The sequence below is a fragment of the Grampus griseus genome (assembly GCF_964374135.1).
Source record: "Grampus griseus genome assembly, chromosome: 20".
Taxonomy (NCBI): Eukaryota; Metazoa; Chordata; class Mammalia; order Artiodactyla; family Delphinidae; genus Grampus; species Grampus griseus.
In genome coordinates this window covers 45,600,219-45,886,316 of record NC_139014.1, presented here as the reverse complement: position 1 = coordinate 45,886,316, position 286,098 = coordinate 45,600,219, and the positions used below count along the sequence as shown (strand labels likewise).

Genomic DNA, 286,098 nt, shown 5'->3' with positions numbered 1-286,098 from the left:
CCTTGGGGGTCTATAACACACCCCTCTTCTTTCTAATTGCTCATGGATCAAACTTAGTCCACTCTCTTTGCCCCGAAACAGATTCAATTCAACTACATCCGTACTTCCTTTACTCCTAACAATGTTTTAAAGTTGAGGAAATGAACCTCCGAGAGAAGTCTGATGCTGGCTGTCAGCAGTGAGGGGTCCACGCTCCTCAGCACATCCTGACCGTGGCCAACCCTCCAGCCTCACAGCTCCCTGCTATCCATTCCCCAGGGCACCCTCGCCAAACTGATATACTTACACTCCCCAAAGCAGGGCCCTCTCATTTCCCAGTCTTTGCTCCCGACGTTCCCCTTGGCTAGAATACCCCTAGGTTGCCCTGGTGAATTCTGAGTCAACCTTTAAGACTCAGAGTGTCCTCTACTGTTCTTTGTATACTCCTGGTGAGGCAGGGGCTCTGTCCTAATAGCCTTTATATCTTCAGCCTTTTGCTTAAGGCCTGGTAAGGTGAGGGACCAAAGAATATGTGCCCCTTGGCCCCAGTGTCACAAAATGATTACGGTCCAGAGGTCTGATCGGCACTTGGAACCCAATGGGCAGACAGGCTGGGACCTGGGGCCTTTTGCTGCAGTGCTGCAGTGCTTGCACCTGGGCACACCTCTCCTCCAGCAACCAAATACAAAGAAATGGTATGGGACTAAAAATAACTATGTGTGCATGCACAGTTGGGGTAAATTCTGGACTAAAGAGACCAAAAAACCCAACTGCCACTTTTGAGGAGCCTGGAGCAAAAGCAGGGGGTGGCAGGGCCCTGGCTTCTATGACTTCATCTAGACTAACTGTGGCATACCCTGCCTTTTGGCTCCCATTTCTAGAAAACTGCTCCCATCAGTAAACCATTCGACCTTAGGGCTGTCAAGAGGCTCATCTAGAAGATCAGGCCTGCTGGAGTAAGTAAGTTTGTCCTCTGATCTCTATACACTGGTGCAGTAAGTCTCCACTCTCCACTGCTGGAAGCAGAGTTGCTGGGTTCAGGGTTTGGCACCTTTAAGGTAATGTCGGGGGTGTCCATTAGGAGGGACAGATATCTTGTTAACCTTCCTCTAGTCAACCAATGATGTCCTTTGACCTCCAGCACAGACTGTACCTGATGATGGGTCAACACATCTAAGTGTTGTCCCAGGGTGAGCTTGGAAGCCTCATTAGCCAGCAGGGCTGCAGCTGCTACTGCTCGCCGGCAGCTTGGCCATCCCAGGCCCACTGAGTCCAGTTGTTATGAAAAGAAAGCCACTGGTCTCTGATCTGGTCCCAGCTTTTGGGTCAGGACTCCTGGTGCTCTCCCTGACCTCTCGTGAACGTATAGGGTGAAGGGCTTGTCCAAACGTGGAAGCCCCCGTGCTGGTACTCTGATCAACTCAGGCTTTAGAGTCTCAAAGGCCTGCTGGCGGTCCTTATTCCATTGAAGACATTCCCTTTCTCCTCCCTTTAGAGCGTCATATAGAGGTTTTGCTACAAGGCCATAATTTGGAATCCAGACACGACGGAACCCAGCCATCCGGAGAAAGCCTCGGAGTTGCCTCTTTGTGGTTGGAGACAGTAATGTACTAATTGCTATTTTTCGATCTATGGCCAGGACTCATGCCCCTGGGGTCAAAACAAATCCTAAACATTGAACCCCTTGCTATGAGATCTGAGCCTTGGTTGGAGAGACTTTATATCCCCTTTTCGCCAGAAAATTTAGGACCCTAACAGTATTTTGATCTGAATCTTGTTTGGTCTCACTACTTATCAATAACTCATCAACATATTGTAACAGAGTTCCTTTCTCAAGGCTCAGTTCCTCCAGTTCCCTTGCAACGCATTTCCAAAAAGATGGGGGCTGTCCCGAAAACCCTGCGGTATATTGGGTAACCTCCAGGGGGTCAGGGTCCCTCCATTCAAAGGCAAAAAGGTATTGAGAGTCTGGGTGTAGGGGAATACAGAAAAATGCATATTTGAGGTCCATAACAGAGAAATACTGGGCGCTCCCTGACACCTGGGTGAGGAGGGTGTATGTATGGGTTGGCACCAGAGGGTGAATAGGGATGACTCCCACATTCACGCTTCTGAACAGGGAGGATCAGGGTGGTGCAAGGTGATTGGCAGGGCCTAAAGAGTTTGTGTTTTAGGTTGGATTCCCCTCAGGGCCTCAGGCTTTAAAGGATATTATCTCTTCCAGGGGTATTTTTCCCTAGGCCTTAACCTTATTTTTACTTGGGGAACACATTTTGCCCTTCCTGGCACGGAGGTATCCCAAACTGCAGGATCTACTTGTTCTCTAATTTCTTGAGGGATGTCTTGGGGAATATTTTGATGCCCAACAGGTGGGTCATCTGGGGCTACTAATAGATGCACTCTCTGTTCGAATTCTTTACCTCCTTGGACTTCACCCTGTCCTAAGAATATACTAGCTTCTAACTTATTTAGCAAATCTCTCCTGAGGAGAGGGACAGGGCATTCTGGCATGTACAAAAATGAGTAATAATAACAGACCCGATTCCGCAGGCAACGGGAGACGTAAATCGCCTTACCTTTAGCTGTCCATCAACTTGTGTCACAGTACAGTCATGGTTGGAGAAGGGGCCGGCTGGCCAAGTCAGAACAGAGCAGGCAGCTCCAGCGTCTACAAGAAATTCAGTTCTCCTACCTGCCACAGGGAGGGTGACCCGAGGCTCCATTGGAGAAATGAGGATGGATCGAGTTGGATCTGGAGCTGGGCAGGCGATCGTTCCGGGCCGTCAGTCAGTGTGTGGGAATTTCTCATCTGAGAGATTCACAAGGAACTGGGGCCAGTCGGGTTTGCCCCTCGGGCGTCCCACAGGAGGGCGCTCAGGGCATTCCCCCTTCCAGTGCCCCTCCTTCAGACAAAAGGCACACTGGTTTGGGCCCAGGTGGTTTCTTGGTGGTCTGTCCCGCCTTCTCGGCCCTCCAGGGTCCCCTCGAGGTGGTGGGTGGATCCGAGCAGCCAAAGGCTGCCTTTTCTTTATTAGCCTCTCATCTTATTGGCCCTCCTCCGTTAAGTCTCAGTTGTTCTAGACCTTGAAGGCCTCCTCTGCCAGGGTTGACAATGGGATTTGGGGCCCAGCCTCAAGCTTTTGTAATTTTCTCCGGATATCAGGAGTAGCCTGGGTGATAAAATGCATGGCCGACAGTGTCCTCCCTTCTGCAGACTCAGGGTCTGTATTGGTGTCCTTCCTGAATGCCTCTGTCAACCGGCTCAGGAAGACTGCCAGGTTTTCATCTTTTTCCTGTGTAACCTCTCAGACCTTATCACGGCTTCACCATACACCTTTTCATTCCTTCTGATAAACGAGTAATAGAATGTCTCATCCTAGCCTGGCCTACACGGTATTCATAGTCCCAGTGTGGATCATGTTCTGGGATTGCATCCCCATCCACCTGATAAATCTGGTGGTGTGGATTGGTGGCCAGTAGGCCATCTGCGTGTTCCCCGGACTTCCTCAGTATACGCTCCTTTTCATACAACAGTGGGTCAGAATAGCCATGATGTATTTGGCAAGTCTGTCAAAATTTTTTAAAGGTTTTAAAACACCCGGTTGGATAGGATGATAGGTTGCTGTCAAACAATATTGATTCCTTGAGCCAAGGTAGGGAAAAAAAATCAAAAGTAAATATAGATCATTTAAAGGCACAGGAACTCACACGATCTGTTATCAAAAGCAGCATTCCAGGACAACTTTATTCTCTTATGAGAGACAGAAACCAAATCCAGTCTTGCATCAGCCTGATCTTCATAAAGTCTATTTCCCTAATTAAAGTTAATCCAACCTTAGAAAATCCTGATCACATACAAAATTCTTTTCTCACTGTTCCTGTTCTGCAAACCTTCTGAGCCCATGCTTTGTCCCATATTCTTTTCCCATTCAGAAATAGCCAGCTCTAGTGATACAGGCTGCAACATGGGACCTTTTGCTGCGGTGCTGCAGTGCTTGCACCTGGACACCCCTCTCCTCCAGCAACAAAATACAAAGAAATTGTATGGGACTAAAAATAACTGCACGCATGCGCAGTCGGGACAAATCCTGGATAAAAGATACAAAGAAACCAAAAAACCCAACTGCCACTCTTGAAGAGCCCGGAGCCAAAGCAGGGTACTGCGCATGCCTCCTGCACACACCACCTATGGGGTGGGAAAACCACCAAAGCCTTCCTCTGGCCTTACCCCTGGACACACCCCTACCCTCACCCACATAAAGAACACCCTCAGGGAGCCAGCAAGCAAGGGAAACTGTTGTTTGCTCTCACTTCCCCCTGCTGCAGCAGGGGCCCCAATAAAGCCTTGCCTGAATTTCTTGTCTGGCCTCTGATCAATTTCTATTAATTAAGGAGGCCAAGAACCCTGGTCAGTGACAGGATGGCCTCAGGATGAGAATCCTCTTGCTCAGTTTTTGGCTGTGAAGTAGATGACATCTAGAACCCCTGAGGGTATGGGTGGTCCCCTGGGTTCCAAAATTCACCCTGTTGGGTTTATTCAGTCACTCAACAGTACACCATGGGTCTGTTATGTTCTAAACGCTCTGCCAGGTGCTGGGGATCAAAGATGAATGGCGCAATTAGCTGGGAGGATACACTTGAGCTGAAACTTTAAGAACACTCTAAAAATCTATAAAAGAAAAAGTTTATTCTGTGCTTTCGTCCAGGCGTGTGTGTAAGGGGTGGGCAACGCCTCCCTCCCCACCCCTCCATCCCCTCGCCTCACCTCAGTTCCCAAGGTGAAGATTTGAGGGAGATTAGATGTATAATCACCGGTTTGGGTCTTGCTTTCAGGAAGGCGTGAGGCCTGAATCCTAACCCGGCCCCGCACACCTGGCCCCACTGTTCCCCTAATTCCATGCATCCGGGAATTAGCTAACTGGCTGGCAGCTCACTCCCTGTCAAGAGGCCCGGGAGAGAGTGATACGGGAGACCCTGAAACTATCCCCACCAACTCAGGAGACCCCACAAGACATCGGTCCCTTGGACGAGCAACGGCCCCTAAGGTGGGTCTCAGGCAAAACTCTTATAAAGTGCGACCCCTTTAGAAGGAGGAGACCGGCGGGCGCGGTCTAGTGACCACGAGACAGTCACAAAACCTAAACCGAAGTCTCAGCTCCTAGCGGACCCCGCAGTCCCGCCCCGCGCCCTTCTAAGAGCTTGACTTCCGGGAGGAGCTCCGCTGGGGCACCGCCCCCCCAAGGCGCGGGCGCCAATTGGCCAGCGTGATCGCGGGGCGGGGCCAAATCCTAAAGGATCAGGAGCAGAGGAAGACCTGAAGGGGGTTGGTTGCTGCGAAACGGAGGTGATGCCAAGTGGCCCCACGTGGGTTTCTTTTAAATCTTTAATGCCCATACCCTAGTCTCAGGCCCATGGAGCCCACGCGAGACTACCCACTGTTCGGGGGCGCCTTCTCCGCCACTCTCCCTCCGGGGGCCATCGACGTAAGGTAAGAAGGCCCGGGCACCAAAGGAGGCTGACCAGGTGGGTTGCGGGAAGTAGCCGGGGTCAACCAGGGCCTGCCTCGCCTCTCTTCAGCGACCTTCGACCGGTCCCGGACAATCAAGAAGTTTTCTGTCATCGCGTGACAGACCAGAGCCTGATCCTGGAACTTCTGGAGCTGCAGGCCCACGTGCAGGGCGAAGAGGCAGCGCGGTGAGGGAGGAGGGCCCGCGGCTGGCCAATGGGAGGACCAGAGCCGAAAGAGTGGGCGGGGCCTGTGGCGGGACGGTTAATCTGGGCAATGAGAACTCCAAGGGTAACACCACGTCACCAGAAATGAGCGAAGTTTAGGATGAGATGCTTGTAAGGGGCAGTGAGAAATGCCCCTCCCTGACCCTGCTCCCCCAACTCCAGGTACCATTTTGAGGACGTTGGCGGGGTGCAGGAGGCTAGGGTTGTGCAAGTGGAGGCTGTGCAGCCCCTCCTTTTGGAGAACCTGGCCCTGAGGGGCTGCTGTCAAGAAGCCTGGATCCTCTCTGGCAAGCAGCAGGTAGCTAAAGAAAACCAGCAGGTGAGGGCCAGGGGAGTGTGAGACGTCTTGGAGGGGTGAAGGGGGTGGCTCTAGGGAATCAGGTAAGCATCCTGACTCTGATCACTTTAGGTAGCAAAGTATGTGACACTGTACCAGGCCTTGCTGCGGCTGCCCCAGTACCAGACTGATTTCCTGCTCACCTTCAATCAGCCCCCGTAAGGAGAACAGAAAGGGCACCTCGCTCATGACTGGGTCCCCAGGAGAACTGGCTTGGAGGGGCAGAGTAGGGAGACTGGCTGGTGGGGTCCTCCAAGGAAGTGGGAGTGGGCCAGGGGTTTGGGGTCACAGATAACCAGGTCCTCTGGGAAACAGGAAATGGGAATTTACAAGCCCAAGGCCCAGATGATGTTCTCTCTCTATCTGTTCCTCACCCCAAGCCCTGAGAATAGGTTATCTCTTGGCCCTGAAAATCTGTCGCTTCCGCCCTGGAGCCTGGGTGACTTTGAACAGTTGGTGACCAGTCTGACCCTTCACGATCCCAACATCTTTGGTCCCCAGTAAGGACGCTGAAATGCTGCATGCTGCTTCTGAAGACTTCGGGCCTCTGTTCTGCAAGGGGATCAAAGGGTTGGATATATTCCCCTAATTCCTTCCCAGTGCATAAACATAAGACACCTCCTCTCTGCAGAAATAAACTTGCTTTATAACCAATATAATCTCTGCGCCTTTGAATCCAACAGAACACCTGGGTCTCCCCAATTCCCTTTGGTCTTGGACGGTGGAGTTTAAAATTGTGCATGGGATCAGAAGGGACCCAAGGCTGGCAGTGGAGGAAGGGAGGAAATACACTTTGCAGTGACTGGTTCAGCCCTGAGAGAGGGGTGTGAAATTCACAGGGGTACGGGTAGGGAAGGTTTAAAGCAACACCCAAGGAAGGGAGGGAAACGATCCCTTGTAGTGATTCAACCCTGAGAAAACAGATGGGGAGTGGGGTTGGTGGTCCCCCTCTGATGGATGAAAGATTATCTGGTCAGAAGTCACCAGGTCATAACAATGGAGTCAGAAGAGTCCAAGGAGTGCCGACTTGGTGGAGTGTTGGAAGAGTGGCTGTTGTTATTTGGTATACACGTAGTAGAGTGTGCGCAGCTGGTCCCAGAAGAAGAGGGAGAGGATGGTGTGGGGGCCGAGGCGGAAGTAGGAGGCACCTATACCCTTGTACATGCCCCAAATGCCCTCTATCCGAGCTGTCTGCAGCAGAGCATCCAGCAAGCCCCGGTACATGAGGCCCTGAAAGGTTGAAGAGGAAGAGCAGAGTTTGTCAGAGCCCACCAGAGGCCTCACCTCAGCAGCCTGCATTTTAGGCTTCCTACCTGCACCCACAATCTGCTTCCCTCACCCCCTGGCTTTCCCTGCTGTCCTGCACCCCAGAGCACTCCCTTACCTTGCCCTGAGCATCTGTGGGCTGGTTGTAGAGCCTTGTGCTGACCACGTCAAAGGGTGTCATGGCCAGGACCACCGCAATGCTACTCACCATGGCGGCCACCAGAGCCACCTTCCAGCTCTGGGGTGGAAATATCTAAGGGGGGGAGGGAGGAAGAGCTCTGTCAGTCAGCCAATCATTCAAGCCCTCGGAAAGCCCAGGCCCTGTGCTGCAGGTACAGTGGAGAGCTGGTAACTCAGGGAGCTTCCACCCCACCGGTGATAACACTGTGAAGGAGGAAGAGCGGAAGGCCCTGAGGACTCAGGTACACCTGGGAGGAAGTGACAAGAGAACTGTGGGAAGGTTGTAAAGAGACAGTGATCCCCCCAAGCCCTCCTGCCACTCCCTCACATTGAATGTTGGCACTGTCCCTCTTCAAGCTGAGCCCACTTCAGCTTGCCCTCCCCCTGCCCACATTCCCAGGGTGGCCCCACCCCCTTCCCAGGCAGTACCTCCCACTGGGTCACGAGGTCCTTGGTGGACGAGAAGGTGCACAGCTGGGTGGAGGAACCGACGATAACTCGGGGCAGGCCGCCCAGGGCCCCACGCCACAACCCCACCAGACCATATTTCTGGCCAATCTTGATTAGCGCCTGAAACATGCCCTGGTTGGGGGAGGGGGAGGGCAGAGAAAAAACCATGGGGGCGGGGTTCAGTCACCCAGGAATCAGGGGCTGCCACCCCCTAACAGTGCCAAGGATGGGTCCATAAAAGGCACCCGATGTCTAGACAACCAGTGCCATGTGGGCTTTGAGCATGAATGTGGCCCTCACTTGTCTGCCAACCCACCTTCCCTCCCTCGCCACCCCAGAACAGGGCCGGGTATATGCACGTGAGGACATTAGCAGGTCAGGAGAATGGGACAAGAGAAATAGGTGCAGAAGCTAGAGGAACAGGGAACATGGGGATAAGAGGGTCTGGGTGGACTCCAGGGGCAGAGTAGGGCCGAACTGATGGGCTGGGCAGAGCCGTGGCTGGGTTGCGGCTGTTGGGTGCAGGCAGAAACCTGGGGAAAATGGAAGAGAATGGGCAGGGACGCCAGCGGGTTGGAAAACCCTCACCTGGTGGTTATACTGGTGCCCCACAGCAATTTCTGTGGCTGCCTGTGCCTGTAGGTGTGTCTTCACCTGCAGACGAGAGAGTATCACAGCCTGTGGCCCAGCGGCCAGCCCCCCACCTCAGACAGCCAAATGCCTGACCCCTTCACACTTCCTCTGGGTGTTCGGTAATGAATATCCTTCTAACCTGATAATTATTGTTGTTCCCACCTAATAAATTGGTCATGAGACTGTGTCCCTTGGCTCCAGTCCCAGGGGATGGCTCTCCTAGCACTGCAAGACACCCCACCCCCTCTACATCCTTCTTCCCTTGGGGGAAGGGGCGGGGATGGAGAGGTTGGAGAATGGCAACAATTCCTAAGACTGTTCATGTTAGGCAAGACCTGGTGTCCAACCTCTCATGCCAGCTCCTACTCCCGGACCGGCAGACAGGATCTTCAGCCACCATCATGACCAGGCTCCCCATCAGGCTGTGGGGCAGGTTGTGAGGGGTCATCGGCAAAACTTGCTCTCTGGCCCCCAAGCCCTGTGGGGGGCATGTGTCCAGCTGACTTTGGAGAACTCCAGTCACTGTCCCCGAATCTCATACTCTGGGAGTGAGACCAGACTGCCTCTCCTTCTACAGAACTCATTGCCTCCCAACGTCTTTCCAGAAAGAGCGCTAAGCAGGGCCAAGTCCTAGCAACAAGCAGCTGTGGTGACCTTGAGCTAGTCGCTTCCCCTTTCTGGGCTCAGGTTCCTGACCCTTCACCGATACCAGATTAACTCAAAGGGGCAGACTGTGGGATAGTAACTCTGTAACGCCCAGGACTTCCCCTGATCCCCACACCCGTTGATGTATGTTAATCAAATTCCTCACCCTCCCCTACACAAATCCATTTCCAACCTCAGTATCAGGTTGTGAAGGCCCAGGCACCCACCCTACACCAAAGGTCTGCCCTGAAGGCCCCAAGCAAGACCCTTCTTCTCACCATGTAGATGGGGCTCCCCAAGTAGGCTCCCATGACCCCAGCCAGGGCCCCAGCTGCTGCGCTGCGGACAGGGCTCAGGGTGCCTTCAGCTGTGTGCAGGCAGCCCCCAGCTTCAGCCAGCCCGTAGGTGCCCAGCCGGATGCCGTTCATCAGGAACTGGTATAAGAGGGCAGGGGCCAGGCCCTTCTGCAGGGCTGCCAGGCCGTCCACCTTGCCGATGGTGATGAAGGCATGGAAGACGTTTCGGTAGTGTCGTCGGTAGGTCCCGGGGGCCTGAAGTTCTCCCTGCAGCTGCATTCTGGTCTTCACCACCTCCAGGGGATTGGTGAACAAACAGGCCCCACAGGCTGCCAGGCCGCTCATCAAGAAGTCCATGGTGGGACAGCAGTAGCAGGAACTGGCCCAGGGGTAAGAAAGTTAAAATGAGCTTCAGAAACGGAGTCAGAAAATCAGGGGAAAGCCTCAGTTCCAGCAGTCCAGGCTGCAGGAGGTAGAAATGCAGAAGTCTGGAGTCAAGAGTGTCAGGGTCAAATGTCAAGAGGTCAAGGGTTAGCTGGAATTTGGGAGTCAGGAGATGGCAAAGAGAGAAGAAATATGAGTTTAGGAGAGTCTGGCGAGAGGGTTATGACGGGGACTTGTTAATCAAGGGATTTGAGGTCAAGGAGGGGCAGAAGCCAGGAGGGCGTAAGGTGGGATGCTGAGGATGGCCGGCTATGGGGGCCGGGAGTAGGTGAGGGAAACGCGGAGCTGGGAAACCGGAACCAGGGAGGAAGGAAAAAGAAAATCTGCAGGTTAAGGAGGGAAAGGATCCAGGAGAAGATCCAGTGGCGTCCCCGGACAGCAACGAGGTCTGGATCGGGGAAGGAAGTCGAGGCTCCGGCCGGGTATGAGCGCCCTCAGGCAACGGCCGGAGCCCGCAGCAGCTTCACCCCAGGGAGCCTGCGGAGGCCGGGCCGCCACACTCCAATCACCGGAGAGCGACGCCCAATGGGGAGCCACAGCCGAGAGCCTCAGCCAATCAGCGCCGAGCCGGCTCTGCGACCAATGGGAGGTGCTCTCGGCGACCCGGCCTCCGGAATCCGCAGAGAGGCGATTGGAATTAACTCTCCCCACCCCGGTACCAATGCCTGGGCTGCGGACTCGGAGTGCTGGGAGGGGTCCCCGGGGAGCAGAGGTTTTATCACTGGCGGGGAGGAGAGGTTGGACCCTGGGTTACTGGATGGGCGCAGAGGCCGAGTACGGAGGCAGCAGTCCCTCACCTGCATGTTTTGGGCTGCTGCTCTTGCGGGCGGAGGGCTCCCCTCCTTCGCCTTGTATCCCGGGTCATCGCCGGATGCGGTTGCCAAACTGTAGGTCCACTCCCTCTTGGTTCAGGCGCCAGGAGAGCCCGGAAACTGCGGCTCCTCCCGCGAGGCAGGTGGGACACACCTACTGGACGGGACAGATCTCCTTAGGCTTGGTAAAATATTTGTAGGTTCCAGCGCGGGGGTGTGGTGGCTGCGGGCGCGGAGGAAGGGGTCCCGAAGGATGGCGAGGGAACATAGTCACATCCCTACGTTCTTTTGATCCTCACAGCAAACCAGGGAGAAGGCCAGACAGGCTAAGTAAGGCGGGATTTTGATCCCTGGGCTTAGGTTACACAGGGCCAGCGAGTGGTGGGAGAGGTCCTGAGACTCTGGACTCCTTCCTTTCCTAGTTCCTGAGCCTGGTAATGGTTAATTACGCAAGAACTTCTGAGAAAAGAGACTAGGGAAGCTAGCTGGGAAGGGGTTGAGGGGGGAAGGCTTGGAGAAAGGTGGCAGGAGGATAGGGGATGTCTTCTGGGGCGGGAGGAGGAGGCAAGGGGGCACAGCAGTGTGTGAGGCAGCCACCAAACTTAGACTCAGAGGCCTTTGGAGTTCCAGTTTGGGTCTTCCTGCTTACCAGCTGGGTAGCCTTGGGCAAGCTACTTAACATCTCAGAGCCTCCTTTGTAAAGTGAGAATGATAATTATTTATTGCACAAACCTGAGTGAAAGTGTTGCATTTTTCTCTAGATGCTCAATTATCAGTCACCCTGTGCCCGTGTGTATCCTGTTCCCACTGCCGGTGAAAGTCCTTGCACCCTTATTTTGGTGACCTCCAAATCACTCTTCATCTTGAACTTCATCTCCTGATCCTTGAAGCTTTTTAGCCACTTCCATCCTGCTTTGCTCCTCAGGCATTTACCCTTGTTTCTCATTTGATTAGCAGTTGTTTACTCTGAGTCCTCCAGTACTCTGGGAGTTCTTGGATGCCCCCCCCCCCGGGGCTGGGGGACTGAGTCTGGGTCTTATCTCCCCAGTGTACTGCTAAATCATTGAGCCTCTGGGCTAGGCACGAGGGGTGGAGCAGATAACGGGGCTTCTCAGGAGAGGCTCTGAAAGGGTCCCCTGAAAATTTCCAAGGGATGCTCCCCAAATGCCTCCACCTGCTGGCTGGGATTGACACTCAGAAAACTGAATTCATCTCTTGGTGAGTGTCGAGCCAAAAGACACAAGCAAGCCAAAGAGTGGGAGAAGGAAGGATTTATAAGTAAGGAGAACACAGGGGATCTTTCCCAAAGCAGTGTCTCCCGAACAGCAAAATTGGAGACATTTTAAGCTAAGGACACATGCATATTAGTGAATGGGTTTGGGCGGTGTATACTTATTCGTGAAGGGGCTTGAGCAGAAGAGGAATCAACATAGAATAGGGGCGAAGGTTGCTGGAGTCCAAGCTTTAGTTGATTGAAGTCTCAAGCATCTGAAGAAGGTTAACATCATTAGGTTCCCACCAGTCTGCGGTTTTAGCCCCTAGTTACTTACCATCCTCCACCTGCATGGGGGACCTTGGTTCCCGTAGAACAACTAAAAAGATCAGATTGTTATGCATATCCCTTGAGGAGGACCTAGGACTCTGTTTTATCGCTGAATTGTTGCCTCTTGAATGCTTTGCCTTTGTTCCTGCATTCTTTTGTTCCCCTAAGATCATTAATTACTGAGACCTGCTCTAGGGCAAACATCGTGGCCAGGCTGAGATCACAAAATGGCTTAGACCTAAAATGGCTTCTCTTATGTCAAGAAAGCCATGTGGGGTTCTCTTTCTCTGGGACCCCCTACCCTATCTGCTTATAGGATGAGAGTTCATCATTGTTTTAATCTTTGAGTTTATACCAGTGATTCTCCACGTGCAGTCCCTGGAGCAACAGCAGCAGCACCTGCGGACTTACTAGAAATAGAGATTCTCTAGGCCCATCCTAGACCTCCTGCACTGAAGGCGGGGGCCTGACAGGGGCTTAACAAACCGTCTAGGTTATTCTGATATGTGCTAAAGTTTTAGAACCACTGCTGAAGCCTTTCATTTTTAATATCCAGATGCCCTACAGATAGACAACTTTTTTTTTTTTTTTTTTTGCCGTGCGCGGGCCTCTCACCGTTGCGGCCCATCCCGTTGCGGAGCACAGGCTCCGGACGCTCAGGCTCAGCGGCCATGGCTCACGGGCCCAGCCGCTCCGCGGCATGTGGGATCCTCCCGGACCGGGGCAGGAACCCGTGTCTCCTGTATCGGCAGGCGGATTCCCAACCACTGCGCCACCAGGGAAGCCCCAGATAGACAACTTTTAAAGTGTTATTTTTTTTTTTTAAATAAGCTTAATTTTTATTTCTTAAAAATTTTATTTATTTATTTTTGGCTATGTTGGGTCTTCGTTGCTGTGTGTGGGCTTTCTCTAGTTGCGGCGAGCGGGGGCTACTCTTTGTTGTTTCGGTGGCTTCTCTTGTTGTGGAGCACGGGCACTAGGCACGCGGGATCCAGTAGCTGTGGCATGTGGACTCAGTAGTTATGGCTCTTGGTCTCTAGAGCACAGGCTCAGTAGTTGTGGCTCACGGGCCTAGTTGCTCTGTGGCATGTGGGATCTTCCCGGGCCAGGGGTTGAACCCGTGTCCCCTGCATTGGCAGGCGGATTCTTAACCACTGCGCCACCAGGGAAGTCCTTTTCCCTGTTTTTTTTTTTTTTTTTTTTTTTTAACTGGGTGGTTTGTTGTTGAGTTTGAGTTATTTGTGTATTTTGGATAAGAGTCCTTTATCAGATAAGTGTTTTGCAAATATTTACTCCCAGTCTATGACTTGTCTTTTCGTTCTCTTAATAGTGTCTTTTACAGAGCAGAAGTTTTTAATTATAATAAAGTCTAACATCAATTTTTTTTCTTTCATGGATCATGTTTTTGGTGTTGTATCTAAAAACTTATTGCCAAACCCAAGGTCACCTAGATTATCTCCTATACTTTCTTTTAGAAATTTCATAGTTTTGTATTTTACATTTAGGTCCATGATCTTTTTTGAGTGTGAATGATGTAAGGTCTGTGTCTTTTTTTTCTTTTTTTTTGCGGTACGCGGGCCTCTCAGTGTTGTGGCCTCTTGCGCTGCGGAGCACAGGGAGCCTGGATGTGCAGGCTCAGCGGCCATAGCTCACGGGCCCAGGCGCTCTGCGACATGTGGGATCTTCCCGGACCGGGGCACGAACCCGTGTCCCCTGCATCGACAGGCAGACTCTCAACCACTGTGCCACCAGGGAAGCCCGGTCTGTGTCTTTTTTACATATGGATATCAGTTGTTCCAGGAAGTTTTGTTGCAAATTCTATCCTTTCTCCATTGAATTGCTTTTGCTCCTTTGTCAAAAGTCAGTTGACTCAGGGAATAGAGCCAACATTTTATCATAACTATAAATGGAATATAATCTATAAAAATTTTGAATCACTATGTTGTACATCCCAAACTAATATAATATGGTAAATCAACTATACCTCAATTTTTAAAAAATATCAGTTGACTGTATTTGTGTTGGCCCATTTCCATTGATCTATGTGTCTGTTTTTTCACCAATACCATGCTGTGTTGATTATCATAGGCTGTTATCATTTTTGTTTCCCCCTGGGTATGAATGTCCTGAGACACGTGTGAGAGGAGTGGAGGGGAAGCACAAAGATGGCCCCAGGTCTGAGAGAAGGGGTGAAACCACGGAGAGGGGAGAGTGAACGGTGCAGAGGCCTGGAAGGCACGGAGCTGTGCCTCTTCTGCACCTCTACCTGGGGTGGCCTAGACACCCATAGCTTCATATTGGCTGCCAGGCCCCATACCTGATGTGCTCACCCTCCACCTAGTGGCAGTTGGACAGAATCCTCTATCCTCGCACAGATTAGAACCTGCATGGATTCCCAGAGCGGGCCAGCGTTTCCTCACTGCCCGCTTCCTGATTTATCCCACACCACAGGCAGGCCACCTACCCCTAATAGCTTTCTAGACAGAAAAGAGGGCCTAGGTGTTTTGTACTCCATGAAGGATTCTGTTGGAGTTCAATGTCCTGGCCCTATCAGCAGCCAGTGGGACTCAGCACTTCTTTCATCATGAGCTCCTCTCCCGTTGGAAGGGATTTTTTTTGCATGAATTAAGCTTTGTCCCTGCTTGGGTCACACGCTCACCCCTGAACCAATCTCGGTAGCTAGGGAAGAGGTAATGTGCCGACTGGCTGCTTCTGGGCCATACATTTCCCCCAGAATGGGCCATGTGGACCTAGAATGATGGAAGGGTGGGTTCCCAAAAGAAAACTGGGTGCTGGTACCAGAAGAGGGGGAATGGATGGGCAACTGGTTAAAACTCCTGCCATCCACTCCTCCGCCTGCTCAGAAACCTCAGTGCCTCTACTGCCCTGTCCGGTTGCCCGTGGGGTGGCCGCTACATGTTCCTCCAGCCTCATACCCCTCTTTTCATATCAGCTAAGCTTTCCTCTCACAGTTCTCCAGATGGGCCTACTCTCCTCTTCACTGCTTCTCCACTTCTATGGTCTCCCCAGATGGTCACCCATGCCTTGCCTCTTGGCCTGGCCAAACTTTACCTGATTTTCCTAACAACCAGGTGAGTGACGTAAGGAGGACTGAAGGAGGGTCGAAGCCACCTGATGTGGAGGTAAAGGGGTGAGATAGAAAGACCTAAGGACTCCTCCAACCTTCCAGCAAAGAATCTTTGGGCAAAATCAAGACCAACCACCTTGAAGCTTCTGGGGCTACTTTGTTAATCATTTTTATTTTTTAAAAATGTTTATTTATTTTTTGGCTGCACCTCACAGCTTGCAGGATCTCAGTTCCCCAACCAGGGATTGAACCCAGGCCACGGCAGTGCAAGCCAGGAATCCTAACCACTAGGCCACCAGGGAACGCCCATTAATCATTTTTAAATTGAAAGTATTTTGTTTTTCACAAAGATGTTTACTGCAGCATTAATTGTAATGCCAAAAACTGGAAGCTGCCCAAATGGCCTGCACTCGAGAATGAATTATAGCGTTTAAGATTCTTTCAACAGTAAGTGACAGAAACTCAGCTCAAACTAGCTTAAGCACAAAAGGGAATTCAGTGGCCCCCGAAACCGAGCAGTCCAAGGGGCTTAAATGATGTCAGGCCCCCTCCATCCCTTGGTTCTGCTTCCCTCCGGTGTGGGGCTCATTTTCTCTCACTATTGACTAGTTTCCTCCATTGTGGGGAAAGGGAGGCCAAGACGCAGATTGCTCCAGACTTATATTATTCCTGCTTTGTGACCTTGGAAGAAAGAGAAAGATGCCCTTTCCCAGAGACCCAGGGCAGGACATCCTGGCATGGGTGATTTGCTCATTCCTGGGCCAGTCTCTGTGGCCAGAGGAATGGGATCCTGTGATTGGCTGAATCTGGTTCTGGTGGGCAGGAGGAGGTTGCTGTGACTGACGGTCGCACCGGAACCGCATGGAGTGGGGTGGTGGATGAAGAGTTTCCCAGAAGACTTTTACTGCTGTTACCAGGGTGACAAAATCTAGTTGATGCAATAGTACCTTCCAGGAAAAATTATAATTATAAAGTCCATGTATGTAGTGACATGGCAAATAGTTATGAAGCAGAAAACAGAATTGAAACTATGATGGCACGTTTGGAAGGTAGAAAAAGAGAAAACTTTTGCTTTGTTGGGGTGGTGGAAGAATGTATCATATTAAAAATCTTCTGGGACTTCCCTGGTGGTGCAGTGGTTAAGAATCCACCTGCCAATGCAGGGGACACGGGTGGTTCGAGCTCTGGTCCGGGAAGATCCCACATGCCACGGAGCAACGAAGCCCGTGCACCACAACTACTGAGCCCGAGTGCCGCAACTACTGAAGCCTGCGCACCTCGAGCCCGTGCTCTGCAACAAGAGAAGCCACCACAGTGAGAAGCCCGCACACCTCAATGAAGAGTAGCGCCTGCTCACTACAACTAGAGAAAGCCTGTGCGCAGCAACGAAGACCCAACGCAGCCATAAATAAATAAATAAATTTATATAAATAAATAAATAAAATAAAAATCTTCAGTACCTTTGAAAAAATATTTGTACAATAAATAAAAGGTGTTTGTGCAAAAATAATCTGGCACATATCACACGATACGATTTTCAGAGCTAAGTTTCTTTTCGGAATGAGATGGGGCATAAATAGACGGTGATTTGTATAGATCTGAAATGTCATGCTTTTCATCTTTGTGGTTGCTTTGAGCAGGGGGCCAAATGGAACCTCTTTGTCAGGAGTGTTAGAACATTCTCAGTGTAGCTCCAGCGAACTTTAGTTCCCCAAAACATGCTACCCTGCCTTTGGGAGCAGAGGAAGTCTCTCCCCACCAGGCAGGCAGGTGAAAAGCCTTCAGGTGGGTCTCTGATAAGGACAGAGAGAGGACAAGGAAGTAAGCTCAGACGAGCCAGGAAGGACAGGTAAAGGTGCATGGGCGGCCCAGCCCACCTAATTCCCCTTTTTGTGCCCATACGCCCATGCAGAGCTGGGGTGGTTCATGTCGTACCAAGTGCCAACATGTCTGCAGCCGACAACCAGCACTTTGGGGTTAGTTATCTTTTTCTTTTTCTTTTTGGCCGTGCTGTGTAGCTTGCTGGATCTTCCTTCCCCAACCGGGGATGGAACCCGTGCCCTAGGCAGTGAAAGTGTGGAGTCCTAACCACTGAACCGCCAAGGGAAGTCCCAGTTATCTTTTTAAATGTTATTGTTGTAAGTAGTAAAACTAATAAAGACATTCCTATTTTAATAAAAACAAAAAACAGGATTTGTTTTGCTACACACATGTATCTGGCTTTCTTGATAGGGTCTCTGAGGCACACTTGTAGAGATTTTGTCTCCCTGGAATCTAGGGGAGAGAGAGAGAGGAAAGGAGAGCCAGGGGAGTAGTGCTGTGGGGAGGATTCAACTCAGTTTGTTCAATTCATCAAAATATTAAGCACCTCTTATTATGTGCCTGAATTTGTTCCAGAATTTTAGGGTATATCAGTGAACAAAAAAGATAAAGATCACGCCTCCAGGAAGCTTACTTTCTTCTTTTTAAAATGTCATCATTTATTTATTGACAGGAAGCTTACTTTCTAATGTGTATGTAGCTATAAACATACTATGTCAATTTAATAGTAATACACTATATACTATAAGGCATGATTGCTATGGGAAAAAAGGCAGGTCAGGAATTTGGTGTGACGCAATTTTAAAGAGTGGTAGGGCAGCCTCACTGAGAAGGTGATATTTGAGAAATGAGGTGAGGGAATCTTTCACGGGGATGTCTTGGGAAGGGGGTCTCCAGGCAGAAGACACAGCCAGTGCAAAGGCCCTGGGGCAGGAATGTGCCTCAGAGGAGAGGTTTAGGTTCATTGTTGGAACTTGTCTTTTACTCTGGACTTTGTCTTTTACTCTGAGGAAAAATGAGTTAAAATATATGTTCTAACCCAGTTTTCTGGCTTTTCTTCTTAGTGTCTTGTTTGGAGTTTGTGTGTGTGTGTGTGTGTGTGTGTGTGTGTGTGAGAGAGAAAGTCTGGCAAAAGCAGGCACCTGGGCGTGGGCAAAGGCCCCCTGAGCTCCTAACTGCCCTTGCATCTTCCTCTCATTACCCTACTTCCCAGGCTGGGGTGTGGCACATTCCACCCCCTCAGTTGTTTTTATGACACACTCTGAGCCCTGAGAACTCAGCTCTTCAATCACAGAGCAAATTAGAGGTGAGAGGGACCCCTGCCCACTGCCCCCGCCCCCAGGGGTACTGGCTCCCAGCCAATCAACATCAAAGCCTCCCAGGGGGACAGGGAGAGTCAGGGGCTGGGACCCTGAGAGACAGGGACTGAGAATGGGGAGCAGGCAGGGGGCTCAACAGAGGGCATATCCACCTGGGGTGCACTGAGATCTCACACCGACCCCTTGGTCCACTACACACACACACACACACACACACACACACACACACACACACACACACACACACACACACACACACACACACACACACACACACACACACACACACGCCTGACACAATGGCCGGGTGGGGCTGAGGAACTGGCTTCCTCTGCGGAGATCTCAATCTGGGCCCTCAGTTCCCGCCCCAGAAACACAGGAACAGACCATCAGAGACCCGGCCCCGCGTTCCTTGTTCCAAGGGGCAGGCAGGACGGGCTGAAAATAGAAACCGCTTCCAAAAAGATAAAGGTAAATTTAGGGAGGGGGAAACCGGGGTGGGCGGTGGGGTCCCTTGGTGTGAGATAATGGGCTGACTCACCCCCCGGGGACAGGTTGGATGCGAAAGGGACAGGCTGTCATGCGAGGTGTGGAAGAGATGGTCAGACACGCCGTCGAGGGACACACACCCCATCCCTCAGCGATCCAGAGGTGTCTGGAGCCCACGCCCTGCCGCCAGCCCAGCCAGTACCATTGCCACCCTGTCCTCACCCCCACCCCTGTCCACCCCCGGCCGCTGTCCACACAGCCATGCGGACCCAGGACAGGACGTGCACATACAACGTGCACAAACAGTCCACTCTCCACGGCTGAGTTTCATCCTTTCCCCAGACTCTGTTATCCTCTGAAACCCGGCATTCGGGGTCCCTCACATCTTCCAGAGCCCCAGTGTGCGCATGTGGAGTGTGGTGTGGTTTGGGGGGGGGTGTCCGGTTGGGAGGAGGATCCGATTCCTGTTTCCTGCCCCTACTCACTCGGCCCCGGGAGGTGACCGAGAGTGGAGAGGCCTCGAGGGTGAGTGCTTGGGCCGAGTACCTGGATCCCTGCGAGAGGCCTGAGTGGGGGGCGGGGGAAGGAAGTTAGGGCAGGTACCTGAGGGGGGCAGGGATCTCTGAGGGGGGGCTGGGGAGGAGCTGGCCAGCTGGCGAGGCTACTGCCCGGGGTCACCTAAGGAGCTTCCTGCCAGAACACAGAGGCCATTGAGCTGCAAGACTCCCAGCCTACAGCTCCCAGCCCCACCCTGCATCATTTCTCAAAAACCAATCTGGGGCCTGGAGGGATCTGACTCTCCTGCTGACTCCACAGGGGAGTTTGGGGGCACCAGGTCTCCCAGCCCGGACCTTGCTGCCGTCTCAGGATTACAGCGCCTTCCTGGCGGGAGGAAGTGAGCCCAGGCCCCAGCGTCTTGGCACCATTGGTCCTCACCTTAGTCTGGCCTCCTGACCACCCTCTAGGCATCCTGGCGGGATCCAGGCTTCCACCGGGGCATCTCTCCGGGACCAGGTGGGGGGCTGGGAGACAGGCAGGGGTGAGGATGGGGCAGGAGAGACCATGCGGGGGCCTCCTGGTCTCTTGGGGTCAGAGGCTCCAGGAACCTTCATGGCAGGAAAAGGAGACTAAAAATAATCCGGAAAGGGAGAGTCCAGAGAGAGGAACTGGGAAATGGGGGCGGAGGGCCCATTGGAGCAGGGAAATAGTGATGCATCCCTCACGGCCCAGGCACGGGCGGGCGCGCAGGCAGACGTACACCGCACATACGCCCCACACGACAGCACGGAACACACACACCCTTGCAGCCCCATCTCACACAACACGCTAGACACACTGTGTACTCCACGCTCCCACTGCATACTCGCGTGTAACAGATACACTCTGAAACACAGCATCCAACACCCCGTTCGTGTAGCACTAGAAACACACATGTCCACTCACGCTTAAACCACACACACAAACCTCCACAGCACACACTACAGACACAAAACACAATAAATGAGGTAGACACATAGCGGCTCTACCGGCACACCCCACTGCCCTTACTGATCCAGTTCTCTTGCACCCCTCCCCCAGCCTGGGTCTCTACCCAGGTGCCCCAACTCTGGCCTCACTGTCTCCTCTGGCCTGACTGGGGCAGCAGAGGCTGAAAGACAGAGCGCAATGGAGGCTGGGGGTGCCAGGGAGGGTTCAGAGTCCTCAGGGAATGGAATAAGGAGGGGTGAGAGGTAAAGGGAGCAGACAGTGGAGATGGGAAGAGAGGAAGTGTACCCGCCTTCCCTCCTGACTCTGAAATCTCGGCTCATTTACTTGCAAACATTTCTGCTCGCAGGACTCAGTCTACTCGTGGGCACTAAGGGTCTCTCTTTCTGCCCCTCTTCCTCAGGGGATGACTCCAGCAGCGTACCCCACTCCTTGGAAGAGCTCGGAGGAAGATGTCAGCTCAGCCTCTTCCTGCAGCAACACCCCCTACCCAGAAGCCCCCTCGGATCATCCGGCCCCGCCCCCCTTCTCGCCCCCGGGCTGCCCAGTCCCCGGGGGCCCACCACAACGGCTCCTCTCCACAAGAACCTCCCCTCACTGCCAACGAGGCACCAACACTGATGTGCACCCCCATCTTCTGGGAGCCCCCAGCCTCGTCCCTCAAGCCCCCAGCCCTTCTGCCCCCGTCAGCTTCTAAAGCCAGCCTCGACTCCCAGACTTCCCCAGACTCGCCTTCCGGCACCCCCAGCCCAGTGTCCCGGCGCTCCATCTCCCCAGAACCCGCTCCCCGGTCTCCAGTGCCCCCACCCAAACCCTCCGGGTCACCCCGAACGGCTCTGCCCCTGCTCCACTCGACCCGGGCCCCTGGCCAGGATGGCTCTGCCTCGGCCGCAGGCACCGTGCGGAGACTGGCTGGCAGGTTCGAATGGGGGGTTGAAGGCAAGGTCCAGGCTCCAGATGCCCTGGAGCCGGGTTCTCCCGGGGGACCGGATGTGAATGGAGAGAGAGAGACCGCGCAGGGCATCCTCGCTGGGAGTGGGTCCCAGGAGAACGGCACTCCAGGTAAGCCCGGGCTGGCTCGATCCAGCTCCTCTTCTTTGTTTTCAGGGCTTTAAGATTGGGTACTTGAAGGGGCTACTTTTTAAAAACTGGATTCCATGTTTGGAAAATCTGGTTTTCAGATCTCGGGGGGTTTGAAGAGAGTCAGGGTAGAGGGGATAGATGCCTAGGGCTGACCTCCATGTTCCTGCTGCTGGGCGGGTTAAGGGGAGGGAGGAGGCCTGGGGAGGGTGGGTGTCCTAAGGACGCCCCTGTCTCCCACAGATGCTGCGCTGGCCTGCCCTGCCTGCTGCCCTTGTGTCTGCCACGTAGCCCGGCCCGGCCTGGAGCTCCGATGGGTGCCACTAGGAGGCTATGAGGACGGCCCCAGGGTCCCCTGCCGGGCCTCCCCACTGCGGACCTCCCGCTCCCGCCCCAGCCCTCCAAGCCTCGGCCAGCCCCCAGTCGTCCTCACGTCCTACCGCTCCACTGCCGAGCGCAAACTCCTGCCACCCCTCAAGCCCCCCAAGCCAACTCGGGTCAGACAGGATGTCACCAGCTCTGGGGACGCCCCACAGCCAGATCTCGATCTGCCCTCCGAAGATGGAATCCAGACAGGTACAGGGCCCCCAGGGAGTGGACCTCTGGGCTGGGAAGGAGCCTCTGGGCTCCACCGGGTGGAGGTGGAGCATTCTGAACACAAACTCACTACAACCCCAAGCAGGCCCTGGGCTTCTTGTTCCTCCACCAGCTGCTGCTCTGGGACTGACCAGAGTTGTAGTTTTTACAGTAACAGTCTCTGCTGGGCGGGAGTCAGGAGGCCTGGGCTGGGGATCCTGGAGGCTTTCTCTCTTCTCTCTGGTTCTCTCTCTAGGGGACAGTCCCGATGGCGTCCCTCAGAACGATCCTCCAGCCACCACGGAGGGCAGGTACCAAACACTCCCACCCTTATTCCTACCTGAGAGCAGACTAACCTTCGGGTCCACCTGAATCCCACCCCCACGAGTGTGGAGTGAAGAAGGCCTAGGCCTCTAGGGACAAGCAGTGCCGGTTTCTAATCCCAGCTCTGTCCCTTATCAGCTGTGTGACCTTATACAAGTCACTTAACCTTTCTGGGTCTCAGCCTCCTCACCTGTGAAATGGGGGTAAACATACCAAATACTTCATAAAGTTGTTGGGGTCTGATATCGGTGACGAGCCAGGGCCATAATAAACCATTTTAGTTCCCCCACTTTGAGCTTCTATCGAAATTATTGCCTGTGAATCCATGTATCAACCAGGAACATCTCTCCTGTGTTAACTGGGCCTGTTAGTCATTTCACCACCATTATCAGAGTTAATCTGAGGCCATCCATGTATTCAACCAACATTTACTGGAGTTGATTCTCCCGGGCTTCTACTTTGGGTGAAAGGGTGCATGGTGGTGCTGATGACCAGAACAGAGCGGGGAGGTATAAGAGCTGGGTTTGCCCATGTTGAGTTGTACCGAGGCACCCATAGGACATGGTCATTCCATGAGAGCCCTGGAGATGGAGGCTTGGAAGTCGCCGGTGCGCAGTAGTTGAGACTGCAGGAATGGATGGGGCCCACTTAGTACTGGGCCTCACGTACAACAGGCACATAAAATGATCCGGGCTTCGGTCGCAGTCCCTGCACACAACCTACCCCCTTACACTGTCACGTGAGGAGCATTCCATCCTTTTCTCTTTCCACAGGGAGGCTGAGGAGCTGGAGGAGCTGAAGGGGCAGAACTGGGAGCTGCCCCTGCAGGACGGTGAGGGCCTCTGCACCTGGGGCGTCCCTGCTGAGACCGTCAAGAAGTGGGCAAGGGTTCCGGGGCACTGGACTTCGCTGATGTGCGACATCTGCTCTCCAGAACCCCTGTACCAGACCTATCGAGCAGCCGTGCTGTCAGAGGAGCTGTGGGGGGTCAGTGAGGATGGGGGACCCTCTTCAGCAAATCCTGGGGAAGCTCCCCCCTTCGCCCGGCCCCCCGGACCTCGCAACACGCTGTGGCAGGAGCTTCCGGCTGTGCGAGCCAGCGGCCTCCTGGACACCCTCAGCCCCCAGGAGAGGCGCATGCAGGAGGTGGATGCACCTGGGGTCGGGCGCGGCGGGGTTGGGGTGGGGTGGGGGGGAGGAGCCTGGGACCCGACGCCTGGGCTGCCTGGGCTGCCTGGGAGCTGGGCTTTCCACTAAGGCCCTGCTGTTCCTCCTCAGAGCCTGTTCGAGGTGGTGACATCCGAGGCCTCGTACCTGCGCTCCCTGCGGCTGCTGACCGACACGTTTGTGCTGAGCCAGGCGCTCCGGGACACGCTCACCCCCCGGGATCACCACACCCTGTTCTCCAACGTGCAGCGCGTCCAGGGAGTCAGTGAGCGGTCAGTGGGGCCGCCACCTCTCCGCAAGCGGGCCTCGGGAGGAAGCACTCCTCAGCGCTCTCCTGTCCCCGGGCCTCCCCTCCAGGGCCCACTTAGTGCCCAGCTCTTCCCTCGAGAAGCCGGGACACCTGGCTCTCTGCCCCCCTCCATTACTTGTCGCCCACTCCCCCAGGTTTCTAGGGAAGTTACTGTCCCGTGTGCGCTCTTCCCCCCACATCAGCGACCTGTGCGACGTGGTGCACGCCCACGCCGTGGGGCCTTTCTCCGTGTACGTGGATTACGTGCGGAACCAGCAGTATCAGGAGGAGACGTACAGCCGCCTGATGTGAGCGTCCCAGGGGCGGGGCCACGTCACCAGTGCTGGCGGGAGACGGGGAGCAGGGTCGGGGTCCAGGCCAGGGCAGGTTGCGGGGAGATCGGGGCCTCGAGGCAGATGCCAGCCTGCGCCTGCTTCTACAGGGACACGAACGTGCGCTTCTCTGCGGAGCTGCGGCGGCTGCAGAGCCTCCCCAAGTGCCAGCGGCTCCCGCTGCCGTCCTTCCTGCTGCTGCCCTTTCAGCGCATCACGCGGCTCCGCATGCTGCTGCAGGTACCCGTCCTGGCTTGGGCCCTTTTCGGCCCCACCAACCCCGTTGGAGAGCTCTCCCCAGGGGCCTCCTGCCCCACCATCGCCATTTCCCACCCCACCACAAACACAAGAATCCCCTAAGTCAGGACTCCTAATCGGGGCCTCTCCGTCCAGGACCCACCAAACCCTACCTGGAGCTACCCAAACGTTTCAAGGAGCCGTCTGCGTGCAGGAAAAGAGCCTCTGGCTAGAGACCTGAATTCTCGATTTAGCTCTGCCACTAACTGGCTGAGCGACGTTGGGCAAGTCCCTTTCTCTCTCCAGGTCTCAGGGGGAATGTGATGAGTGGTCTTTGAGGTCCTCTCAGTCCTGTCTTTGACCGTATGCCTTCCCAGTGGGGTGATATCACCCTCAAGGAGGCAAAAACTCGTTCTTCGGGGGGGCGAAAAAATCTTAAATATTCCAATGGTTTGTGGTACTCCAAAGGGCCAGGGTGTATAAATAGATATACAGTATATTTGTGGTATTAAAATTTGATGGGGGCGGGGGGAACGATTAGGGAAAAAATGTCTAAAAAGATTCCTTAGTGGGTTGATACTGAAAAAAGGGGTGAGAAACACTCTTCTGTTGCAGAGTAGAAACTTCTCCCTGAACTAGGTCTCCTGATGTGGGGATCTCAGTATGAAGAGTCCCCAACTAGATCATCAGTGCCCTTGCCTTATTCAGCTTTATATATCCCCAGTGCAGACAACAACAACATAAAAATGATGATGATATTAATCATAGTAGCTAAACAACTGTTGGGTGTCTGTTCTAGACATGGTTCTAAGTGCAATACGCTCGTTTAACCTTACCAACGACTATGTGAGGGTAGGAACTCTTATTGACCCCACTTTATAGATGAGGAAACTGAGGCTCAGAGAGGTTAAATAACTTGCCACAGGTCACACAGATAATAATTGATGGAGACAAACTTTAAATCCAGGCACTCTTAACCCCACGCTATATTGTTTGTACTAATAGCTGTGGTTAATAATTATTAAAATAATAGCAACCCTCTTTTCAGCATTTACTATGTCCCAAAGACTATGCTACGTACTTTACATATATTTGCTTGCAGAATCCTCACAACAATGCTAATGGTATGGAAGGTGGGAGTTATCCCCATTTTACAGATGGGGTAACTGAGACTCAGAGAGGTAACCTGACTTGCTCAGGGTTATGCAGACAGCGAGTGGTGAGGCTGGTCCCCCAGCCCTGTGAACCCCCAAATGCCAAGCCAGGCAGGGTCCTCTGAGCTGCAGCCCCTCTGAATCCCAGAGCCACAGAGCAGGGGCCCAATTACCCTTCTTCCTCATCCCCAGAATATCCTGCGCCAGACAGAGGAGGGGTCCAACCGCCAGGAGAATGCCCAGAAGGCTCTGGGTGCTGTCAGCAAGGTTGGAGGGGGATGCTGGGGCTGGAGGAGGTGAGGAGGCGGTAGGGAGGGATGGAAGGGGTGGAAGGGAGTGGGGGTGGGTGACTTGGCTCCCCTTACCCAGATCATTGAGCGGTGCAGCGCCGAGGTGGGGCGCATGAAGCAGACAGAGGAGCTGATCCGGCTCACGCAGAGGCTGCGCTTCCACAAAGTCAAGGTCAGATCCCGGGCTCCCTGCTTCCCTTTCCCCCCCCCGCGGTGCTCGCGCTGCAGGGAAGTCAGAACCTCCTCCCTGCTTCCTCACAGGCCCTGCCCCTGGTCTCCTGGTCCAGGCGCCTGGAGCTGCAGGGGGAGCTGACTGAGTTAGGATGCAGAAGGGGGGGCGTGCTCTTCGCCTCCCGCCCCCGCTTCACCCCCCTCTGCCTGCTGCTCTTCAGTGACTTGCTGCTCATCACTCAGCCCAAGAGGTAGGTCTCAGGGAGGGAGGCAGCCCAGGCAGGATTCCAGCTGGACCCCTGCTCTCCCTCTGAACTTCCTCTTCCCTGGGCAGTGGGCAGCGGCTACAGGTTCTGGACTATGCCCATCGCTCCCTGGTCCAGGCCCAGCAGGTCCCGGACCCATCTGGACCACCTACGTTCCGCCTCTCCCTTCTCAGCAACCACCAGGGCCGTCCCACCCACCGGCTACTCCAAGCTTCATCCCTGTGAGTTGTGTCTCTTTCAGAAAACACCCTGGGGACCCTCACTTGACCTCTCCGAGTCCACCACCCTCCTCCCTAATCTCTCTCCTCCGAAGCCCGTGCCTAACTAACCCCCAGGAGGATCTCCGGGGCCAACTGTGACCCTTCCCTATATTCCCACCAGATCAGACATGCAGCGCTGGCTGGGAGCCTTCCCTACCCCAGGCCCCCTTCCCTGCTCCCCGGGCACCATCTATGAGGACTGTGGTGAGTGTTCCCTAGAGGGGAGGAGGGAAGGAAAAGTGAGTCTTCAGGGGAAAATGGGGAGAAGCTAAAAAGAGTCTGGATCCCACTGTAATGTCACCCACCCCAACCAGACTGTTCCCAGGAACTCTGTTCAGAGACTTCCACACCTGCCAAGACTGAGGGACGGAATCTGGAGTCCAGGGCTCCCCACAAGCACCTATACAAGAGCCCCGAAGGTGAGAGATTCTTTTACTTATTCATTCAATAAATATTTATTAAGCACCTAGAGGTGCCACTCGCTGTTCTCGGCACCAGTGAACCAAACACGCAGATATTCCTGCCCTGTGGACTATACATTCTAGTGGAGGTGAAACAATAAAGAATAAACAAGATAAATAAGGAACATATATACAATGGAATATTACTCAGCCATAAAAACAAACGAAATTGAGTTATTTGTAGTGAGGTGGATGGACCTAGAGTCTGTCATACAGAGTGAAGTAAGTCAGAAAGAGAAAAACAAATACCGTATGCTAACACATATATATATGGAATCTAAAAAAAAAAAAAATGGTTCTGAGGAACCTAGGGGCAGGACAGGAATAAAGACAGAGGCATAGAGAATGGACTTGAGGACAAGGGGAGGGGGAAGGGGAAGCTGGGATGAAGTGAGAGAGTAGCATTGACATATATACACTACCAAATGTAAAATAGATAGCTAGTGGGAAGCAGTCGCATAGCACAGAGAGATCAGCTCGGTGCTTTGTGACCACCTAGAGGGGTGGGATAGGGAGGGTGGGAGACGCAAGAGGGAGGGGATATGGGGATATATGAATACATAGAGCTGATTCACTTTGTTGTACAGCAGAAACTAACACCACATGGTAAAGCAATTATACTCCAATAAAGATGTTAAAAAAAAAAGTAAGTAAATTATACTGTCTGAAGGTGGTAAGTGCTGTGGGAAAACGAAAGTGGAGCAGAGTCAAGGGGGGTCAGGAGTCCCGGGGTTGGGTAGGCTTACATGTTTAAGTAGGGAGGTCGAGGGGGACCTTGTTGAGGAGGCGCCGTGTGAGCAGTGACTTGGTGGAGGTGAGGAATTTAGGCACGTGGTGTCTGGGGGAAGAGTGTCCCAGAGGGAGGCAGGAGTCAGACTGGTGTGTTTGAGGAGCAGTAAGGAAGCCAGTGTGGCTAGAGGGAGTGAGGAAAACGGGGAGAAGCAGATGACATCATAGGGGTAACGGGGACCAGATCACGTGGGTCCTCGTAGGTTCCTGTAAGGAGTCTGGCTCTCACTCTGCGTGAGATGAGCAGTCAACGCAGGGCTTGACAGAGGAGGGAGCCCGCTCCTCTTTTCTTTTTTTTCTTTAACTTTTTATTGGAGTATAGCCTATTAACAATGTTGTGATAGTTCCAGGTGCACAGCAAAGCAACTCAGCCATGCATATACATGTATCCATTCTCCCCCAAACTCCCCTCCCATCCAGGCTGCCACATAACACTGAGCAGAAGGACCCCGACCCTCTTTGATGTTGACGTTTCCTCCACCTCTAATGGCCTTTTTACCAATTCTCCAAGGCTTCTGCACTAATCCCCGCACCCGCCATGACCTTCAGGCATTAGACCCCACTGGGCCTCCTCTCCGTCCTGACCTGCCCCCTGCCCCGGTCCCACTTAGGCCCTTGTCTCTCTTTCCCCAGGCTGGCTGAAGGGGCTTCCTGGGGCCTTCCCTGCCCAGTTGGTGTGTGAAGTCACGGGGGAACACGAAAGGAGGAAGCACCTTCGTCAGCACCAGAGGCTCCTGGAGGCTGTTGGGTCCTCTTCAGGCTCCCCCAGTGCCCCCCAGCCCTAATGCAGGCCGGGGGGACGGGGTGGCGGCACAAGTTGGGACAGCTGGCAGCCTGGCACAGAGGAGACGAAGCCCATCCATCCATTGGATTTGCTGTCAGTGGAAACGCTACCTCAGTGGCAACCAATAGGGACCGAGCTTCAGGACTGGGCAGCCAATGAAAACAGGGCCGTCTGAGCCCACGCATGAGGGAAAATGAAGATGGCTTGAGTGGATTGCCAGCGGAGACAGAGGCTCAGTGCAGAGTGGCCAGTGGGCGCTGAGCTGGCTGAGCCTCTGGCCAATGAGTATCCCTGCTATGCTCACAGCCAAGAAAGAGGAAGCTAGGTCAGTGCAGCTGAAAGAGGGCTGCACTGGAGATAAAGTCCTAGGATAAAATAGCCAACAGCAGGGACACATCCAGCCAAAGAAGATGGTGATCTGGGCCCAAGAGACCAGTAGGAACCCTGCTTGGTGCCATAGCAACGACCATCTTGCCTTTTGAGTCTGGGAAGTATTAGATGCCATTCCTGGGGTGCCTCCTGTGTCCTCTTAAGCCACTTCCTCTCTTCTAGAAGAATCCAGAGTGTGTGTCTCAGAGAATCTGTGTGTGTGTGCACGTGTCTGTATACGTATCAAGGAAGGTGATTCTGCTGAACATGATGTGTGTGTGGTCTTGCCCCCTTCCCAGATGATTGAATCCTCGATTTCTCCCCTCACTCCCCATTTTTCCTATTAGTCTCCTCAGGAATGACACTAGGTCTGAGCTCCAGAGGAGAATGTGCTGGGTGTGGCTGGCAGCCAGAGGCCAGAGCTGGGGATGAGAGGCCTGGGTTCGGCCTCCGTAAGCCCTACCTGCGGATCCTCCAACCTGAATTATACCAGCCATTCAGCCTCGGCCTCGGGCTTCAGACTGGCTCTGGGTCCCAGGGGTGAGTGAAGAAACAGGAGCCGTGGATCTCGGGCCAGCTGAGCCTCTAGGGCTTTCTTGCCCTCATCCTGGTCCTTGCACAGAAACACTGGGCCAAGCAGTGGGGAGAGAACAGAGAACCAGCATTACTGCCTAATCCCACCCAGAGCATCTGCTTCCAGATGAGAGACTGCCCCCGCACGATGCCAGAAGGAGGTGAGGAATGGAGACAGAGCGGAGCAGACAGTTGCTGGCAAGTGGGGGCCTGGGCCTGGCACAAGGTCATCCCTGAGCTAAGCCGTCACACCTTCCCTTCAGCTCATGCATGGCAACTTGCCCAGGACAGAAACTGCCACGCCGACCACTGGAGATGCAAGGACTCTGGGAGACTGAGAGGGAGAAAGGCACTGGCATTTGGCATGTCCATGACTTTGGGGATTCACCTAGCACAGTGCCTGACATATGAGAAACCCTCAATAAATGGTGGAGCTGCATTGAGGCTCTCCTGGGAGCATGCGCTTAAAGAAGCAGTGGTTTCCAAAGTGACTTTATTAGGGGGAGGGGCTGGTTGAAAAGGGATCCTTTGAGAGCAGGGGTCAGCTCTGCTGGGAACTGGGGCTTGGAGACCAGGTGCAAGGTGTGTTGGCACACTCATAGCTCCTGAGGGATCTATGGCGGTGTGATGGGGGGAGGGCTGCAGATGCTGAAGCAGAGAGCTGCTGCGGGTTGGGGAAGAGGACTGGCAGAGCCAGATATGGATGGGGCTCTGGCAGGGGATGAAGATGCAGCAAGAAGGACACAAAGCGCAATCAGTCAGCAATAAAGATCCTTTACTGACCAGCCAAGCATCTCTGTGTCTAACTTATTTCAATTCTACTTATTTATTGAGTGCCTTCTATGTGCCAGGCACTCTTCTAGGATCTGGGGACACAGAGATGAAACAGACAAAGGCCTCGACCTCAAGGAGCCTACATTCTGGGGGAGCAGGTGGGGGGAAGTTACTAAGTAAACAAGTTAGTAAGTAAGAAAAGATCAGGTAGCAGTGAATGCTATGATGAAAATATAGCGAAGGCTATGATACAGAGTGCCGTGTGTGTGTATGTGTGTGTGTGTGTGTGTGTGTGTGTGTGTGTGTGGCTTTGGGGAAGACCCTGGAGGAGGTAACATGGAGCTGAGACAAGAAGGGAGCATCTGGGACGATCTGGGCAAATGGCACTCTAGGGGTGGTCTCAAGGGGATTGAAGTCCAGGAAGAGAAGGCAGCGGGCATGGGGAGGGAGCTGGCCTACAGGCTCCTTCCTTTCCTAGTGCGGGAGTCCCTCCACACAAACTCCCCTCTTCCCCTGACATAGAGAGACAGACACACATCCAGAGGCAGACACAAAGCTGCACATGTGCCCCATATATGTTCCATCTCAACTCCTCACTCTCTCCCAGAGTCCTGCCACTTAAGGAAGCCTCCAGGCTCCAAGTCAGAGGTTCTAATATTGGGATGATGGGGAGATGGAAACCAGTTAAGAATTGTTTGGGGGAAGTAAAGACACAAAATATAACCACATGTTCCAAAGGGATGGAAAGACAGGGAGTGAAGGGGACTGTCATGTTTCTGTTATCTCAGAGGCCCCTTTCCATTTTGGGGGGACCTGAGTGTGTGTGTGTGGTCCTGGAGGGGTCTGCATTCTGCAAGCCTGTTGGAGAGGGTAGAGGGGCATGAAAGAGGCAGATGTGAGGGAGCAAGGACCGCCAGTAGCATGGAGAAAGTGGATGGGAGAAGGAACGGGGCCCTGGTAAGAAAGACAGAGAAAATGGAATAATGGATGGTGGGGGTGGGGGAAGGTATGGGACGTCCCTGGCAGTCAGAGGTTAAGAGTCCGCGCTTCCACTGCAGGGAGCGTGGGTTTGATCCCTGTTGGGGAACCAAGATCCAGCACGCCTCGCAGCGTGGCAAAAAAAAAAAAAAAAAAGGGAGGGGGTACAGGTGGCAGTAAGTAACTTAGTATTAGTTCCCCTAAGCTCTCTCGCTCCCTTTCCTGAACACCCTCTGCCAGGCATCAACTACTCTGTGTATACAGCCTCCTCCTGATGTCCATCATCCTCTCCCTCCTGTGTTGCTCCTCCCCTTTCTTGCCCCTCTGGCTGCCTTCTGCAATTTCCTTGCAGGTGTGGCATGAAGACCCATGGGAGGAGAAGTCTCTCTCAGTGCTGCCCTGTCTGGCATTCCAGGCACGGTGGTGTTACTAACATCCCAGGTGGTAGAGAGGTACACTGACTGGCTTGGGGCATCCTGGAGCTGCCATTGCCCCATTCCTTCATATTCTATCATTCTGGGGAGGTGGAAGAAACAAACATTTTCACAGGCTTAGGAAAGGCTCACGTGTGTCTCAGACCTGGCGGAGGTGACTGGGGAGACAGATTGGGGAAGCTGGGCTCTGGTTGCGAGGCTTTCTCTGAATCAGTACGTGCTCTCTGCACTCACAGCAGCCTGCTCCTCATATCTGTGGCCTCCATATTTGGGGAGTCGATGATAATGCAGATAGGATAGGGCTCTGACCTCCCTTTGCACTGGCCCTTCTATGGGCTCTGGGTCAACATCCTCGTGGCCATTGTTGCAGGTGAGGCTGGTTGCAATCATGACCTCAAGCAACAGGTGTTTGAGAGGAGCCCGCTTCTCCCCACAGCCTGCTCATTAGCGTTCTCTCCTCTCCTTTTGGCCCCACCGACCCCTCCAGCCCACTTTCTGCGATCCATGCCACAGCCCTTCAACCTGGCTCTCTGTCCATCCCTGAAAGCTTTTCTCTCTCCCTCCTTCCTCGCAGGGCTCGCATCTCGTCAGCTACAGTGGTATCTGCTGGTTCCTGTCCTCCGTGTTAGACAGTCGCCCAGGCAGGCATAGCATCCCGGTGCAGGAGTACCTCTCCTCCGACAGCGTCTCCAGAGAACTCCCGGAGGCCGCCCCGTCCTGGCTTCCCAGTACGCCCTCTCCAAACTACCCGCTCTCCACCCTCCAGCGGCCCGAGAGCGCCCCAGGCCAGAACAAGGGAAGCAGAGGGGCAGAACTCCCCGAGGATTCACTGGGACCCAACCCGTACTCCCCTCACCCCGGGGCGTGGCCAGGACCCTGCATGGACCCGCCCCCTGGATTGGCCCCGCCTCCAGGCCGAGCTCCGCCTCTCCCCGTGAGGCTGAGCTCTCACTCTCCCTGCGGTGGACCCAGACCTACTGGTCGAGGAGAGCTTCCCGCACCCGGCCTTAGCAGGACATCTGGCCAGGCTCGGTCTCCTGCTTCCGCCCCCACGGAGGAATCCTCACGAAGTTGAGGCGCAAGCTCTTCGTTTGCAGTCAACCGCACGCCGACGCCCCCTCCCCGCGCTGACCCGCCGAACTCTTGCTGTCGCCCCGCCTTCCCAGGGCAGGCGTTTAGCAGATTATCAACTTCGGACCCTATTGGTCACCTAGGCGCTCAGCTCCCAAGCATCGGAGGCCGGGTTGGCACTTTCCATCGGTCCCTGCACGCACCGCTGTCACTGGGAACCCAGCCTTGCCTTGATGCTTTTCCAGATTCACAAAGGGAGGCAACCTTGAGTTTAGCCGACTCTAGACCAAGAATGCATAGAGGCAGCCTGTCTGTGTCCTTCAGTTTATTGCCCAGGCCACAGAACTACCCTGAGCCCTGGTCCAGAGAGCTCAGAAGCATTTTCTCTTGGGGAGGAAACTGATTCATTTCTGAATACTTGTTTTCTTTTCATATTTGGGGTGAGAAGAAACAAAGTAGGCTGAGAAGAGGTAAGAATCAGAGAGAAGTGCTGACAGGTGTTGGGGAAATGTCAATTAAAACCAATAAACATTTCCTGAATCTCAGCTAAGTGCCCAAATCAAAAGGAGGATGGAAGGGAGAAAGAGGAAGACAAAGTGGGTGAGAGAGAGAGAGAGAAGAAACGTAGGAGGGAGGGCTTGTAATGCAGGGGTCAGATTCTGGCCTGCAAAGGCAAAGACGCCTTGGATTCAGGAGCAGGACCAGAGACTGATTTTCCATAATATTGCTGATTTTTTTCCAGGATGCTTTGAATATACCCAAAACTCTCGAGTGAGACTGTCCAGATTCAAATGCTGGCTCTACCACTTATTAGGTCTGTAACCTTAGCCGTGGTTCGATCCCTGGTGGGGGAAGATCCCACATGCCGTGGAGCAACTGAGCCCGTGCGCCACAACTACTGAGCCCGTGCGCCACAGCTACTGAAGCCTGCACACCTGGAGCCTGTGCTCTGCAACAAGAGAAGCCACTGCAATGAGAAGCCCGTGCACCACAACGAAGAGTAGCCCCCGCTCGCCGCAACTAGAGAAAGCCTGTGTGCAACAACAAAGACCCAATGCGGCCAAAAATAAATAAATAAATAATAAATTAATTAAAAAAAGAAAAATTAGAAACTGGCCGTTTGTTTTCCAAAGTGTCTGTACCATTTTGCATTCCCACCAGCGATGTATGAGAGTTCTGGTTGGTATCCTGCTCTGTGTCTTGGCCAGTACTTGGTGTTGTCAGTTTTGTCGTTTTTGTTTTGCGTGCCGGTCCATTAGGTGTGTGGTGCTATCTCACTGTGGTTTTAATTTGTGTTTCCCTAATGACTAATGATGCTGAGTATCTTTTCATGTGCTTCTTGGCCATTCACATATCTTCTTTGATGAAGTGTCTGTTCAAATATCTTGGCCTTTTAAAAACTGGGCGGGTTTATTTTCTTATTATTGTGTTTTAAGAGTTCTTTAAATATTCTAGATATAAGTCCTTTATCAGATATGTGATTTGAAAATATTTTCTCCCAGTCTGTGGCTTATATTTTCATTCTTCTGCCTGCATTTTTCCAAGAGCAGAAATTCTTAATTTTGCAGTCATTTAAAAAAATATATATTTATTTATTTACTTATTTGTCTGTGCTGGGTCTTAGTTGCAGCATGTGGTATCTTCATTGTGGCACATGGAATCTTTAGTTGTGGCATGCGGGATCTAGGTCCCTGACCAGGGATCAAACCCAGGCCCCCTGCATTGGGAGCATGGAGTCTTAGACACAGGACCACCAAGGAAGTCCCTGCAGTCACTTCTTGCTTTGTTTTAAGCAGCCATTTTTTTCTTCCTACTTCTGTTTAGTTGGTATATAGAAGGCAATGGAATGTCCCACAGGGGCAGAACCAAGCAATCAGGACACACACTGGCAAGTGGGTCTGCCCATCATTCTCCCATGTGCCCAAAGCCTCAAGGTCAAAGGGCATCCTGGGAGGAGAGTGGACCTAGCAACCCAGATCTCTTACAGTCTCATTCTTTACTCAGTGTGTTATCCTTGGGCTGGCAGCATGGGCACCACCTGGGAGCCTGTCCGAAGTGTGGCGTCTGCATTTTAATGAGATGCCCAGGCCAGGAGTACACACATTAGAGTTTGAGGAACACCAGCAACGACAGGCCCACATGAAGGAAGGATGCATATTTCATAGATGTGAAAGGGAGGGAACATTGCAGCCACTGAAATGAATTCTGGCCACTGAAATGTCCTAGCAATGCCATGGGTCTGGGAGCTCACCACAAAGGAGATTCATGCTGGTGTTTGTACCGGGATGAGCTGGCCTGGGGTAGGACTGTTTCTGAGTGTAATGCAGGTAGCAAAGCACGTCCACGTGGACAGTCAAGGAGTGACCAATAAGCCTGTGTTCTCGAGTCCATGTTCTAAGCCCAAGTCCATGTTCTCCAGGTCGGCTTTGCCCATGGGCACTGAGAGGCTATTGTCCCCTAAGGATGTCTAAGCACCTGCCCTTACGGATGGAACAGTGGGGCACCTTCCTTCTCAGAAAGCTCCCAGCCTTGCACTCCATTCTGGCTGCATCTCTGTACCTGTGTGAGCAAGTGATCATTATTTGCTGACTGCTCAGCTTCCTTTCTTTTGGGCAACGATCCCTCCCCAAATCCATGTGGTTCTGGTGGGCTGTCAGTCAAGGCATCCCGGCCAATCAGACTCTTGGGATTTGGAACCCTGCCCAGGAATAGACAAGGATGGAGGTTTGGGGGGAACAGGAGGGAAACAGCGGGAAGAGAGACCAGCTCATGCTAATGATACGTCCATGCTCCCCTGGTCTCTGTTTAGTTTTAGGCCTGGATGTTCTGCTTCCCCCCGAGTCTGTGTTTATTCAGTATCGTCTCAATACATTCCTTTTTTCTTAACTTCGTCTGGGTTCGCGCTTGCAACCAAAGAGCTCTCACTGATACAAAACCTTGCAAGATAATTGGCCAGGACTTCCCTGCGGTCCAGTGGTTAAGATTCTGCGCTTCCACTGCAGGGGGTACGGGTTCGATCCCTGGTAGGGAAAGATCACTCATGCTTCGCGGTGCAACCAAAAAATAATTTAATTTAATTTAAGTTAAAAAAAAAGATAACTGGCTAGCACTGCTGCTAGCCCATAAGGGGTCTTTGTGCCTTTAGCCTTGTTGTTAAAAGACAGCCCCTCTGGGCTTCCCTGGTGGCGCAGTGGTTGAGAGTCCACCTGCCGATGCAGCGGACACGGGTTCGTGCCCCGGTCCAGGAAGATCCCACATGCCGCGGAGCGGCTGGGCCCGTGAGCCATGGCCGCTGAGCCTGCGCGTCAGGAGCCTGTGCTCTGCAACGGGAGAGGCCACAACAGTGAGAGGCCCACGTATCACAAAAAAACAAAACAAAAAAAAACACTTTAATAAAAGGCAGCCTTTCTGAATAGATGGAGGGGTAGTTGACTTGGCAGAGAACTGCACTTTTATGAGATACAGAACTAGGCGCCTCTTCCTCCAGGCCCCTGGAGCCCCCTTGGCGAGGCTCGGCTTGTTGAGCAGAATGCTGGCTGGAGTTCAGTTCTCACTCACCTCCTTTGCTGCGTGCTCTTGTGCAGTGCCCATCCTGCACAACCTTACGTGGAGACTCTGTTGTCAGGTCGCCCACATTTCCCTTCGGCTCTTTCTCTTCCTTCCGCCTTCTAGTTTACCTCTTCTAGGCTTTTACTGCGGCAACATCAAGGTTGATAACAGCTATGTTTACTTTCATAGCCGTAGTTAAGTTTTCCGCGCTTTGTCCATCTGTTGATTCTAAAAACTGAAACTCGATGAAGAGTGTTTACCTTACATACTGTGACTGTATAAATATCTTTCATTGCAGAGCTAGTAATCACTAACATTATATTTCCTTTCTTGAGGAAATGCTGTTGGACTACTTTTAATTACCTTTTGAAAAACAATATTTGATACATTCACAGGGTTATATGAAATATATGTTAGTTATAAATGATTCGAATATAATGAATACCCGTGTACCTATCACCCAACTCAGGGACAAATTACTTATTGCCAATAACATGTTATGTACCAGTGTAACCCTCCCTGTCCCATTTCCCTGTAAACTGCTCCCTCAGTTTTGCATCAGAGTTATTCTAACCTGCAGCCAGGGAAGCTCGGGAATTTGCCCACCAATTCCCTATCTGTCATTAGTTCATAGGTCAGCCTCCAGACCCGGGTGACCCTGACCATGGCTCATGGGATGGCACCTGTCCCTGGCAGGGCCAGAGAATGTTTGGGCTTGGGATGGAGAGACAGCCCGCGGCTCTGGCGGCTAAGGACAGCCCACAATATAAGGGCCACATTTCTCACCACGTGGACCAGAGGAGGAGGTTGGTTTGCAGAGAAAGAGCAACATGGTCAGGGAAGGGACTTCCCTGGTGGTCCAGTGGGTAAGAATCCTCGCTCCCAATGCAGGGGGCCCGGCTTTGACCTCTGGCCGAGGAACCAGATCCCGCGTGCCATAACTAAGACCCGCGCAGCAAAAATTAATTAATTAATTAAAAAAAAGATGCTCAGGGAGGAGCAAGACGAGAGTCCAAGTGCTACGGTCTGAATATCTGTGTCCCCCAAATTCGTATGTCGGGAAAGTAACCCACAAGGTGACGGTTTTAGGAGGTGGGCCTTTAGGCGACTCCACTTTCATTAATAGGATTAGTGTCCTTATAAAAGAGACCCCATAGAGCTCCCTAGCTCCACGTGAGGACACAGCAAGAACTCAGTGACCTGGAATCGGGCTGTCACCTGACCATGCCAACTATGATGGACGGCACCATGATCTTGGACCTCCAGCCTCCAAAACTATGAGAAATAAGTTTCTGTTGTTTATAAGCTACCCAGTCTGCGGTATTTTGTTATAGCAGTCCAAACAGGTTAAGACACAGAGGAAGAGTTCTCACAGGATTTGAATTCTGTTTTTTTTTAATTTAATTTTATTTATTTTTTATACAGCAGGTTCTCATTAGTTATCTATTTTATACATATTTGTGTATGTATGTCAGTCCCAGTCTCCCAATTCGTCACACCACCATCACCAACCCCCCACCACTTTCCCGCCTTGGTGTCCATACGTTTAGGATTTGAATTCTTGATTCCAACTATTCTGAGGTCCAGCTGGACACGTGACCTCACAATCCGTAATTAACTCCCCTTTGGCTTAAACTAATTTTGGTTCCCTTCCATCATTTGCAGCCACTCATCGGCAAGGATGCCTGCCAAACACCTCTGTGTTTTTTGCTCCTTCTCTGTTTGCTAGTAAAAGAGTGCAAAACAGTTAAAACAACTTAGCAATAATAACTCCACTTTCTGGGAATTTACCAAAGTGTGCTTTTTGTTCATTATCTTATTCCATACTCAAACCAAATCTAGATGAGTATTATTGTGCTGTGTTATAGATGAGTAAACTGAGGCATAAAGAAGCTATAGGGGGGGCTTCCCTGGTGGCACAGCGGTTAAGAATCCGCCTGCCAACACAGGGAACACAGGTTCAAGCCCTGGTCCGGGAAGATCCCACATGCCGCGGAGCAACTAAGCCCGCGTGCCACAACTACTGAGCCTGCGCTCTAGAGCCCACGAGCCACGACTACTGAGCCCACGTGCTGCAACTACTGAAGCCCGTGTGCCTAGAGCCTGTGCTCCACAACAAGAGAAGTCACCGCAATGAGAAGCCTGCGCACCACAATGAAGAGTAGCCCCCACTCGCCACAACCAGAGAAAGCCCATGCGCAGCAACAAAGACCCAACGCAGCCAAAATAAATAAATTAATTAAAAAAAAAAAAAGGAAGCTCTATGAATCCTGCAGGTTCACAAGACCATTAAGAGAAAGGCCCGTTATCCATGCCTCTGCCTGCTTGACCTGAAAGCCTGTGTTCTTAACCTCATGTATCACTGTCTTTGCAAAGTGAACCACCACTGGTGGGATCCAAACTCACATCCCAGATTTGAAAGTCTCCTTCCTCACGAGAATTCCAGAGGCTGACTGAGGTCTGGAAGGCGTGGTGATCAGGCTGCTGCGAGTGACGCCGATTTATTTTCCTATAGCTTAAAAGGGAGCTTAGAAAAATCTTCTCAGACTGTGTGACACCCCCATGTCCTCTCCTCATGCCACAAGGGCCTCTTCATGGGCTGCTTCAGGGCTAGCTGCCCCCAGAGCGAGCCACCTAAGAGAGCAAGCTCCGTTGCCTTTTATGACCTAGTCTTGGAGGAAAAACACTGTCACTTTCATCATATTTCTATTTGCTGGAAGCAAGTCGCTAGGTCCACCCCACACTCAAGGGGAGGGGAATTAAGCTTCACCTATTGAGGGAAAGAGTATCAAGAATTTGTGGGGGGACTTCCCTGGCGGTCCAGTGGTTAAGACTCCGTGCTTTCACTGCAGGGGGCGCAGGTTTGATCCCTGGTCAGAGAACTAAGATTCCGCATGCAGCCCAAAAAAACAAACAAACAAACATAAAAAGGAATTTGTGGGTCTATTTTAAAACTACCAGAGTTTGCCTTCTGGTCACAAAGTACTTACATTCCTCCCTCATGACAAATATGCTCACCTAGCCCAAGGTCCCCAAGCATCTCATCCCATTCCAGCATCAACCAGCTGAAAGTCCAGACTCTTGCTGTGTTGTAAGTGGGGGAGTTAAGTCCCCTTTGTGGAGTCTTTGAGGATTATTCCAACGTGGCTGTGGCAGTGCCACCTGAGAGGCGTAAGAAATTAGAGGTCCTAGAAGAGGGGCGCGCGGCATGCCACGCAGGGGCCACATGGGAGGAGCACCCAGGGAGCGGGATCCACCAAACAGATGGAGAGCTGAGAGCGAGAGTGAGGACCCGTGGGCAAATGTCTTTACGGGGTCAGGGTGGAGTCCACAGGCAAAAGGCATGAGGGGATTTCATTGGTGCGTTTGAATGTCACTAGGTCACAGAGAGGGGAGACCAAGAAGGGGAAATTGTGCCAGGAACCAGACCAGCCTGATCACACTGGTGCACCTGGTTACCTGGTGAGGCATCAGGGAAACAGGAAGTTTCAAAGATTTACAATACATTTGCCAGTTGTTATGGGCTGCGTTGCATCCCCCCCAAATTCATATGTTAATCCCCAGTACCTCAGAATGTGACTGTACTTGGAGATAGGTCTTTAAAGAGGTGACTAAGTTAAAGTGAGGCTATAGGGTGGGCCCTTCTTGAACTGACTGGTATCCTTGTAAGACGAGGAGATTAGGAATAGAGACACCAGGGATGTGTGCTCATAGAAGAAAGACCATGTGAGGACTCAGTGAGAAGGTAACCATCTGCAAACTAAGTAGAAAGATCTCAGAAGAAACCAAACCTACGTGCACCTTGATCTTGGACTTCTAGTCTCCAGAACTGTGAGAAAATAAATTTCTGTTGCTTAAACTGCCCAGTCTGTGGTACTTTGTTACGGCAGCCCTAGCAAACCAATACACCATCTCAATCAAGTCCAGGTACAGATGAGGCTCTTTGGATGTAATTCCTTAAGTACAGCTCCTGAATACCTGTGAACTAAAGAGACAAGAGATCATCCCCTGCATACCCAAAATACAATGGTGGGACAAAGGATAACCATTGTAGACATTACTGTTGGGTTTTTTTTTGCGGTACGCGGGCCTCTCACTGTAGTGGCCCCTCCCGTTGCGGAGCACAGGCTCCGGACGCGCAGGCTCAGCAGCCATGGCTCACGGGCCCAGCTGCTCCGCGGCATGTGGGATCTTCCCGGACCGGGGCACGAACCCGTGTCCCCTGCATTGGCAGGCAGACTCTCAACCACTGTGCCACCAGGGAAGCCCTCTATCAATTTTTTAAAAAGGAGAAAACCAAGTGTGAAGAAAGAGAGAATATAGAGTTTAATTTTCTACAATGGAGAAAACTCAAGGGTTATAATTTCCTGCCTCCACAGAGCATTTGACAGAAACAGGTTGAGAACCCTTGCTGTACAGCAAGGAATGTCATTGAAGGATTCAACCACTGGGAAGGAAGAATTGTTCTCTGTGGGGGACCACTGTTTGAGGGTGAAGCTTGGTCAGTGGGATAGAAACTGTCTGTGGTATTTGTGAGAATTCTGGCTCTGTGTCTGTTTATCTGCACAGGGATTTGTCAGACACTACGTTCTACTGAATCCCTGAAATATACTTATGTACGGAGGGGAAAATGGCACAGGGGCTGGGGGCTTTCAGTCACCTTTTGGGATCTGCAACCTGGGCGATGAAGACGGATTGCATGGGAATTCCCTGGTGGTCCAGTGGTTAGGACTCTGAGCTTTCACTGCTGGGGCCCGGTTTCAATCCCTGGTCGAGGAGCTAAGATTCCCCAAGCTGCATGACGCGGCCATGCTTGCATGGAACCCTGCTTCTGCAAGCCTAAGACTTACTGCCCTGTATCCCCATGTTCACAGGTCCCCAGGCCTAAGGACTGGTCACAAGAAGGCAAAGCTGTCTGTCCTCTTGGTGGGACTCTGACAATTAAAAACATTTGTGGTGGGGTGGAGACACCATTTCAGAGTTACAGAAAAGTTGCAAGAACAGTACAAAGAATTCCTTTATATTCTTCACCCAGATTTCCCCAAATGTTAACATTACTACATTGCTTTGTATCTCTCCCTCCCTCCCTCCCTCTCTCTTTCTACACACGTGCACACACACACATACACACTTACTTTTCTTTACCATTTAAGTCGCAGACGTGATGCCCCTTTCCCTCCCAATACTTCAGTGTGTACTTCCTAAAAACAAGGACATTCTCTTCCATAACCACAGCACAAGTCTCAATATCAGGAAATTAACATTGATATAATAATATAACATCAGATTTTGCCAACTGTCCCAGTGCTGTCCACTGAAAAGAAAGTCCTGGATCATGCACTGAATTCATTCGCCATGTCTCTTTCACCTACTTTAACTGCAACAGTTTCTCAATCTTTCTTTGTGTTCCTAACATTGACCAGTTATTTCGTAAGATGCCCCTCCATCTGGATTGGTTTCACGTTTCTTCATAATTACATTCGGGTGATGCATTTTTGGTAGAAACATCAGAGAAATGTCGTTGTGTTCTTCTCAGTGCATCATATCAGGAGGCACCAGTAGCTGTGCCAACAATGATGGGATGCTCATTTGATACTGCGTTAAGGTGTTATCTGCCAGGTTTTTCTACTGAGGATCTTACCAAGTCTATTTCCCCTGTAAGGAGTCCTCTGATGCAAAGGAGGCAGAATGTAGAACGTTCACTGGTGAACTGCAAACAGTCCTTCAAAACTCAGCTTAAGTGACCTTTGTGTGGGTCCCTTGTAAATCTTTGCTTTGTGCCCTATTTCAGCATTTAGCACTCTCTATCACGACCAATGACTTGATGGTAAACCAGCATGATGTCTGGCACATGGTTGGTGTTTATAAATGTCAAATGGATGGATGAAAGAGAGGCTAGAGAAGTGGGTGGGTGAGGAGAGATGCAAGAGGGAAAGCCAAGACTGATAGATTTCAAGGATGCTCTCTCCCTGGTACAGAGAATACCTGCAACTGGAAATGCGGAAGGGTGGCAGCTGCCAGGTGTCAGGATTGGCTCCCTCCACTCCACTGAGGGCAGAGACAGTGTTTCAGGGTTATTACTGGTGATGTGGGTTAAGTGTTGAGGCAAGATCCTAGGGGTCCCTGCAATTAAGGCAGGATTCCTGTCACTGCATCAGGAGAAAGGCATAGGGAAAGGGGATATCCTCCAAAGAAGAGCAAAGAGGGGGGCAAACACCTGGTCACTGCATGGCCCACCTGTGCAAAACCCAGGGAGGAAAGGCTCATGAGACCTCATCTGCTAGTCATGTCAAGGGAAGTGTCTAAAAGTGAAAAGAAATCCTAGACCAGCAGAGAAGTTATTCTGAACAAGGAGCTGCTCAACAGAAAGGATGTACCAGTTCAAATGAAATAGAACAGGAAGATTCTACAAAGGAGACTTGGGGAAACAAAAGACAAAATGTCAGGACCAAATTTCAAATGGAAAAAGAGAAAATATAATTAGATCTAAACCAAAAAATACATATATTTAATCAATTATAAATAAGAAAAGTAGATATAGGATAAATGCGTCTGTAAAAGGCAAAGCCTCATATTAAAGCGGAAAGCCAACTGCCTCAGGAAGCTCAGATTTCCTGTCCACTTTGTTTGCTAGGAAAACACAGCAGAGCAGACCATCTGGGGTAATTAATTCTGGGGTAAAAATATCAGAGCCTGGGTAAACAAAGATTAGTGCCAAGATAACAATGATAAGGTGGAACCAGGAACCAAAAAAAGAAATGAAGTTTCAATAATTCAAAGGAATAGAATTTTGGATAAAATTCAGAAGAAGATTCCAGGGACAACCTTATTCTGCCATTGGCTAACTTGTGCACAACAGAGGGTTCTTACCCTTTTCTATTTCAAAGTATCTCAGGTTTCAAATCAATTTCTGGAAAATTTCTCCAAAACAAAAGGAAAGATGTGTAAATCACATATTTAAAAACGGCTCCCCTCCCCACCAAAATGTTTCCCCTTAAAATTCTATTGATACAACCCAACGCCACCAAATCTGAAAAGGTTAAAATAACTAGGCAGAGGTAACTGGCCCACACAGTGTTGAACCTCACCTTGGCAAACCCTGCTTTAAATGGTCTGTTGCACAAAAGTCCAGAAAGCATGCAGAATAATTTGGAAGCAAGAGTTTAAGTCTGAGCTTCTCAGACACCTCCCCCTTCCTGTCTCAGAGCTAACTAATGACATTCCAATGTGTAGGCTCAAAAAACTACCGGGAATAGAATCTCAGAAATAGCAAAAGAAAATGTTTTTTCTTCCCCTACAGCTGCAAAAAAAGCAGATTCTATTCCACAATATTAGGCTAGTTTTGATAAAGTCATAAATGGAAAATATTCACTAAAGCATCAATCTCTGAGTCTCCCATCTTCTCTCAAAATATTTGCAAACCATATATCTGATAAGGGGTTAATATTCAAAATATTTAAGGAACTCCTTCAACTCAAAAGCAAAAAAACAAATAGACCAATTAAAGAATAGGCAAAGGGGAACTTCCCTGGTGGTCCAGTGGTTAAGACTCTGCGCTCCCACTGCCGGGGGCACAGGTTTGATCCCCGGTTGGGGAACTAAGATCCCGCATGCCATACAGCAGATATCACCTCACACCTGTTCGGAATGGTATTACTAAAAACAAACAAAAGCTAAGTGAGTGTTCGCAAGGATGTGGAGAAGCTGGAACTCTGGGACAGTGTTGGTGGGAATGTAAAATGATGCAGCTGCTATTAAAACAGCACGGAGGTTCCTCAGAAAATTAAAAATAACAATTAAAAAAACATAATCCAGCAACCCCACTTCTGCATATTTATCCAAAAGAATTGAAATCAGGATCTGTATTTGCACGTTCATGTTTGCTGCAGCATTATTCACAATAGCCAAGATGTGGAAACAATCTAAATATGTACTGACAGATGAATGGATAAAGAAAATGTGGTATACATATAATGGAAGTTTATTTTATTCGGGCTTAAAAAAGAAGAAAATCCTGCTACATGTGACAACATGGATGAATCTTGAGGACACTATGCTATATCAAATAAGCCAGTCACTGTGTGATTCCACTCCCACTCACGTGAAGTATTTTTTCAAATAGTCAAAACACATAGACGCGGAGACTGAATGGTGGTCGCCAGGGGCTGGGGGGAGGGGGAAATGGGGAGTTGCTATTCAAGGGGGTATAAAGTTTCAGCTATGCAAGATGATTAAATCCTAGAGATCTGCTATACAACACTCTGCCTATAGTCAACAATACACTTCAAGTTTGTTAAGGGGGGTAGATCTCATGTGAAGTGTTCTGACCACAGCAGAAGTGTGTTTGAAAGCCAGAGTTGTTGTGTCCACTGCACTCCTGAACCACCCCGGAGGCAGATGGAGAACCGAGGTGCATTCAACCTTGAAGGGTTGAGTGTGTCCTGACCCAGGGCTCCAGGACAGGCCTGTGGCATGGAATGTGGCTGGACGTGTGAATATGCAGAGGGCGCTGAACCTTGTGCCAGTGGCAGAAGCCAGGAGGGAGGACCCAGTCCAGCACGGACTCGACTAGGACTTGCCCACGTTGGCTGCTTTCCTGCCTCCAAATCTCTTTTTTTTTTTTTTTTTTGGAGGAAAGGACTTGCCTGTTTGGCTGGTCATCCTGGGTAGAGACGGAGCTCTGTGAAAGCTCCCTAAACTGGACGGAAAACAAACCCCTTCCCCCATGCCCATCCTCTCACACACTTTATCACAATTGGGATCATTATTATCATCATCCCCATTTTACAGGCGAGCTTTGAGCTCAGGGGATTTGTTCAAGGTTACGTATCAAGTTTACAGGCTTGAGCCTGTGGGAAAAAAATGCTGCAGGATCCTCACTTCACTGTTAAGTCAAATCATCTTTAGTCCATTCTCCATTTACTTTTCCTAGTAAAACTGAGTTCCATAGGCCACAGAACAGAATCCCAGAGATTAGTCTTAAAAAATGTTAAAAAATGTAAGTCTTCATAATTAACAAAAGGAGCCTCAGAAAGATATGGCAATATTCCCTCTCTCCTGCAGACGATGTGGAGGGAGAGACACTGTTTTGCATTTTAAAATTAAGCCAAGGGGAATTCCCTGGCGGTACAGTGGTTAGGACTCCGCCAAAACAAAGCCAAATAATCTGGTTGGACAAGGTATTAAATTAAGATCTTTCTCAAGAACTGATATTGGAGATTTGTAGGAATGTTTGTAACTGGTAACTCATTTTTTCTGTCTTCTGTTAGAATAAATCTGCCCTTGTAAGTATCATTTAAACAGGAGGGTTTTGTAAGTCTTCTAAGACTTTGGAAATTGTTGCCATACCTCATAAAAACTACCTCTTAAAAAACTGTCACACTGATTGGCTCCTGCTATATGGGTTGAACTGTGTCACCCCAAAGATGCTGAAGTCCTAACCCCCATCTCCTGCCCTGTACCTGTGAATATGACCTTATTTGGAAATGGGGTCTCTGCAGATGATCAAGTTAAAGTGAGGTCATTAAGGGTGGTCCCTAACCCACTATGCTAAGGGGAAATTTGGACACAGAGACAGACACGCACAGAGGGAAGATGATGTGAAGACATAGGGAGAATGTCATCTACAAGCCAAGGAACACCTGAGGCCACCAGAAGCTAAAAGAGGGGCCTGGAACAGATTCTTCCTCACAGCAATCAGAAGGAACCAACGCTGCTGACATCTTGGTCTCACACTTATGACCTCCAGAACTGCGACACAATAAATTTTTGTGCCACTTAGTTGGTTACAGCAGCCCCAGGAAATGAAAACTGCTGTCCTGAATACAGTATAACCATTACTGTAGTTCCTTATCAGTCTATCTGTTAAAACAAGACAGTAACACTAAACATTTTTCTCCTCTCCTCCATGCATGGCAGAAAAAATAAAAACCCTCAAATAACTTGAATCTGTTTCATATAAATGGACAGCCCTGATCTGATTACAAGTCCAGTGCACTTCCATCCCACCACAGCTGCACCAGGGCACAGCTACCTGTTTGTTTTTCTTCTGCAGTTAACCTCTGCTCTTTCCTTTTGGCCACTCTTCTCATTAATTTATAAGTGCTCTTTTAAAAATTAGGTTCTGTGCACAAAGAATGTCGCCTGCAGTATCAGTAAACAAAGGATGTTGTGACCATCAAGTCATGAGTCCCTGCAGCCGCCCACGACTGTGCACGCTGAGGAGAGTCAGGATGGAGAAAAACAGGATACTGGTCCCTAGTTAAGATGCGTATCAAAGGGATAATTTCAATAAGCCCAGACTCTTGCATCTTCCCATACATAGAAAAGTGCTAAACTCATTAACTTGAGATGTCTGTTTTTTTAAAAAAAATTAGCAGTAATCTTTTGATGTTCGATTACCTGTTTTGGGTTTTTTTTGTTTTGGGGTTTTTTTTTGGTGCCAAAACTGCTATATATCCTGGCTCTTCCCTTACCTCTTTGGACCAGTCCCTCAGAGCTATCTGAGAAGCTGTATCCTGGGCTTAAGTCCTCAGTAAGTCTGCTGAATAAACCATAATTCTCAACTTTTAGGTTATGCATTTTTTTTCAGTTGACAGTCCCTTATGTCTGTTTTAGATGTTGCAAATATTTTCTTCCAGCCTGTCATTTACCTTTTTCTCACTTTTTTTAAAGGTATGATTTTTCATAGATATTTAAAATTTTTATGTAGCCAAGTATAGTAACCTTTTCTTTTATGGCTTTCTCCATTCCAAGATCCCCCAAATCTCCTTTTCCCCCAATATCTTTTAGTTTTGTTTTTTATATTTAGGGATCAGACTTCATTTTTTTCCAGTTGGATAGCTATATGATCCAGCACCGTTATTTTTTTTTTAATTGAGGTATAATTGACCAGCACCATTAACTGAATAATACAGCCCCTCCCAGTTGTGAAATGCCCCTTTTATCATAAATTCCTAGAGGCATGGGTCTGTTTCTGGCCTTTATTCACATTCTGACTTCATTTGCCTTTCTTTAGCAACAGGCCACAGAAATGCATATGCAAAAATGCTGCAATGGCCCAGATGGTGGCCAAGTGTAGAACGCAGGTTTGCTTCCTGGGGGTTACCACTTGGTCCTCTGCTGCCGTGCAGAGTTGCGGGGGTCCAGATCTTCCAAGTTTTCAAGAGGTGCTGGACATCCAGATTTTTATATGAAATCTTCTGTTTTGAAAGTGGTGGCAATTAATTTTTTACATTTAAAAAACATTAGGTGGGGCTCCCCTGCTGGCGCAGTGGTTGAGAGTCCGCCTGCCGATGCAGGGGACGCAGGCTCGTGCCCCGGTCCAGGAAGATCCCACGTGCCGCGGAGCGGCTGGGCCCGTGAGTCATGGCCGCTGAGCCTGCGCGTCCGGAGCCTGCGCTCCGCAACGGGAGAGGCCACAACAGTGAGAGGCCTGCGTACCGCAAAAAACAAAAAACAAACCAAAAAACACATTAGGTGGACGAAATATATTTGCAAATTGAAAGCAGTCAGTTCTGTTCCAGATGCTGAAATGTGTTAATGTAGAGTAAGGTTGGACCGGGTCTAGGTGTCCACTCCCGCTCTCTCCACTGCGCCCCTAAGGACCAAAGGAGGAAGACAGATGCAGCAGCTCCGGAAGCCTAGGTTATTTGTAGCCACCCCCGGGAAAGGCAGTAGTGTTGTGCCTCATTTCACCTCCCACCCACACGAGTTGATGATGTGGTTCCTGGTTTGCTCCGCAACCAGGAAGTCAGCATGTGGGGAGGGCTGACAACATCAGTCGAGTTGGGCCTCCAAGGCCCTGCTAGCCTGAGCGATACAGAAAGGATGGAACGTGAGGTGCTGGCCAAGGATAGAGCAAGATTCTGGTCCCCCCGAAACAAGTTGGAAAGTGATATCATCTCCTTTCTAATAATAATGCAGCCTTCCTGGATATCCAGCTTAACACTGTTTAATCAGCAAAGGAATGGCAACGGACAGAGATCTCCAAAGCTCACGAGGATAAGACCTGCTGATAGCAAGGACAACTCACATCTAGAACTTCACATGCCTTATCTCACCGTCTTTCACAAAGACCCCATGAGGTAGGCGGCATCAGCACTGTTCTTGCCTCTTTCAGAAGAGGAAACCAGCGCCAGGGGCAATCAGAATGGTTTTGAGATGCAGGAAGAATGAACGGGAGAATAAGGGACTGCAGCCCCCTTCTCCTTCCCAGTGTCCATCTCTGAAGAATCATTTGTTCACTCAGCAAATCCTTTCTGAACACCTCTGATGGGCTATGTACTCTTCCAGGCCTTGAGAATACAGCAGTGCACAGATCCTGGGCATTACTCTCCCCTTTACTCTGAACTATGACCCAGACTGGCTTTTGCTCTATTCTTCTCTGGTTGGAGCAGTGACCTCAGGCCAACTTTTGTATTTTGCTCCGGAGTGCTTAGTTGTTTCCCTGCTACTAGTCACTTCCTGGAATGCACTGACCCTTTCCAAGAATACATGTTGTGCCGTGCCTGAGGTATAGAAAACTGGCAGACTCAGACCCAAATCCCAGCCATGCCTTAATTTTGACCTATTTTTAAAATATGTTTCAGACACATCACACAATAATCCCTGTGGGTGCCATTCTGAGAGCGGGCATGGTACATCAGGTTTCTCTTGACGCAGGCAATCTCTGGGGCATGTTAGGTCAACCTCTTTCCTTCTCGTTATTTGTCCTTCACCTACATCTTTTTCTCTGATGCCCCCATCTTTTGGGTTATGTGTCTAGAAGCAGGAACAGGCACTAGATATATGTAAGGCAGTCCCACCAGCTCTACAGGCTTCAGACCCTATCAGTTCATGTTCTGCAGGCTAACATACTCTTCCACTGACTGTAGTTGGTAGAACTGCAGCCCCCCAAAAAGATACGTCCAAGTCCAAACCCCTGGCACCTGTGAATGTGACCTTACTTGGAAAAAGGGTCTTCACAGATGAAATTAAGGATCTTGAGGGACTTCCCTGGTGGCAGAGTGGTTAAGAATCCGCCTGCCAATGCAGGGGACACGGCTTCGAGCCCTGGTCTGGGAAGATCCCACATGCCATGGAGCAACTAAGCCTGTGCGTCACAACTACTGAGCCTGTGCTCTAGAGCCCGCGAGCCACAACTACTGAGCCCGTGTGCCACAACTACTGAAGCCCACAGACCTAGAGACCGTGCTCTGCAACAACAGAAGCCACAGCAAGGAGAAGCCTGCCCACTGCAACAAAGAGTAGACCCCGCTCGCTGCAACTAGAGAAAGCCCACTCGCAGCAACGAAGATCCAATGCAGCCAAAAGTAAATAAAAATGATCTTGAGATGAGATCATCCTCAATTAGGATGGGCCTTAAGTCCAATGACATAGATTTGGTGTCCAACAGTGTCCTTGTAAGAGACAGAAAAGGAGCACATAGACAGAGGGGAGAAGACCCACGTGCAGACGAGGCAGAGACTGGATTTGTGCTACTCTAGGCCAAGGGATGCAAGGACTGCCAGCAGCCACCAAAGGAGAAAGGCATGGGATGGATTCTCCCTCAGAGCCTCCAGAGGGACGAACCTGCCAACACCTTGATTTCAGACCTCTAGCCTCCAGAACTATGGGAGAAGAAAGTGCTGTTGTTTTATGCCTCCACGTTTGTGGTAATTTTTTATGGCAGCCCGAGATCAGAGACCCAAGTTGCTTTCCCCCTGTGAGCCAGGACTACCATGGACAGCTTTCCTGAGAGTGTGGCCTTCATTCCTTTCATCTGGGGCCTTGGCAACAGTTCTCAGGTGGCTACACGGTGCCCAGAGGCAGGTGTCTGTTCACCAGCAGAAGAGACCTGGGGCCCCTTGGGAGGTGCTGGGCTCTGCAGCTTTGGGAGGAGTGGAATTGACGTCCTCGTCCATGTCAGATCGGTCTGCTCCAACCTCAGCTCTTTCTTCCTGCCTGATCCAAAGGCTGCTTTCTAGCTGTTCTTCAGCAATTTCTAGTTCTTCTTCTGTTTGTAAAACAGACACAGTTTCCCGGGGTAAGTGTGAGGAATAGAGTCCAAATTTGGCTTTACAACCAAACATCGCCTCATATGGACTTTGCTGCAAGGAAACATCAAAGGCCTGATTCCTCACCAGCTGCATGAATCGCAGGCCTTCAGCCCAGTGATGTGAATGGTGACTCTGCATCCAGGCACTTAGCATGTTCTTGACATCACGGCTTGCTCGCTCCAGGGAGCCCTGGCCTTGGCCAGGGTGGTACCTACCAGGGACAATCTTTAGGTCTGGCCATACCTCATTGAGCTCATTGACAACCTGGTTTGTGAACTCCAAGCCACTGTCAGATTCTAACATCGTGGGTGTACCAAGAATTGTGAAAATATCCAACAGGACAGAGACCACCTCATGGGCCTCTTTGGCTTTTAATGGCCGTAAAATAATAAACTTGGTCAAGTGGTCCTGGTAATACAAAATAAACTTGAACTCACCATCAGCATTTGACTGCATGTCAAGGATTTCAACTTGGCATCTGGAGTCAATGTCCTTAAATGGCATGGGCTTGGGTGCGAGGCCTCTCTTGGATACTGGGTTCTTCTGGTGGCACTGTTTACACAGAGTCAGATATAAGACAATGACTTCTTTGGTGACGTTCCCATATTTTCCTTGAAGCTCCTTGAGCATGCGCGTCCGCCCGCCATGGCCAATACTGAGATGTGTGTCATGAAGAATGTCAAACAGCTCTTCCTTGTGTACATAATACCGTATTCGATCTCGTTCTCCATGAGTAGCCTCTATTAGTTTCTCTGTGCCTTGTACAGAGATCACGTCATATTTTGCTGCACGGCGATAATCACGTGATGACTTCCTCCCCTTCTCCTTAGCTTCTTTCACTTCCTTTATTGTTTGAAAGTACTTTTCTTTGGAAAATACCTTGCTGTTGTAACTTTTGCTTTCCACTAACTTTGTCACGCTGATGAGAAACTTTTCTCTCATGTTACTTATCTCCTTTTCCATTTCACTTGGATTTGAAACCCCAGGGGGATCATTTCCAGCTCTCTGTGGCATCATGGAGAACTAACTGGAAGAAGGATCCTAAGAAAGGTAGAAAGAAACAGAACAAGGTTAAATTTGCTGATATTCCATCTGGAAGACTTTCCCTCTAAAGTTCCTCATTAACTCTTTCATCTGATTTTTGAACATATGGAAGAAAGATTACTAAAGTAATGGTATAAAGCAATAACAGAATAAAGATAACTAGAGGGACTTCTGTGGTGGCACAGTGGTTAAGACTCCGTGCTCCCAATGCAGGGGCCCCGGGTTCAATCCCTGGTCAGGGAACTAGATCCCACATGCATGCCGCAACTAAGAGCTCGCATGCCACAACTAAGGAGCCCACCCGCCGCAACTAAGATCAGGCACAACCAAATAAATAAACAAAGAATAAAGATGACTAGAGGGCCCACTGGGCCCATTCATAACCAGAGCATGTCAACAGAATTTTAAATCAGCAAGATATATATACAGATATGTAGTAATTTTTGACTTTAGGCAAACAGAGTAACTAATAAAACTGTTAGCTCAAACAGTGAAACCTATTAATTCGTCTTTGCTAACTGAAGAGGAGAGGATAAATGGAAATGCCTAAGGCAATAATAGGCTGATATCTCGTCCTCCATTCCTTTTAAAATAATATAAATGGGAGAACGTTGCTAGAAGGAACCCACATAACAATAGTAAGTTGTGAACTTGAAGTTAGCACCAGAGACGGCTTTTCAGCTTTCCCACAATCAACTTAATTTCTTGTGGCTGAAGAGTCTGTCCTCATTTTAGGAGACTCAAGGAGAACGCGGTGGGATTTTTTGGGGATTTTTTTGGCCGCACCACGTGGCTTGCGGCGGGGTTGCAGGGGGAGGGCAGGGGGGAACCTTAGTTCCCCGACCAGGGATCGAACCCGGATCCCCTGCAGTGGAAGCGTGGAGTCCTAACTACAGGACGGCCAGGGAATTCCTGGGATATTTTTTTTTTTTTTTTTGTGCGGTACACGGGCCTCTCACCATTGTGGCCTCTCCCGTTGCGGAGCACAGGCTCCGGACGCGCAGGCTCAGCGGCCATGGCTCACAGGCCCAGTCGCTCCGCGGCATGTGGGATCTTCCCAGACCGGGGCACGAACCCGTGTCCCCTGCATCGGCAGGCGGACTCTCAACCACTGCGCCACCAGGGAAGCCCCCTGGGATATTTTTAAATGATGGTTTTCCCCATCTATTGTACACAGGATTAGTAAATGAAGACAAGTCCTTACGCTGAGGGACTGGCTTCTTGCAACTGTCCAGCATTGTGCCCCTGCTGCAATCCTTCTGAGAGGTCTCGACACTTTCAATCTCTGGTCACATCCTCAAATGTCACTGCCTCCCGAAATGACACCAGCTGCTGCCACAGGGACGGTTCTGTCTCGGGTCCTGGGCTAAGGAGTAGCTGCAGCAGGACTAGGAAAGAGACAGTAGAGGTATTGGGAACAAAGGCGTGCCCACATGCATGACTGAATGTCAGTCATGTGAGTACTACACAAAGAAAAGATAACGGAGGGAGAGGAAAGGTCCTATATACAGCAAGATGAGTCCAGCTACGTGGGTGAGGAAGAGGGGTTTTGTCCTCCTGGGAGGTCTGTAGGCCTGACCTGTTTTGACACTGCCGGAGCTGGAGCCCACATATTTCCAGAACGAAGCAGAGAGTCCAAGAGAACTTGAGCACTCCAAGGCCGGGAGACACTTTCAGGTACAGGCTTGGTGGTTCTGACGAGGCAGCAGGGCCTGTTTCAAGAAATGAAAAGATTACATCTAGGGACATAGAGATATGTCAGGAGGTTATCATGCCAAAGAGATACCCCAAATGGAGTCCACACTCCACCAAGATTGGAGAATTCCTCCGGAAGAGAACTTGATACTCAGGTGTCTAAACCGAGGTTCCTTAGTTAGAACAACTATGGAACACAGGATGGTGATGAGGCCAGGGGAAGAGTTCATGTGATGATCACAGGAATTCCAATAATCTTAGGAAAACAAGATCCCTGAGATGCCAGCCATCAGATGAAGAGCTGAGGGGTAGGGCAGAATTCTGAGAAGCAGAGAAAGATGGAAACATTTAAAAAAATATATATATATATATTTTAGTATTTATTTGTTTGGCCATGCTGGGTCTTAGTTGTGGCACACGGGATCTTGGTGTGGCATGCATATGGGATTTAGTTCCCTGACCAGGGATGGTACCCGGGCCCCCTGCACTGGGAGAGTGGAGACTTAACCACTGGACCACCAGGGAAGTCCCGATGGAAACAATTAAAAGCTCTGAGCAAGAGTCTCAGTTAAGCTGAGCCTGCTTCCAGATGCTGAATGTCCTCCACTAAAAAGGCTTCGAATTCCCTCGACTGGCATCACTGGTTAACCATGGAACATTCCTGATTCTAAGGACACTACTGACTGTAAAACCACTGACATAATGACAATTTTCTTTTGAGAGGAAAAACTGAGGCCCTATATTAAATGAACATATCCAGATGTTTTTTTTTTGCCACGCTGCACGGCATGCGGCATCTTAGTTCCCCAACCAGGGACTGAACCCGTGCCCCTTGCAGTGGAAGTACAGAGTCTTAACCACTGAGCCGCCAGGGAATTGCCCACACATCCAGATTTTTTAAAGGTGAAAAATATGCATTTCAGGATCGAAGAAACAGAATGTTTATAATATGCTCTTTAAGCCTAAGCTCAAGACCCTCAGTGCAAACTGGCATTTTTAAAGGCTCTGAGAAGTCCTGCAGTAAATAAACCAGTCTGTTTCATCCACCAGTCCCATATAATCATTGACATGGGGCTTTGTTTCCCAAATAATATGTATTACCATCCCACAGTCCTTAGAAGAGACTTGAAACCACAAGATATTCAACGGGATCCAGGAGCACCTTCCAGACTCCTCACTGAAACCAGCATCTCTCAGAAACTGGCTGCACTGGCTGCTATCTGAGGCCCTTCAAGGAACTACACGGGAAGGAAAGGCCTCATCTCCATCCAATAAAAGAATGAAGAAGACACGCTAGAAATAGTTTATAATCAAAAGATGGAAAAATCTCAGTCTTTAATATGAGAAATGGTCCTTACCCTATACCATGAAATTCTAAAGCACAGCCCTAGGGTCACATTTGGCTAATAGACATATGTTGGTTAGTCTACCCAGTTGTTTGTTTTTTAAAAATTGAATGGTTTACCTATATTTACAGACTGGGGAGTTCATATAAAAATCTAGGTTTCTGGCTTTCATGAAAAATGGGACGATCCAGTCATACTGGGAGCTTTGCTACTTGGCAACAACTGGCTGGAGTAGAGAGGCAGCCACTCCCTTTAGATAGTCTACACTCTGTTTCCCACAGTCTTTAAGCCAGCTACTAACTATTCACCTTAGCTGCCCACCCCTGTAGTTACCTGAGTTTTCAACACCTGTTCTAAAGCAAAAGGAAAGAAACGAGGCCCCAAAGAAAGATGGCCAACTTCCCGGTGCGATCTGTGTTGGTGGGCTGATAAATGAGCTTGTTTAGAGAAAACTGGAAAGATCTTCCTTCCTCACCCACCTGTGAGTCTTTGCTTTGGCTGTCCCGGACCTGGAACAGGTTCTTCCAAATCACACCCAGCTCAAATCAGCATCCTTCCTGATGCACTCCAGCTGACTGCCATCTCTCCCGCCTCTGAACAGCCTGCACCACTCACTGGAGCGCTTTGCATTTTCAGTCGACTGGTTCAGGTGTACAAACCTAGAAGGCAGAGGCTGAGGCTTCTACCTCGCTGTATCCCCTCAGAGGGCAGATGAATACGGAGCTGAGACGAAAGATGTTCAAAGGGCATTTGTCAAACACTTGGCTTACAAGTATAGAAGAGAGGCATTGCAGAGGCATTGGTAAGTCAATTTCTGACGCTATTATTTACTGTGTGAGTAGGCTGGACAAAGTTACTGAGGCTTCATTTTCCGCAACTATAAAATGGGGAGAACACCACTCTCCATCACAACGAGTTGTTGGGAAGACTCGGTGATAATGCAGATAAGGACCTGGTTCGGGCATCAAGTCCTTTGTGCCGTCCTGGGTTCCGCGGTCTCGGCACCACCGCGCCAGGCTCCACGCGGGTTCCGCCTGCTAGTCGGGCCCGCCCACTCCTCCAAGGGCGGCCAACTCCGGGGGAGGAGTGAAATGAATGAGCCAGGCCAGCCGGAAGAGAGGCCGATCCAGGTGGTTTTGCAGGAGAGGGAGGTCCGGAAGGGAAAAGGAATACTCCAGGGCCGCTGTGCCTGGAGCCCGCCCCACCCACGGCTGCGTCTGCCAGCGCCGCCCGATCCTTTCCCGCCCGCGTGGGTTCGCGGCGGCTGAGGCCGGTCGTGCCGGCCGGAAGCGGCTCCGCGCCGGCCGGAAGCCCCGCCCCCCCGAGGGCCAGTCCGCAGACGCCGCGGCGGGAAGAAACCTTACTCCGTTTCCCGGTTACGAAGGCTGTGTTCCGGAGTCCTGCCCAGCCTGCAGCGTGCTCGGCGGAAGCTGCGGTGAGTGAGATCACTGAGGTGATAGCTGGGGCCGGGCCCAGATGCGACCCTTGGCTAAGCCAGACACTAACTCAGGTCTCCGGCGGCGGCAAAATTGGTCACCTATTTCCACACGTTGTCGTAAAGGCTCCAAGATAAGTAAATGCTCGCCTCCAGCCTGGAAAGTAAACCCCATTCATCGTCCTACACGTTTAAATGCTTAAGTCTAGAGTGAGGAAGGTGTTGCCAACAATTACTCTGTGCACGGAATCGCTTAATCCTCTAGGAGAAACTGCATTTTAGGTGAGCACTTTTTGCTTCAGATTGTAAGCTAAAGATTCGTTTTGGTCTAACAGCACTCACACAACATCAGTGCAGAAAACAAGGTTGTAAAGGGGGTCCTCGGATATTCAGCTTTACCCCAAAGTGCTGCTGCCTCTGTAAAAGAAAATCACTATTTTATCAGTCCCGATCTCGGAATATTGTTAGAAAGCATTTCAATCATTAAAGAACTGATGCTTGGGACTTCCCTGGTCGCGCAGTGGTTAAGAATCCGCCTGCCAATGCAGGGGACACGGGTTCGAGCTCTGGTCCTGGCAGATCCCACATGCTGCAGAGCAGCTAAGCCCGTGCGCCACAACTACTGAGCCTGTGGTCTAGAGCCCGCGCTCCCCAGCGAGAAGCCACCGCAATGAGAAGCCCAAGCGTAGCAACGAAGACCCAACGCGGCTAAAAATAAATATTTTTTTTAAAAAAAGAACTGATGCTCAAAGTTGGTTAAAAAACCAACTCTCTCTAAACAGTACTTTTCATTACTGGAATCAAGCCACAAGATAAGGGTAGTCCGCCCCTAGATAGCTAACATCACCTGAACTTCCCTGAATACTGACCCACCGAAATCTAGTCAGCGTCTCAAAGCACCACACATAAACAAAGACTCTTCATTTTAACAGTTTTTAATGAAAGTTGTAAACAAGATCACTTCACTCCTGCATCTTCTCAATTGTTTCTTCCTTATATTTGCCCTTTTCCTTCCCTACTTGGCGAGACTTGGCTTTACGTTCGAGGATCTTTTTGCGGTCTTTGTCCAGTTTTAGTCTGGTGATAACCACCTGCAGACAAATAAGAAAAAATGCTCCTGAGCTTTAAACAATTACCAACACAGAACACATGGGAAGCCCAACATTCAGTGCCATTCCCCACACCTGTGGGAGTGGATGCCTAAACACTGAAGCGCCAGAAATGACTCTTTACCCCCAAACCTGGCTTAAATTTAAACGTTCACTAATGCTCAGCCAACAAAGGAGAAGGCAACGTGGCACTGGTGGTTCTTCTCACGTCCTCTTCTGTGCTTTATTAGAAAATCAGCTTTTTCTACTGCAAAACGTTTCGGCTATTCCACTCCTCTCAGTTTTACAAGCTAACAAAGTCATACACGTTTTTGTTTCTATAGTAACGTTAGTACCACAAGGTTGGAAATTAAATGTAGCCTTCACACATGCTTCAACCTGCAAAACCTTTAGTGAAGTCATAGAACAGACCTTATTCCAACAGACTTGTCACTAAAGACACCCAGATTATGATAAATTTTAGTCTTAGAGAGGAAGGTGAGGGAAGGCAAAGACAGCACTGAACAAGGTCTGGAAATATAGCATAGCGACCAAAAGACAATCTCCACCGCCATGGAGGTTATATCTAATATGAGATGGAATGCTGGAGGACAGGGGCTAAATCATAATCGAGATCAGGCAAAGCCTCATGGAAAGGTCTATATTTGAACAGAGACCTGATAAGAAGGGTAGAGTATTCCAAACAGAAGAGCAAGCACAGAAGTCCAGAGGCAGAAGAACTTCTAAGTTTAACAGGTGTGTTTCTCAAATTTGAGTGTGCCTGGAGGGCTTATTAAAATAGACCCCTGGGTCCCACCCCCAAATTCTGCTTCAGTAGACCTGGGAACAGAATGTACAATTCTATGAAGTTGCCAGGTGATCCTGCCAACCAGCAGACACACTGAGTAGCATGGCTGTAGGAACAGTAAAGAGGCCAGTGGACTAGAACACGGAGAGTGGAATAAGGTGACATCAAGAAGTAGCTGGTGATGGGACTTCCCTGGTGGCGCAGTGGTTAAGAATCCGTCTGCCAATGCAGGGGACACGGGTTCGAGCCCTGGTCGGGGAAGATCCCACGTGCCGCGGAGCAATTAAGCCCGTGTGCCACAACTACTGAGCCTGTACTCTAGAGCCCACGAGCCACAACTACTGAAGCCCGTGTGCCGAGAGCCCGTGCTGTGCAGCAAGAGAAGCCACCGCGATGAGAAGCCGGTGCACCACAACGAAGAGTAGCCCCCATCGCTGCAACTAGAGAAAGCCTGTGTGCGCTGCAAGGAAGACCCGATGCAGCCAAAAATAAATAAATAAAAAGAAGTAGTAGCTGGTGATCAGTCTTGTAGGCCACTCAGATGGTAACAACATTCTGGATACAATGTGACAGCAGTCAACAGGTCTTATCGACTCATGTGGGGTGTATAATAATGACATTTTGGCCTGAGCCATTAGGACAAAGCTGCCACACACAGTGACAGTAACAAACTACAAGAAGGTTCAAGGATAAAACCAGGAGTTTAAACATGTCAGGTATGAGATACTGATTGGGTATCCAAGTTGACATGCAAACTAGTCAACTGGATATTGAGGTTTGTCTGGAATAAGAGATGAAGATGAGCCACAAAGAGGGAGATCAACTGTCAAATGCTGCATTAAGTTCACAAAACACTAAGAACTGGTCACTGGATTGGTGACTTTGACAACGGCTCATCTAGTTGGGGGCAAAAATAAGACTGTAGTAAAGAATGGGAAAGTCTTCGCTCTTAAGAGATACACACTGACGTAATTAGAGGTGAAGTGCCACGATGTTTGTAATCCACTAGTGGGCAGGGCAAAGGGCAAAGAAAATGGAGGTTGTGAATTCTAGGTGAAAGATACGCAACAGCTGTACTAGTCTTGCAACTTTCCTGTAGTTTGAAGATTAGATTTGTAGTGCCAACCCAAGATCTTAAAGAAACGAACACCTCATTATCTGAATAGGCACCAAGCACATTTATTACCTTTATATTAAACATATTTTTTTAATTGAGAGAAATTAGACAGCAGTATTGGAGAATTCACATTAAAGTCCAGGACATGAGAATCAGACCATTATCTTCTATTTTGGCTTAGATACCACTATCAATGGGATCTAGACCCTGAGGTCCAGATTTTTTCCATCTGCAAATGACTTAATACCTACTTTGCAGGGCTGTAAATGTGCCTTACTGTTTACTCAATTCTGTTTAATACACAGGGTATCAGCTCCATATTATCTAAAAACTACCCAATTTCCTGTATTTTAAGATCTATTCATTTTTAGATTGATCGATCAGCTTACTAATAGCTTTTAAGGAAAAGGTACATTAAATACACATACAAAATAACTGTTAAAATTTCCTTCTCCCCTCTCAAGCATTCTTAAAAACACCCACCTTGCTGGGGTGAATGCCCACGTGGACAGTTGTGCCATTAGCCTTCTCCCGCTGCACTCGTTCAATGTAGATGACATACTTCTTCCTGTAAACCTGGACTACTTTGCCAATTTGCTGCCCTTTGTAGTGCCCTCGTACAACCTAAATGCAAATTCAAAAATAAAAGATATATGTGGTTAAAAGAATATTAAACTTGAAAATCAGGAAACCTATGAATCAGGTAAACATCATTCACGTTATCAGATATACAGGATCTTCCAATTTTGAAAGACCTAATCATTAATGGAAATGTGCCAATAATTCTATCTCTGGCTTCAATTAACCTGGAAATAAACTATGCTCCATATAAATCTACAGTGATGGACAGTGCATCCTACAACTGATGACCCACCAGCAGTGGTGGGCTTGTTAAAAGGTTAAAAACGAGGAACAAGCCCACCTTGGTTTTTTGTACCGAGTTGACAAGGAAACTGTCACTCCATCTCGAAGGGAACAACAGGCCATAAATATTAAATTCACAACCCATTAAAGGGCCCAACTAAGTGCCAAAGAGTGGGCAGCAGCTAATATTTAAGGAAACATGCCACTTCTTTCCCTGAGGTTAACTAACATCGTTCTGTACCCGCAAGTCCCAACGACCCTCAGCTTGCCAAAGTGCTTCTGAACAGATGTTTCTTCCCAGTTGGAGAAAGCAGAGACTGCCTCCAAAACCTACTGGCAATTTTAGCGCCAGCACAGGAGCGACAAATGGCTATTCATCTCATGAAATGCTGGTAACATGTCAGCTGCTCTAGAGACTGCTTGAATCTTAATCACTAGCTGCAAGTTACAGCTAAGAAACATTAATAGACATTTTCACTTAAATAGACTTGACAACTTATTTACTGGTACTCTCAAACAATCATATGAAACTACAGCTCACTTGTAACATATATGGATTTTGATTCAGGCACAGAATTGTTTACTGGTCCTCAAATGCCTCTCCAATGCCCAAACACACCCAGAAAAAGATAACTCCAAACTAAGCTTCTGGTTCCAAACCCCCTTTCTTCTGTTTAATTATGACTGCATCTGACGCCTGAGACAACTGATTTTCACCAAAGTGTAAAGGTGAAGAAAGCTACGTGCTTTTTGTTTGGTCCCCAGCGCAACTCCTTTTGCAATGCTGTTCTGGGAGCCAATGTCTCAGATGTATCGCTCTCAGAATGCAATCCATCGTCTGTGCCTAACGTGCGGGATATTCGCCAAGATGACCTGAACACGGCACATACCTGAACTTCATCATCCTTCCGGATGGGCATGGATCGGACATTGTACTTCTGTCTCAGCTCTTTAGAAAGAGGGGAAGACATAATTTTCCTGCGAATGTGGGAAGGCGCATTGAAATGCCTTTTCCGGTTCTTGCTTCGGTCAGAAGTCACAAAGGGATTGAACTTCATTTCGGCTAAATAAAAAGTTAAAAGAGGTGTAAACTCTTAAATGACCAAATCTCAGTTTACAAACAAGTAACTGCAACAATTTCATCTGGAAAGTTCAGAATGCTCACAAAAGCTGTCACATTCTTTAACTTCATCAAAAACTGCTTGTAGTGAACTGCTTTACTGGGATGTTTTCTGTATTTGCTTATGGAACAGAAGAACGTTCCATTACCAACACACCTGTTGTAATTAAACTTTTTGTTTACACTCTCAAACGGCATAACCACTGCGTAAGAAAGCTAAAACAGGCCTTATATTTCCGCTGAATTAGGGCAAAGCAGACTGACAATTCAACATCACATCACGTTTTAGAAAGACCAACCAACGTTAATCTGCGAACTTCAGCGTGAACACATTTAGCCCCATCCCAAATGAATGAAATCAGGCCCTCATCCCGAACCTGGAAAATGCACATAACTCGGGTCCAAAAAGCCTTCCAATGGGCGAGCGCCGTCTGAAAGTTCAGTAGATTTACCAAGAAGTTATCCTGAGACCATTCTTTAGGAAACTACACTGCCCAGACTAGACTCCATCACCATAGGCCTTCTCCCCTTCAGCTCCCGTTTCGAAGTCCCCAAATCCTCTTTCCTCCTCCCTTCCCCACCCCGGCGGGCCTTGAGCTAGGAGAAAGGTCGAGACCATCCTGGCCCCCCTTCCCGGCTGCTACTCGGCCACCGGAACAGTATCGGGGCCCCCGGGGTCGAGATACACCGTGCCCGTGAACGGATGGCTGCGGATTATACGCGTTGTCCCGGCAAACTCACCCGTTGGCGCTTCAGCGATGGCCACAAAAGGGAAGAAATCCACACACAGCTTCCGGTTTTGTAAGTTTCCGGAAGGTCTCGCGAGACCGATGTTTCTTGGAGCGAGAGAGGCGCAGAGTTTGAACGCGGACGGAAAACTGGGGAAGAAATTGATCACTAGCGTCATCTCGTGGCTCGGAGGGGAACTGCAGAGCCCTTCTCCAGGTCCTGGTGCCTTCCGTGGGAGCTCTGGGTTCTGCAGCTGCGTCCTCTGGGAACGGTGGTTCCCGGGCAAGTGGCGGGGGCTGCTTGGGGTCTGACTGCCCCGCCGGGTGTTGAGGGAGCTAGCGGCCCCAGGGACCCGTGTCCCTTCACTCGAACACCGGGCAGCGGGTACTCCCTTAGCCGGGAAAGGGGAGGTCCTATATTTGACCGCCAGGTGGCGCTGGGACTCCGGCCGGCCGGTCACCTCGGTTACCTGGACCCCGGGCCAAGGGCGTGGGCCTGTCGAGTGTGCCTGACAGGTAACCAGCCAGCTCCAGCCCGGCGCCCGCAGCCGCCCCAACACCAATGTGTGTGCTGACTGCTCCGCGGGGCCCGCCCGAGGTTCGGCTCCCGCCGGCGAGGGGCCTTCCGAGGACTGGGGCCGCGGGTCTGCCCCCGCCCCGCGGAAGTAGGTCTGAACCCGCGTTTCTAACGAGCTCCCAGGTGATGCCGAGGGTGCTGGTCCGAGACCACACTTTGAGGATAGCGGCGTGAGGAAGCTTTTCCACGTAGAGAACTGTGACCTTTTCTTTCTTTTTAAAAAAATAAATTTATTTTATTTATTTATTTTTGTCTGCGTTGGGTCTTCATTGCTACACGCCGGCTTTCTCTAGTGCGGTGAGCGGTCTTCTCATTGCGGTGGCTTCTCTTGTTGCGGAGCACAGGCTCTAGGCGGGCAGGATTCAGTAGTTGTAGCTCACGGCCTCTAGAGCTCAGGCTCAGTAGTTGTGGCGCACGGGCTTAGTTGCTCCATGGCATGTGGGATCTTCCCGGACCAGGGCTCGAACCCGTGTCCTCTGTACTGGCAGGCGGATTCTTAACCACTGTGCCGCCAGGGAAGCCCCACTGTGCCCTTTTCTTAATTTTACTGCCTGCTCACATTCAGTTCAGGATCTGATGGAAGCAGGGCAAGGGGGTGTGCCCTCCTGAAGGATTGCAGTGCCGGGTGAACTCCCGCCGCGTGCCTGGCCGCGCACCTAGTAAGCGATCGGTTTCTGTTGAATGAATAACGCAGGTGTCATACTAGGGGAAGACACACGTTTCATGATACTTAAGACGTAGTAAGCTTGCAGAGTCTTAGGGACACCCTTCTACTCACTGCCTTTTTAACTCCTTTAATCCACCAAATAGCCTTGCCATCCTGGTATTGTTGTCCTGTTTTACAGATGAGGACCCTGAGCCACAGAGAAGTGAGAGGAGCTCGTGCAAGGTTATACAGAACCCATAGGTTATAGATGAACCCGTGCAGGCTGGCTTCCCAGCCCCTTCTGATCATTCCCTATATGGTCCCACTTTGTAGGAACCCACTGGGCTCAAGTCAAAGAGTGAGAAACCATATCCTTGAGGGCCCAGAGTGGAGTCAGTGAAGAACATGTGTTTTCATGATTTAAAAATAGTTGTGTTCTTAAATATGCTGTGAAGATATAGCCCCGGGTTTTATTTGTTATTCAAAACTTCAGTGAGAGCAGAATTCTTCTGCTGCAATTCTTTTCAACAAATGTTTATGGAACATCTTTCATGGGCCAGCCAGGTTGCACCCTGGAGCTACAAAAGGCAATTAGTCAAAGTTTCTGCCTGCAGGAAGCTCACTGTCTAAGAGATGAGATAAACAACAAAATTAACAACAACAGGACCCCAAGAGAAGTGCTCGCTGAGCCTGGCTATCCTTGGTGCCTGGGTGCTTCGGGAAGAGAAGAGAACTCTGGGGTCCGGGAAGACCTCGGGTGAAGTCGCCCTTTAGTGACCTTTGAGGAATGTTAAAATTAGCTCCAGGAGGCAGAGGGAATAGCTTGAGGGAAGGCGTGGAGGTGTGAAGCCCATGACACACTGTCACCAGGTGCCGGGTCCCTGTGGCTGGCATGAGAGCGATTCAGAGAGGAGCCCATGGGGCTCTGGGGTTGAGCTGAGTTTGACATGGAGCTGCTGAAGCCTTCTGCCTCCCTTTCTGGTCTTCACCTTCTCTTTCCTCTTATTGTCTTTACTAGTTTCCTTCATCGCCTCTTCTTCAGGCCTCCCCATCATCTTTCTCTCTTCCCACAAAGGTCTTCTCTGTTTCTTCAGCCTCCCCATCATTCTCTGCTGCCACCCAAGCCTCTCAGGCCTCCCTCCCTCCATCCAACACAGTCATCGAAATTAAACTCGAGCCCACCCACCATGTGGAAGCATAACCACTTTATACAGTGTGAAGACTGTTGGAAGTTGTACCCACAGATGCAGATGACTGCTAGCCTAGTTATACAGTCTGTTTATCTTCACAAGTGTCTGTTGGGCGTCATGGCGCCACCCTCCATGAACCTCTGGCCACCTCACCTGGCTGTCCTCTCTCCACATTCTTCTTACGTGAGTCCTTTTTTTTTTTTTTTTTCTTTTTTGAGTCTTAACCACTGGACCTCCAAGGAAGTCCCCAAGTGAGTCCTTTTAAACTGGCTCCTTCGGGTCATTTTGAGGGTGGTCTTTGTGTAGCCCTAAGACACAGCAAGGTAGGTATTATCCAGGCTTCATGCCTACATCCCTGGACTAAACTTTTTTTTCTGGACCACAAACCGTCATGTTTACTTGTTCATTTGTTCATCCATTCATTCCTTCACTCATGCGTTCTTCAAATATTTATCCAGCTTCGACTCTTTCCTAAATTCTGTGCCAGACACTTGGTATGATCTGAGCAAGATCAGTTAAGATCTAGCCTCTTGTCAAGGAGCACATTGTCTAGAAGGAGGAGACGGACTTGTCAACAAACACGCATCATCAAGTGTCTCGGGAAGATGGTGGAATGCAGCAGGGGACACAGCACAGGTGCGGCCAATTCTAACCAAGGTAAGGGTTGGGGGAGGTTTTATAGGTAACCCATGAACTGTTTCTGGAAAGCTAGGTAGGAGTTTTCCAGGTAGACAATGGGGGAAGCGTGTTCCAGGTGGAGAGAGCTACCCAAACGAGAGCCCAGAAGCCTGCACCAGCATTGCTTGTAGGAACTGCCAGTAGTTTGTGTTGAGAATTAGTTGTGGCGCTCCTTTGTTCTGGGTTTGAGGAGGACGAAGGAAAGGGACAAGTTGTGAGGATGGGCCAAGGTTGTTTATTTTGTATCAAAAAAGGACATTTGGATTGTGAAGGTCAAAGAGAGAAGTGGTGATTGCAGAAGAGCTGCCCGCGTCCTCAGGCTTCACTGAGGGCAGAGGTCACGGGCCGAGGGGCCGAGCGGTCTCTGATGTGCCTGCCCAGACTCCTGGCAGCCCTGGCCTGGGGCCCACCAGTGCAGTATGCATCCTTCGGCTCGCTGGGTCGGCCTAGACTGTGTATGAGAGCTAAAGGTTATTGTAATGGGAGGTGGCAAAGGGAGTGAGTGTGTGTGAGTGTGAGAGTGTGTGTGTAAAGGCGGGGGTATGCCGCTGGACAAGGGGAGAAAGAGAGGAGTGACAGTTTATGTTTAACCTCGGGGCATCCGTCTGCCTGTCTACCTATGTATCTATGTTATCTTCCTGTAGTGCCCTGACCCAGGGTGGTTGCTTAAAGCGAAAGATTTTATTTGAGAAAGAAAAGGAAGGATAGAGAAGAGGGAATCAAAACAGGGAATTCCCTGGCAGTCCAGGGGTTAGGACTCCCACTCTCAATGCCAGGGGCCTGGGGAGTTGGAGAGCTAAGATCCCACAAGCCGCGCAGCACAGCCAAAAAAATCGAGAAAGAGGGAATCAAGATGAACACATTAAATGGTGGGGCCCAGAGAAATCCCTAGGAACTTAGGAACGCTGAGAATATTAAACATTTCACCTTCCTTCCTGGGTGCCTGGTGAGCCTGAGATGTCATACCTCGAACGAGACACATCAGCTGACACTCTGGAACCACAGGTCAAGCAGTCTGGCGGCTCTTGGGGCCGACTCGTCACTAGGCAACAAGTGTGTACACTGAAGATATCTTTAGCTTCTGATATAATTTTTCAATTTAATGTTCAGATAATACCTACATTTACTTGGTTCAAAAATCCCTAAATACCAAAGGTAAAGGGAGAAGTTCCCTTTCCATTCCATCATTTTCTCATCCCCATCCACAGTTCACCACTCTTACTAGTTTTTTTTTGAATATTCCCAATTGCTTTATGCGCAAATAAGCAAATCAGAAAGTAAATTCTTTTTCATTTTTTTGGGCACGCCACGCGGCATGTGGGATCTAGTTCCCTGACCAGGGATCGAACCCATGCCCCCTGTAGTGGAAGCAGTCTTTTTTTTTTTTTAACATCTTTATTGGAGTATAATTGCTTTACAATGGTGTATTAGTTTCTGCTGTATGACAAAGTGAATAAGCTATACGTATACATATATCCCCATATCTCCTCCCTCTTGCGTCTCCCTCCCACCCTCCCTATCCCACCCCTCTAGGTGGTCACAAAGCACCGAGCTGATCTCATTGTGCTATGCAGCTGCTTCCCACTAGCTATCTATTTTACATTTGGTAGTATTTATAAGTCCATGCCACTCTCTCACTCCATCCTAGCTTACCCTTCTCCCTCCCCGTGTCCTCAAGTCCATTCTCAGCGCACTCTTAACCACTGGACACCAGGGAAGTCCCGGAAAGTAAATTCTTATGCCCCCACTTTCTACACAGGTTGTAGTATCAGATACCCAGCGTTTCACACCTTGCCTCTGCCCATCGGCCATTGGATCTTGGAGACTTTCAGTCAGTTTGCAGGTCCTTCCTTGTTCTTTTTACAGCTGCATGACAGTTCCTGCATCTCAAGTTACACAACCAGCCCCTTCTGACTGGCATGCAGGGTTTCCCAATTCTTTGTTTTTAGGAACAACACTGCAGTTACATATGTCAATGCCACAATATGCAAGTGTATCTGTCACATACCTTTCTAGAACGGGAATTGCTTGGTCAAAGTGGACATTTGATAGATAATGTCAAATTTCCCCTCCTAGGGGTTTTATCAGTATCCCTTCCTACCAACCTCACGTGCTTCCCTCAGCGTTGGCAGCAGGGTGAGTTTAGACAAGCTAATAGGTGAAAAACGGGATGCCAGCAGAATTGTAATTTGCACTCCTTTCACAAGTGTGGCTGAGTAAATGTTTAAGAGCCATTTGCATTTGTGTTTTCGGATGGTCTTTTTCATTTAAAAAGAATTATCCTAAAAGGCCAGGCTCATCGCTTCCCACATGCATTTACAGTGTGTCTGGAATCTTTGAGAAAATATATAGCTTTTGACATTCTTTGAAAATAAAAGGAGTGCTATCTACAAGTCACGACTGAACAATATGGAAACACTACAGGGATTTCGAAATTAACTTTCGGCAAACACAACAGAATCTGAAGAGGCTAAAAGCAGGTCCCCAGACATTCATGACACTGTTTGAAGCAGCCTGGGTGTGGTTAAAACTGACTCAGTAGAGTCTTTGTAAATGTAACATTTTAATTCCTGTAATAAACATTTTTCCCATGAATCCACCTGTACCTCCCCCAATAGCACCTATGTTCTTCTCTAGTCTTGAAAAGAAGCCCATAAGTGCATTAAATCAACTCTTTCTGTGTCCCAATATTCCCTGCAGGTGGATCCCATCCCCGAATGGTCCCCAAATGACCACCATTACAGGCTTTTAGGAACTAGGTAAGAGGGCGCTACTTCTTTCCCCACAGACAGCGAGCTTCGCTGAGAGAGGCAGAGGCTGTGGAGAGCTTGGCTGTTGGCACACCTGGGCTCTGAACCACCCATTTCAGAAAACAGCTTGAGGTTTTTGCTGGTTTTAGTCCTAAAATTAAGATGATGGCCCACTGACTTATGGGCCTTAATAAACAGAAGATAGCTGTCCCCGAATGGCTCGCTCCCCAGACAGCTCCCCAATCTGAGCTTTTTCTAGTGTCCTCATCAAGGACCCCCAGCATAGGCGGGGTCCCCAGGTGATGTGACCTTGGCCAGCACCGACAACAGCTGGGTTCCAGCGTTCACCGAGACAGAAGCGTCTCTGCCAAGCACAGCTGTCTTCTTCCCCACCCTTCCTCACCCAGCCCAGCCTGGGAATCCACCCCGGGAACTGGCCCAGCTGGTGTGGCCTCTAATGAGTGGTTGGTCATGAGGAAGAGGAGAACCTGGGCTGGGAGGAAGCCCCCAGGGGTTCGTTTGCCCACATAGTTTTCAGCTGACTCAAGTCCCGGCCACCAGGCTTCCCCTGCACTGCCCGCTTTCCACACTATCCTTGAAAACCCCAGGACTCAAAATTTGGACCATTCTTGGGCCGGGGAGGCTTGGGGAGACCTCTGGCTCTGTGGGCCATTCTGCTGGCCTCAGCCTCTGTCAACAAACTTCCGACTCCTGATGTGGCCTCCACTCCCCTTTTCTGTTCCTTCCTCCAGGAGCTCCCTGAGATCAGCTTCTCCCTCAGGGAAGACCTTCCAGGCTGGCACCCTTGCCCAGCTGTGGGGTGTCATGGATGGGGGCTGAGATTCCAGGAAACACAAGCGCCTTTGGCCCCTGCGCCACCCCTTCTGTTTATTGCTCGGAGCGGGTTGGAGGACCCTGGCTGGGAATTCTGTCCTGGAGGAGTCCTGCCCTTGGGCCCCTCTGGGATGTACCCCACGCAAAACCCCAGCTGGGCTCAGGCAGGTCACCTGGAAGGTGAGGACTACCCCTCGGGGCTGGTGAGCCCACAGGACGGAGCAGCCGCCCATCTCCCTGCGTTGCTCGGCTCCAGCCTAGAGGAAGGGTCAGCTTCCCCGGAGGGTATGCCCCTGCTGCTGTTTCTGAGCAAGGGTGTCCATCACGCTTTCCTCCCTGGCCTGGAGCCTGGAGTTTCCATTTCATTCAGCCCAGAGCCTGGCTGCTCAGCCCAGCCCTGGCCTCCCTGTTCTCCCTGAGACGCACTGGGAGCAAGGAGCCCGGGGTGGGGAGATGCCACTGGACCTCCAGCCAGCACCGCCCTAACATCCCTTCTGCCGCTGGCCATCCCTCAGGGCTCGGCTGACACCCCCCAGGCAGCCTGGCTGTGTGAGCGGGCAGCTTCCAGAGCGGCCAGCTTCCAGAGCGGCCCTCGGGCCGGTGCCCCACTCACGCGTGCTTCCTCACCAGCAGCACCCAGGGCAGGATGGCAGCCACCACGGACACCACGGCAATGAGGACGATGAGCAGTAGGGCCTGGAAGCGGCTGCAGAACGACCGGGTGGAGCTGGGCACCGGGGAGGCCTCCAAGAGCTCGGCCAGGCTGCGCCCGGGCAGGATGCTGTCCTGCTTCCCCAGGGGTATCCCATGGCTGCTGATGAGGAAGATCTGCGGCTCCCGGAGCAGGCCGGGCGGCGGGTCCAAGGGCACGACCAGGGTCTGAGAGCTCTTGTCCAGCTTGGAGGGCCAGCAGGAGCTCTTCTTGTCGAGGAAGGTGACGTAGCGGCAGACGGGGCAGACGACGGTCCTCTGGACCTGCCCGTCCACACGCGTGGAGAGGAGGTACTTGACCAGGCAGTCATGGCAGAACATGTGGCCACAGCTCAGCGTCCGGCTGGCGCCCTCCATTTCGCGGAACTTCTCGTAGCACACGGGGCACTCGCCGCCCAAGCTTTCCGTGCTCTCCCCCTCGGACATGGCCGCACGGGAGAGCAGGGCCCTGGCTGTGGGCGGGAAGGGCCAGAGCATCAGCGCCTTTCCCTCCTTCGCTCCCCTGCCGGACCCCTCCGGGCCTCCCGGCACCCCGCTGCCTCCGCCCCCTCCTCCCCGGTCCTCTCCCGCTGCTCCTCCTCCAGGGGGTCTACCGGAAGTAACCCCGGACCCGCCGGAAGCGATGAGGGGCCGCTTCCGGAAGGGGGATTGGGAGACAAATAACGAGAGCTCCCAGCCACGCTGGGCTCTGGAAGGAGGTGGGTGGCGGGGGAAGGTGTACCCTCCCACCTCTAGCCCGACGGGCACTCGCTGTGAGGTCACCGCCTCCCGCTTCCTGGTTCCAGGCCCGAAGTGGAGGCCGGAGGACCCATTTCCCAGGGGAAGCGGGTGGCTAAGCGGTTGCACCGGCGGCCTCAGTCCAGGCCTCAGTGTGGGCGTGTGCCCAGAGTGGCCGTTTTCCAGAACAGCCTCTGCTGCTGCTGCGTTTCCCCGCTTGGGCTGGCCGACCCACTGGGTTGTGCGCAGCCCCTGCGCCGCATTCCTGTGTGCCACGTGTGGCTGTAAAGCAACGAGGGGTTTGAAAATGAAACTCCAAACTTACACATCCAAATGACGGCTGGCCGGCCGCGCGGTCACGTCAGGGAGCTGTGGGCTCCTTCCTTTGCCCGTCACAGCTCACTCATCCTTCAGACTCTTCCCGGAGGCCTTCCCGAGGCTGCGAGAGAACCTTCTGATTAACCTCTGTGAGGGCAGATTTTCATCCTTCGAGGATACGTCTGGTATTTGGAAATGGCCAAAAGTCACCGGGTGCCCATTCTGGTGAGAAAGCAAATGAGTACTCAAGTGGCATGAGATTGTTTTAAATCAAAGAAAAGGAGTCACCATGATGCAACAGGTGGGTTTCTAACATTATCTGAGAGCTAAAGAGAGGCTCCAGCGATGCTGTCAGCAACGGCAACATTGTTGGATTTAGTCCAGTTTCTCAAGGTGTGAACCTTGATGGGAAACACCTCTTTGGGTATGTGATGTGGTCCAAGTGTTCTCATTATGCAACGTGTCCCCAACGTGTCACAGCTGTGTCATCTAAACTCCTCTAGAACAGCCTCTTCCTGTTATTGATATATCAGTGATGTAGACAAAGACCCCTGGACACACTGACAACTAGAGCCGTGTGGCAGCCCCCAGATCTGAGAGATGACCTAGTGAGAACAAGGTTAGTTACTAGGAAGGACAAACTAGAGTTGGTTTAATCACAAATCTTTTGGAATCGCTCCCCGCTCCTGGCTTGGTTCCAAGTCCATTTTGCCAAGTTGAAAACTTGGTCCCATAACCAAGAAAGAGCAAAAATATGTAGAGGGAGGGGTAGGGGACTGGGGACCCTGGTGGCAACACCAAAGCCTTTGCAGGGGTTTTCAGGCTTTGGTCTCTGAAGTGGTCAGTGTGGCTTCCAGGCTGGGGTGAGGGTTCAAGTGCTCAGACTCTGAAGCTGGCTTCAAATCCTTGATATACCCAAGGATGTATCTGTATAACCTGTCTGAGCCTCGATTTCCCATCTCTAAGGTGGGGTTGATGATAATCGTACCACCTTCCTCTCAGCGTTGTCCAGAGTATTAAGTGAGGTAGCAAGAGTGAAGAGTCTGGCTCGCAGTAAGTGCTCAATAAACGGTAGGTGTCATTGTTAAGGCCGCCGAGCCCTTTCCCCTCCTGACATCTGCCTTCCGGCCTTCCCTCTCCTCCCCAGATGTTCCTTATTACATAAGTGACTAAAGACTATCACAGCCCTGACAGAGGGCAGCTCCCATCAAATTAGAATAACTGAACAGGATGACTAGATTAGGTAAGTGATGGGCAATAGATCATTAAGATGGTGATTCCAGAGTTTCTCAGACTTTTTACTTTTTTGTTTCATAACACACTTGCAAGTGTCTAAACTGGGGTTATTCTCAGGATGACCTAGATTTTCTTAAGCCGACCAACTGCTAACATGTCCCCCTGCATCTCATTATTCCCCACAGGCATATGGTGGCAATTCCATCTATCCAGTTATTCAACAAATATTTATTGACCGCTTGCTGCGGGCTAGGTACTGAGCCAGGCATTGGAGATATGCAGTGATCAGGAAAGCCCTTCATGGGGCTTCCCTGGTGGCGCAGTGGTTGAGAGTCCGCCTGCCAATGCAGGGGACACGGGTTTGTGCCCTGGTCCAGGAAGGTCCCACATGCCACGGAGCGGCTGGGTCCGTGAGCCATGGCCGCTGAGCCTGCACGTCCGGAGACTGTGCTCCGCAACGGGAGAGGCCACAGCAGTGAGAGGCCCCCGTACCGCAAAAAAAAAAAAAAAAAAAAAAGCCCTTCATGAAACTTTAGAGCCTAGGGGACATTTATAAGTTTTCTTGAAAAAAGATTTTTTTAAAAGGAGGGATGATCAATCGCTTAAGTTGTTTGGGTAACTAAGAAGTAAGTTATCAAGACAGGCAAGAGAAGTAAAGCAGGGACTTCCCTGGTGGCACAGTGGTTGAGAGTCTGCCTGCCAATACAGGGGACACGGGTTCGAGCCCTGGTCTGGGAAGATCCTACATGCCGCGGAGCAACTAAGCCTGTGCGCCAGAACTAGTGAGCCTGTGCTCTAGAGCCCGCAAGCCACAACTACTGAAGCCCGCGTGCCTAGAGCCCGTGCTCTGCAACAAGAGAAGCCGACGCTCTCTACAATGAGAGAAAGCACACGTGCAGCAATGAGGACCCAACGCAGCCAAAAATAAATAAATAAATTTTAAAAAGGAGAAGTAAAGCAGTTAGATAAGAGAATGCTGGGGGAAGAAAGGACTTCTGAGGCCATTTAGGAAAATCTAGTTTTATAGGTGAGCAGACCCGGGTCCAGAGATGGGGAAGTGCCTTGTCTGAGGTCACCTGGGAAGGAGAATGGAGAGGGAGATGGGAGAGAGAGAGAGAGATTTCATAGATAGTATAGAAAACATTAGAATCAGTTGATAGATTGGGTGGGTGAGTAGATATTAGCCAAATCAGGAAGCACTTTCCTCCTTGGGATGAGAAGGGGAGCAGGGAGGACTGAGTTTGAGGAAAAATTAAAAGGATGCAGGGGATGCAAAAGACATCCCAGGTCCCCACTGGTGGCTTCTCTGTGCAGTCCCTTCCCCATCGTGTGCTTCGGGAGAGGCATGTCACTCACGTCTGGACAATGCCACCCGCCCTCCATCCCCACCTTCTCACCTCCCTTTCTCAGTCTCCCTGATGCCTCCCTCCTTGCGTCCCTCCCTTTCTCTTAATTCCATTTCATTCTCCATCCTTGAGTTCCTCTTATGGGCCTGACTCTGTCTCGAGTGCTGGGGCAGCGGAGAGGGCAGCAGAAGAAATGCAAGGAATAATGCTCTGATTTGGGCACAAACTAGCTAAATAACAGTGCAAGACATTATCTACCAAAGGCATCCCCATTGGTGCTTCAGGAAATTTCGGGGAAGGAGGGCTGAAAAGTCTTCCTAGGTGAGATGGGACCAGTGTTGAGCTAATAAATAATTATAACAGCGACTATTTATTGAACACTAGTTATGTGCTTAGCATTTTGCATGCCTTCCTCATTTCATCATGACAGCGACTCTGGGAGGGGGATATTATTTCCATTTTACAGATGAGGAACCGCGAGGCTTAAGTAACTTGTTCAAAGTCAGGCTGCTAGTCCTGGGCAGACCCAGGGTTCGGGGCCACGTCAGTCTGGTTACGTGGCCCATGCTGCGTACCACCCTCCTGTAGTGAGGGTTCGGATGCCTCCGTGGAGGGCGTTCCAGACCTTGATCCAAGGAGTAGGTGAAGAATCGAGAGCAGGGTGGCAGAATCGGAGGTCCCAGCCCTCACAGAATGTTTCTCTACAGAAACACTGATCTAACAAGCATCCAGGGGTGAGCGTACCTCACGAGAGCTGCAGAATCCAGCTGTATATGTTAAATATGTACAGCTTGTTGTATGGCAATCATACCTCAGTAAAGCTTTTTTTTTTTTTTTTTTTTTAAGGAATAGATGAAGCCTGGATGGGAAAGTGATTCCCCAGACTTGCCTCCTCAGAGTGATTGTAAACAGGGCTGCCCCTCCAGCGCCTGGGAAGCAGGGGAGGATGAGGGCCAGCTCAGGGGGAGCCGTCCTCATGAAGCCCCAGTGCCTAGTTTCACCCACAGCAGCCCACCTCGAGGACTGGAGGGGGGTGTCACCAGCCCAGACGATCCCCGCCCCCCACCTTGGGACAGTGAGCCTGTGAGGCAGAGTGAGACTTGTGGGCACCGGGTTTCCCTCCTGGATTCCCAAGGCAAGACTTTGTTGACCACTTGCTCACCCCTAGACACCATACACACACACACACACACACACACACACTCCACACACACACTCTCTCTCTCTCTCACACACACACCCTGGCATCAGTCCAATGTCAGTGCAGAGCCCTGCCAAGCTCTGACTGGATCCCACTCCTTCCCTGCCCCCAGCCCGGACCCCAGACTCACTTTGGCTGGGACCAGGGCGAGCAGCATCTGCCTCTCCACCCGGGGCCTCCATGGAGCAGGTCTGAGCCACCCAGAGGTGCTGGGTGGGTGGCACGTCCTCCTGCCGCTGTCACTGTGACAGCCACTGCCTCCAAGGCATTTCCTAGTGACTGAGCAGGTCGGGAGGACAGCACGGGGAAGTGAATGTCGGCCAACCCGTTTGAGGCTGGGAGGCTCCTGGCGTTGCCCAGGGGTTTGGCCCCTGCTGGAGTCAGGTGATGTCGATGAGGATGCTAGGAGAGGAAGGGCCCCTGCCTAAGGAGGAGCCCAGGGATGGGTGCTGGAGACAAGCAGAGGGTCTCACGATGGAGGCGGTGATCCAGGAGCTCTTTGACTGAGGCTCCCCAGAGATAGGTCTCCGCAGCCCAACAATAAAAGTCATACAGCCCTTCAGCCTCCTGGATCCATTTCCGCGATCCTCCCCTAGCCCCCTGCTCCCCTGCCATGATAGGGTGAAGGGGTCAGTAATGCTTTGCCACCCAAAGTCATACACAAATATTTGGGTGATGTGCTTATGTACATTTGTCCTTCATCTCACACTCAAAGGGGCTCAGAGCTCCAAAGACCAAACACCATGGAGATAAAGAAGGAGGCAGAGTAAAACAAAGAAAGTAGGGCTTCCCTGGTGGTGCAGTTGTTAAGAATCTGTCTGCCAATGCAGGGGACGTGGGTTCGAGTCCTGGTCTGGGAAGATCCCACATACGGCGGAGCAACTAAGCCTGTGTGCCACAACTACTGAGCCCGAGTGCCACAACTGCTGAAGCCTGCATGCCTAGAGCCCCTGCTCTGCAATAAGAGAAGCCACCAATGAAAAGCATGGGCACTGCAGCTTGTCGCTTAGCCTGCATGCAGCAGCAAAGACCCAACACAGCCAAAAAAAAATAAAATAAATAAATTTATTTAAAAAAACCCCAATAAAGTAGAAATGCACACCTGCATGGAAGGAAGTCCCTGATATCACATGAAACAGTAAGTTTCAGGACAGTCTCTGTGATTCTGTTTATGGAAATGATGATGATATATTATCATTTTTATAGAGGAAAAATCTGGAAGATACCTCCAACTTGATAGTTTTATCTCTGGAGGAACTTTTTTTTTCTTAATTTATTTATTTTGACTGCTAGGGGTCTTAGTTGCAGCATGCAGGATCTTTAGTTTTGGCATGCAGCATCTAGTTCCCTGAACAGGGATCAAACCCGGGCCCCCTGCATTGGGAGCACAGAGTCTTAACCACTGGACCGCCAGGGAAGTCCCTGGAAGACCTTTCTGACTTATACATTCCTGTGATATTTGAATGTGTGTTTCTTTCAAGATCAGGAAAAAATAATCAAGAATAAGGCAGGGACTTCCATGGCGGTCCAGTGGTTAAGACTGTGCTTCCATTGCAGGGGCACAGGTGCGATCCCTGGTCAGGGAACTAAGGTCCCACATGCCGTGTGGCGAGGCCTAAAAAAAAAGAATAAGGCAGGAGTCCTTGAGAAATTGGTTTTCTTCTGACAAAGGAGGTTCCTGGATCCAAGGCACAGCCAAGCATGAGTGTGACCCCCCCCCAGGGCACCCCATGACGGCCCCTCCCTCACCCAACCAACCCTGGCCTGGCTCCATGGCCACCTTGAGGCTGGGGCGGGGGAGGACGGTCAGGGCGTCGCACCTGGTCACCTCGCCCACGGACGCTGTACCAGCTGTCACTACGGTCTCTCACGTTCTTTCCCCAGGAACTGGCTGTGAGGAGACCCAGGCAGGCCTAAATTTAGCAAATAGAAATGCAGACTGGGGACTTCCCTGGCGGTCCAGTAGTTAGGACTCCGTGCTTTCACTGCCGAGGGCCCAGGTTCAATCCCTGGTTGGGGAACTAAGATCCCACAAAAGCTGCGTGGCTCAGCCCCCCCCAAAAAAAGCAGACAGCCCAGATGAATTTGTATTTCAGATAAACAAACAATTTTTAGTATAAGGGTGCTCAATGCAATATTTGGGACCTACTCATGGGTAATGGGGATCGACTGTATGGTGACAGATGGAAACTAAACTTTTTTAAAAATTTATTTATTTATTTATTTATGGCTGTGCTGGGTCTTTGTTTCTGTGCGAGGGCTTTCTCTAGTTGCGGCGAGCAGGGGCCACTCTTCATCGCGGTGCGCGGGCCTCTCACTATCGCGGCCTCTCTTGTTGCGGAGCACAGGCTCCAGACGCGCAGGCTCAGTAGTTGTGGCTCATGGGCCCAGTTGCTCCGCGGCATGTGGGATCCTCCCGGCCCAGGGCTTGAACCCGTGTCCCCTGCATTGGCAGACAGATTCTCAACCACTGTGCCACCAGGGAAGCCCCAGACGGAAACTAAACTTATGGTGGTGAGCACGCTGGAGTGCATACAGAAGTAGAAATAAAATGTTGTATGCATGAAACTTACATTATAAACCAAAAAAAATTAATACTTAGGCTCTATTTATACTAATAAATTATCCATTGCTTATCTAAAACTCAAATTTCAGCAGGCATCCTATATTTCATTTTGCAACTCTAGTCCCAGAGGGCTGGCCAAATCTTTCTCCTTTTATCAGCACCTCCAGGGGCACCTTCAGCAGTGTGGCTTCTGACTCTGCCAGGGCTTTCTGGGGGTCCCTGAAAAGAAGCCCCAAATACCCAGCATCAAGGCTGTGTGTATCCCCCAGGGAGGGGACTGAGCCAGGCCAGGCTGTCCTTAGACTCAGACTAATGCAGCGGTCCCCAACCTGTTTGGCACCAGGGACCGGTTTCGTGGAAGGCAGTTTTTCCGTGGACAGGAGGGCGAGGGGGTGTTCAGGCGGTAATGCCAGCAATGGGGAGTGGCAGATGAAGCTTCGCTCGCTCACCGGCCGCTCACCTCCTGCTGTGCGGCCGGGTTCCTAACAGGCCGGTACTGGTCCGTGGCCCGGGGGTTGGGGACCCCTGGTCTAATGTGATGTGGTTATAGTGGAAAATCTTTTCCACTGGTCCTGCCCTGCCATGAAGCTTGACTTTGAGGATTACTTTGAATATATAAGTATTTATTATCATAGTCTGTCATGGTTTTGTGTTCCAAAATAAGAATTCCACTTTAAAAATCATAGCTACATATGTATGTATAGGTATGCGTACACACACACACGCACACACACACCCCTTACCTGAGAGAGTAAGTATATCAGCTGGGGAAACCTTAGCTTGAATTTATTTATCAGGTTGCCTCTAGCCATCTAGCAAGGTCCTAACAGAGTAGGACATAGGACAGTTTTTAAAAATATGTATTTATTTATTATTTATTTTGTCTGTGCCGGGTCTTAGTTGTGGCATGCAGACTTATTAGTTGTGGCATGCGGGCTTCTTAGTTGCCTATGGGATAGCCTTAGCATCACATATTATGGGGTGGTGCCCCCTCATTTTTGACCCCCAAGGAGCCCTTCTGCACATGTGCAATGTTTCCCTTGCTCCAAGGATGGGAAACGTATGACCTCTTGATCCTTTAACAGAGTTCAGTCCCACTCCGTCCCTGCCATAAAAATGTCCAATGTCTGGTTATTTACCCTATTTCTGTTGCTGGTTTTTATATTGAGGTGCAGATCTCGAAATATAGACAGGAGTCCGGTCATAAATATGTAGTCCTGGAGCTCGTTTGTCTCTTGCTTCAGGAAATGTAAACAGGGGGCTGGTAATGAATGTCCCACCTGGAGCCCATCTTCTTCTCACCCCAGGAAGTGTAAACAGGAGGCTGGTTGTAAATGTCTAACCTGGAGCCCATCTGTCTCCTGCCTCAATCAGGGAAATGCAAATCAAGTGTCAAGTGCCCACCCCTGCATCCAGTTGCAGGGGCCCTGCTTGGTTCCAGCCAGCTCAGAGGCTGTTTTGGGATTTCAGTTCATTCACACCCCTGAAAAATCTCACTCTGTCTTACCTGTTCCCTTTGTCCACTGGGCTCTCTCCCCATTATTACATAGCCTGGGGCTGCTGGTAGCACAGGGGAGACCTGGGGCCTTTGAACAGAACACAGGCCCTGCCAGGGCACCTGGCTTGGTAGGTGGACAGGGGCTGCTCTCATTCCCAACTCGCTCCCCTTGGCCCTCAGCCCCCTCAGTCCAACCTGCAGCCCAGCAGCACACAGCAGCCAAAGAGCATCTTCACAGATGTTACCCTGCATCCCTCTCCCCCCTCTGAAGACTTCCATGGCTCCCCACTGCCCTCAGTACAAAGCCCACCCTCCTCAGCCGGCACATGAGGGCCTCACTGCCTTTCCCAGACTGTCTCTGGACATCCTCTTGCCCTTGGCTGTCTCATGCCACACAGAGTGGCCAAAGTGCTGGCTTTTAGTTTAGATACCTAGAAGGCCTCAGGCATCTGGGGCTCTGTGATTTTTTTTTTTAATGCCTTTAAAAATTTTTTTTTTTTCCTGGCTGGAATGCCTTTCTACCTCATCACCTCCCCTCTGGTATCTTTAACTTTTAAGACCTTGTAGGAGGGGATCCTAACTCATCTCTGTCCATTTTTGTGGGCCTGGTGTCTATCAATAGTGCTCAATAAATCAGTGTGGTTTTTTTTGTTTGTTTGTTTTGTTTTTTTCCTTTGGGCCGCATCAGGCAGCACGCGGGATCTTAGCTCCCCGACCAGGGATTGAACCCAGGCTCTCCTCAGTGAAAGCTCGGGGTCCTAACCACTGGACCGCCAGGGAAGTCCCTATCAATGTTTGTTAAATGAATAAAGGTAACCTCTGAAGCCTAGCTCACGTGTATGGGGTGCGTGTGTGTGGAGGGGTGGCGCACAAGAGAAGTTTGGACAATGCATTCTCCCAAAGTCATTCTCCTTTCTATTCTAGACGCCTTCGGAATCCATACCAAGATTCCCCCCTCAAAGTCATAGTGGACTGAAAACCTCAGGTCTGGCTGGAGACAGGAGGATGAGCCCACCACCGGGGTAGAGCCTTACTCAGCCACTGTACACCAGTGTTGTTTTAGAAAAAGCATGATCTTGGACAGGTTCTCCAGGAGGTGAGTCTGGGGAGAGGAGGGAAGATGGGCCGGGGAAGAGGGAGGGACTTGTGACGGAATCTGGGGCTTTTAAAGGAGGAATCCCCCCGGGGAAATCTTAATTTAGTCGTTTGTCTTGGTAATTGTTGCCACATCTAAGTACGCTTGTTTACTTGATTTTTCTTTAAACAACAGCAACAAAAACCTACCCTCTCTCATTCTGAGCATCCATTCTGTGAAATCACAGGTCTGATGCTCTAATTATATCCTTAATAAACAGCAAAATGAATACATACTGTTAAGTAAAAAAAAAAGTTTCTCTTGTGTACCACCGGAAGTCTTGGCGCGCACGGGCCTTGGCACACGCTGATCTGAGACGTACGATTGGGGAATGATGACCCCCAAGGTCCGGAGCCGATCCCAGAGCGGAAAGAAGCCACTTCAGGATTTTTCAAGGCTGAGCCCGAGGCTGGCTTTCAATGCTTGAGAGCCCATTGGACGGGAATCCACAGAGTGGGGTCAACCGAAGGAATCCTGAGAAAAGGAGAAAAATAGCTTGGACTTGCGAATGAAACTGGCAAGGACGGACGGTCACCCGAGGGTGGGGGCTGCGGGAGGAGACAGAGGGCAGCAGGGGTGGGGTACTGGGAGAGCAGGAAGGCTGAGTCACGCCGCAGCCGCGCACGAGCCGCCGTGGGCTGCGTCCTGCAACTCACCTGGTCTGCGTGCGCCCCGCCCCACGCCCTCCCACCATCGTAAAACACACAGACCCCAAATCGCCAACTGCAGGGGGTCGAGATGCTCTGAGACAGGTGGGGGAAGGGAAGCTAAAGAGCGGGGAAGCCCAGAGATTTGCTCGCTGGGCGGTATGTGGAAGGGAAACCTCTCCCCACTTCCTGGGGGTGGTGGCAGCTGCAGAAGAAAGACTGCTTGAAATCAGTCTTTGTTGGAGGATTTTCTGAGTCTTCACTCTTCATCCCAGAACTGAAAGCCTCCTGACAGCTGAGAGGCCTCAATGCTTGAGACAGGTAAGACCAGGGTCAGGGACAGAGTCAGGAGTGAAAAAAATTTTTTGTATTTTTTCTGATTATAAAAATAGCATTAGTGTTGAAAAAAAGTGGAAATTTCATACAAGCACACGTGAAAAGGAAAAACATAAGCTCTATACCACCTCCACACATAACTATTATAACTATTTTGGTGTTTATTCTTCCAGCCCCTATATATATTATTATATATGTATATATATATGATTATGCTAAAGATAATTATATATTATATAATATATAATTATAATATGTGATGATTTAAAAATAAGTGGGATCACACTGAATAAATACTTTCAGGATCTGATTTTTTTCAATTGTTATCTTGTGATCCCCAATAAATTTTCTTTTACACCCTCATTTTTATTTTTATTTATTTTATTATTATTATTTTTTGGCCACACCCTGCAGCTTGCGTATCCCAGCTCCCCCACCAGGGATTGAATCTGTGCCCCCTGCAGTGGAAGGGAAGCTCAGAGTCCTAACCTTTGGACTACCAGGGTACTCCCATACACTCTCATTTTTTAAAAAAATTTATTCATTTTATTTATTTTTGGCTGTGTTGGGTCTTCGTCGCTGCGCGTGGGCTTTCTCTAGCTGCGGCGAGTGGTGGCTGCTCTCCGTTGCGTTGTGTGGGTTTCTCATTGTGGTGGCTTCTCTTGCTGCGGAGCATGGGCTCTAGGCCCGTGACTTCAGTAGTTGTGGGGCGTGGGCTCAGTAGTCGTGCCTTGTGGGTTCTAGAGCGCAAGCTCAGCAGTTGTGGCACATGGGCCTAGTTACTTCGCAGCATGTGGGATCTTCCTGGACCAGGGATCAAACCCGTGTCCCCTGCGTTAGCAGGCAGATTCTTAACCTCTGCGCCACCAGGGAAGTCCCCAGAATTATCTTTTTTAAAAATGTACATTAGTTGAGTTTTGCTTCTCGTCATGACAGAGTGGCTTGTATCAGGCTAGGATTCCTTTAGAGAACAATGTAAAAATTAGATTCCCCCCCCCACTCACAGCTGTTTTAAGGCTTTAAGAGTAGCCAAAGTGGGCAGAACTTAAGTAACCAGGATCCTGTACAGAAGGAAAACCCTTTGAAGTGAGGGGGATCATCTCCACTGCTTTCCTTAAGGAAATTCCTTACAGTAATTTGCTGATTTGCTTGGGAGGCATTGAGGCTGAGCAGAAAATGGTGGCCTAAAGTTTTGGCATTATCACAAGGCTCAGGAGTTCAGGAGCTGACAAGAAAGAGGGACCTGAGAAACACTTTAGGGTTTCAGCTGAGACCCCTGAAGGGCTATGATCTAGGAGCAAGGGCAATCCAGAAACATACCAGCCCATACAAAGCCAGGAACATCTCAGTTCCTGATTGTATTAAATGATTTAACCCTACTCTAACTGCCTGGAAACAACAAGAACAAAAAACCCCACAAACAACAACAACAAAACCACCCCCCCAAAACAAAAGAAAAGCCCCAGAAATTTCCATCTCTTCTGGAGAAATAACATAATCCAGAGCCTCTATGGTTTTTCATTCTACACAGCATCCAACATTTAACAAAAGTTAACAGATATACTAAGAGACAAGACCAAATGAACAAAAACCAAGAGAAAAAAATAAATAGTAGACCTGAAGGAGAAAAAGATATTGGTATTATTGTACATGGACTCTAATACATTCAAGAAAGTAGATGGAGAACTAGAAACAATATCTTTAAAAGAACCAAGTGGAAACTCTAGAATTGAAAAATACAATTACTTAAAAACAGAAAAAAAAAAACCCAAACCAAAACAAAAAAACTCTATAGATGGGTTTAACAGCAGTTTTTTGTTTGTTTGTTTGTTTGTTTTGGGGCCACACTGGGAGGCTTGTGGGATCTTAGTTCCCTGACCAGGGACTGAACCCAGGCCACAGCAGTGAAAGTGCTGAGTCCTAACCACTGGACCGACCGCCAGGGAATTCCCAACAGTCGGTTAGATATAACAGAAGACAGGATTAGTAAACTGAAAGACAGGTGGGTAGAAAATATTCAGTCTGAAGCATGGGAGTGGGATAAAAAAGATGGAAAATACAGAAAAGAGCATAAGAGAGTATGGAATATGATGTAAAGGTCTAAATACATTTAATTGGATTCAGGGAGAGTGAGTGAGTCGTTCTGAAGCAATAGGTGAAGAGTTACTGATTACAAATTTTACAGTATTAGTGAAAGACATTAAAACACAGATTCAAGAAACTCTACAAACCTGAAGCAAAATAAATACAAAAAATCCCTACCTGGGCAAACTAGTAAAACTTCTGAAAACCAAAGTCAAAGATTATTTTAAAAAATTGACTGAGGGCTTCCCTGCTGGCGCAGTGGTTAAGAATCCACCTGCCAATGCAGGGGACACGGGTTTGAGCCCTGGTCCGGGAAGACCCCACATGCTGCTGAGCAACTAAGCCCATGCACCACAACTACTGAGCCTGCACTCTAGAGCCCGTGAGCCACAACTACTGAAGCCCGTGTGCCTAGAGCCTGTGGTCCGCAACGAGAAGCCACGGCAATGAGAAGCCCACGAACCACATTGAAGAGTGGCTCCTGCTCACCGCAACTAGAGAAAGCCCGTGTACAGCAACGAAGACCCAAAGCAGCCAAAATAAATAAATAAATAAATAAATAAATAAATAAATAAATAAAAGACCTTAATTAATTAAAAAAAAAAGAAGTTGGAACAAAGGTTTACAAACGAAAACAGAGACTTCATTGCCAAGAGAGCTGAACTAAAAGTACTACTAAAGAACATTCTTTAGGCAGAATGAAAGTGACCCCAATGGAAGCAAAGACATGCAGGAATGAATGAATGACAAGAGGGAAATGTGTGGGGAAAATACACGAATATTGACTGTATAGAATAATAATATTGATAATATCTTAAGTTTAAAAATGCGTGAAAAATTAAAATACTTGACAATAATAGCCAAAAAGCAGGAGGAGGATATATGGAGTTAAATCAATCCTAAGATTCTTGCATTAGCTGGGTAGTGGGATTGCTTGATAACCATTAAAATAATAGTGAAAGGGCTTCCCTGGTGGCGCAGTGGTTGAGAGTCCGCCTGCCGATGCAGGGGACACGGGTTTGTTCCCCGGTCCGGGAAGATCCCACATGCCACGGAGCGGCTGGGCCCGTGAGCCATGGCCGCTGAGCCTGCGCGTCTGCAACGGGAGAGGCCACAACAGTGAGAGGCCCGCGTACTGCAAAAAAAAAAAAAAAAAAAAAAAAGAAGGTAAGGTTTAAAATAGGGACATTTCTTAAAAATGTCTTTGACTAATTATATTTCTTCTGCTATGAGCTTACCTGTATCTTTTGCCCTGTATACTATTTGGATGCTTTCCTTCTGCTATTGATTTTAGATGGATTTAAATATAGGTAAGTAGAAATATGTCCATGTGAATGTTGCAAATACTTTCTTATAGGGATCAGTTTTAAATCTTTATGCCTTGGTTGTAACACTAAGGGCGTGGTTTCACCACTTGCTTTGATGTTAGTGAAAAGAGAAATGGTCAGGTCTTAGGCTTTACACCCCTAATCAATTGAACTGAACTGAGGTCAAGGGAGCAAGCAAACCTGAGGTGCTGCATTCTTGTCATTTAGAGAGTATGGAGTTATCTGAACCAGTGATAGGAATAACGAATGGTGAATGTTGAAGTCTAAAGAAGGAAGAGAAATAAACCGGGCTGGGAAAAACTACAAAAATCCACAAGAGAAGGCTCAGCCGCCGCACACGAGTAGCTGCCGCTGTGGGAGGGGATGCCTGGAGCAGAGACGTGTGATGCATAGCTAATCACGACCAGCAGGTGGCGCTCTAAAGCCGTCCGATTGCTCTCCAGACTTCCAGAGTTGAGATTTTGCTTGAGCACCTAGAAAGAGGAAACTGAGGCCCCGGGAGCTTCGGACCCCTAATTTTTGGCTGTGTGATCTAGAGCAGCGGTCCCCAACCTTTTTGGCACCGGGGATGGGTTTCTGTGGAAGACAATTTTTCCACGGACGAGGGTGGGGGCGTGGTTCAGGCGGTAATGCGAGCCACGGGGAGCCATGAGGAGCAGCAGATGAAGCTTCGCGGGCTCGCCCGCCGCTCACTGCTCACCTCCGGCTGTGCGGCCCGGTACCGTCCACGGCCTGGGGGTTGGGGAGCCCTGCTCTAGAGGCAAAATCCCCAACATCTAGAGCCCTGTGGGGTGTTTTTTTTTTTTTTTTTTCGGTACGCGGGCCTCTCACTGTTGTGGCCTCTCCCGTTGCGGAGCACAAGCTCCGGACGCGCAAGCTCAGCGGCCATGGCTCACGGGCCCCGCCGCTCTGCGGCATGTGGAATTTTTCCGGACCAGGACACGAACCCGTGTCTCCTGCATTGTCAGGCGGACTCTCAACCACTGCGCCACCAGAGAAGCCCAACCCCCGTGGGGGTTCTTTTTCTATGCTTGCTTTGCCTGTGGGCGCCTGAATTCCATCATCTCTTCAATTCAGTGGCTCAAACCTTGATGAGCAAACCGATCACCTGGTTCTCTTGTGAAAATGCAAATTCTAATTCAATCGGACTGGGGTGGGGCCTGAGGTTCTGCGTTTCTAACTAGCTCCCTGGTGATGACTCACACTCAGTAGTTCCGAAACTTAGAACATGCTGACTCTAAGGTCCTTTCTCTGTGATGTGGGAGGTGGGAGAGCTTGCAGCTTCCTGGAGTAAAATCCCTGGAGTAAAATCTGAAATGTCTACAAGTCAAAGTTGGGCCAGCTGCGTGACCTCTTGGGGTCTCAGTTTCCTCATCTGTAAAATGGGAATGGTGACGGCCTTTACTTAGAGAGTTATTTGAAGGTTAAAGCAGGATATTGTATGTAAAACACCACAGTGCCTGGCGCCTAGTAAGCCTCAACAAGGCTTGGGGTTACACTATGAGAAGTATGGAGACGGGCAGCCCTGGTGGGGTGGTACCTTGGAGGGAGCAAGAGGTGAGGGGCAATCCTTAAGAAGGTGCCATCTTAGCTATCAAGATATCTGTCATCTGAAAGAAAGGGGACCTTTTTGTCATCTGGCTGAGGACAGAGAGCCAGGAGGAGAGCAGGTCTCCTGATCAGGTTGTAAACGTAAGGCTGCTTTTGAGGGAGATTTAAGTAGGCTGCAGGCTACGCGGGCTTCCTTCGGGAGATGGGGGCGGGATGGGAAGCAGTAGTTCCAGGCAGCTTGAGCTGCAGCTTTCATCACACTCCCCCATTTCACATCTTTAGGGGCTTTAGGGGTTGTGAGAAGAGCTAAGAGGAGCCAGGGATCGCCCTGGTCCTGCCCTCCTGCAAGGCTCTGCTACAGCCTGCAAAACCGTGGCTATGGCGACCTCAGCCCAGATGCCGGAGTTTACCAAAACGCTTTAAATAGGGCGGTGTTTCCATAGCATCTTTTTTTCTTTTTTTTTTTTTAATAAATTTATTTATTTATTTTTGGCTGCATTGGGTCTTCGTTGCTGTGCGCATCTTTATCTAGTTGCAGCGAGCGGAGGCTACTCTTCGTTGTGGTGCATGGGCTTCTCATTGCAGTGGCCTCTCTTGTTGCGGACCACAGGCTCCAGCCTCGTTAGCTTCAGTAGTCGTGGCATGTGGGCTCAGTAGTTGTGGTGCAAGGGCTTAGTTGCTACACAGCATGTGGGATCTTCCCGGACCAGGGCTTGAAGCCAGGTCACCTGCATTGGCAGGCGGATTCTTAACCACTGTGCCACCTGGGAAGCCCCATAGCATCTTTTTTTTGCCCTGAAGTTATGTATTTTAACAGCTTTACGTGTAATGTTCATATATAAAAAACTTTAAGTGCTTTCCTCCAATTAAAAATATCTAAAGAATTCAAAAATAAGGCATTCGATGTTTGAAAAAAGTACAGATTTACAAAATGTGCAGATTGTGTCATGAAAACTCCACACTAACATTATACACTTGGAGAAAATACAAGCAGGATATATTACACCTTCATGTAAGCAACAACTTAGTTCACACCATGCAATAAAAAGTACATTAATCAAGATACACTAGCTTTTGTAGATTCTAAACTGAAGGACTTTTTTTTCCTGTAGAATCCTTAAAACCTGTGGCACTTAAAATTTGTTAGCCTTTCTACTGCGAGGTAAATTACACACAACAATGATGAAAAAGATGAACAGACCAGTTGTGTATTGTGAATCATTCCAGCTTTGTTCAATAATGGCCGAAACCCTTTTCTCATCTCCTCGTTTGTTTTCCTGATAAAGCTGTGCTGCCTGCCTATTGGCTGGACTATTTGGATTCGGTTCATCCAGCAGGGACTGAATTGATGTTAAGAGAGAAGCTACTTCATATATTGGACTCCACTGATCCTGAAGGATATCTAAACATGTGCTACCATCAGCATACACATTCGGATGAAGCATTTTGGATAAAAACCTGACAGCTGGCAGTATATTTGGATACTCTTCAGAAAATTCTGTTACTGGTTTAAAAGTACCATCTTCAAAGGATGTCCCTTCTGGTCCAAATATAACTGCATTCCAGTGCATGATGTTGTTTTCAGATGGTGTGCCACTGACACCCACAGGTGGATCCTCTTGCAATCACTTGAAATCCCGCATAAGCCTCCTCCAGGGCGGGTCGGCATGCTCCCCAGCTGCCCGCAGTCAGTCTGAAAGCCCCATAGCATCTTAAAGGTCCATGAACATTTATGGACTAACTTCCAGTGCTCTGCTGGATGTTCCTGGGGATACAGAGACAAAGCCATGCAGCCCTTTCCCTCTCTGGGTGACCTTGGGGAGGTAAACATCACCGTGGGAAGGAATGATCAGTGAAGGGCCTCAGTAGCAGTTCTTAGCAATGGTGCTTGTCCTACGTGGTGGGACTTAATGACACACGGGACCTGCAGCCGCTGTGGAGGTGAGAGGTGTTTGGGGTGACTCTTCAGACCAGGATGGTCTGACCTGATAAAGACTAAAGGAGTGGGTCAGATTTGGAGAGGCAGAAAGGAGGGGGGATGCCACAACCCACTAAAGGGACTAATTGGATGTATATGAAGCCAATTACACACGTTATCTCATTTAAGCCCAAACAATAGTGTTAGGTCAGTACGGCATTTCATTTTGGGAAAATGCAGAGACGCACGGCAACCCGTTCAAGGTCTCGCCGCTAAAAGTGGTAAGTGGAGGCTATCTGACTTCAAGTTCTTTCTTTTAAGTACCACATGTGTGCTGTGCCAGGCTCTGTGCATCTCTTCTTCCCCTCGCCTTTCCCCTCAAATACAGGGCCGGAGACATACATGCATATAGTGGACATGGGGAAGCTTGAAGTTCCGGCTAAAGAGTTAGGGCTTGAATTTGTTTTTTTCCCTTCCCCAGCCCTGAAGTCTTGTTCAACAACAGCTGAGCGATGAGGCTGGCAGGGTTGCCTCACTTCTAGAAGGCCGGCCCCAGCCTTCCTGGCCTGAACCCACTTCCTGTCCTTGTGCCTCTTTTGTCAGAAGGTGATTCTCACACTTCCTGTTGATTTCTATTTTGTTTCAGCGGCTTCAGCTCCGGCTGCTTTGTGCTGCTGTTGATCTCATCAGAGAGGGCTGGGACACGGGACCAGGTACGTTGGGATGGTGGGGAGTTGGGGGGTCAGCTTGGACAAGGTCTGGGCCAGGTGAGGGCCAGCTGGCAACACGCCAGAGTTGGGGTGGGGGGCTCCTGGTGGACCCTCTCTGTCCATGTGGTCAGGGGACTGTCAGAGGCTGAGGTCAGTTTGTGAAGTTGGCTGTATCTCTGTGTTTGGGGGTGATACCAGGGGTTGGCTTTGGTGGTTTCCTGAAATCCCATCACCTTGATTTGGTTGTATATTACCTGAGCTGCCCAGGTAGCATTTTTCTGGGTTGCAGAGAGACCTCCTTGGGTTCAGACAGGTTTATCTGAGGTTGACTGAGACGCAGCCGGTGTGCTGCTTGCAATTTTGCCAGGCTGACGAAGTTGGGGCTTGTGATTAAGTCTTGGCTTCTTGCCTTATTTATGGGCAAGTCACTTTCCTGTGAACCTGTTTTCTGGTCGACACAGTTGTAAAATGTCTCTGCTTTGTGGGATGTTTGTGATGCTTGAGCAGGACAATGATTGTGAAAGTGTTTTGTAAACTATAAGACGGCATTCTCAGGGTTAGAGGTTACTTTTATTTCATTTTCTTTGTTTTTAAAAATAAATTTATTTATTTGTTTATTTTTGGCTGCGTTGGGTCTTCGTTGCTGCACGGGCTTTCTCTAGTTGCGGCGAGTGGGGGCTACTCTTCGTTGCGGTGCGCGGGCTTCTCTTTGCTGTGGCTTCTCTTGTTGCGGAGCACGGGCTCTAGGCGCGCAGGCTTCAGTAGTTGTGGCTTGCAGGCTCTAGCGCGCAGGCTCAGTAGTTGCGGAGCACGGGCTTAGTTGCTCCGTGGCATGTGGGATCTTCCCAGACCATGGCTCGAACCCGTGTCACCTGCGTTAGCAGGCAGATTCTTAACCACTGCGCCACCAGGGAAGTCCCAAGCCATCTCGTTCTGTTGAGAAAGACTCTCTGATCTCCTGCCTGGAGGGTAGAATCCAGGCTGCCAGCATTCTTGGAGGGTCAGTAGGGGAGGGAATTTGGGGGTCTCATCGTTTGATATGAAGCCTTTGAAGAATCCTCCCTCCCTTTATCCCACTTCCCTTTCTAGTGTAGTGGAGCTTCTCTGGTTTAGTTTCTCCAGAGGAGAAGCCTTCTCCTCCTGCTGGGCAGAGGGAGAGCTAAATGCCTTGGCTGGTCAGTTACCTGGGCTGTGAAGTCTGAGTGCTTTGTAAACACACTGTGCTTTCAACAGCATTCCTGTTTTTGGCTCCACCCCACCCCGTCTTCTGACATAGCTGGTACTTCCAATTCCTGGGCCTTTCTGCGGTTCAGAGGCACACCCTGCTTGCTTCTGGTTGGCATTCAGTTTCCAGCCTTCTCTGATGCAGTCCATCAGCTGCCATTCACCATTCTGCTTGCTGTCTTCCAAGTCTGTTGACGTCTGCTCTCCCGTACTCTGTCCTGATGGGTTTCTACCTTTTAAAATTTGTCCTGGGCTTCCCTGGTGGCGCAGTGGTTGAGAGTCCGCCTGCCGATGCAGGCGACACAGGTTCGTGCCCCGGTCCGGGAAGATCCCACATGCCGCGGAGCAGCTGGGCCCGCGAGCCATGGCCGCTGAGCCTGTGTGTCCGGAGCCTGTGCTCCGCAACAGGAGAGGCCCGCGTACCGCAGGAAAAAAAAAAAAAAAAAATTTGTCCTGTCTTTTTTGTGATGTTTCAGGAGGAAGTGGAGATACTTGTATTCAATCCATTGTGGTAACTGCTATAGTCGTAGCATTTTCACTTGGACCAGTGTTGTCTGAGAGTGTTGGCTTCCTCACACTATTGCCAGAACTGGGTATTATCATTTGTTTTATTTTTTTAAATTTTATTTATTTTTATTATTCGTATTTCTTCAGTGAACCACTTATTTATGTTCATTGCTCATCTTTCTACTGGAGTAGGATAATTGTTAAATTGTTAACATATGGCCAGCTCAGGAAAGAGGTTTGTGGTCGATCCCTTATTTTCTTGTATATGTGATCTCAGAGCATAGGCTTCAGAAAACAGCAGTTCTTAATGACTATGTCAAGAATTTGATGAATTTTTTTCTCCCTTGGATTATAAAAGTAATCTGTGTTCACTGTAGGAAATTTGGAAAATACAGATAAACACAAAAAAGAAAATATAAATCGCCTAGAGATAGCCACCAGTTATAAATATATCCTTCCAGTCTTTTCTTCCTGTGGGCATATACTTATAAAAGTGGAGTCATTTTATTTTGTATTCATGCTTTCGACTTACTAATCATAATTTGTTCTCATATTATTACACAGTGTTCTATTACATTATCATTCGTGGCTACCTGGTATTCCATTGTGTGGATATATGATCATTGATTCAGTCAATTCCCTTTGATGGACATTTAGGGTCTTACTGGGTTAAAATTTGCATTAACAATTTCCTCTTTTGGTCATGTCCCCATATAATCTTGTTTTCCACTGTGTATCTGCTTAGCAATTTCTTTTTTTGGGGGAAAGGATGAAGGTAAACATTAATCCTTTTCTGGTTAAATTATTACTCATTCCAAATTATACAGACTCAGGGAGATTTTTCTAGCACTTTTTTTTTCTGTGGGTCAGAGGGAGAGATGGGGAAGGGTCACTCTGGGATTCTCATTAGATTCCTCCACAGCTTTCAATTAGAGAGAAAATGATGAGGGGCAAAAGCACCAGGGAGGAGAGATGTATGCAATAATGAGAAAAAAGAAGCTGACCAGGCAGGCATCTGAAAAAAATCATCCAAGAAATAATAGCTTAAGAGAGAGAAAACCTGAAAGAACAAACTGGTCTGAGAGTTGAAGACCTGAATTTTTTCCCTGAGTCTGTCATTAAACTGTGTGTCCTTGGGCAGGTTGCTCAACCTCTCTGGTTTCCTCATTGGCATTCCTCATCTCAGGTAGCTTTCTAAGTTCTCTTTTATCTTCTGAGGTTCTATGAATATAGACTTTGTCACACTAGCTGTGTGATTCTGGACAAGTTGCTTAACTTCTCTGAGACATGGTGTTCTCAGCTGTAAAGCGGGAACACTAATAGCTACTTCATAGGGTTGTTGTAAATGGATGTGTGTAAAGCACTTATCACAGGACCTGTCCCAGGTGAAGTATCCAATAAATGAAAGCTTTTAAAAAATTTTTTAATAGATATTTATTGGAGTATAATTGCTTCACAATACTGTGTTAGTTTCTGTTGCACAACAAAGCGAATCAGCCATATGCATACACACGTCCCCATATCCCCTCCCTCTTGAGCCTCCCTCCCACCCTCCCTATCCCACCCCTCTAGGTCATCGCATATCACTGAGCCGATCTCCCTGTGCTATGCTGCTGCTTCCCACCAGCCAGCTATTTTACATTCGGTAGTGTATATACGTCGATGCTACTCTCATTTCGCCCCAGCTTCCCCCTCCTACCCCATGTCCTCAAGTCCAGTCTCTATGTCTACCTCTTTATTCCTGCCCTGCAAAAGGTACTAGGTTTATCAGTACCTTTTTTTTTTTTTTTTAGATTCCATATATATGTGTTAGCATACGGTATGTTTTCCTCATTCTGACTTACTTCACTCTGTATAACAGACTCTAGGTCCATCCACCTCATTACAAATAACTCAATTTCGTTTCTGAAAGCTATTTTTATTGCATGCCAGTTGTTATGTAAAAGGAGGGCAATTATATCATCCCACACCCTGTGTATTGGAAAGGAACTCTGTCTTCTTAAAAGCTGTTTCCAGGTTCAGTCAGCAGCTGGGACACATGCCAAGGGGCACAGTACAAAGTCACCACTGGCCTCGGATCTCCCTTTGCAGTGCATTCCTCCCTGGGACCTGGATGCTGTCCAGATGTGGGTCAAGTAAACACCCTCTGCTCAACACAGATAAATAGGATGCGTGGATGTTGGTCCATAGGGGAAGCAATAGGAAACCCCACTTTCCAAATATAAAATACCCGGAAATGTAGCCGAAGGGGAACTGAGCCCTAAATGATATGAATCACCAACGCGAGATGCTATTTAGAAAACGCTGACATCCTTTCAAGCTGTGATTAATGAGCACGGAGACAGGAGGAAGAAGTCGAGGGTGTAGCTGCAGTTTTGCTGTTCGCTGCTGTGCCTTCTTGGATAAATTACCCTATTCTGTAAAATCAGGAGGCTGGTTCTATTTTTTTTCCCCAAAGGACAGTCTGTGTACTACTGGTGGCACGCACAGTGATGCTATGTGGTGCAGAGATGAACATTTGACATTTTTTTTAAACTTTCTATTTTGTATTGGAGTATAGTTGATCAATGTTGTGATATTTTCAGGTGTACAGACATCTTTCTTAATGTGTATATATATATATATTAAAATTTTTATTGGAGTATGGTTGATTTACAATGTTGTGTTAGTTTCAGGTATACAGCAAAGTGGATCTGTCATACATATACACGTATCCACTCGTTTTTAGGTTCTTTTCCCATATAGGCCATTACAGAATATTGAGTAGCGTTCCTTGTGCTGTACATAGGTCCTTGAACATTTGACATCTTAATAGTCATGTATTTAACTTATGAAATAGTAGGGAAAATACGACTAGCAATCAATTCTATAATTTCATAGATATGATTGTTTTTTTAAAAAAAAATTTATTTGGGCTGCACCAGGTCTTAGTTCTGGCATGCGAGATAATTGTTGCGGCATATGGGATCTTTTTTTAGCTGTGGTATGTGGCATCTTTTAGTTGTAGCACATGGACTCTTAGTTCCGGCATGTGGGATCTTGTTCTCCGACGAGGGATCGAACCCGGGCCCCCTGCCTTGGGAGCTCGGAGTCTTACCCACTGGACCACCAGGGAAGTCCCCAATATGCTTATTTTTTAAGTTCATTTTCTTAGAAAGTGATCTGATTCAAAGAAAAATTCAAAGATGAAAAGCAGAAATGGCAAATATCGTGAAGGTGGTAAAATTGGAGCATCAGATGTGGTGGGCAGAATAATAGCCCCCAAAGGTGTCCAGGTCCTAATCCCCAGAACCTGTGAGTATGTTACCTTTTATGGCAAAAAGGACTTTGCGGTTGTAAGTTAAGGATTTTGCGATGGGGGGATTATCCTGTTAAGAAGAGCTCTCCGATCTCCTGCTTGGAGGGTACAGGCTGTTGGCATTCTGGGAGACCATCAGGGAAGGAAGCTGGGGTCTCATTTGATATTCAGCCTTTGAAGTATTCCCCCTTCCTCTCCGGCTTCCCCCCTCTTTTTTTCTAAACATTTATTTATTATTTATAATATTTGGCTGTGCCAGGTCTCAGTCGAGGATGGCATGCGAGATCTTCGCGTGGGATCTTCGTTGCCGTGTGCGGGATCTTTAGGTCCCTGACCAGGGATCACACCCAGGCCCCCTGCATTAGGAGCACGGAGTCTTAACCATTGGACCACCAGGGAAGTCCCCCGCTTCCCTTTATATTGTATTGATTCAGCCTTGCTCTCCCGTATGCTCAGTGTCCCAGGTCTGGAGCGTCTCTGGTTTAGTTTCCCCAGGGAATAAACTTCCTCCTCTTCCCCCTGCTGGGCTGGATTATCTGGGTGGGCCCAACGTAATCAGAAAGGTCCTTATAAGAGGGAGGCAGGAGTCAGAGAAGGCAATGTGATAACAGAAACAGCCACTGGAGTGATGCGGTCATGAGCTCAGGAACGCTGTGGCCCCTAGAAGCTGCAAGTGGCAAGGAACTGGTTCTCCCTGGAAACTCCAGAAGGAACCAGGCCTGCCAATACCTTTATTTTAGTCCCATATGTCTCATTTTGGAATCTGACCTCCAGAACCATAAGAGAATCAATTTGGGTTGTTTTTAAGCGTTAAGCTTGTGGTAATTTGTTACAGCAGCTTCAGGAAATGAAAACACCAGATGTTAGATGCACTTGAAGGCGGTTTATTCTGCAAGTTCAGCGATCCCGAGGCATAGCAAAGGAACGCTGGCAGGAATGAGACTGTTCTTGGTCACCTACCCCCACCCATCTAGGACGGGGCTGACCCTGCCATCACATTGGGCAAACTGGCCAAGGAGAGGCAGGGTCTAAGCGCCCCGGGAGGGTGCGGGAACTGTTATCATCTGGTCCAACCTGCACATTTTACAGATAAAGAAACTGAGGCTCAGAGAAGGGAAGCAAAATCACCAATGATGGAGCTGATTCTCCAGAGAGGAGCAAACACCTGAATTCCTAAGGTGGAGGTTAGGGAAGACGAGCAGGCGGGACTGGGCTCTCACACCAGGGTGGGGAGCCCTGAGAAGGGGTGGTGCCTGCACCTTTGGCTCGAGGTGGAGGGTGGATCTTGCCACCCTTTGATCACCTCCTCTGTGTGTCTGGGCCTCTTGCTTTATATCTTTTTTTTTTAAAATTTATTTTTGGCTGTGTTGAGTCTTCGTTGCTGCGCAGGGGCTTTTTGTAATTGCGGCGAGCCGGGGCTACTCTTCGTTGCCGTGCGCGGGCTTCTCATGGCTATGGCTTCTCTTGTTGTGGAGCACAGGCTCTAGGCGCGTGGGCTTCAGTAGTTGTAGCGCGCAGGCTCAGTAGTTGTGGCGCACGGGCTTAGTTGCTCCGAGGCATGTGGGATCTTTCCGGACCAGAGCTCAAACCCGTGTCCCCTGCATTGGCAGGCGGATTCTTAACCACTGCGCCACCAGGGAAGTCCTGTGCTTCCTCGAATATCTTTTTATCAGGGTTTTAACAACCATCCTGTCAACAGAAGACTTTCGAAAATGGTTGAAACAGCAACATGCTTGAAGAAAGGGCTCCTCTGCTCCCTGCTTATCCTGCCCCCAGCACTTTAATTAATGTCTTCTCTTCTGCCTGGACTGCATCCCTCCAAAGGGATGCTTCTTTTCTTTTTATAGAAGGGACATTTCTACTGTGATTAACAGCAAACCTAGGATGTTTTATTTCTGCATTTCAGCATTTATTTCTGCATTTCAGCATTTATGAATCAAAATTGGCTTCTGTGGCCAGGACTCTCCTGAGTAAAGCCCTTTCTCCTAATTTTGAGCAGAAGATATTTTCCATGTAGAGGCCCCCAAAACCCCCTTGTTGCAATTTTCAAAGTGGACATCAAGGCCTGTGTTGTTACTGTACAGGAATAGATGAAAACTAGCGTGAAATTGCCTCAGGTCCCATGGACTGTCATTTTACCATATTAGGTTATAATTATAAATGGTCAGGGTATTGATCCCCTTATTTAGACAATGGTCACCAGACAAGTGACCCCTGGAGAAGCAATCCTTACATTCCAGATTACCTATAGTTGACGTCCCAGATGGTTCTATCAAAGTCCCAAATATCATTATGTCGTCAGTTAATGGATGTGTAGAAGATATGACATTTAAAAGATTGTGGGGTGGAAACTTTACACCTGTGGAACCAGCACATATATGTTTACCGGAGAGAATAACATCAGATTGGGCTAACTAGGGAGTCATAGCAGGAGGAATTCTTTGGTTTTTTTGGCCACGGCATGTGGCTCGCGGGATCTTAGTTCCCTGACCAGGGATTGAACCTGCACCCCTGGCAGTGAAAGTGCAGAGTCCTAACCACTGGACCACCAGGGAAGGCAATGAATTCTTATGATCTGTGCTATAGAATTAGGAGCCCTCCTACTGAAGCTCACCGACACCTGAGTGCCATGTCACTCTTGTCTCTGCTAGAGTGACTTGGCTGAAAGGCTGGATTTTAAAATGGTCCTAAAGCCACAAACTTAGGAAAATCATTTGGGAAGAATTTTGAGGAAATGATCTTGCTTTGTTAAGTTTGGATGCATTCTTTTTTTTAAAAAAACTTAAAAAATTATACAGAAAAGAAACAAAAAAATATTTAATTCTGGTTAAAAATACAGAAAAGAAACAAAAAAGGAAGGACAGATGAGAGAAAATTACCTGTGATCTCACCTTCCATAGATGACCACTGTTAACATCATTTTGGTATCTATCTTTCCAGACATTTTCTAGGTAGAACATATGTATGCATTTGTTTTACAAAAGTAGGATCCTATTATACATATTGTTGAGTTAACTGCTTTATTCATCTGTTTCATTGTTAATATTCTTTCATACCATCATTGTTACCAACTATCTACTATTATATTGTGTGGCTATCACATAATTCCACTTAACGGATCTTTTCGTGTAGGTTGTTTCTAATTTTTTTGCCAAACAGTGCTTTGATGAACATCCTCATGGATAAATCTTTGCACACATCCTTGATAAATTCTCTTGAGGTAAATTCCTAGGAGAGGCTAGATCGCAAGGGCTGCATATTTGTAAGTTTCTGGCTCACGCCACTAAACTGTCTGCCAGGAAAACTCACACATGGGGCACCCACTTCGCACCGTACACGAGAGTGCTGGTTTCTCTGTGTTCTTGTCTCCACTTTGTAGTCTGATGTTTTAAAAATCTTATATGTTTGTTGGATGAAATATAGAATCCCTTCTTTGCTTTGCTACTTTGAATGGTTTTGATTTGGAGCAAGGTGGAATGTGATATGTTTGTTAGCCCCCTGTGTTTTTCAATTTTGTCAATTGCTCATTTTTTAATAGGGGAGTTTTTTAGTAGAGTTCTAAATGATAAAAGTGCTTTGATGAAAGAAAGAAAAAAGAGAAAGACGGAGCAGCAGAAGAGAGCAACGAAAATAACTCAGAACCTAACATTCTCTGCAAGTTTTTTATTCACTCAACAAATGTTAAGGGCCTACCACACGCCAGGTGCTGCCTTTAATGCCACCCTAAGTATAAAATATTGAAAAGTCCTGGCTCCTTTCCTCCTCAGTACTTATAACTGTCTGACATGCTAATGTTTCTTTATCTGTTTTCGGTTTCCATTCTTTCCCTTCTTTTCTGTAAGCTTGTTTTGTTGCCTGCCCTATCTTTGGGGCCTAGAACAGTGCCAGGCACTCAATTATATTTGTTTGATGGTTGAATTCATGATCTTTCATTCCTGGTAACTTTGACTCATTGGTTTACTGGTAATGGGAGTTTGGCTGAAATTGCCTGGTGACAGTCAGCTCAGGTTGGTAAGAAACATTCCATTTCTTCTAAGCCCTGTCATTTCATTAGGATGGTTTGGGAGTAGGCAAAACTGCTGCCACCTCGTCTGTGCAAAGGTGAATGAGCAGATGCCGCTTTTGTCTGGGGACAGTTACACTGTTTATGTAGGTGTGATGTCAGCAGCCCTTGGGGTTGCCAGGTGTTAACCAAATTAGCAGTGTTGTGCCATCCTATTCTGTGGATGTGGCTGTCACTCTGGGGTGTGGGTAGTGACCATGAAGGGGCTGGAGTGGGGGCCAGGGCTGACAGTGAAGACCGAAGCTTGGGGGAGTGGAGGCCCTGAAGCCAGGAAGCCCACGAGGCTGCAGACAGCTCCAGAACAGGAGGAAGTCCACAGTTCAGGTAGGCTTCTGGGGAAGAAATGGGGAAGCTCCAAGAGATTCCTGGGGGCACGGCAGGATATCCGGGTCCATCGATAGGGGAAAGAGACTCTGGCAACCTCAGTTTGCCCCCCAGATGAGGACGAGGGCCCTTTCTTTCCTGCTACCAGTAACCAGGGCAGGACGCTGGCGGGAAGGCCTGTTGTTGCAGGCTTTACCTAAATTGTCCTCATTTTTCTCACCTGCAAGAGCCACTTGTCAGCGAGCTACACCTGGAGGCCCTCAGAGGGCGAAGCATCCTGCCAGGGCCAGAAGCAGGCCGCATTTTCAGACACCACAGAAAGGGAAGGAAGAGCAAGGAGATTTAGAACCTAAAACCCCTCATGACAAAGTCATCATACCCACTTCCTGCCTTTCTGTTGACTTACAGCCAACTGGAGTTTGAAATTTAGGGGACAAATTCTATGGAAGAGCTGAGGTTTGGGAGCCCGAGTTGCTTTGGGTAGTTGGTGAGCACTGTTTGCTCAAGAAGCTACCGAAGATGCGATAAAGGCAACAAATGGAAGTTCCTTTTCCCTTCGGTACAGGGATGCCCTAGGCTGAGCTCTTGATGGCTGGCTGGGTCAAGGGTTAGGGACCCACCAGAAGTGGGCATTAAAAAAAAATTTATTTTATTGAAGTATAGTTGATTTACAGTGTTGTGTTAATTTCTACTGTACAGAAAAGTGATTCAGTTGTGTATATATACACACACACATTCTTTTTCATATTCTTCATGAAACCATATGGTTTATCACAGGATATTGAATACAGTTCCCTGTGCTATACAATAGAACCTTGTTGTTAATCCATTCTATGTGTAATAGTTTGCATCTGCTAATGCCAAACACGCAATCCTCCCTCCCCCACCTCCCCTCCCCCTTGGCAACCACAAGTCTCTTCTGTGTTTCTGTTTCATAGATAAGTTCATTTGTGTCATATTTTAGATTCCACATATAAGTGATATCATATGATATTTGTCTTTCTCTTTCTGACTTACTTCACTTAGTATGACAACGTCTAGGTCCATCCATGTTGCTGCAAATGGCATTATTTCCTTCTTTTTATGGCTGAGTAATATTCCATTGTATATGTATAGATATATATATACTTCATCTTCTTTATCCTTTCATCTGCTGATGGACATTTAGGTTTCCATGTCTTGGCTAGTGTGAGTAGTGCTGCTATGAACACAGGGGTGCACAGGAGTGGACATTTTTGAATCAGCCATGACCTGGTTATCATTCCTTATCTTGGAAGGGGAAATTTACCATCTGGTTGAAGGCTCTGGCATTCTGTAGACCACCTAGCAAGTCATTCATTCAACCAATACTTACTGAGTGGCCACTCTCTGCCAGGCACTATGATGGAAAGTAAGATAAACTTCTCTATTTAAGGCACCTGCACATATTTGTACGTTCTTAATTTCACATCTCTGTTGCCCTTTATTTTAAGGGCCTTGACAGTTTTACATAGAAGAATCCCCTGAGCATTAAGCCCTATTTTCCCTCAGGCAGCAGCCCCTGCCACACCTTATCCTCTTATCCTAGTGTGTTTCTTTATAGTACTTGTCATGACCTGACAGAAATAAATTTGTCTATTTGCTTACTGTCTTCTCCATTAGAATATGAGCTCCATGGGGGTGGGGTGTGCTTTTTATACTTATATGGTTGAAGCCCCAGGGCCTAGAACAGAACAAGCACTATAAACCCATAGCTGATGAGTGAAAGACTTTATCAAATCACTTCTCACCTCAAGGTCCAAGTGTATAGTTTTTTTAAATTAAAAAAAAAACCTAGTAGTTATTGTAAATTACAAAAGCAAAAGATGTTGCTTTGGAGATTGTGGATGCTATAGACTGAGTTTTTTTAGTATTTATTTATTTATTTATTTATGCCTGCATTGGGTTTTTGTTGCTGTGCACAGGCTTTCTCTAGTTGCGGCAAGAAGGGGCTACTCTTCGTTGCGGTGTGTGGGCTTCTCATTGCAGTGGCTTCTCTTGTTGCGGAGCATGGGCTCTAGGCGCGTGGGCTTCAGTAGTTGTGGCATGCGAGCTCAGTAGTTGTGGTGCACAGGCTTAGTTGCTCCGTGGCCTGTGGGATCTTCCCGGACCAGGGCTCCAACCCATGTCCCCTGCGATGGCAGGCGGATTCTTAACCACTTTGCCACCAGGGAAGTCCCTATAGACTGAGTTTTAAGTTTGGGGCTAGAGAAAAGTCATAATTGCTCATGATATAAATCCCAGTTCCTTTGTAACCTAGCATCACCTAAGTTCAGCCTTTCAGACCAGTGAAAATCTCTCTATATGGTAATTTTTCTCAGAATGTGGGGCATTTTCCAGAAAGTGCTGTCAGTCTTGCATTTGGAGTTATTGCCACCAAACCATTGATTCATTTGCTCACCTGCTGCACTGTGTGGCTTGCAGGATCTTAGTTCCCCAATCAGGGATCGAACCCAGGCTCTGGCAGTGAAAGCGCCGAGTCCTAACCATTGCACTGCCAGGGAATTCCCTCTGTGACTTTCACTGAAGTATGTTAAATGAGTGTTTGCCAAGTGCCTGTTGCTGGCAGATACTAGGACAATCAACATTATTCCTGTGCTCAGTGAGCTTTGGTTCCTTGGGGGAGGTCAGACACCTCCATGACCAAAAGGCGTGTTCAGTAAGTCTTCTGTGAACTATGCAGGGTTCTACATAGTTCCTTCCTCCTGAGAGGCTTTAGGTATCAGGGAAGGCTTCCTGGAAGAGGTAGCAATGAGTGAGACTTCAAAAGGCAGAGAAGAATGCAGGCTGGCTCTAGGGAGCAGCTGTAGCACATCGGGCAGTGGAAGTCAATAAAAGGCCCAGAGAGGAAGGGAATTGTCCATTTGGGGTACACAGTGGAGGGTCTGATTAGACCCAGCTAGGTAAACTGCAGGACGGAGACAGGAGAAGTGGGTTGGAGTTGCTTTGGGAGGCCCTTGAAGGCCAGACTTCGTAGTGTGTATTTTATCACAAAAGCAGTAGGACGCCAAAACAAGTTTTGTTGCCCTTGATGCTCTGTACACAGTGGGATTTTAGAAGGTTATTCTGATGGCGGTGTGCACTGCAGGGCTGGAACAAGAAATTTGAGGGAGAGAAGTTCAGGATGAGGGAGAGAAGATCAGGAAGGGATACTTTGGACTGGGGAGATTCAGGGGCAGAAGACTGGAAATGTATTTGAGAGTTTATGAAGGGAAAGTCTTTCAGATTACATTTCACGTGAGTGAAGTGAAAGCTGGGGAAGGGGATGATGAAGGGTGAGTTGACGAGGCTTTTGTGCCTTCCTGACTAGGGGAGTAATGACACCATTGGCAGAAACGTGAAACCCTTTCTGGAAATTTCAGCTGTGGCAAATGGAGAATCTCTTTGAGGTTTAGACACAAAGAGCTGGAGGTGGTGATGGGAATCTCGTGGATGTATCCAGCAGGCCATCAGTAACTAGCGGGCCTCTGGGAGTCCCTTGCCCAGCTTGATTGATGCCCCTATAGCTTAGCAGAAAACAGTTGGCCAAAGAGATATGGAGATCAGACTGAATCAAACCTTTGAGGTGTCTGCTCCCCTGATTCACTAGCTTCTTCACATGCCCCATCTCAGAGTTTTCACGGCAGGCCCGTGTGCACCGCATCCCCTTTTGTGAGTGTGTGAAGTGGCTGGAGTCCACATTCTCATTGGCTGGAGTCTGTGTTAGTGTCCAGACCTCTCCTAAGGCAGCTGATCAACCCCTCCTCTTCCAGCGTTGGAACCTGGCCTCTGTTTCCCGGGTCTCAGAGTTTGTGGTAGGGAAGATGGGATGCTCTCAGGGACTGTGACGTTTGACCACCTTGGCTTGATCCAAGAAACACCTTGGATTGGGACCCATGCCTCAGCAAACCCCTTCCTAATGGTTTATGAAGGCAGAGGGTGGGGTAACCTTCACTCGCCTTTCTACCTTCACAAAGCTGATTGTAACTTCTGTTCCCCTTAGAGGCTGCCTTCCATCTTTACCTCCACTTTATTTCTCTGGGATGGACAAACTGGAAGCAGGGAGTGGGAGAAACTTTGGAGAAAACTCAACCAACACAGAGGAGGGAGATCAGTACAGGGCTTTGATACCTCTGAGAGCCCTGCCAAGCAAAGGCCATTCATTAAGATGGGGCCAACACACCAGTCCTGACAAATACCAGCTCTGGTCCAGGCTGGGTGGGAGGGGTGGTGGCCTGGAAGATGATGCCCACATTTTCTGCAGGGCCTGGCCTGCCATTAGGTGACTCAGTGTGTTTCCCAGGACTTGGCAGGGACCAGAGCTGCAGCCTTTATTTGCTCTTGGGGTGGGACTGTTCCTTCTTGGCACCAGATGTACAGGAAGGCCTCCCTGCTCATCACCTCTGGGGCTCTGCTTTCCTGGCTGAAGCTGTGCCCTGATGGATGAGGTCACAGGCTTCCATGATGTCCCAGGTCACTGGGCTTGCACTAAGACCTGCTTGGGTTTAAACCTCAGCTCCCCGAGCCTCAGTTTTCCAGTATATAAAATGCATGTAATAATTTTAGCCTCCCAAGCTGCTTGTGAGGAAATGTATGTAAAGCTCTTAGCACAGGGCTCTAGCCCAATAAGTAGTCGTTATTAATAAGTGGCCTCTGACGTTGCGGAGCACAGGCTCTGGACGCGCAGGCTCAGCGGCCATGGCTCACGGGCCCAGCCGCTCCGTGGCATGTGGGATCTTCCCGGACCGGGGCCCGAACCCGTGTCCCCTGCATCGGCAGGCGGACTCTCGACCACTGCGCCACCAGGGAAGCCCATCCCCTTTTTTGAGTGGCAGTAGAGTAGTGGTTAATAGTGTGGTTTCTTGAGCTAGATAATCCAGACTAGGTGGGTTTGAACCTTGAGTCCTCTTTTTTCTAGTTAAGTGACCTTGGGCAACCTCATCTTACTGGGTCTTGGTCTCCTCTTTGGTAGACTGGGAATAATAACAGCACCTATCTCATGGGGTCATTGTGAGAATTAAATTATGCAAACCAAGCACTTAGCACAATTGCCAGTACATACAACAAAAGTGAACTACTCATTATTATTATTATCATGATCTTTTCAGAGTCTAGTTCGAGGTGCCATCCTTCCCACAATCCCATTAATTGCTTCTTAGATTTTCATTGATTTGGACACCTCTTAGAATCTATCTTGCACTGCTCCTGTTTATGTCCATGCCCTCAAAAATATAACTGGACCTCCCAGGCTCACCTTGTTCTCACCTTGAGACCTTACACATCACTGTGTCCTCACAAACCCAATCCCAAGAGCACTGACATCAGAGAGAATTATGTTATACATTACACAGCAAAAGTTCCGAAAATTGTTTTAAAAACAGCTCTATTTCTTCAAGTTTTCACTCCCTAAGCAGTTGCCCATCCTCCTCTATCTCAGCCAGTTCACCCCGCCCCCCCTTCTCCAAGTCTTCTGGAGGGGAATATGTATAAATAAAATGGATTCCATTAGTTGGGGGCCCAAGGGAATGAAAACACATACATACGCATATTTACATGAATAAATATACGCTTAGATATATAAAATATACAAGTGGAAATATTTATATTCCCTCGGTCCCCTCAACGAGTCCAATCATTCATTCAGCAAATATGTGAGTTCCCACTTTGTGCCTGGGACCAAGCTATCTGCTGGGATAAAAAAGGAATGAGGCTCCGGTTCTCATGGAACTTACATTTTTACTAGAGGAAGACAAGAAGTAGTATAAAATTTCAGCTAGTGGGAATGCCGTAGAAACAACAGAGGTGTTCGTGAGAGGGAGTGACGAGGGGGCTAGAATACGCCTGAATTGGGTGGTCGAGGTGGACTCGGAGGTGAAATCCGAGCCGAGGTTCTTCTTATAAACTGGAACACTGAAACAGACACTTGGAGGACTTGATGGCTGAAAACCGGGAGGCAGTTGTCATCCACGGTGATGCCACCTTCCCGAACGTAGAGCCTTTTTGGGGAACCACGAAGGTCGCAAACGATACGCAGTGGGGCCCAGAACACCGGCGCAGAAGGCCGCCGCCAGCTTGATGTCAGCGCGCCGGGCCCGGGGCGGCCCGGCCCCCCGTGACACCATTCTCGCCACAGCCCCGCCCAGGCCGCCCCCGCGCTCGCGCGCATGCTCAGAGCCCCGCCCCCGTGCGTCACAGAATGGCCTCGGATACCCAGGCAGCCTCTGACGTGTCGGGGAGGAGGCGGGCGCGGAGGTGCGCGGAGTGGAGCTCAAGGCTGCGGAGGGGAGAGGAGCTGAGCGGCTGGGCGGGCCTGGCCAGGCCAGCGGAGAGGAGACTGCGGTCGAGCGGTGGCGAATATGCGCTTTTGACATATTGGAGGTGAGCCTGTGGTGCGGGGCAGCTCCCGAGGGTGCCGCGCCGAGTCGGCGGTGCCGAGGCCTGTCCCCGGGGAGCCTGCCAGCCCGGGGGCTGTGTCTGAGGCCCCGCTGGGCCGGGCCCGGGTTCCGGGGCGACCAGTCCGGCGGTAACTGTTCCAACCGCTCTTAACTGCCCCCTCCCGCCCTGGTCCGAGGTGTGGCCCACCGGGGCGCCTGGAATGGAGCGAGCCAGGCGGTCTCCCTAGGCTGTGCCCGTGTCCGCGGGTGGGGTGAGGGATGGCGGGGACGAAGGCCGGGACGTGGCACCATGGGCCCGGGCGCTGGTGGCGCAAGGAGCGGCTCCGTTGGAGGTGGTGGCGGCAGCTTAGCCATCCTCCTCCACCGCCCCTCCCCCATCCCTTCAGCTGGGGGGGGGTGGTTCGGAGCCGGGTTGGATTTAGAACTCCCCGCGGGAGAGAAGCGAGGGGCCAGAGCGGAAGCAGCCCACCTTGGGCTCCGGTGGCATTCCCGTGACTGCCTGTCCCAAACTGCTCATCACCCCTCTTGGAGTTCAGAAGAGTGTCACCAAACGGGTTCGGGTTGCTTGTGCTGGCCTTTTTTTTTTGTTGGTAAGCAACGAAGTAATCCTTTACGTTTTGCCAAGGAACTGAGGGTTCTTTCACTCCTGATAATTTTGTTATATTTCTGTAGCGCCTTTACTCGTTTCAGAATACTCTCGCTATCTCCTTTGAACCTCATCACCTGGTTAGTGGCTGTGCCTGATTCTCTTCTCGCCATTTGACGGATGGGGAAATTGAGACCAGATGGGGTGGGGGCTTAAGTGATTTCTACTGTGGATTCTACCAGCCGGTGAGGGGCTTCGCTTGGTCCAGGATTTACATCTCCCGGCTTGGAGTTCTGGTTTCTTTTTGTGGGATTTTTATACCCTTCTCAGCTAGAAAGCAAAGTAGAAAGTTTGCCAAAAATATACCAGAAGCTAGTAGGAGATGTGTTCGAATGTTTTTGAGCAGACCTACCTAGGATAAGAACTGCTACTCATTTGTGAGAGAAATCCTACACTGGTACTTGGTCATGGTTGCTGGCTAATTATTTTGTCTGATAAATTGTGCTGCTTTTAATCCATTTATGAAACAGGGTAATGGCTTTGCTAAGTCATGAAGTTGGTGGGGGTAAAATGCAGCATTAAGTCATGTGTTGAAGAGAATAAAGGGGAACTAAAATACCTCCTCTGAATCTTTATTAAAGTTATTATTTAAAATCAGAGATCAGAAGGAACAACAACAACAAAAAACCTTTGGTTAGCCCTGGTTGAAGTTGACTGGGTCCAGATAGAAATCTTATGAAGTAGTTGTTTTTTGTTCTGTTTTGGCTTTTTAAATTAAGTAAATTGAAATTGGATGAGGAACACTTAAGTAGAAACCTCAGTAAAAACCTAGATTGCTTTTGTGACATCTCCAAAACTTATTTTTATTCTCATTTTAAGTCATACTGGGATAAATTTGGTTACTAAAGCTTAAAATTACTTCTGACGTAAGTTTCTGAGCACTTCATAAGGTAGAAAAAGAAGTTTGATAGGACCAAAGGGGAGACCATATTTACGACTGACTTTGAAAAGGTTAAAATTCTGTATGTGTCACCTTTGCGAGTAGAAGAGTTTTGGTGAAAAGGTATCTATTGTCTATTGTGAGTTCCAGAGGAACTCTTGCAGTCTCGCTAGTCCATTCTACAACTGTTAACAAGGAGACAATAGCATATGAAATGGATTTTCTTAGCATTGCAGAAAGAATAGTTTCTTTGCAAATATAGCATTTGGGACAGGCAGTTTTATACCCAAATGAGTTGATTTGTCAGTTGCTAGATATCTAAAGGTCACATACAGTATCATAATGCCCCATGTAGAAGTTGTCGTACTTCTGGGGTTCACACTCCATCTGTATGGGACAAGGTATTGAGGGAAGATTTGGGTAGTGCGGAAGAGTATATAATTATCTACTTTCATTTCAGCTTTAGAAGATTGTAGATGTGTCATTAAAGCTTTTTCTTTTTTTTGGTAGCAGTATAGTTTTCTGTATTGACTTTCTGTAGTCTAATATCTCCAGTTACATAGTTTCATATAACACAGTGGACACATCCTCCTGCTGTAACTTGAAGCAAAATGAACAGATTGTCTTTATAGCCCCCGAGAAGGTAGCAAATTTTTGTTATTTGTAAAAAAAAATCCAATTTCTGTAAAGGCTGAGTCTCATGAATAAAATTAGAGTGATAAAGCTGGATAATAACAATTAGGCAGTAGAAATGAGGTATGACCACAAAGAAAGAGCTTTTTGTTTATTTTTTAATCTGGTTCTTCAAGGCTATTCCAGAAGAGGTTTTTAGAAATGTTTTCAGTAATGGTGGTATCACTGAAATATGCACATAGCTTCCAGAAGTGATTAATTTTAAGGAATCATTTGTATGTTCTAAAGTCTGAAGTACATTTATTTTGTGGTTATACTTCAAAGGTCTGCAACTGAACGACCAGTTTTTAAAAATAATTTAACGACGCAACCAAGACCCGGCGCAACCAAATAAAAAAATGAAATTTATGCTGCGTTTACTGTGCCAGACTCCGTACTAAGTACTTTCAAATGTTAACACACTTAATCTTCATAACAACCCTATTTTAATTATTATCTCCATTTTACAGGTGAGGAAGTGGGTCACTGAGTGGTTAAATAACTTGCCCAAGGTCAACTAGTGAGTAGAGGACTCTGATTCCAACCTGGGCAGTTTGGCTCCAGGGTCAGGGCTCTTAACTGCTATGCTGTGCTGCTCCTACCACTTGTTACCCTCTTAAGTGTTTTTAATTGGTTCGTTTGGAAAAGCTGATGGTCATTTTAGTAAAAGGCTTCTGGCATAGATTACTGTTTGAGGGACCAATAAGTGACTTGTAAAAGTAGCCTGTTAATTAGAAAAATTGTAGTCTACGTTCAACTCACATGAGATTCAGTGAGAAAACAGAAGCGAGTGTGAAATAAAAACACATATTAAAATAATTTGGCTAGAATTATTTGATGCTGAGCTAAGTAGTTGGACAAGGAAAATACAAGAAATAGAACTAGATTCTCAAGAAGTTTCACACGAAAGGCTATTTAAAACCTGAGTCGCCAGGGGACACTGATGGAAAAATTGGTAGTTGTATTAAGAATACGGCCCTATTCAAGAACCAAAAAACAGGGACAAATGGACACTTTATAGTATACCCAGAGGTGTAAACAGTGAGATTCCTCAGGGAACACTACTTAGCTAAGCACTCTTCAAAGTAATAACAGCTGTAGGTCCTCTGATACTGTATAAATGGGTCAACAGCAACAACGAAAAACAGCCTCACACAGAAAAGTTTCAAACTGGGCATGTGAACGATAACATTTGTAGATAAAAACAACCCTAAACCTATTTGTAGAAGGGTTGGCTCCACATTCAAATACATTCAAGTAAATGTTAGATGCCAAGGGAGGCATCTAGTAGTCATTATGAACTTCTATAAGGACTTTGGCCCAGGGACCAATCGCCAGAATCATCAAATACTGCACAGTAACAGGAGTACTGGAAACTGTAAAAGTATCCTACCTGCGAATAGAATGTTGACATGCTGAAGTAGCATCAGTCACTGAACTCCAGAAAGGCATGTTTGTAATCTAGAGAAGTTCCAAAGCAAGACAACAAAAATATTTAAGGGATCCAGATGGCTGCCAAGTGAATACAAAGCTAAAAGGACAAGAAATATTCACTTTGAGGAGACCAAGGCTGAGAGGTATTATCATCAAAGTCTACAGAATTAGGGCCCAAAAAAGAATACAGACTTGTTTACCAAATCCTAGAATCTTTAAAGGGAGCAACACACTAAACGTAAATTTAAGACCAAATAGTACTGTGTTTTGATTTCTCTGGAGTTTCCAACTTGCTTTTTTTTCTTGTTGACACAAGAGTGATGTCCTTTTATCATAACCTGAGATTTATCCAGCTTCCCAGTCATGGTGTCTGTTATGGGGTTCCTCCTTTTTCCTGGAGCCATCCATCTGGACTGAGTGACTCTCGGGGCGTGATGGACTAGGCTTCATCTTGGGATGTTTCTTCTTTGCAGCTGGGTTGGAGCCACTATTTCCTATAGCCTGTGCCATCCAGGTCTTGTTCTCTCTTTTGTAGCTGTCTCAGGAGATGTGTAGGAGGTAACCCTCCTGAGTTCTTGTATGAGAAGAGTTCTCTCATTTCCTGAATTACCTGTTTTCCTCTAGGTTCAGTAGGTCCTAGGATTTTCTTACTCATGCTGCTGGCTTTTCTCATTTGTCTGGTGGTTCTTGGTTGTCCATTTATATTTAAGAATTAAGGGCTGGACAGTGATTATTTTAGGTAGCTAGTGTGCAGCGGTTATCGCCGAGGCTCGCCCCAGTAAGTCCCAGCAGCTCCCTATTCTGTGGTGTGGAGCCTATGCTGAGCTTTATAAGTGACTGTGAATGTGGCTTGGCCTGCCTCAGACTGATAATTTTGTCTAGCCGAGAATGATAGGTTTTATAATCTTGATTTAATACATGGTGGTGTGTTGTGAGGTAGAAATAAACTGCCCACACATCTTTTGACTTACACCATTTCTGAAATGGGAATTTCGATATTAATAAAGGAAAGCAGTACTTTGAAAGCAAAGAAGGAATAATAGGAAAAAAAAAGATTATAAGTCAGATTCAAATATTAGACTTCTACGGCGTTCCATGTTCCTGGTGAGGCAGAAGGGATTTATAAGACACAGGTCCTGCCCTTGGAAACTACCTGGAGAGACACAACCTTTCATCGCTCTTCAAATATTGCTTTTTTTTTTTTTTTTCCGGTATGCGAGCCTCTCACTGTTGTGGCCTCTCCTGTTGCGGAGCACAGGCTCCGGATGCGCAGGCTCAGCGGCCATGGCTCACGGGCCCAGCCGCTCCGCGGCATGTGGGGTCTTCCCGGACCAGAGCACGAACCCACGTCCCCTGCATCGGCAGGCGGACTCTCAACCACTGCGCCACCAGGGTAGCCCCAAATATTTCTTGTTTAAAATAAAGTAGCAGCAGAACTTTGCTTCTTGTGTCCCTTAGATCTTCATAACATTTTGCAATACCATAATTTATCGATTGTGTATGAGAAGCTGAATGTTTGAGCTGCACATTGATACATGGTTGCCAGTGTTCCAGTGGCGGATGTGTCTCTCCAGATTTGAGGACCAGCACCCAGGAGCTTCTTTACGGCTGGATTCATAGATTTCAAATGTAATTAACTTTTTTTTTTTTTCTTTGCATTTTGGGAAAATACCTTATGTAGAGCATTCAAGGGACACAATGATTGTTGTCTCACCCTGAGGCGCTTCTCTCATGTGTCCTGTAATTCTATCTTCAGCTGGGTTGTCAAGGAGACTTAGGCAATGAGTCGGAGGGGTTTTTGATGCATGTGGTGATGCCCTTAACTGCTCTGGATACTCTTCTGAGATACAAATAAACCTCTTGCTACTGGATTAGCCTCATCTTCATTCACACCTTACTACAAATTAAATTACAGTTACAAATAAGATTATCCCTACATCTGGGGAAATTGAATAGGAATTGGGAACTTTGATGAAGAGTTAGGATTATAGAATTAATCAGTATTATTTACTAACCAGTATACGTATTTGAAGAAACAAGTCAGCTAGTATAGTCCAAACCCTTATTAGATGAAAAAACTGAGACTTGAAGAGATTAAGCAGATTGCTTAATTGCCATTAAGGAATTTAATGACAGAGTGGAAACCCTAGAACCCAGTCTCAGCAGGACTCCTAACTGTGGGTTTTACATTTTAGTATGCTGTCATGCTATAACGGTATCTTCAAGAGTAGAAAAACGACAAAAGTGTGCCAGTGTAGGGGTAATAAGATTAGAGGAGGGTGCATTTGGTGTACTGAATGTTTATCCAGCACTTAACAATGTCTGACACATTGTAGGTGCTCAGTAAACGTCTGTAAGCACTATGTACTTTCTCTGAGCAAAGTGCTGTGCTTAGTGCCAGGAAGAGATGCCACGTATGTCAAGGACCATCTCTTTTCAGAGAACTCTTAGGCTGATTGGTAATTTAAGGTAATTAGAAGATTGACTAATATGCCAAAAGTAATAATAGACGATGTGGTCAGAAAAGACTTGACTAAAACCGTAAGAAGTCACAGTAGGCCGCAAAAGCATCACACTAAATGTATATATTGATAGTTACATTTTAATTTTATTCAACTAGAAGCCATTCTTGTGTCTCTTTGGTATACCTACCCTCAAGTTGAATTTGTACTGTATTTGTTCTTGTCCATGTCTTTTCCAAACATTCGTGAGTAGTGAGTCCTGCTGGATGAATTCCGTATTCTCTACAACTTCAAGTTTTAATTTACTTTTAAAATTTATTTTTGGCTGCTTTGGGTCTTCATTGCTGTGTGCGGGCTTTCTCTAGTTGTGGCGAAAGGGGGCTACTCCTCGACGCGGTGAGATGGCTTCTCTTGTTGCAGAGCACGGGCTCTAGGCGTGTGGGCTTCAGTAGTTGTGGCATGGGCTCAGTAGTTGTGGCGGACGGGCTCTAGAGCGCAGGCTCAGTAGTTGTGGCACATGGGATTCGTTGCTCCGCGGCATGTGGGATCGGACCAGGGCTCGAACCCGTGTCCCCTGCATTGGCAGGCGGATTCTTAACCACTGCACCACCAGAGAAGTCCCTATTAATTTACTTTTAAAGCTGGCCTTGAATTCTTGCTACCCAGTATGGATTAGGTTGAATCAATTTTGGTTTAATTTAATAAATATTATTGAATATCTGCTATTGTGCAGGCAATGTGCTGGGGTTGAAATCAGTAAGAATAATACACAGCCTAGTAGGGGGAGGTGTAAGCAAATGCATTATTATGTGGTAAATATATGCATGAAAGCATATTCATGGGGGCCAAGAGTTTGGGAGATTTTAGTGCTGTCTGGGTGAGGACAGGAAAAGGTGACAGCTAGGTTTTAAAGGATAAATAGGAGCTTTCTAAATGCACAAGGAAGGAGAGCTATTCCAGGGAGGGAAAATATCCAGACCTGAAGCAGAATGGTGCATTAGGACACTTTTGAACAGTATTGCTGGAATATAAAGTAGGATGCTTGGGGAGAGGGTTGTAGGAGGTAAGACTGAAACACTTAGGTGTGAATCTAGGACAAGCCCAACGTCTTTGGTATTCCATTGGGCCTGACAGTCAGTTGGGAATTTTAGGTAGCCAGTCTAAATGCAAGGTTAACTAAATATATATATATATATATATATATTTTTATGGTACGCGGGCCTCTCACTGTTGTGGCCTCTCCCGTTGTGGAGCACAGGCTCCGGACGCGCAGGCTCAGCGGCCATGGCTCACGGGACCAGCCGCTCTGCGGCATGTGGGATCTTCCCGGACCGGGGCACGGACCCGCGTCCCCTGCATCGGCAGGCGGACTCTCAACCACTGCGCCACCAGGGAAGCCCAAAATAGATATTTTTTAACCCACTCTGAAAGCCTTGGGAGAAGAACCAAGGTGAAAGAACATTGAAGTTGGAGAATTAGTGGACTTATGGAGGAAGCTTGGGACTTAAAGGATAATTAACAGGAAATTTTTAGAAATGTAATGATAGTAAATTATTGGGAATGTGGTCCCTGATCTCCTTGAAAGGCTACCTGGTATAAAATGTTTCAAGCAGGTGTTTTGAAGCAATTGTACAACAGAGAAGGGCATGCAGCAGTAGCAACTCTAACAGTAAGCTTGTTTTCTGTCACCTGATTCCCAGAAGATCAGTTCGCTGTGAACCAGCTGCAGGATGATTCTGTGGGGTCAACTCCCCAGAACCTAGTGCCGCCACCAGAAGCGCTTCTCGTGGCTTCCGTGACTTTGTTCATCTCCTCTCCTGACCCCGTCCACAATGCTGGTGGTCCCTGTGAGAGGGGCAGTGAAGTGATTTAGGTGCCTGGGCTTATTGTAATGAAGAGTTCACTGCTCTTAGAGTCTTTCGTGTTTGACTCCCTCCAAAATGCTGCAGATTTAGTGTTGTCCCAGACTTTATACTTTTACTAAGATTCCTATGTTCTCTATTAATTTATTTTCGTCTTTAATATTTCACAGGCTTTCTTGATCATGGATGGTGAAGATATACCAGATTTTTCAAGTTTAAAGGAGGAAACTGCTTATTGGAAGGAACTTTCCTTGAAGTATAAACAAAGGTAATGTTGAAAAGCATCCTAAAAATAGGAGAGGGCTTTGGAATACATAATCTCTAGTTTGTGCCTTTTTTTTTTTTTTTAGCAAAGCTAAATTTAGAGTTTCTGATATAGGATTGGGATTCTAGAAATAGTCATAGCATTGCTTGTTTTTAAATAATATAAAAATGACATAAATCCTTATATTACTCGAATTATTAAAATAGTAAGAAAACTGTCATTTGTGATTTCTCCTGGTAGTTTACCTCCTTTTATAAAGCTTATTACTGCTCTTGGCCATCTTTGGCCTGCTCGGTGTACAGATTCTGCCTCATCATTTTGGTCTTTTGGAGATTCTGATAAGCTCTCTAGGGCTTCATAGGGAAGACTTTCTTCAGGCAGGTGTTATCAGTGTCTGGAGCCAGCAAAGCTTTGAGGGAGGGGCAAGAGCTTCAGGGGTATATGGAGCCTTTTATAAAATCTTAATCATTTCAATTAGTTGGGAAAACTTGTAGATAACCTTTTAAGTACCAAAACTTATCTTAAATTTCTTTTTAAAATGAAATCTTTCTAAAATATATATACATCTTCCAACTTTGGTTAACAGTTCAGTAAGACTTATCAGACCTTTTGTTTTTTTGGGCTGCATTGGGTCTTCATTGCTGTGCACGGGCTTCTCATTGCGGTGGCTTGTCTTGTTGCGGAGCACAGGTTCTAGGCTCGCTGTCTTCCGTAGTTGTGGCTCGTGGGCTCTAGAGTGCAGGCTCAGTAGTTGTGGCATGTGGGCTTATTTGCTCCGTGGCATGTGGGATCTTCCCAGACCAGGGCTTGAACCCTTGTCCCCTGCATTGGCAGGCGGATTCTTAATCACTGCGCCACCAGGGAAGCCCTGTCAAACCTTTTATTGCTATTTCGCTGTTGTTGCTGAAGCCAGTTACTGTACTGTGCTAGTGGATATGGAAAGTGTGCGTCTATGGCAGGGGTTCTTAGTCTTTTTGTGCCATAGGTGCCTTCATAGGCTGGGGAAAGCCTATGGACCCCTTCTCAGAATAACATTTTTAAACGCATAAAATTGAATAATGGAATTACAGAGGAAACCAATTACATTGAAAAAACAAATCTAAATGTTAAACTAATTTGTGGATAGTAATATGTGCTTCTTTATCAATATGTTAAATAAGAAAGGGGTGAAGTGTATAAAAAATGAATCCTTTTGAGGCTTATAATTTATTTTCATTGAATCCTGAATATAGAGTAAGAGATGCAAAATAGATGGCCTTTATTGTTTAGTATATTTTATGGTAGCATAACGTTCAGGCAAAAATTATTGAATTGATATATAATCATCTTCAGGATGATCCTTATGCTTCCTACTATAACTGATCTTTCCCGCTTTGTTTCTGATTAGCTTCCAGGAAGCTCGGGATGAGCTAGTTGAATTCCAGGAAGGAAGCAGAGAATTAGAAGCAGAGTTGGAGGCACAGTTAGTACAGGCTGAACAAAGAAATAGAGACTTGCAAGCTGATAACCAAAGACTGAAGTATGAAGTGGAAGCATTAAAGGTAATTGTGGCAGTAAAAGCTGGTGCCTCATTTGCTGGGTTTTATTAAAATGAGAAATACATTCTTTTAGGTGGAGCTTCAGAGCAGCAGGCAACATAAAAATGTAAAAAGGCCTAAAGTGAATTTTTGACAAAAACTGTTTGCTTTCATGGAACCAAGGGAAAGGTGGTTTAGAGTTCAGGAGTTCACTTGGAAACTGTAGCTGTCAGTTTTTTAGCTGTAATGTTCCTAGCTATAATATTACGCTGTAGTTCCTATAATTTTCAAAAGCTGCCTGATTATTTGTTTTGACAGAGTACCTCATTGTGTGGCACTTTAAAATTATATTTGTATGAAATACACATTTATTTCATTATGGTTTGTAGTCCCTTTAGTTTTGGAGTTTAGGTTTTAAAAATTCCCTTCTAACAAGGAATTTTCAGGAGTGAAAGATTAACCCCTTTTTGCTGCTCTTCCTCACATGCCTAAGCCAGATGCTTGGGGTATTCCTGTGTCGGGGCAGTGGGGTAGGTTTGGGGAAGGTGAGGTATAGGGAATTTGAACTCTTGTCAGTCAACTTCTTTGTGCTTACCTGGGCTGCATTCAGCCTAAGAACCCGGAGGTTCCCCCACCAAGATTGAGGTTTTTAAGGCAACGGTTTCACTATTTTACCTCTTTTCAGAGAGATCATTATTAAATTTCTTTGAGAGGAGAACGATTGACTAATTTTATATGAGTTAAGGCACTTGGAATGAATGTGTCATTGATTTTAAATAGTGTAAAAAGGAGAGAGGGGTACCATCAACTCAGATTGTGGGTGAATCTCTTGGATCCCACCCACCCCTGTCCCACCCCTTACTTAAGTTACATCCTTTATTAAAGAAAACTATATGTTAATGACACATGCTTTCCTTCCTTATACCCACACCTTCAGGAGAAACTGGAGCATCAGTATGCACAGAGCTACAAGCAGGTCTCAGTATTAGAAGATGATCTAAGTCAGACCCGGGCCATTAAGGAGCAGCTACATAAGTACGTGAGGGAGCTGGAGCAGGCCAACGACGACCTGGAGCGGGCAAAGCGGTACGTGAGCGGTGTGCCTTCTGTTGCAATGACCGAAGTTGGCAGTCAGTGATTAGAATTTGGTTTTAGGCTCGACCTATCACCTAGATCCTAGTTCCAGAGCATTTCCTTTTGGTATTTCATGTCACCTGTAACTCGTCACATTGAAACTTACCAAAAATCCTGATCTCCCCAGATAATGCTCTTCCAGGCTTTTCTTTCTGGTTTTCCTTTTTCCTTCTTCTTTCAGGTACCATTGTTGATCCTGTTGGTTTTTCTTTAAAACATGACTCATTCATTCCTCCATCTTCCCTGTATGTTCTCAGTACTACCACACTTCTTGAAGGTCCTCACATCTTATACCTGAGTCCTGCAGTTAATTCCTAGCTGATCTGTCTTTAAATTTTCACTGCTTTTTATTCTCTTCTGTTTTAATACTGACCAATGAATTGTCTCAAAATAATGCTTTTATTATGATTTTGCGGAACAGCCTATAGTGGCTTGCCGTCACTTTGCCAAGATTGCATATATCTATAATTAGTTGTTTCTTAACCATTCCAAACTTAATTCCTATTACTTTACAATTATTGTCTGATATTCCTTTCCTTAGTATCTGAGTGACACTTAAATGCTTGGCATGATGCTAGAGTTGAGGATACAAAGATAAACTAGCCACTGCCCTTGGGCGTGACAGATGGGGACAATCCACGTGGTAAACACTGGTACAGAGGAATGTACAGACTGCTCCAGGGCATAGAGGAGGGCACAGCTAAAGTGCTCTGTGGTAACTGGGGAAGCTGAGTCTGCAAGGAGGAGTAGATGTTAACCGGTGAAGAGAGAGGTGTGAAGGCAGAGAGGCAGGAAAGTGCATGAGGTATTAATATTTCACTTTGACTGAAGTGTGTAGAGACAGTATGGCTGAACAAGATGAGACTAGAAGATGTTTGGGGCCAGGTTGTGGAGAACCTTGTGCTCAGCTATGTTTGAAAGTCATTCTGTAGGCAAAGAGGTGCTCCTTAAGATTTTTTAAACAAAAGAGTATTATCAGATTGTGATTTGGGAAGATAATACTGAGGAATTGAAAGTAGGGAGGAGGAGATGTGAAGACCATTGAGGAGTAATCCAGGTGATGGATGAAGAATTACGCCAAGGGCAGAAGGTTGGAGGAGAGCAAATGGAATTGAGAGGCGTTTTGACAGTTGACGTCGGGAGGTGGTAAAATTGGACGTGGCATTGAGCAGCGGTCCCCAACCTTTCTGGCACCAGGGACTGGTTTCGTGGAAGGCAGTTTTTCCACAGACAGGGACGGGGGTGGGGAGGGGGTGGGGTGGAGTGGAGGGGGTTTTCAGGCGGTAATGTGGGCGATGCGGAGCGGCAGATGGAGTTTTGCTCACTCATGTCGCTCACCTCCTGCTGGGGACCCCTGGCATTGAGAGTTCTAACTTGAGGTTAGGAAATTTTATTTCTGTAGGACATAGTGGGTAGAGGGCACATAGCAGGTATCTGTGAATGTTTGCTGAATGAATAAGATGAGAAATGCGGGAAGAAGAAAAGCTTGGTAGGAAGAAAGTAAATAGAGTGGGACCTGGGACTGTGTTTTAAACTAATTCTTAGTTAATTCTTAACATACTCTAAAACTATTGAAAAGTTTTCTTCCTGAAAATATGTAAACTTCATTGACTCATGTTTAAAGTCCAATGGGGAGATATAAATTGTATGATAAGTAGGCTTCCTTTAAGACACTTGAAGGAATTTAGATGGGAATTTAAGAGAAAAGAATACATTGAATGGCCCCAAATGGTAGTAGAGACACTAAATGCACCAGAGGTCAGAAGGGGGCGAGATCATTCTCTTTTAACTGGGCCAGGCTTTCTAGGTCAGGAAATGGCATGAGATAAACTGACAGTTTCCTTTTGTAGTAGCTATTTGCACGTTATTTATTTAATTCATGGACTCTCATTTTTTTTTTTTTTAGGGCAACAATAGTTTCGCTGGAAGACTTTGAACAAAGGCTAAATCAAGCCATTGAACGAAATGCATTTTTAGAAAGTGAACTTGATGAAAAGGAATCTTTGTTGGTCTCTGTACAGAGGTTAAAGGATGAAGCAAGAGGTAAATTATACTTAAAGAATATTTATTACCTTACTGTCCCTGAGCCAGAGTGCTAAGCTAGCTTCAGGATCAGCTTTTTAAAGCTACACGTTTATATGCTTTTGTCAAACACTATGCTAAGTACTTTGAATCTGTTTATTCAATATTTACATCCTCAACTCTAGGAGGTAGGTACTATTATCCCCATTTTATAGGTCAGAAAACTGAGGCACAGAGAGTTTGAGTTGTCAGTAGGGATTCAAACCCTGGTCTGTTTCCCAAAGCCTTAACCATTACCACTGTGCATATATACTGCTTGGTTTGTTTGGAGTTTTTCCTTTTTGCTTGTCCTAAATAATTTTGTCATGCACATATTAGCATTACATATGTGTACATATTGCTGTATATATATTATACATATAGAGAATATATACTTTCTTTTAAAATTCTCCTTCCCTCCCTCTTTTTTTCTTTCATGCATGTTAGAATGCAGAATATTGTAAAGAAGAAACTAAAAGTCTCTGTCAATCCCTTTATCTTGAGAGAACCCACTAAGAGTTTGGTGTGTTTCTTTCCACTCTTCCCTGTGACTATACATAAACATACCTGTATATTTTTTTCCTTTATATAATTGGAACCACATTATATATACATATATATCTTCTTCTATCCTCCTTTAATACAGTGAATGTAATCCATGCCATTAAAAAAAATCTTTTGAAACAGGTTTTTAAAAATGTATAATATTCTATTACATATGATTTTTTTGATGGGTCCTTTATTATTGGTGGTTAATTTTTTGCTGTAAATAGTGTCCTTGTACATAATATTGGGGAGTATCTTTGATTTTCTTAGATTCTTAGAAGTGGCAAAGGATACAAGTATCTTTAATGGTTGTAATGGATGCTGCTAAATTACTTTTTAGAAAGTTGGTAACTTTACACTCTGGCAGTGACTGAGTGTCCTTCTCACAATGTTTACTAGTATTGTGAATAATAAAAACAGATTTTCTTTCTTTCTTTTCTTTTTTTTTTTTTTTGTGGTACGGGGGTCTCTCACTGTTGTGGCCTCTTCCGTTGCGGAGCACAGGCTCCAGATGCGCAGGCTCAGCGGCCATGGCTCATGGGCCCAAGCCGCTCTGCGGCATGTGCGATCTTCCCAGACCGGGGCACGAACCCGTGTCCCCTGCATCGACAGGCGGACTCTCAACCACTGCGCCACCAGGGAAGCCCCAAAAACAGATTTTAAAATTATTTAAAAATCTATTTGAAAGTTGAAAATTGATATCACATTGTTTTTAATTTGTAGTTCTTTGGTTACTACTTGTGAGAACTTTTTGCTAATGTTCATTGGCTCTTCTAAAAATTGTTTTTTTCATGACTTTTCCTTTTTTGGGGGAGGGTTTATTCATCTGAAGAACTCATAATTTATATAATGTATAAAATATTAACTCTATCCTATTTTTAAGTTTACAATTCTGGTTAAAAAAAACCACGTAACATAAAATTTACCATCTTACCCATTTCTAAGGGTACAGTTCAGTAATGTTAAACTATGTTCACATTGTTTTGTAGATCTCTAGAACTTTTTCATGTTGCAGAATTGAAGCTCTTTGCCTATTGAACAACAAATTCCCATTTCTCCCTTCCCCAGCCCCTGGCAACTGCAGTTTTACTTTCTCTCTCTCTTTTTTTAAAAATAAATTTATGTATTTTTATTTTTGGCTGCCTTGGATCTTCGTTGCTGTGCGCGGGCTTTCTCTAGTTGCGGCGAGCAGGCGCTACTCTTCCATGTGGTGCGCGGGCTTCTCATTGCGGTGGCTTCTCGTTGTGGAGCACGGGCTCTAGGTGCGCGGGCTTCAGTAGTTGTGGCATGCAGGCTCAGTAGTTGTGGCTCACGGGCTCTAGAGCACAGGCTCAGTAGTTGTGGCACACAGGCTTAGTTGCTCCGCGGCATGTGGGATCTTCCTGGGCCAGGGCTTGAACCCGTGTCCCCTGCATTGGCAGGCAGATTCTTAACCACTGTGCCACCAGGGAAGCCTTGCAGTTCTACTTACTGTTGTTAGGTGTGACTACAGTAGTCCCTCCTTATCCGAGGTTTAGCTTTCCATGGTTTCAGTAACCCATGGTCAGCTGCAGTCTGAAAATATTAAGTGGAGAATTCCAGAACTCAACAATTCGTAAGTTTTAAATTGTGTGCTGTTCTGAGTAGCAGGATGAAATTTTGCACCATCACGCTCAGTGGACGTAAATCATCCACTGAGGGTCTTAGAACATATGTTCCTCAGATAAGGGAGGGACTACTGCACCCTAGATACCTTATATAAGTGAAATCATACAGTATTTATCTTTTTGTGACTGGCTTATTTCACTTATCATGTGTCCATAATGAACATGGATGTGCAAATATCTCGGTGTCCTACTTTGAATTCTTTTTGATACATACCCAGGAGTATGGTAACTTTGTATCTTTTTTTAATAATAAGCAAGTATTCTGTAGGTCAATTGTATAACTGGAAAAGAAAACATAAATTTTGGGTTAAAAATTCAATATTTCAAAACAAGAAAACAATTTGCAACTATTTTGACTACTTCCTTTCAAAACAAAGTATTTCATAGGATAGTTAGTAAAAAAAAAAAAAAAAAAAAAGCCAAGCCATTTAAAATGACAAAAATACACTTCATTGATTTTGTAATAATCCCCAAACTACATCATCATTTCAAAATAAATGCAAATGAGTTGGTAAAGAATATTTATTTTTGTGTCATATATGTTCACTGTGAGTTCTACTTTGGACTCTGCCCTATTTCTTTTTTCATATAGGCATAAATAATTGTTCTGTTAACTTTATATCATTTTTAAAGTCTAAATGATCATGTAGACAGTAGGGTTGTTGTCATTTTTATTCCCCTGGAAATAAAAATTGTTAAATAGGAAATTCATTTTTGAGAAGTAGTAATTTAGGAAGAGTGTCTTTATGCCATTTCAGATGTGACTTTGCTTGATGTATTTGCTTCCTCTAGTGAATATTACTACTTTTGCAACATTTTACAGATTTAAGACAAGAACTAGCTGTTCGGGAGAGACAGCAGGAAGTAACGAGAAAGTCGGCTCCCAGTTCTCCAACTCTAGACTGTGAAAAGATGGATTCTGCTGTCCAAGCATCACTTTCTTTGCCAGCTACTCCTGTTGGCAAAGGAACAGAGAACAGCTTTCCTTCACCAAAAGGTTTGTAGTGTCTTTTCTTTTTGAACCTGTGGTTGATTATCCACTTAAGAGGCTTTGCTGGTGAAGCAGGGGTTGCTAAGTTTTAAGCAATCATTTTAATTTTTTTTTTTTTTTGGCCATGCTGTGTGGCATGTGGGATCTTAGTTCCCCAGCCAGGGATCGAACCCATGCCCCCTGCATTGGAAGCACGGAGTCTTAACCACTGGACCACCAGGGAGGTCCCTAAGCAATCATTTTAGTTTAAAAGTTGGTTAAATCTAGCACTGAGTGAAGCAGAAGGCATTGTTCTCCTAGGCCAACTCATTAGTAGGAAACAGTGAGATGAGGGCTACATTTAAGACAAGAGCAGCTTAATAAATTGAAATTTTAATAAAGGTTTTTAAGGGAAGTTTATTTTTTGACTATAGCAGTAATACATGTTCATGTAGAAAAAATTAAAAACAAGAGAAAAAATAAAATCCATCTGCAATCTTAGGGCTCAAAGTCAACTCTTATTAACACTTTGAATTTTTTTCTATTGTGTGTGCTTTTTTGTGTTTGTGCCACCTTATTACACACAAGTTTTGGGATCGTATTTTTTTTTAATTAATTTTTATTTGAGTATAGTTGCTTTATGGTGTTGTGTTTGGGATTGTATTTAAATGCAGTTTTATTTCTTTTGCCACTTGACATATCATGGGAGACTAGAAGGCTTTATACACAGAAAGTACAGAGACTCACTGAGTTACCATTCAGACTTGTCTTAAGATTGGCTTGCGTGGACATGTCCATTCTATAACATGCCTCAGTAGCTGCCATTTTCATAGGTGATGTTCAGAGTAACTGATGAATAGTACAGAAAGAATATGCCTTTTGCCATCAGGGTGTTTTTTAAATCCAGGTAAGCTGAAAAACGATTTAGTAGCCACTAGATAGAACGTTAAGAACGGAACCCTGAAGCTCTCAATTGAGATTTATTTAGTTTTTGCAGCTTGGAGATCATATTTCAGCTACTTCCACACCCCACCCCCCCATACTTTCTTCTCCCCCAATGGAAGCTGTCTTTCTTCACACTTTTTTAAAAAATATAGGACTTTAACTTTCAGAGTGATACGAGAAGGTTTCTGTCTGGGTGGTTAGTGCACTCCATGTTTGTGCTGCCCAATACAGTAGCTACTCCAATGTGACTATTTAAATTTAAAATTTTTATTGATTTAAATGAATTAAAATTTAAAATTGAGTTTCTGATTGCGTTGGCCACATTTCAAGTGCTCAGTAGCCCTTCAATAGATAAGTCACCCTATTTTCGTCTTTTTATGAGCTGAGGTAAGGTATGTGAAAATTCTGTATAGTTACGTTATTGATTGTAGTGGTATGTGCTGACTCTGCTGCTGAGAATACAGAGCAGGCAGTATATAGATTACAGCAGTCATCAGAAGCTCTCGTTTTTCCGGAATGGCTGCTTGTGTATTTGAGGACCTTAGAATTACTAGCATTTGAGAATTAACAAAGCTTTGCTTTTATGTTACTAATTAGAATTATGCAGATAAATTCTGAAAGTTCTTTAGTTGAGCACTAATCAGAATAGTCTGGAACCTCAAGGGGGTGTTAGTAGGACATACAGCTTTGCTCTGGCACAGTTACAATAATGTCAGCCCTAAGGCAGTAATATTTGTCCAGTCAGACATGTTTTTCAATTGGAACTGATAGCATGAGCTTTCACTGACCTAAAAGCTGCCGTTTCATGACAAGAAAGTCTGCACAGACACAGTGAGAAGCCAGAGGTTAGAGAAATCAGTGGCAAGATTGAAGAGCTGATCTCTACGAAGTGGTCTAGCTCTAATTGTGTTTTATTGATAAAATGCCTGTTTCCAAAAAGCATTTAAGACAACTTACCATAAAAGTACAGATTTAATAATACCTAAAATATAAAATTCGAGGGGAATAGGGAAAAACAAGATCCAGAAATTGCTGCCAAGAGAAGTATAGCAGTTTATTTGTATCACACTGAGCACCTGTTATGTGTCAAGTATTACTCAGGATGTGGGGAGGATAGTAGTCTAATAAGACTAAGTTGCTACCTTCAGTGTGATTATATTCTAGAGGACAAGGGTAGCAGCAGCAGCAATAAAAGCATTTTACCTGCTGATTACAACTCTGTAGAAAGCAGATAAAAATAATAGTAACATTTATTGAGCACTTACTGTGTGGTCTGCATTTAAAAAATTTATTAATGAATTTAAACTTAACAACAACCTTATGGTTTAAGTGCTATTATTAGCCCCCTTTCACATTTGGTTACTTAAGGTCACACAGTTAATGGCAGAGATGGATGTGTTTCTAGCAGTTTAGCTCCAGAGCTCTTAACCGCCATGCTTTAATATCTCAAAAATAAATTGAAGAAATGTGCACGACTGAAAACCTTTGCTGAGGGGCATGAAAGAAGATGTGAATAATTATCATGTTAAATACCATGATTCAGAATAGGAAGACTTAATTTAGTTGCAATATCCATTTTCCCCAAATCATTCAATAGTTTAAATTTCTAATAAAAATTCGAATAGGTTTTTTAAGTTGTGAAGTTCATTTTAAAGTTACTGTGGGGCTTCCCTGGTGGTGCAGTGGTTAAGAATCCGCCTGCCAACACAGGGGACACGGGTTCGAGCCCTGGTCCGGGAAGATCCCACATGCCGCGGAGCAACTAAGCCTGTGCGCCACGACTGAGCCTGCGCTCTAGAGCCCGCGAGCCACAGCTACTGAGCCCGTGTGCCTAGAGCCCGTGCTCCACAACAAGAGAAGCCACCGCAATGAGAAGCCCGCGCACCGCAACAAAGAGTAGCCCCCACTCCCCTCAACCAGAGAAAAGCCCACGTGCAGCAACAGAGATCCAATGCAGCCAAATATAAAATAAAAATAAAACTTTATTTATTTATTTTTAATTTTTTATTTTTTTTCGGTATGCGGACCTCTCACTGTTGTGGCCTCTCCCATTGCGGAGCACAGGCTCCGGACGCGCAGGCTCAGCGGCCATGGCTCACGGGCCCAGCCGCTCTGCGGCATGTGGGATCTTCCCGGACCGGGCCACGAACCCGTGTCCCCCGCGTCGGCAGGCGGACTCTCAACCACTGTGCCACCAGGGAAGCCCCTAAAACTTTATTTTTAATAAAGTTACTCTGGAAGAGTAAATGTGCAAGAATAGTCAATAAAAGTTTGAAATAGGTTAGTAACAAGAAGAGGCCTTGCCCTTTAGGAAATATATTTTAACACTATAATAACTAAAGCAGCATATTTCTGGTAGAATAGACAAATAATTTAATGGAACTTGAAATGTATAGAGAATTCAGTGTGTGGTTTTAGTGCCATTTCAGATGAGATAAATCTTTTTCACTAAATGGTATTATGACAATTAGATATCCATTTGGAGGGGAAAAATTTAGATATTTGATGAGTTTACTAATCTAAGTGGTGAAAAGTTTTTTAGAAAAACATTAGGAGAAAATGTGGGGAACATTTTTATTATGTTGCAGTGAGGAAGCCCAAGGCTCCCCCCCAAACCACAAAGTTGAAGAGATAAATGTCACACTGGGAAGTACAACATATATAAGAGAAAAGGTGAATATCTATAGTGTATAGTGCCCTTGCAAATTGATTAAAGACAACCCAGTAGAAAAAAGTGCAGAGATTAAACAGATGACTTCCAGAAAAAAAGATTCAAATGACTCTTTGATTAGGGAAACAAAAATTAAAACAAAGTGACTATCAAATTGGCAGGAAATCCAGAAATACTTGTCTAGATGTTTTAAGGGTATATGTCCTTTTAGCATTGTTTATAATGATGAAAAATTGGATATAATCTAAACATCCAACGGAGATATTTGTGGTATCTCCACTTTATCCACAGTTTGGAATACTATACTGATTTTTCATTGAGCGTATACTGCTTTGTAATATCAAAACCCAAATGTAAAGGGAACTGCAAGAGTAATCACTCACCTTTTATTTTTCTCTAGCTATACCAAACGGCTTTGGTACCAGTCCACTGACTCCTTCAGCGAGGATATCAGCACTAAACATCGTGGGGGACCTCTTACGGAAAGTAGGGGTAAGCCTTTAATTATTTATCACTAGGTGTTTCAGCTGCCAAGGTAATGAATTATTTCTTAATTTGCAGCGAGGGAAGAAAAAAGGATACCTTCCTGTGTTAAAGTCTGTAATTAAGCTGAGAAGCAAGAGCATCCAGTGACCAGCTGAGACTGTGAACACCTCCAGGGCTCAGCCTTGCCAGTGCCTCTGCAGAGGGTCCCTGCGCTTAGCTCCCAGGTTCCCACTGGGCCTTCTTCATGTTCCCCATGGCTGTTACTAAAACATCGTGATTCCTCCTCCTTCCTCTAAGGCTGTGTGTCTTATACCGCCCTCTGATCCTTTTCTTTGCTCTGCCTGCTGTCCTCCTGGTCATCCCCGGGCTTTTTCTTCATAGGACTTCCGCATTGGCTCATGACATGAATTTCTTCTCTTAGTCATACACGTCTTACTGCTGCTTGGCCCCCTCAACTCCTGTGCTGTCTCCTTGGCTCTAACCTTGCATTCCAGAACATTTCGGCTTTTGGAATATTAAACTTGGTTTTGTGCTTATTCAATTTTTTACTCTGTGTAATACCTACTCTTTGACTTTATCGAGAGCAGTACTCTTGTTTTGATTTTTCACTTATCTCTTGCTTTCACTTTGTTCCTACTCATCTGTGATCCACGGATCGCTTACTCTGCCATTGTTGACTCATGGGCTCTTTGGCCATGGAGGAGACCTGCAGCCTGGATCAGTCAAGGAACTGGATTTCTTTCCTGCATCCAGATCACAGGAAACAGTCATATGACCTTGTGGATTTTTAAGCCACTATAAAGTTAGCATTTCTAGCATTAGTCAGTTTTCTTTCCTGTTTCCCTCAGTGACTTTTCTCTTTTCAATAATCTACCCCTGAAACTTCCCACTATCCACTGCCCATTCACTTATTTTTGTGTGCGTGTGACTCTGTAAAAAGCAGAAATTGCATTATACTTTACATAAAGAAGAAATGGGAGGCCAAGATAGAAGGTCCTATTGTTACCTTTTCTGGCTCATAAAATTATTGTCTGACTGTCAGATTAACTCTAAATCTGCATTTTAAAGTTACTGTAAAAAGTAATGTGTACAAATCATTCATACATAGAGCAATCTTCCCTTACTCCTAACATAATTTCTTTAACCTAGCTGTCGTAAGAGTTGCGTTGTAATAGTGTAACCTATTTGTTGTAACCTATAACTTGAAGGAATGTGCTTGCTTTTCAGTATTTTAACAACTTTAAGCAAAAAGATGAGGAATTTAACTTACATCCTCCTAATTTTTTTTTTGTTCTTCTGTTGGTTATTTTTATAACTTTAAATAACATGCTTAAACTATGTTTATGAATTTATTAGACTGTATCTCAGCTCCGTGTTGTGTGTGTGTGTCTCTGTCCCTTCTTGAGCTCTCCATTGGTTGGTTCTGAAAATTAGTCAACAGCACCTAAAATATTATGCCTACATGTGTATTATTTACTGAATAATCATAGAGGAGGAGCTGGGCTCTAGGGCTGTTTTACTTGTGCTGCTCAACAGGTGTTTCAAGCATTTTGTTCTTTACCTATTATTTACTCAAAACCATATTAGGTTTTTTCATATTTGTATCACAGTTGACATGTATGTCTTTTTCTTAACATTTTTTTAAATTGGCCATCTTTTTTATTATTTTCACTGCAAAACAATTTTTACAAGATCACAATAAAATAAATAAAAAGAAAAAAGCTAAAATCCTGTCATTTCAATGAATTCAACCATTTTTATTTTTTAAAATTACATTCAGCCTTTGTATGCATATATAATTTGTATATCATTGGATATTTTTGTTATCATGGGTCTTACTTAGCATTTCTGATTACCTTTGTTTTCTTGTGGAGGGAAGAAACATACACTTTCTTTGCTGTATCTTGTATCTTCCGGCTTCTTATTTACTGAGTGCTCTGATATGCTTCTAGGGCTGCTGCACTGCTGTCAGCCTTGAATTTCTCTTCATTATACTCTTGGGTTAGTTCTGCCTGTTCCTGGACCCCATGTTGTCATCTTTGTTCCCTGTTTTGCTTTAGTACCTTAAGTAGTTTATTTAGAAATGGTGCACGAAAGTTGAACTTAGAGTCCTTGCATTGTTTACACATTCAGCTGACAGTTTGTCTTCTAAGGTGTCGTTAGAATTTTTGGTCTGCTGTTATCCTCCAGCCCCTGCATACTTTTATGAATATTTCATTTTCTACTTCTTCACACTACTTTGTCCGCTGACTTCACCTGGAAGCCCCATTCCCACTCTTGCATCCTCTTCCACTGAGAAATCAAGGCCATCTATTTAAACTTTGTTTTCCTCTCTTAACCTTCTTTTAGTACTCTCCTATTATTACCTCTGTGGCTGTTCTTCCTTTTTATCTCAGTGGTAAAAGTATCACATTCCTCCCATGGCTAATTTTGTCCCTCTGTGCTTTGGATCTCATTCCTTCCAGCCTTCTCATCTTTATGTCTCCTGTATCTTCAGACTTTTACTATATGTTTTAATATTTATATGCAATATTTATATATAATGTATTACATATATATACTTTATATTTACTATTTATACTTTATATCTAATATTTATATATTACATATTATACACTTTTTAAACCTTAAGAGCAAAATAAAAGCAGCTATTCTTTCCTTTTACCCTGCGTCTCTCTTTAGCTGTCATTCTGTTTCTCTTTTCCCTTCCCAGCCAAGTTTTTGAAAGCATGTCTCCATTTATTGTTAGCATTTTTGATGGCATACACACTCCCCAGATAGCCTAGTCTGGGCTATGTTTCTTGCTCACTCCACTCAAATTGCTCACTGATGATCTCAGTGCTGTCAAATCCAAGGGATGCTGTTCTGTCCTAATTTTACTTGAAACATTCAACACTGACTTATTTTTTTGAAATGGCCTTCTTTTCTCTGCTTTTCTGATGCTGTGTCACTGTGTCACGTCTGCTTGCCTTCCTGCCTGTTCCTGTTGGTCACCTTGTTGAGTCTTCATCTGCCCACCCTTTCGGTGTTGATTTTGCTCAGAGTTCTGTCCTTACCTTTCTGATCTTCTTCACAACCACAGTTTCATCTCCTCCTTGGTGTGGATATGGTCTAAATCTTGATTGCTAGGCCACTGTTTTTGACTGCCAGACCCAGTGCTTGCATTAGGCTGTCTCACTGACACCTCAGATACAAGTTGTGCCTGTTATATGATAGATTCTCAGCAAATATCAGAACAAATAAATGAGTGTCTTGAATATAGGAAATTAATGGCTCTCAATTTTTATTGTGTATGTGTCTATTTAAGAAGATGCTGAAAAAATGCTTTTTCAGAGCTTGTCCTACAAGGTCACTACCTCTCTTCCTTCTTTCGTTGTTATTTTACTAGGTCATGGTACTTTTGTTTTAAGAAAGGAGAAGAGAAAGAAGTTTCAGTCTGTTTCTGTTGCTCTGTCTTAATAGCCGTTGTTGAAATTATGGGGGGAGGGTTCTCAGAGTGGAATATGTTATCTGTGGATTTAATTTTTTTAAATTTATTTTATGCATTTATTTTTGGCTGCGTTGGGTCTTTGTTGCTGCGTGCGGGCTTTCTCTAGTTGCGGTGACGGGGGCTACTCTTCATTGCGGTGCGTGGGGCTTCTCGTTGCGGCGTGCGGGCTTCTCGTTGCGGCGTGCAGGCTTCTCGTTGCGGCGTGCAGGCTTCTCGTTGTGGTGGCTTCTCTTTTTGTGGAGCACAGGCTCTAGGCACATGGGCTTCAGTAGTTGTGGCATGTGGGCTCAATAGTTGTGGTGCACGGGCTCAGTTGCTCCTCAGCATGTGGGATCTTCCCTGACTAGGGCTCAAACCCACGTCCCCTGCATTGGCAGGTAGATTCTTAACCACTGTGCCACCAGGGAAGTCCTGTGGGTTTAATTTATCTATGTATTCCACATTCCTTAGTGTCATGGATAATAGGATTGGACTATTTTTTGTCTTTTTTTTTTTTTTCGGGGAGAGGGGTTTGATTTGGTAAAGTGTTTGTGGGAAAGGGGGAGTTGGTGATATTTGTGAGCAATGGAAATTGTTGAGAAACTTCTGTTCTCTTCATGTCATCTGTTGGTTTGTAGAGCCTGGCACTGACCAGGTGTTGTGGTGACAGGTGCTAAGCAGGCACTCAGTTTAGAGGTAAATGCTAACGGACTGGTGTCATTTTCAGGTGAATTATTTAATTATAGACGAAGGGTATTAGACGTTTTACAATGTGCTCTCAGAAGTAGAGTAGCATTTAACTTCATGTGAGGTGTTGTAAATGAACTTATCCATTCTGATACAGTAGAAATGACTAACCTGAAGCCCTAAAGAAAGAATTGGCCGCTTTAAAAATTTTTCAAGTGATGTTTTTGCATTCTTTAAAATGCTTGCTCCCAAAACACACACACGCACACACCCAACTAGCCAACTAACAGTCCACAACTTAGAAAGAAACGGTGGATAGGGCCAAGAGACCTGGGATACATCTCTGTATACTGTGCCACATTTTTCTTAGTTGTAAGGTGAGGATTATATCTGTATCCCTCAGTAACACTGAGAGAAATGTATATTCTGAGTTCATTAGAAAGGGAGTCAGCATAAATATTCCCTCTTTCTATTAGAAAGGTGATTGATATGGCTTAAACAGCCACCATTATCAACTGAGAGAATAAGATTTGAGTCTTGAAATAGAAATGGTTTGAAATGCAAATTTTTATGTGCAGCTACTGTTTTGACAACCAAATCATTCCTTCTTCCTTTTGTAGGCTTTAGAATCCAAATTAGCAGCTTGCAGGAATTTTGCAAAGGACCAAGCATCACGAAAATCCTATATTTCAGGGAATGTTAACTGTGGGGTGATGAATAGCAACGGCACGAAGTTCTCTCGATCAGGGCACACGTCTTTCTTCGACAAAGGGTAAGTCTTGGAAATTCTAAACGTTAATTTTTTGGGTAGTGAAGTTGCCCATTATTAATTGAGCTTGTTGAACTTTGAAAAGATAAACTCAGTTTGATAAACCTACCTGAAGCGTTATCATTGAGATCTTAGGGGACATGAAGTCTGTTGTCTTCTAGTCCCCATGGAGTCTGTTGCCCTGGGAACCCTGACTCTGAAGCTTCTGTCCTGGGAAGCAGACTCTTGAAAGGCAGCTGTGTTAGGCTCTGGGGATTTAAAGATGACTATGATGCAGTCCTTGTGCTCAAGGTGTTTGCAGGCTAGTAGACTTTCTTGGCAAATATTTGTTAAGAGTAGAAGAGAACATGATGGTCATGTATGTGTGAACTCTTCAACAAACCTTCTGTCTGAAGATTTTAGAAAAATATAAAACCACTGGATCAAGTACAGTTTAGGAGATACAAGTTTTGTATAATGTGAAGATGTTTTTTGGGGAATTGAGAATTAAAAAAAATTGTTGTAAGATTAAAGCAGTGGTACATCCTTAATACAAAAAATATGTCAGTTGGTACAGAGTATATAAAGTAAAAAGTGTTTTCTGTTTTCACACTGTTTTTGCATCCTTATAGTTATTCCTAGGCATGTAAAATCATATTTTTATGCATCTGCTATACACTTTTAAAAACTTATGGGCTACTTTATTTTATTTATTTAATTAATTTATTTATTTTTGGCTGTGTTAGGTCTTCATTGCTGCGCGCGGGCTTTCTCTAGTTGCGGCGAGCGGGGGCTACTCTTTGTTGCGGTGCGCGGGCTTCTCACTGCGGTGGCTTCTCTTGTTGCGGAGCACAGGCTCTAGGCATGTGAGCTTCAGTAGTTGTGGCATGTGGGCTCAGTAGTTGTGGCTCGTGGGCTCTAGAGCGCAGGCTCAGTAGTTGTGGAGCACGGGCTTAGTTGCTCCATGGCGTGTGGGACCTTCCTGGACCAGGGATCGAACCTGTGTCCCCTGCATTGGCAGACGGATTCTTTTTTTTTTTTTGGCTGCATTGGGTCTTCGTTGCTGCACACGGGCTTTCTCTAGTTGCGGCGAGCAGGGGCTATTCATCATTGTGGTGCGCGGGCTCCTCATTGCGGTGGCTTCTCTTGTTGCGGAGCACAAGCTCTAGGCACGCGGGCTCCAGTAGTTGTGGCTTGCGGGCTCTAGAGCACAGGCTCAGAAGTTGTGGCGCATGGGCTTAGTTGCTCCACGGCACGTGGGATCTTCCCAGACCAGGTCTCGAACCCATGTCTCCTGCATTGGCAGGCGGATTCTTAACCACTGTGCCACCAGGGAAGTCCCTGGGATACTTTAAATACTGCTCTACAATATGCCTGTGGTGACTTATATTGCCAGTATCTTTCCGTGTCAGTACATATTGTTCTACTCAATTAAAAAAAAACAAACCAACAAAATGCTGCATGCATATACTCTTGTATGGGTGTGCCTTGGTCTAGGTAACTGGTTAGGACCTATGGTCTGAGATGCTGACCGTGTGACTTAAGGTAGCTGGTAGTGGAGCAGCAACTGAGGCACCAGTGGTCCCTTGCCACTGTCTCTGCTTTGAGTCATAGAGGCAGCTTGTCCTTGTTCTGTGAAAGCAGTATAGAAATTTTCACAACTTCTTAAAGGAACTTGTATTTTCTGCTTTCCTCAGTGACAGTGGCACATTTGTGGAGGCCTTGATTTGATACATAGTCCACTCTAAAAAGCTTTTTGTTGTTCATCCTTGTGGAGTGGAGTGTTCTGGTTTTTCTCTCTCCCTTAAGAGAATTCTACCTTGAAGTATATGTATTTCATTAAGGAGCACATTCTAAAATAATATATAAATCAGGGCTTTCTTTATACACTTTTCATTAAAAGCACATTCTAAAATATCAACATATAAATCAGAACTTTATTCTAACCGTTGGGGCTCCTCAGTGGTGGTAAGAATAAAATTAATATTCCACGTGTTTAGGAGTTCCAGGCAACCTTGAGGAGTGTCATTTTTTTTTTTTTTGGCGGTACGCGGGCCTCTCACTGTTGTGGCCTTTCCCGTTGTGGAGCACAGGCTCCGGACGCGCAGGATCAGTGGCCATGGCTCACGGGCCCAGCCGCTCCGCAGCATGTGGGATCTTCCCGGACCGGGGCACGAACCCGTGTCCCCTGCATCGGCAGGCGGACTCTCAACCACTGTGCCACCAGGGAAGCCCAGAACAAATTTTTAATTGTATTCTTTCTGTTAAGAATGAGATATGGTTTTGTGGGTTGGCTTTTTCTCAATTGTTTAGTTTACATGGTAAATGGATTGTATATGCACACTCAAATATTAACCTATTCTTGCTCGAGTTACGTTTGTAGTTGCCATCTTCCTGAGGATAACTCTCGTGTGGGTTTTGCTATGTTCTTACTTCCTTGCTGCTTTGCTTGATTCTGGCTTCCTTTTGGCCTGCCTGGCTTTTTACCTCTGGCCTTCCTTCCTGCTCACCTGGTGACTAGATAAAAACCATGATGGCATATACCTGCTGCAAAAGGAAGGGGTAAATATCCCCACTCCCAGCACCATTATTAGACCTGGCTGGTTAAAAGCATAAATGACAGTTCTTGTAGAAGTGTAGCTTGTAGTTTCAGCATGAGAAGAAGCTTTCCATTTAAAAAAAGCCTTTGGCTCTAGAACTTGCCTGCTGCCTCTCACTCCAAGGAGTCTGTCTGTAGCACTGTTACTGTTTGGGAGAGTTTGCCAAAGTTGGTTTGCGTGCGTGTGCACGTGTTGAATGTGTGTGTATACACTGTGCGCTCCTGCTTCCCTCAGAATCTTGAGATGAAGCAACGCCTTACCACGTAAACATAAAGCCTTATTGTTATGTATTGCTTTATGGGATTTGAAAATATTTTGTAAGTTCTGATTAGCTGAGGGCTTCTTGGAGTCAGGATTTTATCTAGTCTGATCACTTCAGTCCCTAAAATGCGGGTTGCTGGGCCTACTTCCCTTTTGTTGCTGTTTCCTCCAACTGCTACCAGCCGTTCATATCACTCATCCAAAAGGACACCAGTTCACATGCAGTGCAGTCATTTGAGTTCTCTCAAAAAATGTTCTTGTTTTCTCCATAGCTTTTGTTTAGCTTCTTACGTATCACTTGTCCTAATTTTGTAAGCCAGTCTGATTTCTTTTGGGTTGGGTGTAGGTGAACGTAAACTAATTTTAGGGCATGGTGTGAAAATAGTATTTGTATTACTGTTTAATATGTTTTCCTTTCTTTTACTAGGCAAGAAAAAGTTATATTTCCCACGTTGTTCATGGGTAACTGAACTTGTTTGCTGTGCTCTTTCATTCTTAATCATGGTGTGTGGTGGAAGACAAGTTAACATTAACAAACTGGTTTTACTAACTGCATGGGGCTGACTGCTTTAACCAACTTCCAGCCCATGAGTGAGCTTTCAAGTTCCTGTTTGATTTGACTGTGCACCATTATTATTGGTTCAGCTGTGCAAAACAAAAACAAGTTAGCTGTAGTGGTCCTGGGGCGGTTGTGAAGTGCTCTGATGGTACTCCTGTTACAGGTGGGAGTGTGGTAGAGATGACGCCAGCCGTCTTGGGGCGGGGGGTTGGGGGTCACTGCCAGGCCCTGGGACCCGCATATGACTGCCTCCACGGGCCTGGGGTGCTTCCTGTTACCCAGTGTCTTCTGTTTTCTCAAAGCAGCACTAATGATATTGGATTCTTGCTGTGTGGGGACTTTCCTCTGTGCTCACGCTTGTGTTCCCTCAGGACACTGGAATGGTAGATGGGGACGTGTATAAGGGCTGCCTTCCTTTTCAGGAATGTAAATTTCAGTTTGCAGAGCCTGGGCCGAGGACTGGCGTTGTGCTGAGCTTCCATTTATCCATATAGCTGGAAGACTGGGGTCTGGAGTGTGTCTGCCTGCTCTCCTGAATTAGCTCTAGCCCAATCTCTTCCTTTTCTTTCCTGCCCTCTCAGGTGTACCTGTTCTTGCTTTGACAGATTTAGTCCCCATGCTTTATCTATATTGTGTTAAATTTATTATCCTCCTGACCAGCTTCTAAACATGCATTGGTTCTTTTCCCTCTTTCACGTCTTCTGTTGCCATTTACAGCTGACCTTTAGTTCCTTATCTTAGCTGGATTCTCTATTTTTCAGACTCCTAAACTAGATTTTTGTGGTATGATCAGGAAATTTTATAGCTTCTGGAACCTTTTTTACTTAGATGATTCCCAGATCTGTATCTCCATCCCTGCCCATTTTTTTCTCCATTCAGTCCTGTGTTGTCCACTGGGACATTGCCCTTCGGCTCTTTTGCTGCTCTCTAAAACCAAATGTGGTGAGTATGGAGATGTTTCTTTTCTTGGAAACCTTTCCTCATTGCACAGCTTTGCGGTTCCCTCAAGGGACCTCCCCAGACTGATAATTCTGCCTCTAGGTTCAGCTTTCTCCTTCCTCCTGGTCTTTTACTTACTGATTCTTGACTCCAAGAGGGGAGCGAGGTAAGACCCTGGGGGATTGTTATTCTCTCTCTCTCTCTCCCATAGAACTTTCAGATCCAGAATTCCCATTTCTGTCCACACAGAGAAGCTACGTTATCTAGTTTCTTGTTTTCCCTTTATATTTTGGATCACACTGCTTAGTTTTCCCATTAGAGCAACCTGCAGTGGGAGCACCAACGTGCTTGTTCACTGGAGCCTGTCAGGTGTCCCTGGGCCAGGAGGAAACTGAGAAAGGATAATGGCCTGGGCATCTGGAGGCAGGTTGTGGGCCCAGCTCCCCATTGACAAGCTCACAGGGTGCACTCAGGTGAATGGCTGGACCTTCTCCTGCTTTTGTTTCCTTGGCAGTATAACAATGGGGATGAACTTAACATTCCTTAAAGGTCCATTCCTGAAGATGCAGGAATCTCAGTCCTAAGCCTGCACGTGGAGCCATCCTCACATTTGCTGCTTTTGCACGCCTGTGGGACAGGCGCCAGGTTCTTCTTGGCACCCAGCAGTGCTCCCTTTCTGCCGAGTTTTGGGGACTGTCTGTAGCCCTGCCTTCTGCCATGCTCTGTGCAGCTCGGAATCTGATGTCCACACGTGTAAAGCTGCAGCTGTTTGTGAGGCCTGCCTAGTTAGTTCTCCCTGAGGTTCTAGGAGAGGCAGGCATCAGGGCTCTGGGACCAGGCAGACAAATGACAGACAAATGGCTTATTATGTGAGGGCTACAATGGCATGTGGATGTGGGCTCTGTCCCCAGAAGAGGCAAAGGCATACAGCCTTGGAGGATGGGGAGGGATGAGTTAAAGTTTTCAGATGTGATGAAGCTCAAATATCAGACCTCCCCAGCCCAAAGAGAAAAGAGAAAATCTTGAGTGTGCATCACTGAGGTGGAAAATGGACAACAGGGAGAGATTGCACTGGTCAGAGCCCCTTCTGTTGCTCTTGGCCTGTGCGGGTAGCATGATTTCCAACTCAAAATCTATACGCAGGTTAGTTTCTTCAGATGTTAACTGTTCTTCAAAGTAGTCAAGGGTCATTAGTCAAGTCTCTTTGCATGCCTGTTTCTCCAGGAGGTTGCCCTCACCTCTTCAGTGTATGAAACTGTCATCTTGATCTTGGTGGGGAATGTGTCTGTGTTTTGCTTTTTTAAGAGAACCTCTGTCCATGAGTCTGTATTCAACTCCCTGGGCCCCTCTGATGAGTAGGCCGGTGGGGACAGTGGTGGGTACGTGTGGGGCAGTCCGGCCCCTTGCACTTGGTGGCATCTCCCAAGTTGTGAGTGGGACACATTTTCCTAGGAAGTTTGTCAGTGTGGAAGGGCTGCAGTGGTGTCCTGAGAGGGGCTGCAGGCCTTGCACTCATTCCCTCATTGCTTCCTGAGGCTGTGCTGCTGGGCGCTGGGGCTGGGGCGGGGCTGGGTCCTGGCTGCAGGTGCTTGCGCTGGGCGGGGCTGGTGTCTCACAAGGTGGCAGAGAAGCCTACCCATCTGTCTTTGCTTGCTGAACAATTTAAAAAAGTTATTTTTCTCCCCCTTATTTAAGATGTTCCTGTACATTGTAGGAGATTTGGAAAACAATAGAAAAGTATAAAGTAGTAAATAAAATTTACCCACAACTCAGAGGGAAGAAGAGTAACTATTGTTCCATTTTCCTTCTGTAGTATATGTGGGGGTGCGTGTGTGTGTCCACACGTTCTAGATTTAGCTCTGGGTGGTAATGTCTAGCTGTGTAAGGGGCTGTAGTCCAGAATATATACTACTCACTGTTTTGCCTTCATATTATGGAGCATATCCAGTTTGGTAACCTGATGCTTTTTCCACCTAGTGTTAATTACATTCGGAATATTTTCCGTGCTGTTAAGAACCCTGGAATGTGTTTTTAATGGCTGTATGATATTTCATTGTTGGTTTGTACCCTTATTTATTTAGGTAGTTCCCTACTGGTAGACGTTTAACCTGCTCTGTTGGGAAATCAATCAGGGCTGTGGCTGCCACGGCCAGTGTGATGAAGTTGCCGAGAAGGGAGCAGTAGTGTCATCACCCCCAGGACCACAGGCTTCTCAAGTCTCTCACCAGCTCATGCTCTCTAGGCAGCTCTCTCCCCTGGGCCATCAGGATTCTGCTCTAGGCCGGGAAGAGGAATAGTTGTAGAGAGCAAATGAATTTCGCTGTGTGTCGAGTGATTTTAAATGACAGTCTCTCTTTCTCTTCCCTTCCTTCTCTGCTCTGGCCACCCCCACAGGGCAGTAAACGGCTTTGACCCGGCTTCTCCTCCTCCCGGTCTGGGCTCCTCGCGCCCGTCGTCGGCACCGGGTATGCTGCCTCTCAGCGTGTGAGTGCCTGGCCTCCAGGTCGGGGCTCCCGCCCTCCTGCAACAACCCAGGACACCCACGCCTCACCCCTCGGTGCCCGGGCCCAGCTCGTGCCCCTCCGTCTGCCTCCCCACGGCTGGCAGAGGGCAGGCTGCATGCAGTGGCGGCTGCTGGGCCCTGCCCAGCCCCAGGACTCTGCGCGACATCAATACTGGCTATTTTCTCTTCTCGCCGTAGTGCCGTTGGTTTCACATGATTGCACTTTTGTGGGTCACAAGGTGATACATACACGTATTACTTGGTCACTGGATGCAGAAGTACCCATTCATCACACCTGCCTCATAGCCCCCTCCCTGCTGTACTGATAGGATTTAGTTATGTTTAGGACATTGCAGATCTTCTAGAGGTTCTCCCCCAAATCAGGTCGACGTGTGCTCTCCTCCTGAGCTCCCACCCAAGCATCTCCAGTGCTCATGGATCATGTGTCCCCCACCTCCACCCCCACGGTTTGGGCCTGTTGCTGGCAAAGAGTCAGGAAGTTCACTGAATTAGGGAACATTTTCTGCACCTTCTGGTTTTACTTTAGCAGTTATCATTCCATAGACTAGCCTCCCAGAGCAGCAAAATGCCTGTCTGAGCCCAGGTGGCAGGAGCTTCTGGGACCTGGGCACGTGCAGGGCTGTGCCCCTGCCGTCTCCTCCTCCTCCATGTGCCTGAGACTCGGGGCAGGGGGTGGTGGCAACCTCCTCGCCAGCTCTCTGGTCCTTTAGTTAAATGACACCTTCAGAGTGTTTTTGTTTTGTTTTCAGAGGGCCTGTCCGGTTGTGTTAGGAAGGGTTGAGTGGCCTGATTCCAGGGGCTGGCTGGTGCCAGCCCCTGGGGGCAGACTGACCATAAGTGGTTGTCCCTGTGCATCCTTTGATTACTCTCATGCTGCATTTACTGTTTACATTTGTTTTATTGTACATAGGTTTGTAAACATTATTGCCTAAGATATTTGTATATAACTTGGGCTTTGTAGCTTTTATTTATTCAGAACTCATATGGCATGTTAAAGACTTATGATGGTGTCCTACTCTGGGCAGCTGTGTAGGATCATCACGTGGTTAAAAAAAAATACTCCCCCTCAAAAAAATCTTTTAATGTGGAAACAATAAATTTCACAGAAAAAAAAGAAAAAGGATTGAGGTTGCTTTATTGGGTTTCTGCCATCCTGGGAGAGAAGAGCTGGAGTTGCAAAGCCAGGTTCAAATGTCACTTCTGTTGTGACATGGGACACGGGGATGTGGACAGCAGCTGTGGAATAGGGCAAAGAAAATTCAGGCGGCCTCAGGATGTGTGAACAGGCATTCTTATGCTGACTGTTTTTTATTTATTTTTTTAAAAATTGAAGTATAGTTGATGTCCAGTTTTACACAAGTTACAGGTATACAATATAGCGATTCACAATTTTTAAAGGTTATATCCCATTAATAGTTATACAGAGTACCGGCTGTGTTCCCTGTGTCGTACAGTACATCCCTGTGGCTTATGTGTTCCTCATGCTGGTTCTTGATGCTGGTTTGTGCTCCTAGCTGTGATTTCCAGGAGAGCCTGAGAATAGCCCTGGCCCGTGTGGGAATCTGGGAGGAGGGACCGGCACTTTGAGGGAGGCAGCTTGCTAAGTCTTGGAGTAACCGCGATGGATCCAGGAGCTGGTCCTCCTGCTGGGCTGCTGTTCATGACATGTGCTGGTGTTCTGGGATTAGAGGTTACTTGGATCCGGGCTTCTCTCCTCATCCCTTGAGAGAAGGTGCCAGATGTTTAGTAGCAAGAGACAGGGTGACTAGACTTGAGGAGCGAGTTAACTGGGGCATCTGTACTAATGTGTCAGATTCTGAGCACTGCTTATAACAAAGAGCATAAACGGAGTAGTTTGTAGTTTGAAGACTGTATGTAAATGAAAAGTAAGTGAATCCAGTTCCTAAGTGAATAAGAAACATTAAGGTAGGATACATTAAACATTTTTTCTTCTGTCAGTATGCAGGCAGGAATAGCTTCTATTAGTTGTTCCTGGAGATTTCATCATAAGTTGACTCACGAGAGACGCTTGTCCTGGTGTGTCTGTGCTGTGCCCAGCTCTGCTGGCCGAAGAGTTGAAAAGAAAACTCCAGGTCTCTTACTGATGGGCAGACTCCCAGCTTCTTTCCCAGCCATCATTGGAAGGGTTGGATTAGATCAGAGGTTTCAACGTTTAGCAGACCTCTTTGTTTATGCAGGAACCCCAAATCTAAAACATAACAAACAGAGCTACTCTGGTTAAAGTAAGGATGAGTTCTGGAGCTTCAATCCTTTTCCTTGGCTCCCCAGCGATTTCTCACTTCCTCTCCAGCTGCACACCCCTGGGATCATCTCACCAGTTGTTATTCAGGCAGTGGCTGGGAGTAGGGCCCTGGCTGCAGGGGCCCACGTGTTATTCACTGATGTCTCACCACTGCTTTGGGTCCAGGAGAGCACAGGCCAGGTCCGTGAAAGTACGGAGTGTGCTGCTAGGCTTATTTCTGGCCCCTTCAGGACTCCCACATAGTTTTGGTTTTTGATAGCTGCAGCAGCCCTTGGCATATGACCCCCTGAGGAAGCTGGTTGATTCCCCAAGCCTCTTTTAGCTTTCTCCATGGATTCCAGATCTTCCTCCACTTACAGTGGGATTACGTCCCAGTAAACCCACTCATTGTAAATTGAAAATGCGTTTAATACACTTAACCTACTGAACATCATAGCTTAGTCTCGCCTACCTTAAACATGCTCAGAACGCTTAGCCAACAGTTGGGCAAAATCATCTAACACAAAGCCTATTTGATAATTAAGTGTTGACTATCTCATCTAATTGATTGAATAGTGTACTGAAAGTGAAAAACCAAACGGTTGTCTGGGTGCAGAATGGTTGTAACTGTATTGGTTGTCGACTCTCGTGATTGTGTGGCTGACCGGGAACTGCCCTGTCCAGCATTGTGAGAGAGGATTGGGCTGCATATTGTTAGCCTGGGAGAAGATTAAAATCTAAAATTCAAAGCATGGTTTCTATTGAGTGTATCGCTTTTGCATCATGCTAGAATCAAAAAAAATCTTAAACCATTGTAAGTCAGTGACCCTCTGTATCTGGTTCAAGATGCTGCTTTGTACTTGCTCAAATAGAGCATTTGCTTCCTGGTATGAAGGTTCTACTAACTGCTTGCCTGTATAGCTAAAGATCCTCTGAGTGGGTTCTCCTCCTAGGGCTGCTCGATTGCCAGGTTTGCGTGGCTCACACTGAAACCTTCAGGAATGAGCTGCCCCTGGCCTGGGTCCACATGGTCTTCCCTGCGTGGAGGGGGCTGATTTTCCAGGTGGCAAAGGACAGCTTCTTGTCTCCAGATATTTTCGTCTCACCACCCATTCCCATCCCTTGCTCCTGAAACATCTTCCTGCATAAAATAGGAGCCAGCTGAGTGGCCGGAAGTGATACCCCACCAACCCAGTGAGGAGCCAGAAGCCACAGCTGGGGTGTTGAGTCACGAGTAGGCAAGTGGCAACTAGATACGGTGACCTGGGCGCAGGATGAGCTGGTTTTGCCTCGGTCTACAGATGGGAAGGCGGGCCCAGGGTTTAGGTGACTGGCCTAAGCTCACACAGCTGGTTCACGGAAGAGCCAGGTTTGGAAAGGAGCCCAGTGGTTTTCTGCTGTCTTCACCACCCTGTCAAACTCGAGGCCTCGCTGGCCTTGACTGTGTCTCATGCCTCAGGAGGTGAGCTGATTCTGAACGCTTGGAAGTGATGTGCACGAAGGCGACACAGCCTTTGCAGTGGGAGGAATGCGGCCCATCCACCCTCCTCCTCTCCCAATCTTGTCTGTCGTGTGTGGACTCTGTTTCTCTCAGAAGCTGTCTTGGAGACGCCATTAGCATCTCCTGCAAGCCAAGGTGGAAGCTGGCACCTCTGGGGAAGGGGACATGACCTGGGGTGCGGCAGTGGCTTTAGGGGGCAGCCTGTAGCCAGGTCTCTCCTGCCTGGCCGCTGGTGGGAACAGGGCCTGAGGGGGGTTGGGTCCAGGCTGTCAGTTGTCCGCACTGTTTGCCTAGAGGATGCTAAGATAAGCCTTTTCTACATTCTGACTTTTACTTCATGGGTTGTTTTTCTCTCTATATTTGCCTCAAAGTTTGAAACAAATTGAGAGCACTAGCTTGGCCTTTAAAATTTGAATGTGTTTACTGAATTCTTTTCTAAAAATGGGAGCGGGGGCAGGAGGCATCTTTGCAAATCATTTTCCTATGACTTAGAGCATCTTATCTAACAACTGGTCCCATGACTTAAAAATATGATACATAGGAATACAGTAGCCCGTTTTTAATTTTAAGGAAAAACCATCTCTAGTAAATATTAATGTAACAGACTTCTTTTATGAGATAGTGCATGTGAAGAGGCAAATTTGAAAACAGAGCGAAGCTTATGGTGCTGGTGTTTGTGCCACATGGGGTTATGATTTGGAGTCATGCTTTATCCTGCTGCCCACCTGCACCCACAGGAGTTATGTTAGTGTTTGGAAACTGAACAGATGTTTCACTTGTTTACCTGTGGGGTGTTTTCTAATCCGGTATCAAGTTTGCTGCCCCCATTGAAATATGGGCATTCTGCTTGGGTCATGATATGCAGGTGGAGGCCTGGGAATGAGGTGCTGGGCTGGCAGGACTGGGCAAGTTTTCTGTGCGTGGATCAACAGCGACGTCTGTGTGAGGCTCAGAGCCTTGTCAGTAGATGGAGCTATGAAGCAGTTTTTTGGTTCTAAAAAAAGTGAGTGCTTTAACTGCCCACCCTCCCCAGCAAATCCTGCTGTCACCTAGAATTTAGGGGACTAGGTACACTTTTACATATTGGTGTCACTAAATTAGCCTCTGTAAGTCTTGACTCAATCTAACAATGTGATAAGCTGTTAACAGCTCTTCATCTATGGTAGTAAGAACAAACAAAATCGGTCTCAACAGTACTAATATAAATGTCTGATGGCAGGGGAATGGAATGGTTGGGATGACTTATCAGCTGAACAAAAGACCACAGAGCCACTGAAATGTAAGTGTGCAGTTGTGCTAATCTGTGGGAATGGAAATGATCAATGAGGACACAAAATAGATGAACATGCAATTGCAGCTTTATAAAAAAAAATCAGAAGTGAAATGAAAAGATGAAAATAGTTTACTATTTGTCAAGGGTTCTAAATTTTCCTGTAAAGTTGCTCAAATTTTTTAAAAATTGAAGTAACGAGACTGATTTTCTTTCACTGCCCCAGTTGGTCTGAAGAATTGTGCTGAGTAGTTCTGAGACTTGACCAAGTAGCACAAAGCAGGGGGCTCCCTGACCTGCCAGATGACCGGGCTGAGTCATACTTGGGGAAATTTTAAAGTGCAGGTTCCCCCAGGTTCCACCCCAGCGCCAGCCTAGTGAGGAGAGTTCTGTATTTCATGGACTCTCAAACGTCAGCAATTATAAGACACACCTTTATTTTGTAAAACGGTAAGAAAAATGTGCCAGCTGGAACTATGAAAACGCCTATCGTTTAGACTTTGTATTTATTGAAAGTCTAACAGACTTCTTTATGCAGATTTTCATCATATCACACTTAATTCATACACAAAAAGGAAAATGTGAGAGATAGTCCTAAAACTTCATTGTGATTCCAACGTTCTGAACTACATTTTGACCCAGAGTTGTCCTTGTCCGTGTTTTCCCAAGCAGTGTCATCCTCTGCGCTGCGGTGAGCACTGGTGATGCAGTACTTCTGAAAAGCATACTCTACTGCTGGCTCCAGAATTTTACTCTAAGCTGCTGACACTCATTCTACAAGATCTGACGCTGGGCTTTATTGACCTTACCAGGAGTCAGGCAATGACAACCACATGACAACTGCCACCTCCTGAAGGCGATTATGAGATGCATGAGCTTACACGTGAGAACAGGAGCATCTTAGCTTCTGTGCAGTGTGGTCCTTTGAAGGAGCCAGCGCTCTGCTTGGATGTCTCAGTCAGACCCAGTGTTTAATAGTCTGATTATGTCACGTTACCTCTTGAATAAGGCTTCGTGACATCCAGTTAGCGGGGACGGATTCCATTATTGGGCGACTTTGAAAAAAATAAACAGACCTCACTGCTGTAGTGCATCAAACACGAATTTGTAGTCTTGGTGTTAGGGGTGAAGGGCCTGTTCATACTTCGTGCGTGTGGTACGTAGGCACTGTAATTACAGTTAACGTTGTCTTTGGAAACTGGCGTCATGTCATTATATCTTTATAGTGTTTCATATTAGATTTCTGAAAAGAACTGTATGATTTGCTAGATTTCCAAATGACAGGTGGCTACACGAGGAAGTAGACTGCCTGGTTGGTCCTGACCGTGCACAGGACATAGCATTCTTGCAAATGCTCAGCCTTTGGGAAAGCTCTTGGTGAAGATCTTTTCCCTCCCAGAGCGACTGGGAAGCTTCTGTGGATGGGGACTCGCCTCGGGTCTCAGCCACGGGCTTCACCCAGGCCTGCCTGAACTAGGGGGAGTGGAGCCATGTCTCCACTTTCTAAAGATTCCAGCCTATGGCCTGTTGTGACTTTTTTTTTTTTTTTTAGGGGCGGGGCAGGAAGTGGTGGTTCCTAGCCTCAGACAACCGTGAGCTCTTTTCTTCCGCAGTCTTGACAGACATGTCTATTGTCATAGCAACGTTGGCGTCAGGAGGAAGGGGCCATGGGTCAGTGATACCCAGAGCCATAGGGAGGGCCGGTTGTAAGATATCGGTCTTCTAGCTCATTTCATCTTCATTGAGGTTTCCAGGGATGGGGAAGATTGGTGACAGAAGTAAATGTGATAGGGCACTAGTCTTTCTGATATCAGAATGCCCAGGACAGTCAGGCTAGGCACAGATGTGTTATCCGTACCAAAGTAATTTAGAAGAATTTCCTAGAACGTCTGCATTAAAAAGAGCAGCAACTGTGGTGTGGCAAGGGCAGACAGAGCATTTAAAGTGTACGTGACAGAGTTAAAACCCCAGCAGAGCTCATCTAAACTTCATTTCCACAAAAGGCTAAGGCTTTCCCACGTCTTGCCTGAGTCCTTCCTCACGATGGACCATACACCTGTGGGGTGGGAGCTGGCCTATTGCTTTGTCTTTGACACTCAGAGCCCGGCTCCCAGGGATTGGAATCTGTTCATGTAGATTATATGTTTCTCCTGATAGGCTGAGTAGTTGGGAAACAGTGTGACATTAACACCAGTTAAACCAGCCAGCAGGGAAGGATTCTTTTTGAGAAAAACAAGCCTCTGAATTCCACAAACCCCTGGACTGAGATACTGAATGCAGGGGTGAGAACACACCTGAGAGACGGTAAGTGCAACTCACCTTTTTTTCCTATGGTAGTGACACAGGAGAAAGGGAACACTTTTGCCCATTTTTCACATCCCCACAACTGCCGAGCAGCCTAGGTATATAGTTCAGACCACCAGAACCAGCCTAAGCTGAGCATATCATGGAAAACCCCCCAGCATTCTCTACATGATTGTGTTCCCCTAGTATCTCTCTCCAGCCTGTCCTAACGGGCTCACAGCTGCCCTTGGATCTCGTCGCCGAATCCTCCCAAAAGCATTTTTAATGTGCATCCTGCCTGAAAATGTAGTCTGAAACGTCTTGGACCTCTTAATCCAGTAATGAGCTTCATTGGTTGGTGACTGGAAACCCTCCTCAAGGCTTCATCCTGCAGCCCCGGATTGCTCCCTTCTCCATTAACAGTTGGCGCTCCAGCTCCAGCAGCCCTTTCCTTCCTGATGCAGCTACACACGGAGGCCACCGGTGAGAACAGGATCTGTCACCACGACTGCCCAGACTTAGCCTGTCATCCGACAGTTTCTGCGAGTGCAGTGCCCTCAGATAAAAGCAGCCTGGCTGTCAGCATTTAAACTCTCTGTAGCTTCCAACCTCCGATCAGACCACAGGTGGGAAATCGAGAACAGAAGGTGAGAAAACAGATTTCACATTCACATGATTATTCTTGTTTATTGAGGTCTGTTTAGTCTCAACGGGTGCTTTTTCCTCCAAGTAAATATCCAAGTAAATAGAGCAGGCGTAAATATCTATAATGAATAAATTTATTGTCTTACAAAAATCATTGTCTAGAAATATGGGAATACAAGAAAAGATATTTGCAGTCAGGTGTCTGGTGGTCAACAGCCAGTACAATTCATAAAGGGGGAAAATCAAAGATTCCAAACCCACATGACAAATTCTTCCTAACAGATGTTAAAGCTTTTAACCCAAAAGGTTTGTGTTTTCAAGCATGTTGCAGAGGATCAAGGATTTATAATTAACACTGATTCATTGTCACTGAATGTTTATAATACCACTTTGACTAGAGAGGTACATGATATATGAAGCACAGTCAAAACTTAATACATTAGATTGTTACAGAGGCAAATAATATATTTAACATTGTCTTAGTACTGTAGTGTCTAAGGCACTTTCTGTAATGTCAGTTTGATTAACTAGCAACCAAAAACAGAATGCTAAATGTTCACTGTAACACTGTCCCAAGGGGGAGGGGAAAGGAGAAATCAAAAAGGAGTCACATCCACTGGCATGTCAACATTCAGGCAGGTGGCATCTGTTCTCGAGGTTCTGTCAACCTCATCAACAAACTTGGAACAAGTCTCGGACACAAAACCAATATTCCCATTTTGGGCTCAAAGCAGCGGCTGAATTTGCAAGGTCAGCATGAGAGCCTGGCTGGCGAGGGAGGGTATCGCCCGAGCTTCTGCTCCGGGGCCTGCAGCTGCTCGCTCCAGAAGCGAGGAGCACACGGGGGAAGCCGGGGCCTCCGGAGGCCCTCCTGCAGTCACTGTGATGGCTGCCCCCAGGGCCTCAGCTGGGTGGTGGCCGCTGTTCTTCCTATGCACAGACCGGGCCGAGGACAGTTCACGTGAAGAGAGGGGGCACACCACGACTCGAGGGAGGTAGGCATGGCCACCCCACACGGACGCCGCTTCCCCACATCCAACCCACCCCTCCTAATCTCTCCAAAGCCCCTTTCACAGTTTGCTCACTGAAATAGTGTTGATCATTATTTGAAGGAAATGAGAGCTACAAGTGCAGTTTAGGTTCCACAACGTTCTAAGAGACTTGACGTGGCTGAGGAGGCAGGGGCCACATGAACACAGAACTAAGGTTAAGGTAGCTGTCCGTAAGACAGAGCATGCAGAGCGACTGGGCAGCTGCCCCAGCGACCGGCAACGGGGTCTAGAGTTTGTTCGAAAAAGGGTTCTCTTCTTAACATGTATTATAAAATGGTCTCTTGATGGATATATGGAAAATAGACGCAATCATGAGACGATCTGCTTAGTATGTGTAGGTTTTGTGTATATATATATATATAAAAAGGGGAACAATTGTACCTAAATTTGAAGCAGGAGACAGTTGTGTAGGCTGCAAGTCCTTAAGACACAGTTAATCTCTCAGGAGTCGTGCGGTTCGCCAGTCCCCCAGATCTGCAGGGGGCCCCAAGGCCGGGGCGCTGGGGGGCTTCCTGCCTGTCCCTCGGTATCGCCTCCGCCGGCTTCCTCGGATCTACTCAGACTGGGGCGGCTGCGTCTCATTGACATCACTGGTCTTACTTTCTGTGTCGTCATCCGACAGCTCCAGGGAAGCGCCCTCGATGTGCAGCTGGCGCCGGCCAGATCGGCTGGCGGAGAAGCTGATCGGGCCTCCTCGCCTGGAGAGCAGAGAAAGTGTGTGGGCACGACCGCAGCAGCTCGTGGCTGGCAAGCCGTTCAACCGCCTGACGACTCAACTTCCAGCCCTTCCTCAAGACGCACCAGCTGGGGTGGTGGGCAGATCAGGAACAGCTCCGTGCTTTCCCACCTCTCCCACATCCGCCTGCGGGACGTCATCCTGGGAGGGCCCCGGAGCCCTGGGGGTGGCTGGACTCAGCCCCCTGCTCACCATGGGCCAGCCTCTCCCCAAAGGGTGGAGAGTAAATGCTCTACTTAGGCTTTGTGGGCCACCTAAGGTCGCTGTTGAACACTCTTTGTCTTTTTACAGCCTTTATAAATGTAAACACCATTCTTAGCTCCCTGGCTGTACAGGAGAGCAGGGTGCAGACAGGATCTGGCCCATAGGCCACGGTTTGCCAACACCTGTGCTAAGCTTTCCTTCTGGGGGAGAAGGTGTAGCCTTGGCTCCCCGTGTTCTGCCCTCACCCGGGACGCGGACAGACACCTGGGCTGGCTCCCAAGCCTCGAGCCATGTATTCGCACAGCCCACTAGCAAACGCGGAGCAAATGAGTGGGCCTGTTGCTCCTCCATCCTCAAGGACTACTGACGGTCAGGGATCCTGAGAAACCACTGCACCCGGAGCCCATGGACGCAGCTGTTTGCAGGCTCTGGGTGTGACCTCACGGAGGCCCGGGGCACTCACCTCAGCCGGTTCTTCAGCGTGCTGACCTCGCGGCTCAGGCCCTCGTTGGCCTCGGTGGCGTCATCCAGTTCCCGCTGGAGTTTGCGCCGAGACGCGTTGGCACGTGTGGCTTCTTCCTCTGCTTCCTCCAGCTGCCGTTTGAGCTGCTTCATCCTGGCGTTGGCCTTCTCCATCTCGGGGAAGTTACACGAACCAAGTCACACCAAACCGGTGAATCCAAATTTGGCATCGCTGCATCCTGAGAGTGTCAGCATAGGCCTCTGCCCTGCCAGCCACGCGAGTGCACACACGAGTGTACCCACACACACGGCAGGCATATACACGTGCGAGTGCACTGATACACAAGACTGGGGCCTGGCCCAAGGCCTTTTGACCAGCCTGCTATTCTCAGCAAAACCATGTCTATGCAGCAAATTATGCTAAAGGAAACTTAAAAAAAAAAAACACACCCGCTTTTCATCCCTGAGTTTTCTGCAGAAAAATGACAGTTTAGTATCTTCACACGAGTGCCCTATGGGACTGTGAAAGGGAAGGGCTAGTCCCGCAAGACGCAGAAGAGCCAACAGTGTGGACAGTCTCCAACCCCAGGAGATGCTCCATTCATTTTACACCTCTGTTCAACACAGGTGTGTTGACGTTCTGTTTGATCCAAGTACAAAGCCACTCTGGAAGACCTGACAGGAGAACTCAGCCTGCCCACTGGATCCCTCACTCCTGAACCACAGAGACTGGCCAGTGCCCTGCGGGTCCAGGTCACACCCACCCAGAACTGCCCTCGGTGTTGCTAGGCCCTGAGCGTGGGGGTGAGAAGGGAAGGCCAGGCTGGGTGCCCGACTGGAGCAGGGGAGGAGGAGAGGGGGAGAGGAGGATCTGGGCCAGAGGCAGTGGATCCTCAGCTCCAGCCACGGCGGCAGGTCTCAGAGAGGACCGAGAGCCAGAGGAGAACACAGCCCCCACCCAGGTTTTAGCCAGTGCAGACCTGACCACAGTCCAAAGCCCTATCAGCACATGCCCTTGGCACTGAGAAAACAGATGCCTGGACGCAGACAAGGAGGACCACTCGGGTTCCACATGCCGTACATTTGCTTTCTCTTCCCTTTTCATTCAACAATGTATCCACCCCTCCATCCAGCCAACATTCAGTGACTGCCAGCTGTGCCCAGAACTATTCTAGGCATTCAAGAGATGACAGTGGGTGAAACAGGCAGAAATCTCTGCACTCATGTAGCGTCCATTCTAGTGGAGGAAACATGATAACTTTAAGGTCAGTCCAGGCCTCACACTTCAAGCCTTCCTGACGTGCTCTTGCCCACTCCGGGGCACTTGGGGGGACTCACGGGGCAGGGCCAGGTCCTAATCACCTCTGTATCCCCAGCACCCGGGAGTGAGTGGCAGGAACAAGGAACAGCACATGTTTGTTGAAACGTTAGAATGAAGAGTTGCAAACAGCTCTTCCTCATTCACCTAGTCAAATGGTAACACGGCTGGTTTGCATCCGTCTCCTTGCTACAGCATTTAGAGTGGAAGACGTGTTCCTCCTACCTGCCTTCTGCCCTTACCTGTTCTTTATACTGGTCGGCGTGGCGGCGTTCATCCTCGACCTGCATGAAGATTTCCTTCAGCTTCTTCTCGGTGCGACGGACTAGTTTGTTGGCGGCTGCTCTTTCCCTGTGAAAATGATCAACACGTTAGTTTTCCCAATTCTTGAAATGAATATTTTTTTTAAGTCCTTTTCTCTGGAAGATGGCATTTGTTAGAGTGCTTTCCGGGACCTCTGTATCATCGTGATCAATATGGCCCAGAAACGTCTCCCTTCTGGTCAAACTGTGGATTGCCTTTAATGTATTCTAATGCTTGACAGGTAGAAAAACTGCATTATTCCTTCACCACGTCAATCACTTTGTTTAGTGATCTACCAAAGATCAAATGTTACATACAAGCTACCTGTCACGTATTTGAGTGTAGAGTTTTTGAAGACAAAAACCTTAGTTGGTTACTCTAATCTCCTAACTTTTCAGCCTGGAAAACAAAACAAAGACTCAATTTATTAGGCAATGGTTTCAATTTAAAATTTACTGACTACGTACGAAGATGCTAGAGCAGCTGACACTGAAACAACGCCCCCATCCCGCCACGCTTCACGTAGGAGTCAAAGCACCATGTTTCTAGACAGGCCTCCACTGTCCCACATGAAGCAGAGGTAGCTTATTTGTAGGACTCCACTGAAAACAGAAAAAGTTCTTTTGTTCCTCCACAAATGTTATGCAAAAACGATAGTGATGGAGTCAGCTGAAAGGGCGAGTCATGTTAATTACAACCAACAGCAAACAAACCCTTAACTGTTAGAGTTGAATGCAGGGGCAAGTCTGGGATGCCGGTTGCAGAGGATGTCAGGCTCTGAGCACAGACCCGCATTTCTGGGCTCCAAGCTCCCTGACAGGAGGGTGAGCTGAAGGGCTGCTCTAGCTCTGGCAGGCTGTGATTTCTATCCTCACAGATTTGTAAATGCCGGCCAAAGGCTGTGTTGTGCAACTCCTAAACTTAGAGCGGTAACGACAACGGAGACTGTCGAGCAGCCCCTTCCGCAGGGAGAGAAAAAGCTTGTATTTTTGTCATACTGCATTTCTTCTCTGCCAACAAATTGTAGCATTTCACGTGATGCCACCAACTCGGGCAATCGACTTTGGGTAGAGATGTAAACTATGGAACCAGGAAGTCACAGGGCACAGTGCGATGAGCCCTCAGCTGTCTGGGAAGAGCTGACAGGTGAGCCCAGCGTACCCTGAGGGCTCACACCACCACCTCTCTGGTTACGTGTGTTCTTGTCATTCTTCCCCTGCCAAGGGAGCCCCCATGGGACAAGGGGCATGTCTGTGTCATCTCTGACTCACAGGCTAAAACCTGGACCTGGTCTGTAGCAGAGACACTGTAAAAACCTCTTACTTGGCCTCCTGCTCAAGCTGCTCCTCCAACTGCCCAATCTTGGCTTCCAGGGCTGAGATGGTGGCCTTGAACTTGGACTTGACAGCACCCTCCAGCTCCTGCAGCTTGGCCTTCAGCTCCTTGTTCTGCCGCTCCAGCTGCTGGCGCGCATTGTCGCTCTTCTGGGCGGCGCTGCGCTCGGCCGCCAGCTCTGCGTTCAGCGTGTCCACCTGGAGAGGAGATGGGTCAGTCGTGCGGGGACGGCGCGGCCCTCCCTGGGGCGGCCGCTGCGTGCCCACCTGCAGCGTGGTCTTGCGGAAGCGGTCGTTGAGCAACTCCATGTTGCTCTGCTCCTCTTCAAGCTCCTCCTCCAGCTGTGCTATCCGTGCCTCCAGACGCCTCTTCTCATCCAGCAGCGCAGACCTGCGGGGCGAGGAGGCAACAGCTCAGAACCGGTCTCCACGGTACGGGAAACTCGAGGGCACCTCCACCCACCCTGCTGCTGGAAGCCGAGCAGCACTGTTGACTTTTCTCTTTCCTCTGTTCCCACCCCAATCCGCTATGCCTAGCTGGTTATGCTTCCAAACACACCACCCACTTCTCTCCATCCCCAGGCCTACCACCCAGGCCAGGCCCCATCATCTCTCGTCTGGACCGGTGTGCAGCCTTCCCGCTGACCGCCCTGCTGCCTTCTCCAGCTCTTCTCGGCAGCCAGTGTCAGCTTTAAAAGTGCAAAAACATCCTGGCATTCCCTAGCTTTTCTAGTGCACCGAGATCAAATGCCAGGTCCAAATGATGGTGTGCTAGAAAATGACCACGATGAATACTCAGTACAGTAATTGAATGGAGAAAGCAACCTCTTAATTGGAAAAAAAAAAAAAAAGGGCTTTTAATGAAAAATGCATCCAGGGTAAGGTAAGTCTAAGGAATGTGCTTGTCAAACCTAATGAATCTGAAAGCGAGGACTTGCATTGCAAGGCTGTGCACCCTATGGAAACCAGGCTGGTTCTGAATGTCTTTCCTGCACACCTATGTGGGCATGACTGGCACAGGGACGTGTGACCTGCCGGGGTTGTGCAGCCAGCCAGGGGCCGAGGCAGGCAGCCCGGAGGCTCAGCATCTCGTGCTCATCTTTCCAGACTTTGAACAGATGAGCAAACCAACTACTGACTCCTAGATGCCAGACGACCCCCATGGCTGTCTCAGTGCCACGGGCGTGCCCCAGGGGAATGGGCCCAGTGCCCATGAAGAATGGGGGGGGCACCACCGATTGTGGGATGCCCGTCCCTTCCCACCTGTTGCCAGGAGACTCACTTGCCAGAGGCGCTGTTGGCGATCTCATCCGCCAGCTCATCTCTCTCCTGCTCGGCGTGTCGGCGGGCTCGCTCAGATGAGGCAAGTTCCTGAATAAGTTCAGACCGTGATGGAAGCTCTGGCTGGTAACAGTTTCCTCAAGGGTGAAATCCGACAGTGCCTGTAGCTGCGGCCACCTTGCTTGAGGCACTAAGTGTGCCTCCAATTGCAGTCAGACTTGAGAAATTACCCATCAACTTCTCTGACGTTAGCCAGGTAGAACAGTGTCAAAGTATGACCACTTTGTTTGCCCAACTGAAGCAGTAAGATGGTCCAGTACCATATTAAACATGGATAGTGAAATTACACTAGGCTACAAAGATACTAAAATATAGTTATCTGGTCTTAGAGAAATTTCAAGGGCAGATATATTTTTTTAAACAAATGGATGAATAAGTAAACCAACCTCCTGCAGTTGAAGGATTTCTGCTTCCAGACTCTTCAGTTTCTTTTCACTCTCTTTGGACTGAGCAAAAATCTCATCCCGGGATGCACGAGCTTCTTCTAGTTCACGTTGGTAGTCCTTCATCTGAGCCTAAGATTAAATAGGAAGAAAGTTTTGGGGTAGTGTCCATTCTTAGTTTTTAAACATGATATTTTTCTCCAGATTATAATATGTATGCATTTATTGTAAATATAAAAGTATGTGGAAGTGACAGAAATAAGACAAGAAAACATTCAGGCCAATATCCCTTATGAATACAGATGTAAAAATCCTCAACAAAATAGTAACCAGTTGAATCCATCAGCATATTGAAAGAATTATACATTGTGTGTATTTATACACCTTTATACCCCAGCATCCAAGTGGGATTTATCTGAGGAATGCAATGGTGATTTGATATCCAAAAAATGAATTAACTATATGATCATCTCAATAAATGCAGAAGCAGCATCTGACAAAATCTAACACCTTTTCAATATAAAAACACTCAATAAACTGAAGGAAACTCTGATAAAGGGCATCAGTGAAAAACTAACAGCTAATATACTTAATGGTCAAAGATTGAATGCCTTCCTCTAAGATAAGCAATGAGACAGGGATGCCTGACCTCGCCCCTTCTGTGTAGCACTGTAATGGAGATTCTAGTCAAAGCAGTTAGGCCAAGACAAAGAAAGAAGAGACATTCAGATTGGAAAAGAAGTAAAACGAACTCAATTTGCAGATGATATAACCTTACATATTGAAAATCTTAAGGAATCCACTAAGAAACGATTAGAACTAATAAACGAGTTCAGTGAGGCTGCAGCCTCACTGATCGATATATATATAGTCAGCTCTCCATATCTGTGAGTTCCACATACATACGCGGATTCAACCAGCAGTGGATCAAAAACATTCAGGGGAAACAAATTCTCAGAAAGTTCCTAAAAGCAAAACTTGAATTTGCCACATGCGCAGCTATTTATATATCGTTCACCTTGTATTAGGTAGTGTTATAAGTAATCTAGAGACGATTTAAAGTATACGAGAGGATATGCATAGGTTATATGCAAATAATACACCATTTTAGCAGGGTACTTAGGAAGGGAAGGAGAGACCTTTTTTTTCTCCCCCCCACCCCACCTTTTTTGGTTGTGCTGCACGGCACGTGGGATCTTAGTTCTCTGACCAGGGATTGAACCTGTGCCCCCTGCAGTGGAAGCGCGGATGCCAGGAAGTCCCAATACAGCATTTTACATCAGGGACTTGAGCATCTGAGGATTTTGGTATCCATGGAGTAGGGGGGGTCCTGGAACCAACCCCCCTTGGATACCAAAGGACAACTGTACAAAAATCAATTATATTTCTATATACTAACTATAAACATTCTAAATATTAACAAAGCAATTACACTTAGCATCAAAAAGGATAAAATTTAGCTAAAGTATAAGACTTGTACATCAGAAACTATAAAATAAAGCATCGTTGAAAAAAAATTAAAGAATAGCGAAATGAGTGGCATGATAGCCATGTACTGTTAAGATGGCAATACTCTCCAAGTTGATCTTCCAAGTCAACACAATATAAGAATCCAAGTGGGGGGCTTTGGGGGTTGGTGGGGGGAGGCAGAAATTGACAAGCTGATCCTAAATGGAATTGCAAGGAACCCAGAACACAGTCATGAAAAAGAAGAACAAAGTTGGAGAAGTCACACTTTCCAACCACAAAACCTGCAGAGCTAGAGTAATCAAGACTGTGGTACTGGTGGAAGGACAGACACAGAGATCAATGGAATACGACTGAGAGTCCAGAAATAAACACAAGTCTGTGGTCAGCTGAGTTTTGACAAGAGTGCCAAGACAATTCAAGAGGGGAAAGACTAGGCTTTTTAACAAGTGGTGCTGGGACAACTGGATATCCATATCCGAAAGAATGAAACTGGGTTCCTGTATGAAACCATATAACAAAAATTAACTCAAAATGGATTTAGAAAAAGAGCTAAAAATATAAAACTCTTAGGAGAAAACACAGGACTAAATCTTCAGGACTTCGGATAAGGCAGTGGTTTCACAGACCTAACAAAAACAGAAGAAACAAAAGATAAATTGGACTCCATCAAAATTAAAAACTTTTGTGCTGTAAACAATACCATTGAGGGAGTGAATAGATAATCTAGACAATTAAAGAAAATATTTGGAAACTGTGTATCTCCTACAAAACATCCAGAATGTATACAGAAATGTTACAACTCAATTACTGAAGACAGCTCAAAAGCTTAGCAGAGGACTGAAAGACATTTTTTCCCACATATGATATTGGCCAATAAGCACATGTAAAGCTTTTCAACATCATTTGTCATTAGGGAAACGCAAATCAAAACCACAATGAGGGACTTTGCTGGTGGCGCAGTGGTTAAGCATCTGCCTACCACTGCAGGGGACATGGGTTTGAGCCCTGGTCCGGGAAGACCCCACATGCTGCGGAGCAACTAAGCCCATGTGCCCCAACTACTGAGCCTGTGTGCCACAACTACTGAAGCCCACGTGCCTAGAGCCCGTGCTCCACAACAGAGAAGGCACGCAATGAGAAGCCTGCGCACCACAACGAAGGGTAGCCCCCGCTTGCCGCAACTAGAGAAAGCCCGTGCGCAGCGACGAGAACCCAACACAGCCAAATATAAATAAATTTATATTAAAAAAAACCCACAATGAGATACCACTTCATACGCACTGGGATGGCTATAATTAAAAGATGGACAATATAGCAAGTGTTGTTGAGGATGTAGAGAAACTGGAATCCTCATACATAGCTGGTAGGAATGTAAAATGTTGCTGTGGAAAGACCGGGCAGTTCCTCAAAGTTAAACAGAATTACCGTATAACCTAGCAGTTCCATTCCTAGGTATATACCCAAGAAAATTGAAAACACACATCCGTACAAATATGTGTGAACGTTCATAGCAGCAGTATTCATAGTAGCTAAAAAGTCAAAATAACTCAAATGCCAACTAATGAATGGATTAATAAAAAAATATGGCATGTCCAAACAATGGAATATTATTTGGTAATAAAAAGGAATGAAGTACTTATTTATGCTACAACGTGGTGAACCTTGAAAACATGCTAAGTGAAAGAAGCTGGTCACAAAAAGCCACATATTGTAGGATTCCGTCTGTATGACATGTCCAGCATAGGCAAATCTAGAGACGGAAAGTAGATTAGTGGTTGGTCAGTGTTGGGTGTGGCAGATAGTGTGGAGTCACAGCTAATGGGCACAGGGTCTCTTTGAACCAAAATGTCCAAAATGCGACAGTGGGTGATGCTGGCACAGCCCCTATGAATATTCTAAAAAACAGCAAAACATGGGTAAATTGAATGTTGTGTGAATTATATCTCCATAAAGCTGTTAAAGTCATAGTAATATAATTTATATTCTTTGTATAATTAGCTGGTCAAAGTAAAAACCTTTGTATTTAGCTTTTTAAAAAAGTGTAAGGAAGCAAATAAGCTACTCATAAATCTATTATCCAGAGATGACGTTTCCTTCTAAACTTTTTTCCTAAATGTGTACATCTACCTGTCTATATATAGAAGTTTACACACATGTGTGCTGAGTTACAAACTAAACTGCCCTCCCTACACTGTGTCTTCCTGTGTCACTGCATACATATCCCCATCATTTGAATGGCTGGCAGTCCACCTACATTTAGGTTATTTCCCATCATAAATAACACTTCAGCTATGATCTTTGTATGTAAGTACTTCTCCTCATATTTACGTTTTGTTAGGATAAATTCTCAAGACGCAGAATCACCAAGGTCAAAAGGAATGGAAACTTTCTAAAGCTTCTGTCCTAACAAACCTCCCTCCAGGGAAGTTGTGCCTACTTAAATGAAAGGGCCCATCACATCCTGCCAATACTGTGAGTTACTATAGAAATCACTTTTTGTCACTGTGATAGTGAAAACCGGCACACCATCTGGGTAGCAAAAGTGACGATTCAATGAGATGGAAAGGCTCACTAAAGCTCACGGCGCTAGCGGAGGGGAGTCGACACCACTCTCCTCTTGGTGGCTCAGTGGCTGCATGTTGAGTTGAGCATCAGAGGCTGTTCAGAGCCCCAAAGCTTGTCCCTGGTGGTTGCCGCCCTGCTGGTGACTCCACCCCGATCAGTCCAAGTGGGGCAAGCACTGGCCCACTGTAGACACTGGAGCTACACACGTGCCATCTTTATGGCCCGTGGCCCCAACCCACAGCCGAGGCTGACGGCTGCACTGTGCTCTCTGCAGGGGTGACCTGGCAACCCTGAGCCTGCGGGCAAGATGGTAGGCTGGGTGCTGCCCGGAGCCCTTCTCCCCAGCTTCCCGGGCCACGTTGCGCTTGATCTCAGTAGGGCCAGATGACACCTGCCACCACCAAGGACTGACGGCTGGCGCACTTACCTGAAGTTTGCGGAGCTGCTTGATCACTTCATCCCTAGCTTTGTTTGCAGCCTCGATTTGAGCTTCCAGGTCCTTCAGGTCTATTTCCATTTTCTTCTTTGAAGCCACAGCAAGGGCCCGCTGTTTCCGCTCATCCTCCAGCTCAGCCTCCAGCTCCCGCACCTAATGGACCGCATGGGGTTACGTCTGGTCAGACCCAGGTGCCCACACAGAACCGGCACGTGAGGGCTCGGGTTACTCTGGAGAGGTGCTGCCTGCCACTGGGCAGTTATGACTGTTATTAGCAGTTAATTTGTACAGAGAGATCTTTAACCACCACCACTGGTACAAACCATTTCCACCGACCACAGCAAAGGCACGTAAGGAGGCAGAGCTCATGGTCTCGGTGATGCAACGAGACTGGCCCACGTGCCCAGAGCAGAGTTCTCGGGCCAGCACCTTGCGGGTGGGCAGCACCCCGTGGGCAAGCCAGCCAGGATGCAGACCCTCCAGCCCCCGTCGGGCCTTCAGATGACACACCCTGCTAAGTCCGTTCTGAATTCCTGACCCACAGAAACTCAGTTAATGCGTATTGTTTTAAGTCACTAAGTTTGAGGTAAGTTGTTATCTAGCAATAAATGACTAATAAAATAAGTATTAGTGGACTGCAAATAACAAAGCAAAATTAAATCCATCTCAGATCCAAGACTTGACACCATGAACTCCAAGGGACTGAGAAAATATCCACAATTAATTTTTAAAGTAAACTTTTAAATTAGAAGCTTAACATGCACTCAGGAAAGTATATAAATCATAAGTGCCCAAGCAACTTCTTAAAATTAAAAAAAATGTAAATACCTAGAGGTTTCCCTTTAAAGAGTGGCTTAATGAGGACGTGTGATCTGACCTTCGGAATACTCTGAATCACCTTGTCAGGTACATATTGATTCTTCCCTTTATCGATACTCATGAGACTCACAGAACTTGAACCTGACTACATGTCCCTGGAGATTCCACTAAGGGCTTTTCAATGGATATCCTGGCTTGTAAGTAGCAGTGATATTATCTGAGAAATAGGAAATCAAAACCAGTTGTATTACATTTTAAAGAATAAAATTATCAAAAAAAAATTATCAAATGACCAAATACATTTCCTCCAGCTAATATGTTCCAATGTGAATGAATAAGATATTGACCCAGAACTGGGCTTTGAGAACAAACCAGTTCCTGTTCCGGGGGCCACTCTTCCATGACCTACCTGTTTAATGAGTAGCCGCTTCTTTTCCTCGTTCTGCTCATCTCTGGTCTGCAAGTCCCTCTCGAACTGGGCCTTCATGGCCTGCATGTTGACCTCCAGGCGAAGCTTGGCGTCTTCTGTAGCCTGAAGCTCATCTTCCAGCTCTTCTAGCTGGGTCCTCATTTCCTCCACCTGCTGCTCTAGGGCCCGTTTGGATTTTTCAAGTTCATGAACCTGGACCACGGGAAGCACAGGGAGGGGATGACCCTTGGTGGAGGGACAAGCAAGGACAGCAGTTCCTGTTTATAGGCACCCCACCCCCCTATGCATCCTCCCCTCCCACTGCAGCTACACTAGTCCTCATTTCAGAACGCGCCATCTGAATGACAGGCCTGATTTCTTTATTCACATGTGCTCTAGAGTCGATCAGTTACTCTCCCATGACCTTGAAGCCGAGAGATCTTTAAAAGCCATGAACAATAAAAAGAGCGTGGTGTCAGGGGAGTCGCCTGTTGACTGGCCACTGTGTCTAACACAGTACCTCCCTCTTGCTGTGGAAGAGGTCATTTGTATTGAAAATGCACATGTGGAGACTTAACGTACGAGGTGTGTGAGGCCTGCCAAGCAGGGTGCAGTGAAAAAGGGGTTTGACCTTTCTCTGCGCAAAGATCCCCACCACACACGTTTCCTAAGTTCTCGGTGCCAAGCGCTGTGCTGGGTGCTCCCCCTTCACGTCCCCTCTGATCCTGGAGACGATCCTTAGGCAGGCGTGCGCAGGTGCTATTATGATGTGTCCCTTTGGGGTTCACGGCCATGTCAGTTCTCACGCGGGCAGGAGAAGCCTTACGACGTGAGGAGGGCCTGTGTCTCTTAGTGTCTGGCACTCCACAGGCACAAAGGAACGCTTGTGGAATGAACGTGGGACTGTCGATTGTTCTGAAGAAAACTAATGTGGAACAAGAAAACGGAATCAGTCGTGGAATTCTCTCTCTACATTTTACTACGTAATCCTGGCCATTTCTACTCTAGGAGGCCTCTTCTTGTCCACGGGGCCGGTCCCCAGGCTGTAGGAGACTCAGCAGGAAGGTAGGACAGTCCTTCCTCCCTTATGATGTGGCCAGAGAGTCCGTGTCCCAGGAAAATGAGCTTTTATCTTTAGAGAGGACTTTATGCCTTTCAGAGCACAGCTGCAGCAGCTTCACATGAAACAGGCAAGTATCGCGTCCATTTGACAGAAGAGGAAACGTAGGCTTAGGCAGGTTAAATGGGAGCTTGCGGGAGAGTCAAGCCCCGAACCTGTTCTGATCCCCAGGCCTGGGTCCCCATCACTATCCTCAACGCCTCTTACACTAGGGGAGGGGGGGAGGGTAAATAAAAATCCCAGCAGCTCCTGGGGGAAGCGTGTGCAGTGGGAGGACAAGAGGGTCCCCCCGGCTCCTCTCCAGCTTCTCCACTCGGTGCAGGAGACAGATCCCACTGCCCTCAATCTGAGGGGACTTCAGGTACTTGCGTGTGATACACCTGAGGCTCAGGAACAGAGAAGCCCTTCATTTAAAGGACCCCCGTCAGGATGCAGCTTAGGGCGGGGAGGGCCTGTGAAAGCGACAAGAACTCCCCGCCTGGCTTTGGCACAGGTAACCGAGAACAGACTGCAGAAAACCTGATGGCTTATCCTGGGAGTCTTTAACCCCCTAATTACATACAGGCCAAGACACTCCTGGCCCGCTTTGCTGTAGGGCTGGGCCTCCCCAGAGTCGCCTGCCTGCCCCGAAGGCACCGGTCCCCGGGACACTCACGTTCTTGCCCACGTCGTCCTTGGAGCTCATCAGGTCCTCCATGTCTGCCCGCAGCTGCTTGTTCTGCCGCTCAGACTCTTCCTTGGCCTCCAGGGCCTCCTCAAGGGCACGGGCCAGGGACAGGGCTTTGGTTTCCTTCTCTCTGGCCTCTGCTTCGGCCCGGTCTCGCTCTTCCGCGTAGCGGGCAGAGATGTTCTTCTCTTCTGCTAACAGCTACACGGGATGGCGTTGGGAGACAGTAAAAATCGATTTCAAAAGCAACAGAGACTCCTCTCATTTGCTACGTGCCTGAATTATTGCTAAGAATATCAGGCGTGTTCTCCTGTTTCCTTCTTTATGCTGGTCTGCTTTTTCCAATTTTGCTATAAATACATATTGCTCTTAAATAAGAAAGGATTATTTTAAGCCGAAATGACAAAGGCGAGGGCTTTGCCAGGAGGAAACACGTGTGGCGCTGGCCCTGGAGCCCAGGGGTGGGGAGCGCTGGGCACCCACCTGATCGAACTTCTTCTGCTTCTTCTCCAAGTTGGAGACGATCTGGCGCTGGTGGTCCAGGTCCACCAGCAGGTCATCAAGCTCCTGCTGCAGGCGGTTCTTGGTCTTCTCCAGCTTGTCGTAGGCCAGGGCCTTCTCCTCCAGGCGCTGGCTCAGTGCTTCCACGTCTTTAAGGAGCTTCTTCTTGGCTTCTTCCAAACTTTCAATTGTCCCCAGGTCATCATCTACTTTCTTCTTGGTATCTGTCAACTGAAGGAAAAAAGGTCACGATTAAAGAACTCAACTGGATTTCACACTTGAGGAATAAAGATAAAACTTGTTTTCAGTATTCTGTCTGAAGAAATAATATCAAGCAATACTATGCGTTTCTGAGCAAATGGATCTTAGACCGTAAATGTCTTCGCTAATCATCTATAAAAGGATGACTGGATTGGAATTTACACAGTTGACACAGTCCGAGGGTCTTCACCTTGCTCCCAACAAGACCCAATTAACTGTCCCAAATGGAGTTGAAACCACCCAGCAGGGCAGGGACGTCAGCTGCTAAACACACACACTGAGGCCACATGGCGTCCCGAGTGGATGCACGCACCTGGGCCTGCAGGGCCAGCACCTGCTTTTCCAGGTTCTTCCTGGCCTCTTCCTCCTCCTCCTGCTGCTCCTGGAGGCTGTTCTTTTCCTCCTCCAGCTGCCGGATCCGACTGCTCAGGTTCAGTTTTTGGCGTGTCTCTTCCTGAAGAAGCTCCTGTTTATTTTTATAAACGGTCAGTACTTAGGTTATGGTAATCACCCAAACCACAATGCCTCTGTTAAAAAAAACAGAGTCTCAGTGTGTGCGAAATACCCAGTGATATTAACAAACAAGTGATTTTAAAACACACCTGATCATTTAACAAGTGCCCTTAGTACAATATTGCTTTAAAGTTGTTCACGAGGGAATTCTCTGGCAGTCCAATGGCTAGGACTCCACGCTTTCACTGCCGAGGGCGTGGGTTCCATCCCTGGTCGGGGAACCAAGATCCCGCAAGCCGTGCAGTGTGGCCAAAAAACCCAAAACAAACTTGTTCACGAGCAATGGCAGCGTCACCCCGCCAGGGGCCCAGGCCAGGGACCTGCGAGCTTCCCTTTCCCACATCTTTTATCACTCCTGGAATCCTTTCCTGTTTCTCTCAGGTCAGCGTTAATGAACGAAAACCATGAGAAAATGTTTAAAATGGCCAGCAGTGCACGAATGTATAACAGGACCGCCGCCTGGTGAACCATACCCCGGTGAACCGCACCCCAGGCAGCGCCCGGCCAGACAGCAAGAGCCGCCTACCAGGCACCCACACATGCCTGCCAGACACAGGAACCGCAGGCTCTAGATATGAGCTCAAAGGTGAGTTCCTGAGCATCAGGGCTGGTTTTGGTGCAAGATGGTTGAAAATAAACGTAGAGCAGAATGACTTCCCTGGTGGCACAGTGGTTAAGAATCCACCTGCCCATGCAGGGGACACGGGTTTGTGCCCTGGTCCGGGAAGATCCCACATGCAGCGGAGCAACGAAGCCCATGTACCACAACTACTGAGCCTGTGCTCTAGAGCCTGCAAGCCACAACTACTGAGCCTGCACTCTAGAGCCCGGGAGACAACTACTGAAGCCCGTGCGCCTAGAGCCTGTGCTCCACCACAAGGGAAGCCACCGCAATGAGAAGCCTGTGCACCGCAACGAAGAGTAGACTCCGCTCGCCGCAACTAGAGAAAGCCCGCATGCAGCAACGAAAACCCAACTCGGCCCAAAATAAATAAATTTATATAAAGAAAAAAAAGTAGAGCAGAAAATCAGAAAGAGGTGATAAGAGGGCAGTTCTGGGAATAGCATGTTTCACCAATTTACAGATTACAGAAACAGCAGAGTTACTATTAACACTCTACCCCTGGGGGAAATACCTGTGTGTCCTGGAGTTGAGACTCAAGACCAGCTGCGTCCTTGGCAAACTTAATACCCTTTTTCTCTGCTTCTTCTAGAAGAGTTGAGACATTATCCAATTCATTCTGCGAGGAGGAGTGAAAGGTTATGACTCACTTCAGCAGCAGGCAGAGAGAAGAGTGGTGGGTTCTGGACCCTAAGTGCCCACAAAGCGAGCATATCGCGGGGAGGAGGGGTCAGCCTCAGCTGAGGAGGGCTCACCACCGAGAATCTGCCGCCCCCATGAGCAGGCCCTGAGCCAGCCACCGCAGAGAGCCTCCACCTACGGCCCGGACAGGGAGGCTTAGGACGGCAGAGCCCACATGTGGGGGGCGTTCTCCTAACTGGCTTGCTATCTTGTTTTTCAGCGTCAAGAGACAAAAATTATACCGAATCCTCTGAAAGAGTGGCTGCTGTCCTATGTGAGGAGGCTCACGATCAGCAGGTGTTTTATTTTAACCCTTTTTCACACGAAGATGCACCATCCCTATACTGGGGGGAGGTGGGTAGCGGGCGCGAGTGTAATTCATTTTCTTAGAGAACTTGAAAACTTTATCACACAGATTCAGATAAGTTTAAATTCTAAGAGTCACAGCCCACAGTTCTTTTTAAGCTGAAAGAAAATCTGGTATGATATACTTATCATGAATATGTAGCTATTTCTTATGGTCAGATTTTATGAATAATGTGGTAAAAACATTTTTTTCTTTTTCGTGTTTAATTAATGATAGCTCTAAAATACCTCCCCCCCTAGAAACCCCCATGGCGTAAGACCGTCTATGTCTTTTGTGGGGACAGTGGGTCGTAGACAAAAGGAACAGGAGCTGCCCTTCGTTCTAGTCTGTCCTCTAGTCACGTGAGCAAAGGGAAGGCACACGGAGGACGTTTCTATACTTGAAACTCAAGCTGATGGCATTTGTTTTTCCTCATTTTAGCAATGCCCTTCAGAGATTCCCCCCACTTCATCAGTCTTGGCAGCAGCGGGGCGGGGAGGGCTGTGGACTCAGCAGAGCCCAGAGGCAGGCAAGCTTCTCACGTCCTCATCCACCAGACTCACCCGGGGGGGCGCTGTGAGCTTCAAGTGGGAGAGCGACACGAGGAGCCTAACGTGGACCTGAGGCAGCCCAGGCGCCCCCAATGTCAGTCCCCTCCCCACCCCGCCAGACACTGGGGGCGACGTCCAGGAAAGGCTTTCCAGGCCTACCTGTAACTTATTCGCTTTCTCGGCCAGTTCCACCCTGAGTCTGTCTCCTTCCGAGACCTTGGCGTGGAGCTCCTGGACCTGGGCGTCCAGCTTCTTCCTCTTGTGCTCAGACTCGGCCTTGACCTGCTGCAGCACTTTCACCTCGCACGCCAGCTCCTTGTTGTCCGTCTCCAGGCCCTGCTTGTTCTTCTCCAGATTTGCCTTGAACTAGGAGAGAGAAGGGAGGAACACTTCACTCGCAGTTCTACAACAGAGGACGCAAAGGGCGTGGCTTTGGTGTCCGGAGAACCGTGCTGACACGGAGTGAGCCTGCAGTCGACATCTGTTGCATAAATGAAGGAAGACACCTGCTGTTCTCGCAGTGTGAAGACTTCTGTGGGCGGAGCACCCCTGTACACCCCGCTCAGGGCAGCAGATACAGTATGGGGGGGCGCTGGCAGCACCGCGGGGGGCCAGCATGTGAGAGGCGGAGGCGGGAACGATGAAGCAAGGGCAACGATGTGTGCGGTGCCTGAGACAGACTGGAGGGGGGAGGGGCAGGGGGCAGGGCACCAGGGACACCCAAAGGGCCTGGCGGCTTCTGGGCAGCAGGTGAGCAAGAGCAGGACGTGCAGCTGCTGAACCTTTAGAGCTCAGTCATCAGGAGGAAGAGGGCTACCAGTGAGAGGAATATGTGATTTAAAAATAAAATCAGGGGCGCCTGGCTCCCCCAGGCCAGCACTGTGCTCTCAGAGAGCGGCCGCTGCGGGAGCACCTGGACCCCCACGCTGCCCACCGACGTGTCCCTACCCTCTTCGCCTGCTCTAGCTGCTCCGACAGCTCCTCCAGGGCAGTCGCGTGTCTCTGCCTCATGTCCTGGATCTGAGCCTCGTGGTTCTTCGTTTCCTCCTCGAGAGCTTTCTTCAGCTCTGCCACTTCTTGTTCACGTTTGGTGCTAGAGAAACATAATTTTAGAGGAAGAAGCTCAGAATTAGTTGAATGACTAAATTAAATGCACATTTTTAAAGTTCTGCTTTTGTTTGAAACATGACATGGATTCCAGGAGGCTGGCGTGTCTGTTACTGGGGTAGCGGGAAACCTTCCAGAACCAGCATGACCCCCATTCCACATGCGACTTACAGTCGAGACACGGTGTAATGTCCCTAAGGGTCTTCAGACGTCCGGGGCAGCCTGGGTGCATCACAGGCCAGGCACTGCTTAACACAAGATGCCAAAATGCCTGCCACAGCGCCAGCAGGCATTTCAGTAAAACCGGAAGAGGGTAAATCCCCCAGAGGGCTGGTAAAGGCTCATCAGGTGGGACACTGCACCCCGACAAAAGTGGGGCTGAGCACCACCTTTAATTTAAGCGCACAGCTTAACACTGAAACCAGTTAAGGTAAATACCACTCCTGCCGAGAGCTGCCGTAACACCGAGAGCTTAGAGAGCAGTAACTTTCCCATCATTCTGCAGCACAACTCTGGCAAACTTGCTCTAAAACCCGTGGCCAGTCAAAGCAGTGACGTATATGCTGATTGCTGTGTGGGCGCACTTTCCTCTCTACAAGGAAGCGAAATCTAGGGGCTGCGACCAGCTGCGGCAAAGAGAAAAGGGGCCCAGGTGGCTGCTAGCTGCGTGGTGGCAGGTCACCAGACAAAGGGAGCCACCAGAGTCACGGTGGTGCAGCCTGGCTCGGCCACACGTTCACTGGAGGCGAAAGGCGTGCGGGGGTCTGGCCTTGTCCTCTGCAAGCTTCCGTGCAGAGGAAGGGATGGATGCTGGAGGTGGGGGAGGGGCACCGGCATCCAAGCATCAGCCCGACAGGACAGACTCCATCGAGGTTACTTCAGTTCACCCCCCATCTACCAGATAGCAACACCATTTCCCCTGACGCATCGGAACTGCAGGCCATCCGACCCCTTCACCAGCAGAAGCAGGGAGTGCTGTGTTGGAGCACATCCACGGTTTTAACCAATATGCACATACTGGACTTCCCTGGCGGTCCACTGGTTAAGACTCCGTGCTTCCAATGCAAGGAGGGTGGGTTTGATCCCTGGTTGGGGAACTAAGATCCTGCAAGCCGTGCAGTGTGGCCAAAAAAAAAAAAAAAAAAAAAAGCGCATATCATTGGTACTTTTTTTTTTTTTTTAAACAAGAGTTGAAGGGAAGAAGTGAGCAGAACCTTTTTTTCTACCGTGGTTGAAAGCTCAGCTGAGAAAGGCTATTTCAACCAAGTCTAATCATTAGACTGTGGGTTCCAGCCCACAGTTCAGTGGTTTCCAGATATTTAAAAAGCAGGTATTTTAAAACCAAGGCCAGGACTTAAAACTGCTAAAAGCAGAGCTGCTCTGTGGAGGCGGGTGGGAGGGCTCGGGTGGCTCTGCGGGGACACACCCTCCCGTTGCCCTGAGGCCCTGCGTGTTAGCGGGCAAAGTCCCTGGCACGTTATCAGGCTCACCTCCTCCGCTTCTTCAGCACTGAGCGCTCCGGACACCCCCGGTCTGACCTCAGCCTGACGGCTCGGCACGGCTTCTCTCCAGGCCCAGAACCTGACGGGCACACGCCCCTACCCTACCTTCCTCTGTAAATGACCCCTACTGCCCTCGCCTTGCTGCAGGCTTTCCCTTAGCCCCCTTCTTGGGGGCAGGCTCCCCTTCCCACCACGCACAGCCTGGGACAGGTGGCAGGGGTGTGGGGGTGCGTGCGTGTGCAAGCAGCCAGGTCTACCCGCCAAGGCAGCCTGGGGATTCCTGGGCTGGCCTCACGCGCCCGGCAGCTTGGGTCTTGAGGAGGGAGGAGCCGGTCGGGAGGCCAGCAGGGGCCTCGGGCAGCCCACCTGCTCACCGCTAGTTGCGCGCGCTCTCCCGGGACTTCCCGTGAGTCGTGTCTGGCTGCGCTCGTCACTTTCCTCTTGCCTACGCTCGGCGGCTGGCCCATCTGTTACGTGGGTAGCTGCACTCACCTGTCCTTTTGTCTTTGTGGACACGGGCCTCCTCCTCGTCTGTTTCCTCACCACTGTTCATCAGACCAATTGCTGCAGCCAGCAGATGCCCAAACAGCCCCACCTCCTCCTGTTTCTGTGTCTGTCCCCTCTAGCCCTCTGGTCCCTGCGCCCCCCTTACTTGGTTCAGGTGTGACTCTCCCTCCAGCCAGGTGTGCGTACCTGGGGCTTTTCTGATCACACCTCCCTCTGTGCACCTGTCTGTGGTGCAGCCACCTGCCCTGTGCTTTCTACCTACAGGCCGGTTGGTTTCTAACCACCGAGATTTTCTTACTGTTCCACGTGCCACTGTTTCCAGGAGGAAGAGAGGATGCTCGAAGTGACAGCATACAGGAAACACCCCACTCCCCGAGAACGAGCATCTCTGCCCTGCCCCCACTCACCGCAGTTCCTGCTGAGCTGCCGTGGTGTCCAGCGTGTCCTCAAGCTCTGTCTTCAGAGCTTCCAGCTCCTCACTCAAGTCCCTCTTCTGCTTTTCCGCCTTGTTCCGCGAAGCCTTCTCGGATTCAAAGTCTTCCTGCAGCTCAGCAAGCTGGGCTTGCAGCTCTCGCACGACTTTAAGCGCGTTGTTCTTGTGCAGTGTCTCGTCGTCACCCCTGCGGAGACACCCGGGCACGGGAAGCGCTCAGAGCCAGCGCCCAGGGACTCTTCCCACAAGAAGACCCTGAGACACCACCCCCAGCCCACGGCCCACGGCTTGGAGGCCCAGAGCTGGTATCAGGATGGAGTCTGGGTCCTGTCCAAAGGGCTAATAAAGTTCTCCGTGAAAAGGTAGGACCATCTCACTTTAATGATTATAATATTTAAAAATTCCCTCTCAGGCAAATGTTCTTCTAGTTAAAACACTGCTCAAGGTAGCCGTCTTGTCCGTCAGATTGGTTCCAGCCCACGGCAAATGTGCAAATTCAGAGAAGTTCTTGGAACAAAGTGGAAGCAGACCCGCCACCTTCACACCCTCCACTCTACGCCTCCTCTATCCTCTGGTGCATCTTTTTGCTCACGTGTGATTTAATGTGGGTGGATGTTCTGACCGGGGATGGGTGGGAAGTTTGAGATGAGGGAGGGGAAGCTGACACATGGGAGCAGGTGGAGAATTTTAGTTCTGGGTCTCAGCCCTCACCTCTGTAAGTGGCCGAAGAAAGACTAACGGTGACAGAGGCAGAGAAGAATTTGTTATAAGATTTTCTTGATTGTAATAAATTATAAATTAAACTGAGTCCTATGACCATGTAACCAAATAGTTATTGGTTAAAGGAATGAAATGAAATATTAGCATAAATGAATTTACTATATATGACTTACATTCTGTAACTGAATGGTTTAGGACTGAGTAGCCAATCGTGCTACAAGAGGGGGGAATACTCCTGAAAAGCGATTTCCTCTAAACTTCTAAATCATATTGAAATTAATCTGTAACGTACAGAAACCAGAGCATTTGATATGGTTAAAACTGTTGGTTCAGGTGTGAATTTTCAAGGATTTCATGATATGACTCGTGATTTTTAAGTGTGAATACCAAGAAGGATTGATGAGATTTTCTGGCTGCCCCAACAACATGCTCCCTGGTCTCCCAGGCCCGTGTCACACCCAATGACGAGGAAGCCATACGTCGGTGTCCCGGGGTCTCTCTGTCGGGACCCCCTCCAGCCACGTGCCTAGTGCAGACCTGGCCAGGGCGCCCTGCAGCTCCTCCTCCTTCTTGGCCACCTGGATCTTGAGCTCGTCAATCTGCGCCTGGAGCTCGGCGATCTGGTCCTGCAGGTCTGTGGTCTCACCGTCCAGTTTCCTTTTGGCCTTTTCCAGTTCCTGGCGGGTCTTCTCCTCCTTCTTTAAGCGCTCTTTAGGGCAAGAAACAAGAAGCCCTTCAACACACTGAATGTCACTCCATATGGACAAATTCAAAAAGTAAACTGATTAAAGTTGAAAATTAGCCGTTGCGTTCTAAAGCACGTCGCTGCCAACCGCTCCATCACCTGAAACCCATCAAGATCAAACCGAAGGCGAGATATATTAGTAGGAGGGTGGGATTTTCAGGAAGAAACTGGGAGGATTCTAAGGACATCCTTCCACAGGGAGCAGGCCCCCGCTCTCAGAGCCAAAGTGACCTGGACCCCGTGCTGTGCCCGGGATCGCAGAGGGCTGGGCAGAGGCGGGGTGGCATGTGACTCCTGTCCCCCCCGGCTCCCTTTTCACCGGGAATCCCTGGTTTGAACCCAGACTGCAGTTCCTGAGCCCTGAGGGCGAGAGGGCAGAGTGTGGGCATCTCTCCCACCCGCCCTCTGAGTCCTGCAGTGATTCCTTAATTAGGGCCGGGATGCTTCCCTTCACACGCTGTCCTCACCCGCCCAACAGTCAGGTGAGAAAAGGACAGGCCTACCTACCCTTCCCAGAAGAATCGCCTACAGGTAAGAATGGTTTATGGAGAGAATTTCAGGCTGACAACAACGAGGACAACAAAATCCTAAATATTGTTTTAGAAACCACTCATTTTCTCCCCGTTATAAACGACCACACGACAGCAGGGTGTTAAGAGCCAGGTTCTTCCTCCCCTGTCGATGCCAGTCTCCAGTTGCGGGTCAAAGGGAAGGTGTTCTGGGCTCTTTCCAACTTCCACCCTCTTTTCTTATTTCTTTTGCAGAAGGCAGTGATCCATTTTGCAAAAATCCTAGCATTTGCTGACGTGACTTGGGCCATCAGAGTGAGACACTGCTACCGTGCACAGAGTCTCCTGTCCCTGTCAGGTTTTGTGTCAGCAGCTGTCCCTTTGTGAAGGGAAACCTAGGCACCTCGACGCAGCATTTAGATTAAACACGTACAAATTTAACGGCCTGTGCAGCTCAAACTTAATTTACGTCCCAACTGTGTCCACCAAAGGGCAATGTACTTTACTACAGGACCTAACTTTAAAAGTTTAAAGATAATCTAGTGCCGTTTGGTGACACTAAATACCTGGTGACTAGGCAAATGACGACACCATATAAGAGGGCTATTTTAATAGCCGAACCCAAACTGATGAGCGGTCCCCATGTACATTTTCTATCACAGCATGTTCTGATTTAAGTAGAAGCTAAAGGCTCACACGTCCTAGCCCTCAATTTCTCTAGCCTCCAACACTCACCTTCTAAGTCTGAGATCATCACTTCTTGCTTATTCCTGATCTTGGCCAGGTTTTTTGCCTTTTCTTCCTCTTCAGCCAGCTGAGAGGAACACTCAGCAATGCGATCTTCCATGAGTTTCTTTTCCTGAATAGCAAAAACGGCTTCAGAAAAGGCATTCAAAATGACAAGTGGGTTTGGTTATTACTTAGAAAACAAGTAACGTTGGCACTGTCACCCCCAGCAGACCGTATATTCCAAAAAGGCAGGAAAAGGAGGCTCGTGACCCTCCAGAGCTTCGCCCGCCCGCCTGGCCTGCAGTCCCGCAGTCCCGCAGCCGGTGCTGAATGTATTACCGCCCAGATGGGAACAAGTCGTCGGTGAGTGTCCAAAGGGCACAAAATGTCCACGTTCAGTCATCTCAGGGATTAAAAGGATGTTTGGTGGATTAAAAAAATTAAATAGTTTCTGTCTTTAGAAATCTATACCGACTATAAATCTGTAGAGACTTAGAAAACGGAATAAATGAACTTGAAATCTTGAGAACTTCCTGTTTGAAGCCACTTTCAGTGAGAGCATTGACACAAGTATTTTCCATATTCTAAAAGCAGCTCTTGGACTCCCCTGGTGGAGCAGTGGTTAAGAATCTGCCTGCCAATGCAGGGGACACGGGTTCGAGCCCTGGTCCAGGAGGATCCCACATGCTGCGGAGCAACTAAGGCCGTGCGCCACAACTGCTGAGCCTGTGCTCTAGAGCCCGCGAGCCACAACTGCTGAGCCCACGTGCCACAACTACTGAAGCCCGCGGGCCTCGAGCCCGTGCTCCGCAACAAGGGAAGCCACTGCGGTGAGAAGCCTGTGCACCTCAACGAAGAGTAGCCCCTGCTCGCTGAAACTAGAGAAAGCCCGCGCGCAGCAACGAAGACCCAATGCAGCCGAAACTAAATAAATAAAATACATTTATTAAAAAAATAAAAATAAAATCAGCTCTTAAATGGAAATAGTCTCTTACTTTGATAAATTTGGAATTTTGGTCCTCGAGAAGCAGAATCTCCTCTTCCATCTTCTTGATCTTGGCCTCTGCCGTCACCTTCTCCAGCTGCAGTTTCTGGCGAGCCCCCTCCTCCTCGTCCAGCTGCTCCTCCAGGTCCTTGGGGAGAAGAAGTACATGTGGTCAGTCTCCACACTTTCTCTACGAAATTCTACACATGCTAACAAGCAAGGTCAAAATGAAAGGCCAGTGTTTGATTTTCAAAATGGCAGGGTTATTTTTAAACATATAGAATGTAATTATGTGAAACAGACACTTGTGTCCACTATAGGTTAAGTACAAAGTGGGTCAGTCCTTCTCGAAGCCAACATGGAAGAATGGAGCAGCTCTGAGAAAGAGCATTTCTTTTAAACCAGCGGTTTCAGGAAAAGGCACAGATGTGATTTATATTGAAAAGACCTGTAGCAAAGTGTTATTTATCGTACTGAGGAACTATGAACATACTTCAAAAAAGCCTTGGTGATTAAAAGCGGGTACATTTGTAAAATGGGATAATGTGTAGTTATTAAAATCCATACTTTAGAATAGTAGTAACACAGGGAAACTGAATAATATAGTCCAGCTACATCAAACACACAAGAGAAAGACAACTCAGAAACAACCATGGAAACAGTACAGGTTGGTGAGAATGGACCGTCTCAGGTCAGGCGTGCCGTGCCGTTCACAGCACGAGTGCATCGCCAAACTGGGTGGGATTCCAGAGTTTACACATGGTTTTCCTATAACAAGCTTCTCTTTATTTCATACCCTACATTATTGTAGCTAATAAACATATGCATTACAGAACAGAGTTGTATATACAAATCAATATATGGCCAGTTTAAGAAACTTTCAAGGGACTTCCCTCGTGGCACAGTGGTTAAGAATCCACCTGCCAATGCAGGGGACATGGGTTCAAGCCCTGGTCCAGGAAGATCCCACATGCCACGGAGCAACCAAGCCCGTGCACCGCAACTACTGAGCCTGCGAGCCTAGAGCCCGTGCTCCGCAACAAGAGAAGCCACCGCAAAGAGAAGCCCGCGCACTGCAACGAAGAGTAGCCCCCGCTCGCCATAACTAGAGAAAGTCCGTGCACAGCAACAAAGGCCCAACGTAGCCAAAAATAAATAAGTAAATTTATTTAAAAAAATTAATAATAAAAGCTCATAAACACAGAGGTTAAAAAAGAACTTTCAAGGGTAATTTTGGCTAAATAATTTATCACGGTTGATTCTGTAATGAAACCTCTGCACAAGATTAACCTTTTTTGTGAAAAACTTCAAATACACATGTAAGTACAGAGTAGCATGGTGATCCTGACACAAATGCATCAGCCCAAGCTTAACAGGCATCAGCTCATGGTCAGTGGTCACTCTAAACCCCCAGCTTCTCCCTCCTCCACTGCGTTATTTTGAAGCAAATCCCAGACATCATATTTCACCTGTAAACCTTCAGGCTCTATCTTTAAAAAATGAAGACCATTTAAAAATACACTTGTTTGAACTGGAATCCAAATAAGGTTCACACACTGTGATTGATAAGACCCTTAAGACTGCTTTAATCTCTAGGTTCTCTTAAATTTCTTTCTCCTCCCTTTTTCTCACCATTTATTTGTTAAAAAAAAAAAAACCAAAAGGGCTTCCCTGGTGGCGCAGTGGTTGAGAGTCCGCCTGCCGATGCAGGGGACGCGGGTTCGTGCCCCGGTCCGGGAAGATCCCACATGCCGCGGAGCGGCTGGGCCCGTGAGCCATGGCCGCTGAGCCTGCGCATCCAGAGCCTGTGCTCCGCAACGGGAGAGGCCACAACAGTGAGAGGCCCACGTACCGCAAAAACAAAAACAAAAACAAAAACAAAAACAAAAAGGACCCCACAGGTCATTTGTCCTACAGTTTCCCAGAGTCTGGATTTTGTCCACTGCATCCCTGCACTGTACACTCCTAAGGTGACAAAAGCAGTGAACAGAACAGTGGGTCCAGTGTAATTCAATTAATAAATGAATCCACATATATCTGTTCAGAAATATATGCAAAAAAATAATAGGGATTAATGGGATGATGGGTGGGAGGAGACTTCTAAGTGCGATTTTATATTCTCTGGGTATTCTACAATATAGTGTTATAATCAGGGAATTAATACTGAAAACAAAACAAAAACCAAAAACAGCTCTAGTCGTTTTTGGTTGAAAAGGAGACAGATCAGAAATCCCTGAAAGCCTCACTTGGGGGGGGGGGGAGCCGGAAAGGACAAGAGACCAACAAGGTTGGGTTTTCCCAAGAGCCATGCAGTTAATATAGAATCTCAGATATTCCATAAGAGGGGGAAAATATTTAATAATAACATTACCATAAATATTTTATAATGTGTTTGAATTTACAATGGAGATATTAAGATAACAGTGCAAAAACCCACTGAAAGAGTCTAGAGTAAAGGTTATGAAGATGGAAAGTATTGAAAAACAAAACAAGCAAACAACAACAAAAAACCCTGTTTTTACAAGGAAATGCTTGTTTTCTAAAGAGAGTAATGCAAGCATTTCATGTGAAGTTGTTAAAACGTGGAGCGTAAAACAGTAGGTTGGGGAGACTGGAGATGACTCTGGGTGTCCCTACCCTGTGTGAGTAAAGTATTATCACTGAAATGAGCACATGCTCTGAAACAAAGAGAAAATCAAAATGGAAAACGAATTTGAAAAAGGATACATGTATATGTATAACTGAATTACTTTGCTGTACACCTGAAACTATCACACCATTGTTAATCAACTATACTCCAGTATAAAAATAAAATGTTTAAAAAAAAAAGAGAAAATCAAAACTGTTGATAATACCACCAGAACTCACTGTTATTGGTGACTATTATTCTAGATCTTCTGTACGTCCCCTTATAAAAATCATACAGTTTGTAAGTTATATACTTTTAGTTAGACCTTACTGTGTATACTCTTTTGCAACTCCCCTTACTAATGTATTACAAATACCCATAAAAATAGACATCTTTTAAATTTATAACTGTATATTGTTACCGTAGTTTAAGAATCCCCTATTGTTAGATAATTAGTAGGCTTCCACTGATGTATGCTTTAAGTCCTAGAACTAGAATTGCTGGATTAATGTGTACTTTTTATAGCTTTCGTGATATTTTGCCAACCTATTATGGGATACTGGAAAGCTGTTTGTGTTGAAGAACGGAGAGGGCCTGGACAATTTACTGTATGGGGTATTTGCCAAGGAAATAATATGGTATCTTTTGCGGTTCTGAGAAATGTCTGTGCTTTGCAAAGATAAGCCAAGTGGTGGGGATAAAATCAAGGGAGAGATCTGGAAGAAAGAAAGTTTGGTGCTGGACCCATGAAGCAGCGGGGGCAGACACAGACACCCTGACACTCGAGGCCACACTGGATAGGCTGGGGTGGGACTCACGGAGAACGAGTCTCAGGGCACAGGCACAATCACTGTCGTCTGCATCACTCATCTGGGTGTTCAATCAGAGAGAACCGCGCTTCGTGTGAGGACAGCTGGATCTCAGTAAGAAAGTAGCTACCAGCAGGAAGGGCTAAGTGTTTTATTCCGATTCCTGGCCACCTCCTGCGCCAGCGCTGAGCATTTATTATGAACCACACCACCTCGTAGGTGTCTCTAATGGATGGAGTGAGCAGTGGAATTATTGAGAACACAACGAGCAAACTCCGTCCCCGCAGACCCTGGGACGCATCCTCTAAGATGCCACAGCAGAACATAAAAACGATTCCTGTTCAAAATAACAAATCTGCGTTTGGAGGAATCTATTATATGTGTGCTTCGAGTGATCTTTTAAAGGGGTGGGGGGGGGTGGGGAGAAACGACTTATTACTTAGGCTCCTGTTGCTCCTCAATGGACACAAGAATCCAAACCCAGAGCCTCTCTTCACTCAACAGATCCATCTGGAAAACCCCAACTATAATCCTAAATGAAGCTTATCGCAGATACCTGAATGTGTGCTTGCATTTTCTTCTTTTCATTTTGGAGGATTTGGTTTCTTTCTTCTTCTTCTTCAACCCTAGACTCCAAGTCATGGAGAATCTCTTCTAATTCCTGCTTCTTAGCGGCAAGTCTTGCCCTCATCTCTTCTGCTTCAGCAAAGAGCTCAGTCTCTGCTTGTAGTTGCTCTGCCAGGATATTCTTCTCTTCTAGCAGCTGCAATCACAGTAAAGCGTCCGGTGCTATGACTGGCCGGTTGTGCACAAGAGACAGTCACTGGGACTCCAGTGGCCAGTGCAGGTCGCCCAAGAAACCCGGAGTTAAAAATATATAACGTCACTCGCAAAACTTTCAAATACATCTTCAGCTCTAGCAAAATAAGCTGGGTGAAAACTTGAGACAACAGAAACAACGAAAAAGGTTATCCTGAATAATACATATTAAATTCATGCTATTTTAAAGAATTCCCTTTCTTACTATTAAGGTAATTCACAGAGGGACCAAAGAATAGGAGGAGAAATATTATACGAATGCTATGAAGTTCATGGTGACTGAAGCCATCTGGTATCAAATGACATTCTGGCCTCTACTGTTAAAACTTTTTGGCCCTGAACACATCAGTCCTATCGCTGTCAACTACAAACATTTCCTGAGTCTCTGCTTTGTCCGTGAAGCACGGCTCCCTGAGAACGGGATGTGGACTCAGGACCACCGTGGCTGGAGAACAGGCAGCGGGGTGCCTTGTACTGTCTCATCCTTTTACTTTTTTCTAGGTCCCTTGTGAGCAGTCACAGGAAGGTGCTAATACCAGGAGAAGTGTCACCGGTGTTAAACGCACACCTGATAGCAAACTTGATCATCTGGGTGTCCAAAGGGTGACAAAGGCAAAAATGCAAGAGCTCAGGCTGATTTCAGTTTATATATACCCCGATGCTTGGCCTAATACATCTGCTACCTCTATGCTCAAACGTCTATAAATACACACAGAGTAAGATGCTGTTTATTTGGAATTCACTGGGTGGGTCCCTATCCGCGGGATCGCGCATCTTCTTTCAGGGCTGAGCGGGAACTGGTGAGCTGTACCTGTTGGTGCTTCCTCTCCATCTCCTCCAGCTCCCCTTCCACCTTCGTCTGCTTCTCTTTCACCTTCAGCAGCTCTTCGTCTTTGGCCTGGAGTTCCTCCTCTTGGCGAGTGACTTGGAGGAGCGGCTTCACCTACGTTCACGACATTGAACACTGACCCCGCACCCTGCACCTCCCCGCCCCCGGGCTTCTCTTGGTCCCGTGCGTGCCACCCCAGGGGGAGCCGGCCGCCCACCTTGGTGAAGACGCGCCACCACTGCCAGTGCCGCAGCTTCAGGTACGCGGCGCAGTTGCGCTGCAGCACCTTCAGGGCGCTCAGCTGCTGCTGCTTCTTGGCGAAGGCCCTGAAGAAGAGGCAGGAAAACCAGTTAAGAAAACCGTGGTTTTGTTTTTGTTTTGTTTTGCTTGTAAACAACAATCATTTATTCCTCACAGTTCTGGAGGCTGGGGAGTCCAGAATCAGGGCCCCGGCAGATTCCGTGTCTGCCGAGGACCCATTTCCTCACTGACAGCTGCTTCTTGCTGTCGCCTCACGTGGGGGAAGGGCAAGGAAGCTCTGTGGGGTCTCACTCATGAGGACACTAAGCCCATTCGTGAGGGCTCCACCTTCATGCACTAATCACCCCAAAGGTCCCACCTCCAAACACCGTCCCACTGGGGATCAGATTCTGGCGCACGAATCTGGGGGACACATTCAGTCTACAGCAAATAAGAGAGAACTGGCTTTGACAGCTGCTGTCATAGGGGACTTCCTAGAGGGAATGTTCTTTGTGGGCTGGGCTGGGGATCGGGGACATAACCACGTCCCTGCTGAATGGCGGGCCTGCTCCGCCCACCTCAACTCTTGTCACGGGACCTGGCACTCTGTTCACAGACGCTGCCGGAAACGGCCCCTGCCACCTACCCCCAGACACACACGTACGTACGTGCGCGCGCGCACGCGGGGGTGAACAAGGCCCTGCTCTCCCCCTCCCTTTGCTGCGCTCCTCATCCATCCTCTATTAGATACTCCTTCCTTTTTGGATGTGTCACAGGAGAAACATCCCTCTTTCTTTCTAAGGTACCCTTTCTCCTCCTTCTCTCCTGGACTGGACCTGCAGATCCTCATGCTGACGCCTCTCATCTACAGACGGGCTCAGAGAAGCCCTCCCCGAGGACCCACGCTGAAGCAGGACCCCTTTATTGTCTGTCTTGGCCCCTTGTTTGTATCCTTGTTTAGAACGTGTATCTGCTTACCTGGCTCTCGGTCCCACAGGACAGGGACCTCAAGTCTCCCGCGCTCTCGTATTTCTAGCACAGAACACATGCTTATTAGCACAAGCACACACTCTAAGCATTTAATACATGATTTCCCACTTACTTTCTGGCTAAGTAACCTCTGCAAACAGCCTGAAAGAAGATAATGATATCGGTAATTTTTAAATCTCTTTCTTCCTCTAAGTGTGCCAGAACTCCAGCTCTGAAAAATATCTTGCTCTGTCCAATCCTGTACAAGTTTGGGTCCAATTCTAAAGCCCGGATCTGAGAGAGAGAGAGAGTCTGTTTGTTATTTTTGCTACAGGAAAGATTGTGTCAACAGCCCACGAACCAGAAAAATCCAGAAGAGCTTACCATGCGCTCACAAGCCTGTTTGCCATCCATAAAGCCCTTAGGAATAGCATTTGGAGTTAGGATCTCGTATCTGTAAGAAAAGCAGCCCAAAAGCCTTTTGTAAAAATCTGTGGAAATGTTTACCTACTAACTATGAGTTCTGCTTCCCCTAAGAGGCAAGGATATGATGGGCAATCATGTCGAATGAAGAGTAAAGAAATGACCAGCTGATAATCTGAGGTTTTCTGCAGATCTAGTTTCTATTTCTTAAAAGCAGCAGCAAAATGAAATGAAAATGCAGTCATTTCTCCCAAGTCAGAGACCATGTTTAAGAAGTTGTGGTGGAGAGGAATCAAAAGCATGGTGATTTTAGAAACTTTGTTTTTTATTTCCCACAAAATGTCCACATCCTTAAGACGCAAGCAGAATCTGGCTCTTTGCATGTCGAGTCACTGTCAACTTGTAGGCATTTATTAGATAACAGAGAAGGCTGTCAGAGCAATGCTTGGAGGGCCTCTGTTTAGAACAGGAGGAAGGAGACTTCCCTGGTGGCGCAGTGGTTGAGAATCCACCTGCCAATGCAGGGTACACGGCTTTGAGCCCTGGTCTGGGAAGATCCCACATGCCGCGGAGCAACTAAGCCTGTGAGCCACAACTACCAAGCCTGTGTGCTGCAACTACTGAAGCCTGCGCGCCTAGAGCCTGTGCTCTGCAACAAGAGAAGCCACCGGGATAAGAAGCCCACGCACTGCAACAAAGAGTAGTCCCTGCTCACTGCAACTAGAGGAAGCCTGCGCACAGCAATGAAGACCCAACACAGCCAAAAATAAATAAATTAAAATTAAAAAAAAAAAGCACAGGAGGAAGTCTCAGGGTGACTCAAAACAGCACTGGGCTGGGCGCACATATGTTCTCCGACCTGCACACTTGAGGTCTGTGCACTTACTATATGTGTGTTATACCCAAGAAAATAAATTTTAGCACAAAGACAGTGGCTGTATTAAAAGATGAATCCTGGCTACTTCAACCAACTTTGTGTTTTGGATGCTAGTTATGTTCCATTTTCTTCTATCAAATAAAAAGTGAAGGGCTTCCCTGGTGGCGCAGTGGTTGAGAGTCCGCCTGCCGATGCAGGGGACATGGATGGGTTCATGCCCCGGTCTGGGAGGATCCCACAGGCCGCGGAGCGGCTGGGCCCGTGAGCCATGGCCGCTGAGCCTGCGCGTCCGGAGCCTGTGCTCTGCAACGGGAGAGGCCACAGCAGTGAGAGGCCCGCGTACCGCAAAAAAAAAAAAGTGAAAATCTACCAGCTCGTTTAATCATATGGTGGGGCCATAATAAGGGCTTCCCTGAAAACCTGTAGGGACTGGAACAGTTTTTCAACTGGACTCCCTCTGGGGGAAAGGGCTACTCTTCGACCTGCAGCACCGTTTATTTTATGGAAAAACAAATGCTTCATATTTGGAAACTTGATTTCCAGGATCAAAGAGGAAAAAGACAAACTAGACTAACTGTTACAGAAAATTACATAATACGCTTTAAAAAACCTGTTGCCCATCATATGTTTTCATCCATTTCTACTGCACACCGATCTTCTCCCTCTTGTTTTCTTCCTAATTCTTTTCTAATCTCCACCTATTTCTGACCCTACTTTAGTAAAAGGATTGTAAGAACACACACACGGGCACACACGGTGGGAAAAATATATACATACACACGTACACAGATATATTCATTGAAAAAAGACGGAAAGAAATGTCCCAAAGTGCTTTTAGGAGTCACACCTGAATAATTTTTATTTACTTTTAACGTATTTAAAATTTTTCTTAAAAGGAACATACGTTATTCCTATATTTTATTTTTATTTTATTTTATTTCTTGCGGTACGCGGGCCTCTCACTGTTGTGACCTCTCCCGTTGCGGAGCACAGGCTCCGGACGCGCAGGCTCAGCGGCCATGGCTCACGGGCCCAGCCGCTCTGCGGCATGTGGGATCTTCCCGGACCGGGGCACGAACCCGCGTCCCCTGCATCGGCAGGCGGACTCCCAACCCCTGCGCCACCAGGGAAGCCCCCTAGATTTTAAAACATCAGTTTAAAACAAAGTTATGCTTAAATCCCAGGTAGAACTGTCTGAATGAGTGAACTGTAAGTTCTCAGCTCTGTGTTTCCTCACAGCTGCCTCAGGGCCCCAAGGTCCCCGTCTTTGCTGCGCCCAGAGAAGTTATGAGCACGCTGCCTCTTTGTAAAGTAGGCACTCAATATTCCCGACCAACGGTAAAGGGAATAATGATGACCGCCCTCCTATATGAAAAGAGAACGGAAACCCTCCAGGGAACAAGGAAGAGTCTTTTCGCATCATCTCACTGTTTGATTCACATTCAGATAAGCTTTGATGCACACAGAACCCAGGTAAAGGTGAGCAATACCTCTGTCTGAATTCCTGGAAAACAATCCGGTTGGGGAATCCCTGGCGACAGATTCGGATCCCTTCCAGGACACCGTTGCAGCGAAGCTGATCCAGCACTAGGTGCGGGTCCAGTTTCCCAGCCTAATCGAGCAGATGACAGTGTTAGAGCTTCATCTCTGGGACCGGACCTCGATCCGCCTCCGTTCTGCTAAGCACGTACCCGCTTCTCGTGATTCGGAATGATGCAGCGCACGAAGTTAGGGTTGGTGTTGCGGAGCGTCGCCATCAGCTTGGTGAGTGATTCTTTGTAGAGCTGCCCGACTGTACGGAACATGCCCTTCTTGGTTTTATAGGCAGAGCCAAAAGCTGTCTCCGTCATCCCCGTCACTTGGTCCAGACCCACGATCCGGTCCACTGGTGGAAATAAAAAAGACGAGCCAAAATAAGGCAACCCTAACTCTTGAGCAGGGAAAGAAAAGACAGTGAGAGTGCAGCAGCACAAGCTTTGTGGGACAAATGATAAGAGATGCCATAGAGGTAGGGCAGTCAGCATATTTAGACACTGCACAAGCCGTGGACCTAAAAGCCACACACTTCTAGGGCAGGACACGGTAGCGCTTTGACAACTTCGTACCGCACCCCAGCAGGTGCCTCCCGCTGCACTAGTTTCAGGAACTCACTGCCTGATACCATTGGCCTGTCACATATACAGTTATTTGGTAGATGCAAGATTACTGGCTGGCATTGATACACAAACCGACACGGTGACAAGTCTCAAAATAGGAAATGGCTTCTAAAAATGTACGTTAAGATATACGTTTATACAAAGCAAGTCCACTTAGTGAACATGCTCAGCAATTAGGGACCAGAGTCATCTCTTACGGGTCATTAGATTTCCAAAGAGAAAGGCCAGCAAATGCAGGAAGCTTGGATCACCTCAGCTCAGGTTTTTAGGAAGGAGTAAACTTCAACTCTCTCCTCAAAGCATGGATGACACTCACGAAAGGGCAAGAACGCTCCAGCGGAAGGAATCTTCTGAAAAGTAATCAGTGCCCGAGCTCAGTTCAACGATGGCTAAACCTCTCAGACGCTACGCTCTTATTAAAGCAGCGGACAGTGGCCACTGTCCACACACCTAACGCTTCCCGTGATGGGATCACACGCAGAAGCCCGGCAAGTGCACCGGCCGCCAGCCAAACATTCGGTGCCTAAAACGCTCTGGTCAAAAAAAATCTGATGAATGAACGAAACACACAACTGAAATACTTCTTTAAAAAACCAAAATATCAGTTGAACTACCCCATCCATGCTCTCTTCGACCCTAGCAGTCGCCTCCGTTTCTCCTGTCTGCGCCCAGGGCAGAAAGCACGTGGGGACCAGGCACCACGTGAAGTGCTCTCTCAGCAACACCTCAGTCTTGATTCCAATCCTTGCTTTCCAGGGAGGTTTCTATGGAAGAGGCGACCATGGCCCAGGAGGTAAGGGAACTTGTCCAAGTCACGCAGGCCTTCCGCGGAAGCTGCGAGAAGGGTGGATGACGCCTGCACGCTGCCTACACTTTCCCCTGGGTGAAGCCACCAGACTCGAGGGTTGAGGTCAAAGCTAGCCCTGCCTGTGCCCCTTGGAGACCAACACTCTCCCCTGGGCCTTCAGCCCGTCTCTCCTCACCAAGCCTGCCCCTGCACGCGCCATGACAATGAACTTCCGTGAGCCACCCGCTTCCGTCTCCTCAGAGCCGGGCCTCTTCTAGGCGGTTCCCACACTTCCCGCCAGTTCCTCACTGTGCAGCCGACTGGCTTCCAGGCCACCCTCCCCCTACACCCCATTCCACTCAGGCCATGACAGGCCCGGGCCTTATTCAACTTGACCCTGGTCCATTTACCTGTTGACCGTCACAGCAGCATTCTAGAAACTCGCCACGCCTGGCTTCTCTTGTGGACTAGGGACCCCACCTTCTCCTGGCCCGCGACCCACCTCTCTCACTACCACACTCTCCTTGATGACTTCTCTTTTGCGTTTTCTGTACATCACGACGCTCACTAAGGGCCCAGACTCAGCTCACCTAAAGTCCTTTCTAGAATAAGCCAGGACACAAGTGCGGGCAGAGAGCATTTGACCAGAATTCCTCAAGCCCCAATCTCATCCTGGGCGATCACATCATACCTGACCTCCCAGCACCAGTCACTGAACACCTATGTTCTCCTGCCCACCCGGAAGTCACACAGCTGCCTCTGCCTTCCACACAGTGCCTCTCACGTCTGCTTTTCTCAGCATCACCCCCCTCTAACCTAGTGCGACGCCTGGCATATAACATGCTTGATACATGTGTGTTAGCAAATAAATGAAGTAAACGTTAAATGCTTTCATAATTACAAACAGTGAGAAATGCACTGAAAGAAAAGAACAGGATGCTACGAGAAGGATGGGCGGTTAGAGATCTCTCTGGAGAAATTACGTTTAATGCCTTAAGGGTAAGGACGAGCCAGTGCGGAGATCACTGCAGGCAGTGGCAAGAGCAGGCGTGAAGGACCAGAGGCAGGAAGAAGTGCAAGCAGCTGGTGCTAGTGGGGCCTCAGGAGTGAGGAGGTGAGGACACGCACGCAATAGAGAATGGACCGGGGGAGGGGTCAGGGAGCAAGGCGTGGCCCATGCTGTAGTCCAGGCTCTGAGAGAGAGGATGGTAGGCTGAACTCGGAAGATCACAGAGGAGATGGTGGAGAAGGAAGATTCCAGATGTGTTTTGGTGGCAGGACCGCCTTGCTCTTAGGATGAACTTGGTATGAAGAATATGGCAGAGGGCGAGGGCAAGAACTCCTGGGATTTGGGCTTGGGCAGGCAAGTGGCTGGTGACACCACTGGGAAGATGGGGAGAGAAGGGGGTTCTGTGGGTAGAAAGATGGATCCAAACTCTATTCAAGTTTGGGGCGCCCGTGACACGCTGAGGCGGAGATGTCAAGTGGACAGCGGACAGTCTGCTGCTAAGAATAGAGGTCTGAAGGAGAAAAGGTAGATTTGGGGGTTGCTGACTTGCAGGTAGGATTTAAAGTTACGGGACTGGATGAGCCCCCTAACGGGCAAATGACCAGAGATGGGGGCGTGGGGCAAGCCCCAAGGAGCTGGGGCAGATGGAGGAGTTGGATAAGGAGGACGAGAAGGGGCTGGACGTAGGGGGACCCAAGGTCAATGTCCTAAACTGAAGCACATTCTCCCCATCCCTCCTCCTGTATATCTAGTGCAGACGTGGCCACGGGTTACTCAAGCCAGAAACCGGGAGTCGGCCTCCATGCCCCTCCCACATCCAGCTGCTGATTTACCGGAACCAGCCAGGACAAGCTTCCGGAGTCTTCAGTCCATCCCTCCTCTCCACTGCCCTGGTCTGTGCCACAACGCCCTACCGGGTTCCTTCCTCTAGCCTCACTCTCCCATTTCATCCTCCACCCCTGCAGCCACAAAGTGCTTTCCAGTTACACCTTTGTCACGATTAACAGCTGTGTCTAAAACTAAGCAAGTTCCTTGCTCCTAGACTTAAAATCCTTCCATTTCTCCTACAGCTTGTAGGAAACGGTCCAAATAACAGCCCAGCAGCAGAGCACAAGGATGAAGAACTCTACCCAGAGAGTCAGAAACACCTGCCACCTACAAGCTGCGTGAACTTGGGTCTAGTTACCCATCTTCTCCCAGCCTCAGTTTGTTCCTCTGTGAAATGGAGCCAAGGTGACCTACCTTACAGAACTGAGGTGCCTAGAAAGCACGAAGTGCTCGGTGAAGGGACCTCCTGTCACCTTCCCTAGACGCCAACTCTACAAACCAGCTGCATTTTCTCAAAGACACAAAGCTCTCACGTCTTCACCCTTTTCTGTCAGGAACCCCGCCTCCTTGCAAACTCATAATGGCTTTTAAATCTCCATCCCTTTCCCTACCACCTCTTCCCGTCCACCTGCCTCCAGGCTAAACAGGCCACTCCCTCCTCAAAGCTTCAAATCACGTACGTCAGACCCTGGGATGACACTTCCACTCTGTTCCCTGTATATTCCTGCTGGACTAAGCTTCCGGGGACGTCTCTCTCCAGCATGGAACACACACGGGGTCCTGAGAGCAGATCCCTGGTGCCCCTGGGCCCCTCAGATCACCAGCTCAAATGGCTTCTTCTGCCTTCCCCACGTCCTGACGTTGGCCTGAGCATGGTCCCTGGCACATACTAATTTTTTTTTTTTAAACAAATATCCACTGAATGAACACAAAATTACCCACAAGAACAAGTCACGCCCATAACAAAAGAGAAGGAGCCCCACGCTGACTGCGGGGGTTTAGCCGCACCGGTCTGCAGCTCTTTCCCTGAAGGGGCAGCTCCTCTTCCACAGGGCAGGGTGGCAGGGACCCGCGATGCAGCCCCGGGCAAGGACCACTTTTGTTTTGTTTTTTAAGTAATAAACAAAAAATATAATCATAATGAGCCTGATTTTCAAATTTAACTTTAATAAGGGTAATCCAAAGCTAAATATTCAGATTTTAAAAAAATTAATGCTTCAAACTTTCAGTTTTTTTTTTTTTTAAATTCAAATACTTAAACTCAGGGTTAGTTTCTACCAATGAGTAAAATTATTGGGTAAAAGAGAAACACTTTGGGAACTTCATTAAATGATTTGGGCCACACTAATCATATACGATTTCACTCAAAAATCAAGACCTAGGGCTTCCCTGGTGGCACAGTGGTTGAGAGTTCGCCTGCCGATGCAGGGGACACGGGTTCGTGCCCCGGTCCGGGAAGATCCCACATGCCGCGGAGCAGCCCTTGAGCCATGGCCGCTGGGCCTGCGCGTCCGGAGCCTGTGCTCCGCGACGGGAGAGGCCACAACAGTGAGAGGCCCGCGTACCGCAAAAAACAGTGAGAGGCCCGCGTACCAAAAAAAAGAAAAATCAAGACCTAGAAAAACCTCTGGGTTTTTGGTTTTTTTTTTTTTTTTTTTTTTTTGCAGTATGCGGGCCTCTCACTGTTGTGGCCTCTCCCATTGCGGAGCACAGGCTCCGGACGCGCAGGCTCAGCGGCCATGGCTCATGGGCCCAGCCGCTCCGCGGCATGTGGGATCTTCCCGGGCCGGGGCGCGAACCCGCGTCCCCTGCAAAGGTAGGCGGACTCCCAACCACTGCACCACCAGGGAAGCCCAAGAATGGCTTTGTTTATCCTCCTCCTCCATCCAGGAAAGGCTGGTTAGGCTGCTGGTGGGCACTGCAATTCATTACTTGGTTGCCCAGTGGCCTGAAAAAGAGTTCCAAGTATTTTATACGAACAACTTATTAATCGATAAACCCTACGCGGACAGTCAGAAATGAGATGAGCTCCACAGACCTGCGATCTCTAAGGGCATATTCATAGTTTAGTTTTACGTAAGGAATGGTGTCGTCTGCAGCCGGAATGCTTAACTGGCCCTTCTTCTAGCGGACGGTCTCAGGAGACAAGAGGAATACATGAGATTTTTGTGTTCTTTAAATCTGTCCATGGGCCAAAATACTAGTGCTATTATTTCATTCGAAGTATTTAAGCCAGTTCTTCAGAAACTCTCTCGAGATGATAGAGCTGGAGACCAAAAAGGGGGGGGAGAAAACTGTCTTGATGTTAACTTCAATACCCAGACACAATGATTAGGAAATACATCACACACTCCCATCCTAGAGAAGCCTCTAGTCCCCAGCACGGTGCCAGGCACATGGTGGATTCTCAGTGCTCATTTACATAGACTAAAAGACTGTTCTACTCTTAAGGTACACTAAAATGTTACGAACAGTTGAAAATGATTCCGAAACAAATATTTAACTTCTATGAATTCCCAGAGACAATCTTAACATTGAATAGTCTATCTCCAGGGTACGGCTATTACACAGTAATAACGAATTTACAGTGGTTACATAACTGGGTTGTAGAACCGATCTGTTAAATGTTCTAGGGTGTTTGGGAAGTTTGAGAAAACTTCCAGGAAGTTCAGCAGTTGACGGGGAGCGTGTGAGTCAGGAAGAGAGCAATCTGGCCTCCCCCAAGCGCCAGTGTTAAGGTGACCTGAAATTTGTCTCCCTTACCCACCCTCCCCATCTGTACTTTCTGCCCCTGCAGAAGCCAAAGTTGGGGCACACAGGGAGCCCCACGCTTCCCGCCAGCGCCTCCGGCACGGCTACTCCTGCTTTCTCCTGCGGGCAGGTCCCATGAATACGATTCATGCCCACCGCGGGCAGCACAGCATGACTGCCTGTCAGCGGGACCTCGGGGCACGGAAGAAAAGAGGACCTGCGTGAGACGATGGCCAAGGAAATAAGCATTTATTGATCTTCTCTGTTTTTTATAATTAGAACAGCAGCAGCAACGAGGGTGCGACAGCAATTACGGTAGCTGCAGAGGCGGCCACGGCAAGTGCAAGGCCAGGCAGGCAGCGTGTACTCAGGCACCTCCCGGGCCGGGTCAGGCTCTCGCTGCCTCGTCTGATACTCGCGGTGACCCTGAGAACTAAGTGTCACTGTCCCCACTGGACCTCGGGAACTGGAGGTGCCGTCCCCGGAAGCTGCTTCTCCTCGAGCTCCCAACTCCGGTTAGAACTCAAGATAAAGAAATAGGAAAGAGTAGAATATGCAACGATGTATAAAACCTTCATCCACTGAACACGAAGACAATGAAACTGCGTACAGAAACCGGATCAGACCTAAACCAGAGAGTCTAAAAGGCACTAACAATGGGGGTTAGGACCAGTGGATACAATCTATACGGAGATCCAATGATGACCGTTTTTATCAGTCGTGCTACTAGATACTAACGACTCACTGAAGGAAAAAAAAAGACTGGTTCAAAGTCTTCGAAGTCAGAACGTCATCATTTCTGTTATACCAAGAAGGAAGGGAAGAATTCCGGGGCCACTAGGAGATGAAGGGAGACCCCAGTGGGGCAGCCCTCCCGCAGACCGGGACCGAGATCTCCCTGCTGATTCCCAGCCCCAAGTGAATTGCTGTCACCACGTTTCAAGCGCTGCTTCTACGAGAGATTGAAAAGGGAGGCGGGAGTTCTCTATCGACAACGAAAACTTGCTTCCTGTACTTCTCACAATGTCTCTGGTGGTCACCCTTCCAGACCCATCAGCTGCCGTCCAGCGCTCGTGGGGGGTCAGAGAACCTAAGGGTACTTACTACCCTGTGAAGGACACGGCAGGTGTCCGCTAGCATCAGGGCAGATTACACACAACCGTCCCTCCGACACAGTTCGCATCAGGACCAAAGCCACAAACTACCACCCCTATCGTCACAGGCCCTTTTAGTCTAAAAACCCCGCCTACCACTTTGAGGTTAGGAACCCGCTTTGCTAATTCGTTGCATCCTCCATTACTAGTTTATCCCAGGAGTCTAGAGTTTCAACATATATTTGGAAGAAAACAGTCCTTTGGTTTACAGCAGAAACTTGTATGACCTCCTTATTCTGCCTCTAGGAATTCTGTTCCTTTCTCTCCTGCATTTGCTCTTTGATGGTTTTGGAAACCTCTCTTTACCCCCATCTCTCATCTTTCTCCTCAAAAGCCTGCACATTCTTCTAATGCTGTTTTCCTAACCTTATGGCTCTACTTAGAAGCACAGGGCCCGCGGTAGCTCTCTGTCATCTCATTGAGAGGCACCGCCCACCTCAGTGTGTCAAAGGCCATCACGATTTGATCCTGAGGAACCCCTTCATCCACCGTCTTCTGAGAAATCACTGAAAATACCAAAGCCCATGTTTTCATTTAAAACCCGTTACCCCTCCCTGGGGTTTGAATCCATGAGCACATGTCGAGGAGAACATTTCTGCTGGAGAAATATCAATACTACCTACAACTTCGAAGACCACCTGGGGCCATGGTGGATGGAAGGCCCTCCGGGGTGGGGAGAGACTGAGACCCCGACACTCGGGTCAGCCGGCTGACTCAATCAGAGGCCACCTCATGAGAGAGACGGACCAGGCACGTTTCCAGTGCCCAGGCAAGCGGACGGGAGGAGGGAGCCGGCTCCCTCAGGGAATGGCTTTGTCTAGGGTGGCCCTGTACCTGATCCTGCAGGTACAGAAAAGCACCTGGTCCACAGACCCCGAAGATCACGGCCCCACAGGAAAGAGCATCTGTGCTGCAGGAGGGGGAAGGCCATGGTGGGAGGGGCTGGGCGAGGCTGTGCCCCTAGCTGCTGGGTGTGGGACACCCACCCCCAGACTTCACGGTGCGCCGTCTGGCGCCAGGAGCGGGGGAGTGATGGGGGCCCACGGGCTGGAAGTCTCTTAAACGGTTAGAAATCCAAGAGTTGGAGGAATGAATTTAAAGAGAGAGCTCTACTTTGGGAGAAAGTCCAAAAGATCCAGCGCCGACCTTTCAACAAAGCGTAAGTCCCAGGCAGACCATAAGCTTCAAACCACCACCTAGCTCTTTCTCTCCCCACTTCCTCAACTCTCTCAGTACCCCCAAGGCCAAAGATGACTGACCTTGAAGATTTCTCCTGTGGAGTAGTCATCCCAGCTCACGGAGCAGCCTTCGGCATCGTCTCCCCCTCCCTCCGCCCCCCTGCTTGCAGCTTCTTTAACAGTACGTGAGGCCAGAACTGACCCCAGGAATCTTGGATTAAAACGGGTATGTTTCTTTAACATATTTTTAAAACACTTTTGAGATGGGTTTGGGTCTCAGCATTAGGTTCCAAAAATCATGAAGGAAATTTTATAAGATGAATTTGACTTTACCTTGGAGTTTTTACTGCTTGACAATTTCACTAAACAATTGGAAGGTCAGGTGATCTTCATTTATATTAGGCTTTTGGAGGGCCTCTTCGCCATGGCTGGGCTGTATTCTTTCCTTCCTTCCATCTGTCTATCTATCTATTTTTAAAGTACAGTCGATTTACAGGTTAGGCTGTATTTTAAACAGGGCTAAGGATTCAAACCATAAGGCCCAAATGTGTGAAAGTCAATTTCACGTTCAAGGTACAGGTTCTAACACTCCACTCTTCGTATCAACGTGCACATATCAAGCCTTGTAGATAGTTTCATGGCTTTCAGTTCAAAAGGGCAAGTAGCCAGATATGCACATAAATTCCAAATAAAAGGCATAATGATGAGACCAACATACGTGAGATAATTATGTAATTATTTGTTCACAAAATGTTAATGACTTGAAAAAAGAAAAAAAAACCCTACTCCTCCTTGGAGTTCCTTAGAGTTGAAAATTTAACGGTAACTCAAAGACAAAGGAGATATTATTACTGGGCACATCGATTCCTAACAATTCCCTTAGAGGACTGTGTATCAAACGGCACTACTGGAAAAGGTAGCGACAGACCTTTTGCTCTGCGGTGCTTACGGGCTACGCATAAAAGAAGCAATGTGTGGGCAGTAGCGACTGAATTGTTTATGCGCTCAGACAGTTGCCTTGAAGGATAAATAAAGCTGAGCATGAAATGAAGGTTCATGCAGGTCTATGAGCAAAACAAAAACAAAAACCCAGAAACCAAGCCCCCGTCCTCCCAGGCCACCCTGCCAGGCCCCCCACCCCGCAAGTTCTTCCTCTGGGCTGAAACCCCTTGTGTTTGGAAGACCTACAGGCTTTATCCATTCACCTGGTGGCTCATGAAGACCAGAAACACTGTCATAGAAAGAAGCTCTCTGAATATTCTGAATCTCTAAAGCAGAGAAACAGCAAAAACAGGAGGACAGAAGGGCAAATACACAAACACTTCAGTTAGTGTGAAAGACATTCGACATCACAAGTCAACTTTGCAATCGGGCTACAAAAGCAGCTAGTCCAGGGCAGACCCCATGCAAACATTACTGTTTAGAGAATTTGCACATCTGGACAAAGTTCTGTATAAAATAAATGTATACAGCGGAATCATTCCCAACTCCAGGTGTGAGCATTATATCATATTAATGTCAAATGGTTACCCCCATGTAAACGCAGGATGAAATTTAAGAGTAATAAGGTACTATTTGCGTTGTCTTTCATAAAATTATCCTCCAATTAGCAAATTAGGACAAGACTGCAGCAAGTTAGACTACTCTGGAAAAGGTAAATATTAGTGGCATTTACCGTCAAAAATTCACACTGCTGTGTAATTTTATTTCCCATCCAGATTTTGGAAATATAATTTACTTCAAATACAAACTACGAATAGGTAACTACCACTAAGGAAAACAAAATTCTATTGTAGCAAGTTCTATTGTACAAAATGTTAAAGCAACTTCAAACCATAACTAAGATGATACCTATTGATCATACCGTTACTCATGAAAACATCATAGGAGATACATTTACATGAAAATGTAATTTTTAGGTCTTTTCTTTCTTGTACGTTAGCCCCCAGAAGTGGCAAGAAATCCGTGTGCAGCTGGTAGAGAGATCGCAAAACATCTTTCAGCAAAAAAGTAGGGCACTATGAATCTCTAGGGCAGGGCTGCCACCAATAAATCTTATTTCTCCTGGTTTGGCCTGGAGGAAACTCTAACACAAAGTTTATTTTAACATGAAATGCTTTACACTCAAGGCACTGCACCTTCACAGGCAAACTATATCCACGCATCATATAACTCATACATTCAGTCAACCTGTCATGTTCTGCCTCTGCGCTGACGTGGCTGTAACAGGAGAAAATAATCACACGCTTTTCCAGGACTACTTTCTTTTCCTAGAGAAGAAGCTCCCCTTCTCCCAAGACATCTCTACATCCAGAGTGAGCATGGCGAGTTCTCCACCCTACGACCCTCTTCAAAGTCCTGAGCCTGCCGCTGACCTCACGCGTGCGACACGCGGTCCTCGAAATCGGAGGAGCCTGGCATTAGGCTCCGTCTGCCCCTCCCTCCGATGGTGGGCCACCTCTGAGAGCCTGTCACTCAGATTAAACTGAGTAACCGTCCACCTGAGCTGACGGATGGCAGGACTTCCCACCAAGAGAAGCGATACCAGGAGAGCAAACACACAGGATGAGACCGGAGTGGATGCCGGCACGGCCAGGTCACAATGGGGAGAGGATTTCCGCTCAGCCCATTTGGACAAAAGTGGCCACACGTGCTCCCAAGCTGGCCACGTGGAGAAAGGTGAGGGCCCCGGCAGGGCCTGAGCTGTGGGCCAAGGACAGGTGGACAGGGCTTGAGCCAGGACGGCAGGGCCCCGCAGGCCACACGCCTTTCCTCTCAGAGCTTCTGCCATCAAGTGAGTAACCTGTCTGTAGCTAGTCCATGAAAAGCACAGAAGGGCAGGTAAGGGCTCTGCAGATGGGGTCCTACCTGTGAGACACGTCACCCGCACCTGTGACACGGAACGTGCATCATATCATCGCTGCAGCTGCAGCCCCCATCTCCACCCTCACCTGCTGGATCTCACACTCCTGGCACTTCTGACCCGCTGCTGCCAGAGGCCCTGCCGTACCTGGACGGTGAGTTAAAGGAGCCTGGAAGGAGGAAGCCGAGGCGGAGGAAGCCGAGGCAGAGGCGCCTCGGTCCCGTTCCCGCCTATGTGCGTGTCCTGAGTTTCCATCTGGAAGAAGGCCCTGGGCGGCAGGGAACACGCCGGTTGTGGTTCCCGAATCCACCTCACTGCTGACAAGCGTGGGCGGTGAGCTTGTCCAGCGTGGCTGGACGTGCAGGCTCACAGGAACAGGTCAGGGGCTCCAAAGGTGTTCCCCACAATATTGTTTTTGGTTAAGAAGTGAAAAGACAAGAGTCAAAAGTGGCTCGCAATGTCAGAACCAGTGTGTAAGCCCGGGACCTGCTGTCGTGATTCCCCAAACACCTGCTTCTCTTCTCATGCAAAATGAAGAGAGAAAATCTGTTTTTGAGACTTTAGCGGTAAAATGCTAGTTTCCTCTGTTCCTCTTCTCCTTGGCTTTCCTTCCACGGTCACCTCGCGCTGAACTCCCCGCTTCCGGGGTCTTTCAACCCGATCCATCCAACAAAGCACTGCCCGCTTTGCTTCTCCAAGTTCACACTGTGCCCCTGCCCTGGCCCGTAAAACCACTGATGCCATCTAGTCAATGAAGTCAAGTTCACCTGAGACTGGCCACCGCCTTACTCCGTGCTCCGGCCTCACTTCCTGCTCACTCTGCCTCCTGGCCCCAGCCCTGCCCTAACGCCCCAACGGGACACTCACCCCGAGCTGGGATTTTCCACTTCTGCCCTGTGATCGTTCCTTCTACCGGCTTCACCCCCACTTCTTCCACACCAGCATCACTCCTAGAAATGCCATCCACCCCTAGATGAGTGGGTTCGCAGAAACCTACTCACCCTCCGTGGTTAAGGCCCCAACAGGATGTGAATGTTCGTCAGTGGGTGCTGGGAGACTGCCCGGCCCTTAGCACGTGCTCAGGAAACGCTGGCTTTCTTTGTTTCTTCAACAAAGTATTATTTTTCAAGGACAAGGAAAACTGCCTCATCCGTCATGACATCTGACCTTAGCACCCCAGGAACAAGGCAGTCCCCGCTCAGCTGTCCCCGTGGCATTCATCTCAGGGGTCTGCGACACTCAGCCATCAGATTGAACACAGCATTTCTGATGGGCAGCGTTACTCCTTCCTCCTCTTTTTGTGACGTTTCCTGTGCACCTTTCCCACTGACCTGTGCTGCTCTTCCCAGCCCTGTGGACCCGGTGGCCACCAGAGCTCAGGGTCCCTTTTTCCACGCTAGATCCATTTCTCAGACCCACTCTCACACTTCCCAGAACAGGGCCAAGAGTCCCTCAGCCGCGTGGGCACCGCAGACACCACCTTAGGGTCCTGCTCTCGCCTCAGTCCTCACGGGCCCCCCTAGGCTGACCAGGTCACCACAGGTGACAGCGAGCACGCAGCAGCCAGGTGAAGACCTCCATCCAATGGGACAGTGATTAAAAGCTTCTGTTTTACTTGCTGGAAACCTAACCCTTCCCCCAGCCCCTCCCTGTACACAGTCTCACGTACACGATCTCTCCCCAGGACACGTGCGTGTACGTGTGTGGTCTGCCCACCCCTGCAGGCTCCCTCGCACTTGTTGGAGCCGATGTACGTGACCTCGACTAGGCTGTCTTTGGTAGGGTCATCATCCCCCTGCTCACTTTCTCTGTGGTGGCTCTTCTCTTTCCGTCTCTTTCCTTTTGTCCTGATTGCCCTAAGCCCTCTGATCTGCCTTCTGGGTTTCTTTCTCTCTACCTGAGGAGACAGCTAGATGGCAAGGTCTTGAGATGCTTACAGAGAAAGAAGCCAGCCAGGTAACTGACAGGCCTGGCCTCAGGGTCAAAGCCTAGGCAGGGGCAGATCCAGAGCTAAACTAAGGTACTGCATGACCTGAGGCCAAGTGAAGCGGTGGGGACAACCAGGACGCAAGCGTAGAGAGAGCTAAATGCCAGAAGATGCTGGTCCCACTACACGTACAGACACAAGCTGCTTTGTTCTTCTCGTACCAGCAAAATCTCTAGTCTATGATAAGATCACCAAAACCTTCACCTGAGGTTCACGTAAACCGAAGAACTACGGGGACTGACGGAAATAAAAACAACTGATCTATGTGCAGATGGTCTGAGTTTAGTCACCAGCCACTTCGCGTGTGTGTGGAGGGTAGGGCACTGGGGGAGGACGCAGCTCGGCTGACCTGGACACGACACAGGGAAGATGCACAAGGCCTCTCAGGTTTTGTATCCCAACACCCTTGGATTACAACTGCACTGGGGCCAGGGTGGCTCTGCTACTAGAACGTTCCTACAGCACCTGACCAAGAAGGCAGATGTCTTATTACCCAAGTTTTCTTAAAGTGGGTAAATTCCGATACAACGGCAGCCCTGCTCTAGGGAAAATAAACAGCTTTAAAGTAAAAAAGTCTACACACGTCTATAAGTAAAAGAACCATATATAAGCCTTAACTGTAAAAGATTCGGCCAAGTTTGATTACAAACGCAAGCACATTCTCACCATCCTTCCAGAGCTCTGCCACAAATCTGTCGGAGGACTGATGCAGGAGGGTGGCCACGTTGTCATTCAGGGGGTCCATATTCTTCATCAGCCACTCGTCCGCCTTATAGTCCACCTGCCGGGCCAGAGCCGGGTGTGGCAAGAGGGAAAAGACAAAAACAAGAGACATTTCCAGCCTTCACCTAAAACGTTCACAGGACCCCCCCACCCAGGTGGAGGATGGCAACTGCAGGCTCAACCCAAAATTCCCGGAGCCCCGCCCTGTTCCCTCCCCAACAACCAATCAGAAGAAAGTCACACACCCTGCAGCCCTCAACCCAAGATTCCCAGAGCCCCGCCCTGTTCCCTCCCCAACAACCAATCAGAAGAAAGTCACACACCCTGCAGCCCTCAACCCAAGATTCCCAGAGCCCCGCCCTGTTCCCTCCCCAACAACCAATCAGAAGAAAGTCACACACGCTGCAGCCCTCACCCCAAATTTTACCTATAAAAACCTTTCCCCCAGGGGCTTCCCTGGTGGCGCAGTGGTTGGGAGTCTGCCTGCCGATGCAGGGGACACGGGTTCGTGCCCCGGCTCGGGAAGATCCCACATGCCGCGGAGCGGCTGGGCCCGTGAGCCAAGGCTTCTGAGCCTGCGCGTCCGGAGCCTGTGCTCCGCAACGGGAGAGGCCACAGCAGTGAGAGGACCGTGTACCGCAAAAAAAAAAAAACCTTTCCCCCAAACTCTCGGGGGCTCAGGGGTTTTGCGCACGAGCCACCCGTTCTCCTCGCTTGGCCCTGCAACAAAACTTTCTCTGTACTTCCCCCGTTCCACCCCCCAAATAAGTTCATAGAACAATCCCAAAAAAATGGGTTGTCTCGAAGGAAGTGCATTTGTAATATGTACTATATTCAAGGGTTTGTAAGTGTATATCAGCACGTTTGTTACAACCTTCATCAAATGCAGCAAAATCTCAAACACAGCACTTTTAATGGAGTTCTTTCACTCTTACCTTCCCTGCATAATGTATAATGCAAAAGTCAGCTTTGTCTTTCAGTTGACGAGGTTTCTGAAACTTGGAGTGGGACCCTTGCTCTTGAACTAGTTTTTCAACAAAGGTCTTATCTGTGGCTTTAGGGAACCAGCACTCTTCATCCAAAAGGGCCAGCACGCCAGGAGGGTTAGCCTGATAACAGAGGCAAGAAGAACTGACACGTTTTGCACGTCACTGTACATACAAGGATGTTTTCCACTGGGTGTGGCAGCTTAAATCCCCAAACAGTTAGAGCTTCGTGAAGATCTGTGCAAATCAAACTGCTAGGGTAGCAGGTAATGGCAAATCGTAACTATCATGCAGACACTGAGATCTCAAACTGCTCAACAGGTACTGGTAAGAAAATGGATGAGTACTGTATCTCACAAACTTATAAAGAACTAATTCCAAGTAGATAACTCCCCCAAAAGTAGCAAATAAAAGACACCAGAAAGGAACTGAAAGGTGCAGAGACAAAACGGGATCTTTATATTCAATGACTGGCTGGGTAAATTGTTATAAACCCTCAACTAGCTGGAATGCTTCAGACATTTTATACCCTAGTCAATTTAAGTTTCTATTTAAGTGATGATTAAGTAAAACGAGCACTTCACACTTGGTGAAATATTTAAAACTATTGTTAAGTAGAATATATGGAAGGTGATGAAGTAATTTATCAATTACTTCATTGGTTTGTTTTATCAACAAATAAAATAGAGCCTTCATTTCACTCAACTAGTTCACTGAAAAAAGCCTTAGAGACTTAAAGACACGGAGACATAAGATAGATTAGTGGCCCAGGGGCTGGGGGAGGGGAACAGGAGTGACTGCCAAGGGTAGGACATTTCCCTTTGGGATGATGAAAACGTGGAATTAGACAGTGGTAATGGTTGTACAACTCTGTGAATATGCTGAAATTCACTGAATTACATACTTTAAAAGGGTGAATTTTAGGATAGTGAATTATGTCTCAAATTAAAAAAAAATGCCCAGAGCTTGCCATTCTCTGGGAGCTCGGAAATCAATGGAACGACTTCTTTTTTGGAGGAAAGTGGGGTACACGTGAAAGCTAAGCGAAATATTTAATGACGGCCTATTTTATAGTGCTTCGGGGGTCATCGTTTATTGCCGTACTGCAAATACGGCAAGTTTCTGATACAAGACTGAGCGTACCAATTCTAGGGCACAAGGATGAAACCAGCTTTTGGAATAAATCTCTTCAGACCAGTTTTCCTCAACCCACAAGGCCTTTACGTTTACTGCAGAAGAGCTGGCTCTGCGCAAATATTGCTTAAAAAGTAACTGGAGGTTCTAGTTAAACATGAATGAAACAGTGTAATAATGTGGTCACAGGAAGGCAGAGGTTAACAGAACAGAGCAGGTAGAAGCAGCGGAGAGAATCCTCCCCGCTCCGGGAGCCCAGGACTGAGACCCTTACTCCCTGGCTGTTTAGTTTGTGGCCCCTCTACCTGAAAGGATTTGCAGGGTTCAGAGCTGCTGAAAGAACACTATAATCAAAGGCCACTAGGCTTAGGTGATCCCAGGGTCCAGGACGGCATTTAACCCAATTTACCCCACTCGTCTGACATCTTTGAGAAATGAAGTTCTAGATTAAGATAAGTGAAACACCCATCTTTCTGCCATAATTTTTACGCTTTTAATCTGTTTCAATGAAAATATTTCTAAATTCTGAAAAAGGAGCCAAATATAATTCAATCTTTTCTAAAGGACTAAGTGACAGCATGATTCAGAAGATCCACAATTTTGTCTCCTTTTCATTTTTCCTACTTCATCTTTCAATGTCAAGATCTCTCATCCCTTTTCCTTTTCACTGGGGATTTCTAAAGAGCTTTAAGTTTGGGAGACCATGTTTTGTCTCGTGGTCAGAGTACTGTAAGAAGCCAGGCAGAGCCCGGGTTTGTGAGAGATGAGGGCAGATGCCCAGGACAGGCAGGTGCCCCGACAGAGTCGTTTTAGGTATTTTTCTTCTGGAAAAAGTTGTCCTCACTCTCCATTTTGAAAGGACCCACAATGGAGTCATGATGCTGCATCATTCTACATGCTATAGTTAAATTCCCTATGATTATAAACTCTTACAAGGTTTTGAAAAACCTTATAAAAAAGCATCTTTGTACTTATGAGGCTAAGCTTTAGTTACCCCCCAAAATGGATGTGCAAGACCTGTCTTATTCCCAGCTAGACACGGTGCCCCTTTATCACCTCGGACGTGTGCCCAGGAGAGCCCCATGCCCTTGACACGTGCCGAGCGCTGGAGGGAAGGCAGCTGCCGCCACCACCGTGGCACCTGCGGGCAGCGAAGGCCCACGTCGGCCTGTGCACGGCCCCACGCGAGGACAGGACACGGCCGTGAGAAAGGACAGCTCAAGAAGGGTCTTACTGGCATGCTACTCACTTTTCAAATGGGCATCCCTTTCCTAGGAAATTTAGACTAGAAAATTATCTTAGCACCCGTGAGACAGGATAATTCCCGTCTCAGTTGATGGCGAGAAAAAACTCAAGGCACCGCCTGCGCAGGAGCTGAGAGCCAGAGGGCGGGGAGAGGATCTTACGGGTCTCTCGATGAGGTCGATGCACGGCTGCAGGTCCAGCCCGAAGTCGATGAAGTTCCACTCGATGCCCTCGCGCTGGTACTCCTCCTGCTCCAGGATGAACATGGTGTGGTTGAAGAGCTGCTGCAGCTTCTCGTTGGTGTAGTTGATGCACAGCTGCTCGAAGGAGTTCAGCTGCAGGTGCAGGAGAGCCATGTTCCAAACGGGGGTTGGGGGTGGGGGAGGGACAACGAGTCAGCTAGTTCTCAGAAAGTTCTCGAAGAGTTATTCATGAGGTCTTGACTACCCTACTGAGTCCATGAGATGACAGTGACTAAACCGAGGGGAGTCTCTCTTAATCTCTGTCTCTCTCTCTCTCTCACACTCTCACACACACACACACACCCCCACATATCACATTACTGTGAAGCTAAAATGAGAAAATGATACTTAGTGTGCTGAGTATCTACAAATAAAACCATTTTGATTAGCGAATGGTTAATGAAGAGAAATGAATAAATGAGAAAGAAAGTGAGAAAAAGAAGAGAAACAAAGAGACTTGGGAAGGCCAGAGGCCAAGGAGGCAAGCAGATCTCCATGAGCTTTGAGGAACCAGAGGACAGATGGGCTGCGGCCTCCTCTGCTCCTTACTTAGGCCACCGGCTCCAGAGTGAGTTAAGGAAAACAACAGTAGAAACAAATAATAACCTTTTCATCTGTTACAGACATTTCTCTTTCCCTCTCTGTGAAATCTGCCCATTTCTCTACTGTGCTGCTGATGGGATGAAACATGGATGGATGAAGTGACAGGGATGATTTTCTTAAAGCAGTCGCCTTATATGAGAAGTACTCAGCCTTTTCTTCTGCTTCCATGCTGTCCACACAAGTACCATGGGCCCATAAACAACCTCTTTCATTATAAAGTGATCTTTAATTAGGGAAGGTTTAATCAAGCCCCAAAGAATAGATTTATAGTCTGAAAAAGCCATTCCAATCTTCCCTGGGAGGTGTCACACTCAGCGTCTTAGAACAAGGTCACGCTAGGAGGGCCAGGGCAGAGTCTGCCGTGTTCAACGCCGTATTTCTAGTGACCCACATCAACACCTGCAGACCGCCCGATGGTGCTCGGTTACGCTTATGTGAATGGATTTTGCTCTGCCTTAAGATCATGAGATCTTAGTGCTCCATTTAGCCTGAGCTACTACATGTGATGGTATTTTTCTTTAATGGATTTCTACTTGTCTTCATATTTAAGCTACCAACTGTATTTTAAAATAATCGATTTTTAAATTGGTAACACATGTTATAAAATTAGAAATGTACAGAGAGTTGCACTGAGAAGTCTCACTCCAGTCACCCACTTGCTCTCCTGTAAGCAACCACTGTCACCTATTTCTTGTGATCCTTCCAGAAATAGTCTGTGCACTCATAAATGTGTGTGACCCTGATTTTTAAAAAAACTTAACGCATCTTGGAGTCTGTAATATAATGCCACCTCATTCTTTATAATGGGTGCATAGATCTCTATTGCATGAATATATATAATTAATCAACCCAATCTCCTACGGTGAGCATACATCTCCTGACAGTGGACATTTTCCATTCTTTTCCATGACAAATAACACTCACTAAACAATCCTGCATTTTTAGCGTCTAAAACGTTTTCCTTTTTTTTTTTTACTGTCTGTGTATATTCGTATGTCAAAACCATACAGCTTTATAATTTTTTATCTCTTAATATCCTCTTTTCATTTCTTTTTCAGAATTTTACTATCTATACTTTAATTAACTTATTTTTCAAATTAGTTTTAGAAGCAGGTTGCCTAGTCCTCCTCTACCCCTTGAAATAGGTTTTAAACAAGTACGTTCACTTTAAAGATAAATTTGGGGGAATTCCCTGGTGGCACAGTGGTTAAGAATCGGCCTGCCAATGCAGGGGACACGGGTTCAAGCCCTGGTCTGGGAAGATCCCACATGCCGCAGAGCAACTAAGCCCATGCGCCACAACTACTGAGCCCGCGTGCCACAACTACTGAAGCCCGTGTGCCTAGAGTCCGTGCTCCACAACAGGAGAAGCCACCGCAATGAGAAGCCTGTGCACCGCAACAAAGAGTAAGTAGCCCCTGGTCACTGCAACTAGAGAAAGCCCAAGCACAGCAACAAAGACCCAATGCAGCCAAAAATAAATAGATAAATAAATAAGATAAAATCTATGCTCTTCTTTCTTGATGTTAAAAACATATTTAAAAAAAAAGATGAATTTGGGGAAGATTTACACCTTTACAATGCTGAATTTTCTCACCCAAGAACAAGCTATATTTTTACATTTCTTTAAGTCTTTCATTTTTTCACAGTTGCACTGTAAAGTTGTCAACTAAATCTTGCCCATTTCTTCTTAGGTATTTCATCTGTTCTTGTTGGCAGCTGGAAGTGGGGGTCTTTCCTTTCACTGTATCTTCTGATTGTTTATATACAGGAAGGCAACAGACATGCAATTTGCACGCAGCCACCTTTCATGGTTTTTCAGTTATTCACAAATCAATACATATTAAAGCAATCTTGGGGCTTCCCTGGTGGTGCAGTGGTTAAGAATCTGCCTGCCAAGGCAGGGGACACGGGTTCGGGCCCTGGTCCGGGAAGATCCCACATGCCGCGGAGCAACTAAGCCCGTGTGCCACAACTACTGAGCCTGAGCTCTAGAGCCCTCGAGCCACAACTACTGAAGCCCGCTCACCTAGAGCCCGTGGCTCCACAACAAAAGAAGCCACTGTAATGGGAAGCCTGTGCACCACAACAAAGAGGGGCCCCCGCTCGCCGCAACTAAAGAAAGCCGGCGCACAGCAACGAAGAACCGACGCAGCCAAAAATAAATAAATTAAAAAACAAAAAACATATTAAAGCAATCTTTTATAGTGGCAGTGGCAGTTTGGGGGATAAAACTGCTTATACCAGTAATAGTTCAGATTTTATGAGGACAGACTTATATGGTCCAAAGGGGTTCATTTTAAAATAGGACAATTCAGTATCCAACTGGTCAAAGCAGCACACTGATCCCAAGAAGTATTTAATTCAGTATTTGTGCCTTGCTATATAGTGTCTATCAAAGGAGAGATAAAGATACACATTTTTAGGAGACCAAAATTTTATCAACGTTTAGCAAAACCACAGCAGGTATGTGAAGACACACCTTTGATGGATTGATGGTGAGTGTTTGGAGAAATCTAGTCAGATTAGTAGCGAAATACATTGAGGTGCACGACCAAATCCTGTGGGTGTATCTTCAGAACAGAGTCCACTATGTTTCCTCATCTCTTGATCTCACACAGCTGCTCCTGACTCCCGCTCAAGCCAGTGCCATCTGGCCGCCAGGCTACGGCAACGCCATCCTCCACTGGCTCCCTGCTTCTGCTTTTCTACCTCCCACTCCATGTCTCCAGCTCCTCTGCCCCTCTGGTCAGCTACATCTAGTCCCACTGGCTTTCTAGCAGTTTCTCACATCTGACAAATTCTCTCCCATACAGGACCACTGGACCTACTCTCATTATGCTGGGGCTTCTTCCTGAGGCCGGGGGCTTCTCGTGCTCCACTCTTACTGCTGCAGACACATCTTCCACAGTGGGCCCCCGCAAATTCCTTCTATCACAGCGCCCCCCCCTCACTTCATTATCCAAAATTCTGAGAATTTTGGGTTTCTGTCACTCAATGTTTGACTCTCTACTATCAATAGAATGGCAGGGACTGTACCTACTTATCTACCATCATATCCCTGGTGGCTGGCACTGCAGCTGGTACAGAGGGAGCCTTAAGTGTTATTTGTTAAAAGAGTAAACAGAAGGAAGGAAAAGCAGGAGGGAGAAAGATATACCTCAAAAATCTCAAATCCAGCGATATCCAGGATTCCAATGAAAGACGCCCCTTGCCGTTTGGTCCTATCCAGAGCTTTATTGATGCGGTGTACGAGCCAGCGGAAGAGCCGTTCATAGGTAGCTTTTGCCAAAGCTTCTACTGCAAAATCTGCCTGTAATTAGACAACATCAACCCTTTATTCCAGAAATAATCTCAACAAAACACTAACAGCTGTTTGATGGAGGGAGTTTAATGAGCTACAGCACCCCCAAAACCCTAAAAGAGCACTGACTGCTTAATCCTCTCTGAATTTTATACATCAACAGAGGGTATTAGTACAATTAAATGTACACTGGAGATAATCAATGTAGGAAATGGATGGAGATGCCCAGTAAAAATAAACTCTTCCCTCTGCCCCTGGGGTTCTAGGCAGCGCATCTGCCCAGAGTCCACCAGGAAACGGGTGAATCTGACGCCTGCATTCTTGGCGCTGTCTCCCCTCCCCCCAACAGGGACAAGGGAGCAAGCAGGGCACCCCCCCTGTTGGGCAGGACCCTGAGGTACATGCCCTGGGGAACATGTATGATCCATCTACCTGGGGAAAACTCACGGTGATATTTCAGATTTCCTTTTTTTTACAAGTCACCTCTAAAAACGTTCTGAGAGAAGGTACTCAATTAGTACCAAGAAACATCCATATAATAGAGGTTCTGCTGATTCGGTTTGTTACATGCCCATCAGAAGGTCTAATGGCCACGGTCATCATTCAAACAAACGTGTGACAGCAACTGACGTGAAACTTACTTGTTCTTTGGTCTGTGCTTTCTGCACGTAGTCTCGGCCGACCTTGATCCGGGGGGTGAGAATAGCCCGAGTGAACTCCATCACATTCATGCCCAGAAGATGGCAGAGTTTCTGGGCAACTAGAGGGTAAAAGGTCTCCTAAATACTAGGCTTCTACTTATGATTTAGTCACAATATATTCAGTCAACACTGGAAACACCTGAGTAGTTATCAAATTGTATTAAGAAATTAAATATAAGGCATAAGGTTGGGCAAGTTTTAGGTCTGATGACAACTACCGTCCTCCTTTCAAATGAATAATGCTCATCCTTAGGCTATATAAGAGAAGATGAGTCAGCAATGACTTATTCTGGGTAACTTAATGCAAGTTACTAAGTCTTAGAACCCATGGATAATGCACAGAATGAGAAAAACGGTGTTTAAAATAGTTTAAATCATGTTACCAAGACAACTAATCATGCCCATACAGTGATCCTAATAATATCCTAGTAGGCAAGAAACCTAAAGGTTATTAAAATTATTTGATTCCTCGGTTAAAAAGCTGCTAATTTTGTTACTGTTGATTCTCACCAGCATTAGGGAACCCACCTCAGCAGAAGTTCACTGTCTAATGTCACTAAGGTCCAACAAGTGTTCCAATTATTACAATAAATGTTTAAGTGTTAAAATAACAATAAAATTCTATAAGGGTAAGTACATTTTAAATCACGTTAGAAGCATAACCAAGTTCCTTCTCAAAGACGCACTGCGTCCTACCCCGCTGTGATCCAGGTGAACTGTTGGCAACCTAGCAGCTCCCTGGGTGGGCAGGGCAGGCCGTGCCTCAGCGAGCACTTCCTTTGCTTTGTGACTCTTCTCGCCAGCTTTTACCAGCTGCCCTCCTCAACCCCTACGTCCTGTCTCCTTTTAGTTAACCTACACGTGTGTGCTCGTGTGCACGTATTGAATGGGAAGTTGAAAAACACAAAGAAGCAAAAGGAAATTGCCTACACTCTCGTGCTTTATCACGATAAACATCATTTTAGCAGCGAAAAAATAGACTTTAGAGTGTGGGTATACCTTGGCTTACTTTCCTCTACCAGGAAAACAAGTTCCCTTATAATTGCATCACATTTTCTACTTCTAAGCCTTATTATCCTCTTATTTGCCATTTATGCTTTTTTAAAAAGAGTCATATTCAATCTAAAAGGTAGTAATTTGCCAATATCGCTCTGAAGGCAACTCCAGGGAGGCGCACGTAAATGTTTCAGCATCACTGGAAACGGAACCATTCACCCTGATTGCACCCCGTGGTCATTTTACATGTGCCTCCGGCCTCTGTTCTCCTGCAGAGAGGTGGTTAGATCTGGCAGTCTTTTTTTGGTTTTCGTTTTTGTTTTTGAAGCAGCAATAATGACCCTAATTTCCCAGCTCTCGCTTGGTCTGTTTGTGATTGTTTTTTCAGATTCTTCTAGTTTCAAACTGCCTTATAGCCGAAGCCCAATAATCAAAACGTGCTCTTCCTTTTGGTTCATTACTATGTTTGTGATAAATTTCTGTGATTAAATGTATTTTTTTCTTTTGAATTTGTGGTGCTCTGGTACTACTGGTTAACAGCTATTTGCTATATTTACCTTATTCATGGGCGGGGAGTGGATAAGGAGGAATGCGCTGTACAGATTCACATGTTTAATAAAGATAATTTTACTTTTAGTACTACAGACAATAGTAGAGAATAAGTCTTTTTTAAGAAATGCCACTTTGGTACCAACATGTAAAAATGCCATGGGAAATTAACGTATAACAACATATTAATAACCTGATGAAATACGCCAGTCACAAAAGACAAATACTGAATGATTCCACTTCTACGAGGTGCCTAGACTAGTCAAATTCATAGAAACAAACTAGAATGGTGGTTGCCAGGGGCTGCGGGAGGGGGAAATGGGGAGTTGTTTTAGAGTTTAAGTTTGCAAGATGAATTCTGGAGACGGATCGCATAATGATGCGAAGATACATTACTGAACTGTACGCTTTAAAAATGGTCAAAATAAATTTTGCTATGTGTAATTTTATCACAATTAAAAAAATTTTAAATATTGATAACCTGAAAAACTCTGTAAGAGAAAGAAATATCACCAATACTAAAAGAAGTCCAAGTGTGTATATGCTCACTTCAGGCCCTTATTTTTTGATCCTGAGTCAAGCATCAGACTAAAATATTTACAAATGAAATATCTGGGACTTGCTTTGAAATAATCCAGAAAAGCGGAAGTGAGAGGTGGTATGAATGAAACACAACAGGCCGTGAGCTGGTGACTGTCTACGGCAGGTGACGAGAATGCGGGGAGTTCTCTACACTCTTCTCTCTCCTATTACATGTTTAAATTTTACTGTAATTAAAAAGTACAAACTCTTAACACACTGCAACACAGCAAGTGTTAATTAACCACCACGACCTAATATAGGTAATAATTTGAGAAAAATTATTTATAGAGTTGTAATTTTTTAAAGCTTCTCATACAATTAGAAAGATTTATTTTACTTTCATTACTGGTGATGTAGTGAACAGCAATGAAGCAATGACACTGGAGACATTTTAGTTGTTTTTTTTTTTTTAAAAACAGTTGTTCTGTAAATGAAGCAGGAAAAAAGGAAAAAGGAGGGAAGGATGGAAAGAAAGAAAAATAAAGTTAGAAAGAGATAAAGGAAAGAAGAAAGAAGAAAAGAAAGAAGGAAAAGAATAGAGAAAAAACAAAAAGAGAGGGAAAGCCTTGCCATTATGAGACATTTCCAGATTTTCAGGGAAATTTTCAAATGCCATAGTCTATAAAATTGTATGAAAAAGTAACAAATCAAGGGCATTAAAAAAACAAGGAAAACAAAATCAACCATTATAAGCTAAAAGTTATCTTAAAATAACAAGTAGAGGACTTCCCTGGTGGCGCATTGGTCAAGAATCTGCCTGCCAATGCGGGGGACACGGGTTCGAGCCCTGGTCCAGAAAGATCCCACATGCTGTGAAGTAACTAAGCCTGTGTGCCACAACTACGGAGACTGCACTCTAGAGCCCGCGAGCCACAACTACTGAGCCCACGTGCCACAACTACTGAAGCCTGTGCGCCTAGAGCCCGTGCTCCACAACAAGAGAAGCCACTGCAAGGAGAAGCCCTCACACCACAATGAAGAGCAGCCCCCGCTCGCTGCAACTAGAGAAAGCCTGTGTGCAGCAACGAAGACCCAATGCAGCCAAATAAATAAATAAATATTTTTTAAAGGTTAAAAAAAATAACAAGTAGGAAACCTATCACATTATATTTTAAAAAGCAGAAACACACTTGGCTGCCTTGTCTTTCAGAAGGGTGACCTGATTCTCTTCTACCTCTAGGTCAAGATTTCCAAGCAAACTTACACTAATACATTTCTTGTTCTAAATCTTAAACTGCTCGATTTTAAGTCTTACTTAACCACGTGAAAGCTACATGGAAGAAGCTGGCCCAAATGTCAGTCAAGATACTTCGACTGAATGATCTACTTCGTGATCCTGGAAATCTAAAGATTTAGGACGAGGCGCAGAAGCTTTGTCAGGAAATGGTGGTGATGAGGCATCAGGAGACGGACAGGTCCCTTGAAAGGGTTACACAGAATTAAATTCATATTGGTTACAACGAAGAAGGCTGATTTCCAGGGCAGAGACTGTGATGCGTGTCAGCCTTCACTGGCCACAGTGGATCCTGTGAGGCAGGACCACGTCCTCGGGTGATCAAGCATTGGAGTCAATACACTGATTCCTCGGTTTTCTTTTTGTCTCCAGACCTTCAGAAGCAGACCCCACAAGGCTTGCAAACATTTTATGGTTCACAAACTTCTGTCCTTGACCAGTGTGAATTTCAATCCATTTTCGATATTTAAAAGCTTGAAGATTTCATATTAAAATCTAGGTTTCCAGCTTTCTTTGAAAAGTCAATTCTAGTTGGCAGCCCTGGGCCTATACTGCTGCCAAGGAGAAAACTGGCTATAGAACCTGGCAGCTGCAGCTCCGTTTCAGGTGAGCCCTGTGGTCTCTGCAGCCTGTGCCCCCTTCCACCCCCCGGTCCTAACGCCCCATGGCTATGGCAGAGTCTCCACTGCCGCGTCTCACCCTGCACCCCATTCTCTTCCCTCCTTTATGGAATCAGAGTGACCCTTGCTCCTAGGCACGTGGAGTCTCATAGGAAACACTTCAGGAGGACTTTTATGCTTACGTTGTAACATGTTTTTGGAGAACACAACAGACCACGGAAATAAAATCAGTATTCATCAATTACCTGTATTCTCCGGCATGGAAGCTTGATCAGTGTTTCGCTCCTTTTTGAAAGAAATATTTCCGAACTGTAGCACTGAAGATACCACCTTAAGCATTGCTTTATGTTGATATAAAAAGAAAAGAATTAATTAAGATATTGCATCAAAATGTAGCAGACATATTCTAACTTATTTTGTGCTAAAAATTAGCTATACAAAATTTTTCAGTAAGACAAATCTCAGGATTTCATAAAATTACAGGCAGTTCCCATTAGCTTCTCAATCATTTTCTAGTTCAGGTAATTTACCCCCAATTTGTAAGTCTTATGAAAATTGAGCATCAGAATCTTATGAGAGAAATCACACATACACAGAATCTCTTCGTGGGAGAAGCCCATGATATGCATTGCTTCCATCGTCTCTTGAAAGTTATCTTTGTCTTGCTGTCCCGGAATAGGAATATAGCCATTGGAGAGAAATCTGTAGTTATTAAATCCTTCAAGGAGCAAATCAGCTGAAAGAAAACGTAACAGAATACAACGTAATAAAGAGTCAGCAACAGACTCAAGCACATCCCCACCTTCCAACTGCACCCACACGGCAGAAGAACACGCAACCCATCACCACCACGTACTTCTTCTTTCTTTATATGCTCATGTTAAATACACAGACATAAGACAGTTTTCCATTATCTGTACAACGATGATGTAAACAACAAACATCTAAACAGGGGCCTTGGGGAACAGCGGTTTGTATAATATTATATTTGAAATCAGAAAGCTGGGGTATGATAATCTTCCAGATAACGCAGCTTGATTTTCAGATTTAAATATTTTAGGCATCTTTGGAGGGAAAGCTTTCAAACCCATATCCTATGTTCCTATATTAGCAAGGAGTTTATAGCAAACACTATGAGGTCAACGTGAAGACTGCACATGGGCTTAGATAAAGACTTGGGTATGGAAGGTGTAGAATATGGACCAGGCAAAACGCTGAGCCCAGACAATGCCTTGAAACTGTTTCTCCAAGTCAGTCTGTTTAGTGGTACATTGCCTCTGAGAGTGATGTCTGACACAGTAATAGTCTGACAGGGTATTATGACGGACACTCCCACTGACTCTACGCTTCAGGGTCCATGAGTTAGAGAGAACTCAACCGACTCCTTCAAGAGATGTGTTCTTAAGAGCAGAAGGACGTTCTCAGGAGCACTCAGAATAGTAAAACAGGTCGTTATCCCTTCAGTAGATGTTATCACGTGCTCCTAGCTTTCTGTGTAACTGGCTCTGCCGCAGAGGATTTCTCCCGATCGCCCCCATCCCTTAATTCTCATTTACATCACATTGAGCTTCTACTGGGTATCGCTTGCTTGCGAGAAGCAGCACGGACTTTGAAACTCAGAAGAAACTGGAAAGTTGTGTACCTTCTCCTCTCCCTCCTGACCCAGCAAAACTCTGACCCAGAACAGAATTTACTTTTTACCCTGTCCAACCCTAAACTTGTGATTCACAAAATAAATCAATAAAAATCCACACAGGTTCTTTCTAGTACTACTGGAAGCATAACACATATTCGGTTGTAAATCTAGGAATACACATGTTTATTCAAGTTAATTTTATTAAGTAAATTTATTTTCTCTTACTTTTGTATTTATAAACTTTGAAATGGAATGTGTATAAAAACACATCATTTGTCTTCTAATTTAAAATTATTTTAAAAGAAAAGAAACAAAAGTACAAAAGATAATATAACACCACCCCTATGCTTGCCACTTAAAGTACTGATCCCATGGCTTGGAAGTTCAACCTCATTTTCGTAATTTAACCAGCTAGGATTCTGGTGTATGTGTATAAATCTGTTTCCCAAAACTGTTCTTTCTCAAAAAAAATTTTTAATATTAAAAAAGATACTCAACTGAATATAAAATAGTAAAGAACTTTGTAACTTACACTTCAGATGTTCTCCTGCTCCAGATAACAATTGGTAAAAGATATGAAAAGTACGTTCATCTTTTGCTTGACGAACAGCACGAGATTTTTCCAGAAGGTCTGAGCAAAGGAGGTTAAGGGTGACACTGAAGGCAGGAAAAGCCTTTTAACATCAGAATTACTATCACAACTTCACAAATAAGGAAACCAAGGCACAAAGAAATTACTCAAAATAACACAGCTGGGACTTCCCTGGTGGAGCAGTGGTTAAGAGTCTGCCTGCCAACGCAGGGGACACAGGTTCAATCCCTGGTCCAGGAAGATCCCACGTACCGCGGAGCAACTAAGCCCATGCGCCACAACTACTAAGCCTGTGCTCTAGAGCCCATGAGCCACAACTACTGAAGCCCGTGCGCCTAGAGCCCGTGCTCTGCAGCAAGAGAAGCCACCGCAATGAGAAGCCCGCGCACCGCAACGAGGAGTTGCCCCCGCTCACCGCAACTAGAGAAAGCCCACGCGCAGCAACGAAGACCCAACGCAGCCAAAAATAAACAAATAAACAAATAAATAATAAAAATGCGAAGCATTGTATGTAGAAAAACTTAAAAAAAAAAAACACCAGCTAATAAGTGGTAGAGGTACGAATCAAAACTTTGTTGAACTCCAAAATACATGTGCGTAACTCCTGTCCTACCCCTTTGAGGCCCCCACTCAGCGCCTGCACGTCATAACACCGCGCCTCCGCCTGGGTAGCAGGACGCACATCTGGGGCCTGCTTGGGTTCTCTGTCCACGGGGCCTTGATGCTCCCAGCGTGTCTCTGGGTTGAAAGCCACACTGGACTCTCAGAGTCTCAGTTTCACGGCTTTGGGAGAGGACTGCCTCCTCGGAAGTAAACCTTCCCAGGGGCCACCAAAGTGAATTATGTGTGTACCATACAGCCTGATTTTAAATCAGACTATCCCAAACACATCCTCCACATCCGGCGACAAGTACGCTCCCATGAACGATGCTCCCCGGTATGGAGAAACGCTAGCCCCGTTCGCCTGTCATTTTCAAGTGCTGCTTGTGTTTTCTGGCTCTGAGCATACTTAGAGACACAAAACACAGTTCTGAATTAACAGGAAAAGTTTGATTCATCCCTCACCTGAGGGATAGAAGCAGTGTATTTCTATCACTAAAGAGTAGTTAACAAGTATCAGAGTATTGTCACCTGTATCTTTCCTAACTGGCACATCATCATTCAGAATCATTTCTAATTTATTATCTCTTAAATCAAATCAATTCTTTATATACTTATCATTCTTCAAGGCCATTCTATGCATGCGACATTTCTTAAGACTAGTCTGTGTATTTGACTTTTTTTGCCTCTAGTTTTAGTCTGCTTAACACTAACTGAAACTACTTCAGCTCTGTACATCAGTAAGGTTTGTTTTGATGGGACATGCTCATCCCACTAGTATCAGAAGTAGATGGTAAAAAATGGGCTAACACGGCAGTAACTGAAGATGTTTTCAACATATCGGTATTCACCTAAACGTCCTTACAGCACACAAACACTTCCTGGGTCGATGTACAGGTACCCTCACCTCAGTGGGACTCTCCACTTCCCCAGGCCTGTGACCAGATCATGACCTGGTGTTAAAAACAAACAACAACAAAATACCACTTTGGAGTTCATATTCTGAAGTTGAAGGTATTTGAACAAGTCACAATCTCTCTGGGCTAAAGTTTTATCATCTGGATAATGGGAGAGGTACCACAGAGGGTTGCCACGAGGCCATAGGAAAATTAAATCATTCTCTATTTTGAATAATGTGATTATGAAAAAGGATACATGTTTCAATGTTGGCCCCAACGATATAGCCAGTTACGTCAAAGTTGATCCGAATAAACTTGCCCTGAAAATAAATCACAAAGAGAAAACTGAAAATAAATTAAGGACACAGGAGATCTGACACTATAATAAAACAATAAGCCAAAGTACCCTGTCATGTATCCATGAATTGCTTACAAAAGCGGATCTTACATATTGCCCCAAATAAAAAGCCTCAATAAATTTTAAAATGTAGGGTTAGGATAGGTTACTCTCCTTGACATAATAAAAATGAAACCCTAACCATTTAGAACTTTTTAAAAGCTCTTCTAAATGATCTGAAAGATTTTAATAGCTTTAAAGGAACACTATGCCCAGCCCTATAATGCTAGACTTGAAAAAAGTAAATAATATAGATGACTTCCTAAGAAAACAGAAATCCATTCAGGAAAACAACAAGAGAAAACTTGAACCGACCATAATCATAGAAAATAATAAAATATAATTACTCCTTTAAAAATGATGGATTGGTCTTAAATAGTTTTGCAAATTCCTAGGGAATATTTGATTGCTTTACTACATAACTGTTTCAGGGAAACAAAAAACAGCGATTCTTTCATAATTCATTTTATAAAGTTGTCATAACACTGAATACCCAAACTGGTAAAGAGATCATAAAAAAGGGAAAGCAATATAAAAGCAAATATCTTACTTATAAATACTGATATAAAAGGCCAAATTAAATACTTTGCAAAATAAAGGAACATAATAATGATAAAAAATTCCAGGACTGCTAAGGACTGATACTGGTAAACATACTACTGTTATTCAGCAAATGAAAAGGCAAGGGATTGGAAGGCTTTCTTTATAGAAGTGGACCGGCAGATTCTAAAATTTAAGGGAAATGAAAAAGATCTAGCAAAGTCACAACAATTCTGAGAAAGAGGACCAGAGCTTGAGGACGTGCACTACTGGATTTCAAGAAGCTATAAAATTAAGACACTGTGGTATTGATTAAAGGACAGAGATACAGAACAATGGAGCAGAGTCCAGAAATAGACCACGCACATTCGGTCAGTTCATCTTTGACGAAGGTGCCGAGGTAATTTAACAGGGAAAGGACCAGTCTTTTCAACAAGTGGTGCTCGAAAAATATGCAAAATGAAACAAAAAGAACCTAGACCCTTACCCCACACCATATACAAAAATTAACTCAAAATAGATCACGGGGCTTCCCTGGTGGCACAGTGGTTGAGAATCTGCCTGCCAGTGCAGGGGACACGGGTTCGAGCCCTGGTCCGGGAAGATCCCACATGCCAGGGAGCAGCTAAGCTCTTCATTTCTACACCGTCCACTTCCTTCCAATCACTTTCATATACAATTCTGCCTTCAGCATTTGTCCCTTTACAAACCATACTGCATAAATGCTGATCCACAAACATTACACAAGATGAAAGAACACTGTCACATGGCCGTTTAGTAAAACCAGCGGTCCAGATTCTTATTACAAAATTCTGAGTTAGGAAATCCTTCCTGTTGAATGACTAACTGGATGCCAATGACACATTTCCTTTTTGTCTTTAGAAATAGATTGTTGTTCTTGAGTTTGAGAAAATTCAAGGCTATACCATTTGAAGACTCAACCTGAGACTTACAGAACCAATTTCACTGTCATCAGAGTCTACAACGCTGCCTGTCTCTTTGCATTCATCTTCGGATTCATCTAATATTTGTGAAATGTGTTCCTCTGTCACTTTACTGCTCTTTGTCATTAAGGTGAAAACTTCTGATTTTTTCAATTATGTTCACTGAAATCTAAAATCAGACTACAAAAATACTATCTGTAGCATTCTTTCATACCTTCTTGAAAGATAATGCAATTCTTTGGGCAATACAATAAGCAAACAAAAGGATGACGCAACAGTCACTGTTACAGCCTCCTTCTAGGCAATTCCATTAGTCTTATTACTTTAGTCTTTTTTTAAAATAAATAAATAAATTTATTTATTTATTGGCTGCATTGGGTCTTCATTGCTGCGCACGGGCTTTCTCTAGTCGCGGCGAGCGGGGTTTACTCTTTGTTGCGGTGCCTGGGCTTCTCATGGCGGTAGCTTCTCTTGCTGCGGAGCACGGGCTCTAGGCGCGCCCGTGGGCTCAGTAGTTGTGGCACGTGGGCTCAGTAGTTGTGGCACACAGGCTTAGCTGCTCCGCTGCATGTGGGATCTTCCTGGACCAGGGCTCGAACCCATGTCCCCTGTGTTGGCAGGTGGATTCTTAACCACTGTGCCACCAGGGAAGCCCCTATTTTTAGTCTTTTTAAACACTGTTGGGAATAACTGATGAATAATGATGAATCAATTCCAAGGATGATGAAATAGCAAAATGTTACAAAATACAGAAAAAAATAGGATCACTAAAACCCTTAATTTTTCTTAGATTTATAAAATGGCCCAAAGGACTCATATGGTAATTATGAGAGAAAATGAGTTTTATGGTATTTTTAAAATAAGTCATATTTGTTCTTGTTTTGTGGAAGACCCTTAAGAAACAATAAAGTTCAAAACTATCAGTCCTTACAAATCATTAGAACTGCTCAAAAAAAACCCTCAAAAACTAAAATCAGGTCCTGATGTTATAATGAGGATTAAAATTCTTTTACAAATTTTAAACAGCTGTATCATCTATACACTATTTCATTAATAAAAAATTACTATTTTAAGAGAGAGTAGTCAAGACAATGTTATTACTTCAAAGCTGCAAAGATTACACTGCCAACACAACTGCTCAGATACTTTTTCAAACTTCTCACTTTAACCCTGCAGAAAGGTTAATCAAAATCATATCATATCACCTAATTCTTACTGAATATTTCACTTAAAAATTCATTATATAGTAATACAAAGGTTCAGCTTTCAATAACTTGTCTAATTTATTATGTATTTATCTACATGCTGTTTAAGCTTTCAACTTCTTATACTATTTCCTATTCCCTTTTCTTTACCACTCTACATTAGAAGTTCAAAATTCATTAAACAAAAGAAATTCTTTATTTGGGCAAAAGGACAAAGTTATCACTGGTAATGTTGAACTCTAATAACTTTAAAATTTTAAATTGAACACTATCCATTTTATATTTGGTGAACTTATTTTTCCTTTACTTCATGAGAAAATATAAACTAAAAAAGGAAGTTAGATTCAAAGGAGAAAAAAAAACAAACTAAAATTTTTTAGTTCTTCTGAACTAAAAACATGGGCTTCTGAACAGGTAACCTAAAAAGAAATGTGCCCAAATAATTTAGACATGTGATCACTTACCTGGATAAACAAAGTCACCAACATACAACATCTAATTTGCTCATCCGTTCCCTAGCCAAATCGGTTCCCTTTCCTTTTTATAACTGGCATCCGCAGTTGCTCTAACCATTACAGCTAGTGCCAGAGAAATATCTTTTGGCTAAAGGAAAAGCGCCAGGCAAAAAACTAATGAAAAAAGAGGATGGAATGAGAAAGCCTACATGTGGGAGAAGGCAGAGTGGACTGGGGGTGTCCCTCTGGCCCTGTCCTGACCCCAAAAGAAACCAGTAACTCTGAAAACAACCTACTCAGTAACTAATAAATCTTGATTCTATTTTTAAAACATTTTAACAAAACAAAAAAACCTTATAAAGTTGAAAATTATCAACTCTCTATGATATGATACTCATGTTCAGCTATTTTACGAGATCTACCCAAGTATCGATACTTTGACAAGAGAAAAAAGCAAAATTTCTGAACCAAAAGGAAATACTTTACTGAATATCCCCCAAATGGTCTAGGATTTAAATATTCCCCTTAATGTTGAACATCCTGGCAAATTAGGTAAGAGGCAGGCCAGGGGATGTGAAATCACTTCAGTGTTAGTCTTGGGGTGGGGTCAGGGGAGAAAAGAAAATATATAGGTTGAAAAGCTTTTCCGTCACATACATAATAAATACTCTTTCAGAATTAACGTTTTTATTAACATACAAATCTAAAGTGGAAAAGAAGCAGAGTTGTACTTTTAAATGGGTTGGGTCCTCTCATCTTTTAGACATGATGTGAAGAAACTTGTGGTGAAGATGCCCACACTGTATTTGATTCCCACATAGGTCAGATTATGGTACTCAGAATATTCAACCAGGATTTCGCCAATAAAAACAAAAACAAAGGAAAAGCAAAAAAAAAGGACAAGTACATTATGTGTTAATGATAGAGGATGCATTTTGATGCCAGGCACATTGCTTCCCAATCCAAGGACAACTAAGACAGCAAGTTACTGCAAGAGTCTGAACAGCAAAGATGGCCAGAATCCTCTCTCTTATGTAAAACAGAAACTAAAGAATTTCACTCAAAAGATGCAATAGGACAACCTGGATATTTTGATAGTCAAGAAAATAAGAAGAAAATTATCTTACTTAAAGAATTTTATGCCTTCTGAATCGACATTGGCTTTCTGGAACTTTTTCGGTGGGTGGTTAAGACGTATCCATAGTTATTAAATCTAGAGTGTTAGCAACTTACTGCAGGGACAATGCAGGTTTGTTTCATGCTCTGAAAATACTTTCCCCCTTCCTAATTTGGTATTTAAAGTTGTCATAAGATCTGTAATTTACCTGAAAACATGTTAGTATAGATAGCGTGCTATGGATGTGTATTAGATTGCTCCAGGAAATATCTCCACTCTGGAAGCAGCTATTTGCCCTAAATGGGAAAACCCATTCGGGAAGTAATTAGTTAGGATTTAATCCCCAGGCCAGATGGCTATTGTAAATGCTTCAACTATCTTAATCTCCAGATTACACCAGAAGCTTTGTTAATTAGTAAAATGAGTTTTCTTGTGAACTAAGTGGCCCTGTTACTTAGTGTAACGGATGTTAAGAAATTCCTGGGGAAAAATGAGTGACATTAATAGCCATGGACTGATTGGAAATACACAGATGTCCGCCAGCCAGTCTGGTGTGGGCCGGGTGTCAAGGCTGCAGCGAGCCCCAGGGGCTGCGGGGTTGGGAGGGCAGCCGTGGATCTGGAGGATGGGAGTTGCGCGGTGCAGACCACGTTCTGTGTCTGATACTGTCACATTTGCCTCGGTAAATCTTTACAGAAAGGCTCAGTGAGACAACACAAGACAGAGCAGCAACTGTGTTCAATTTACCCACAAAATTGATTCTGGTGCCTGCTCGGATAATACACGTGAGGGCGCAGAATTCTGACTCACTTTCATTGTAACCTGGTAGCCAAGGGGTAAGGAGGCACCTGGAGGCTTTATCTAGCTTCAAAAATTAGAGGCTAATTAGCTACCACAAGGTACGTAAAACGGAATTGCCAAATTGGCTTAAATCTTTGCAAAGGAAAAAAAAAATAGAAGAAATAAAGGAAAAGATTTGTGCAGATATGGTAAGTGATCCCTACTAAAACCTTCTAAGATGAGATGTATCTGCTGATACGATCATTTTGAAATGGAACTCCATTTCTAAAGTTTCATTACAAGACGTTCATTTTACATAAATCTCCTCCATCTGAAACACATTTCACTTGTCCATAAACAGAGAGCTGGACTAATTGTGAACGGTTATTTTCATAAGGGCAATGCTCTCCTAAAGAATCCCCTTCAATACAAACCATGAGCTAGTCACCTTTGAAAGAAAAGATATTCTTCAGGAAAGTACTTGTCTATATCAGATCAAAGAAATGGAAACAAGTGGATTCTAAAATTTACAGAGTTTATAGTTTCTAATATTTTCACTGCAGGCATGTGTCTTGTAAATAATGACCACACGGAATTCCACTGTACACACAACTCATCTTTTAACGTCACGTCACTCTTTCGGTCTGACGTCCAACCCCAATCCCAGCCCCAACCCCAGGCTGGCCTGGCTGTGGGGCCAGCAGCTCCCAGGCACCTTCTGCCCACACTTCTAAAACTGGGGCATACGCACTATGGAAAACAGGGTGGAGGTTCCTTAAAAAGGTAAAAATAGTTACCATATGATCCAGCAATCCCACTCCTGGGTATATATACGGAAAAGACGAAAACTCTAGTTTGAAAAGATACGTGCATCTCAATGTTCACAGCAGCCCTATTTACAGTAGCTAAGACAAGGAAGCAACCTAAGTGTCCAGCAACATATGAATGAATAAAAAGATGTGGTACATATGTATACAACAGAATACTACTCATCCATAAAAAAGAATGAAACATTGCCATTTGCAGCAACATGGATGGACCCAGAGATTATCACACTGAGCGAAGTAAGTCAGAGAGAGAAAGACACATTACACGATGTTGCTTATATGTGGAACTAAAAAATAATACAAATGAATTTATTTACAAAACAGAAACAGACTCACATAGAAAACAAACTTACGGTTACCAAAAGGGAAGGGTGGGGAGGGATAAATTAGGAGTATGGGACTAACAGATACACACTACTACATATAAAACAGATAAGCAACAAGGATTTACTGTATAGCACAGGGAACGATATTCAATATCTTGTAATAACCTATAATGGAAAAGAATATGAAAAAAATGTGTAACTGAATCACTTTGCTGTACACCTGAAACTAACATGACTGTAAATCAACTATGCTTCAATTAAAAAAAAAAACCAAAAAACTGGGGCATGCATATTCTCAGAGAGCCTGGCACGTGCAACACTCCCTGAGCTCAACTGTACAGGATGGCATGTCATCAAAAACACATTAAAGGTAAAACTCAACTGAAGGTGAGCTCTGTGAGGCTGCAGACCTTTGCTTTGTGCACTGATATATTCCCAGGGCATAGAAGAGTGTCAAGTGCTTAGTAGGTAACCACACTGTAACAATGGATTCCATAAATACATATACCTACTATGTACTTACACGTGGGAGGCAGAGGCAACTAAGGATCCAGAGAGCAAGGTGGATGGGGTCCCTACCGCCAGAGATCCTACATGCTAGCAGGAGAGAGATCACAGATGAGCAGAGTGCCGACTACAGACTGTGCTACAAGGGAAATCAGCAGGACACCGGGATAGAGGATATAGAGGAAACCTCCTCAGACCAGGTTTGAGACGAACAAGGAGTTTAAGGAAGGGAGAAGGAGAAACGTGGACAGATGTGAAATACGTCCTGGAGGTGGAACCACAAAATTCACTCCTGGCTTGGACATGGGCCGTGAGAAAAAGGCTCAATCAAGGATGATTCCTAGGTATTTTGTTTTTCTAGGTTTTGTTGTTTTTAAGTTTAAGCAACTGGGTGACTTGATGGTACCATTTACTGACGTCAGACTTAAAAAAAGAAATTTTGAACGAAGAAAAAAAGTTCCATTTGTTAATTCAAGAAATCCATTAGACATCCAGTGGAGATAACAAGTAAGCAGCACAGTGCCTGGCAAAGGATAGGTGCTTAACAGTTAACTGAAATGCACAACAAAAAATCTAAATTAATAAAATTTAATTTAAAAATGAGTCTACACTGGCTACTCTCTAACCCCCTGAGAAACAGTGTTGGCAACACCCACAGGAAACTGCTAAAGGGTGTTTTAACTGAACATGAGTCAGTCAACGGAACTAATTACTTCACTATTCTTTATGGACCTGCTAAAATCAAGTTCTTGTTGTATTGTGCAGTTAATGCCTTATGATAATAGTAGCTGGCTACTAAACTCTTTAAAAAAATACTGTACGTATCAATATAAAGTTGACTTTCTAAGAATTAAAGCCCAAAGTCAATATTAAAGATATGTTTGTTTCTTGGTTGAATGAATAGCTAAGAATACTGCCTTAATCAAAAATCTTTTCTAAACAGATTAGCTTTTATACTACAAAGCTACAGTAATCAAGACAGTATGGTATTGGCATAAAAACAGAAATATAGATCAATGGTACAGGATAGAAAGCCCAGAGATAAACCCATGCACCTATGGTCACCTAATCTATGACAAAGGAGGCAAGAATATACAATGCAGAAAAGACAGTCTCTTCAATAAGCGAGGCAGTGGAAAACTGAATAGCTACATGTAAAAGAATGAAATTAGAACACTCCCTTACACCATACACAAAAATAAACTCAAAATGGATTAAAGACCTAAATGTAACACCTGATACTGTAAAACTCTTAGAGGAAAACATAGGAAAAATACTCTTTGACATAAATCACAGCAAGATCTTTTTTGACCCACCTCCTAGAGTAATGAAAATAAAAACAAAAATAAACAAGTGGGACCTAATTAAACTTAAAAGCTTTTGCACAGCAAAGGAAAACATAAACAAGACAAAAAGACAACATTCAGAATGGGAGAAAATTTCGCAAATGAAGCAACTGACAAAGGATTGATCCCCAAAATATACAAAACAGCTCATGCAGCTCAATATCAAAAAAAAAACCCAAACAACCCCATCCAAAAATGGGCAGAAGACCTAAATAGACATTTCTCCAAAGAAGACATACACATGGCCAAGAGGCACATGAAAAGATGCTCAACATCACTAATTACTAGAGAAATGCAAATCAAAACTACAATGAGGTATCACCTCACACCTGTCAAAATGGCCATCATCAAAAAATCTACAAACAATAAATGCTGGAGAGGGTGTGGAGAAAAGGGAACCCTCTTGCACTGTTGGTGGGAATGTAAATTGATACAGCCACTATGGAGAACAGTATGGAGGTTCCTCAAAAAACTAAAAATAGGGCTTCCCTGGTGGCACAGTGGTTGAGAGTCCGCTTGCCGATGCAGGGGACACAGGTTCGTGCCCCGGTCCGGGAAGATCCCACATGCCGCGGACCGGCTGGGCCCATGAGCCATGGCCGCTGAGCCTGCGCTCCGCAACGGGAGAGGCCACAACAGTGAGAGGCCTGCATATCGCAAAAACAACCAAAAAAAAACAACTAAAAATAGAACTACCATATGAATGAAATTAGAACACTCCCAAACACCATACACAAAAATAAACTCAAAATGGATTAAAGACCTAAATGTAAGGCCAGACACTATAAAACTCTTAGGGGAAAACATAGGCAGAACACTCTATGACATAAATCACAGCAAGATCCTTTTTGACCCACCTCCTCAAGAAATGGAAATAAAAACAAAAATAAACAAATGGGACCTAATGAAACTTAAAAGCTTTTGCACAGCTAAGGAAAACATAAACAAGACGAAAAAACAACCCTCAGAATGGGAGAAAATATTTGCAAATGAAGCAACTGACAAAGGATTAATCTCCAAAATTTACAAGCAGCTCATGCAGCTCAATATCAAAAAAACAAACAACCCAATCCAAAAATGGGCAGAAGACCTAAACAGACATTTCTCCAAAGAAGATATACAGATTGCCAACAAACACATGAAAGGATGCTCAACATCACTAACCATTAGAGAAATGCAAATCAAAACTACAGTGAGGTATCACCTCACACCTGTCAAAATGGCCATCATCAAAAAATCCACAAACAATAAATGCTGGAGAGGGTGTGGAGAAAAGGGAACCCTCTTGCACTGTTGGCGGGAATGTTAATTGGTACAGCCACTATGGAGAATAGTATGGAGGTTCCTTAAAAGACTAAAAATAGAACTAGTATATGACCCAGCCATCCCACTACTGGGCATATACCCTGAGAAAACCATAATTCAAAAAGACACATCCACTCCAATGATCATTGCAGCAGTATTTACAATAGCCAGGACATGGAAACAACTTAAGTGTCCATCAACAGAGGAGTGGATAAAGAAGATGTGGTACATATATACAATGGAATATTACTCAGCCATAAAAAGGAACGAAATTGGGTCATTTGTAGAGATGTGGTTGGTCCTAGAGTCTGTCACACAGCGTGACGTAAGTCAGAAAGAGAAAAACAAATATCGTATATTAACGCATATATGTGGAGTCTAGAAAAATGGTACAGATGAACCTATTTGCAGGGCAGGAATAGAGACACAGACGTAGAGAACAGACATGTGGACACAGGGGCATAAGGGGAGGGTGGGACGAATTGGGAGATTAGGATTGACATATATACACTACCATGTGTCAAATGGATAGCTAGTGGGAACCTGCTGTATAGCGCAGGGAGCTCAGCTCAGTGCTCTGTGATGGCCTAGATGGGTGGGATGGGGGTGGAGGTGGGAGGGAGGTCCAAGAGGGAGGGGATATATGTATGCCTATGGCTGATTCACTTCATCGTGCAGCAGGAACTAACACAGCGTTGTGAAGCAATTATACTCCAAAAAAAAAAAAAAGATTAGCTTTTACTATATTAGATTGAGCATACTTAATGATGATTATTCAGTAGTACAAGCACTTTGGAAGGTGGAACCTCAGCTGAATCAGGGTTTGTTGAGAATTCACACTGAATGGGTGATTCTTGCTAGAATCAATCTTGCTAGGAAACAATCTAAGAAATTCTTCCCACCAGTAGAATGTAAAAGAAGTTCCCACTAGAATTATTTTATCAGCCTTTGGAACAGGATGCGTCAATAACAAGCATTAAGGAGACTTAAGTATAGTAATTGCTCTGCAAATGAATTTCAAAAAGTGATCAGCTTAATTTAGACTACAAGTTAAAGGAACGAACTAGAGCAGAGTTTCTCAACCTCCATATAACTGACATTTGGGGATAATTCTGTTGTGGGGCCTGTCCTGTACATTGTAGGATGTTTAGCAACATCCCTGGCCTCCACCCACAAGACGTCAAATGTGGGATTCCCAGGGGACCCCAAAATGAGAACCAGCGATCTAGAGTAATGCAAATTACGGATTGTAACCTACATACGTCAATATGGAAATCTAATGATCTCTGGTAGCCAACTTCCAAGATGGCCTCAGTAACCCCTACCTTCTGGTACTCGGGTCACCTGCTCTGGGGGATGCCGGCTGCCATGTCGTGAGCAAGCGTCATGTGGCAGAGAGGCCACTGAGGTGTGGAACTGAGGCTTCTTGCCAAAAGCTACCCAAGTAAGCTGGGAAGCTCCTCCAGCCTCAGCAGGCGTTCAGATGCCTCGGCGCTAGCCAATCACACAGTAATGACGACCTCACGGGAGACCACGGGCCAGAACCAGCACTCAGAAACGCTGAGACGATAAACGTTTTACGTCACTAGGTCTTCGGGGAATTTGTTACATAGCAACACGTCTATCTGTCCCAAACACAAAAACCTCAGCAGATGAATCTTTCCCACTTAGTAACAGAATCACTACATTCTTTACCAAAGGACACACAGGACTGCTTAGTAGCAATTTATCTTTTCTAGGCAAAAATGAGACAAATGGGTACAAAAGTGTTTTTCTTGAATTTGAGTGTGGTTTGGGGGGGGTGGGCTAGAAATCAGAATAGACTGGTAACTTGATTTATGTGGTAAAAGAAAACATGTTCCACTAAGAAGTCCTTGAAAATCTTCACGGAGATTCACATACCAAAGCTGGTAGCTCACTGTGCCTCCCATCCCAGGACACAGCCACTAAACACAGGGCTTTCAGGAGGAAGAATTCCAGATCTAATTGTGGCTCCAGCTCAGTGCTGACGGTCCACAGAATGATAGAAACTCACAAAGCAGCTCCGTTTCCCCAGAGCCAAAAGTCACAGCCATGCTTCCTACTGACACGGGCACATTTGTTATCCCACTTTGTACAGAAAAAGCTAGAATAATTACTAAATGAACTTGGATTAAGCAAATCTTCAGATTTTATCTTACTGGGAATAAACAATATTCCAAGCAAACAGTCCCATACTTCTTACATAACTTGGCTAAAGTCTCTTGCACTTAAACTACCTCTGAGGGTGTTACGGGCTGAATCGTCCCCCACCCCCAAATCCATATGTTGAAGTTCTAACCTCTAGTAGCTCAGAGCATGACTGTGTTTAAAGAAAGGGTCTTCACAGATGTAATTAAGCTAAAATGAGGTCACTAGGGTGGGCCGGATCCAATATGACTGGGGTCTTATGAGAGAAGAACGGACACAGACACATGCAGAGGGAAGAGCACGTGAATTCACAGGAGACGGCCGTCCACAAGCCAAGGAGAGAGGCCTCGGAAGAAATCAACCCTGCCAACACCTTGATCCCAGACTTCCTCCAACTGTGAGAAAATACATGTCTATTGTTTAAGCCACCCAGTCTGTGGTGCTCTGTTTTGGCGGCCCGGGCAAAGGCATACAGAGGGTTATCTAGCTACCTTTGTATTTCCTGGGTCCTCTGTGATCTGGTGGCATCTCCTAATCACAGAAACCACATCGTCAGGAGATTAACGTGCGGACCCAGAGTAAAGAATGTCACAGTGAACCCGATTTCCAGAAACTGCCCATCAAGGGATTGTTAGAATTGAAGTCTCTGATTCTGGCCTTCTTAACTTTAACCAAGACGTCTAATATCAGAGGAGGGAGGAAAAACATAGAATTAACTCGAATGACTTAAGTAGAAATAACAGAAGTTGAATGATTTGCTATTAAAGTGTCGACTCTAAGCAGCTGGAAACGGGAGGGCCGTGTCCCGTAAGTCACACTGAGCCGGCTGTCACTCAGGATAACGTCCCCAGACTAGGCGTGCAAGCCGGTCGCGCTGAGGAAGAAAGTAAAGCTTTCAGCGAATTAAGGGAGTCGAAGGGCTGAGAGGAAATTTTTGAGGAGACAAAATGTGAGGGACAAATTATTCTGAGGTCCACATCCCATAGAAATGGTAATGTACGAAAAGAACAATTTACCACATCCAATTCCAACTTCGCTTGTTGCGTGTTCACTGTGCCTGGTTCTGTGTTAAGTATTCAGCACGCATCTCATTTAATCTCCACGCCAACCTCATAATTACATATCATCCCCAATCAAACACGAAGAAATAAGTTCAGAGAGGTTATATAATTATACATCCACAGAATAATACATAACTATCTATAATAAACATATGATTAAAATTACTTTCCCATTTGTTTTGCTTTTTAAAATGTGACTACTAGGAAAATGTTAATTACACGTGACTTGCATTGTATTTCTGTTGGACAGCCCTGTTCCATACTACATCTGTTAGGAAGGAAAGTACTTGATTTGCTTAATCATGGTAGACATTCAACTAGAAGTCTGAGGAATGAAAAGTTTCTGGTGCTTTTAAACTTACAAAACGAGATGAGTTATCATTTTTCACAGTCTTTGCGTTTCCAAATGATTCCAGGATTGGATTTGCTTGCAAAAGCTGCCGTTCAAGTTCCCCCTAAAAGACATTACACACACACACACACACACACACACACAAATAAAAGCAAATATATGTTAATCTAACATGTCTACTCCAGTCCTCAGGGAAAAAAAAAACAAAGCAAAACCAAACACTGCCTCTTTTGCTCAGTATTTTCATTTTATTTGCCATCCAGCAAACTTTGTTGTTGGCTTCTTACCTTGGTCTTATGGGCTCTGCTAAAGGAAAAAACTAGCATCTATCATGTGCTCACAAGAAGAAAATGTCACATTGCACAGTGATGGTAAATTTAAGGACGGGGCACATAAATTAAGTGGAGAATTTTTAAAATAAAGCAAACTGGTTTTCATGAAATGAAATTTAGCATGATACTTCCATTAAGGACATATTAATACTTATACTCCTACTTATTTCTACTTTGCCTCGTTCCAAAGATTTAAGGCAGCAAATTCTAATAATTTCCACTGTACTGGTAATAAGACTTGCCATTTTTCCAAGGGTTTCACATAACATCTTAATGATGTAGACAGGGCAATGTCCTCATCTCCGGTTTCAGAGACGACAAAGATGGCGATGCTACTGAATTCTTGCACGTATTTAAAAAGCTAAGTGTACTGTACTTGGTATAATGGTCATTACTTATATGCAAATTAAGCTATAAAACAGATTTTACAAACAAAATACGTTAAGTGTATATATGCTTTAATCATGAAACACAACAGAAGGCTGTATGGGGAAGCATGAGGCATTTCTGTATCCCTGGAATGTAATTTCAGAATTACACTGTAGGACTTAAATAAATCTGCTCTTTCCAAACACAAATCTTACCCCTGTATTTTAAAATACCCACAGTATACTAGACCTCAAGAAAGGATAAAAACTGCTAGCTACTGTGATTCTCTAAGCAAAAACAGAGTACAAGGAAGCTCACATAAGATTTTAAAATTAATGGCCACCTGCCCTGTGACGTATTACACTACCATCGACTCCAAAATCGGGAACAGACCTATGCCCCACGTGCAGTCTCGGCATCTGAGCCAGGTGTGGTTCACTCCACTGAAAGGGCAGGAAATGTTCCTGAAGCACGTGACACAGCGAGGCGCTGCAGTGTTACGCGTCTACTCTGCAGCATTTATGTGGACTGTCCCATTGTCTGCATTATTTTCCCAGGTTTTATCTATAGTCTACTATCGTGTTCAACTGAAACCAGCCAGGAACCAGTCCTGCCATGTGAATGTCACGACGTGGCATCAACTCACATTCCTGGCTTTAGATAATATGCTCCCTGTATGGGGGATCTGCCCGTTTATGGACTTCAAGACACCAGACTACTTCTGATGTAAATTTTCTAAACGCTACATGCTATCAGAGTTTCTTAAACATGGTGTCCTGAACCAACGTTAATGGCTGACAGTCATCACTACGAACAGCAGCCGTTGTGCTGTGACGCAGAAGCACAGCCTCCCCTGGAGGTTAGCGGCCACGGCCATCACTGCGCCTGTGCTAGCATCTCACAAAGCTCTCGGTGCACTGGCACCGCAGTAACGATTTGGGCTCTAGAATCCCTTAACCTCACTCAATCTGTGTGATCGGGGCGTAGAAACTGTCAGAAAAACCCGGACTTGATAAGTGGGGCACTGCCTTTACCTGACACTCCTACGGTTAGATCAAGGAGTCAGAATACAGATTCCTTAAAATTGCACACTATCCTACCAAATCGTAATAAAAATACTTTCAATAGTAATCTACCTTTAAAATATTTTCCTAACTTGGAGGTAGAACAAATATTATATACATTTTAATATTCCCTAGACATGGCTTCAAGAACCCTGGGTCAAGTTTATAGATTCTTTTCTCCTTTGCGTGTGTATGCGCGCGTGTGTGTGTACACGCACGTGTGTGCATGGGATCCACTGATCCTGGTTCCATTCTTTCTTCTCTTGGCTTAAAGGCACCGGCTCTATACCCTACACGAGGTTAGTCAGTATCACGCCAAAATGATGCTCTGTGAATGTTTGCTGAATGGATGGTAATCAGTGGTCCGAAGACATTCTAGTAGTATTTGGGGAGGGGATGGTGGTGAGCCAGAGGTGGAAGTAAGATTTGGGTTAAGGGTCCTCATAATCACTGTCATAACTACAGGCCTGGGTCCCTGCTTTGGAGGACACAACATTAACAGGAATGTGGTGGTATTTCTCTTCCAATGGATTTTTGACATCATTGAGACCAAGTAAAGATCTCAAAAACTCATAAATGAATCACAAAGAGCTTGACACAGAGCTAATATCATAAAACACACAAAAATGATCTTTAAGAAATTACCACGAAAATTTGACCATTTCTGCCTCGAATAATTTCACATTTAGATAAACAGGGCTAACAGCTCTCAACCAAATTATGAAGCCATTTACAAACCATCAGGGGACAGTGACTAAGTGCTAACCTCTCTGCTGGGACTCGGATGGGCAATGTCCCTTTTCTATTCTATACAGTAATGAGAAATGTCACTTGCAAATGTGGGGAAAAGAAATCAGCATTAGCTATTTAAATGATTTTTAAAGTTCTAAGTATTTAGAATGATACGATGCTTTAAAGGTTTACCAATCGTGATGAAAACTATACCCTTGTGTTTATTACACAGTGTATTATATACACTTGCTATATGATAGATATAGGATGAGTTTTAAATTGGTTAAAAAAAAATTATATATATACATACACCTCTTTCAAAACTCCAGTTCAGCCAGCAAGGGGACTCGGGCTGGACTCTTGCTGCACCTGTAGGCCTGATGGGCAAAGCTGCAGGTGTCCCACTGACCGCAGAGTACGGTTGGAAGCTGGCGGCAGCAGTCAATCGCCATGTTTAGAACCAGACTCTCATCTCGAGTGGCAGGCTCTAGTTTCTGTGCTTGTTACCTGCTATCTATCACCTTTTTGTCTTAGTTCAAGGCAGTTTAGACCAGTAGATAAGAGTCATCCGGAAGCTGCCATCTAGAGGTGGATGACTCAGGAGTCAGTGGGCAGGTGGGCTGGCTTGAAGGGGTCATTCCCCGGGGATGGTCCAGTCTAAGAAATTAGTCATCCTCAAACCTGCTCTGAAATCGTACCACGTCCAGGCTTTGGAGTGGCCCTGAACACTGTGCCAGACATCGAGGGTCTGTAACAGGGACCTACGATGAGGGAATATGGGCACTGGAGCTGTACTTGCTGTTGGCCGGGGCATTAAGCCAAACGAGGACTCATTTTGTTATGGTAAGTAAAAGTTGAGAGGTAAATGGTTTACTTCTTAAATACTGTGACCTTAACTTTGAAAATTTATTTCTTACATTTGTTCCTATTTCTATAATGAAGTTATAAGGTAAACATAAAAAAATCGGTCACTTCGCACTGCTAGGATGGCCTTAATAAAAAGACAATGACAAGTGTTGCCCAGGATATGGAGAAACTGGCCCCCTCAAACACTGCGGGGAATGTAAAGTGGTGCAGCCTCTATGGAAAAGTTGGGCAGCTCCTCAAAATGTTAAACAGAAAATTACCACAATCCAGCAATTCCACTCCTAGATATACACCCAAGAGAACTGAAAATGTATGGCTACGTGAAAACTTATATATTGCAGCATCATTCGTATTGGTGCCAAAGTGGAAACAATCCAAATGGCCATCAACTGGTGAAGGGATGAACAGAACGTGACAAATTTAATAGAACAGGTTATTATTTGGCCACAAAAAGGAATGCAGCACTTACACAAGCTCCAGCATGGATGAACCTTGAAAACATTATGCACAGTGAGAACCACATATTATATGATTCCGTTCATATAAAATACCCCGCATAGGCAGATTCAGAGAGACAGGAAGTAGATGAGGGATTTCCGGGGGCTGGGGGAACATGGAAGGTGATTCCTAATAGGTATACGGTTTCTTTTGGGGGTGATGAAAATGTTCTAAAATTGATTGTAGTGATAATTGCATAACTCTGGGAATACACTGAAAAAAAAAAAAAAACCACTGACCTGTACACTTTAAAGGAGTGAATTTTATGGGACATGAATTTAAATCTTAATAGAGTTATTTAAAAAAAAGAATGAGCAAAGAGACAAAGACTCACAAAATCAGAAGCCTACAAATGCCTTCCACTTTGTTTTTACAATTTATACTGCTGTTTAGTGATAAAATGCTAGCAACTGACACAAACTGTTCCTGGGAATCTGAGTTTTGCCAATAAAGTTCAACATAAATTTGGAAACCAGTGATATTAAACCAAGAGAAACACTGCCTTTGCAAAGTATAACCATTACTTTACGGTAGTCATCCTCAAAATGGGGCGAGGAAGGCATGCCTGCGGGCGCCCGGGAAGGGCAGGGGGTGTGGGGAGAGAAGTAAGTTCTCGACTCAACCCTCCCCAGGGTGTGAGCAGTCGCTATGCTCAGGAGTATCTCATATTCCTCAGGTGCGCTGGGGAAGAAAAAGTAATTGAGAACCAGCAGTCTTCTCATGTTTCTAAAAACATGGCACAGCTACTTCTTGACTAGCTTTAACATAACCTTGGGGAAAGCAGCATGGAAGGTTCTGCGCAGAGTGCGAACATGCAACAAGACATGCAAATCGGTAATGACAGTGCAGCACGGCCCACAGAAGCTGTCGCCTCGCCTTCTTGGAGGATACCTGCTTACGGGGGTTCATTTGACTCAAAGTAAAATCTAGGGGTAGGCATGCTACTCACACACCACAGGGATCCGCTCTGTAGTTTTAAGATGACATCGAAACAAAATGTTAACAATGATGATTTATGTAATCCACAGACGATTTGGAAAAACGAAATCTGTACGTTAACTATTTAACACTATTTTGCTAGTGATCTAAGTACATATTAAAGGGTCATTTAGCATGTACTCTAAAACACAAAGAAAAGCTGGTTGCTGGTCTAGAGATTCCTTCTTTAACTGGCAAAGAAGCCTTTAAATATCATATAGGATAATGATTATTTCATTCATCCTCCCAATGCATTATCACTGGTCTGGTCTACAGCTAAAAGCAAAAGGACATCCTGGGCCTTCATAGGTATAGTACAGCTTTAGTGTCTGAGAATTTCTTAAGAATTCTAAAAAAGATATCTGAACGTCTCAGTATCTGGGACTATTCCTTTAGATGTTTCTGATCGTTTATGTTAAGAGATTGTTTTCATAACACGATCATTTCTTGCTTTATGCTAGCTTTGCACCACTATGCTTGTGGAAGACACACCAGAACCGTTCCAGTGCGAGGGAATGGGCTGTCCAAGTACAGACGTCCCATTCTATCCAAGGCATCTGGCTCAGCTCCGCCCTCCCTCTCTTGCCAAGTAGCAGGAAATGCTCCGGTCCATGGTTTGTTCACTGCTATGCTCTGCGGAGCTAAAAGGCGGGCACCTGATAATTAGGGAGAATAACATTCCTCTGCTACTTGCCCTGGATAAAGAAAATCCTAAATTTATGTATTAAATACAACGAGGCTTTGGGGTTAAAACACTTACCAGGCTCTACAATGTTAACAGATCAGAAATTTTTTAAGTTGCAACTTTTCGAGCTGCAGCCCCAAATTCAAAATTTAACGTGTGGCATAAAGTTAGGTTTCCACCTGTTTAGGGAGTATTAAAGTAATTCCACCTGGTAACTGACACGTGAAACCCTAAGTTTACAGGCTTCATGAACGTATGATTCAATGTCATGATGAAAGGGTAAATAAATATTAAAATTCCTCTAGAAAACAAAGGTAAAGCAAACGGGCATGCTGCTTCTCAGGAAAGAATAAGCCTCAAAGCAACACAATTTCAAAACTCAATATTTTGTTCATAGGAGACGTTGCTCAGAACTAATGGTATTTGTTTCTAGCAGAGATTCAATCCAAAGACAGAAATTAGTGCAAACACTCATGACTTAAGAAGCATAAAGAAAAGCACTTGCCTGGTGTTTCACTGGTTTAGGTGATTCCTGCTGCTCGTTACAAACAGATAAATGCAAACGTTAGCGAGTTTGGGTCTTTTCCTAGCGGTAAAGCCACATCCAAAGCACAAAGTCAATGTGCGGTTTAGAACCGTGAAAGCTGGTACGCCTGGCATCTCTCAGGGAGTGTTAACTACTACTTCTCATACCTACAGATTAAGGATAACTGACGTTTACATTCTCACCCCTTTTCTATCATCAATTATCCCCAAATTTCTATCCTCCCCTCAGGCTGCTGTGGGTGGTAGCTCTGTAGGTTCAGGAAGAAGCGCTGAAAATATCTGAGGATCAAATCTTTTGGTGGAAACGAAGAAGCCTTCCTAAGCACTGCTCATCCATGTTTAACAATCCCCACCACAGCTTTGTAAGAAATTAGGCTTCGAGTTACAACCGTAATTCCAGTTTGCCCTGGTGGAATTGCTAGTTACTAACAATTTCCTGATGCCCTAGCTCCCTCCTTGCTGCGTGGGGAGTGGCGGAGACAAGGGACCTGTCAATTACAGCAGCACACTGAGGACGCTTGCTTCCTGATTCTTGTTTCTGAAATTACAGAAGAATAAATCTAAGGGTTTGAAAAAACAACAGCAGAACAAACACTTACAGGAATATTATGGTCCTTTCGTCCTTTGTGTGAAGAAGCGACATGAGCAAGGTACTGAATGACTTTCTTAGTATTTTCTGTCTTCCCGGCACCCGATTCACCCCTGGAAGAAATATTAACACAGGCTGCTTTACGGAAAGCACAGCACACACATTCCCAAACTATAATCGACAAAATTAAACTGAGTTGGAACAAGAATTAGTAGAAAGTAAAAAGAGAATAAGTAGGGAAGAAGAAGAAAAAAAAACTATCACCAATAGTTGGAAAATTATTATTTTTAAATGGCATAAATTAACCCAAATATTATTTTGGTAGATGCCGGTAAGGGGACAGAGGAAAGTGTTCACAACGATTTTTTTTTTTCCCTTGGAATTGGGGGCTCCTCCAGAGAAGTGAAGTTTATTAGAATGTTTGTGAAGCAATGCCTCAGCACCAGAAACACATCCAGCACTGGAAACAGAATTCCTAAAACAGTTAAGTTAAGGCAATTTAATCTGAAGGAGCTGAGTGAACTCTCGGATGTCCGCGGATTACTGACAGCATCTTCAAGGCCACTAGACGCCCTCTTGGCTCATCCCTCAGACCAGGCTGACGGGGGTTCTCTCCCCTAGACCCACACAGCACCTTGTACACACCTCATACACACATCTTCACCGTGACCACCAGCCTCACCCGAGGTAAGGACAAGGCCCCATGCGTTTGCTGATTTGTATGTTTGTGTAGTTTCTTTTTTGTTGTTTTTTTTTTTTGCGGTATGCGGGCCTCTCACTGTTGTGGCCTCTCCCGTTGCGGAGCACAGGCTCCAGACGCGCAGGCTCAGCGGCCATGGCTCACGGGCACAGCCGGAGCCGCATGTGGGATCCTCCCGGACTGGGGCACGAACCCGTGTCCCCTGCATCGGCAGGCGGACTCTCAACCACTGCGCCACCAGGGAAGCCCTGTGTAGTTTCTTTTTAATCCACGTAACCTTGTGCAGTGTTGACACACAGCCAGGACGTAATTTGTAGAGAAAATGAAGGAATACTACAAATTTTGTTATGAACTGGGACAAATGCTATCACTTCCTATGTTTTCTATTTTCAAACGAGGCTGGCACATTTCAAAGGTTGCTTTTTATTTCTACTCAGTACTAAGCTTGAAATTCAGGCAAGCTGCTAGCATACAGTGTGATCCTTGAATTATGGCCTCTCTGATCAAATACCTGAGGTTCCCCAAGGCCCTGGCAAAGCAAACCTACCTGGACAACGAATAAAATCTCAATTTGGAGTAAAATAAAAAACTGTAATATATAATTAAATTAATTTTCTAAAAATCAACAACAAAAACACCCCAGGAACTCAAAAATGTTATTATACACACGGCCAACTAGTGATCCTCTACGCCTCTTTTATTTAAGCCTTAAAAATCTATTTTTTCAAACTCTGACCCTTTCTTGAAATTGTACTTGGAATTGTACTATCTGAACCGTCCCCAATATGAGTCCTTTAGGTTTCCTGGTTGCATTACCTCCCTAACTCTCTGTACCCAAACACCACCGAGGTGTTGGGCAAAAGGGTCCTATTGATCACTTAGTTGTATGGCTTTGAGTAAGGAAATTAACTTCTCTGGAAATGGACATCATCATTGGTAAAATGTAGGAATAGGATTAGACCCTTTCCCGCTCCAAGATTTGATGATTCTAGATACAACCCACTTACTGGTGTCTAAGAGTATTTTACATATTAAGCTTATTAACCACCATCTACTGTTGTATTAACAACTGTCCCCCCTTCTTTGTTTTGCCATCTAAGTCTACTCTTAGGCACTCCAATCCACCAAACCTTCTATTAAGGTTTCTGCCTGCTATTCAGGCTTAGAAAGGCCTTTCCTGCACTAACATTATATCCATCTATATTTTCATTTCTGTATCATCTATATTCTTAAAACCATCTATATTTTCTTCCAAGACTTTGATGGTTTCACCTTTTACAACTAAGTCTTTAAGTAATTTGAAAGAAAACAATGTATGGTCTGAGGTCAAGATTGAATCTCATTTTCCCCTCAAATGATTCAGTCCACATCCCAACATCAATGGTTGACCAAGACACTGATTACCCAGCGATCTGAAATGTTATCTTTACCTTACACTTATGACTTATTCCAAAGCCAGTACCACACTGCAGTAGTTTGGAAGTATGACTAACCAGAGCACCCATCACTGTCTTTAAAAAATAAATCAAGTAGTCTCTGAGGTTAATTTTTTTCAGATAAACTTCAAATAATTTTGTTCTGCTATATCCCTCTCCCATCTCCTCCCGCCCGCCACCCCCATAAAAATAGTCAGACAAAATTTTGAGTTAAATAATACACCTGCTATTTTTAAGAGAAATGATGGCTTCATCTCTGTCTCAGTTAAATTCTGTATTTCTCTAAGTTCAAAACAGGCAAGGACCATGTTTGTCTTATTCACCTTTTAAGTCACAGTGCCTAGCATAGCAGGTACTTGCTGAAATTTGTTAAATAAATGAATATACGTCCTACACAAATTTATTTCTAAGCTCTATTTGATAATTTTTTGTTCCTGTTATTAATTTCACCACCATTACATTTTCTACCTGGCTACCGTTGGTACATAGATAATGATCTTCGTTCATTCATTTATTCAACACATATTTGCAAATCATCTTCTATGTGTCAGGCATCCTTTTAAGTGCTAGAGATAGAGCTGTGGACAGGGTCCTTGTGCAGCTCAAGATCAGCAGAGACTTAAAGTAAACAAGAAAAACAAATGGGATAATTACATGTGAGGGAGGCGACGAAGGGAACAAGGAGGCGGCTGAAAGGGAAAAGGCAGAAAAGCAAAGGACAACTCCCTGGAGATACCATGGCGGGAAGGAGCCTCCTGAAAGGTGAGCAGGACCAGGCAAGAGAGGGCCTGGGGCAGAGCATCCAGGGGGATGGGAAGACAAATGCAAAGGCCTCAAAACAGAAAAAAGCTCGGTATAGGGCTTCCCTGGTGGCGCAGTGGTTGGGAGTCCGCCTGCCGGTGCAGGGGACGCAGGTTCGTGCCCCGGTCCGGGAAGATCCCACATGCCGCGGAGCGGCTGGGCCCGTGAGCCATGGCCGCTGAGCCTGCGCGTCGGGAGCCTGTTGCTCTGCAACGGGAGGGGCCACAGCGGTGCGAGGCCCGCTAACTGGTGGCCGGAGTGCAGGATTTCGATAAATAACTAGCAAGACAGACAGTGGCAGTACCTCCTGCCGAGGTGGGAAGGGGTGGATGTGATGTACCCTGGAGCCATGGGAAAGAATCTGGATTTTATTCACGTGTAATTTGGTAAGAGCTATGATGTCGGTTTTCTTTGTTTTGTTCTTAACTTTATTCAAAATGCCTAGTGTTTCAAGCTAAGCATGATGTTGGCTGTTGGTTTCAAACATAATTTTTCATTACATCAAGAAATGAGCCTCATAGAGCCTGGGGATGACTTGTCTTGGAAACAGCTGTGATCGGTACTCGTCAGCTTGGTTCGCCTCTGAGGTTTCTCAGCTAACCCCTCTCAACTGGACATGCTTCAGCGTGTCCTGGAAGCATTTTTTGCCCCCATCTGTCACACTTACTTGGCTGTACTTGACAACCACCTATGAACTCTGCTACATTTTCCATATTTCAGGTCTAAGGTACCTCTGGCTAATAGAAAATATGGCTTCAAAGACAGATGTATTCCAATACCTTACGGCTGAGGTCCCAAGAGGCGAGACAGCTTTATACTCTCGCCTCAAAATGGGGATAATAGCTTCTGACACGTAAGGTTATTGTGAAGGAAAAAAATACAGTCCATCTAAAGCTTATAATTAGTAGTCAGTAAACATTACCCATTATTGTCCACTCAGCTGTTCACCCACCACATAGGAGGGAATCTGAATTACTAAACTCTCTATAGTGTTAGTAAAGTGGTTAAGAAGTGGGCCATGGTGTCCTGGTGACCTACTTAGATTCAAATCCCATCTACCACTTCCTAGCTTATGGGGCTTTGGGCAAGTTACTGGGCTCTCTGAGCCTCAGTTTATACTCCTTTAAAATGAGATCCGGTTACTTCAAAGGACTGAGATAATGCATGAAAACAGCACAGCATGGCACCCAGCCAGAAGTTTCTCCATAAATGTCAGTAGTGGTAACAACTATGACAATGGTCAACAGTGATGATAAAGAAATTGACAGAAGTAAAAAGGTGATAACCTCTGATTTGACTATGAAAAACGTGGCAGGATCAAAGGAATATAATTCTTAGAAAAGTTTTTTTAAAGGGGAAATGGCACATCTGTCCCAGATGGAAAAGGGGGAAATAAAGCAGCTTGAACAAAAGTAAATGGGCAGAGCTCCCCTGGGGGCGCAGTGGTTAAGAATCCGCCTGCCAATGCAGGGGACACGGGTTCGATCCCTGGTCCAGGAAGATCCCACAGGCTGCGGAGCAACTAAGCCCGTGCACCACAACGACCGAAGCCCACGCACCTAGAGCCCGTGCTCTGCAACAAGAGAAGCCACCGCAATGAGAAGCCCGCGCGCCGCAACGAAGAGTAGCGCCTGCTCACTGCAACTAGAGAAAGCCCCCGCGCAGCAACGAAGACCCAACACAGCCAAAAATAAATAAATATATATTTTTAAAAAAGTAAACGGTCAAGGGAACCACAAAGAAAGCTCAGCAGACTCCTCTTGAAGAAAATGAGGAGAATCCCCAAAGGTAACAACAGGCCAAGCCCTCAACGAGTGAAGAAGACAAAGGGAATCTGACCTCATTTCCACCAACGAGACAAGATCTACCAATGCAGTAGTTCTATACTGTAAAGGACTGCTTGTTTCATTGCTGGTCTCTGGGGCACAAGTGCAAGGTTAACGGGAGAACAGAGCAAGCAGCCTGCTGGGTGGGGTGCCCTGTTGTCTGTTGCAGCACATACAGGATGTAAAAGATCAGGAGTTTCTAACCTGAAGGGGTTTGTGTTTTCTAGAGAGATCTGTGGCTTTCACTGGCTTCTCAAAGCAATGTGCGATCCAAACAATAACATAAAAAACCACAGTGGTGAGAAGCACTGATGCAGACGGTTAACGCATGATCAGTTCCGAGATCTTTCTCCGAATCCCTTCTGGACTGTGGGTATTTCCCCAAAGAGAACCCTCCTTTCCCAGATCTTAATTGGTTTTGTTCTTATTCTCTCTGGATATTTGGAACAGCAAATTCAGTCTAGCTTCAAAAACACTCTTTGCCTGAAGTTCTTGCTTTAGATAACCTCAATTAGAAAAATACATATTTTACATAAACATATAAATATACATATATATATATAGCACTACTCAGTGACTTCCTACAGTTTCAAAACTCCGTTCTATTAGAAAGCAGCTTACTAGGAAGATCGAGACAGACTTGGGTTCAAGTCTTCTATTAAACACTAATACCAGCTAGTGTCAGCCGTGGTATGTGAATGGAGATAACAGGGGTATTGCAAAGACCCATGGAGATAACATTTGCAAAGATGTTCGTTCCTTTTTCTGCAACATTTGCCTGGAACATTTTAGACTTCTATTTACAAGTTGATTTGCCTACTCGTTCCCCATAATATAGCTATCACTGAGATGCAGCCACAATGATCTAAAACCCCCCACGTTTTAAGACTTAAGGACACATAAAGCAAAGAGTCATTAGAAAAGCAAACTGAGGTCTAGAGAAGCTCACTGTCTGACCTAGGGTCATGGTAGAGCTGGGACAAACCCCAAAACACAAAACAAAAAAACCTATCCAACAACACAATGGTTTTCTAACTACAACACACTTTTTGTTGCCTTCACTATTTTTTTTAAGACTATTTTTTTTAGAGCAATTTTAGGTTTACAGCACGATCGAGAGGAAGGTACAGAGAGTTCCCTTGTAACCCCTGCACCCCCGCACACAGCCTCCTCTGTGATCAACATCGGTCACCAGAGTGGTACATTTTTTTACGTAGGATGAGCCCTAAGTTCATAGTTTACATTAGGGTTCACCCTGGGTGTTCTGTGGGGTCTGGACAAGTGTATAATGCCTTGTATCTACTATTACAGTATCACACAGAATATTTTCACTTCCCTAAAAATCCTCTGTGCTCTGCCTATTCAACTCCCCTCCGCCCCCCACTCCCCTGGCAACCACCGATCTATTGATGCTTACTATCTTCATGGTTTTGCCTTTTCCAGAATGTCATCTAGCTGGACTCATACGGTACGTAGCCTTCTCAGATTGGCTTCTTTCACTTAGTGATGTGCACTTAGGGCTCCTCCATGTCTTTTCATAGCTTGATAGCTCATTTCTTTTTAGCACTGAATAATACTCCGTTGTCTGGATGTACCACAGTTTATTTATCCATTTACCTACTGAAGGACATCCTGGTTGCTTCCGAGTTTTGACAATTATGAACAAAGCTGCTATAAACTTTCAAGTGCAGGTTTTGGTGTAGATATAAGTTTTTAATCCTTTGGGAAAATACCAAGCTGCCTGATTGCTGGATCGTATCGTAAGAGTACGTTTAGTTTTGTAAGAAACCGCCAACCTGTCTTCAAAAGCGGCTGCGCCATTCTGCGTTCCCACCAGCAGCTAGTGAGGGTTCCTGTTGCTTCACATCTTCAGCAGCATTCGATGCTGACAGTGTTCCAGATTGTGGCCAGTCCAGCAGGTGTGTAGTGGTGACATGATGTGGAACATCTTTTCAGGTGCTCCTTTGCCATCTGTGTATCTTCTTTGGTGTCTGCTAAGGTCTTGGGACCATTCTTTAATTGGGTTGTTTTCCTACAGTTGAGTCTTTTAAGAGTTCTCTGCATATTTTGGATAACAGTCCTTTACCAGTCGTGTCTGGCGTATCTTCTTGATCTCTTGACATTGTCTTTTGCAGAGCAGAAGTTTTTAATTTTAATGAAGTCTAGCTTATCAATTATTTCTTTCATAGATGTCTTTGGTTTTGTACCACAAAAGGCATTACCACACCCAAGGTCATCTGGGTTTTCTCTTATGTTATCTTCTAGAAGTTTTATGGTTTTTCATTTTACACTTAGGTCTCTGATCCATTTTGAGTTCATTTTTGTGAAGGGTATAAGATCTGTGTCTAGATTCTTTTTTTTCTTTTTGCACGTGGATGTCCAGTTCTTCCAGCATCGTTTGTTAAAGAGACAATCTTTGCTCCATCGTATTGCCTTTGATCCTTTGTCAAGATCAGATGACTACATTTATGGGGTCTATTTCAAGGTTGCCTTAGCTATTTAATCAATTCTATCGATTTGGGCAACTTAAAACTTTTCAGGTATGTTACTTATAGCAAGAATCAACTAACTGTTTGAAATCCAGGATGGCTTATCATTACCACTTAATGTAATATTTGTATAGGACATAAAATTCCTTAACAACAACAAAAAATCTACTGTCACATCCTGATAGAAGACTGATATGAAGCAACCATTGTTTTATAATACAATTGTTACATTATATGCAAACACACTTAAAAGGAGAAAAACTAGAGTTAACCAGCAGTTAGAGTCATAAAATGTAAGCAGAGTATTCTTTAAAAGGGGGCTTAGAGAACAGAGTAACTTCTTCACCAAGGGTGACTGTGAATTTTAATTATAATGAGAAGGGAAGTCAACATAAGGATTACACTCTTAACAGGATTTCACTTCCAATTACATTGGGTGCTCTCCCATGATCAAGGAAGTCCTTGCCGGGATACTAGAATAAAGGATCCAAGCCACCTGCTTGGTCATAAGTGGGAGAGCTCACACTGCCTGGCCTGAGTCTGCAGAAGTAAAGGCTAGTTGGGGAGCTGTACGCAGATGAGGCCAGAGGGTAATTTACAAGTTCATCCTTTTGGGGGAAAAGTAAATTAGAGAGTAAATGACTAAAAAAGTAGAGCTTAAACAGGAGCTGTCAAACTACTTAAGTACTGGTTTTTTTAAAAAATGGTGCTTCCAAATGTATTTTCTCTTTGTGATACCTTTGCAAACATAGGTACTTAATATAAAATAACTACTAAATAAAACTGACTAGTTATTCTCATACAGAAATCTTAATTAGCTCAGCTGTGTACTAAACTTAAGAAGACCTGGGCTTCCCTGGTGGTGCAGTGGTTGAGAGTCCGCCTGCCGATGCAGGGGACACGGGTTCGTGCCCCGGTCCGGGAAGATCCCACATGCTGCGGAGCGGCTGGGCCCGTGAGCCATGGCCGCTGAGCCTGCGCTCCGCAACAAGAGAGGCCGCAACAGTGAGAGGCCCGTGTACCGCGGGGGGGGGGGGGGGGGGGGGGAAGAAGACCCAGGTTACATACTCCTAGAGTTCTTTATTTGGTGGATCCTCAAAGGCACCAGGGAACATATCATATTTTCTTAAGTCTGGGATACCTTGTTTAACATTTTCATATTTCTCAAGTCACAATGTAGCTTGTAATAGATATAAGCATGAAAAGCTATTTGTGATTAAATATCATAACCGGTAGATTATTATAGAATTACTAAGAATTAAAATATGGTGAGGCTAAAAGAAGTGAGGGTAGGAATTGGCTGGATACAGGAGGAAACTTTCTGGGGTGATCATAAAGGCAATGTTCTCTACCTTGATAGGGGTTTACGTTACACAAATAACTCAGCACTTATATACTTCAGATCTGTGCATTTCATTATATGTAAATTTTATCTCAAAAGATAAAGATGTAAATATTGGACTTTAGTTAACGTTATGTATGAAGTATTTAGGGGGGAGTGTGCTGATGTTTACAAATGCATCAGATGAAAGGATTAACAGCCCATCAAAGTGGTTTTCAGTTTAAACTGATAACTATCTAAACAATCAGCGGCCACAGAAAGGAATGCCATCTCACCTTAAGCAGAGCCTCCTGAAAATACAGCTGCCACGGGACCCCCATCCCAGGGAGTTTCCGGATAGGGAGAAGAAGTCTGACCCTTAGCACCAGGAAGTGCAAATTCAGCTGTCCACTGGCATCATAAAGCCTGATAGAACCCTCCAAACTTTCCCCTAGAAGGCCTAAGCCTCCTACAGCACTCCTCCTTTTATTAAATTTAGTATTTAAACCTTTTATTTCTGGTTTTCAGCAAGTTACTCATCGCTGAACACTCCCACACGCATGCGTGAATACACCCTCGTCTTTCCCCTCGTGTTTGTCTGTTGTCAATTTGCAGACACCCAACCACAGGACCCAAGCTGGAAAAGTTTTCCTCCCAACACAAACAATAAAATGGATTGATAGATGGATAGAGCAATGAACAGATCAATATATAATAAAGCGGAGGCTTCCCTGGTGGCGCAGTGGTTGAGAGTCCGCCTGCCGATGCAGGGGACACGGGTTCGTGCCCCGGTCCGGGATGATCCCACATGCCGGGGAGCAGCTGGGCCCGTGAGCCATGGCCGCTGAGCCTGCGCGTCCGGAGCCCATGCTCCGCAACGGGAGAGGCCACAACAGTGAGAGGCCCACGTACCGCAAAAAAAAAAAAATATATATATATATATATAAAAAAAAGCAAGTATAGTAAAATATTAATGGTAGAATCTAGGTGGTAGATATATGGGTCCTGACTGCAAAATTCTTTCAACTTTGCTTTACGTTTGAAAATATTTATAATAAAATGTTCAGAAAATTCAATTTTAAAAAAACGAAAGAAAAGAAAACAAACATGGTACTTGATGACTGCTACTTTGTGTCCACAAAGAGATAACCAGCTGCTAGGAGACTTACCTCATAAATCCAAGCCTGTCCATGGATGCAAATGTCAGTCTAAAATGACAGTGACCATCTAATTGCATGCCTGTAATGGGCACTTTTGGTGACATGAGTAAATCAGTGCCCACTAACCTTTGGTTCTGTCACAACAGCAGTCATCCCCTCCCCCAAGAGTTTCCTGCTTCCAGACATTCCAAACAGTCCTTAACCAAAATGGTCACCCAAGCTCCCAAACCACCCAGAGAAGAGAGGTCCATGTCCTGCACCTGGTCCCCTGCGTATTGCATGCGGGCTCACGGCTACTGTGACACTGCAGACAGGCGGCACACAAGTTCTATTCCTCTCTCGCTCCTGAGCAGAAGGTAGCTCACTTATGACGCTCATTTCACGGAGCTTCAGTGCCTAGATTCTTGTGGCGACTTTATATTAACCGGTGCTGTATAATAAAGAATTGCTGGTGCTTGTTCCTGATTCCTGGGAGGGAGCCTCTAAGTACCTGGAATGTCTTTGTTATTCATGGTGGGCAGTTCAACAGCTCCAGGATGCGGGCTGGCCAAGCTGAGATTTGGGCTTTAAAGAGGTTTGGGCTTTAAACCATGTGACATGAGCCTCACCTCTTGGGAGTGGATACTGATTCAATCAATCACGCCTACATAATGAAGCCCAACAAAAACTCTGGACTTTGAAGCTTAGATAAGCTTCTTGGTTGGTAATACACACTGATGCACTTGGAAGGGAAGTGACCAGAGTACATGGCAGCTGTGCCTTTGGGAATCCCCAGACCTCAGCCTCTGTGTCTCTTCTTTTGCCTGCCTCTGACTTGTCATTCTAGCAAAGTATCGAATCTGAGCGGGTAGTGGCAACCCCCAAACGTGTAGCTATTTATTTAGTCAGAAGTACAGGCGGCCTGGGAACCCCAGAGCTTGTGGCTGGTGTCTGCCCAGCAGGCCCACGTAGAGCAGCATGCCCAGGAAGTCAGGGTCAGAAGTGCTTTGAAACAGTTTTAAAAAGACATTTGCAGATCACGTTCTAAATAACTGACTTTTGGGAAGAATACAGTCAATGGAATTGAATATAAATAAGTAAGTAAAGCAAAAAAGTGAACAGACTATTCTAGAATATAGAATTAAAATGAAGAGATGTAAGGAATGCAAAGCTGAGAGCCTGACAGGATTTAAAAGTTATTAGAAACATGTTGAGGACTGTTATAGAAATTCGAATATGGATTGTACATGAGATGACATCACTGAATCGTCGTCAATCTTCTCCAGTGTGACAACGGTCTGTGGTTATGTGGGAATGCCTTGCTCTTAGGAAACGCCTGCTGTGTACCTAGGGGTAAAGTGTCGGAATGCCTGCCAACTTGCAAATGGTTTAAAAAAAAAAAAAAGTGCTGTGTGTGTACAAAGAGAACTGACATTTAAGATAAGGGTATACGGGCACTTAAAGTACCATTCTTTCAACTTTTCAATAAAATTCAGGTTTTAATTTTTTTAAATAAAAACTTGGGGAAATGCATAAGCAAAGGTTAAAAAAAAGGGAAAAAAATGAAGTAAAGAAAATGTAAAAATTAAAAAATCACTGAAGTAGGGAATGGGTATATGGGGGTCACCAACTGTTCTATTTTTGTATAGGTTTGAAGTTTCCAAATAAAATGCCTTTATAAAATGCTATCAGAAAGGTTTTACCCTTTGGAGACACATACAGTATTCACTAGTTTCTAAACTTCCTAATCTGTACTTAAGCCTGTTTCTTTGATTCCTACTTAATTAAGAGACTCATTCTTTTGTTTGCATTTTTATCCATTTCCTAAGTATGTTCAGTGTGCCAGGTTCTCAGGGGATAATTAAAAAGCAATGAAGGTAAGTCACAGTTTCTACCTTACTGTCTAGTTATAAAACAAGACCCACATGACCTAAATAGGTAATGAATTGCCATCTATAAAAAAAAAAAAAAAGGGTCTGATGAGGGGAAATCAGTGTGGGCTGCAACTGGCTGTATCGATGGGCATATTTCCTCCCTGGAGGGAGAAAGAGGCTAAAAGGCAAGGAAATCAGCCAGGATCCACAAGATGGGCCACATAGTAGGTGCTGGGCAGGGCTAGGACAAGACAGGAGAAATATGAAACGAGGTGACGACCAGAAATAGGGATATGAAAGAGAGCGGGGAGTCCAAACACAGGGCAAGATTTAAACCTTGAGTCTGGAAACACACAGCGTTGATGCTGGAAAGAAGGATATTGAGAGGATATTCCTACATCTTGTCTGTGTAGGAATAAAGGTTAATTTTTAGGCATGTTGAGTTTAAACTAGCATTTATTCCCTACTTAACACCCTGTGCTCCACGTAAGACCAAATTACGTGGAATTGCCTGACACCATTTCTCACCCGCTGTCCCCTATGCCTGAAGGTTCACTGATTCTTTAAGAAGTCCCGAGGGATTGTGACAAGGATGAGGGTCTAGAAACTCACCTGGCTGCATGGCTGCCCACCTGAGCTAGAAATCCCCTAGAAGCCAGTAAGGACCAGCCAAGGCTGCTGCCTCCCAAAGGCCCAGGTCCCCCCCCCCCACCCCTTCCCCAATGCACCACGGCCCAGAGATGAGCTCTGCAGGGGAGCCTTGAGACTCACACCCCTGCCAGCCTTGTTCACTGCCTCAAATGTCCTTCCTCTGCTCTCATGTTGTGTTTTCTTTCTCCTGATCCCAAACCCCATTATTTCCTACTCCCGCCCCCCTCTTTTCCTCTGTACTCTCTGGGCCCCTCATTCCACAGTGTGCAAAGTCACCCATGTTCTCAGTGTCCTCACGGAACACTCCCTCCTCCACTGGCCTTGCTCCACATCACACACCTGCACACGTACACGATCAGGAAGAAAGTCAGGGGCAACCTTCTCACTCTCCCTCATGTCGCTTCCAGACCCTCTTGTTATAAAGCCTCTACCCCTCGCCCCCACCTCTCTGAGGTCACGTACAGCCATAACGGTTGTTCTGACACTTGGATTTTTGTCTAGTAAGATCATTAAAAACAAACAAAAACCTCCATTCCCATTTCAAAAAAGAAAGCACTTTTTATTCCAAAAAAAAAAAAAAAAAGGAAAGGGTCTTATCTTAGAATAAAGGACATTCCTCTAAGTGAAATAGTTTAGCTTTTTGAAGGGTTTACTGGAGGCCACCATCCTCACACTATCACTCGTGTGTGTGTGTGTGTGTGTGTGTGTGGTGTGGTCAAGCCTCTCCTCTCCTCATGTGAGTGACACACCCCCAACTCAGGCCGCTTGGCTCCTTGATACCTTCAAACCCGATGACCTTCAACCCCGATGACCTCCCGCTCCCGCTCTGCTTCAGCTGCCCACTCCTGTGGCCACACTGAGGTGCTCCCAGCTTATCACCTGCGGCCACACCACCCACTCTCCCTGCTCCTTCTGCCCGGTGTCCCCAGGGGGACCTGTCCTCTAGTTCTCTGACCCAACTCCTTCCTCCCTATCAATCCCCCCTCGTTTGCCCATATCCCAGGCAGGGTCCATCGTGACAGTTTCTCTGGCCAATGTCCTCAGTTCTCTCACTTACAAAAACCGTCCCAGCTTTGGTTGGATTGAATCTGGTTCCATTCCAACACCCTTGTGGTGGACGGTCCACAGCAACAGCCCCAGCTGTTTCACATCCTGCTGTACCTACCCCCTTGGCTAGTGTTTCACACACTGACCTTGGCCTTGGCCACACATCTGGCTTGGGAATGGGGCGGCAGCAAGTGTGCACAGCCCTTATGCACTGGAGCTCACTCTCCTGCTGCTCTTGGCACCTGTCAACATGTTAAAACCAGGGCTGGCCTGCTGGAGAATTAAAGGACCTACAACCAAGGCACCCCAGCCAGCCAGCCAGCAACTCCCCCCTTCCCCACCCCCCGTCCCAGGTGAGACAGTTCAGCCTGGCGCCGCTCAGCACAAAGGCCCAGCTGAGCCCAACCCAACGGCTAGGAAAACTGCTTCAAGTCATTAAGTGTCGGGGTGGTTTGTGGTTTAAGAAAAGCTAATTCAGCGGCTTCCCTGGTGGCAGTGGTTAAGAATCTGCCTGCCAATGCAGGGGACACGGGTTCGTGCCCTGGTCCAGGAAGATCCTACATGTCGCGGAGCAACTAAGGTCGTGCTCCACAACTACTGAGCCTGCGCTCTAGAGCCCGTGCTCCCCAACAAGAGAAGCCACCGCAATGAGAAGCCCGCGCACCGCAACGAAGAGTAGCCCCGGCTCGCCACAGCTAGAGAAAGCCCACGCGCAGCAACGAAGACCCAACGCAGCCAAAAATAAATAAAATAATTTTAAAAATAAATAAATTTATATTGATTTGTATAACTCAGAGGCTAAACAATGCTGGAAGAAAATTTACACAACAGGGAGACTAGTGTCAGCTGTTTCTGCTTCTCCCCTCCCCCATCCTATTAACACCAAAGTTTCTCTTCATGGGAAGGAGAGAAGCCACGAGATGGGAACTTTCTCAACTCCCAGCCTCCCCGTCACTCTAGAGGCCTCGCGTGCCCCCAGGTCCCGGCCCAACACCCACCCCGTGCCCTCCGCGCCCCTCAGCTCTCTCTGCCCTGCCCCTATCTCCCTCTACAGCATTTAACCTCCCCCACATTAAACACACCATCGAAAACAACAAAAGTCGATTTCTCACCACTAATCCACTGCTGCAATTTTCACTTTCTCAAGTCCTGTGGAAGTAGCAGGCCTACACTTGGCTTTTTGATTCCTTTTTAAACTTTTTCACACACACACACACACACACACACACCCCACCCCCGTCATTCCTCAACTGCCATCTGGCTTTGACCTCCCTCCCCACCCCCAGTGCACCTCAGTCGACCACCGCCAGCCTCCTGCTCTAGCGCTAAATCCCACGCCCGTGGTTCTGTATATTTCACTCAATCTCAAGGGCGTCTAACGTGCTGACCCATCCTGTGGCCCACGGCTTGGGCGTCTCACCCCCTTCCCCCACCCTTGAAGGTCGCCCCTCCCGGGGATCCCACACTCTGAGGTGCCCTCACTCACCGCGTGGCTGCCGTCACCCAGGCCGCCGGCTCTGCATTCCGGGCACAGCTCTGACTCCACGTTCACGGGGCCAGCGGCCGAGTGACAGCTCCTCTCTGGAGAGCCACAGTCACCTCAAAGTCTGTCCTCCACCAAACTCCTTGCCTTCCACCCCGAACCTGTTCCTCCACCGAACTCCTTACATCCTGAAGCTGGCACAACGCCAGCCTCTCTGAGCTCCCCTTTCTCGGGCGTGTGAATCACCGAGTCCCGCTGCGCCTGTCTCCTAAACTAAACTCCACCCGAGATCCACCCACTTTCCTCTGGCTCCACGACCACCTCTCCACCTGAAGTCACTTCCATCCCTCGCGGAGCTAACTCAACAGCCTCCCACCTGGTCTTCGCGTGTTCACGCTTCCCCGTGCCTCGTCCCCGCCGTAGCCAGCGTGACCTTCCTAACATTTGAATCTGACCGCTTCCTGCCATGGGTTCTCTTCAATCCTGACTCTCCAGCACTTCACACACTGCACACAGGCGCATGATATTAATGCTTCCTGGGTGGTGCGGGTAAATTCCCCAAATGTCCAAGAGGTCAACACGTGGACAAACAAACTAAAGATGTAAGTTTCACAGATTAACGTTATGAAATGTGTGAAAAGCCCAGTTCGACAACCAAAGAGTAACACCAAATTTAAGCAACTTATATATTGTAGTCTTGAAACAACAACTGCAAGGTTTCCATCCAACTCTTGACGGCTCTCCCTTCCCCCTCCCCCCATACAAAAAAAGAATGGCTTTTACTTTCCAACAGAAGCGAAAAGAAGTCTGAATGTTCAACATTTACTTACGTGCAAAGAATTGACTGGTCCTCACGATCTACAAAACAAAACAAAACAAACAAAAAAAAAAAGAAAGTGACCATTTGCCTGGTTTTTAAAAAATTTGATATAATAATAAAGTTGCAGTGATAGCCTCTAAAATACTAGTAACTCTGCTGCTCTCAGGTCAAGTTAACTCTTCCCAACCCTATTATATATTATATAGTCCTAAATCCAGTCAAGTTCATCATTCTAACGCCAGATTCTCTGGGGTAGGTAACAATGCAGGCTCAGATGACCGTACACGTCTTATCAACCTGGACCCTCCAGCCTGGCTGCCCATCAGAGTCAACTGGGAAGCTGTATAAAAATGAACTCCACAGAGCTCCACCTTCAGGGGGAGGGACTGAAAACCCCTTTTTAAGTAGGTTCCCCAGGTGATTCTGATGCAGGGCCAGGTTTGGAAACCACTGCCTTTCCAGAAAACCCACCACCAGAGGGGAATCATTATTAATTTGACCTTAAAGGAGAAAAAAACCCACAAAGTATCAAACGCTGAGTGGGAAAAGAAGATTGAAGGTGGATAAACATCTATATGAGGTTTAACCACTGTCTCAAGTCAGAATGTTAGATACACCCAAAATAACAAAAGGACGTATGATGAAAAAAAATCGAACATGATTTTAAAGTGATGAATGACTTAAGTATTCATATTCAGCTCAATTTTTCAACTGAAAAGGTGAAATGCAAACCCATGTATAGTCCAAGGACAAAACCACCTGTGTAGGTTGTATGCCTTCCAATCACTTACGAGCATCATTATCTCTATTTTACAGACGAGGATGTTCTTTGAGGAAGTTAATCCTCCAGTCACATAGCTACTGGGGGACAAGGATTCAGGTGAGAACCCAGGCCTGTCTGCCTCCAGTGCCTGTGTCCTCAACACTCCTGACCAAGACTGTCACTGCCTCAAAAGGAACTGAGGTCACGAGGTCACGAGGGAGCATTTCTGTCGCTCCCTACGCTGTGCTTGCTTTTCCATCAGAAAAGCCATCACGTGCCCAATGAAGGTCTCACGGTAGTTCAGGCGTAGATAACCTCCATCAAAGAGAAATGAAGAGTTCCTTCACCACGTCATACTCTTTTCATATAATATTATTAAAAGAAACAAATCCATTCATATACTCTGTGTATAAACTGGGTTACAGCAAGAGCATATTACTGCCCGGCCCCTTGAGTCTAATTTAATTCCTAATAATAGCTCCTAACCACTGTTTTCTCCTTCTTTCTGGCTGCCATGGGCAACATAGTTGACGTCTGCCCCTTTATTGGTTCACTTTCCCAGGGACGCGCCACCTCCTTTCTTTGGCATGTCCTTCCCGGATCCATGACCACTTGGATTACCTCCACCTGCCCTTCGTGCTCAGCTCAGCTGTATCTCCTCTGAGGCGCCTCCCCAGACCCTCTTCCTCAGGCTCCTCCCTGTTTCCTTCTTTTGACCACAGTATTCTGGAGTTAACAAACGATACTGCCAACTGCCTGCCCCACCAGCATGTGCTGCCTGAGATCACAGACTGTCTTGCTTCTTTATTCCCAGAATTAACAGTCAGCCACGTGTCCACTGAGAGAACCCAGTACAAGGAGCCAGGCCGGGCACTGGCAAGACACTGGGAACTGGAATCTTCTGTCCTAGTTCCAGCCCCACCACAAACTTCCCACAGATCTATAAATGAGGCATTGATTCCTTGCTGGTCTCGGGTTCTTCACCTATAAAACTAGGATTTTACCAAGTTTTTGCATATTATTCACTCTAAACATGAACCCTCACACCCCAAATTCTCCTGGTCTGAGCAACGTCTATAGAACTCCACTTCATAGTTTACAATGAACTTTATACTCTAAAAACCTATAAATATAACCAGACACAGCTTTATAGTGACATTTAAGGGAAATAACTTCATGTTCAAAAATGCAACTAGCCTTCTAAAAAGAGTAGAGACTCATTTGATAGCTCAGTTATTTTCCAAAGCACCTTTCAAAAAACACATACGGAGGTACTCAATAAATCCATGTTGAATTAAATCATATTTTCAACAGTGAAAAAGGTTTCAAATCAGTCACCTCAGCTCCTACCTTAAAAAACTAGAAAAGCACAAATTAAACGCAAAATAAGTAGAAGAAAAAATGATAAGGAACAGAAATCAATGAAATGGGAAACAGGAAAAAAAAAAAACAAGTGACCAAATGCTGGTTCTTTGAGATCGATGAAACTGATAAACCTCTAGACAAAATGATCAGGTATAAGACACAAATTACCAATATCTGTAATAAGAAAGGGAAAACCACTATAGATCCCAGAAATACTGAAAGGATGATAAGGAAATATTAGGAACCACTTTCTGCCAAAAAATTTGACAACTAGGATGAATGGGATAATTTCTTTAAAAGACATAAACTACTAAAGTTCACTCAAGAAGAAACAATAACCTAAATAGATGTAAAAAAGATATACAATAAAACAACATCCATTCATGAGTAAAAACAAAACCAAAAAACTCAGCAAACTAGGAATACAAGGGAACTTCAACAACTTGATAAAGGGCATCTACAAAACACCTACAGACAGTTAACATCATCCTTAATGGTGAAAAACTGAATGCTGTCCCCGAGACCAGGAATAAGACAAGGATGTCTGTTCTCACACCTATTCAACATCACAAAGAAGAAAAATAATTAAAAGCAGAGACTTGAAAAGGAGGAAATAACAATGTCTCTATTTGTAGAGGACATAATCGTCTATAGAGATAATCCCAAAGAATCTACCAAAAAACCTTTCAGAATAAGTGACTTTTGCAAGGTTGCAAAATATGTCAATATATATTTTAAAAATAACATTTCTATATATTAATAGTGAACAATTGGAAATTAAAAATTTTAAAGTTCCATTTAACACTACTAAAAACAGGAAATGCTTAGTTATACTAAGGGCTACGTTATACTTAGATATAAATCTAACAAAGTATGTGCAAGATCTATATACTAAAGACTATAAAATACTGATGAAATAAATTAAAGATCTATATAACTAGAGATAAACCATGTTCATGGATTGGAAGACTCAAAACTATTGTCAATGCTGTTCTAGTTGTTCTATAGAGGCAATGCAATCCAATCAAAATGTGAAGAGTGGGACCCTTTTTAGAAAATGACAAGCGAATTTCTATAATTTATATTGAAAGACAAAGCAACTAGAATAGAGAAAATAATTTTTAAAGAATGATGGTGGAAAATACACTATTTGATTTCAAGATTTACTACATGGCTATTGTAACCAAGACAGTATGATACCTGCAAAAGGACAGACAGACAGATCAAAGGAACTGAGAATCCTGAAAAAGGCAATTCACTGGAGAAAAAAATTGTCTTCTCAACAAATGGTGCCAAGATCAACTGGATATCCACAAGCAAAACGATGACCTTCAATCCATACCTTGCACCATACATGAAAATTAACTCAAGATGGATCACAGATGGAGTGGGAGAAAATTGCAAATCACTTACCCAATAAAGGACTTGTAACTAAAAAGGACAAAGAATTCTCAAAAATGAGTAATAAGGGCTTCCCTGGTGGCGCAGTGGTTGGGAGTCCGCCTGCCGATGCGGGGGACGCGGGTTTGTGCTGTGGAGCGGCTGGGCCCGTGAGCCATGGCCACTGGGCCTGCGCGTCCGGAGCCTGTGCTCCGCAACGGGAGGGGCCGCAGCAGTGAGGGGCCCGCGTACCGCAAAAAAAAAAAAAAAAAAGAGTAATAAGAAAACAAACCATCCAATTTTTTTAAATGGTCAAAAGATTTGGACACTTCACCAAAGAAGACATACAGGTGGCATAAGCACATCAAAAGATGCTTAATATCATTAGTCACTAGGGAAATGCAATTTAAGACCACAATGAAATATCACTACACACTTATCAGAGAGACTACAGTTTAATAAAAAACTGACAATACCAAGTGCTGACAGGATGCAGAACTGGAACTCTCCATCCATTGCTAGTAAGGTTGAAAAATGGCCCAGCCATTTGGAAAAAGTTTGGTAATTTCTTATAAAGTTAAACATACACCTACCACGTGACCGAGCAATCCTACTCCTAGGTATTGAGCCAAGTGAAATGAAAACTTACACTCAAAAAACCTGTATACAAATGTTTCTAGCGTCTTTACTGCCAAGAACTGGAAACCATCTAAATGCCCTTCGAATGGTAAGCGAATAAATAAACTGTGGAACATGCATCCAATGGAATACTACTCAGAACTGAAAAGGAGTGAAGTATTGGTGGATGACGCTCAAATGTACTATGTTAGTGAAAGAAGCCACCCTCAAAAGGCTAACTTGTGTACGATTACATGATGTTCTGGAAAAGGCAAAACTATAGTGACAAAGGAAAAAAAAAATCAGTGGTTGCCATGGACTAGAGGGGAGGGAATTACCCTAAGGAGAGTGTAGAAATTTGGGGGGAAGATAGAACTGTTCTATACCTTGATTGTCGTTACACAACTATATGCATTTGTCAAAAGTCAAAAAACTATGCACTAAAAAGGCTGAATATTACTGTATGCAAATGATGCCTACTAAAATTGTATATATTAGTTTTCCCATCCAGCAACATGCTGTGCCTCCACCTTTAAGACTTTAAAAAAGTTCTGCAATTTCTTATTCAGGTTCTGCCTATTTTTGTTTACTGCTACCATATATATTTCTGGCTAAAGAATAAGTACATTTTTAAACTTATCACCCAGTGAAATCCCTGTTTCATCCCCTCACTAACCCTTCACTCTGATGCCTGTACCCTCTTAGTTTTCTTCATAGCACTTATCACTATGATATTGTCTTTATTTATTTTCCTGTATCTTCAATGAGATAACAGTTCTCTGTAACACAATCACTGGAAGGGTTTTCCTACATTTGACAGCCTCTCAGGGTAAGGAGTGTTACTGTCTCCCACTGTCTGTATTCCCACATTATAAGATTCAATACATAGATTCAAGGCAACTGTAATTCATTATAAAACATTCCTTTTCCTGGCATAAAATAATGCCCTTTGTCCCTGTTTCTGCTGTGACGTCTACTTTAGACTTGAGATGACTTTAATTGGTGCTCCCTTTTTGTACCCATTTGGCCGAGGAAATGCCCATCACCGCACTGCTATTCCTTTTCTACTTTGAGATGTCTCTCTTGTAAGGGGCATATGATTATATTAGGCTCTGTTATTTACAGGGGGTTAAAAGTATTTATATTTGCCGCTGTATTTGGTGCTAACCTGTTTTCTGACCTTTGGAAGCCTTCCTTGATGTTCCTTTTAAACGATGGTTTGTTTTCCTTGCTTTTCTTTCTCCTAATGTAAGAAACTTGTATCCAGTTTCAACATTTTTCAAAAAGAATCCTTTAACCTACATTTTAAAGGTTCACATTTTGAGGTATATCAGTCCTAGTCTCAAAAAACTTATTCTTAAAGCAAGAGAGGGGTAGTATATGTGCTTATTATACTAGGACATCCCTTGGTGTGTCAGACATCATTTCAAGACTGCTGCTCAGGATCCCACTATATAAATGAGCCATCCTTTTAAGGAATTACTTATTCGTAGAACAACTGGTTATTTCCATTGTTTCTCAGGAAGCTACTGGAGGTTATTCTCCATCCAAAACAACAGCGTATGGAATCCATAAATTAAGAAATACAACTACGGAAAGAAGCAAGGAGGACTTCCCTGGTGGTCCAGTGGTTAGGACTCCGTGCTTCCACTGCAGGGGGCACGGGTTTGATTGCTGGTCGGGGAACTAAGCTCCCGCATGCCGCAAGGCGAGGCCAAAAATAAAACACACGCACACACAAAACACACATACCCTCAAAACACACATACCCTTTGATCCAGCAGTCCACAGAAAGAAGCAAGGAATTTCCAGAGCGCAGGCAAAGGCAAGTCTGAAGACCGCTAAGTACAGACTGGAGGATAAAGGGTCCCCAGAGGTATGCCTCCAAGGGAGGAAAGACACTGATAAATTATGGGATACTTGTCTACGTATTGAAAGAAGACTTGTAGTTCTGTCAAATCAATGTAGCAACTGCAGAACTACTCTGTTCCCCCCAAATAGGAAAATTACTAACCCCAGGGAAAACAGCAAATTGTGTAAGAAAGGAAATGTGATCATAGGAGGAATAGTTTAAATGCTGAATACTAAAATGCCAAAAAATGTTGATTGGACTCCTATCAGGAAGATGGGGGCGGGCAGTTAAAAACTCTTCCATCATAATAGGAAGTCTATAGAAAACACTGGAAGTTAAAAAAGAAAGAAAGAAAGACTATCACAAGCCTGTTACTTAGAAATATATACATATACAAGAAACAGATTAAAATATGGTTTTCTCTAAAGAGGAAATCCAGAATGGGCAGGGGTAGGACAGGTATCTCTTGTTTCTTTTTCAATAACGTAAGCCTTGCTGTATACGGTGTGTTTGCTTGTTTCAACTATCTTCACGTATTACTTTTTAACAAAAAGTAAAAAGTAATTTAAGCATTCAAAGTTCTTTGACAATTTCTGATCTTGATGTCATCCAGACGCTTCTGCATTGTTTAATGGTCTAAAACCATTTAGATAACACAGGAATTAGCTAGTCCTTGAGATCTGACAGACTTCACCACTAAAATTATCTGGGCCTTGTGTCGTTGAGACATAAAGGTAAAACCTCTGACAATCTTTACCATTTCTCCCACTGGCATTGTTCTAAGTTTTCCACCTTATTTTGAGTCAATTTTGTCTCTGTTTATAGTGTTATAAAACCTTTATTCTTCCTGGTGGTTCTCTCTTAGTCACACTTGCCAAATTGTTTGTCTATTTTACGGTCTTTTTGTGGAACCAGTTCAAGTTTTACTTAACAACTTTATGTTTTTCCTCTTGTTTAGGTTCATTTCATGCTGTACTTTTTTAAAAATTGAGGTATAACTGACATGTAACGTTATATTAGTTTCAGGTGTACACCATGATTCAATATTTGTATATACTGCAAAATGATCACAAGAAGTCTTAAGTTAACATCCAGGCTGTACTTTTAAAGAACTTCTTTCGTGTGTGTGAAATGACACACAGAAAAGCTCATGAGACAATACAGCTTAATAAATTATCATAAAGTTGTCTTTTATCTATCTTGTGAGTAAAAAGGCTTGTATATAAATTTTTGTTTACTAATAAAAATATTTATAGGGGCTTCCCTGGTGGCGCAGTGGTTGAGAGTCCGCCTGGCGATGCGGGGGACGCGGGTTCGTGCCCCGGTCCGGGAGGATCCCACGTGCCGCGGAGCGGCTGGGCCCGTGAGCCACGGCCACTGAGCCTGCGCGTCCGGAGCCTGTGCTCCACAACGGGAGAGGCCACAGCAGTGAGAGGCCCGTGTACCTCAAAAAAAAAAAAAAATTATAGCTATGAATTCTTTCTTAAAGCAGTTTTTGCCTTAAGCCATCAATTTTTTACATATGATATTTTGTTGTGGTTAACTTCTAAAGAACCTGTAATAGCAGTTTTGATTTCTTCTTTTACCAAAAAGCCATATAGATGAATGGCTAACAGCAAAAACAGTAAGAAGAACTCATTAAACAAAACTCCTACAAAACAAACCCAAGTGGAAATCTGTTAATACCTTGTCTTACTGCACTGTGGTCAGAGAACGTGGCCTGATTTGAGATTTTTATTGGTGACTTAGCATCAAAATTACAAGCCAAGGTTGTAAATGTTTTCTGCTCGATGGGCAGCAGTACTGTATATACATTTTCCAATTCAAGCTTGCTAAATACTGTTGATCATGTTCTTTATACTCTTTCTTTTCCCTACTTATCTCAAATTCTGAGAGAAACACATTAAAGCTCCCTCTATAATTGTGGGTCACATTTCCCCTGTATTTCCAATAGCTGTTAAGTACGTGACACAATGTCAACGGCATAAATGGAAGTATTATCTGAGTCTTCTGGAGAACTATGTCACACTGTTCCTCTCTTAAATCTCCCATCTCTGCTCCCTCCGCCTCACTCTCAGCTGGGACCCTGCTTCACCTTTCCCTGAGAAAACAGGAGCGCTTTCGCAGGCTCCTACCACCAACCGTATCTACCCACCAACCGGCAGATGCTTTCAAGAAACATGGCTGTGAAGGGAAGGAGAGGATGGAAGAGAGAATTTTCTCTTTTAAAGTAACGGGGAAAACTTCAGCACATTTTATGCTAACGTTAGGAGCCTCTAAAAAGGGAAGCAGAAGACAGTCAACACTGTGAGCTTCCTGAGACGGATTCCTAGGAGAGGTGGGATGGGCATCAGAGGTGAAGGAGCTGGGAAGACGGCCTTCACAGGAGTGGGCGCAGGACGGGACGGTTTGTAAATCTGGCTCAGGAAGCTGCGGTAGCTCCTCTCTGGTGGCTTCTAATTTCTCCATGGATCAGGGGAAGAAGCCACCAGCTGGGGAGGAGAAGGGGACGCAGGGACCTAGGGAGCTGAAGTGGGCAGGGGCTTGAGACAATCATTAGGGAGAGTGAGGTTATAATCTTAATTGACAATCAGGGAAGCAGTGTTCTGCGTGAAGTCTGGGCTCATGATCACGAAATTAACAGGAGTATTGATCTGTTCAGCTGTATGAACAGAAGACTCCAGAGGTATCAGCAACCCAAGGAAGAGCCTTAAAAAAAGACAAATGTCTTGACTGACTTAGGGTGAGAATTTTGCCAAATAAGTGTAACGAAAGAACAAAGGGACAGGGGGCGTAGGATACTGACAGAAGACGCTGAAATGACAGACTATAAAATGTAAACTACACAAGGAAGAAAGTCAAGGCAGTTCTGAGAATCCACAGGGGAAAAGGAGAACAGCGTTTGGACCCAAGATCTAAACGGAGTCAAAGAACATGGTCAGGAGACTTGCTGACTGCACTGCCAGGACGGAAGGATTTTGCAATAGAATTTCTGAAATATTTGAAAAATAAGATCATTTCAGAAGGTGGCACAGTCTAGGGTGTCAGCAGCGTAAGTCAGAAGGGAAGAAGATTAAGAGGAGATTAAGAGACCGGGGGCTGGCTGTTCACGAAAAACTAGGAAGTAACACGGGGTTATGGCAGGGCTTGAGGCAGGGAGGAAACGACAGCCGTGTTGGGGGCCAGACAGACGCACTAGGAGGGAGGGGAGGAGGAGGGAGGGGAGGAGGAGGGAGGAGGGGGACCCAGAAGAATGCTGCTACAAGCGATGAGGGGCAGGCAGAGGAGGGGCAGTGTTTTCAAGGGGTAAAGAGTATTTGTTAATAGTCCAGCAGATGCACTGCGAGTAAGGACACTGACCCCATCTCCTAGCGCACAGGATCGGAGTGGAGGGCCCATACTCAGGGGAAAGCCAAGTTTCAGTTAAAGCCCGGAGGAAAAGAAAACACTTGACGAAGACATTGAACACATAGGGAAGTTTGCACATCACAGAGTGGGAGTTACCTGAGGCAGAAATGAAAAGAGAGCATTACGGAAAACGAAGATGTGACCGGGAAACAAAAGAACAAGGAGATGTGGATTTCATTCTAAGACTCCAGGAAGAAGGTAGAATCTCAGGTCTTAGATACGCATGGGGCCCCCCCGCCCCGCAACTACTGTTAACAGCAAAATTTGCCTTTACATCCGTCTAGGTCAACAGAAGGTGGGTGGCCGTGTTGGCTGCTACTGAGTGGAAGCTGGCTGGGGTAGACGGCCACGGGGAGGGGCAGAGGACGAGGCGCACACGGGGTGCTGGGGGAGCCTGGAATAGTAATGGCCTTAGGTCCCCTCGCGTGATTACCTACCGGGCACAGGTCTCAGTGTGCTGCGTTCAGTTTCTAACACGCAGGACTGCGAATGAGAAGTCTGAGCCCACTGACGCCCTCTCCACCGAGATCACCTGATGTCGCCCTATCCACACCACGCTGCGTTAGACCAGGCATGTGTCTCCTTTCAAGGTTCCTGCCTGGCACTAGGGGACCCTCTCAGCTTCAAGACTCAAGTCCTTCTTCAGCTCTGGTGAACTTTTTCAAAAATATCACTTCTCTCATGGCCCCTGAGAGTCTACAGATATGGAGAGTCTATACCACGTTTCCTACTCTTTCTGCCATAATTTCCATCAGTTTCTTTTTGCTGTGTATTCTGGAAGAACTCCTTGAGTCGGTCTTCCAATTCATTGCTTTAGTCCAATTATGTCAATTCTGCTATCCCATGCTTTCAGAGTTGATGACTTTTGCAAGCAAGTATATGTCCAAGAACTCTACTTTCACGCATGCAGTCAATGAATATTTCTTGAACAACTACTATGTGCCAGGCACACTCTGCATTTTTTTTTTCCAAAGTCCCACTGGTTGCTTTTGGGGGGGGGGGGCCGTGCCACGCGGCACGTTGTGATCTTCATTCCCTAACCAGGGATCGAACCCATGCCCCCTGCACTGGGAGCACGGAGTCTTAACCACTGGACCACCGGGGAAGTCCCTCTGCATTTTATTGATGCAATATCCCCTAGAATCTAAAGTTAAGGGAAAAAAGTAAGCTCTCTTCTGTTTTTTTGTGTTAAAAAACCAAACTCTGTTCAGTAGGACCATCTGCTCTGAATCCTCCACATGGTCCCGTCAAGCTACAGGTCCTCTTCGTAGGCCCACTGACGTTTAGCTATTTGCTCACGACTGTAATTGAAAACCTAGATGGATAAGCATCGGTAGCTGGTCTGAGCTTCATGAGCAGTTGCTGTTGTTGATTGTTGTCTGACTGCTCTAGCAGACGTCCCACCCGACTGTGTTGTACCCTATATCAGCAGGTAGCCCCCTACCTATAGAACAAAATACAGCAGAATTGGTTAGAGTGGGGTGTTTTTTTTGTTTTTTATTGTCTGTTTTAAATTATTACATAATCAAAACTATCAACTAATTCTTTTAACGTTCACGTGGCAGTTTGATTGTGGATAAGAATGTGTCACGTTGCCTTGGTTTTGAATCCTCGTTCATATACCTCTTACTATTTACATTTTCTTGGTCAAGTTATTTAACTTTTTGTGCCTCAGCAAAATAGGGACAGTAATTCTATTTACTTTATAGGATTGTTGTGGATTAAATAATACACATAAAGCATTTAGCCCAGTGCCTGGCACATAATAATATTCAATACAGGTTCATTCTAGCATTAGTGATGATATTAATAATACCATATACTGGTAAGCCACATCTTCCTCATTCTGTATTCATACAGTTGGTTTGGAAACCCAGTAGTGGGGCATTAACATTTATCCCTCTTAACTAGAGTCAATTCACCATTCAACCTGTCAAGAGCTTTTTAAAAACTCTGTTTCTTTTCATCAAATGTATTTCTTTTTCCTCCCAGTTTCATGTCATCTATAAATTTTACAGGCATGCATCCTATGTCTTCAAGTATGTTGATTAGAATGTTGGAAAGGGCACAAACCCCTTGGTGCACACCCTGACGCCTGGCCAACCTCTATCATTAACCAGCATGTCAGGCACAACTTTGCAGCATGCAACCACGAGGAGATCACAGGGGCCATGGAACGCCATGGAGAAGTCCTAATTCTCTGATACCACTGTCTACTATATTCCCCTTCCTACTCAGTGTAAAGTAATGTGAGGAATATGTTCATGCTGTTTCTAGACTATTAACAGTAGATTCTAGAATGTTTCTTGGCAGGTATAGATCAAGAGTGGGAGCTCTTGATCTTAACATAAAGGGGAGCCTCTTCCTCTTTTTAAAAATTAGAATTATATAATGTGAGACCATCCCCGCCTTCTGGAAACTCCTGTTCTATATAATACTTCAAAGAACAGGGGTTCGGTAGTCTCAGCTGTGAGAATGTATTTGTTTAGAAGAGACAATATGGATTCAGTCAGGGGAGGAGTGTACTTTGGCCAATTTCTTCTCCCATATAAGGCAGTTTGCTCATTCATACAAATACTTTTCTGCATGTAAAGATCATTCTTTTTAATGGAGACACAGAATGAGACACAAAACAAAAGCTGATGATTTTCCTTCTCCGTCACCTGACTGCAGTTTACCACAGTCATGGCCATTTCTTAACATTCTTGGCTCTGAACCTTAGAAAGGGTTATTAAATTGAATCTTTTTTAAGCCTAAGCTCATTTTGGACTCTGAACGTCTTCTTACCCATCGATGCCGCTATTCTAGTCCTAAAGCACCTCCTGTTTGCCTCCGAGGACCTGGTATATAAGAAGAATCCAGATGATACCTGACTAGGAAATGGGTATCAACTCCCTCACACTACCCTTTAGACCCAGCACCCAGGCAGCCTTTCCAGGACCTGAGATTTGATGACAGGTGGATGCAGCATACTCTGCTTCCTGAAGACCTCATAGATTTTATTTTACTTTACAGAATTCGTTTTTAAAAAAATAAAAGGAGAGAGAGGGAGAGTTACTATAAGATTTCACATAGTGCTAGGAAGTCCCACGTTTAAATGCAGTCTGTCTAACACAGAGAGCTATATTCAATATCCTGTGATAAACCATAATGGAAAAGAAGGAAAAAGAATATATAAGGGAGTTCCCTGGTGGTCTAGTAGTTAGGGGCCACCGGGGTCACTGCCGGGGCCCAGGTTCCATCCCTGGTCAGGGAACTGAGATTTCACAAGCCATGTGGCGTGACCAAAAGAAAAAAAAAGAAAAAAAGAAAAAGAACATGTATATGTATATAACTGAATCACTTTGTTGTACACCGGAAATTAACACAACATTGCAAATCAAACTATACTTCAAGAAAATTAAAAAAAATTTAAAAGGAAAAAAAAATAAATGCAGTCTTGTTACTCAGTAATGTTAAATGCATTCAAAACTGCTCCGTTCTAGTTTTCAAAAAAAATTCCTCCATAAATCATTGCGTCTGAAGCCATAATTCCAATTAAGGACTCTTCAAATTTACATGTCATTCAAAACCCAAAAAGGAAACAATCAAAACCCACCAACTCCACACATGCTGTTTAACTTCTGTTGGGTCCTTTTTCATGCATTTAAATAAAAAATATTTTATAATCTTTCTTTCCCCAATGATGCATCCACCTTTTCTATTATTCTTCCTGTTGGTTTTAAAAACGAATGCAGTAGAGCTTTGATTATACTGGCTTGTGGTGGAGAGATCAAATATATATAAAAACTAGATGCTTCTTAACAGAAAAATTAACATGGAGTATTTATGAAGCCCCAAGCATACTTACCGGATGCCTATAGAAGATGGTCATATTGCCTAGTCTAATCTTAAGAATTCATAATTTTTCTACAATAAACATCTATCACTTTTCTTTCTAATCTTAAAAAAAAAAAAAAGTAAAGCCCTCTGTAGAAAAGATTGAGGCATTCTAAAAAAACCCAAATTATATTTAAGAAATTCTGAGTAGCATTCTAACATTTCCAGTTACCTTGAAGCATGCATCTGTAAGCAGATTCAGATATGGCATAGATGTGTGGAGGCATCTCGTGACGTTTCTTCCCTCTGTACATTTCAATAATATTCTCAGAGTAAATGGGAAGATTCTTGTAAGGATTTATGACTACACAGAAGAGTCCAGAATATGTCTAGAATAGATAAAAATAAAATACAGTGTTAAAAAAAAAAACAACTGCATATATCCACAGGATCCAATCAGGAGACAAACCACACAGTAATTTGAACAGGGGACCTTTATCATTTGCACAATTAATCTATCCCTAAAATTAAATCTCACCCATAATGGGCAATTCCAAACCACAAGCAGTTCTCCTACAGAGAGCCTATTAAGTGGTACTTCCTAGATTCAATTCCCTCATCTGTCAAATGGAAATAATAATATATGCTTCATGGCTTCATGAAGCCACGGGTCATTATTCAAACAACATGTCATTTGCTTTTTCACACTCATTCTCTCATGAGTGTACGAGGTATGAAACGTTCATTAAGGTAGTTTCAGATTCCACATTGCAACTCATCTTTAAGGAAATACCGGTGGCCAAGTTTGGGTACAGTATCAAAGGAGAATATCCACAATTATCTGGAAAGGTTATTATTAAAGAGTTTTTTTTTTAAGTGTAAAACATTTTTACTCTTCTAATTTTTTTTGCTTTGGAAAATATAGGGGTTTTTTCATAAAAATCATTTATGTCAACTTGTTATAGGTTTAGTTTTAAATGAGTTGATAAATATTTAAAATCTATGTTTTACTTTCTAAACACAGTAAATATCATGAAATATAAACAAAAGCTCTTGGGGGGCCCTCAAAAATTTTTAAGAGCCACTAGTCTAGAAGATAAAAACCTTCCTCATCAGTAGGGTAATCATTGCTCAGAATTAATACTAGGAGCACTTTTGCCTTTGGGGTTTTTTTAATTCACATGGAATGATTTCTGAGAACTGACTCTGGGAATTATGGAAAATCAAGAGCGGTTAGGATTGCTGCTAGATGCTCCAGTCCTGGTGGGGCTGAAGGCACCTCAGCTGCACCGGGAAGCAGACCCTTTACTTCGGGTGATTCTAAATCTAAAGGCAAGAGGATCTTAGAAAAGGCCGAGGACCAGTGGTGCTCAGCTCCCCAGGCAGTACCGAGGGGCTTCTAACCAACAAGCTGTGTTCAGAAAGGCTGAAAGTCCTGGCAGTAGCCACCAGGAGGCACTGTCGAGCCCACTATATTCTGAACGTTGCAGTGAATGATGCTGAAAGGAGAAAGGCGGCCAAAAAAAAGTTTAAGTGATCAGAACCACCTCAGCAGCTGTTCTCCTTTATCTTTGCTTCCCTCCCAACGGAGGCTCGGATGTGGAATGCACTTCCTACCTAGATTAGCGCTTGGGAATAAGACAAAGGCAAGCAAGGGCCCTGCCCTGAGCTCACTGATTTGGGCTGTTTGCCTGATTGCTAAACTGATAACTGTTTGCCTGAGGCCACAGTAGTTACTTGCCCCTCCCTGGGTGACCGCTGGGCCTGAAGCCGTTGGCTTTCTCGTGTCCGGCATCAGACCTCCAAGAACCCGGGCTGGCTCTCAGGCCACCCACCCAGCAGCCTGGCACCTTCCACCTAGTCTCTAGTCTAACTAGGCCAGCCTCTCTCTGCCACCCACAGGACAAAAAGGCAACGAGAGACAATAAAAACAGATTTTATTAAGGGCGAGAAAACTAAGGAGAGGCAATCTCAACATTTTAATTTTTTATTGAGTTTAATTTATACACAGGAAATTTGACAAATCATAACTACACATCTCAATGAATTGTTATATATACAACTTCCACTTTTTCCTTCAAAAATGAGATAAGAGTCGATCGTGAAGCTACAAATTCTGCATGTCACTCTTTTGTAAGAGGAAAATAATTACAGACTGCCAAAACAAAACAAAAAACCCCAAAACCTCCAAGGAAGTCAAAATACGCCAATTCCGTTTAACATCCCGTAGCATGTACGGCATGGTAACAGATCCTAATGAGGACATTTGCAATCAGAAATCATTCCAACGTGTGTGTCTATCATGTGTTGGGGACTTTTCTGAGGACGAAGATTACAGAGATGGGTAAATCTCACCAAAAAAACAAGGTTGAATAATCATCAGTATCCTATGCTTGCCAAAGCGAAGCAGTAATAGAGGTTTAAGTGGAAACAGTAAACTGAAGTGCTTAAAAAGCTAAGCTTCTATCTTGAAAATTAGCTCAAATGTTGGGCGCCTGCGCTGAAACCAGTACTGTACCACATTTGTCCTCCCCAAGTCACACGGAAGGAGGGCGATGTGTTGCTAATTTCTCTGGAGGCCTTAAGTTCAAAGTAAACTCATTATTAAGCATTTGAGTACATGAGGAAGATACTAAGCACCTTCTTATACGCTCTAGGGGATGAGGACAATAAAGATACACTAAGCAAACAAGACATAATATAAGGCACTGAAAAGAGAGTGATACAAAAAAAGAAAGATGAACAAGCCTTTTAAACAGAGAAACTCTGGAGCGGAACACACGACAAACCCCACTGAAGGTCATGGCCATCTTGTCGGAAACCGTACAACTAGGTACTAAGTCCAGACCTAGAGGGTCTCTGATGTTCTTTTTAAAGACTAGTAGGTTAAAAGGACGGATAAAGGAATTCCTATTAAAATAGTACGAACGTGGGGCTTCCCTGATGCTCCAGTGGTTAAGTGCTCCCAATGCAGGCGGCCCAGGTTTGATCCCTGGTCAGGGAACTAGAGCCCGCGTGCCGCAACAAAGGTCCTGCGTGCCGCAACTAAGACCTGGAACAGCCAAATCAATAAATATTTAAAATTTTAAAAAAATAAAATAAAATAGTAAGAATGTAAAACTTGGTGGCCGGGTATATCCACGGCAGAGTGAAGTGCAGTCTAGCTGACAACAGTTTGTTCTGTGGAAGGTGAGGGAAAAGAGCCCAGACAGGCAGATTTTGTCCACTCTAGGGGATCAGGTATCAGAGGTCCTGGAGAGAAGAGTGATGGAAGGAAAGAGGCATTCCTGAAACCGCATAAACCTGGCAGCCATATGGAGAAGAGACTGAAGGGGCAAGAGGTGGGCAGCAGGAGGCAGAGACCTCTCCAGGCACAGTAACAGGCCTACAGGAGAGAAAAACAAGACGAAAACGGAGCTGGGATGAGTCATGAAGAAAGCGGGCTGGAGATTCAACAGCAGTCAGGACTCTGAATAGAGAAAACCATTCAAGCCTCAAGGTAAAGATGACTCCAAGGTCGTCAAGTTAAACATGACTCCAAGGTTGTCAAGCTTTAGAGATGGAAAAGTAACAAGTGGACGGGAAAAATCATTTGATTTGTGGGGAAAGATACTAAATCTCCTTTTAACATATTGAGATTGTGGCACGTTAAAAGGAGATTCATTACAATAAGGGAGCCCGGGAGAATGAGTGCCTACTGAACAGTTGGAAACACTGGAATCCTAAAGCCATGAGAACATCTTGAAGAACTGCAAAGCCTTGAAGAAGTTTGCAAAGGCTTTAAGACACCAAGTAACAGGTATTATACAAAAATACTGGCACCTTTGCGACCACCTAGAGGGCTGGGATAGGGAGGGTGGGAGGGAGGGAGATGCAAGAGGGAAGAGATACGGGAACATATGTATATGTATAACTGATTCACTTTGTTATAAAGCAGAAACTAACACACCATTGTAAAGCAATTATACTCCAATAAAGATGTAAAAACAAAAAAACAAACAAAAAAAAACTAGCACCAAAACAACCTTGAAATTTTCCCAACAGTCTGTGCTGCTTTATGCCTCCAGGCTTCTCCATATGCCGACCACTCTGCCGGGAATGCCCATCTCCTATCCAGTATTGGGAAATGTTGCTATCCTTTAGGGTCAGGCCTCAGTCTAAGAAAACAGGGATATGCATATACATTATTACTTCATAGCTTTGAAGGATTAGAGAACCAGGAAACAGAGGCAGGTATAGATATCAGTGCAATAGAGCAGATACAACAGTCTCTCATTAGGAACAGGGGATTGAACTGGGAGCATCAGGCCAACTTACACCCCGACCGCTGCTCTCAGAAGAAATCAGACCGCCGCCCAAAAAGGAAAGGAAGAGAAGAAAGAATAGGTCGCTCACACCATTTGCAAACACCACACCTAGATAAAATTCACATGTGTATTTAAAAAACAACAGGGCTTCCTTGGTGGCGCAGTGGTTGAGAGTCCGCCTGGCGATGCGGGGGACGCAGGTTCGTGCCCCGGTCCGGGAGGATCCCACGTGCCGCGGAGCGGCTGGGCCCGTGAGCCATGGCCGCTGAGCCTGCGCGTCCGGAGCCTGTGCTCCGCAGCGGGAGAGGCCATGGCGGTGAGAGGCTCGCGTACCGCAAAAACCAAACCAACCAACCAAAAAAACAACAACAACCCTATGTAATAAGGAAAAGATCATCTTCCAGAATATTCAGGGAGAGAAATGACCTCTGGAAATTCTCTACAAAATAAGCTAAAAGAAAACTTTAGGGAATAGATTTATGGCTGCAACAGAATGTAATACAACATGGACTCTTAAAGAAAGATAAAACAAAGGTAAATAATAAAAGAAAAAGAAGGCACAAAGATAAAACCAATTTAAAAAATACACAGAGGAAAGATGAACATGGAGAGCAAAGAAAAGATAATTAAAATATTAATCATTGCTCCTTAAGGAGGAAAAAAGGTCAAAATTCTGTAAAAAGAACAGTAATCAGAAATAAACTTGAAGAAAACTGTCTGTGCCTGGTTGGGGTGGGGAGGTGTTGTAATACACATTGAGTTAAAAAAAATTCATCAAGCTAATAATAACAGAAGGAATGATGACATTAGACTACCACCATTTTGCTTCCTAATGAAATGATGGACCAGGACAGTGCCCACCACCGGCTCTAAAACCCTCGGGTGAAGGTAGACACTCCTAAAGCACAAATCAACCTGACGAAGCCCAAACTGAGTCACTGATCCATCTCAACACTGTAAACTGAGAGACAGCTGGCATCCTGTGCGTCCTGAATCTGAATCAGATCGAGCCGCCGCATCCGACTACCAGCGTACAGAAGGCACCACAGGTATGCAGTCAACAAAATCCAGACTACGGGAAATTCAACAGCACGGCAGACCTTGGTTTTTTTTTTTTTTTTTTTTTTTTTAAAAATCCACTCCAGAGGAGGGTAAATACCCCAGGCGTTCAGCTAGAACCCTAACTGCTACACCCTGAGAGTTTAGAGTATGCCAGAAATAGACCAGCCCAAAGCCCAGTTGGGAAGGATGTAAATCCCTGACTGATCTACACGTGCTCGATCCCCTTCATCTAACTGCCTGCCCAGAGCAAAACTCTAGGACCAGCTTGGTGTCACGCAGAGCCTCAAATTAACTTCACAATTTTATATACAGTAGGTGGCACGTAAGGCAACAGTTGTGACTAGAATCCAAGATAATATGTGGATTCCCTGTGAGGCTACTTTTATTGCCTTGGATTATTATCTTGCACAGTAAGATGCTCAAGTAATTAAAAGAGATGCTTGAGATTAGTAAAATTGATAAAGCTCTGGTGAGGCTCATTTTAAAAAGGGTGGAGCAGATTATCAGTGTCAGGAGTGAGAGGACATCACTACAAATCCTACAGGAAAAAAGAGGGTATTATGAACAATACTATGCCAATGAATTTGAAAATTTACACGAAATAGACACATTTCCAGAAAAACTCAATATCAAAACTGACACCAAAAATTTTTAATCTGAAAAATTCTGTATCTATGAAAGAAAAACGTCCCCACAAAGGAAACTATATCATTATTTTAAAATGAAATCACATCAATCTTATCCAAGCTCTTCCAGAGAAAATACAAAGATAAAACATTCCATGATTCATTTTATAAAGCCAGCATAATCTTGATAGCAAAGTGTGACAAGGACATCATAAGAAAGTAAATTTTTAAGTCAATCTCATTTATGAATATAGATGCAAAAACTCTAAACAAAATACCAGCAAACAAAATCCAGGAATCCAGTAATACATAAAAAGAATACTTGGTCCTTGCAGGTCAGTCTTAGCACTAAAAAATATAGTATATAATTCACTACAATAACAAAATAACCAGAAAATCACACTATCACCTGATCAGAAACTGGAAAAACATGTGATAAATTAACAACCAATCAGTATTTTTAAAAATTCATCCATGCGGGATAAAAACTAGGAACAAAAGGAAACTTCCCTGAATCTAATAAAAAAATATTCAAAACAAAACAAGTCATTCTTAATAGTGAACTATTGAAAACTTTCCCTCTGACATCGGGAATGATACAAAGATGCCTCCACTAACCACTACTATACAACAAACATTTCCACTTCTTAGACAATGCAATAAAGTAATGTACAAGAATTAGAAAGGAAACAATAAAAATGTCATTATCTGCAGACAACATGAGTGTGTGCAACACGACATCCAAAAGAATCCTCAGCTAAACTACTATAATCAATTAATAAACTTAGTAAGGTTGGTGAATATAACGTCAATATACAAAAGTTAACTGTAAAAAAACATGGCAACTGTATTTCTACCTAATGGTAACAATTTAAAAACAACACTTAGGGTGTCCCTGGTGGCGCAGTGCTAGAGAATCCGCCTGCCAATGCAGGGGACACAGGTTCCAGCCCTGGTCCCAGAAGATCCCACATGCTGTGGAGCAACTAAGCCCGTGTGCCACAACTACTGAGCCTGCGAGCCTAGAGCCCGTGCTCCGCAACAAGAGAAGCCACCTCAATGAGAAGCCTGTGCACCGCAAGGAAGAGTAGCTCCCGCTCACTGCAACTAGAGAAAGCCCGAGCACAGCAACAAAGACCCAACACAGCCGAAAATAAATAAATAAAATAAATTTATTAAAAAAATAAAAATTAGGGCTTCCCTGGTGGCGCAGTGGTTGAGAGTTCGTCTGCCGATGCAGGGGACACGGGTTCGGGCCCCGGTCCGGGAAGATCCCACATGCCGTGGAGCGGCTGGGCCCGTGAGCCATGGCCGCTAAGCCTGCACGTCCGGAGCCTGTGCTCCGCAACGGGAGAGGCCACAACAGTGAGAGGCCCGCGTACCGCAAAAACAAACAAACAAACACCTAAAAATAAATCCTACAAAAAATAAATCCAACAAAGGATATACACGGCCTCTACAAAAAAAACCTAAAACATATTGAGAAAAATTAAGAACTAAATAAATGAACTAGATGAACAGATATTGTAAAGATCTCATTTCTCCTCCAAAATGAACTATAGAATCAGCAAAAACCCAATAAAAATTCCAATAAGGTTGTGTGTGTGTGTGTGTGTGTGTGTGTGTGTGTGTGTATGAAAAACTGACAAGTGGGTTCTGAAATTATACTGAAATACAAAGCACCTAACACCAGAACAATCCTAAAGAACACAAATGAGAGAACTTACCCTACTGGACACCAAGCCATAGTCTAAAGCTGTAATAATCAAGACAATGTGGTGTCAGCCCAAGGACAGGCACAGAGACCCGTGAAACAGAACAGTTCGTCAAGCACACATTTATGAGCATCTGATTTACAACAAAGGTGGCGCTTCAGAGCAGTGCAGAGAGGGCTACGTTTCAGTAAATGGCACTGGGTCAACTGAATCGCCATTTGGGGGAAAAAAGTTAACCTTGCCCCTACCTTATACCACACACAAAATTAAATTCCAAATGGAACTGAGGCTGACCCTAAGAAATGTATCACCAAATTCCCTTCTCCTCTGGCTTCAAACTGAGCTAGGCAGCAGGAGATTGAGGGTAGGGGGAGAATGAAGTCAGGATGTTTATCCCCCAGGCCCCTCCCTGCTAGTTGTCTGCTTCCCTCTAAAGGCGGCCACAATTCCTACCAGGAAGCCCTCTCCACGTGGCATCCTCTCCCAGCTGAGGTAACAGCTCTTTGTTCCTTTAAAGATGAAGATGGGTCCAGGGCTCTCAGCCATCACTAGTGCTGGGATACTGCGACATTTCTGCATCTGTTTTCTAAACTCTATTCACATGTTTGTAAATCGTCCCCTTATTAAATTCACAGAATACCTAGTTAGAGGGCCTTCTGTTTCCTGCTGGAATCTGACTGACTTAGGCATTATCTAGAAAAGCTGAAGATATGGGTTAAAGATATGCATGTCCTATATCACCCAGAAATTCCACTCCTAGTTATACACCTTCTAGAAAGCCATGCTTATGTGCACCAGGACACGTCCGAAACTGTTCACGGAAGCACTGTTTGTACAATAATAGCCACAAAATGGAAAAATAAAATGTCCAAAGACAGTTGAGAGGATAAATAAATTGGGGCAAAAATCTTACAATGGAACATTACATTCCACAAAAAGGAACGAAACACCCAAACTTTTATAGTTCAGGGCCCTTTACCACTCTTAGAAATTGTTAAAGATCCTAAAGATCTTTTGTTTTATATATTTTTATACAAATATACATACATAGTTTTTAAATGTATATTTATTCATTTAAAAATAACAATAAATAACATTTCTTATGAAAAATAACCTTTTGTTTTTCAAAATAAAAGTGAGAAGAGTGGTACAGTTTTATATTTGCAAATCTTTTATTGTCTGGCTTAATAGAAAACACTCAATTTTCTTAATAGAAAACACTCAACACTCTGTTTCAGCATTTAGTCTACTGTGATGTTGTTTTGACTGAAACACATGAAATTAGCCTTACACTGATATTTAACTGGAAAAGGGAGGAGTAGTTTAACAGCCTTTTCATGTAATTATAGATATTCCTCTTCGATACTATACCAAAACTCGACAAGTAAGAATTTCTTAAAGATTAGATGCAATGTAGCATCTGACACCCTGTCCATGAACTTTTCATACTCTGTTACATACATCAAATCCACTGGCTAAGCTTGCACAGGTGAATGAATCTTTTACCCAGGCATGATTTTGTAACATCATGTACACATCATTTGGAAAACTCTGGTTCAATGAATTGTTCAAGTCTTCCAAATGATGACATTTCACACTATATGACATTAAAAAAAAAAAATCACATTCATTAATATTGCCATCTATCTCTCATCAGGAAGGTTTTAAGTGTTGACAAGCTGTCAAGTTCACAGTGGCAGATACAAATTCTAATTTTCATGTGAAAACTCAAATTTTATCATTGTCAACAAATGCATTCAACTGTTTCCTTTAAAATGACAGGCTCACTTTGTTCATTTTCAAGAAGATGTCTGCCAAATACCCCAGTGTGAATTAATCAAAGCTTATCTATCAGCCATTCTATCAAATAAAAAGGTATTCTATCAAAACAAGTAGCAAGTTTAGTTTGCAACTCAAATAGCTACACACGTGCTTTTTTCCAAAGCAACCATCCTAGTTCAATATGCAGCAGAAGCGCTTTATGCATACTTGTCATCTCATCACACAGAATATTAAAAGATGTGTTCTCAAGAGCTGAAATAAATTCAATCATTCCTCCTGCTTTACCAAGGACATTCTGGAGTGAAACTGGATTAGTATGACCACCAGTACAGTTTGGGGTCACTGCTTTTACCCACGATAAGGTGTCAGCAGTTTTCCTCACCGTTGCTTTTACACCATCAGTACCAATGTCAACAATAAAAGGGCAAATAAAGTCTTCAATAATCATGAAAATAGTTTGGACCTCAAGGATCCCATGAAAGGGTCTTAAAGAAGCCCTAGGAGTCTGTAGAGCACCCTTTGAGAACAACTGAGTTACGTCAACACAAAGTAATGTGGGTGAATCTTAAAATTGTAATGCTGAGCAAAAATACGCAGAAAGGTATGTATTAAGGTATGTATTGAGAGAGGCATTCACGTAAAAATTCCTCAACAGGCAGAACTAAACTGTATTTTTAAGGAATGCATGCTTAGTTTGAGAAAACACACTGGGAGATTTTAAGACACTTCTCAATAATCAACAGACCAAGAAGAGAGAAATTAGTAAAGTTTAAACGCAATTAAAAAACAGTCTAACGGCCACATATAGAACTCCACACCCAACAGAAAACACATTCTTAACAAACACACATAACACTCATAAAAACTGACAATATGCTACATGAAGCAAGTCTCACAAAAACAAGGAGTGTTATTATATGGACTATATTAATTTAAAAATCAATAACACAAGGATAACTTAAAAAACAACATTTAGGAATTTTAAAAGTATACTTTTAAATGGTTCATAGGTTAAATAAGGAATAATAGAAGCTAGAAAATATTTAGAACACTAAAAATACTACATGTCAAAATGTGTGAAGTAAGCTAAAACGCAGTAGAGAAGACATCTGCAGTTTTTAAGTAGTTTTATTAAGAAGATGAAAATGACCTGAGAAGGTGGAAGTTAGGGAGATTAAATCCAAAGAAAATATAAGGAAATAACATAACCAAACCTGTTAGTAACTTACCTAAATGAACATATGTTATGTCTTATCTATAGAAATATGTCCCAATGGACTTCCCTGGTGGCGCAGTGGCTAAGAATCCGCCTGCCAATGCAGGGGACACAGGTTCGAGCCCTGGTCCGGGAAGATCCCACATGTCGTGCAGCAACTGGGCCCGTGAGCCACGACTACTGAGCCTGTGCTCTGGAGCCTCTGAGCCACAACTACTGAGCCTGCGCTGTAGAGCCCACGAGTCACAAGACAAGCTACCACGATGAGAAGCCGGTGCACTGCAACGAAGAGCAGCCCCCGCTTGCCGCAACTAGAGAAAGCCCGTGTGCAGCAACAAAGACCCAACACAGCCAAAAATAAATAAATAAAAATAAATAAATTTATTTAAAAAAAAGAAAAGAAATATATCCCAAAGGTCCTATCCAAGTTATTATAGTGTCTATACCATGGTACCTCAATTGATCAATTTCAAGTGCTGGGTGAATTCCAAAGCCCAATACTATACCCTTCACTCAGTGTTCAGCAGCCACGGCCATCCACAGCCCCATTCTCTTAGTAGGTTTCTTTAGAGTCAAGCGCTCCAACGTGAATCTTCCATAGGAACCCTTTCTCCACCCCACTAATTGAAGGTATGATCCTCCCAAACCCTCACCTCTGCTGTGACCTTAGTACTTCAAGAAAAAACTCAGAGACTTCCCTGGTGGCGCAGTGGTTAAGAATCTGCCTGCCAATGCAGGGGACACAGGTTCGAGCCCTGGTCCGGATAGATCCCACATGCCGCGGAGCAACTAAGCCCATGCGTCACAACTACTGAGCCTGCGCTCTAGAGCCTGTGAGCCACAACTACTGAGCCCGCGTGCTGCAGCTACTGAAGGCCACCTGCCTAGAGCCTGTGCTCCGCAACGAGAGAAGCCACTGCAATGAGAGGCCCGCGCACCGCAGTGGAGAGCAGCCCCTGCTCACTGCAACTAGAGAAAGCCCACGGGAAGCAACAAAGACCCAAAGCAGCCTAAAATAAATAAATAAATTTTTTAAAAAAGAAAAAACTCAGATTCTCCTTCTGTAAAGCCCAGGGGGCCGTGCTTTGAAAAGAAACCCAGAAATTCACTCCTGTTGCCCCCGAATTAAGCTGGAAAAAAAAATCAAACAAACTCAATAAAAGACACTTGCAAAGTCTTAGAATTATCATGCGAAATGGCTACAAAAGACTAAATTGTCTTTTCCCTCCTCCTTCCCTTTTACCCACAACTTCCTTCCCCTTTCTCTTTCCCTCCTCTCTCCTCCCTGCAGCAGCCCTCGAAGGCAGGGTGGGGTCTGGGGGCAGAAAGGCTCCTTTCCACAGCGCAGCACTCCACAGCTTTTTGGTTACGTCCCTGCATTTCCAGCCCTTTGCGATTCACCGCACCAGGTATCATCCAAAATTGATTCACCTCTCAAATCTCAGATGTCAACATAATGATCTGACCACAATCTCTTAACTTCCCAGTTTTCTCACTTCCTCTCTCCACTCCTTTCTCTCCAGACAAAAATGTGGCCACCTTACACATTGTGTTATTCAGTCTCAGCTGGATTCCCAATGCTGCGCTCCAATTGTTTTCTGACCCTTGTTCCTCCCCTTTCCAAACCTTACGCATTCTCAAGCCACCTTCCTCAAGCCACCTTCCGGACCCTGGTGCCTCTCACCCTTACTTTGCATCCTAACTCATAGAGAAAAAAATAAAATAAAATAAAATGAAAGAGACCACCAGGCTTGATTCAGACTACTCTGGCAAAGGTCATGAATGAACTACTCATTCTCAGATGTTCCCATGGCTAGCTCCCTCCTATCAGTCAGATTCCAGCTCAGATGCTACCTTCTCAAAGAGCCCTTCCCTGACCCGCTGGGGAAAGCCATCCCATAGTCCTGTTTTATTTCTGTATAGGATGTACCACAAAGGCAGGGATTTGGCCTGGCCTGTTCACCACACTCTCCCCAGCACCTAGAACATAGTAGGTGCTCAGTAAACATCCACTAAATAAACTAATTCGATGGGAAAACGACTTCTGCTTTGCTGAAGTTCTGAATTATACATGGACGTTAGTACCACACTCTTTGCATAAAATTCAACTTCTCTTTTCCAAATTCAGACCATTACAGTGTCAACCTTCCCCTCTACTTCTCTTCATTCTAAATCTACGTTCTATCTACCCTGCCTTCTTTCTTTTTTAAAATTTATTTTATTGAAGTATAGTTGATTTACAATGTTGTGTTCATTTCTACTGTATAGCAAAGTGATTCAGTTATACACACACACACACACACATTCTTTTTCATATTCTTTTCCATTATGGTTTATCACAGGATATTGAATATAGTTCCCTGTGCTATACAGTAGAACCTTGTTGTTTATCCATCTTATATATAATAGTTTGCATCTACTAATCCCATACTCCCAATCCATCCCTCCCCCCCCCCCTTGGCAACCACAAGTCTGTTCTCTATGTATGGGAGTCTGTTTCTGTTTTGTAGATAAACTCATTTGTGTCATATTTTAGATTCCACATATAAGTGATATCATATGGTATTTGTCTTTCTCTTTCTGACCTACTTCACTCAGTATGATAATCTCTAGGTCCATCCATGTTGCTGCTAATTACCCGGCCTTCTTTAAATCACTGCCACCCGTGTCTACCATCCCTTCAAGCCTCTTTTGGCATTAGAGATTCTTTCAGTATCTGGCTTGCATTTTCCTCTCAACCCCAATCCCTTATTACTTTCGGGAACTTCTATATGGTCACAACACCGTCAGTGACTGTGACACATGTGTCAGCTGCTAACCACAGGACAACCCCAGCCTCAATCTCACCCTGAACTGTTTCCTCTTAAAAACCTCAGCATTCTGCTTTCCGACTTCCCTGTACCCGATGACCTTGGTCTTGCTCCTCACTGAAACCTCTAAGCTTGCAGCCCCGCCACTTTATACCCCCTGGATATACACTGGATTTCCTACCAATCTGCCGTCTGTATCCCACCACTAATGCAACTCTTATTACCATATGAAAGTCCCTTATCTTTCTGCCACACGCTCTCCCCCCTCTTATTAAGCTCCAGAGCACCACTACACAAAAGTCTCAAACATCATTTTAGTATATTTAATTGCAGACTGGATTATTTAAAATTATGTGTTAAGATTTAAAGCAAAGCGAGACTTGGGTAAGCAAGGGACAATCTTTCTATCTTTAATAGAAATAGACACGTTAAACAGAGAGTATGTGAGTATTCCACATCGATTAGGACAGCATGTGTAATTTCCATTAATTCCCAGTCACCACTTCACATGATTACTTAGAGGGCATACTTACATAGATAAGTCCTGAATAGTAACGATCCTTCAGATTATGCAAAACAGAAGCTTCATTCAAGCACGTCAATTCTGCCATATCCTCCACCTTGGAAAACTTAGGTGGGTTCATCTTCTGAATATCATCTTTGTTGACCATTGCTTTCTTTCCATTCTCCGCCAACTCCACCATAACTTCATCTCCCCGCTCTTCTTTGATACTAGCTGCCTCGAAACCATGGCGTTCTGATGGAATCCACACTAGCTTTTTAGCCGTCCAATCGGCCTGAGTGGCAGGGTTGTAGATGACCGCCCTGTCCACAAAGAGATACCTCTCCGGATCTTCAAGTCCAGTTCTCTGTGCCATTGTGAACAGAAGGGATCCAAGAGCGACTGCCTCTGCGAGAAGAGGGGGAGGACAAAGTCAGATACTCCAAAATATACGATGGTTCACAAATTTTACTCTTCTAAGAAACCTAAAACAAACGCTTTGGGAAACAGAAAGCGTGAACTTTGAGTGAAGGAGCTGCGGTAGCCCTCTCCATGGCCGTACTAACGGGGTTTCCAAGGTAAATTTCAGGCCTGACCACAAATGATGACTCTGGTCGTCTGAGGACCACTCAAGATGTAGCCTGTCGCTGACGGCTGGAAAACAAGCAGGAGGGAAAGCAAAGTTCCAGTTTCACCCTTTTTTCCCTCTCCATCTCCTATTTCACCCTTACCACAAATTAAACAGGGACTTAAGAAGGGAAAGGAAAAGGAAGAAAAAGAAAACAAAGTTTCATGACAAAAGGCCCATGGAGTGCTGCTGGACCACCAGGATGTACTGATAGCTACAGAAATGCACAGTGGCTGCCAGCAGACCGCCCCTCAGGTCTAGAATGTGCCTCCCATCCTACCTTCAGACAACAGACTCGACGTTCTTCCTTACAATCACCCCAAGCCAGCCCCCTGCAGCTTTGCTATAGCCCATGTGGCCTCAGTGTGATCACGAGACCACAGAGGATGAGCGTGTAAGTTGGCATCACACCCAGCCTTTCAAGTATGTGATGGGGGCTGTTCAGGTCTCCACTCCCAGGCCCACAGCTGCTCCCCACCGGTTCCTCTCCTGCATCCCGTCCTTCATCAGGACTCACTCCTCCACTCTGGTCTCTCGCCTCTAAACAGACTCCATGCCCCTTTAGAGTGTGGGGACTGGAAGCAAACAGAATATTCCAGACACAGTCTGACCAGTGCAGAAGAAAAGGAACTGTTCACAGCCTTAGGCCACACTGGGGAAAGCACTGCTTCTGTGACTTTTACAATGAACAGTATCTCGAGACCTAAGTGGTTTACTGAGCGCTCATTTACGGTTGGTTCACAAGGAACTGTCAGCGAAAGCTCCACTCGTGGTCCTTGAAGCTACTTCTCCTCTTATACTTGTGGGATTGACTTTTTGGATCAAAGGACAGGATCTTACATTCGTCACTCACCTTTCTGATGTGACTCGTCATTCCTGCCTGACAATATCTTTCTGGAATCCAACACCATCATTAAATACTAATGTTATTACTCCAAATTCCAGGTTATTACCAATCTCATCCAAGTCAACGAAAGAAGGCAAGTGAGTAACCATCAAACCCTCCCAACTTTTCCCTCTCCCCAAAATGATGGGGATTCTTGGAAGGCAACAGAATGGAAGGCTGCAAGGGAAATCATAAAGTCATCCAAAGTTGTTATGAGGCTCTTAACCTCGAGGCTGTAGACAAAGTTCAAGCTCCGTGAAATCACTGAAATGGTCTAAAAACGTTGTACAACTTTCTCGTGTATCTGTGCTTTTCTGAGGAGAACACGTATAACTTTCTTCGGATTCTTAAAGGGATCTATTTATCTTTGTCCTAAAAGATTAAACACTGATAGTGGGTACAAGATACTAGCCCTTTCAGTCCCAGTAAGAAGGTACTAGAATCAAATAGCTAAGATTCTTCAGAAACTGGTTGTTAGCAATGTAAAGGGTTACAAACACTCATGCCCTGGGGCAGGGTTCTCAAACTTTGGCAAGGGCGCCAGCAACACCTAAAGGGCTCATTAAAATACAGACCGCGGGGCCCCACTGCCAGCATTTATGATTCAGTAGGTCTGGGGTGGAGGACCCGATAATTTGCATTTCTAACAAAAACTCCCCGATAATGCTGGACCACACTTCGAGAACCATTCCTCCACAGTTCTCTGGTTGCCATGGTGAACCACTGTTACTACCAGGTATGCTGGAGTAGAAAAAAAGGTTGAAAACCAATGTTTTAGACTAATTCATAACCTGATTTAAAGGATATGCTAACGTTTCAAGGAGTATACACTTGGATAAAACAAAAATCACAAAACAGAATAAAACAAACAAAAAAATCACAAAACATGTAACATTAAGACTTCTACCGATAGAATTGCTAATATGCTCTCTAACTATACTTGCAGTTGCCTTCCTAGGCATCCACGTGGGAGAGGGCAATAGAGAAAATATTCAAGCACACAGGTACATTCTGAAGAACGGTTTCAAAAACCCATCACCTCTCCGGACTGCACTGATAAGATTATTAACAAGTTTTTTGTCTTCCCAACCTATACACTCGCTACCCACTGCTAGGAAGAGGATGGCTCTGAAATGGGAATTATCCTGGATGAATGTGGATACAGACAATAGGACACACACTCTGCCTTAGGAAGGACAGTCTCTTAAAAGAGAAAATATCCAACTAGAACAAAATACGATAACAAGTTACTCTTATTCTTATTAGGTATAAACTGTATACCCCATACAACACTTCAGAAACTGCCTTCCTGCCTGTACGTATGCCCACATTTCTTTACTTTTACATTACACGTGTAATTATATGCTTACATTTAACAAATGACTATAAATTACAGTAACTTAACAGGTCATTTCTAGGGCAGGTCTTTTTTCTTTTTTTAAAAGTAAATCATGGATTTATAAATTATTTGATCAAATCAACACATTTTAAATTTATCAGTATGTACTTTTCCTAGGTGGGGAACCACCTATAATTTAATATAAGGGAAAAAACCCCACAAGAGATCACAATAGTGTGATTACAATATGCTCCCGATTTTGTGTGTGTGGGGAAATTACATAAACGCTTTTTTTTCTTTTTGTTTTAAAAGAAACAAATAGTCATTGGGTCTTCACTGGGTAGTGGGATCACAAACTACTTTTAATTTTTACTTTTCCAGAGTTTTCTACAACTAACTAAACACTATGAGGATGGTTTCCTGTCTTTGCCATACGGTGAGCTTACCCTCTGGTCCACAGGAGGGCCTCTATATACCTACTGATCAATACTACATGAATGGTGCCCACCCTCACTGTAAGCTTCAGCTTCTCCTCCACCACCAAAAGCTAACCATTCCTTCAAATCCTAACCCAACGCCACCCTTTCAGAAGTTCTCTTCAGGTCAACCTGGCAATTTAATCCTTAGCCTTCTCCTAACATTTTGCACCGCTCTCCTGGCATTCTTCTAACCCTCCCTCGCCTTTGTACCAGAGGACTCAGGCAGTAGGTGCTCAAATCCTTGTTTAGTTGACAGAGTCCCTGAGGCCAGTGAAGATGTTTTGTTCATCTTAACTCTTCACTTGTGGTTGCCAAATATGTTGTATTTTTTTCATTCCATTGTACATTTGGTACCTAATCTTGATAATGCTGGTATTTAACAGGGGAACCTCTCCCAAATGCTTTGCCTTTCAGAAAGGATAATACTAGAATTTTGAAAACAGCAGATACTGTTGTTATATACCACTAATCATGGCCAGGCACTATTCTAAGCAGTTTATGTATGTATTAACTCTTAATCCTCACAACAGCCCTACGTGGTAGGTACTATTCATATCTCCATTTTACAGATGAGGAACCCAAGGTTCAGAGAAAGCCAATAACTGGCTGGAGGTCACAGAGCTAAGGAGGGGCAGAGCTGGGAGTAAACTCAGTTCAGATCCAGAGCACATGCTACAAGGATGGAAGGTGAGAAGGAGAAAACTTTGAAGGGCATGTAGTACACTACATACTGCCTCTCGGATCAATTATCAATCATGGCTTCAAGAGTACAAGCTCAGGGAATTCCCTGGCGGTCCAGTGGTCAGGACTCTGTACTTCCACTGCCGGGGGCCGGGGTTCGATCCCTGATCTGGGAACTAAGATCCCACAAGCCGCCAGAAAAAAAAAAAAAAAGAATACAGGCTCGGCCAATGAACGCACTAGCACAATCTAGCAAAGGCTTTGTATTTTATAGAAAAAAAAAAAACCTACATTGGGGAAAAAAAAGGAATAAATAGGAACATCTTTGCAACAGACAGAATCTGAAGGTTCTTGGTGTCATCTGAAATAACTGCCTAATTATGGGTGAATCATTTATCTGTGCACAAATTAGCTCCCTACAGAGCCAAAGCCCCATCCCCTTCATTTGCTTTTAGACACACACACCCCTGGGCTCCATCTCCAAGGCCATTTTAGACTCTCAATGAAATATCACCCAGGAAACTTCTCGACTGCCTCCCAGCACCTACTATAGGTACAGGCACAGAAAAACAGTTTTATGAATATCTTGCATATAAAAAGCCAAACAAAAATGATGGATAAGGGATCCATATGATAGCGCATCTCTCTAAGACGGATAAGCTAAAACAGAATTGTCCCAATTTGTGTAACGCTACCACAGAGGTCACTTACATTACAGAGACCTGTAAGTCTGTTCGTTTATCAGTATCCTGTTCAACCAAATGAGCAGAAATACAAACTAAGTGCAAAAGGACACTATCGCTATTCATGGCCCAAGCCACCTCTGTGAATATCTTTACACCGTGTTAAATGTTTCTGAAACGTGGAGCCGACACCAGGAATTTTTATTCTTCCTATATGACAAGTAAGTACATCATCTGCTGAAGCCTAGAGTCTTTCACCATACAACGTGCCCTTCAAAATTTCCTCCATCTCACCTTCCATCCAGCCTGTCTTCATTGAAATGATTTCCCTAAGGAGCCCAAATAAAAAGCCAACCTCTCGGGTCACATCCCGTTGCAGCAAAAGCTAGTGCTGTATCACACAATTACACCATATGCTTTCTCCAGATAAGGACGAGAAAGAACTGAATTTAAGATGCAGAAGTAAGGAGCTGCATAAAATGGCCACTTTTCCAGCGTCCGTGACAGACAGGGCATACTTAAACATCAAAAGCATGGAACTGAAGGAGTAATTAATAAAGGTGGATTGATGAAGGAAATGAAACAATAAATACATTAAAGTTTTCCAGAGTGAGATACTATCAAGAATAATTAAGCCTGACTCAAAGAATCCTCAGCTTCAATGTTAAAAAACAAAAATCTCAGCAAAGCCGAAGTATTATATTTGATATTATATTATTCAGCGAAAACGGCAGTCTTTGTTTCATTTGCAGTCGGGATCTACCCTGCCTGCTTTCCCCTACCCCACCCCACCCCCTTCCATCCACCGCAGTGATCTCGAAGGGAACTGCAGAGGCCCCAAGGAACAGAGATAACGGTCATAGGCAGAGGCCACGTTACCCAAAACTCACCAGCCGAGCTCAGACCAGAGTCGCCAACCTCCTTCCCAAGGCCCTAGTTGCCAGGCAGGCCAGGCTGGGCGCCTCGCCGGTCCCCGGGCCGCATCCACCCACCGCAGGCCCACAAAGCCCCCGCGGACGCCGGGACTCCGCGCCTTCAACTTCCCTCCGACCCCATTCCAGGCCGATTTTATGGGATCAGGGTGTGACCCCCACTGCAGAAGGCCAGGAAGAGACTCCGCGCCGAGCCATGCCCAGATCACTTACACAATAAAGGGATCCCGAGGCGAGGGCTGACCCTCCCCCCCCGACCGCCCTGCTGCAGCGCGCCCCCGCCACATTTCCCGCCTCGCCCCCCCAAACCGCCCGGGCCTGGCCGGGTGTCCACCCCCGGCCCCCGCCGTCCCCAGAGCCCCTGAGAAGACGCCCCCCCGCTCTCTCGCCCAGCTCCCCCGGGACCAGCGGAGCCCGACCCTCCCCAAGCCGGCGGCCGGCTGCTGAGACCCTCACCCGCCGCCGCACGCCTCCCGGGCCGTGCGCAGCCCTGCCCTCCGCTCCCTTCACCCCGCAGGTCCCGGCGCGCCGCCGGCCTTCCGAGCCCTCGGCGAACCCCTCACCGCACTCGGGATGCCGGACCCGGCCTAACCCACCCAGTGGCCCTTCCCGTCCAGCGCTCCCCCACCCCCAACCCGGATGGCGCTTTCCAGCCCGCCCCAGGACTCCCTCCCCTCCCGAGAGGCAAGCACAGGCTCGCGGGACCCCCGGGGACACCCACCAGGGCACGAGGCCCCCCCAACCCCGCGCCCCACGGATCCCGCACGCCTAGTATCAGGTCAGCACATGCCCACCCGCAGATCTCCATCCCCAGCCCCCCAGGGGTCGTCCTCCCGCACACCCAGGCCCTAATCCCTGCAGGGGTCTCACTCTCAAGGACCTCATTCCCCGCCCCTCCAGGGGTCTCTCCACCCACCGGGGTCCCGTTAACCACCCCCAAGGTCCTTCCTTGCGCGAATCTACGGCCCCTGCAGCACAAACCCTCCGCCCAGAACCCCTTCTGTCTTCCCCAGCTCCCGCTTCGGCTCCGTTCCTGCCCTACAGACCCGCCCGGGCCCCCAGCCGGGGATCCTTTCCTCCCCCACAAACCGTCCCTCGGTTCCCGGCCGCCGCACTCGGACCCGGGAAGCCGCACCTCTCACCTTCAGCCGAAGATGGTGGCGCCGGCGCACGTCCCCAGCCGCGACCACAGATCCGGCGCCTCAGTCCAAAACCCACCGCTGCCTCCGCCGGGCTCCTTTAGCACTGCTACTCCGGGCTGCCCCACCCCCTCCCACCCTCATTGGGCCAGCTCCACGCCCGTCACCACCGCCCCCAGACCCACTGGTCCGTTTGCGCGCCCATCTCCAAGGGAAAACGTTAGCAACCCGAAAGAAGCTACCTTCCCGAGGTCCGCTCCCTCCACCCACCTGAAATGATGCTCATTGGCTCCCGCTCCCAGCCCAGGCCTCCGAGGCCCCCATCTCATAGGCTGAGCCGCACGCCCGTCAGAGATTCCGGGAGGTGCGGCCGGGGCAGTCGCGGGCGATTGGCTGGCTCGGGAGGAGATGGACAGCTGCGGCTGGCTGGGTGCCCCGCGATTCCGCGGGGCAGAGGGTGCGGACCCCGCAGCGGCCTCGGCCGTGCGGACCGCGGGGCAGGTGTGCCACGGCCGCAGCCCCGAGCTCCGCCTGGACGCGCCTCGTCCTGCCGTCGGGCTGCAGGGGGCAGCCCAGTAAAGTGCCTCGCCGCCTCCTCTGCCTGTCGCAGCCGGCGTGTCCCGCAGCGGGACCGGCTTCCACCGCGGAGTCGCGGGCCTCGGGCCGCGGGCGCTGCCTGCAGGGGCGGGGCCGGAGCGCGGTCCAGAGGCCTTACGTCACTCCCGGGGCAGCTGGGGGGGTGGGGGCCGCGGCTCGGCGGCTCACCTGCAGTGGGGGAGGGGAGGCAAGTCTCGGGCTGCTGCTCTGCCCATGCGCTCCGGCCCTGAAGCTGGGGCCCCGGCTTCAGTCGGCGGTCCGCGCTCCCGGCACTGTCGCGACCCCCGGCTCCAGGTTGACCCTGCCCAGGCCCTCTGAGCGGCGGCCGCCGGACAGCTTCCTCCGCTGCTGCGGTTTTGGTGTTTGAAAGGGGAGACGTCTCCCTACCCAGACTCCTGGCTGGGCTGAGATTACAGAGGATTGAGAAGCGAACCCCCCTTGGAGAGAAGACTTGGGAAAAGGGCTTAACCTCATTCATTCGTTCATTCATTCATTCATTCATTCAATAGAGCTCCCTACTTGAGAGGGGCTACGAGGAGGTTCTGTAGAGCTGTCTTATCCCCCAGGGCCTATTAACTTTTCAAAGGCCTTAGAAAGCGTTTGAGACCTGAAGAAGAAGAAGAAAAAAAAAGCTCCCAGATAAGGAAAGGGAACCAAAAAAATCAAAGTTAATCAGTATTTAATGAAACGTCTGCAATATCTAGTCAACTGCAACATGACCCTTAATTAATTAATTATAAATATAATAAAGTTTCACAAGTCACAAAATGATTTCTTACAAAAACTGAAGTTTATCCAAACCTTTTCAAAAAAATTTTACAGCAAGATGTAGTTATTTCGTGTCGAATATGGGTGCATTTTATTATTTATGATGTAAGTGGCTAGGCCTAGGAAACTTCCGGTCTGGTACAATGTGAATAAAGCAAAAAACAAAACGAGGCAGGAAACGATAAGGAGGGGGTGGTGCAGAAGATTTCAAGGCAGCTGAGTGCAGAGTCCCTCCTGGGGAAGTCCGAATCAGGTCCTGTACTGTCCTTTGTCCTAGTGCATCTTGTCCCCCACCCCCATCAGCCTCCTGGAGTAAGCTGCCCTCTGTCCAGGTGTCTTGTGACTTGGCTCCATGACGTCTGTCCTCCTTAATGCAACCTGCACATGGAGTACAAGTTAACCATACCTAGCATGTGAACAGTATTCCTCTTCTGAATTAAAAAAAAAAAAAAAAAAACTTTTTAGAGAACACCAAACACTCCATCTCTAATGCCTGAGTCTCAGCTTTGCCAGCCACCGAAGTCATTTCTGAATGCTTAGAGCATTCACACACAAACAGCCCCATCAGCCACCAAGTCTGTGGTTTCCCATAACTTTAAAACAAACTCAGTGGACCATCAGAAGAGGAGGGCAGGAAGCTCACCAGAATTCAACATCACAAAGATGTCAGTCTTGAAGAGAAATCAATAATAAAGAGACTGTCCCCAGGAATTCCCTGGCAGTCCAGTGGTTCGGACTCTGGCGCTTTCACCGCGGAGGCCCAGGTTCGATCCCCAGTCCGGGTAACTTAGATCCTGCAAGCTGTGTGGTGTGGCCCAAAAAATATAGAAACTGTCCCCAAATGCATCTCTAGCCATGGCATCTCTGCAGCCCTTGGGCTCTACATTTTCAACTGTCTGCCAGAGGTCCCTACCTGGATGGGAGGACAACTGCAAAAGCAGGAAGCCCCAAACCTATTTTCTTCCCACTTCCACTTCATCCCTCCACCCAAACTCTTTCTTCCCAACTTCCCTTTGTCTGTTAATGAAACCAGCCTTGAAACCTCTTTGATTCCTTCCTCTCCCTTGCTCCCCCATCATGTCCCCCTCCACCTCAGTCATCTAGCCAGCCAGGCTCAGAATTCTAACTCCAGTCTCACCTCATGTAGCTCCATCCCTGAACCTCTTGCCATTTTGAGGTCAGGAAAATGCAGGATTTAGGACCACATAGACCTGGCTTTGAATCCGTCTCTGCCACTTACTAGAGCTTTAATCTTTGACAAATTCCTTAACCTCATCTCTAAAAAGAGGATACAGGACTTCCCTGGTGGCTCAGTGGTTAAGAATCCACCTGCCAATGCAGGGGACACGGGTTCAATCCCTGCTCCGGGATGATCCCGCATGCCGCAGAGCAACTAAGCCCGTGTGCCACAACTACTAAGCCCACATGCCACAACTACTGAAGCCCGTGCGCCTAGAGTCCATGCTCCGCAACAAGAGAAGCCACTGCATTGAGAAGCCTGCGCACCGCAACGAAGAGTAGCCCCCGCTCACCGCAACTAGAGAAAGCCCGCCCACAGCAAGGAAGACCGAAGGTAGCCAAAAATAAATACGTTTATTTAAAAAAAGAAAAGGGCTTCCCTGGTGGCGCAGTGGTTGAGAGTCCGCCTGCCGATGCAGGGGACACGGGTTCGTGCCCCGCTCCGGGAAGATCCCACATGCCGCGGAGCAGCTGGGCCCGTGAGCCATGGCCGCTGAGCCTGCGCGTCCGGAGCCTGTGCTCCGCAGCGGGAGAGGCCACAACAGTGAGAGGCTCGCGTTCCGCAGGAAAAAAAAAAAAAAAAGAGGATAGAAATATACACCTGAAGGGTTCGTTCAACAAATATGTAACAGGATGATTTACTGGGGGAAAAAATGGCATTATGAATATATAGATTGAAAATTGTCCTTTTTTTTCTAATCTACAATTTCATTACAAAAGAGTGAGAAATCTCCGTCCTCTCTCCATAGTAATTTTTGCTGGCAGTCTAGGCTGCTTTTACCCCCAAAAGAAAAAGGTCACAGACCACTGTTTTGCAGAGTCTAGGTCACAAGTCCAAACTCATTCCCTCAGGGCAGTTCCAGCCCACGAACCTGTTTTGTTCTAAGCTGTTTTGTTCCGTCTGTACAGCGCTGATATGAAGCATTTTTATTTTTATAAATTTGAGTGAATTCCAACATTTAAAAGTCAAGAGCTATCCAACATCATTAGCCATTAGGGAAATGCAAATCGAAACCATAATGAGATACCACTTCACACCCACTAAGATGACTATAATCAAAAAGGCAGACAATAACAAATGTTGGCGAGGATGTACAGAAAGAGGAACCCTCAGTCATTTCTGGCAGGAAAATGGTGTAGTCACTGTGGAAAATGGTTTGCCAGTTTCTTAAAAGTTAAACATGAATGTACCATGTAACACAATTCTATCTTTCAGTATCTACCAAAAAGCAACAAAAAAAGTAGGATATATATGGATACAAAAACTTGCACACAAAGGTTCAGAGCAGCATTATTCATAATAGCAGAAAAAAAATGGAATGTCCATCAACTGGTGAGTGGGTAGACAAAATGTGGTATATCCGTACCATGGAATACTATTCAGCAATAAAAAGGAACACACTGCAGTTTCATGCAGCAACACAGATGAACCTTGAAAACACTATGTTCAGTGAAAGAAGTCAAAGAGACCAGATATTGTATGATTCCATTTACATGAAATATCCCCAAAAGGCAAAGCTATAGAGACAGAAAGTACGATAGTAGTTTCCTGAGGTAAGGGCTGGGGTGGGGAGGACAGTAAATATACATGTGGGATCTTATTGTGATGATGAAAATGTTCTAAAATTGATTTATGGGGCTTCCCTGGTGGCACAGTGGTTGGGAATCTGCCTGCCAATGCAGGGGACACGGGTTCGAGCCCTGGTCTGGGAAGATCCCATAGGCCGCGGAGCAACTAGGCCCGTGAGCCACAACTACTGAGCCTGCGCGTCTAGAGCCTGTTCTCCGCAACAAGAGAGGCCGCGATAGTGAGAGGCCCGCGCACCGTGATGAAGAGTGGCCCCCGCTTGCCGCAACTGGAGAAAGCCCTCGCACAGAAACGAAGACCCAACACAGCCCAAAAATAAATAAATAAATAAAATAAAATAAATAAAAATAAAATAAAAAAATAAAATTGATTTATGGTGATGGTTACACAACTGGATAAAGTTACTAAAAGGTCACTGAATGTTATGCTGTGGATTACATGATTTTAAAAATATACCTTAATAAGTAATGTTTTAAAAATATAGACAAAAGAGTTCTCTCATGAAAATCCAGATTTCTGGCTTCCCTTGAAAACACAGAAGATCTGGAAATTCCACGCCAATTCGCTGATGCCTTAGCTGCTGCTCATTTTTAGACAAAGTTTGTGTTCTAGAGCATGCCTCAGTCACCACTACTCTCTGTTGTCTCTTGAAGCCAAACTGCTTTATTCACTGACATTCTTTTCCTGGTCTTTTTTAGGCATCTATTTGCGTTCTCAGTCTCTGTCATGCCTGTCAAGGGATTTCACGTCAGATCATTCCAGAGAGATAAGAGAAAGGGTGGTATTTTTGAGTTAAAGAGCTATTTCCCTGACCGTGGTGAAGGAGTAGGAGATCTGGGGTGCCCATGAGAAGAGGCCCCGTTTCAACAAGATTCCTGGAAGCGGCAGGACTTTGGGGCAGAGGCTACTGTACTGAGCCCCTCACAGCCCACCCCGGGGAAATAATTCCTGACTGACAGGAAGGATCGATGCTCAACTGTGGCATTTTGAAACAGCAGGAAGAACAGTTAAAAACAAACAGAAAACTTCTAATGATCTGAGAAAGAAGGAACCTTCCAGAATTTTCTTGGGCCCCTTAAGCTCTGGAGTTTTGGGGGGAAAGAAAAAAACAGAAGTTTCCTGAAAATGACTAATTTAAGACTTCTCACCAGCCACGCAGGATAAGGCTAACTCAGATTTAATTTGATTTAGAAAAACAAAAGCACGATAGTCCTTGCATCCTAATGTCTTAGAGCAACTTGTACCTGTGAGAAATGCTTACCATCTTTTGCATCTAGGAAGAGAGCAGGGGTTTTTAATCTGGAGTCTGTGGAAACCTAAAGAGTTTTAGGGGTTTTATAAAACCTCTGAAATTGTATGCAAAACGTATTGTTTTTTCTTCCCCCCTGGGGAGAAGCTGTACAGTTTTTAGTAGATTCTCATAGAGGGCTCTGATCCAAAAAGATTGCAAGAATGTGATATGGAGCTTCTCTGGTGGCGCAGGGGTTAAGAATCCGCCTGCCAGTGCAGGGAACACGGGTTCGAGCCCTAGTCCGGGAAAATCCCACATGCCGCGGAGCAACTAAGCCCGTGTGCCACAACTACTGAGCCCGCAAGCCACAACTACTGAAGCCCACGTGCCTAGAGCCCATGCTCTGCAACAAGAGAAGCCACCACAGTGAGAAGCCCACGCACCGCAACAGAGAGTAGCCCTCACTCGCCGCAACTAGAGAAAGCCCGCGCGCGGCAACAAAGACCCAATGCAGCCAGGAAAAAAAAAAAAAAAAGCAATATGGCATGATAAGTACTACATTATGGGAAGTACAGCAAGATCCAGGGACACATAAGGGACACCTAACCCAGAATGGTGGCAGGAGTGGGGGTGGGGGAAGTTTCAGAAAGTCTTCTTAGGGAAAGTCATTTTGAAAATATAATCTGAAAAATAAGGCATTAACCAGACAAACCGAGGAAGAAAGTACTTTCAGAGAAAAATAATACATAGAAGAGAGAGTACAGGGCTTTCCAAGCTCAGAAAGAATTTCAGAGCAAAGCTACCGCAAAGTGAACAAGCGTGGAGGAGTGTGAAATAAGGGACTGAGGAGGTAGGCAGGGGCCGGATTGTACGTGTAAACCACGAGGCAGAATTATTTTATCTGGAGGACAGCGAGGGAGCTATGGGAGAGTTTTCAACTGAAGAGTAAAATGACCAGGTTTGTGTTTTGGAAGCATCCCTCTGGTCATAATATAGAGGATGGATTAAAGTGGGGGTCAGGGTAGGCCAGTTAAGAGGCTGCTGCCACAAACAGTCCATCTGAGAGATGATGGTGACTTGGTCTAAGCAGCCTGGAAAAGATGTGGTCAGGTTGCGGTGACGGCGATTGCAAAGATTAACTGAGATATTGAAAGTGCCAAGCCAACGTATGAAGGTTAAAGTGCCTCGAACGTGCATGAGGATATCTGCAGGTGCCTAGCAGAGTATGAGTTGATTCCCTTCCTCCACTTTCTCATGGCCTCTTGAATAAAAATAATCCCTCACTGTACCCTGTACACACATTTATCAAAACACCTATAAAAACTCCTTGTAAGTTTTTTTTATCTCCATCCCTGTATCCTCCCTTCGAAATGAGTGCTGTCCAAGAGAAACAGAATGGGAGCCACCAATGCAAGCCACATATCTAAGTTTAAACTTTCTAGGGGCTACATTTTAAAAGTAAAGCAAAATAATTGAAATTGATTTTAATAACATATTAACCCAATATAAAAAGAATATTACATTTCAATATGTAAAAAAATCACTAATAGGCTATTTCACATTCTTTTTCTTGTGCTAAGTGTTCAAAATCTGATGTGTGTTTTGGACCTACAGCACATCTCATTTCAGACTGGCCACATTTTAAGTGTTCAAGAGCTACATGTGGCTGGTGGCTACCAGAGCGGACCCCACAGTGCTAGACTGTAAACTCCGTGCAGGCAAAGTCAATGTTTTCAGCTGTATCCCCAGGAACTAGCTCAGTGCTTGATACAGAACAGATACTTAATAAATGCTTGTTGAATAGAAAGATGGAAAGATGGAAGGATTGGATGGATGAGTGGATGGATGCATGAGGAGATCCCTTCTCGCTTTCCAGGTGTCATTTCAGCTGAGTCTGAATCTCCATCAGGACTGCAGTGGTGGAGGATAATGGGCTGCAAGGGCAAGGATGCAAGGAACCGAAGCATGGGCAGGGAAAAGTGATACCAGGAGATGGTGGGAAGTAACAGCATTTGACTAAAGAACGGAATACTTGCTGCAGAAAAGAAGGTGAGAAGTAATACTGGAGGTTCCTGGAAGCTGACACTGAACCTTATACACATCTGGGGAGTCCCAAACTTCCAGTGTAATTTCCATCAGTAAATATTTAAGGAACAAATGAAAAGAGAGGTGAGAGGACGAGGCAGCAGGAAAAAGACAAGAAAGCAAAAAGAGAAAGGGAAATGTTATTAGCAAAGTGATAACAACTGCTGGTGTGAATGTTGGCAAATAACAAACAATAAGCAAGTTTCTTAGAGGGTCCAGGTTATCTTGATGGAAAGAGGAACAGGTCACTGGAGAAGTTTGAGGTCTGGTCAATGGTTAGAGATGGAAACAGGGTCATTGGTCTCAGAGTATCTGTGGTCCCTGGTGGATCAGACCTGGTGGGAAGAGGGGGAGTCACATTTTGGTGCACAGAACCGCAGTTTGAAATCAAGCCTGATTGCTATTATATGACGCAGCATTATTGCCACCTCGGCCTTAAGGAGCCAGGCCTGGTTTGCATTGGTCCTACTCATTAGGTGAAGAGAAAATCAAGAAATTGCCCTGGATTTGCTAAAAATAGGTATGACTCTTCAGGAAAAAAAAAAAAAAAAAAAAAGGTGTGTGAGCATCTCATTGGAGGTTGTTTTAAAAATCCAAATCAGTCTATTCTTGAAAGATATATTTTATCAAAGGCTTTTTTTGTTGTTTACAATAGTGGTCCCCAACCTTTTCGACACCAGGGACCGGTTTCGTGGAAAACAATTTTTCCATGGGGGAGCGGGGTGGGGGATAGTTCAGGTGGTAATGCAAGCGATGGGGAGCGATGGGGAGCGATGCGGAGCGGCAGATGAAGCTTTGCTCGCCTCCTGCTGTGTGGCTGGGTTCCTAACAGGACTGGTACCAGTCCGCGGCCTGGGGGTTGGGGGCCCCTGGTTTAAAACATCCTGCCTGGGGGACTTCCCTGTTGGTACAGTGGTTAAGACTCCGTGCTCCCACTGCAGGGGCCCCAGGTTCGATCCCTAGCCAGGGAACTAGATCCCACATGCATGTCGCAACTAAGGGTTCGCATGCCACAACTAAGGAGCCCACCTGCCACAACTAAGACCCAGTGCAACCAAATAATTAATTAATTAATTAATTTTTTTTAAAGTGAAACATCCTGCCTGGGAATTCCCTGGCGGTCCAGTGGTTAGGACTCCATGCTTTCACTGCCGAGGGCCTGGGTTTGATGCCTGGTCAGGGAACTAAGATCCCACAAGTCTCACGGTGTAGCCAAAAATAAATCCTGCCTGATAGTGGGTATGTCCTTAACCTCTCTGTACCTTGATTTACTCTTGTGCAAAACAGGGATA

The 286,098-nt window shown here is 46.3% G+C and overlaps 8 protein-coding genes across 15 annotated transcripts; 3 read left to right on the top strand and 5 right to left on the bottom strand.

The window, feature by feature from the left end:
• The first annotated feature begins 5,277 nt into the window (after window positions 1–5,277).
• RANGRF (RAN guanine nucleotide release factor) lies at window positions 5,278–6,674 on the top strand. Of its 2 annotated transcripts, XM_082679646.1 has the most exons (5): window positions 5,278–5,467; window positions 5,557–5,673; window positions 5,875–6,031; window positions 6,122–6,207; window positions 6,430–6,674. In XM_082679646.1, exons 1-5 carry the CDS (start codon window positions 5,391–5,393, stop codon window positions 6,551–6,553), a joined length of 561 nt encoding a protein of 186 aa, XP_082535772.1. In that variant the 5' UTR covers window positions 5,278–5,390; the 3' UTR covers window positions 6,554–6,674. The 2 variants fall into 2 exon arrangements, with proteins under 2 accessions (XP_082535772.1, XP_082535773.1); XM_082679647.1 differs by lacking the exon at window positions 6,122–6,207 and having other exon boundaries at window positions 6,430–6,561.
• Window positions 6,675–7,105: 431 nt separating this feature from the next.
• Window positions 7,106–9,876, bottom strand: SLC25A35 (solute carrier family 25 member 35; the record flags this gene model as incomplete). Of its 2 annotated transcripts, XM_082679644.1 has the most annotated exons (5): window positions 7,106–7,279; window positions 7,434–7,568; window positions 7,925–8,077; window positions 8,534–8,599; window positions 9,502–9,876. In XM_082679644.1, the coding sequence occupies 5 exons, from the start codon at window positions 9,874–9,876 to the stop codon at window positions 7,106–7,108; spliced, it is 903 nt and encodes a 300-aa protein (XP_082535770.1). The 2 variants fall into 2 exon arrangements, with proteins under 2 accessions (XP_082535770.1, XP_082535771.1); XM_082679645.1 differs by lacking the exon at window positions 8,534–8,599.
• A 9,077-nt stretch (window positions 9,877–18,953) lies between these two features.
• On the top strand, window positions 18,954–30,396 carry ARHGEF15 (Rho guanine nucleotide exchange factor 15). 3 transcript variants are annotated; one of them, XM_082679391.1, is made up of 16 exons: window positions 18,954–19,017; window positions 20,924–21,582; window positions 21,844–22,176; window positions 22,433–22,487; window positions 23,274–23,332; window positions 23,435–23,646; window positions 23,779–23,939; window positions 24,112–24,264; window positions 24,399–24,528; window positions 25,872–25,946; window positions 26,049–26,141; window positions 26,231–26,391; window positions 26,475–26,627; window positions 26,788–26,870; window positions 26,981–27,085; window positions 28,550–30,396. In XM_082679391.1, exons 2-16 carry the CDS (start codon window positions 20,973–20,975, stop codon window positions 28,699–28,701), a joined length of 2,535 nt encoding a protein of 844 aa, XP_082535517.1. In that variant the 5' UTR covers window positions 18,954–19,017; window positions 20,924–20,972; the 3' UTR covers window positions 28,702–30,396. The 3 variants fall into 3 exon arrangements, with proteins under 3 accessions (XP_082535517.1, XP_082535515.1, XP_082535516.1); XM_082679389.1 differs by having other exon boundaries at window positions 23,274–23,646; XM_082679390.1 differs by lacking the exon at window positions 18,954–19,017 and adding an exon at window positions 19,539–19,560 and having other exon boundaries at window positions 23,274–23,646.
• Window positions 30,397–56,926: 26,530 nt separating this feature from the next.
• On the bottom strand, window positions 56,927–61,811 carry RPL26 (ribosomal protein L26). The gene is made up of 4 exons (XM_082679888.1): window positions 61,746–61,811; window positions 60,775–60,947; window positions 59,504–59,644; window positions 56,927–57,098 (listed from the first exon to the last, which is right to left on the bottom strand). The coding sequence occupies exons 2-4, from the start codon at window positions 60,940–60,942 to the stop codon at window positions 56,970–56,972; spliced, it is 438 nt and encodes a 145-aa protein (XP_082536014.1). The 5' UTR covers window positions 60,943–60,947; window positions 61,746–61,811; the 3' UTR covers window positions 56,927–56,969.
• A 7,205-nt stretch (window positions 61,812–69,016) lies between these two features.
• On the bottom strand, window positions 69,017–69,544 carry RNF222 (ring finger protein 222; the record flags this gene model as incomplete). Its single annotated transcript, XM_082679643.1, has 1 exon — window positions 69,017–69,544. The coding sequence occupies one exon, from the start codon at window positions 69,542–69,544 to the stop codon at window positions 69,017–69,019; it is 528 nt and encodes a 175-aa protein (XP_082535769.1).
• A 10,122-nt stretch (window positions 69,545–79,666) lies between these two features.
• On the bottom strand, window positions 79,667–86,738 carry LOC309838388 (ubiquitin-conjugating enzyme E2 B-like; the record flags this gene model as incomplete). The annotated part of the gene is made up of 2 exons (XM_082679452.1): window positions 86,284–86,738; window positions 79,667–79,683 (listed from the first exon to the last, which is right to left on the bottom strand). The coding sequence occupies exons 1-2, from the start codon at window positions 86,651–86,653 to the stop codon at window positions 79,667–79,669; spliced, it is 387 nt and encodes a 128-aa protein (XP_082535578.1). The 5' UTR covers window positions 86,654–86,738.
• A 911-nt stretch (window positions 86,739–87,649) lies between these two features.
• NDEL1 (nudE neurodevelopment protein 1 like 1) lies at window positions 87,650–136,610 on the top strand. 3 transcript variants are annotated; one of them, XM_082678040.1, is made up of 10 exons: window positions 103,365–103,501; window positions 111,645–111,742; window positions 113,127–113,280; window positions 114,194–114,342; window positions 116,297–116,433; window positions 119,467–119,640; window positions 123,630–123,721; window positions 128,492–128,643; window positions 131,908–131,942; window positions 135,373–136,610. In XM_082678040.1, exons 2-10 carry the CDS (start codon window positions 111,657–111,659, stop codon window positions 135,378–135,380), a joined length of 987 nt encoding a protein of 328 aa, XP_082534166.1. In that variant the 5' UTR covers window positions 103,365–103,501; window positions 111,645–111,656; the 3' UTR covers window positions 135,381–136,610. The 3 variants fall into 3 exon arrangements, with proteins under 3 accessions (XP_082534164.1, XP_082534166.1, XP_082534165.1); XM_082678038.1 differs by lacking the exons at window positions 103,365–103,501; window positions 131,908–131,942 and adding an exon at window positions 87,650–87,713; XM_082678039.1 differs by lacking the exon at window positions 131,908–131,942.
• A 6,949-nt stretch (window positions 136,611–143,559) lies between these two features.
• Window positions 143,560–277,511, bottom strand: MYH10 (myosin heavy chain 10). 2 transcript variants are annotated; one of them, XM_082679256.1, is made up of 41 exons: window positions 277,302–277,511; window positions 270,563–270,939; window positions 256,744–256,900; window positions 243,317–243,344; window positions 227,730–227,832; window positions 221,070–221,162; window positions 207,985–208,048; window positions 206,170–206,268; window positions 204,594–204,737; window positions 204,247–204,342; window positions 199,961–200,079; window positions 199,176–199,328; window positions 195,332–195,505; window positions 192,741–192,914; window positions 191,749–191,863; window positions 178,061–178,254; window positions 177,860–177,981; window positions 175,454–175,523; window positions 175,203–175,363; window positions 174,078–174,186; window positions 173,843–173,974; window positions 172,769–172,975; window positions 168,785–168,922; window positions 167,796–167,919; window positions 166,344–166,515; window positions 165,061–165,273; window positions 162,486–162,630; window positions 161,697–161,903; window positions 160,474–160,578; window positions 159,138–159,290; window positions 158,546–158,794; window positions 158,051–158,263; window positions 156,276–156,488; window positions 155,039–155,200; window positions 150,580–150,708; window positions 150,135–150,223; window positions 149,120–149,243; window positions 148,842–149,050; window positions 147,458–147,566; window positions 145,899–146,071; window positions 143,560–145,193 (listed from the first exon to the last, which is right to left on the bottom strand). In XM_082679256.1, exons 2-41 carry the CDS (start codon window positions 270,905–270,907, stop codon window positions 145,049–145,051), a joined length of 5,931 nt encoding a protein of 1,976 aa, XP_082535382.1. In that variant the 5' UTR covers window positions 270,908–270,939; window positions 277,302–277,511; the 3' UTR covers window positions 143,560–145,048. The 2 variants fall into 2 exon arrangements, with proteins under 2 accessions (XP_082535382.1, XP_082535383.1); XM_082679257.1 differs by having other exon boundaries at window positions 148,842–149,243; window positions 277,302–277,376.
• Between the last annotated feature and the right edge of the window lie 8,587 nt (window positions 277,512–286,098).

What these genes read in the sequence shown, in the direction of transcription:
- RANGRF (XM_082679646.1), top strand. Translation starts at nt 5,391, where the DNA reads ATGGAGCCCACGCGAGACTACCCACTGTTCGGGGGCGCCTTCTCCGCC. An exon ending in TAGCTAAAGAAAACCAGCAG is followed by an intron (nt 6,032 to 6,121) that starts GTGAGGGCCAGG and finishes TGATCACTTTAG; the next exon opens with GTAGCAAAGTATGTGACACT. An exon ending in CTCACCTTCAATCAGCCCCC is followed by an intron (nt 6,208 to 6,429) that starts GTAAGGAGAACA and finishes CCTCACCCCAAG; the next exon opens with CCCTGAGAATAGGTTATCTC.
- ARHGEF15 (XM_082679389.1), top strand. Translation starts at nt 20,973, where the DNA reads ATGTCAGCTCAGCCTCTTCCTGCAGCAACACCCCCTACCCAGAAGCCC. An exon ending in CTCTGGGTGCTGTCAGCAAG is followed by an intron (nt 25,947 to 26,048) that starts GTTGGAGGGGGA and finishes CCCCTTACCCAG; the next exon opens with ATCATTGAGCGGTGCAGCGC. An exon ending in CCTATACAAGAGCCCCGAAG is followed by an intron (nt 27,086 to 28,549) that starts GTGAGAGATTCT and finishes CTCTTTCCCCAG; the next exon opens with GCTGGCTGAAGGGGCTTCCT.
- RPL26 (XM_082679888.1), bottom strand. Translation starts at nt 60,942, where the DNA reads ATGAAGTTCAATCCCTTTGTGACTTCTGACCGAAGCAAGAACCGGAAA. An exon ending in GGAAGGATGATGAAGTTCAG is followed by an intron (nt 59,645 to 60,774) that starts GTATGTGCCGTG and finishes ATTTGCATTTAG; the next exon opens with GTTGTACGAGGGCACTACAA. An exon ending in TGGGCATTCACCCCAGCAAG is followed by an intron (nt 57,099 to 59,503) that starts GTGGGTGTTTTT and finishes ATTTGTCTGCAG; the next exon opens with GTGGTTATCACCAGACTAAA.
- NDEL1 (XM_082678038.1), top strand. Translation starts at nt 111,657, where the DNA reads ATGGATGGTGAAGATATACCAGATTTTTCAAGTTTAAAGGAGGAAACT. An exon ending in TCCTTGAAGTATAAACAAAG is followed by an intron (nt 111,743 to 113,126) that starts GTAATGTTGAAA and finishes GTTTCTGATTAG; the next exon opens with CTTCCAGGAAGCTCGGGATG. An exon ending in GTTAAAGGATGAAGCAAGAG is followed by an intron (nt 116,434 to 119,466) that starts GTAAATTATACT and finishes AACATTTTACAG; the next exon opens with ATTTAAGACAAGAACTAGCT.
- MYH10 (XM_082679257.1), bottom strand. Translation starts at nt 270,907, where the DNA reads ATGGCACAGAGAACTGGACTTGAAGATCCGGAGAGGTATCTCTTTGTG. An exon ending in AGCAGGAGAACATCTGAAGT is followed by an intron (nt 204,738 to 206,169) that starts GTAAGTTACAAA and finishes GTTTTCTTTCAG; the next exon opens with CTGATTTGCTCCTTGAAGGA. An exon ending in GCCAACAGCGCCTCTGGCAA is followed by an intron (nt 149,244 to 150,134) that starts GTGAGTCTCCTG and finishes CTCGCCCCGCAG; the next exon opens with GTCTGCGCTGCTGGATGAGA.